Below are 259,416 nucleotides of genomic sequence, written 5' to 3'. Positions count from 1 at the left end.
AGTTCACATAAACACCAGTAAGTCAAGATTGGGAAATTCTGACAAGAAAGCTTTAATTCCCCCCCACCCCCTACAGAAACATGTGCATTCATGCTTGTGTTGTTTATGCAGGAAAGATCAAGCCATGGCTGGCTTTCTGTTAGTACAGACACTTGGCCATGGAGCCTTTTTTGTGCCAGTCAGTAACCACCCCACCCACCCCAGTTCCCTTCCCTAAATGAGAGGTTTTATTTCTCCCCCGTGTGAAGGTCCACAGGGACACCTTGTAGGCCTCCCTTTTTAGACAAAAATCTTATTTTTGCCTTTTTTTCTATTTGCTGCTTGTTTTTGTGTGGAAAATCCCAGTAAAAGTTACTGATGAATGTCCTTGTACCGTTCACGTGACCGCAAAGAATATGGAGTCAATATGCTGAGATCTAACTTACACAGTAGCTTTGCATTGTGTTCAGCTGATGTTTCAGGAGAACAGTACATGTTTAGGCTGATAATTTTACTTAGTTTGACTGCCTACTTTTGTGTGTGTGTATAAGGTGTCTGGTTCATAAGTACTTCCTGCTTCTTGTTTGGTTGGTGGGGTTTTGTAATGGTATAATCTAACTCCTAGAAGTGAATTTTGGACTACTCTAAACTGCATAACAAATAAGCAAAAACGTGCTAATTCCCAGCTCAGCCGGGGAGCAGGAAAAGGAACAACTTGTCAGTTTCTGAGTGGAAATGCAGAAATGCAAGCAGGCAAAAATGTGCAATAATAATCTGTTGAACCCTGACAGCCTTGCTTGCCTTCTGAGAGCTGGTAGATAATGGACCAGTGGGGAAGATGTTGGTTTTAATACTTTAATATTCTGGCTCCTGTATTTAGTAAAAAGGTAAGATGATGGCATGTTCAGATTCTAATGCTCAGATGGCTGCCTTGTCACCTTCTGTAACAAACTGGGCCTGTTTCTGTAGCCAAGGTCGTTTGGATCAGTAGGGATGTTAAAAATAGGAGCTACAGCTTTGTGTCTGCTGCTGAATGTACATTTATGTACTTCAGCTCCTTTTCAGATGGAGTGTGAACCTGGAAAGCTAATGAGGCTTTGATCCAAGTTTGGCAGATGATATTGAATGTAATGCTAGAGAGATCTGAGGTTTTTTTTGAGCACGTTTCACCAGGTTACTTCCTAGCTTACCTTTTCTCAGGGTCAGTGCTCTGTCCTCTATTTTTCCTGCTTCCTCTCGCAGCCAGGCACTTCTGCAAAGAAATGCAGCAAGCAGAACGATTTAACAGGACACCTGAACTGTATCTGGCTGCCTGTCTAAGCCAAAAAGCAGAGATTTCGTAGCAGAAACATCTGAATCTGAAATTTAAGACAAAACTACTCATGTTTTCAGAATGTGAAGAACTGATACTGGGGGCATTTACGTACTTTATTACATCTTTTTCTGAAGGAACCCATGAAGCATCTAATCCTCATATCAACTTTAAAAAATCCTAATGAAATTCTTCCGACAATGAGCCAGAGCGTTCCCCTTTCGATACACTTCATCCTTTCCCAAGCCTTTATTGGTGCAAATGTGATTTGAAACAAACCTCAGTTTTCTCTGCTGTGAAGTTCTCACTTGGAGGGGAGGGACGAGGTGGCAGAAGGTTGCAGGAGATGGTGTCTGTGAGGTTTGGATCTGAGGAGGATGCTTGCCTTCCCTGACAAGGGCAACTCTCCTGGAAGACTTACCAGGTTTTAACAGGCAGTTCTGCCTGTGGAGACCACACACTGCTCCTAGTCCACTGCTGTAAGTATACACCCAGAAAACAAGGATGCCATGGAGCTGCTCTGGCTCCATTTCAGAGCGTTTTAGTCTTAGAAGATTGAGGCCCTTGTTTCTTTGCTGCACCCACCCTTGAAAGACAACTGCCACCCCTGCGCTGAGAGGAGAGCAGAGCCCTCCAGTGGTCAGCTTGGTTTTGGGGTTAGCTCACCCAATGGCTCCTTGTGTCTGGCTGTGGGATGCTTGGCCAGAGGGAAGGCGTTTCAGGAGCATTGCTGTGTCCACTGAGAAGGGCTTGCCAGCAACTGCTTGTGTGTGCACTGGCCTGGCAGGGTGACTGATGCCTAATGGCTGGGCTGCCTATGGGGTTTTAGGCACAACTTAGAGGGTGGAGCTGCCTTCAGGAGGAGGTGTACTCCAGAAGCTGGAGCGAGTGAGTCTCTGCTGGGCTTTGCACACACTCCATCCACTTGCTGTTGCGAAGTAAATTCTTCATTTTTTAATCTTTTAAATCTTTCTTAACCTGGCTGGACAAAATTTTGTTGCACCAGTGAAATTCCCAAGTTGTTTCATACTCTGAAGAGTTTTAAGAATTCCTGGTGATGCTTTTCCTGAGGGAAGCCATGCCCTACCACAGAGTCCTTCACCTGGTCCTGCTAATGCTGTGTGGCATCCTGGTCCCTGGTGTGCTGGCAGGTAAGGAGCTTTGTTTGCATTTCAAGCCCAAAAGCGTAGATGGTCTTTTACTAACCTGCCTGCCTCTCCTCTATTGCATACCTCCTCTCCCTCCTCTAAAAAAGTCTGTATTTATTGAGTGACAATTAATGGAAACGAGTTTTGGGATCGCTTGTGGTGAGAATGTGTTCACCACGCTGAGACTAAGCAGCTGCTGGGGAGAACATCCTTTGTAATTTTTCCTAAGCAGAAAAGCAGTAGCACCTACATGAGCATTAGTGGCAGTAGTAGATCAGGACATGTAGATGGAGAGTTCTCAGCAGCTGATGGGATAGGCTGTTTGTTAGCTTCTAATGGTAGGAAGTCATGAAAAGAAACACTTATCTCTGGCTAAAGCGTATGTGCCAGTTTCTGGTTCCTTCTATGCTTCCTGCTACAGCAGAGCACTTCACAACTGCTGCTCTAAGTAGAAATGGGAAAGTGTCTGTGAATACTCAGCTTGGTTGAAAGCTGAGGCGTGCATCTAAATGGAATTTGTCTGGAGCTGGATGTGCTGGGGCAGGTGGCAGCGCTGGGAAGTGTGCATGTGACTCTGACTCCAGTGAGGTGATGGGAACAGGAGCAGGTGAGACACTGATCCTGTGAGGCGCTGGTTTTTAGGGAGATGACTAGTAATTCCAGCCTTATCTGCTTCTGCCTTCGGAAACTCATGAGGAGCTGCTTCCCTCAAAGCCTCTTTCTTTAGGTGGAGGTGAGGCCGAAGGAACCACTCAGGCCAAGAAAATAGGCAAGAGCACAGCACTTGTTTTCCTGAATTCCCATCCTGCCTTCCAAGATCTGGAGCAAAGCTGGATCACAGTCCCCTCCCAGTTTATGAGCATCTTGCCTAGCAGGGAGATCCTGACCAGCCATCCATTTCTTATTAAAGGAGCTTTCACGTGGGTAGGGGAATTTATCACTGCACCTGGCTGGGTGCAAGAACAGAATTACTGTGGCTGATATTTCCGCCACAGATCCTTCCCTTCTAGGATGCCTTCTTGCTAGAAAACCTTTAAAATAACCAAGAAATGAGCACTAAGAAGTGATGTTTTCCCTCTCAAACCCCGAGTTTTGATTTCTGTATAGTGAAATATTAATTGGTGAACCACAGTTTCAGTTTGTAGCTTGCTCATGTTCCCAGAAGCAGTGTCAGTACTCCTCCCCAAAACCAGGTAAGGTCTTAACTGGTAACAGTACTTCACTCTGCAGAAAGTGATTAATTTCCGTGAAAACTTAATCTGCTTCCTGCCTGAGCTAGGATTCCTTTTACACTGTTTTGTTTCCAGTATTTGGTGCATATTTGCTCTGCCCCTGGCCTTGCCAGCTTTCCTGTGTGCTTGCCCTTGGCTCAGCATCACAGCTACGGTCTGTAGCTGTCATTGCCTCCCTGTGTCACTTTGCTTCTGTGAAATACTCCACATTCACTTGATTCCTTTTCTGGGTGAGTCACGTGTGTGCAGTGAGGCCAGTAGCTCCCCAAGTTTTGTACTGATGAATGCAGCATTTGGATCCTGGGGTGTAGGAGAGTCTCCGTGCTTTCTCTGTGGCATTTTAGAGGCTTGAGGCCTTTAAGAAGTTTCTCTGCTACCTGAAAGCAGGACATGAGGGACCAGCATATATGGGAAGCCATCCCAGGAGCAGAACGATTTTCTACTGCATTAGAAGTGAAGTTGCCTACCCCAAAACCAGGGCTTTTAGTGCACAGTGGAATTTTTTCTCCTTTTCACCCCATTAGCAAAGGAAATTTCCTGCCTTGGGCAGACAAAGAAGGGAAGAGCATGCAGACAGCCCTCTGCTCTGCCTGCGTACACATGCAGCCCTGCCTTTCTGTAAACAAGTTTATTTAACATTCATCAGAGCCGCAGTGCTCTGCGCTGCTCCACACTCCAGCTCCGGCATTCGCACATCACAGGCTGCCCTTTGTGTTCCCCATGAAGGCCTCTTTTCATCCCTGCCCTGGCCCTGTGCCCGCTGCAGCCACCTGGGGCTGGACAGCCCATTGCTGGCCTCAGAGTTCACCCAGCCCCTGCCCTCCCATCTCAGCACCTCATGCCTTCCATGATGGGCAGGAGCGGAATCTGCCTCGGAGGGGGCTGTAGCTGATGCCAACCTTGCAGACCCCAGGTCCAGAATGAGTCTTCCCATCTTCATTGTTTAATTTTATCAGAGTGGGGTCTTGGAGCTACCTGGTACCAGAAGCCTTGGGTAAGTGCTCAGTTCAGCAAGGCATGAAGGATCTCCACTGGCAGTTGAGGTTCTCATATGGATGTAGCAGTTGGAGCAGTTTTGGGGTGCTGGTGGGTTGTGTACCTTGATCTGGCTTCTTGCCCAGCTGTTCCGGTTTCCTGGACAGTGCTCTGTGCCTGGAGAAAGTGTGAATTTCTCTTCAGAGTTACTGAGCTCTTTCCAATGTCCCATTTGTCAAAGATGGGGGGAACACAACTGACTGAGTTTTTAATGCTCTTTGTCCACATCATCTAGGTGCAACAGGAAACAGAGCCAGCTTAAGGACTTTCTGCACACCCAGATCTTCTCTGCTTCTGCTGCCTCCAAACCCAAGTAGCACATGGGCCTAGAGTGCAGGAGGGTTGTGAAGAGCTGATTTTCATTTTTTGCTATCAGCAAAGCCAGCTTCAATTTGCATGATGGATTCAGAGCTTCAAGTGGAAGTCAGTAAAAAGCCTTTGCAAGGCCTTGCCTTCTGAACCATGTATATATTTAGTATATAAACTCTGTGGGCTTATGAATTACCTTGTTTTGAGCTGATGTGGTTATATGTTGTACTGCAGTAACACACCAGAATGCATACAGGGGAAAAAGATGGAGCAGGAGACTTGCTGAAGGAAAACATACATAGAAACTTGTGCGTCTTCATTCTCAACAATAGGAGAAAAAAGTCTATTAGGGAGTTTTTAGAGTTTGACTACTAGAATGTGATAAGTAGTAAATAGGTTTTGTCAGGCACGTCTTAAAAAGATGCAGTTGTTGCAACAGCCTGTTTAGACTTACTGCAAGTCTTTTAAGACCATTACCCAACCTTGCTCTCTACCACTACTCCTTAAAACTTACTGACACTAGTACCAGCTCTCAACTAAGGTTACTACTGAGTTTGGAGGTAGAGAGTGAGGATGAGGAGGTGCTGAAACCAGCCTCTGTGAGGAGCAGTATCGGTCCTGGTGAGGGATCTCCAGGGATGAAGATTTTAGGTGGCCTCATCTGCTTTGCCTTGAGGTCTTGCTGTCTGCCTGTGGGCAAGGGTCTGGTGTCTTGAAGGACGCTTCAGATTTGATCAGCTTCCTCAAAAGCTGTCACTGGTGGAGACTCTTCCAGTCTTCTTTCAGCCATCAGTTATCTGGAGTGCTGAATACCGTGTCACACTGCTGGCAGCTCACCCACCTTCTCCCTGAGCATGGAAATAATGGTTTCATGAAGTTGCATTTGGCATCGTCCTGTCTAGATCTGGCTACAGCCCATATAGCTCAAGTCCTGCTGGGTCCCTAGTCATTCACAAATCTCAGTGTATTTCTTTAAAGGGTAAGAAACTCGTATTTTCTTCTCTTTTCCTGTCCTCAGTTGTAACTAACCTGTGCTGGAGAGAGGGAGAAGACATGGTGATGTATAGATATTTCCTTAGAATAAGGCAATTTGGAGTGTTAACATATGGAAAGGAGGAGGTGCCACCCTCTACCTGGCCTGTTCTAAACCACTGGAATACCTTTAGTCTGTTTTTTTCCCAGGTTCCACCTCTGCCCAGTAAAACCCCAGTAACCAAGATTATTCCATGTCTTTCTCCTGAGTGCCCTCAAATTGTGTGTTTTATCAAGTGGAACAACAGCTGCCCTCAGTCTGTGCTTTAGTGCTGAGACAGGGTTAATGCTGAGGGAGAGCTGCTTTGTGCCACAGGGTCGAGGTTTCTCTCCCTTCAGAGCACCAAGCACCAAGGCTCTTTGTGCCCTTGGAGTGGTGGTGGGGTTACCCATGTGTGTTGATAGTCCCACTGTGCCTGCTGAGTTGCTCTGGGGTAAACAGACTGTGTGAGTGTACCCACTGGGTTTTCCTAGAGACAGGACTGGTCCTAAGACTGATGCCAGCACAGCTAATTCATGGCTATCACCCAGGTCACCCATCACTGGTCTTGTGATGAGGTTTTGAGCATATTTCTTGGTAATTCTTTATTTCTGCAGAGCTCCTGGTTGAACAGGGACACCATGCACTACCTTGCTTTGATACTTGGTTGCCAGCTCTCGGTTGCACCCCTTCACTTGTGATCGCAATGTGTTTGGGGTTTTACGCACGGCACCAAAACCAGATGTGACTTGCCCTTTCCCAGTGAAAGGCTGACCCTGAGCCTGGAGCTGTCACTTGGAGGCATTTGTTCAGGTGGACAGACTGTGTCCTCCTCTTCACAATCAGGATGTTGCCAACCGTGCAGGTGGCCAAGCCTGGTTGCTCTGATGCTGCTTCTCTTACAGATCATATTTAGAGTCCTGGTTTCCTGCTCATGCACAGAGAAACCACAGAACAGCAGCAGCAGAGCAGAGAGTCGAACCTCTGAACTGGGTCCCGCGCCTGTACTTGGAGCCTGTCTGTTGAGACTGTATCCAGCAGGCGACTGGAAGGGCATTCATGTCTTAGGTTTGAGACCTTATTAATAGTGTGTTGGGTTTTGACACATAAGCTCTATTCTTCTGTCTCACCTTTCCTGATTTTTACCAGAGGACTGAAATGGGAGTGTGGCATTTCATACTGCTCTGTTGTGGATCTGCAGCTCTCATCCAGCAGCAGCATCACTGATGCTCACTGTGATGACTGCAGAGGGGTGGAGGCACAACTCCTCCAGTTGTTAAACCCACTGGATGTGTGGGGGTAGTTGGATGGGTGGTTGGGCTTCTCAAATGGGGAGGAATGGAGGCATGTGAGGGCACAAGCTGTTATTTAAGAGGGAAAATCAAAAATGAGTCTTGGAAAGCAAAGCACTGGTTCCAAACAGGCCCTCCTGGGCTGCAGCAGCTTGCTCTGGAGGGACTGGCAGCATCGAGGTGCAGGAACTAAAGAGGAGACCCAGCAGCAAGCCCTGACTCTTGCTGATGTTCGTATGCGACTATCTTACTTTATGTATGTGCACGACTCTGCAGCTTCTGCTGACAACTCTGTTAGTGAGGCACTAGAGCAACAGAAAGGAGTTATGTTTGCCTTGGTTGAAGTGCCGTTAAGTTAAAACCACAAGGACTTGGGACAGAAAATGCATGTGTAGCACACTCTTCCCCTTCTGTGTGGGTGAACTGAAAGCGTGTTTTAATCCGATGAGGGGAATTAGCAAAATACATGTCCAGAAGCCATCCAGGAGTCTATACAGGTCTTAAAAATCACTGAGATCATAAACAAATTAGACTGTTTACTCAGGTATCAAACATAAGGTCTGTGCCCTGCTTAGAGAGAGCTGCAATAAATTTTTAGGAATTGGATGCACAGGGGACAGGGAAACTTTCCAGGACCTGTGGGTCTGGTTAGAGAAACAGCCTTTGCATTGTGGTTGGAAAGGGTAGCGCTCCCTCCTTATCCATTTGAGAATGGGGAATTGGGAAGACCCTGTCCAGATCCTAAAGCCCCCCTGAATGGTGCCTGCATCTGTTATAAATGATCTGAGCTAACATTTCCCCCCAGTTAATGCGAGGGTTCACTCAGCTCTCTTGGCTTTGGAGAGAAAAACATTCTTGGGAAGTGCAAGGACATCCTCCCAGCACGGTGTCTCTTGCCAGCTAGGAATGGCTGCAGTGTTGGTGCTGGTCCTGGTGGTGTTGACACAGAAAGGTTGTAGCTGGAAGGTGGATCTTCTGTGTGGAGCTGCTCTGCTTGTGAAAGCAGCCTGGAACCAGGGCTTCACAGGCATTATGTGTGTTTAGTTTGTGCCTAGACCAACAGCTTCCTAAAGGCACTGCTGCAAACTAAATAGCCCCAGCTCTGCTTGTTTTTTTTCCCCTGTTACTTTCGGTACATTTACCCACTAAATTCTAGATTTCACAGAATCAGAGAATGGTTTAGGCTGGAAGGGACCTTAAAAATCATCCAGTTTCAAACCTTGCCACAGGCCAGGAACACCTTCCGTGAGACTAGGTTGCTTAAAGCCCTGTCCAGCTTCTCTGGGCAACCTGCCTGGTATCTCACTACCCTTATAGTAAAGAACTTCTTCCTAATGTCTCATCTCAGTATCTCCTCTGTCAGGTTAAAGCCATTCCCCCTTGTCCTGTCAGTGCCTGCCCTTATAAAAAGCCCCTCTCTAGATTTCTTGTAGCCCCTTTATGCACTGGAACCTGCTCTAAGGTCTCCCCTTAAGGAGCCTTCTCTTCTTCAGGCTGAACCAGGCCAGCTCTCTCAGCCTGTCTCCAGAGCAGAGCTGCTCTGGCCCTCACAGCATCTCCATAGCCTCTGCTGGATTTGCTCCAACAGCTCCATGTCCCCCTTGTGTTAGGGACCCCAGAGCTGGATGCAGTACTCCAGATGTAGCCAAACTGCAGGATTTATAGAAGAGAAGTCCACTGGAAATCGGTACCTTCCAGAAGAGCCTCTGGATGGGATGCGAATCTCCAGCATCTGGTTAGTTTTGCAGGACAGGCTGAGAAGGGCCCTGCCAAGGGCTCAGGTTTTCGTGGGGAGCCCTCATGGAGCACAGGCCTCTTGTGTGCTTGTACCAGGGACCGAAGACGCCACCTCTGATGCACACAGTGACCGCAGATGTACTAAGCATGGGAGGACATGGTACTGCTGCTGCCATGTGCTGGGTCAGCCAGCCACAGCATGCTGACCAGGCACAGCTCTCAAACTGGGGGCTTGTTTGTCTCTCACTGCTTGTTGGGGCAGGTTAAACCTGGCAGCTGTCTCACTGAAAACTCTGCCACTTTTATGGCTGTAGAAAGGCCTTTCCACAACTAATCTGGAACCCTGTCATGTTCCCGGGTCTGCAGACAGCCTGGGATAGCTTTGGGGATGGTGGGAGCTGCTCTGATGTGAGCCCTGCAGTAAGTTTTATTGTTTGGGTCTCTTCCGGCAGCAAAGGTGAGTGTTCTGGTGCTGGTGTTCCTGTTCCTTCTGATGCAGGGCTCCCATGGGAGAACCAAGTGTAGTGGAACCCATTAGCATTGAGTCTTCAGCTCATTCTCCTCCCATAAGGTGCCAGCTGCCAGCGGGAGGCAAGGAGGTTTCCACATACTTAAAGCTCTAGGGCTGGTGCTGCCAAGATGTGCTGCTGCCACCTTCCTGGGGCACCAGGGAGAGTCTGAGACAAGGCTTTGAGTGCCGCTGGTTCCCCAAGAGGCACCATGCTGGAGCTGGCATGCCCAGCATACCCTTGTGCCTTGGCCCAGAGACCCCAGGCTGCTTGCTCCAACTCCTCTGATGCCCTTTCCCAGCCCTGATACCCACCCTGTTCATTCAAACGGGCCCTGGTGCTGTATGCTGTTTGTTTCCCCCCTCCCCCCTTTTTTTCCCCATCCCAGTGCAACATTCCCAATGGTTTCAGTAAGGAGCTGTGGAATGTCTCCTGTTCCTGCCGGGGCCCACCTGAACAAGCCAGGCATTGACAGGGAGCGCTCGGCTCAGCCACACGCAGACAGGGAGGGCTCTCTGCTTTGGTCCCTGACCCCACAGGGGAAGGAATAACAGGAGGTGAATGGTAACATCAAACGAAGCCCAGCCTGGCTTTCATCTCCCCAGCATGGCGTGGAGGTGGGCAGAGGGAAGTGGGGCTCCTGCCTGGGGAAGCCGTGTCCTGTGCCCTGCCGGCACCTCTGGCACCCTGCACTGCACAGGCCGGTGGTGCAGCACAGAAGGGCCCTGAGATGATGTGGGTTTGGCCAACACGTGTCCAGGTTGCAGGAATGTGTCAGCCCAGTCCCATGGGCATCCACAGGCTGGCTGTGGATGGTGGTGCACAGGCAGAGGCTGCGGGGAGCTCCCTGTTGTCCCACGTGTGCTGTGTGTACACCAGGAGGCCTTCAGAGCCTGTGGCAGAGTGGTTGTACCCTGGGGCACAGGCACCGCCTTTGGCTGCTCTGAGTGTTGGTGTTCTGCAGTCTCCTGAAGCCCTCGGGTCCCCCTGCATCCACACCAGGGCAGGCAGCGGGGTGACCATGGGTCCTTGTTTCTCAGCAGAGCACCCGCAGGGCCCAGTGCCCACCCTCTGGAACGAGCCACCCGAGCTGGCCTCTGGAGCCGGCCCCATGGACACCACCACAGCCCGGCTCTCGGATGCTACAGCCTTCCCCCTATACACGTCTGAGCTGGAGCCTGAGGACACCACTCACCTGCACCGGCTGGATGCTGGGGACGGTACATGGCGGCACCATGGGTGCTCTGGGGATCAGCCCAGGCTGAGGGTGTTCTTGCTCTGCAGTTGCTTTTTATGGGCCTGTTGCCTCCCAAGAGGGGTTTGAGAATCCTGAGGTGGCCTGACCCAAGCCACACTGCTGGGGATGGGGGGAATAGGCAAGAATATGCCTCAAGCTCTTTAAACAGGGAGTGTGAGCACCTTCCCTGGCTCCTGATCTACAGCAAACGCCTGTTGTAATGTGCTTTGAGCAAAGCAACTCTTGGTGTGGGCAGTAACGGGAAAGCTGAGTGCCAAAGACCTGCTGTGTGGTAGCCATCTTGGTCACTGGCTAAGGAGCAGTGGTTGGCTCCAGCCACCTGCCCAAGGGCTTAATGCCACTGGGGCACAGGATTGCACCTCAGCTGCACTGGGACATCATGGGCCATCATGGGCAATGCATGGGGCTTGGGAGTGTGACCCCGTGGCCAGGGACATGCTGGTGTGGGGCTGATCCCCCTAGTCCTTCCCACCTGGGACCCACTGGCTATGCTGATTTCATACCATCTTGTTCTCTGTCCCTGCAGGGTCACTGGGACCTGGAGCTATTGGTGCCATTGTCATCGCCTCCCTCTTGGGCACCTCTGTGCTTGTGGCCTTGGTCATCATCATGCTGAGAAAGTTCTCTGCCTCCTGAACTCAATAAACGATTTCTCTGTAACACACCAGCCCTTGGCTGCTCCTGCTGCCCGTCTGCCTGGGCTCCCTGGGGAGGCGCGCTGGCAGGGATGCAGCAAAGGCACTCCAGCCTCTGCGCTGGGCAGCAGAGCTGCTCCCAGTGCGCTGTGCTCTTGGCATATGGATCTTTGGGGTGCACACAGACCTGGCAGGCTCAACCACAGCAGTCGGGGGCACCTCCGGCAGTGAGCGGCTCCGAGCTGGCACCGGCTCTCTTGGTTGTTGGTAATGGTGCTGGCCATCACCTTGTGCAGGTGTCCTTGGGAAGCGCTGTTCATTTGGTGTAGACCACCCTGATACTTCCCTTGTCTCACCCGACCCCACATTCGCATTCAGCCCCATTCCCACCCCCTGTGTTTGGGCCCGTTGCCCCCCACCAATTGCACTGGAGGAGTCTGGGGAGGAAGGAGACGCACACGTGTGGCTTTGGCGCTGGCTCGCTCAGGTACATTTCATCACACAGGAAAACAAGACAACAAGAAGTTCCCCTCAGTTCGCTGAGGCAGCCCAGTGGGGCCGGGGGGGCTCCAGCCCGTGCATGTGGGCCCCAGGACTGGCCCTGTACAACACTTGAGACCACGGAAACGGAGGCGTGCAGGGCTGGGTCTGAGGAGGTAACACTGGATGCCACTTGGTGCCTGAAAACACACAGCCTGTGCCTATGGTTTGGGGTCCTAAAAGATCACAACAGAGCAAGAGGGGGGCAGAGCAAGTCCCAGGGTCTGGTGGTGGGTCATGGCATGGTGCATGGCAGCCCTGAGCCCTTGTTCCCTGGAGAAATGCGATGAGGAACCAGCATCCCGGTACCAGGAAACCTGGGTCAGCCCCTCCACTGGTGAAATAGCTATTCCTGATGGGTAAGGGAGCATTTCTGTGTTCGGAGAAACATCCCAGGCAGGCATTGGGGCAGCAGTGCCTGGGCTGTGCTGGCTGCTGGGCTGTGGAGCTGTAAGATCTGCTATGTGACAACTTCTCAGGTCATTTTAAGGATTTCCTGGAGCTGGAGCTCCTCTGGGTTTTGCATTAGAGAATTTGTGGCTGCCTTAAGGTCTGGACCCTGAGCTGGACGCTTGGTTGTACTCAAAAGCTGACTGTAGGGTGCTGTTGGGGGGCAATGTGTGTGTGGGGCGTGTCTGACTTGGGGTGTCTCCATTAAATAAGTCCAGTGCACCAGGTTGGAGGCTGCGGCCTTTTCCTGGCCCCCAGCTCTGGGCTGGGCATCAGCAGGGGCCAGAAGCCTCTGGGGGGTGCGAGCTGCCCTGGGGCCCTCTCCCTGGGGTGCTATAGGCAAGCACAGCCCTGCTGTCACTGCTAACCTGGTGCTACTGACCTGGGCCCGAGGGGGGGGTTTAATTTCATTCTCCCTTCATTGCTTTGGTCCCACCAGGGCTGCAGCCACTTGCCCAGTGCAGAGCTGCCCATCTCAGGACCATGGTGGCAGCCCCAGTCCTCCGTCACCTGGCTCTGCCTGCATGCCCCTTGTGTAACCTGGTCCTGGGTGGCCCAAAGACCAGTTCCAACCAGAACCAACTCCCTGATCCCTTCTGCTTCCCCAGGCTGCCATCCCCACGGCTCTGCTCTGTGCATGGCTCTGCTGGCAGGCAACTCTTCTCCATTCCCTTCTGGAGCACAGCCATGGGACTGCAGGAGCGTGCAGCACTGCAGGTCACGGCACTTGCAAGACTCCTTTGCAGTGGCACAGAAAGATGCCGAGCAATCCATTGCTCTGATGCATGCTGGCCGCAGCTCAGGACCAGCTTGTAGCCAAGGGGCCTGCCACTGCGGCCGCTTGTGGGACTGTTCATAGCGAGGCTGTTGGACAACAGGCGACTGCCGTGGGTCCGTCCTCTGGCTGGTCTCAGTGCAGTGCCCTGGGCTTCATGCAAGGAAGGAGGAGTGCTGCCCGGCTCTGCGCGGCCTGGCGACGGGGTTGGTGTATATACATGGAGGTGTGGCTGTACAGGCAGATGGTGCCCTCCGCCTGTGCGGGCAGCGGCGCACCGTGGGTTATAAGCATGCAGGCAGCAATCGCTGGGCTTCCCACAGCGTGTGAGACAGCAGCTACTGGGGTAAGGTCACTCACCTGCTGCTGGTGCTCCCGTGGTGGTGTGCGGGGAAGCGCTGGCACAGCCACCCTGCCCTTTGCCTCAGCAGCAGTGAGTAGCAGAGACCACAAGTGCCAGATCAACCAGGAAAGGATGTGGGGCCAGGGCCCTGCGGATGGACTGGCTGTGGAAGAGGGGGTGAGCTATGGGCAGGGCCTCGATATGCTCTGAGGCCATCTGGCAGGCGCAGGTGTGGGTCAGGGCTGGCGAGGTTGGGGTGCTGGTGGAGCAGAGCTGGGTGTGGAGCATTTGACTGGAAGCAGATTGGGGTCTGCCCATGGGAATGGGCCCAAGTGGCTCCACAGCAGGACCGCTGGAGTTACTGGGGCTTGTCCCAGCCTGGTGCTGATGGGCTGTATAGAGGTGGTGAGACAGCTCTTCTGCTTCAGCTTTATCCCTTTAAGATGGTGTTTTAGGAGTGACCCAAACTGTAAAAGTCACGGTGAGCTGCAAGTGCTCAAACTGGGCAACATTAATGCTTATTATGCTTGTGGCCGTGTGCCTTTCCTAGGCAGCCCGAGCCAGCCCCAGCTAGCATGTGTGCAGGGAATGAGGATCAGCCAGCCGGCACCTTTGGGCTGTGTTCGCTTGGCTTGTGTTCTCTGCAGCTGTACAGAATGCCTGGAAAAGTGTTATCCAAGCCAGTTTGGAGCATGGATCTCCAGGGAAGCGTCAGTGCCGCAGGGAGCCCAGGAATTGCAGACTGTCTGTTCATGGGTGCGTGTGCCTGCTCTGGCACACCAGGTCCTGCACCATGGCCCACCACACCATCACCATATCCTCCCAGCTGAGTTTCTGTCCTTTGCTCCTCTCCCAGAGGTTCTTCAGATATTCAGGGATGCCAATGGTCATTGGCGGTTCCTGCTGCCCAGTTTTCTCCGCTGGCTGTCGTCCGACTTATGCACCCGGAAACACTCCTTCAAGTTCTGGGCTCGGATTTTGGGGTTCAGGATCTCTTCCCCCATAGAACTGGGGAACCAGCCCCTCTCCTGGTCGTGAAGACGCTCTCCGAATATCCAGCCTGAGCAGAGACAGAGACAGGCATAAATGACTGATCCTTGCTCCTATGCTGGGACAGCGGTGCTGAGAAGAGCCTATACAGCTGGCAGTGCCTTCTGGAAGCTGCTTGGAGGCCTGTGCTGGAGTGGCCCCAGTTTGTCCGTCTGGCCGAGGAGGCCCGCTCGCCTGAGCAGCACCATGTGGACAGCTAGCTCAAGGGATGCCAGCACAAAGCAGGCACTGTTGCCACTGAGTGCCCCTGGTGCTGCAGGAGTGGTACCCAGCACAAATCCAGTGTGACTGAGTCCATCAGCTACAAGTGTGCCCCACAGACCAGGACCAGGTGTCTGTGAAGCATCATCAAGGTAAGAACAGGTCTGGGTTACATCTGTGTCAGCCCTGCCACGGCCCATGGCCAGTCCCAGGGTAGCTGTGCCAGCCAGCACTACCTGGATTTTCTGAGTGTCAGGAGGAGGCAGTAGCTTCCCCCCTCCTGCTCTGAGTTTCCTCAGCTGTGATGCCAATGATGGGTCTCTCCCTGCCTGGCCCCTTCTGTCTGCCAAGGGCGAAGCCCACCCTCCCGCAGACACCCCCATCCTGTCCCTCATACCATCATCTGTCTTGTCCAGAATGTTGAGGACATCAGCCAGTTCCAAGGACAGCTCATCTGGTTGCTGGGCCACGTACGGGTGGACACACTGGATCTGTGGGCAGTCTGCCAGGAACAGGGCAAGAGTGAGGGATGGAATGAGATGGATTCTGCTGTAGGACCATCAACTGTGTGGATGGTCCCTCTGAACTGGTAAGAAACCCCATGGAGGACAAGGGGTGCTCCAGTCACAGGGACCAGGGAAGCATCTCTGAGGGGAAAGGAGCTGGGCGAGCATCACCACTGCGGTACCACCCTTGAGTAGCCTGGGTGGAAGGGGGAGCACTGGTGCAGCCCAGCCCAGGCTGGAGGGGTGCAAGGTTAGGGCCAGGCCCGCAGACGAGTGGCTATGGGTGGTAGGAGCACAAGGGGTGCTAGGGACAGTCCAGCTTCAGCAGAGGCCCCAAGCCTGGGGTTGGACTGAGATGAAGGCAGAATAAGGTGCCCTGGTAGAGGGGTGAAGAGCACATGGCTCCCATGGTGTGTCTCTTACCCACAAGTCTGGATGTAAATGAAACGAACTTGGTTCTGCGGTTCGGGGCCAGTGAGATCATCCAGCGCTTCATCTCGCTCCTGCATAGGGGAGACAAACCAAAGCTGTGAGTATGGGACAGTCATAGCAAGCCAGCTCTCCTGCCCAGCCAGCCCTGGGCTCCTAATTCTTTCTCTCATGCCAGTTCCTGCCTTTCCCACGCGATGCTGAGATCTTCCACACGCAGTGGTTGGGATGTCACACATCCCGTACCCTGGGCTCTGCTTGCTGTCCCCAGAGGAGGAAGATCCTGCTTTGGGGAGCAGCCTGGCTTCAGAGAGCCAGAAGCAGGTTGGGAGGCCTGGCATCCTCTGCGCTTTAACCAGGGCTGGGTCAATAGGAGCAGTTCTTCCTGCAGAGAAGCAGTTAGAGGTTCATTTATGCTTGGAGCTGCTGCGTGGGAACGTTTAAAGGACAGAACTGATGAATTCACTTGCAAATGCTGCAGCACACCAAGGGTACTGCTTGGTTGGCAGCAGATGAGACAGAAACCCATGTGAGCATATTCAGCACGCTGCTATGCAAAACCTGAGCCTGCAGCAGGAGGGGGGAAGATCCACTGTGCTGGAGAAGCCCCGTGCCTGGAGCTCCCTCAGCCCTGCTTGGAAACAGGCAGCTCGCCTCCACAGGCTGCAGCTCCTGCCTGGAGAACCAGCGGTGCTTCCAGCCCTGCGGGAGCCAGAGCTCTGTACCTTCTCTGATGCTAGTTCTAAAGCCTGAACTTGACACACATCTAAAACCACCAGAGTGTCTTCTGGGAGGAGAGAGGCCTATAAGGGAGATGTGAAGGACGATCACCGGCAGGCTGATCCACAGGGTTGGGAATATCTCGTGCTTCAGGGATGAAGCACAATGCCAAGGACCACAGAGGACACCTGCAGGTCAAGTGCAGCCTCTCATGCCATGGAGATGTGCAGGATGAGGGCGCTGTGAACTGAGGGTTTGACACCTAGAGATCAAACCAAGTGTCTTGCTGTGCTTGTGGCCCTATCTGCAGGCTGGCCTTGCACACAGCTCCTCGCAGGGCTATTTGGGTCCTGCCTGCAGCCCCTGGTTCCTCTCAACCTGTCCTCCAGTCCTGCCCTTTTGACTAGCTGTGTCCAAATGCACTGACAGCTATTAGCAGAGCCCACCCAGGACATCAGCTGCAAGCTGCCACCAGGCAGGTCACCATATGTGCTGGATCTCATACTCACTGCAGCCATCATGAAGATGGAACAGGATGTAGAAGTGCCATTGCCTCCCCTGAGCTGGGGCAAACCCCGGCCTGGTTTATCGTTCTCTGCACAGTGAAGTCTCATAGACGTCACATGTGCGCTTGCCCTCCATAACATGACTGACATCTCTATTTTCAGTACAGCAAAGCTGCAGTCACGTGCCTGGGGAGAAGGTGCAGTTGCTCACTCACTGTACTAGGGGCTTGTCTGTCTGATGCTGGTGCTGCACTGTGCTGGAGGGTCAGGGTGGGCTGGGCCTGGCATTCATTAAGCAATATGGATGTTGAACAACTGATAGCAAAATAACACCAAGCTTGCAGTGCACATCATCTCTAGTAGCTGTTTAGCTGGTGGTACATGTACACCTATAATGGCATAGACACTGTGCCTGGAAAATGCAGGGCTGGTAAGGCTTGGGTCAAAGGTAAGGCTTGTGTTGGTGCAGCTGAATCATTTGCCCAGTCTGAGCTTGTTGGAACATGAAGTGTAAAATCAGTGAGCCAAGAAAAACTGTATCCAAGGAGACAAGGAGGCCTCGAGCAGCAGAAGGGCTGCAAGATCAGCATCAGCTGTGGAAGGCGCTGAGGAAGTGGCCGCTTCTCCCACCTTTGCCTTACAAACAGGAGCCACTTCATAGTGCTGGCTGAGCACAGCCTTGATCTTTGGAGTGTACAGCATACGGATGTATCCTTGATTTTACTTTGTGAATATGACGTGGGCTATAAATCAGTTGGGCTCCTGTGCCAAGGCCGGTTTCTGACCTCTCTGTCCCAGAATGCAAAGTGCCCATCCATCCTCCACCGTGGATGCTACAAATACATTGTACAGGAGGGAAACCTGCCTGGTTCACTAGTGCCTGTCAGCAGAAGAGGTCAAAGGCAGCCTCAGAGGAGCCACGTTGGACAGAGAGGTTTGTAGGCCCAGCAGTGGGATCTCTTCCTTCCTGACCCTGGTAAGCCAGTCCCTGTGCTGCAGGGTGCTGCCCAGGCATGGGTGTAAGGAGAGGGCATTCCTGAGCACTGGTGGGTGGGTGACTGTTGTACTCACTGGGATGATGCCTTCAGCATGTAGCTAGCCTCCCGGTCATCTGCGTTCTCCAGCAGCCTCAAGATGAAGACGTTGGCCAAACTCTGTCCCTGGTCTTCTAACTCCTCTACCCGAAGGAGCCCCCGAGGAGCAGAGTCAAACACTTGGTACTTGTCCCTGGGAGACAATAGAGAGGAGATGGGGAAAAACTGCAGTTATCCCAGGAGACTTTAGCTTCAGCCACCCAGAACTGTACTGAGGACATGGACCATGAACTACTGCATGGCAGGAGCAAAATGATGTCCTAGTGGGGGAAGAGGTGTGCGGTTATGAAAACCCACTGCAAAGCAAGAAACCCTCTCCTTGCTCTGCCTTAGGCATCTCCTATGGCCCAAATGCTTGCTCTGAGCTCTCTATGTACAAAACACAGACAGTGCTTCCTCAAAGGGGACTGTGAGGCTCAGTTCATTCCTCTTCGTGAAATGCCTCTGTGTTTTCTGGATACAGGCTGCCACAGAAGCAAAATATTTCCAGGCATCAGACACTGCGGTGACATATTTATTAGAAATGTTGGACTGGCAAGATGCTCCCTACTGGTGAGTCTGGTCAGTGTGACAAAGAACACGCTGTTCTCTGGACCCATCTGTGCTGCTCTGTTTCACTAGAGTGAAGCAAGACCTAATCCTGAGCACAATGATGTTCTCCTCCTGAGGCAGGTTACAGCATGTCAAATAGAACTGTTAGCATCAGGCCTAAATGTATACTCCTCCCTGCTGCTCATGTTTTCTAGACTGCTTTCTTAGATGTTAAACTGACTAAATCTGAGCTGTTCTTGAGGCAGTGATGAGTCAAAAATCCCTTGACAGGTGGGCCAGCCCACCAGCTGATGTGATTTGTTGCTGCAGAAACTGGTGGATATCTGTTTGCTTATCCTGCTGGGAAACCTGGAATCAAAGGTGTTTTTGCCATCAGTTTTTGGTTGGAGAAAGCTGACCCATGAGGAGTCAACTGTACTCAAAAGCAGGGTGACTGCTGGAGGGAGATGTACAGGTCAGGCCAGGATGCCTCCCTGTACTTGGGGAACAGGACAGGGACACAGCATCACAGCTTAGATAAACCCATGGGCAAACAGGAATAAGGAAGTGCCCTGTGTACTTCCCAGATTTTATACTCACCCAGGAATTTGCCGGCAGATTACCAGCAGGTCATTGAAAAGGAACAAGTAGATTTCTCTGAAGAGTTTCTTGGTGCGAAGCGTTCGTGATGTCTTTGGACCATTCATTTGCTGCAGTTCCCCCTGCTTCAGCAGCCAGCGGGAGTGAGAGATGATGGGCACAGACTGGAAGTGAGGAAAAGATGGCAAAGATCAGGAGAGCAGCAAAACCATGTGGGTTTATGTGGTCAACATGCTGAAAGCAACAAGAGATGCAAAAGGAAGGATGGCGAGCTCACATCACCACAGCTTGCGGTGCAGAAGCTGGAGCAGAGCTGCACAGAGAGGGTAGCCTGTTCTGTCATTCACACCGCAGCCTGGCTCAGAGTGTAATAAAACTCAGGGGTATGGCAGGAGCCTGAAAGTGACCAGACACTAAAGGACAGCAATGCTGGAGTGCCAAGTGCTGGATTTAAACACCAGGATCTGCACATGCTGATCTGTCTCTGAGAGATCCCTTATGTCATCACCTGGACTGAGCCTTTCCAGACCTTTATTGTGTATTCTGGCAACACATGCATATTGCCTTCGGCTACAAAACCCCCCAGCTTAAGTGGGTCCTTACTCACTGGGTCTATTCCAGGTAGGAGGAGATACTGTCCATGCAGCTGCAACAGCACTTCTGCTAGAGTTTTGGCACACACTGTGTTAAAAACAAGAAGTCCAGCACCTCTTATATTAGAAGAACACTACACTTGCAGTCAAATGACTGAAATACTGGGAATTTTCTATGTAACTGCTGCTCTTTCCATCTTCACTCCACCCCTGTGCTCATCACATGCACGGTGGCACAGTCTGACTTTCTGCACTCTTGCACTCTTTTCACCAGAGGAGAATGGTTCCTAAGGCAGAGCTACTCCAGGGATGAACCAGCTCAAGCCTGTCATTACAGCCTCAGCTTTACAGGAGATGAGGGCAGCCTTGTAACTATCCCAGACTAGAGCTGTCCTGTGGACTGTGGTCTAGCCCTGAGTGGAAAAACAAATTCTTGTTCACCCAGTGTAGCTTTCCAAACAAATGGTCTTGCTTTGTTCTGTTTTGTTGGTTTTGCTTTGGTTGTTCAGGTACATGAAATACACTCCTTAAAGTCTGTGAAGCAGATGGATCTGAGAAGCATCTCCACAGTGCTCTAGAAAAGAACTGGCAAGTCTATACTCAGCACTGAAGTTTCATGGCATGAATGAGACACGGTCAAACACCCCTAAATATGGACTCGGCCATTCCCTGAGTAGAGCCAAAATGCATCATCAGCAGGTAATTAGAGACTGTACATAATGCATACATGCATGGATGAATTAAAATGGTGGGGCAGTCTTTATTTTGGTGTTTTCCAGCTTTAAAGTGTTTTGCTTTGTAAGGTTTCATCTTCCTTCAATGTAATTTGTAATGTGAAATAATAGCTCAGAGTTGACCTGCATTTTGAAGGGAGGTGAGAGGAAGAGCCAGAATAGAGTGCTGGAGCAGGGGGCACCCACTGCACTAGGGTGGTTTGATGCCGGCACGTCAAATCTGCATAGAGGCACAACACATCGGCCTCAGTGCTGCCCCCAACCTCTGCAGCATGTGTGCACCGAGATCACACGGATGCAGCAGCATTCCCTTCAAAGTCTTTGGAGTGGGACAGTGTGGACCAGGCTACCACTGAACACACTGAAATAAGGGCAACTAGGTTACTATTTGCCATGTATGTCTACCCAACAGTTGGAGGCTATTGGTTTGCTGTCTGCAAAGGGTGATCTGCCTGTGTTTATACCTTGATCTTGAATTCCAGTTTCTTCTGGATGCTGATCATCTGCTCTGTTCGGCTCATCTTCCTGACACCTTCATTACATGCTTTCACCACCTGGGAGAAAGAGTGTACAAAGATTTGCCTTCACTGGTAAGCGATGATGAACAGCACAGAAAGGCCTGACTGTGACAGGGTAAGTGCCCTGCTGTATCAGGAACTGACCCAGCCAAGCTCTTCTGTCAGCACTGTATTTGCATGAAAAAAAGAGGGGAAACCAAACAAAAACAACAAAGAAAACCCCTCACCAGATACCCAGAAGGTGTTATAGCTGGCTGGCTATCAGAGGACATGTTAGATGGCTGCATTCAGTTACTGAAACAAAGTATTAAGCAATAGTCCTTGTTGCCCAGCACAGAATATATCTCATTTTCCAGGTCCTGACTTGCCATGTATCTCATCTTCCTTGTCCTGAACACTTGTACCTGCACAATATCATCTTCAAGAAGAAAATGAAGCCAAAGATCTTAATTTCAAAGATGCAAATGCTGTGGTTCTGCCAAGCAGCATCAGATGCCAAGGCTATGAAATGTTCCAGCGTAAGAGACATTTATCATACAGAGCCCAGCTGTGTTCTGAGCACAAATTTTAACTGAAAACCCACAACCAGCGTGCGAGCAGTACACCATTACAGGGACCTTAACCTAGATGCCACTGCCTGTTTCATAAGGAGCAACTCTCTTGAGAACTGGCTAGGTAGAAAAATCACACCAAAGAACAAGTTTCACTTTGTGCTCTGTTTCTGCTACTCAAACCCCACCAGAATATCAGCAATTTAAACTGTGATGAGCTCGTCCCTCTTGAATAGGGATACCTACAGGGAAAATAAGCACCAGATGACCCCTGCTGTGTTGCCTGTACCTAGCTGGACTTTAGGCATCTAAACTTCCAACACTTACAGATAAGTAACCATGCAAAGGCAGTTAAGAAACCCATCAGGTGTGTTAGCAGCCACTGAATGTAAAAAGAGCATTTTTCCATCAGCAGCTGTAGTTACCTGCATGCTACAGGAACAGCTTTCCTCAGGCTTCTGACCAATGGAAAAAAAACATTGCTACCAGATGCAAGAGTGATTCTGCAAACACTAACTTAATTCATTGTAAAGGTCTCTGTCTTTATCGCTAGTGATCTCTGAAGTGTACACTTCCTACACTAATCCAGGGCACATCTAGGAGCCTGTTTTGTTCTAGTATTTCAGTCAGAAGCTACAACTGTCTCCTCAGGCTGATGTTCTAGCACAGTTTTCAACTTCAAATACTTATATTGAACTGCAGGACTTGAGATGTTCGGAGCTTCTGATGAAGAAGGGTTCAAACACTGTTCCATGCGGCTGCCACCTACATGCAGTGACCATTGAGATATGTAGCTTGGAGGTGGGATTGCCCCGTCTGACCATGTCAGATGGAAAACATCCCAATGCTTTCCTGTTGTTTTGTGTGCAGCAGTAACTAACACAACTGAACACCACAGCTACCTACTAGCTTCAGGGAAGACGGCTAAAAGCAGGCTTGAGTACTTCATTAAGAAATTGTTATTCTAGGTCAGAGGAAGAAGCGTACTGCATTGGAGGAAGCCTGACACAGTTGTGCTCTATTGCCTGATGTGGCTAATTACATCCCTCAGTGAGATCCATCACCTTCAACTATCTGCAAAAAACAACCTGTAATCTTGAATTCCCCAAGGGAAAACATTCTCTCTGCCCTTTCCTACAGCAGAAACATACACATCTGTTGTTAGCAAGGGACTCCTTGTCACTGACATCTAAGTGCTGCTGGATTAGTCTATCTTTGAGAACAAGAAAGGCTTCAGGAAAAAAATATTACTCCTGAAACACAGTGACAGGATTTAAAGAGAGAGCTTCAGGAGTTAATGTAGTTTGTACATCTTTTTTTTATGGAGGGGAAAGTGGGAGGAATGAACATGATGGTTTCATCTTAATGGCCTTCAGTTTAGCTCAGACTTACTGTTTCCAGCTCTTTATGTGCATCCAGGGCAGTGTTTTCCCTGTCAGACTTCTCTTCCACTTTCTTCAAAATATTCTGCAGGGGAGGAAAAGCTGGGTTAATTCTGATCCCAATTTGACAGCACAGAAACTGTCAAACTAGCCTCTGAGTTATTTCTGGCCATCAGCCTCATTTCAGGATAGGTAACAGAGTACAGTGACTCTCACCTCTTAGTTCCTCTTTCTCATTAAAACCTGGTCCCATCTGACCTTATATCTAAAAGAAATATAGCAGGCAGACTCTTATTTTATATATATAAAAAAAAAAAAAGAAAAGAAAAATAGATGGAGCTGGCACTAACAGACAGCTCTTTCTCAGTAAAAGCTATGTGGCAAATTCAACACTAGCTTGGGGATGGTCTCTGAGTGACTAAATCTTTCCCATAGCTGTTCATAATGTCTAATTCTGTGGAAAGGCTTCATCCATCTCTAGGGTTGACTGTGGCTGTATCTAATCCTCATTCACAACTGCTGAAAAGAAAAATGGAGTGATCCAGAAGACCCTCAGAAGAGAGAGAAGAGCACAAATCTCTACCTGTACCAGCAGCTTGAGCCGAGTGATCCTTTGAAATGGCAGAATGAGGAAGGAAGAAAAGGACAGGCCTTTGCACTTGGGATCCAGCTCCAGCTGTGAGATCACTTCTCGGAAAGCTGGCTTGTCCTGCCTGAGAGGAGAGAGAACAAAGATGTGAGGGCTTTGAGTGCTGCTCTGCCTGAGCCTCTGGTATGTGGCTGGTGACCCAAAAGCAGGTTAGTCGCATAGACAGCATCTGCCTGGCCTCTCCCAGTGAGAGAGAAGAGGGGACTGAATGCTTCCAGGTGTATTTTAGTTTAAATCCAGAACTATTTATAGTGTTGGGGGAGGGAAAAAAATAGACTTTTAATGTAGAAGCCATGGTAGTGTTCACATGTGTTAGCACATCTAGCTCAGCAGCATGCGCTGTGTGCGTAGGTGCGTGTGAATGGGGTGTGTGTCCAAGTAGATGAGTCAGAGGCATAATTATACATTTTTACACAGTTGGAACTCTGTGACAAGGTGAAATTTGCTCAGCCGTAAGAACAAGACAAGCCACAAAACAGCTCAGGCTTGGCTACTCCTGGCTGCTGCTTAGCTGGAGGAAGGAAATCATTACCTGGCCTGAGAAGGGCATGGGCCGTACCCTGATGGTTTGCAGCAGATGAGGGTATTGCTGGACCATGAACACAGCTGTACAGAGCAGCTAAAAGCCCCAGCTGCCATAGTCAAAGTCAATGGTTCCTGGCAACTGCAGGGCCCTGAGGAAGACTTACACTGCTGGAGTCCTGGCTAGCAGAAACAGCGTGGATGTGAAGACGTTGCTAACTGTGCAAAACCTGTCTTTACTGTGTGTGACTTGCAGCATCTAAAAGAAGCCATTGTACACAGTTCTGCCTGCTACAGCAGGTACTTATGTGATGGTGTGGCTCTCCAGAGCCACAGCAGAATGAACCTGAGTGCATTTGAGGAACAACCAAATGGGGTGAGCTGTGACCGCACCTCAGACTTTGAGTTCAACCAAGTGCTGTAGAATTGCTGTGCCAGCTAGGAGCCTGTGGAACAAGTCTATTCCTTTCAGTTTGCTTTATATTCTCCTGCAGACAGAAAGAATGCTGCCTTCTAAATTCATATCTAGGAATACCGCTATCTCCAACAGGTCCTTTTCAAGCCCAAGCAATCCAGCCTATTGCTGCTTCACTTCTGAGTGTTTAGCTAATGAGTCTAGGGAAACTGTTCATATTCTGCTGCTATGTTGCTTGCCTCTGACTGAAGGAAACCCAGCGGTACCCTCCTTTTGGAGACAACAGTTGGCCAAGAATAACATAGGCCCCTTAAAGTGTCAGGGTTTTTTGTTCCTCAAAAGCTGGAGAGCAAAGAAAGGATAGGATTAGGGTTTGTTACACTCCCCTGAACTACATGCTGCTACGGGCAGGAAATACAGTTCAGTATGTGCAATGGCTGTCCTGAAAGAATCTAGGACAATTCTCCTGCTTGAAGACAAGCTTGGAGGGCACTCTTTGTTTTGAGCGGGGAAAGACAGTTCCTACTGGATCAAAAGACTTGCTAAGCTTGAAAAATAATGCAAAAATATTTTGCATGTTATCCTCAGGCCTAGGTAGTGTCTGTGTGTGTGACACCAGAACATGAAGAAAATGCCCTTTTTTTTTTTTTAATAGCTTACTTTATTTTTCCTTTTAAGAAAATTTTGTTCTGAAACACAAAAAAAAAATCACAGCTTTGGGAAACTCAAATGCCTTGCTGAGCAGCCTGGGAAAAACACTGGGTGTTCTTGTCATCAGAGATATGTATTATATTCTTGGGCTTTCAATCTCTTGCCTGTACTTGCTTGTAAAATAGATGTATTTTTAAACTGTGTGTGTCCCTGTGTACACCACGAATATTTCCCACAGTTGGAAAATGCTGGCTCTGAATTTACTTGGTATGATACCTGCACACTGTATCACCCCACCCTGGCTATAAAGCCTTTTAGTTGTGTTTTCTTTTTATAGGTGCAGTAAAAAATCAGTGACATGGGAAATCCTTTTCTGTACCACCTAATCCTTTCTAATAAATATCAAAATTACAGCAAAACCTCATGCAATTTTGCACAATAACTTAGCATCAAGCACTGGCACTTACAGAAGCTGCTTGTAAGCTCTCTCCTGGTAGGTCTGGTTGGAGACGTAGGTGATGTACACAGAGAAGTGGTTAACCGTATGCTGATAGACAATATCGCACACATCCGAGATGACAATGTTCTCCTCCACCCGCTGCTCGAGGTCCAACAGGAAGCTAGATGAGAAACCCAGTGCTCATATTAATTGTGACATGCCTGTTGCAGGGAATTCCCAGAAGAAGGCCTCAGGGTTCAAAGCAAGACATGTACCCACAGGCTCTTTGGAAAGACAGTGGGTAACAGACTGCCCCTGCTCAGCTCCTCCACCCCTCTACAAATGAGGTTAGTTAAAGCAATGCCATTCAGCTGGACTAAAATGCAGAAGCAGCTCTTACCGCTCACTAACAGCCATGACATCCAGGACATTGGAGAAGAGAATGTGTGCTTCAGAAGGGTGTAAGATCTTTTTCAGACGTTCATTCTCCATGAAGTGAGACACTAACAGATTCAGGCTCTTGTAATAGGAGGCTTCAGAAGTAACCAGCTCAAACATGGCCTGGGGGAGAATTCCACAGGAAATCAACAGGTACCTTCTATAGTAGAACAGTGTTAATGAGAACATCAGTCATGGACCTTGTACCCATCCACCAAGCTCAGACTACAGGGAGAGGTAAGCCGACAATGGCATTTGTCATGTGTTACACAGGATAGTGACTTGAATGGGGAAGATTTCCTCCTTCAACCATCAGCTCGGGCTGTTTCTGTCTCTCCTAAGTTGTTTGACCCCATTTCCTCCACTGAATCTCTCCAGCGGAATTATCTTTCTTTCTCATTGTATATAAGCAGTCTGATTTTGTGCATGTGCATGCATGTGAGGGCTCCATGGGCTCCCTCCTTCCTTCCTAGTGTCACTTAATCTTGACCTGAAGCTGCTCCAGGCACCAGCCCCCCTCTATGTCCACTTGTCGCAGTCCTGCACTTCCACCTCCCTTTAGGGGAGTTCTCCTGGCAGCCCCCACACCCTCCAGCACCCTGCTGATCATGACAGCACTGGCTTGTTGCTCTGCTCACTGTGGCTTGTTGTGCTACCCAGGAGGGGTCTCCTTGTACCATCTACACCTTTGTTTTAGCAAAGCCATGTTGTATGGGCTGGGATGTACAGCACCCAGCACACTGCAGTCCCAGTGTGTGATGTGCTCCTCTGGGGAGCACTAATACAAATAAACAGCCGTGGTGTTCCAAGGCCCAGTGTCTTTTCTGACCCAAAGGAATTGTCCAAGTAAGGCTCCCCAGTCAATCCTGGCCACATACTTTTCTGACCCAATCCACCAAGGACTGGGACAAGACACGGGAGTCCCTAACTATTACCGTAAGTCGTAAACAATCTCTGAATTTCAGCCCTTACTTCTCCTGTTAGAAAACTGGAGCAAAGCCTGGCTTTCTCAGGCCAGGGAAGTGGCCTGGAGAAGCAGAAAGACAAATTGGTGGTTTGGTTCAGAGATAAACAATTTAATGAGATGAGGATATAAAGCCTTCTGCCTGCAGCAGGTGCCGCAGGGTCACTCCACTATTGCCACACAGAGCTCCGTTATTCTCCAGGCAAGTCTTTGTTGTCTTTTCTCAGAGCTAGATGAGCAAGGTGATTATTTACACAACTACTCAATCTGTTAGTTGAAGTAAGACTAACTGAAGATTAACAAGGCCTTCAAAACAGTGAAAAATCATTAGATCCTATCTCAGATATCTCTTGATGAAGGTGTGTCTTGGGCTCCTTGTCCTGGGTCTGGCCCATGCTGCCGCTGCTAAAAAGGAACCTTTTGGTGGCTCAGTGAAAGTCTCACTTCATTGAACCCGAAGCTGCTTTGACCCTTGAGTCCAAGCTCCCCTATGCCTGTAGCTCCCCTGCTGCTCCCCAGTGAGGGTGGCGGGGTGCATATCCCTGAGCTCTGCCAGCTCTCAGAGGTGGCAGGGGTTCAGCTAGAGCTGAGGAGATCAGCGGAGCAGCAGGTACATGCAGTATCTTCTGTGTTGTGAATATGGAAAAATATATTCCAAATCAGTTGTTCTTTTTTGGTTATTTTTCTGTTTGTTTGTAGTTTTAGTGGAGGGTGGATTTTTTTTTTTCTGTTTTGTATTTTTTATTTTAAATAAATGATTTGAACTTCTCTCCTGATCAGTTTTTGGCCTTTTGCTGGAAATACTACTATGTATCACAGAAGAACCTGAGGTACGGAGACCTGGTTATATTCCTGACATATTCCTGGGTTATATGACACTGCACTGCAGTCCAAGATCTGCCTGTTTGGAGAAATTAATTTGTGTGTATTTGCTGTTCACAGTGGTGGGGGATGCTGGATCTGCATGGTCATGTGCAGAGTGCAAGACGTACTAAGAAATAATGAAAACCATAGTAAAAACATCGATGCACAGGGCTCTGATTTAAAGGAAATCTTAAGAAAGTAGAGCATCTCCACTGACTGGGACAAGCTTCTGTAAGTGTTCACAGCATGTGCAAGGCACAGGTTTCTGAATTTACTTTGGAGATCCAACTGGTCCTTTGCGGGCCCAAATCCCCTACTCCATGCAGCCCAGACTGCTGTCTCCCTTTTGAATGGTAAGTATGAGCTGCAAACCTCCTAAACTGGCACCAAACATCCAACCATGCGATGTGATGATGTGATCCGTGTGGAATAACTGAGCTTTGCTAGCTTGAAGCAGTCGCTATTAGAAAGAGTACAAGCTTCTGGTCTCTGCAAAAATAATTAGGGAAAAAAAAATGAACTAAATGTCAATTGATGCAATACTGCCTTCCTTAGTCTACAAATAATCTGAAACTACCTGTCGGAAACGTGACCAGCACTGTTCCATCAGCCCTCTAGGTCATTGCCTTCACGAAATCTCATAATCTCCCATACTAATAATTTTCATTGCTTATGTTTTGGCAGGCAGACTGAGAAATGACAAGAGGAGTGAAGCCTAAGGAAGAAGCAAATGTAGGAGATAAAAAAGGAGAAAAATTAAGAGTCACCAAAGACAAGAATAAGTCATTCTATGAGCTTAATTCCCTTGAGACAATACTGTGTTTTACTGCATAGATTTGAAATGCCTGTTCCAAATGGCTCTGTAAACCACTTTCTTGATGTAAACCACCAGGTAAGAAGGGAGTATTTTGGTCTAGTCTAGGAGGGATGTTGTTCTGATGCCACAGCATTGCCTGTGACCGGCTCTCAGACCTGCTTGCATTCACAGGGCCAGTGTGACATCCACCTGCTAGATGTGGCTATGTCACCGCTGTGCACAACCAAGTTTAAGTCCCTATTTCGCTCCAGCAAAGAATATTTTCAGAGCATCAGTTCTCTGATTTAAATTCACACCATGACACATGGTGCAGATCAGTCTGTCTCTGCCCCTTTTTATAACACCAAAGAGACCTGAATCCAAATAATCCCTGGCAAAAGCTTTATCAAAGCTCATATATCTTAGCAAAAATGGTTTAGTTCAAAGACTGAGAATACTTTGCTGAACTATTTTTATTAATAAGCTGTTTTGGCCAAGTTCCACTGAGCTCAGATCTCCTAAAACATAAGATGAACACAGTGTAGGGAAATCAATACAGTCGACAAGAAGAAAAGGACAAAATGAAGAAACTAGATGGAAATAAAACAATGATAAACTGAAAGGTAGAGAACTGAACTGGGAAAGAGATAAAACCAGACATTCCTCAAAAGAAGTTCATGCTGAAAGAAGTTTCACCAAGTGTTGTTTCTTCTAATCTCTGGATCACGACCTTTTCAGAGCCTCGTGCTTTGGTGATGGAATTTCTTTTAACCTAACTCATATTTAATCCAGGGGAGTGTGTGTTTTCTCTAGTCACTTGTTCATCCTGCTACATACACATTGCCTGTCATTTCCTCCATGTTGACTCCATGTCAGAACCCAAAGAACATTTCTCTTGCCTTGTTCCTTTTGCATTATTAAATTTTCTATTAAGTAAAAAGAAAGCCCTTGGTGATGCACCTTTTGCTGTGTTTGATGCTCAGCAGAAGTCTAGATAATTAAAACTTGCCTATCAATGACTTAGAAATCTCTATTTCTATTCCAGTAGCACACCATTTTCATATCTCCTTGACCTCTGTGGTCTCTACTACTGCCTTCTTTTGTTATTCCTTTTTCTGCATTTGTATCCACATTTTCTGTGACATTCCAGTTTTACATCTTGCTACTCTCACATTCATTTCAGATGAAAAAGGCTGGTGTTGCAGAGGCCACCGCTGTCTGAATTCTGTTTGAACTTCTGGGGCTAATGGGCCATGCTGCAACATATTTTTGATGAAATTGCTGGGAAATAGAAGCATTCTGGGTTTTTTGGCCGCTTGGTTGATGGGGTTTTTTGTTTGTTTGGGGTTTTTTCCCCTCCTTGTTCGAATGGGTTCTTTTTGGTTTGTTCTGTTTCGGTTTGTTTCCTGAAACGCCATTTTCCAGTTCATTTGCTCCAGTGGGGACAATGACAAATTGTCTTCCATGACACTTTTCAAGCATTCATTGCTCTTCCTGTCAAGTTTCTTGCTTTGATGCTTGAAAAACACCTAGGTCTTGTTTTTTATCTTATATGGATAACCTGCTTAGTCATTTTCTGTCATTGCCAAAATCAAGACCAGATTCCTCCTCTTGTTCTTGTCTTTAATTTTGCAGACTACTGCAGATGAGCAACTTTTTCTCTGACTGTTTAAGTCCTGCTCCATCACACCTATGGTGAGGTTTCCTTCCTGAACTTTCTGAACAGGGGTGTTTGCTTCAACTTCTAGTTTGTGTACTGGTATTCTTCCCTGTGGTCTAAATAATACTCTTGTTCTACCTTTCCTAGCTGAGGAGCTGCAAGCTCTTCTAGTCCCTGTGTTTACCATAGGTTTGAGGATAAAATGGGTCAGAAACGAATTATTTTGTACTTTAGATGTTACTCCAGAATTTCTGCTGCTCAGAAATTACTTCTTAATTACTTCAGGTAAATTCCTCCAATTCTCCTTCGTGAAGCTGAAAACTTTACATTCACTTCATCAAGCCTTTATGTACAGCTCACATTGCTAATTCATGTCCAACATAAGTACAGTTCCAGCACTGCAGGAGCAAGCAGTGCTCACATATAGCAAGGTTGAATTCAACCTTATCTCTTTAATTGCCTAGGAGATTTCTCCATTCCTTGTTTCCTGTCCTTCACTCTCCTCACAAAGCCAGTTCTCCACTTTATTCAGTGTTCAGCCAATTTCACAGCTTTCTGGCTTCGAGCAATTTTATAATCTCTCACTGTGCTAATCCTAGAACAAATAGGAAGAAAATTTCAGCTCTGATAAACTAACATCGGTGGAAACAGCACTTCTTTAAGGCAGCAAAGTCCCATCTCCATCTGCTTTATTTTTCTTGTTATTTAAGCAGAGAGAAGAAAATTCATCACACTTAGTGCTGGGGTTTATCAGCGCAGAGATTTTTTTCCTTATAACACCCACAGGTAATGAACATAACTCAACAGAAATTGCAGGTTTTGAAATCTCTAGTGCAAACTTCTAAGCAAGTGTTTCTCTGTAAAAGACTCTTCACTTTGAAGCAGAAAGAAAAATAAAAGCTCATTATTTTTCAGAAGCCAGACTGTGTTTGTAACACTGGCAGTTAAAAGTACCCTGTTTTGCCAGGTATACAGAACACATCTGATACGAAAATAACCAGTGCAGAGGAAGATCATGGAAAAGCAACGAATCGTTTCAGTCACCTTCAGACATAACCCTAACACACTAACAGCCTGTGCTTGCCAGCCCAAGCTACCCTGTATAAACACCAATCCCTTCCGCTAAGGGTGTAAGTAACACACCCCTGCAGTTCATAAGATAAGCCTTTTCAGTGTAACAGTGAAGTTACGATTTGGCCAGGACGAGGATGGCACTGTATACACCCAGGATTCATAAAGGTTGATTGTGCAAATCCAAGTAAGTTTAAGGGGAACTGCTCACACCCTGAGATGTTCCCCAGCGCTTTGGGTACAATATCATGAGCCAGGGCTGAACAGGCACATGGCAGTAATGGTCTCACCATTGTTGAGAAGCAATCCTGGCACAGGGAGTATAGTAGGACTCGCAGGATCGAGCCTTTGAAGGCCCATTGCACACCACACACTAAACAAGGGTTGTTCATCTCCACTGCTGGCTGTGCATTGACAAAGAACACTCTCAGTCCCCACGCTATCCAAAATAGCAACCAGTTGTAAGTTGTTGTGTGACTGATGTTTTCATTAATTGTGGCAGCTGCCCCCCCACCTACTCCTTTCACTGTTGATACAGCCCTATAGATTAACAGTGTAGGACTCTGAAACAGTGATGCCACTGCACTGTATGGCTAAACTGCAAATATACCTGTCACTGGTTTTTACTGTTTTGCATAAGACTCCAAGTAACAACATTTAAAATTACGGAAGTTCATCCATCTCTTCCCTTTCTGTTAATGCCATCATATTTAAAACAGATTACAGTTAACAGTTGAAGTCTTCTAAGTTTTCTGGTGGAAAGTATGTATCCTGCTAGTAAGTAACTTCAGAAGAGGATTCATGTGCACTGAGAACCAAAAAGCTGTATCACAAGAACCTCTTCATTATCCCTTTTCCTTTGTAAATTGCTCCTAACGCTGAATCAGAAAAGGGAAAAGAAGTTCTTTTTTTTTTTTTTTTTTGCTACAGAAACATCCAGCAGCAATAGCATATAGAGCAACATCTGTAATTTCAAGAAGTGAGTGGTGTTAATGCAGAGGAGTACCCCGCAGGGCAAGGCTTGTCTGTGACTGCTATGGGGCTTTTAATTTTTAAATCTTGATGATTTGACTAATTCACTCTTGCTCTTTTAAGCAGCGACCCAGCTAAAAAACATTCCACCTTCCCCCATTACCTCCTGCAGCTTGATCTCATCTGGCTGGAGAATGCTGAGGACCCCACTGCTCCGGATCTCAGGAAGATCCTGCCATAAGTTGAACCTGGAGTTGGAGTTCCTCAGCAAACTGATTTGTGGTGGAGCTTTGCTTTCGGGTGTACTGGTAGGTTCTGCTTCAGATGGGGTTTCCTCGTTGGGTGAACTCTCCTCGGGGTCTGTCTGTGAGTCCTGCAGTCGTCTGGTTTCAATCTCCTGACGTGTAGATTTATCTCGATATTCCTGGTACAAGAGCCCTAGAAGGCAACATAACAGGTCTGAGAGGTTACAGTAGAACAAGAGTAGAAATGTGTTGTGAGTAAAGATAGTTGTTCTGCATCAATTGATCTCAGCAGAGATGAGAGAGATCCTATCCGTGCTAAGCAAAAAAGCCAATTCTGGCATTCCTATTTCAGCCAGAAGTGGAAACTATAAATGGAAGGCCATTTCTAAATCTAAAGTGTTGTCAACAATCTGCTCTCACAAAACATTTAGTAACAGTCAGATGAATCCATGACCCATCGGAAGACATAAAACAAGTGTTTTGTTACTTGCCAGGCTTTAAAATGTTTCTTTTAAACCTCAACTTTCTTTGCAATTATTATGTTACAAGTTACAGGTTGTTAGGTATGTGTAACTGTGTGTCTGGAAACCTAATACTGTATACGTCGAAACTATTTTCAAGGAGCAATCTGACGGCCCTGGAAACTCTTAAGGAGGAAAAGCAGAGCTGCTGTTAAGGCACTGGACAAGTGAAGCATTGGGACAACACACCACAGTTACTAACTTGTTTTGGTATTGACTTTGTGGTTAGCCTTGGACATGTTGCTTAATATTCTTCAGTGTTTTCCGTCTAAGTTTCTGAGATGATTGAAGATAGGAAATTAACATTCAAAAGGTACCAGAATGCTACAGCACTAAGGAAAAGGCTCTGATTTCACACCATCTTGTGGCACACCAATCACAAGAGGCATCTTCTGAGCTTCAATTATAAACTTTAGGAGCAGATGAAATCGCACAGGATTTGCCCCCACCCCTGATTTCAGCTGGCAGCACGGAAAAAGCAGGAATACTGAAATTCCTTGGCCATCCTGAGCAGATCCTCTGTCTCTCCTAGGGCTTTCTACTGTCCCATTTCTCTTTCTGGACCATCGGTAGGACCAGAATATTAATTGTTTGAATATAAAATATCATTTAGGAGATATGAAAAGGCAAGAAAGCATGAGCCTGCTCTGAGTCACTCTCCTCACTCAAACTGAAGGAACACAATTTATATTACCTCCCTTGCTTTGTACTTAAATTGCAAAGTGTAACATGAATGAATAAAAAGAAAAGTTACTAATGTTAAAAAAAAAAAAAAAAAAAAAAAAAAAAGGAAAAAGGCACAATATACATAATTTATTTTGGATCATTAGGGTTTAAAGTCTATCTGGTCCCATGCATTCGTGATATTGGACCTCAGAAGCAGATCCCATGTGTAATAAGGTGAGAGGCAACTAGGACAGGAGTTTGTCTAGAGAGGGCAGAAATGTATATGCCACTGCCTGTTAAATCTCTGGATCAGTTTTCACAAGTCTCTGTGCCAGTCACTGTTAGAACTATATCAGAGGTATGCCTAGAGAAAAGCACAGGGACATCATTCCCGCAGCCCGCGAGTGTATCCTGTTATCTGTTCTGCCTGGAAAGATGTTCAGCACCAGATTAAAATAGCAATAAGGGTAGCTGTGCCTAGGAAACCATACAGGCTTATGTTAGCTTCCTACATGATAATCAGAGAGAGGAGAGTTCCCCCCAAGTTCTGCATGCTACTGCTACTTACATAATTTCTCTCTACATCAACTAGGCTTGTATGGTTTTCCAAAGCATTTCTGCCTGTTATTCAGCATCCATGAAGGTGCCAAGGATGTAGTGGGGTGGAAAGGCTCCTTCGGAAACAGAGTGGAAAGCCTGCTGAATCAGAGCTGCTTTTGGTGGCACTGATCTGTCTGTAAGTTCAGCCTGTGCTTGAAGGCTCTCGTGTGGTAGGGTACTGAATGCCTTCTTCACACTAGACAGCAGGACAGGCTGGGAAGTACCACCCTGCAGCAGTATGGGCAGTGCTTTACTGAAGGGAAGATACGCTGGAAAACTGAATCATAATCTATTTTACTCATATTGGAGATAATTATACTTGCACTGTCTGACTGCACAGCCATGTTGTGCTGGTGGGTCTGCTCTGTAAGTCAGAGGCAGCTAAGAATATTTTGCGTAAGGGGGATATAATGTCCTTTGTGCAGATCTGTGAAGCAGCCCTTCAAAAAAGATCCTCAAGACAAACCTCCCCTTGCTTTTAAGGAAATAAAATCCAGGTGATGAAACTTGATTTTCTTTCCAGGTTACCTGTCTGGCTGATTGAACAGATAAGACCTATGGAGCCTTCAGAGGCAGGCAAAGGCAAATACGGACATGTGACTAAAGGCATCTACCACCAGAACTCATTTGGAAATGACAGCAAGGTAACTCATTTATGGGGGAGCTGATGAGATATTAGCTGAAGCTCTATCACAGACAGCAATATGGGGAGGAAGCAGAAAGCTGATACCAGCAGAAAGACAAAAGACAGGTACGTGTTTAGGCAAAAGAAGGGTAGGCAGAAACAAAGAGGGTTGTGCTAGCAAGGATAAAAGATATCTTGCTGTCTTGTGGTAAAAGGTCCATCCATGTGTTGGTAAAGAGGATACAATGGGTAGAAGCAAAGGCTTAGATAAGAAAGAGAAGGAGAGAAGCCATGCAAAAGTCTACACTAGATGAAGCAGGAGATGGCTGTGGCACAAGATAGGTGGCATAACAGATGCAAGGTCAGGGAACAGGGTTTTGACTTGAAAGGAGAGCAATACATCTAGGAACTGACAATGTGTAGAATGAAGCTGAGATCAGTAGTTGAATGTGACTCAAAAGATAAAATGATTTAGTAAATGCTTACTTTTAGTAAGTGAACAAGTGCAAAATATCAGAGACCTGTAAAAGTTCCATTCATTGTTTAATGCCCCAACTGTCCCTAATATGACCTGGGTAGAGGTTAGCTATGTGGTCAGAGCACAGGTTTGGCGTCACCTGTTGACATAAGTGGTTAAGGCTGGTCTTCCTAAGGGGTGTTTACATAGTTTGGACAGTACATAACAGACTCTTCCCTTTGTGTTTATTCCATTTAATTTTGCTGTCACAGTCTCCCTTCCCAGCTCTGTCAAAAACCATGAGGGAAATTGACAAACTAGTTACTAAATGTGGAAATGACTGCCTTAGAGAGTCTGCAGTTCTCTTAAAGTGAATGCTATTATATTGAAAGCCATGTAAAATCTCAGGAGGTCCAGAGACATTTTCTCTGAAATTCTCTGCTCCAGTTTCAAGCAAAAAAGTCCATTAATGTCTCAAAGGCAAGAGAGAGGGAAGGGAGAGTGTGCTCCAGCCATTTGAAAAGACACCTCTGCTGGGGATTGGCATAGCAAACCCCGTCTCCTCCACCAAGGTGCGACAGACCTACTTGCGGTTGCACTGACGAGTGCAGATCTATCACACGGCAGGCATCCTTCTGATACACATCACATAAAAATATACATGAATATAACAACTGGATAGACTTGAAGTCCTGCTGGCTTAAGTATTTTTACCATGCCTCTTAAGAAACTGAAAACATATGCCACATCTGCCTTGGGAGATTAGTACTTATGTAGCCACAAGCAAGCAACAGATCTGGCAACACCTATGTAAATTGCTCACCACTTTCCTTCAGAAGGCCTGCCAAACTCAGACGTTTGGTCTTGACAGGCACTGTCAGGCTGCTGGTTTCACACCAGCCCCTTTCCCCAGCACTGCCCCACTGGCATCAGGTGCTCCAGGAATGACCCCTGTCTGCCATGACCTGACACCAAACTGCAGAGACAGCGTGAGGAGCCTCCTCGTTCCTGGCAGAGAGGCTCACCTAACTGCTCATGAGATTTATCTACCTGATATCCTCACACAAAGTGCTGCATTCCTGCCCTCTAGTTTCAAGCATCTTGCAATTTCATTTCCTGAAATTGATCGGAACTGTTTAAAAATGAAGCTTCTCTATTCCCACGATAAAACCTGCCTCAGGATAGGGTTTCACTTTGCAGTTGCCCAAATCTCCGCGGGGAATCTCACAATACCATGTGGGAAACCAAGAAACAAGCTGTGAAAGTCCTCTCCACATCCCACAAGAAAAAAATAAATTCAGAAATACCACAAGAGCAAAATCACAACCATCCTCTCCTCCACTGACACCTGATAGCCTCCACTCTCCCTTTATAAAGAGACCGCAAATGGTAAGATGACTTACTCCTCTGCTGCAAATGCTACCCTTAGTGTATACAGCTAATGTCCAACATGATGGCTGACCCTGTGCTTTAGACTTACACCTTTTTGCGTATGCAGAATAAGATTTCAGCAGAAAGTTGGCTATAGCCTTAACAATTAACGACTATGTAATTACAAACAGTAATCATTATTTATGATTTAATAAAGTTGCTCAGCGACAGCATAAGATCTCATGTTAGGCAGCATGTGAACCTGGTGCCCCTAAAGACACCGAAAAGTCACCGGTAAGGAGATGGTTATGATGTCTTACAGTAACAGCGAGAGATCGGGGACAGAGAGTTGGGTTTCCACAACACAGCCGCCCTACCCCTGCCTGGAGCTGCCTCCTGCCGTGTACCGCTCAGGTTCAGACCTGGGTCCCACTCGCTAAACCCTGAGGCTTTGGGGGTGTTTAAAGGGAATGGGACAAGGCGGCTCGGCGCGGGTGAGGGTCCCGACCCACCGCGGCAGCACCTCTAGGGGCTGCTGTGCTGCCGCCAATGCGGGCAGCGGGCAAAGCAGAGAAGTTGGAGAGCGCGGTGACCGCACGCCCCGGCCACGACCGCCGCGGGACAGCTCCTTACCGATGTGCTCGATGAGGTTCCTCCAGGAGTCGGCTGTCATGGGGTGGGCAGGCGGCGGCGCCGTGGCTGCGGCGGGGCTCTCCTCAGCGGCCGCGGGGGGCTCCCTGTGGGAGGCAGAGGCACCCTCAGGGGCAGCAGCGGGGGCGCCCCTCCCTGCCGCGGCCCCTCGCACCCCCCCATGCCCCTCAGTCCCGCCCCCCCGCTCACCTGCCGGGCTGTCCCGCAGATCCGTCCTGGTCGAGGGCGCAGGCGGCGCTGAGGGCCGCGGCCAGCAGCTCCATGGCCGGCGGCGGCAGGCGGCTGCCGAGCAGCTCCGGCGGCGGCAGCGGCGCGGGGCTGGGGGAGCCCGGGCGGTTGCCACGGTAACGGGGGTAGGAAGGCAGCAGCCTGCGCGGGAGGGAGAGGGGAGCTGCGGCCGCCCCCGGGGCGCCCCCGCAGCACCCCGAGACCCCTTAAGCCCCCCGGATCCTCTCAGAGCATCCCCGGTCCCCTCGGACCCGCTCCGCAAACACCTCCCGGGGCGCTCCCCCCGAAACCTCTCGAGAGCCGCCTCAAATCCTCTCAGAGCCTCCACTCAGACCCCCCCGCCATCAGGCGTCCCAGGGTCTCTCCACCCAGATCCCCTCAGAGCCTTCCCAAGCCTCCTCAGAACCAACATGGGTCTCTCCCTCTAAATCGCCACAGAGCTATCTCAGACCCTCCTCAGGTATTCCCATAGATTCTCCCCACAGAGACCTCTCAAAATCCCCTCGGAGCCTCCCGTCGGGCTCCCACAGCCCCTCAGAACCCCTTCTCCCCTTGCAGCCCCTCTCTGCGTTCCCAGATCTCCTCCGAGAGCTCTTGCCACATCCTTGAGGAGCTCACTCAGCATTCACCAAACCCGAGACTTCTCCGAGCCCGTTAGAATTCTTTAACCCAGCTCCCTCAGAGCCCCCAGCAGCCCCTCCGGAGCCTCCCCAAACTCAGCCCTCAGAGCTCCCACCCGACCCCTCAGACTCTCCACAGCCCCTCAGGTTCCGAGCCTCAAAAATCCTTTCCAAGCCCCTCAAGATCTCCCCGTCTCAGAGTCCCCGACTCCCCGCAGCCCCATGCCCGGCACCGCTGCCCGCAGAGACCTCCTCAGCCCCCCAGCTCCCCTCCAGCGCTCCAACGCAGGTCCCTCCTCCACCCGGAGGCTGACTCCCTCCTCCCCAAGGGCCCCCCAGAAGGCGGCAATCCCTGCCCCAGGGGCCCCCACCTTCACGGGCACCCCTATCTCCATCCCCTTGCTCTCCTGAAGAGAGGCTCCTTCTTCAGATGCAGGGAAGCCCCTTCTCCATCCCCTCCCTCCCCTCCCCAGCAAGGCACCCTCCCCCAGCAAGCACCTACACCCGCCATCCCACCCCATGCACTAGTTCGGGCCTCAGCCCCATCTGCTCCATGCACAGCCACCCCACAGCCGGAGGGGGGTTCTCCTCCCTCAGACCCAGGGCATAGCGCTGCCCCCCATCCCCTGCACCTCTCTGCCTATGTGCGGCTGGCACCGGCTTTGAGGGAGAAAAAGGGGTAGGAGAGGGGTTCTCTCCTGAACTGCTTCCAGATCTGGTGCATATGGTGCGTTTCTTCTCCAAGATTGAAACCCCGAGATGGAGGAATGTGACTGGGAAACTCAGCCTAATCCCTCCTGCTGGGAACTGCACCCCTGGTTACCCCACAGGATTGACCGCTCTCCTCCTCTCCTCCGGCAGGGCTTTGCACCCGCTCAGTCATCTCCCCCGTCTCCCCTTCCTTAGCGTTGCTACTTCCATAAGGATATATTGTCTCGTTTAAGCAGTAAGTATCTCAGTACTCAACGGTCTGTATCTATCTGTCTTCGTTCAGGTAATTGTTTTTCTGCCTCAGGGGTAAATCCTCTTGAGCTCCAGACTACGGTTACACCCTTGGATCAGTTTGAGTGCTTGTGGACAGGTTGGGTGCAGCTCTTCCCTACACGTTAGTAACCCTCAGCTAAAAAAGAACGTCATCTGCACCACGTTGCAATTGAGGAGTTAACAGCCAGAAAACGCTCAGCTATTCCCCGTGTTCGCTTGCTCCCTGTCACATAAATAACTGTGTTTCTTTCTGTTCTTGGTAACGTAATTTATGCACCAACACAAAATCCGTGTGTTGGTCTCTGTGTGTAATATGGTTTCCTTTTTGTAATTTTTACATTGTATTTGCTAAATAGTACATCAGGATAGCTTCCAATCGGCACGTGACTGCACATTCAGAAAAACTCCTTCAGCTTATGTGAACTAGATCTCGATCTGGCACAGTGGAGACCTCAGTTCTTAAGTCATTAAGAGGCAGAACAGCAAAGAAAAACAGCTGGAAATGTTGTTGAAGACTCAGAGAAAGCTGTCAGTCCAGTCCAGGTCCAGCCCCTCACTGGGAAGTCGGAAGGATCAAACAACTGACAGGGAAAATCAGGATGAGAGTGAGAGCTGTAGCTGTAGACAGCCTTTTGCACTTGAGAGGAGTAGGAGGACAGCATGACAGCTGGGGCTGTATGGGGAAGATTGTCACTAGGTAGATGGTCAGTATGAGATGAAAGTGAGTTACCAGACATTAAACACAGGGGCTATAGGGGTTTTGAGAAGACAAGGGTCTTGTGGAAGGGATAAAGTGCCAGAGACTAGTGCCTAGTGACTGACGTCACTTTTGGTGGCTTGCTGCCAGGGCAGGAATGTTGTCAAGGGTTTTAGTAAGTGGGTGGGATGCTAAAAAGCTTGTTTCTTAGAGAAGTGGAGCCTCCTTATCTTGAGTTCTGGAAAAGCATGGAGGCTGTTTACTATTTTCTGAAGGGAAGGACCAAGAGCAGTGGGGAGTTCTCTCTAGTTTGCAAAAGGAAGTCAGTGCATAAGCTCTTGCTGACACTGCTGGAATGAATATTTATCTAAATGTAACTTTTGGGTGTATCTAGTAAAAAAACATACAATCAGAAGTATGCTTTAGGAGTTGAACGAATTCTCACCCCTTTCATTGCTTCCCTCCCAGGGGTTAAATGTCTTGCAAGTTGAAATCTCTTTTTAGAAAAAGCATCTAGGTCATGGTGTGAAAACCAGTCAGAAATAGAAAGCATCTTTCCAGGATCCCAAATTTGATAAGTTGATCCAAATTTGGTAATTTGATCCTGCCTGTCTTCCTTTTTACTTAAAATTTTCCAAACTAATTTAACTTTTGGCCTGAGATGAAAACCCGAAAATATCACTAAAAGTAATGATGGTAATAAATATGTTGGAAGCTACGAAGAGGTGAGAACACCAGCTGAGAGTGAAATGCCCCCTGTGGCCACGTAGGCTACAGATTGTATTTTTGTGTCGGAAATCTGTTCCACTGTGTAGCTATCAGTGACTAATAGTCTAATTTTCCTTCCCTTCGAACTTTTCTCTTTTTTAACTGTAATTTGGTCTTTCAAAAATGTTGCTCTTTCTGCCTTTCTGTGTTTATTCTCACACTTCATGTTGACATACAGAGAATGTCCATAAGCAGAACAAGTGCCTGAGAAACACTTTTTCTCACAAGAGAGGTGACAGATATTTAGCAAGAAGGAGATATTTTTGTCCTACAAAAATTGCCTGGATTTTCTAAATCTCTTTTCTCTTTGGGGACAAACCAGAAAGCTTTCAATGTTCGTAATGAAAAATGAAGGCAGGCAACCAAGAGATCCTCTCACAGTGGTTTGGTGGCTGGGATGTTCGTGCTGGGTGTGGAAGACCCAGGTTCAAGTCATGGCTGTGTCATTCCCTCCAATCCCACATGTTGCTGCCTGTTCCAGGGTGGATCAGTCTGTCTTCCTGGAGCTGCTCTGCTCTCTATGGTCACTGAAAAAGGTTCTTGAATCTGGTGAATGCCTTATTCACCCAGATACTACTTTAGGTCAGCCAATACTGGCCTATTTGTGCCAAGAAGAATAGCTCCAGTACAGCTGCCTCTTTCTTCCTCCCTACTTCCATAATTGCTAGGACTGTGCGCAGTTTAAGCTGACCTAGCTGCTCAATTCCAGTTTTCACTTGGCTCCCTGAGGCAGATTTCTGCCTCAGCTTCTATGCCAGCACTCACACTCATCTCATTCTTGGTGAGCAGGTTGGGGCAGCTACACTGGTGGAAAATGATTCATTTTTTTTTTTTTGGTAGAACTAGCTTTGTTTGTGTCTGGATTGTCTCGCTATGGAGTGAGTTCAATGTGAGTGCCAGCACAGTGGAGGCGGCAGACATGCAGGTGGATGGCAGGACATGGCAGTGCCACCTTGGATTGTTTTACACTGCTGTGGAGCTGCAGGCTCCGGCAGAAGTTCCTGCTCCATCTAATCTTAACCATCTGGGTAGGAGTTTGGAGGAGGTTTTCCTTTCTCTCGTACTGTATCAGCAACAGATTTGATATAGAGCCTAAAAAGCTTTCCTTCATATCATCAAAGTCAGTTAAATCTCCTGATGACAAATCAGTTTTCTGATCAAAATCCTTGTATTTCATCCTAAAATTTCCTGTCTAGTTGTAGGGGAAGAAAAAGAATCTGACTTTATGTTTTACTAGAACCACATACACTAAAGTAACCAGTGAAAAATCCTAGCCCAGAACCACACAAGTGCACTGTGCTCTTGTTGGTGACAGAAGTCATGCAGCTCCTTGATACACCAAAGCCCAGTTTTGTCTCAGAACTTCTTAGCATTCCCAAGCATACAGGCACTGGAACTGATCCACATGCTCTGGTGACATAGAGCATAACCATGGTTCAGCTCCTTGTGGGCAAAGGAGAGCTGGTTTGAGCTTGCATACATGCTGCAAAGAAGGGGTTCATGTGGTTGCAGGCTGTTCCCAGGTTCACTGCACTGCTGTTGGAAAAGACTTTAAATGTTGGCTGACCTGGTCCATGGTTGCATTAAAAATTTGATAATTGCTGTGAGTTTATCATTAGTTTATTACAATTATCTCATTTAAGTTGGGTTTGGGGGATTAATTAATTGTATTTTCAGGCATAGGAATTTGGAAAAATGATTAATCATTTGTATTAAGATTTTTTTATGTGCATCTAAACTCCAAAGCAATCGTTAGAATAAAGCTGTGCAAAGAGCTTGTCTTCAAATGACATTGAAGTGCATTTTTTAAATGTTCTTTAATAGCAGTTTTTAGAAATTAGACCTCCTCTTCCAGAAACTAAAAAGAGAAGCAGCAGTCCAGCAGATCTTATTCAGAAAAATCCCCCAAACCCTTCCAGTCAGTGGGAGTTTCACACCAAGAAAGGCCACAAGATGAGGTAAGAAGCACTGTTTTAATCTGAGCTAACCAAATTTGTGGAGAAGTGTGAAGCCAGTAATAGATTTGAATAATGTTATACCTAGTCAAGGGTATTTTCATCCTTCAGGTTCATTCAGGTTCTCTCCGTTCATGTGTGGCTTTTAGCAGTGTTTTTGAAAATGGGTGTGTCTGTGCAAGTTTTATTTCTGGGTTTTGACTTTTTGGTGGGAGATAAGTGGAACTCCTCATCCCTAATATTTTTAGATCCTAAAGGCCAAGAGCACATCTGTTCTCCTGAATGTCCTTCATCAAAATATATTAATTATATCTGCTGGGGCTGGCAGCCTTACCAATAACTAAAAATGTGCAGAACTTCCTATTATGAGAACCTCTCATTTTGGTGCTTTGAACCTTTTGATGCTACATTTTTACTTACTGTGACCATCTACCACAGACGAGCTATTTTTTATTTATTGAAAATAATCATCAATTTCTTAAGCTTAAGAAAAAGGTATTGAATTCCTATTAAAGGAAAACAGAAAACCTATCCTTGGGAAGCCTTGGTTTCTGTTGATATACAAGTTGAAATTTGTGAGGGCTTCATCTTTGCCATACTTATGAAAATCCATAGGAACTATAGGCCCTTTTCCACTCTCTGCAATACACACAAATGTTAGGCTTAGATTTTAGCATCTAAAATCCATGAGCTGCTGCCCATGGAGAGAACGCGTGCCCTGCTCAGAGCTAAGAGAAACAATTCTGTTATTGCAGCTATAAAAACTGCCTGGTCCAATTCTAGGCACTGTGAATAAAGGCTGTTTCTGCTGTAACCTCAGTGATCCTTGTGCTGGGTCCCAGCAGCATGATGAGAAAACTACTTGGTTGAAGAGCAGAGGGGGCAAGATTCAAGTATGCAGGGGGAGAGGTCTACTTTTGGACCAGGAAACTGCTATGAAAAAAGGAACTTGCCCACACCTGGGTGCTTTAGGAAACAAAGAGTTGGAAAAGGCTGTAAAATGGAGCACTGTAGCTAGGAGGAGGAGTGGGAGACTAGGATTATATGAGAATCCAAAAGGTGAAGGGCCTGGGGAATGAATGGTAGGATGCTGAGATATGAGCTGCAGGAGGGAATAGAGAGGAATAATGTGTCTGGGAAATAGTAGGCTGAGGAAATCATGTGGAGAGTTATAAGTTGAAGCTGACAGAAAAAGAGTGAAACAAAGGAGTGGTGCAGAGAGATTGGTTGAGGACCTGAGGGTCAGGGTATGTCCAGATGAAGTGGATCAGACTGGGAGAGTAGGAGGGCAAAACGTAGACCTTGCCGGGTAAGGAAACCATGACTGGGCTGGAAAACCTGGCAAGCAGAGACTGGGTAGAATAAGTGGGCAGACTGGGATGGGGATCTCCATTGGCTGCATGCTGGAAGAATACTTAATCAGACTTGCATATGTTATTGCTTACTGTTCTATATGATTCTGTGAAATATGAGATGTTGACAGTATAAACAGTGGTTATTTTACTGAAAATTTACTAGTTTTTAAAATTATTCTCCCTGCAAATACTGTAGCTCTTAGACTTTTTAAGATTCAGATTGTACAGGAAGAGGGATAAAAAATTATCTATCTATCATCTATCTATCTATCTATCTATCTATCTATCTATCTATCTATCCATCTACTTACCTACCTGCCTGCCTGCCTATCTCTAAAAGAGCAAAAATTGTTGTAGTTTGAGAAAATACAAAGGTTTTGTCAACATGTTTGCACCAGCTATTCCTGACTTCACCACTTGCAAACTGATCACCGCTGGCAGCGTAGAGAAGAGATGACCGTAAGCAATTTATTTCGTAAATAGAAATAAATTGCTTGAGTATAGTATAGGACCTTTTGCAATACAGGTTCCAGCCTCTCCAGAGGCTTCTCTGCTTTCCTGGTTAAACCATGCTATAACCAGTGCCCTCTGCTGCCCAGGACAGTGTTGCGCTAAAAGATGTTAATTCAAAATTTACACAGGCATCCTTCAGAGTGCTGTCCTGTTTTACATGCATACTGTTTCTTTCTAATACACGTGTTTAAATAAATTCAACGAAGTTAGATTCCCTTTTGCTGCTGAAGGTGACTATTTGTATTCGCAGTTGTAGTACTTCTAGTCTTTGAACTCAGATCTAACACAATCAAACGATTTTTAGATGATCTTTGTTTCTCTGAATTGGAGGGTTTGTAACCAGCCTAAAGAAATGGTTTTCTCTGCACCAGTAGACTGATCACCTTGCAGTGAGCTTGGTAACGTGAAATTTCTCACTGAGTTTCTCTTCTGCTGTTTCTAGTGGCCCATAATAAAGAGATATCATTTTTGGAATGTGACTCAGTGGGAAATGGAAGGTAAATAAGACAGTCATGCTGCCAAAACATCCGTATTGTATTATAAATGAAGAGAAGGCAACATCCTATTAGCTGGTAATATAGGGTAGACACTGATTAGTGAATCTCCTTTCTAGGGTTTGAAATGACTAATTTCTTAGTCTCTGTGGGAGCTGCTTTCAGCTGAGGCATTTGTGGAGGGACACTCCAGGTGGGTGTTTTTCTGTGATGCCTTTCCAAGGTCTCAGTCTACACAACTGCTGCCTCTGTGAAGCTGGAAGGACTCATCACAGAGGGAAAGAGCAGCTTTTATTTGAGTTCAGTTCCTTCCAGATCTTTGGCTTTGGTTACTCTCAAAAATAGCAGTTGTGCTGGAAGCTCAGCACTGAAATGTTCAGAGCGAATCAGTTGAGTTGTTGGGAAGTGGCTTGTCATGTGGAGGGGTTTGGGTCTTTGTATGATTCAAAAGACTGGGAGGGAGCCATGGGATGTTGTGGAGAAAACTTGAGAGTGGTCAACGGGGAGCTGACGGTTGCACGGAAGAAAGATCATGGGGGAAAAAAAAGTACTTTGAGAATAGTTAGGCATAAAAATGCTCATAAGAAGTATCTTATGGAGGGCTTATGGGAGATTCTGGAGCACCAGCAGTAATGCTTGAGGTCATTCTAATGTTTTCAGACATCATTGTTCTGAGATCAGTGAACTACCTGACAATCCTCAGAGCTTTGAATAGCACAGAGATTCAAGTCACTGGTGGATTTGAAGGCACCTGTGGTGCTTTTTCTTAATCAGAGTGTATAAACCTGTATCACGTCTACGTACAGTGCAGATAATGATGCCTTTTCCTGAGCTGTTTACTACATTGTCCTGATGTGTTTACTTCCTTTCCTAAATTATGCAGCCCAGCTATATGTGAAGTGACATCCTTATCAGTGAAGAACCCATTTGTGTCAAACTTGCTGGTTATCTTCAGGCAAGGAGAAGGACTGTGCCCAAACACATAGTTGCTGTGAGACACTGCTGAATGTGAAGAGATGCAGCAGTGATGCCCCACTTGCCCTCAGGATTGTGGCAATTCACTCCTGAGAAAGCCAGTGCTCTTCAGAGGTGCCTATACTGTCCTTTCTGTAGAACTGTTAGTTTCTGCTTTCAGAAGCACTCTTGGCTGACAGGTACCAGTTTTATTCTTCTGGAGAGAGGTTAAATGAGTTTCTCGAGACCAGTGGTAATATTTTAGATGTCTTATCTGCACAATGGTTTCTTTTCCCTATAGAAGGGAGAGCATAGTGATTACTGCAAATAATGGCAATATCCTTAGGCTCCTGCAAGCTTTTCACAATGCGGATTTCTAGTGGTTCTCTTATAAATTACGGCTGGTCTTTTGGAGAAGGAAAGAAGAGGAATGGCCTCAGTTTGAGCTGGAACTCCAGACTCATTTTCTGTCAAATTTCCCTGCTTGCTTTCAAGAGATGCTGTCACTTAGCATCATTGCCTCCTTTTGGCAGACACATGATTTAGAACATGTACTGACCTGTCAAGCTCTGTGCACAGCAGCATCTTTGACTCCCGGCACAGGCTCATTGTTTCCAGCTCCAGGGAGAATCAGAATTTGCACGTTTCAGTGCTGCCTAAGTGGTGATGTCAGGATGTCAGAGGCTGACAGTGATGATTGTGCCACAAGGAGAGGAAGACAGATGGGTTTGACATTGCAGCAGACCATAATTGTCTAGTTTCATGTGCTCAGTTTAACGCCAAAGGCAATCAGCTTTAGCGAGGGCAATTAATTCATTTCAATCCAACTTGGTAGTTTGGCTAAAGCTATTTTACTGGAGTCCTCTCCATAAGGAAAGGTGAATTGCACCAACACAGCTGGGCTTAGCAGCTCAGGACTCAGTGGGCTCAGGACCACATAGTACAACATAATGCATGCTTAGAGGGCAAGTGTTTACCACTTCCAGCTTGAACTTCTACACTACAAATAGGGGACTATCTCACAGTTATACACACAAGAGGAGGAGCTGGGAGGGAGTTTGGGAGAATACCTCATTCATCTAAAAATGCAAGACTTTGTAGCTGCTCCTCTCTCTGCCTGGCTGCAGTGGCAGGAGAGCAGGAGTGAGGGTAAATATATATGGGATTATGTGAATTTATGGACCTTTTGCTGGACCTAGGTCATTGAGGGATTTAAGCCAAAAAGGGCTATCTCACTGAAAGCCTCTGTTGCCTGTCAGTTCTTTAAAGTAAGCAGCTAACAGAAACTCAGAATACTTTAGAAAGCATCTTTGTAGCTACTTCGTCAGCTATAAAATCCTGTTTTCTTATGTGGGGTTGTATAACAGGCTTCAGGTGAGGCCTCTGGGAAGGCCAAGAATGGGATCAGCCTTATGTTTAGATGTTCTGTAAGGAAATGCTTCCAGGCTCTCCTTATTCTCTCAACAAACTTCTGAAGACAGTCTTGTCTGCTTTGCTTATACCACTGGGTTATCCTACATCACATTCCCTTTTTTACCATCTTCCCCACTGACATCTTGTTCCCCCTTTTTCCTTCACTGTCTTCTCCAGACTTATACTGATGAGACCTTTTATTACCATGATGCTAGTACTATATAATATATATCATTAAGACTGAAACCAGCAAGGAGAGAAGGCATGGATCGGAGCTATAACTTAGTCCAGCTGTCCTTCCCAAAACCAGCATTCTTGCTCTGATTCCACTCTGACTATATTCTTCAGTGGAGGCACCGTGAATACCCTGCATGTGCACTTCCTTACCTTTGGAGCCATAGTTCATCTAACGTTGTCTTATCAGAGTCTACTGGCGATGGCAATCCCTTATGAGATAGGACGTTCACAGGCTTTTTGATGGGCTCATTATTTTTGAGTGAACCTGTGATGTAAGAGAAACCCAAGAGGGTGTTAAAACAGTCATTTTCTTAAGGGTCATCTTTAGTTCTACTAGCAGTAGTGGTTTGCTTACACCAAAGGCAACAGGAAGACCACAGCCACAAAGACAGCTATATTTCAGCTTGGATTTTCAAACAAGATTGAAGTGTTGCAGCTTGCACAGTACAAAATTGTACAGCCTTTGTCAGAGCTGCAAATGCAGTTGAGAAAAGATAAAAATAAATATACATTATCAGTTCTTATCAGTGAAAGTAGCAATTTCACCACTGAAAACTGGTGGTGAATGTTGGGTCCCACCATTTTTGGTTCATTTCCCAGTGATTTTTGGTGCAATTCCTTAAGCAGAAGAGGTTTAGCTGTGTGTGCCTGTGCATGCCAATACTTGGTTCCCAAAGTTGTTATTGCTCTGCTTTCAGGCACACAGTAGAAATTCAGTTTACTGCTTAAGTCAAGGCTAGATTTGGGTGAGGCAGGAGCTTTACTTTTAATTGCTTCTCCAATTTCCCTCGGATGAACCTCTGATCCTTTCACAGGGAGCCAAAGTTTTATTAAGTCCATGGCTTACTACTGCAGTAGTTGGCAGGAGAGGGTGCATCTCACTTTTCAAATGAAACCTCCTGTTGTCTGAGGCTTGTTGATAAATGGCCTTGTTGGTTTTTAGTAGAAATATTTTGGTTTAAATCATAATTCTGTTTGCATTTCAAACTGGTGACAGCACAGGCAGATCAATGCTCTGACTGAAGCTTTTCTGACTGAAGGTTTCTGATGCACCCTCTTAATCAGTGCTAAGGACTTTTGAAGGGAAATGGTGAAATCCAGACTTTTAAAACTCCCTAAAACAGTGCCAAGGGCTTATGAAATGCTCTTTGAGTTATTCTCTTTGCTTTTTGAATAATTTAAACACTTTATCCTTTTGTCAGAGGAGATTGCTAAAAAAACCAAACTCTTTTTCGGTTAAAGGAAAACATCTATTATGTTTTACAGCTCCTAGGCTATAAGCCAAAGCTAGGCTGGTGCAAAGGGTGCCTATATAAAAGCCTTTCTCTGTGCTGGATTTACATTCTTTCAAATTAATTTTTGTGCTCTCATTTCTTGAGTCTTTATTTTTCCCATTTTGCATCCCACTCTGTATTTTCCCCTGTATCTTTCCCTCTCTTCCTTTCTTCTTTCTTTCTTTCCTCCCCCCTCCCAGTCATTCCCTAGCAGAAACGAGAACAGGTTAACATTTGAGCTTGAGTCAGGATCTTGGATAGCTGCTGTTCAAATGGGTTTGAAGTCAAGATAAAAGAGCTCACCCATCCCTTGCTTCCATGCACGTCAGCAAATCTGTCTGAAGATGTTTCTGCTACAAATGAGGCTGGTGTAGGAGCACTCGCTGTCCAGGGAGAAGGGATGGAATCAGTGGAGTAGAGGGAGAGGGCAGAAGAACTGCTTGCACACTCCTACCTGAACTTAAAAAACAGAGCTCTGAGCTGGACTTGCTACAGTCATACTGGAGAAAGAGCTATTGCTCCTAGCCCAGGTCTTGCTGTATGGGCTGGAGAAAAGAAACGTTCCCAGTGTGTCTTGCTGAACAATTGCTGATACGGAAGAAAAAGCCTTGTTTGGAACAGATCCTGCTTCAAGCAGTGGTAACAGGGAGGGGGGTGTGGGAGAGAAGTGCAGGTCAGCTTCTGTGGATGCTCAAATGAGTTGCTAAGAGAGAAGCCCTTCTTTTTTGCTTGTCCTTCCTCAATGACACTGTCTAGACAGAAGGGATGTCCTCCTGTGCTGTTGTCCTGATGCCGATGCTGCAGATGTGTGAAGAAGGTCTGTCCTCCTGTGCTGGTCCTGCTGCAGTGGCACCAGCAGGTAACAGGGGTGAGGGCCTTCTCAGCAGTGGTCTGGATTCTGTGATGCTGAGGGAGCAGGAGAGAGGGCAAGTCCTTTCTATGCGTGCTGTGCAGCAGTGCTCTGGGGAGGCGGTGAGAGGAGGGCTCTGCCCTGGTTCTGCTGCTGCACTGGCAGGGTGGAGAGCAGCTCTACTCTGGCACGGGCAATGCTCAGTTTATCCACAAACCTCATTGCAACAGTACCAGAATATTAAACAGGAGCTCTTTGCTCTGCTGCTGTCTGCTTGGAAACTTTGAGAAAGGAGGGAACTTTCCTCCTGTCCATGTCACAGGGTTGAATGGGCCTTTATACTGCTGAAATAGTGTGGCTCCCTTGGCAAGGCAGGCAGGAGACACCTATTTTCTTGGGAATATTTCCCAGACCTCCTTTATTTTGGGCTACAGGATGTCTGCTCTCATAGAGAACTTGGTCTGCTTTCAGGGGCTGAAGCGCTGTGTTTTGCTACTGCATAACAAAGCAACAGCTTTCATAGGCTTGCATAGCACTCAGACATCACAGAATCAGAATAGTTGGGGTTGGAAAGGCCCTTAAGATCATCAAATTCCAAGCCCTCCTGCCACGGGCAGGAGAGGAGTAGTGTTGTATCATTTTGACTCATGCAGCTAGCCAAAGTTCGGAGTCTAGTGCACTGTTTCTGTTAGATTATAATCTGAAGCTAGGATAGGTGTCTTTGCTGCAATTCCTTTTAATTACGAGGAGTTCTAAAATTCAGTTTCTCTGAACAGCTGTGGGGCGAAGCAAGGGGCATTTTCTGTGTCCACAGTTCCAGGTCTCTCTCATCTAGCATTTAAATTAAAACCGCTTCCAGTTTTCTCTTGCAGCCCTGTTTCCAGTACTTCCGAGTGTGTTCCAATAGCTCCTTTCTGGGGTCACTCTTCAGCTCTCATCTCTCTTGTTCCTTTCACAGACAAGGTGCCAGCTCAGTGAGCACCTGGCTTTGCGGTCATGCTCTGTTCACACTCAGAGAAAGCAAACTCATTCCATTTCTGCTGAAGCCACGGCTGAGTGCATGGATGTTCTGGATGGTGTTCCTGTTATTTCAGCCTCCCAGTTCAAAGGGAGCTTAGGTGTTTCTTACAGTTGTATGCAATGCAAGGTGGCAGCAACTGTATTTTCAGGGAAGTCTTGCTCCCCTCTCACAGAGGTCCATTGCAGTTTTCAGAGGCTTGATCCGTCAACGTACTGCACTGGTTTTGCTGTTTCTTTGCCAGCTTGTTCCTTATATGCGATTACGTCTATAGATCTCGCTGCCTTTGAATATATGTCCTTTCTGCTAACTAAAGAAGTATTTACTTCATTGACAGCTTCATGGTTTTCCCTGTTTAAATTATTTTTCTCTTAGAGAGTGAAGGGGTGGCATTTAGCTTCTCTGCCATGAAGCATGTTGAAGCATCCAACCATTTTGCATTACCAAGCTGAGCAAAGGATGGCACCTCTGTTCCAGCTGTGTCATAAGACAGGGTGTTCTGTAATGTGAATGTGCCGATTGGTGACCTGCTTTCTACCTCCCTGTCCCTTTTCTGATCTCATCAACTCCTATAGCTCCTAATCTCACTGGAAAAGGGAGTGTTATGCTGTTTGGGTCAGCACTCACCTGTAGCATGTCCTGTGTGCATTGCTTCTCTTGAAGCCTTTCTTTTCTCTCTGCTTGGCAGCCTCATGGACCGGTAGTACCTGGAGTTTCTTTGAATGGCAATGTAATGCATGTTCGTCTCGTGGGTCATGGGGTTAGCATCTTCTGAGCCTTCCTCACCTTCAGAGACTGAACCTGACTCTCTCAGTACCTGCTGAGAAAGGTCCTCCCAGAGCCCACCAGAGGAGAGCCTGTGTGCAGCTTCTCTCCCATGCCCATTCATGGCTTCCAGATCTTGTCTCTATGGCAACTGAGAGGATGGATCAGCAGCAAGGCGACAGAAGACAGGTATCCTCCACAACTCCATCAGCTTTATCTGAATTAGAGCTAGAGATGGACAAACAAAACACATCAAAATAGGAAAAGAGAGGAAAAAGTTCTGGTTAGTTTAGAGGCTGTAGTGAATGATCTTGTTAGGATAACAGATTTCTCAGGATTTTTTGTCTGAGCGTTCTGAGATCATCACCTTATAAGCCTTATTATAACATCCCGAATGTTGCTTTGACATGCTCATGGTTGTCTTGCCATGATACATTGTAGTGCTATAGTTGTTACTGGAAAAGTGTCCTATTTGCTGAGTTGACGACTGCTCCCTTTGTCACTTGTGAGGAGTAGACTGGTTTTCAGTGGATACAAGTAATGGCCATGTCCTTTTCTTATGAGGGTGAAAATGTTACAGAATAGAAAGTAAAAACTGAAGAGAAACCTCCGTCAGTCAGTCTGTTATCTATGTACTTCTCCCTTTAATAGAAGTATAATGCATTTTACAGGTCTGGTGCCTTCTAACATTCATTAACAACACTCCTGCAGTGCAGATAAGTGAAATAAAATTTGTAGCTATCAATAAGTGAAGGTAGAAGAGACAAGATTCTTTAGTATGGAGAGTGCAGAGACCTGATTTTGGTTCCCAGCATTGCCCTCAAATGCTGATGTACCCCCTCAGTGACACGAGGACTTCAGCACAGGGGTCCCACTACCCTGCTTGTCAGTACATGGATTATGCCAGTACTCCCAAGCATTTTTATGGGGCAAATCACTACGCCAGCAAAGCAGCAGTTGATCCTTCAGCCTTTTCAAGACTAGGTAAAATGTGAACTGATTACTTAAGCATTCACTGCTGGCTTTGTCTCGTTGAATTCTCATAGCTGTCAAAGCCTTTCTAAGTAACGTGATTTTGTGACTGATGGGGCTACCATGAATAGGAGAAAGAGATGCTGTATAGGAAATGTGAATATAAAAATGACAGCTCACTGAGAAGGGCATAAAATGGTGCTATGGATTAGTCATTAGTTGCTGTTTTGAGAACCTATACATATCACTGGTTTGTTAGTGGTTGAGTATATTCAAGCAGTATGAAGTATTCCTGATCTAGAAGGTACGTGTCTCAATTTTTATTCTGGGTCTTCTGCAGTCTCTATGAAGTCATGTTTGCCACAAACCTTTCTCTTGCCTGCCCCCAGGGTCATTCCACAGCTGATCCTGGGACATCAGGGGCAGTTGGGACATCATCTGTGAATCCTCTGCTTCCTAAAATGTTTTATCCTTATGGAAAGGAGGGTCACTACCTGAAATCATGCGCTAGGCTTGAGTAGTTCTGCTTCCTGGCTCTACAGATGAGAAAGTCTGCTTTCTCCTTTCATAACTTGATCCACAGCATGCAGCTTATAGCAGCTAAATTTGGATCCTGACTTCAGTTCTGCCAAGACTTTTGGACTGTGTGGAATTGGTGGTTGCTCTGGGGCTGTTTCCAGTGTTACTGGAACTGTGTGAAGGACCCATTTGTTGGTTGTGGTGTTATGTTTGGTTTGCAAATCACTCTGAGGTACAGGGATTCACTAAGCTTGTTTCTGTGGCTCAGTGGTACAGCTAAATAAAAACAGCTGCTGTTGGAGTGGTTTGAAAAGAAAGAGGCTACTTGTTTTTCCTGCGCCTTTCTTACTGTCCCAAGACTAAAGCCCCAAAGGCTTAATCCTTGCAACTGTGATGGAAGCATTTTTGTTAGACCACAACTAATATTGCACCTATAACCCTTCCTAACCCTAAACTCTAACAACCCCTTATTTTTTATTTCTCTTCTGTTTTATGAACATCAAGGAGATGAACCTGTAGCAATCTCCTCTACATCAAAGTTCCTACATGCTTCGAGTCACCACCCCTTGATCATGTTACTCAGCCTGGGCAGAAACCTGTCTCTCTGATGGCCTTTGCAATGCCCACATAGTTTGCAATGCTTAGCAAGTTGCTGCTGGTGTTCTCTTGAAAAAAAAGATGAGTTAAAAGTTCTTACAGGAGCTGCTCACAAGTCAGGAGCAATTTCAAACCATGTAAATCTCCAAAGGAATCATTAGGCAAATAGATAGGTGCCTGTGTGTGTGTGTGGGAGTGCATGCATGCATGGAGAAGACTGTTTTCCCCTTACACTTAACCTGGTGAATATGAAAGTATATGGATGTCATTGTTGGGCTTTTACAAAGATACTTGGTAGAAAAGGAGCCTTCTGCATGGCTAAGTGAAACTCACTCTGCTGGGTTGCCTGAAGACCTAACTAACGTGTTCAGTAGCACCATCAAACCAAGGTAGTTATCTTTGCCAGATACACCTTTTTGGTCCATCAGAGGAATGAGGGGTGTCTATCCTGAACAGCTAGCTTGCTGTCAGGCTACCAAACAGTTGCTGACAAACAAGATGTTTGACCAGAAGTGAATATAGCAGTGGATCAGAGAAAGACTTACATGTTTTCTAGGAGAGGCAGGGATGGGAGGGCACTTGTTTATTGTGGTGGCTATAAACAACAGATATGGTTTTTTACTTTCTTCAGTGAGGAGTTCAAGAAGAGAATGTATTTCTGAAGGCAGTGCTTCTGCTTCCAAAATCAATTTTGGATTCTTAAGAAATTATTGAGAAACCATTTACTGATATGCCAGTCAAATAGTCACAGCTTTTGCAGTTCCTTTAGGTGTACTAAAAAGTAGGGATGAGTTTAAAGGATACATTCAAATTTAGTATTACGTTATGCTGGTAGCAGTCAAGCTAATCAGTGACAGAGAATAAATGAGTGAAGGTGTGGGCATAACTATCCCTGTCTGAGTGTTTGTACTGAATTTCTGAAGCAGGTATTCACCTTTGACAGTCACAGGTAGGTGAGTGTCAGGTCTTGCGTCAGGAGTAGCCCATCCCAAGTGTATTCATATGGCATCTCGAGATCACATGTCTTGTTGCAGCTACACCTACCTGAATGTGCTTTGCAGGCAAACATACTTTCTGTAGTTCAAGAATACCAAGGTCTGTAGGGAAAAAGAGAAACAGGGCAACAGTTTAAAGCAGCAAATGATGCTCATGCACCAGCATTAGAGACACACATTTTGACTCACACATAATTCAGCCTCCAGGAATTTGACTGTATGGAAATTTTACTTCCCAATTTAAAACAAAAAAATGGCATTTACCAGCAAATACCATGAATTTGTGCAAAAAGCAGTCGAACTTGGGGAGCCCAAATATCTCCAAGCAACACAGCAAGAAGTGGGGTGCAGTTTATGACAGGTTTTTCATGGCTTCTGGTTGGACTTGATAATCTTAGAGGTCTTTTCTGACCTAGCTGGTTCTGTGATTCTGTATTAGGTAAAATGCTAATCAAAATTGTACTGGGGACTGCGGTTCCTAGAGCAGTGTGGACCTTGGCATGTGGATGTGCTGGGAAATAGACTGCTGCTGCTTCTGGGAGGGTAGGACTGGATATGTTAGCAAGGCGCATGGCCTGGCTGTGGAGGCCAATGAGCTAACTGCTGGTCCATGCTCTATAAAGAGAAGGGCTGAGGTGGATTCATAGGGTAACAGCTGTATCAAAAGGGCAACTCCTTTCAATCAGTTAGATTAAATCATGATAATCATAATCTATGACCTCATGGTAGCCTTCCAATATCTGAAGAAGGCCTACAAGGATGCTGGAGAGGGACTCTTCATCAGGGACTGTAGCAATAAGACAAGAGGTGATGGGTTCAAACTTAAACAGGGGAAGTTCAGGTTAGATATAATGAAGAAGTTCTTTACTGTAAGGGCGGTGAGGCGCTGGAATAAGTTCCCCAAGGAAGTTGTGGATGCTCCATCCCTGGCAGTGTTGAAGGTCAGGTTGGACAAAGCCTTAAGTGACATCGTTTAGTGTGAGGTGTCCCTGCCCATGGCAGGGGGGTTGGAACAAGATGATCTTAAGGTCCTCCAACCCTAACTATTCTATGATTCTATTAGGATTGTTTAGTAGCAGAAACTGTAGCAGAAGCTGAGATTGCAGCTGTGTAGGCCTGCAGGTATTTCAGATGGGCTCAGTGTGGGCAGAGTTTGCTATGGGAGTGAGGAGCAGGAGGTTGATCTAGCGCTGGTTGATCATCTCTCCCTGTTTGCTTACCCTGCAGCATGCCAGTGGGCGCAGCTGTGTGAACTGGTGTAGAGGCAGACTGTGGTCTGTCACTGGTGCAGCCTCAGCGGGCACTGGTGGCAGAGGGAGCTGCTATGTGCTGGCAGCCCTGGGAAGTCAGGCTGGCTGCCTTTGCTGCTGTAACAAGGAGGGGTGCGAGCAGTGCTTTAGCTGCTGTGAAGAGCCACCTCCTTTCCGCACCGAACCTGCTGCTCCACAAACTGAGTCCTCTCCTGGCAGCAGTTTTCTAAGAGTCCAGCACAGCAGAGCAGCCAAATGGATTACGGCTGCTTTGCTGCTCCTGGTAATTTGCTGCCCTGGGTAATGGGCTATTTTGTTGTGCCTGGTGCTGGCCCTGAGATAACAGCCTCTGTCTCTGGGAGGTTTTCTTCTGCACCCTCCCTTCCACCACCACTAGGCAATTGTTTGTGTGGAACTTAGCTGGCTCCCTGAACTCAGTCTTCCCTGTGATAGAAGAGGTATAGTAGGAGACTAGTGGCTCTGCTTGCTGGTTGATGTAGTGCTTCCTTCACATCCTAATTCCCCTTTAAAATGGAGAAATGTATTGTCTGATCAAAAAGTGTTAAGTACTGTAGCAAGAAAGCATATGCTTAAAGAATGCTAAATGATTTTGAAACGAAAAATGCTCTATTTGCCAGTGTTATGCAATGCTGTTGCCTAGTCTGGAAGGGTAATGAAGATTGCTTGATTAATATAACAAACAGGCTCAAATCTCAAGCTATGCAACTCCAGGATGTTTCAAAGCAGAAAATAACAGGTATGAATACAAATTGACTGTATGGGTCTTCTATACAGGGGCATACAGTCACAGAAGATTAATTGCCCTTGTCTTATTGTATAACGTGTCTCTACCACCACTGGGGTAAGATAACAGTACCAGTGTGCCTAAGTGGCCACACAAAATATGCAAGTTTGTGTCCTGGCAGAAGGTAGGCAGGTGCTTTCAGCACAGAGGGCAGTGAACTCCTACACTGAGTTATCTGGTGGTGTGTAAGTTTTGCCATCACCTTAAATCCATCCATGACTGGATGCCCCTTCAAGCTACGCAGAAAGTACTGTCTTGGCTGCAGGGTGTTCATGCTTTACAAAGGCAGAAGGTCCTATAGTCTTTTCTTCTTTTTTGTGTGTTGAAGTTGTTTCCAGTATAAGCTCTATTAATGACTCATCTGGAAGGTTTTGCACACTGAATGTAGGGATGCACCTTTCATGTATATTTGATGAAGCAGATGGAGCTCTTTAAGGCACTATTTTGTCTTCAAGCCCTCATAGTTAACACAGCTCCTTTAATATTTATTCTTTATATGCAATCTAAATATACATGCAAATGCTGATTTAGTTGCATCTTATCAGTTTCTTTCTAAACTGCTTTAATTATTTTGAAAGTCTTGCGCAAACTGAAACCAAACCTCTACCTCCCACTGCCATCAGTCCCCCATTATGTCCCTGCTCACGTATTAGGCATTGATTTTCTATCTCTCTTCTCCAGTTTTAAGTGGAGTGGAATATCATCTCGAAACTATTTCACTCCTCATCACAACGAGGCAAAAACAGCTCTGTTGGGATGGGGCACAGTCCAAAATCCAGCAGCAGGACTTACTCATCCGCTGCCGTTCCTGCTCACGTGGGTGCCAATCCCTTAAGGAGTGCCACACGCTGGTGGGCCCTACTGAAGGCACTGGGGCTCCACACAGGCTCAGGCCTGCATTTGCATCAGGAGATATTTCTGTCTGAGTCAGGGGAATAGTAACACCCACATACTCAGCCCTAGGCTTTGGCAGATTTAGCTCTCAGCAGATGTAGCTATGAATTCATTAAGCCTCATCAGTGTTTTAAGCTAATGCACAGACTTTAAGCCAGTGTAAGTGAGGCACTCTCACGTGTCCTGTTGAGCCACCCCTGCTACAGGGGGACTAACTTCCAGGAGAAGGATGCACAGACAGCTGCACATGGTACTGCCTCAGCCTAAGGGCCCTGAGCTGCCTGACCATACGTATACTTATGTTTTCATCGTTACTGGTTGGATAACACTTCTTGGAGGTGTTATAAGTCCTGACCCTTTCTTTTAGGTGGTGGCAAGAGACGGTTAAGCACATGTCCTTGCTCAAAGCAAGGTACATGACATTTCACAAAGGAATTTGAACTATTTAGGTGCAAGGCCAAGCTATTATTTGATTAAGGCTCGGGGGTGGAGAAAAACGGGAGGAGCATGAGAGCAGACTGCCCAGAAAGTGAGACACAGACCAAAGAGGTTCACAGCAGAAGCCAGAGAAAAGTATACAGTACTTTGAGGGATGCTGTCTGAAAGAATAGCAAATTGTTTCCCGAAAACAAACATTTTGTGCTTATTTTTTAAATAAGATTGGATCCTATCACCAGTCCTAACACAACCAAACTACAACCACTCCTATTCTGTGGTAGCCTTTCAGGTGAGAAAGGCAACAGAATGGTTTTATTGCCATGATTTAGTGAAGGTACCTTATTTATAGCAAGCAAAATCAAGACAGAATTATGCAGTTCATTACATGCTTGTGACAATAAGACCTTTAAGGCTTGCACATATGTTACATAGGACCTATTTTAGAAACACTTCAGAGACTAAAAATAAATACATTGGATTGGTTTAATATAGCCTGCAAAGCCATGTGCTTTAGGCACCATGAGACCAACAGAACAAGGCTTGGAGAGAGAAATCAATGCATTTAAAATGGCTCAAAATGACTCAAATGGCCTTGCTAGATCTAAAAATTTTTCCAGAATTCAGTCTGTCATTGTGGGCATTGTGTGTCATTCCTCTACAGGTAGAGGAAAGTGTACATGTGTAAACGTAGGCACAGAATGTGTGTGTCCTACACATGTGTACTTACTTGTGACAGAAAAGCATACATGCCTTCACACAACTGCCTCTGCATGAAAGATGGACTATTTATAACAGCTATTTTGTGTTAATTAACAAATATATATCAATAGATACTTAATTATTGACACTAATGGCATGATTTTCTGCTGCCAGCATGATTTATCTTTCTGACTTTTACTAATTATTTACAATTCAAAAATAATTACTAGAAATATGTGCTTTCTTGTATGCCACTAATAATTGTCATCTCTGCTCAATCCGTGCATCTCAGAGTGGTCCAGCCCTATCCCATTGCATTCCATTCTTCATCCCCTGGGTCTCATGTAGCAGACATAGCTATGAGCTACAGCTAAGATTTTAAAGGATTCCCTGTCTGGAGCTATTCTTTATATGTGTGTAGGTACACACATATATATGCATTCATAAACATACATGCTCTCCAGCTGTGTAGGGGGAGTCAACCTAATTTTTAAAGTAGAAATCTACAGGCCCTTCTGGTTTTCATTATAAGCTCTTAAAACTAATTAAACACAAACCTGACCTTATTTTTATTCCTTCCCTTAAATTAGTGCACATGCAATGGCAAAAGTACATCCTTGCTTGAGACAGTCCTGAGAAGGAAAATGAATAAAGCTCATCCTGTTGTTCTGACATCACTGACATTTCTCTCTACTACCAAGAACTCCTGTCTCTAGAGGAAGCCCCTTCCCCTTTTTCCTACTGATTATGAAACATTGTCCCTGATGCCACCCCATTCCCCATTTCTGCTTAGAAGATTACTAGTGAAATTGTTGCTAAGTAGCTGTGGTCTTAAACTCATGAAGTTTTGCTGGCTTTTCCCTGGAAGGTAAATGAATAACTAAAAGCCAAATCACTGCATCTCCTAGGCTAGGGGGGCGTACACAACTATCAGCTCAGGGCTAGGTGCAAATCACAGGACATAGCCTCAAAGCATACAGCATGCAGTCTGCCTGGTGATACCTCCTTTTTTCTACAGGGTTGCAGATGGGACTTGTGAGTCCTTGTTCGTTTTTGTTTGCTCTGTTCTGAATGGACCATGTGAAGCCTTTTAGCCATGGGAAGAATATACAACATAAAGCTTACACTTAAAAAATTAAAGGATTCTGGTATAGAAAGTTTACTTTGTGATGAAATAGTTTAGTCAAGTATACAGATTTAACAATAATGTCCTGAGCATAACACCTCGCTGAAAGCAGAGAGGTTTATTAATGCCAGGACGCTTAGAAGAGGAGGTTAGCAGATGTCCTGGTTGAAGCTTTTCAAAACAGACTGGTTAGCATGCATACAGGCCCAGTGTCCCTAGGGCAGACACCACCTGTGCTGCTCTTTGGGGGGAAAAATATAATGACATCCACTTCTATTTCTAGTTTTGCTGGTTGCCTATGAGACACTTGTTATGGAAGAAATGAGCTTGGGTGGTTATCTGAACTGCAGAGAAGTAAGAACTCAAAGGGGGTTTTATTTGAAAGCTTCCATACAGAAGCAGGGAGAGAAGATGGCTGATTTTGTTGATTAAGGAATAGTAGAGCTCTCAGTTTTGCCTCCCTCAGTGGTTATTGAGTGGAGGGTCCAAGGAGTGCCTGTTTGGTGAATCTGCTTGCAAATTTCTAGCTGCAAAGGAGCCAGAAGTCAGTAAGACATCAGAATCCTGCTAAACTGGTTTCTACTGGTTTGAAATGTCAGGCAAGCTAGGAGTGTTGCTGTGCCAGGCTATCCTTGTCAACCGCATCAAGCTAATTTCAGCTAATTTCAAACCTGACATAAGCTGATACTATTCTTACAGCCTCTTACTCTGATAGCATGTGTCTTTAGTAACTCAAGAAAAATACTTGATAGACAACTCTGGAAACTGTACAGCAAACAGCATCACTCATGCTACCTTCCCCTCCAGAAGGGTTCTTTTTAGCCCTAGAAGAAGACCCTGGCAGAAAGGGGAGCTTGCAAGACTGCAGCTCCCAATGCAGAGCACTCTCTTCTGTCCTAGTACTGGGGTAGCAGCTCAGGGTTTAGGCAATCCCATCCAGAAGCCACTCCCACTCGCCTCTAGTTTGTCAGCTACAGCATTGCACTGTAGAGAAACAGGAACACGTGTAGTGTTCTCTGTCTGTGCATCCACATTGAGTCTCTGATTTTTGGTCACACAACTGACATGGTCTCCTCAACCACAGTTCTGTAGCTCACCAAATGCTGTAAAAGATTGGCAAACCTTTCCCTTTTAAACCCTTCCTTCTAAGAGCAGTTGTTACCCTCCTCTTCTTTTAAGCACAGGAAGAGGAACGGTAGTGGATCGACAGCTGCAGCACTGAATCGGGTCCTGTGAGAGCAGATGTCATTTCTCAGCTCTGCCGCAGTTCCCTGGGCAATCTTGAGCTTTTCCTGTGTCTTAGTTCCCCAACTCTAGACTGGGAGCGATATACTGTTTATGAATACTGTATTTCTTCCATAGTCTTTTTTCTACTGAGTTACTTGAGCAGGAACTCAGTGTAAGTACAAAAGCACGACATGAGCCTGATGGGTTCAAAAGAGCTCTGGCCAGTACTGTAACTAAAGAAAAAATTAACCACTTTGGACATTCTGTCTTTTTTTTTTTGGTGATTTTTACATTTGGTATTTCCTACATTTCTGTGCCCTTGTGGCATATTGTCTAGATTTCTAGTTCCTCACTGTCTCTGTTGCTCTTTCCCCCCTAAGAAGGGGTCCTTATTTCAGGAATTGCTCCCTTTTGGAACAAAAACAAACTTTCCAGGTTTTGAAGACTGAGTAACCTGCTAGACCTGTTGGGGGTTTTCTTCATAGACGTCTGTTTCAAGGATAATTTTGGCTAGGAAACAAGGCAGGGAGGAGATGAAATTTGTAGATGGTTTTAGGTTTTACTGAGTCTTCTCAGTTTTTCTTACTTTAGGTTTCATGGGGCTGCTTCCATGGGGTGCTGTTTGGAAACATGAAATACTGGCTCCAAGCACTATTGTGGGAAAGATGGTAAAAGCCTATGAAAATCATAAAACAAGCTACTTCCAAAAGGAGAATTGGAGTGAAAACCTCAGGCACTGGCCACATACTCAGGGACAGATGACAGTAATTATATAGCTAAAGCATTTTGCATTGTCCTCATTGCAAATGTCCTCACCAAATTATAGCAGTGTGGGACAATGGATTCTTTGTCTCAGGGCTCTTCTTATCTGGCAATGACTCCGGTGGTTCACACATACTCCTGTATTGACAGTCTTAAAGTAGATTTGATTTCTCACTCCCAATCTGAGTCTGGAGAAAATCAGACCTGAATAAATTTTCTGTCCATCTCTTAAAATTAATGTCAGCCCATTAGTCCTTTGTGCAGGTTCAGTGAAACATTTTCCTTTTATTCCACTATTTTAGTGCAATCTCCTACTTTCAACTAGATCTGGAAGTGGCAGCTTCACTGTAACAGTTGGATCTGTCGATAATCTCATCTCTCAAGAGCTAGTTTGTTCTTAGGGAATTTTAGTCCCTGTTTACTTTGTGCATTTAAAAATACACAGAATTGCTGGTGCAGAGTTCACAGCTACACTGGATACACAGCAACTGGTCTCCTGAGAGTGAAAGGAAAGATCAGCTAAGGGGAATGGTTAGCCTGGTGTTAGGAGGAAAACAGGCTGTTTTTCCTATTTCCTGTCTCTATTTATGTATTTTTTTTTAAGCAAGACCCCATTTGCCAGGAAAAATCACAGCTTGTCCTGCCCCTGGAAAAAGACACACAGGTTGGTTGGTTGGTTTGGGGGATGTTTGCTGTTCAGTTGGTCACATTAATGACCATTCTGTGCAGGCTGGGTCTCTTCTCTGACTAGGCTTCCTCCCTGCGGTGGTTTTCATGCGTGTCAAGCTGTGCCAATGGTGTCTCTCATTTCTGTCAGCCAGCATTTCAACAGTATCACGGCTGTGCTCTTTCTGGGTTGCATAGGACTCCTTCAGTGTGACTTCACTTGTAGAGCAAAGTCGGTTCTTTCTGGGGCACTTAATTCATCCCTTTGTGGCCTGAGGTTTCTTCCTGAGACTGTTCCTCTTCCAGCATCCCCCCAGAATAGGATTTTACTCACCTGACAGTCTGGGGCTGAACCAGTCTCATTTGTCACAGGGATGAGGTATGTCCAACAAGTCTGGACTAAACTCCTCCAGGTTGTTAGAGATTTGCAATTCAGTTGTGACTCCACAGGTGGGTATGTCCTTCGGAAAGAAGATCCCTGTCCTTCAGTCCTTGTACCTTCTGTCAGTTCTGCTTAAGAGTGAAGTTTCCCTCAGACTTTGTTTGCTCAGTTTCCAGAGTCACACCAAACACAATTTAAAGGAACAGCTTTCCCTTTACCCAGATAAGTTAGTACAAATATGCCCTGAATGTCCTTTGCACTGCTTGTGCCAAAGGCTTGATGACAGGGCATTGTTAAACCTCCTGTATAAATCTTTAACAACTGGGTGAAGCTCTGGTCCAAATCTGCAAACTCAAAGAGTGGAAACAGCAAATAGTATTTGCTTACACTTTAAAGGCCCACTGGCTGAGCAACTGCTCCTGCTTTACATGATTTACAGCCATTTGAGATGAAAAGACCTGAAAGTTTATGACTATTTTTAGGTTGCCAGTTTTAAATTTCATGTGTGTTCACACACCTGGACACTGGGGTGGATATAGCAGCGCAAGCCTGGTTTTATTTTAAGGCTTTTTGGATCTGTTCATCCAAATGCCTGTTACAATTTTCTCCCTTGCAATATATGATTTTTTACTCAAGTTGTGCCTACATTTGCTCTTCTCTCCACTGGGCTTGCATGCTATTATTTGAATGTCCCCCTTCTGTGGGCAGCTTAGGGCCCAGCGCTTCAAAGGAAGAGAAATAAGCCTGTAATTCTTGTAGATACCTCTGCAGTGCTATACTTAGGAGAGAAGTTTTCCCTCATCCTTGGATAACTCACTTGGTATTTTCAAGCCTGCAGTTTGAATGACTCTTACAAACAGCATCACTGCTCAATTTGACAGTAGTCTTTCCTTTGATTTCTGAAGTTCACTGAACTTACCAAGTGCCTTGCTCATATCAAAATATTTTAATTAGTCACAACATTATGCTATTCCTTTTAAAATGGAGCTGTATGCCCAGCCTCAAACCTACTCCATGGAAGACCAAATGTTGCTTGAGTAAAGCTTTGGTTAATCTGAGGTCAGTCATCATGTGCCAGTGTCCCTTTATATCAGGTGGGGGCCTGAAATGGGTGTAGAGGGCTATCAACAATTAATCCTATAATGATTAATCAAAGCCACCATCAGACCTGCGCACTCCTGGTCTGTGAGCTAGCAGGACACAGGAATGAGAGATACACTGGAATTTGGCTTCCTCTCTGTCACAAGATTCACTCCAGGGTGAATCTAGCTAACCTTGTGCTTCAGACTCGCTTATCTGAGTGCCCCAGCACCGGCAGAGTACATGAAGCAAAGGCCTCCAGTTTTATTGCATTTTCCAGTTATTAAATTGCTCCAGTGACTCCTTCCCAGTGTCGCTATCTTGAGAGCTAAATAAATCCTGCTTCTACAATCCCCTTTTTGTATGTAAATCTCACCACCTCTCTTCCTTTGCTTCCCATAGGTTGTGCCATTCGTTTAGTTACAAAAATAAAGTTTGTTGGGCTTTTTTTTTGTGTTCCAAATAGGCAAAGTAAATGGAAAAATGGTGTAATGTGTGTCATAGGCAGGCTGTTTAATGGATGTTGTCTCTCACAGGGTAAGGAAGCTTTTCTGTGACAAACTCACGACTCACCATGGAGTGTCAGCAGTTCTTATGGGTCTACTGTGAGGTGATATTTGTTTCCCTTTGGGCTGAGGGAGTATTATTTTGATTTTGCCCAATTCTTTCCATGAGGAAAGGAAATAATTTGTAAAAGGCTATAACTTACTGAGAAAGAAACACTGGCAGCACCATTCTTTGCTTACTCTTACTGAGAGAAATAAGAAGCAACTTCACTGGAGTAAATAGAGTATGAAATGGTACAAATGCAAAGAGTACCTGCTCCTCTTACCTGTTGCTCTTACAGCTGGTAAGAGTATGGTGCTGGTTTTAAATGTGCTCTAAATTCCTTAACTAGAATTGGAATGAAAAGAACACAGCAGAATTTTCCTTGTCCAATGAACCCTCTTTCCCAAAGAGCTCTGCCACTACCATTTGCATTATTATTGTTATTCTGGCTTTTTCTTGTTTCGGTTTGGTTTTGGTTCTTTTCCGCTGACAGAGCAGACTTTCAGTCAGACCCCAGGTCTAAAGGATTCATATTCTGCACAGATTATACCACATTCTGTCATAGAATCCATGATGTCTGAAAAGCAGCCCAAGGTGTTCTACCTGAAAACTTGCAGAACTGCATCATTTCTTTCTCATATGGCCTGACTCTACAGAAGACCTCTTGATTTTAACTACAGCTGCCTGACAGCAGCTGCTGCACTGTACAGCACAACACAAATGCTGAATTACCCGAGCTGGGCTTGCCTTTCTAATAGTGTCAGGAATCAGTGGATTCAGGTTTGAACATTTTGCACTGATTATTTTTAATGGACTAGGTATCACTCATTAAATGTAACCTCTGTTGGTTTCCTGCTGGCTTCTTTTCACATATGCTCATAAGCATTAGCTTCTGAATTCTTTTACTTAGCCTTCATTTGCAGCTATTGCTATATCTTTCTAAGAGGTGGCACCCGCAATTGAACATGGTCCTCAAAATGCAAATGCTCCATTGTTCAGTATTCTGTCATTATATTATCTTCTGCATTATTTTTATATCCTCTTATTAATGCACCCACACAGCCCATTTGCATTTTTTAACCTTTTTAAAAACGTTTTCATTACAACAATCAGATCTAAGGGCAATGAAGTAAGTGTGGAACAATAGAAGTGAAGAGCTTGATTCTCCTCAGACCTATACCCATTCTAAACTTCACTGGTGACACTGATTTTGATTTACACCAAAAGCAAAGAAGGAGGATCAAGCCTAGCAGGTCTGTACAGAGACATCCATTTTTGATAGTTAGCAAGGAATAGTTTTGTAATGCAGTTCCAGCACACAACACGTTGTTTGGAAAAAAGCACTTTTATACAGAGGAGGGTTTTTTTGCAGATACAAGTTTGTGGTATGTATGAAGAGCACTGCTGGAGGCCTGGGTGCTGTCAGTGCTTGGCAGTGGCCACGCAGGGGAAGCACTGCAGCGTGCCCAGATGTTGACTGTCCTGCACAGGCACTGGGGTTCACCCGGGTTAACCTCAACATGCCTAAGCAGTGCATTCCTCATTGTGGGAGTAGTTTTATCCATTGTAGGCCGTTACTTTCTGCACAGCCATGTCTGATTCCTGTCCTGGGGAGCAAGCCAAGGCAGTGCACCCCAGCTGGCTGCAGGGGAAGGTGGGAGCTTGGCTGGGGAGGAGAAGATGATAAGGAGAGATGAGAGGTGGCCAGAGGCATGGCCACTCTGCCATGTGCATGCTGCTAATGTAAAGCAGCAAAACATTGCCACCACAGCAAGCTGCATCTGGGACTTCCCCCACTAAGAAGAGATGGACAACCAGTTTCAAGGTGCAGCTGGGAAAGGTGATCTCTGTTGAACAAATGAGCATTTATGTGTTGTCTGGCTGCAGAAGTGTGACTCAGAACAGCACCTAAGTAACACTGCTGTCAGCCTGGGAGCTGAAAAATGGTGAAGAAATCCACAAAGCAATCGTTCATGTCTGGCTTTCTGGCAGACTGTGCCTTAGCAGCTTGTTAATGCCTCCCTTCCTCAATTGCTTCTGTTTTACTTGATTCTGTATTTTCTCCAGGAGTCACTATTAAAAGTTACTATCTGGTGGATATCAATGTCATGGTCTCTGAAGGGACTTTCCCTCACATTGAATATTGTTTGATTCGAGGTAAAGCAGAGAGCTACAAATACCCTCAGGCTTCTCCTATGTGTCTCAGTTAAGGTAACACTAGCCTAGCTAAGCAGGGTTCGTAAACACGGGGTGTGGGTTTATGATACAGCTGATTTGATCTAATGTCAGCAGCCAGTCACAGAGGTGAGCCTGCTCCTCCTGTCAACAGCTTCATGCTCCTGCTCCAGATCATGCTGCTTGTTTGACTGCTGCTGACGCAGTCCAGGACAATGACCCAGCAGAAAACTTCACTTCTTTTTTTTTCCTGGACTAATTTCTGCCAGGCTGACATCCTCTGATGGCTTGCCAAGGTGAGATGAGCATCAGTGCTGGCACAAGAAGGGATACAGGGTTGCTCAAGAGAGAGGGAAGATGGTAATTAGTAATACAGAAGCATTAAATCATTTGGTTGATTGGCTGTAAATCCACACTTTTGCAATTCCCTATTTGGCTTGCACAGATGGACTACAGCTGCCATCAAATGAGGAGACTTTTCTTCCTCCTTTTTCATCACTAGCAAGATCTGTTTGCAGGATTTTTTTTTCATTTTCTTGGGTCACTTCAAAGACAAGAAGCATTAATGGCAGCAGCGGAAACACAGTAGGGAAGAGGGGAAAGCGAAAGAAGCAGGTAGGAAAGGTCATCTCTGTCAGCAGCAGCACAACATTAGATCGTTATCACAAGGTAGTCCTGAAATCATTGGCTTGGCTACTCCCAACACTGCAGGTGCTGCCTCTAAGCCAGGGCACAGCTGGGAGAAGGGGTGATGCCATCCTCTTCCTCCTCAGCTGGGATCCCAGGCTCATACTCTCCCCTCTGTCCTTATGCCTAACTCTCCCCATTAGCTCATTGACTGGAGCTGCTGGGGTAGTTTGGCCCTGTCAACACCTCCACAGATGCTGCTGGGACTGTATCTGCCTGTACCAGCACGTTATTCCTGTACCACGGCGTGGGGACTCCTGTGCTAGTCCATTTCTTCATCCAAAACCAGCACGTTGATGGATTGCAGGTGCCTGGAGCCAGAAGAGGAATATATCAGATTATCACAGCACCGTCACCTGCTGGTTATAGCTATTTTCTGGGGTTTTGTGGCAAACTTTACCAGAGCTTAGGAGCACTCTGAGTGGAAGCGCTGGGAGTCTGCATGCTAGGACCAGAGGAACTTCCCCTCCTCAAAACAAGGGGACAAGAAGACCAAGAAATAAGACAGCATGCTGAACTGCATAACCATTAGAAACAACAGCAGTTCTACAGTGCTGTCAATCCATGCAGGTAGAAGTATGCTGCTTAATTACTATGATAATTAAAGTCTTTCCCTAGTGCTTGTCCAGTTCACAAGGAACCTCCCCTTATATGCAAAACAGGTTTGCTATTTAAACGTCTGCTTGTGTATACATGCCAGCTGCTAGCTTTTCCTGGGATCCAGGGCAGCTGACATTGCTGCCAATATAAATTATTTTGCAGGTTGGAGACTAGTTGGCAAGAGTGTGGTGAGCCTCCCTTTTATCTAATCCAGTAGGAGTGCTTTTTGGGTTTGTTGTTTGGGTTGTGGGTTTTTTCCCTTTGACGTGGCTTCCAGGAGACACAGAGTGAAAGAGGTATTTGGTTTTTTTTTTTTCTTCTTCTTTAAGAAAAAAAAAACAAGTTTTCTGTAACAGTGGGCAGTGCTAGGAACTAGAAAGGTAAATACAACATCTTGTAGGTTCAAGTAGGAGTGCAGTTTGTGTATTCCTCCACCAAACATGTGCTAACATTAATACTACTGCTTCATGTAATTCCTCTCTAGTGTTAAGAAAACCTGCACTTAAAGGTACAGGAGCTTGTGCCAGGCTGAGCCATGAGCCAAAAGCAGAACTTGATTGATTAGGAAAGCATGTAATGGGGAGGCTGAAAATCCCCTTGTAAGTGCGGTACGAAGTTTTTACCACAAGAAACACTTTCTGTTTCTAGTGCGGTTAAAAAGTTTAATCCAGCTGGCTGATGGATTAAAGTAATTCCAGTTCTGTGCCTCTTCAGTTTTGAAATCTGAACATTTTAATTTGTTTATTGTTCTCATTGATAACTCTTGTTTCAGACTTTATACTGAAGGTGATTTATTGGACTAAATAAATGTGTGCTGTCTGGCTTGGTAAGAAATCCCATAGCCTAGATTTAGTGTAGGATCTGCTCTAGGGGCACAAGAAAGCTGCAAATGGCGCATTGTGATGATGCGCTTTGGCAGAAACAAGCACAATCATGCTGTCTGGCTAGGAGGAAAGGCTTGCACACAAGAATACGCTGTGTAGCAAGTATTCTAGAAGAAAATTGGGTCTGCTCTTTCTTAGCCCTGTACAACTGGAATGTGGCTACTCCTGCCTCTCCCCCTCCCACAGTATCCCAATGGAAATGTCTTCATTTCTTTCACTGAAACAAGAAATGTATTTCAGCATAGCACTTAGTTGACTTTTATAAGTTTGGAAAGGATCAGGTCTGATGTTGAGTAGAGAACTGTTGGACCTGGATTCTTGTGCTTGCTTTGAAAAGCAGGATTTTAGTTGGGTTTTGCACTTGACTCCGTTGGGCTTTTTGTTTGTGTTTTCCCTCCAAAAGCTCCCTGAATGGATTGATTTGTTCTTTTGGGATCTATCTGAATTCCTTCAGGAACAAGCTGCCTCCTGCACAGCGCACTCTGATGGGGACCAAGGGATAAAGTTCAGTATATTACCTCATTTCTGCTGGGTTCCTTTCCTTGTTTTTAAAGACATACTGTCATTTCAGCTTGGATCTGAACATGTTGGGGGCTGAGGCCAGGGGAAACGTTATCCTTTTTAGCCACTTTTTTTTTTTGGAGAGGGCAAATAAACATGCAAGAGCTCATCCTGCTCTTTAGACAAGTCCGTGTGAGCTTCCTTGAAGGATAAAAGTGGAAGGAACAAGTACCCTCTCCTGGTGTCTGCCAGCATCTATCCTTTTTTCTGTTTGGGCTCCCTCCAGGCATCAGATCCATCACAGATCCATTTGTTGACAGCTGTTATTGCTTTGACTCTTCTGGTGTGCTGGAGACAGTCTCTGCTTTGGAAATCGTTACAGCCGTATAACTTGCAAACTATGAGTAATGGTTTCCTCCAATTTAACTCCCCCCTTCTCTTATGTGTTTCCACTGTGCCCGTACTTCCTCGTGTCCGCCCAGTTCCGCCTGAAGGTGAGGTACTGGATCTCAGTGCAGCAGCTTCCCTGGTGCCTTGGAGAGGAACTGCAGGTAGAGGTCAGTCTCCCTGAACAGGACACTTCACACGGATAAACCTGGCAAATAAATGCAAAACTCCAGGAAATACCAAAGTGTGGAAGGGAATACTGGCTCAGTGGTTACCTGATAAACTTCCCTTTCCCTCACTAGCATCTCTGTCGTCTGGAAAGAGGTTACCAGCTACCTCTTTTTCTCCTGGGAAAGAATTACACACAGACTCTGCTTCCCTTTTCTCACCCTTTTACCTCATGCAAAAGCACAGCTAACTCCAAGCTGACTGAATTGATACTGGTCTGAGCAGTTTGCGTGCTGCTCTCCAGTCTCCTGCTTGTATTTCAGGCCTTTGTGCTCCCACAAGTTTGTGGGTTTTTCCAGTTAAACCTCTTGGTCTTTCAGAATATATTGCTGTTGGTCCACAAACTTTGCCTTGCCAATGTCCTTAGATCGTGCTGGCTGCAACGCTGCTACCTTCTTCCTTCCAGGCTACCCACTGCTATTTCAGTACGGTTTAGGAGCAAAGTAGTACCATGAACACATGCATCCCTTGGCAGTTAAACCTCAGAGGGACTGGTGTGTATGATATGAATTCCTGCAGTGCTAGAGTATGAGCTTTTGAACACTCTTCATGTGGCTGTCCTGTCGATGATTTGCTAATCTTACTTCTCTTTTATTCAGGAGGGTGTAGCTAGTGGTTTTGGGTTTGAAAATGGGTAGAGGTCAAGAGAAAAACAGATTCCTTCCAGTTGGCTGGAGAAGTAACTAATGCAGCGCTATTTATTTTTAAATAAGTATATTAAGAACTTCAAGCTTATTTAAAGATTCTGCATTTTTGATTCTGTGTGAAACTCAAACTGCTGTGACTCAATCTCTGCTTGAGGACCCACAAGGGAGAAGGTAAAAGCAGCTGAATACTGACTTGAAGAGTGTTTCAAAAAGTATGGAAGTGTTTTTCTGCAGATGGGTACAGTGTGCATGTGTATATATGCATACAGACATAATACCCACATTGTGTGTAGGGAGAGTATATTCAAATGTGTGTATACACACATATACACACATACTCAACACATGTTCCCCTTTTCAGTCTTCAAATAGATGGAATTCACTTGATTTTAGTATTTTCCTCAATTATAGTTGCAGGTGCTGAGTCCAGGACCCTCGGGCTTGTTTCTATGGCAGTTATTCCCAGCCTTTTAACATCCCACCTTCCCTCAAACCACATTTGGCAATATGAGGAAGAGAAGTGTTGCAACACTCACAATGAGCATCTCACAGAGCTCAGTGGACTAAGGACTAAGAGCATGGGCAGAGATGTTCACAGATGACAGGCTCGTATGGGAGGGACTCGGATGCAGTACACTGCAGCACAGCCTCCCATGGCCCTGGTTTCTTGTCTTTGCACTGGGGACTCTGTGTGGCAGCCTAGATCTCCATTCTCCCCTTGTTTTTGTTTTCCTTTCTTTTCATCTCCCTTTGCCCTGCCCTGAAGCAGGACTGCAGTATGAGAATGGCATCATGAGCAGGAATGCCAGGGAACCCACGTTGCACTAGGCAGGCTGACTAATCTCCCTTTAAATAATCTCCCTTTAAATAGTCTGGAAGCACTCTAGTGGGTTTCTGTTTCAGGAGCCATGAGAACACAGCCATGACTGTGGTCTGTATAAATAGCCAGATCCATGCTGGTAAGTACTGAACAGCACAGTTATTTGTTCTAGGAGGGTCTTCCTATTTTGTTCATGTTGCTGCATGGATAGCTGTGATCAAATTCTGGTAATGTTTCTGTATAGTAATGGTGCTGCTGCCTTTTCTCAGACTGCCATTTCATCAGCAACAGTAAGGAGGAAACAGCTACTCTTCGGAGATAGATTTCTGTCTCCTGTGGCTTTTCCTACATCTCCTTTGTCTCCTGTACAGCTGCCTTTAGCTAAGACAGTGCAGTTCAAATCCTCTTGATCAGTGCTGCGAGTTGAAAAATCTCGTTGATATTTATAGCATCTGGAAGGCGAAGACAAGGGATGTTTGAATACTCGCTGCCAAGCTATGGATCTGGATAGAGCATAATGTGATGGTCCTGTCTGAGGAGGATTAATTCAGCTTATCTGTGCTGTCCTAACTCAGTAATCAGCAATGAAAAAACCCCAAAACAAACACACACAAAACCACCAAACAAATTGTTAACCAAGTCTGTGTTAGTTATGCTGGCTAATATAATCTTTTCTCTTCTAAGATGGAATAGCAGAAACTATTCTCCAGGTAGATATGTGCACTCTGCAGCTGCATAAGCAGTTGTCAGGTTGCCTCCATCTGGTCTTGGATTATCAAGACCAAGCCTTCAAAAACATGAGTATCTGATACCTGGCCAATAGCCACTACAGAGTTTTCCAAGATTTAGGTAAATACGCGAATCCTCAACGAAGAGCGCAGCAAGTCTTGCCTCAGCTGAGGTAGGAGGCATTTGAATTTCTTACTCATAGTGTATTGTCATCTTCTCCCTGCCATCCTACCCACTCAATGCGTCAGAGATCTAATATTTTTTTCCCCTATCCCTGCTGAGCAGAGGATATTCAGGCCTTCAGCTTCTGGTATGTCGTGTCAGAGATCTTTCCCCCTGCTGCTCAGACATAATTCCCCTGAGATAGTGGGGTTCCACCAGGGTACGAGAGGCTTGGTGCAAGAGGATAGAGGGCTGAGTAGGTCTGAGGAAGAGAGGCTGTGTGGGGGTATAGCACAGACCACTTACATAGAGGTAGCTTCCCTAAATGCTTCCTCATATTTATCTTCCTCCATAATGTTGCTTTTAATTCACTGTACAGATGACAAGGAATGGGACACCATTCAGACGATTTTTTAATCTTATAGGGGAAGGATGTTCTCTTTCTTTTTTCATGCTTAGTGCTCACTGTCCTCAAATAGGGACACAGCGGAGGCCAGGGGTTGCCTCAGTGTGTCATTGAGATGGGCTTTTAAGCTCCTGTTTGGCAAAGCAGAAGTTCTGTGCCGCGTTTTGGAAACACAGTCAACAAAGACAGTAATGGTCTTCTGAGGGAAAATACTATAATGTTTAATTATCAACAGTTTGCTGAATTGCAAAGCAAATCCACAAAAATCCCAGCCCATGGATTTAATTAAAAAGAAACAACAAACCATAGGCAGCTTCTCATTAACTGTTGTTACTGTACTTGCATCACTACAGTAAGATCAGTCATGCTGCTCCTGTGTTGCCAGTATGCAATACGTGGGTTCTCTTTGGAAAAGCACAATAAAAAGACAAAGCTGAAAGTAGAAGTTATGTTTCAATGCAGGACAGGTCCCACTGAGCAGGGAGGGCAAAAAGCAGTGAAATCTGTCCTGTTTTGCTGTGTTAAATGTGGGTCAAATGCAGTGTGTTTTCTCTTCTTCCCCCTAGCACGATGGCTTCATTTCCTGTCTTGAAGCAAGAGACGTTGTTCCGGAATGGTACCTGGAGCTATCGAATTCCAGCTCTGCTCTACCTGCCACGGTTCAGCATCATCCTGGCGTTCGCTGAGGAACGGGAGGATGTGGTGGATGAACATGCCAAGCTAATAGCAATGCGCAGGGGCACATATGAACCAACCACTCACCATGTGCAGGTACCAGCGTGGGGAGGAAAGGGAGGAGGCTGCTCACCTGTACTGCTCACTTGTCCCCGCATGAGTTGAATGCGTGCCCTCTCACTGTGGGAGAAGGCAGCTTTTCATTCTCCCCAATTACACGAGACAAATTTGCTTGTTAAGTAATGCATGTGTCATTATTTAGATTAGATATAAGGAAGAAGTTGGTTATTGTGAGGGCCATAAAGCACTGGAACAGGTTGCCCAGAGAAGCCCTGTACCTGGTAGTGTTCAAGGCCAAGTTGGACGGGGCTTTGAGCAACCTGGTCTAGCGGAAGGTGTCCCTGCCCGTGGCAGGGGGGGTGGGGTCAGATGATCTTCAAAGTTCCTTCCAACCCAAACCAATCTGTGATTCTGTGTGATTATAACTGCTCGGATTTGACCCACCATTGCAGAGCTGGGGAAGCAGATGGAGAGATGGGACAAAAGTCCTGTTGCAACAGCAAAGATGTGGAGGAGAGGCAGAAATAGGGAATGCCACAGGGATGGGGAGGAGTGAATTTTCTTAGGACTAATTTCTGGTTTAAAAACCAATTCAGAACAGCTAATCACCCCACGCAAAACCGTCTGGTTTGTCTGTGCCAGTGAATTGGCTACCTTATTAATCAACTAGTTATTATTAACAGTTATCTTCCTGGGTGACTGGGGGTGGTGGATACTCTATTTATAATATTTTTTTGCATTTGCAAATGCATTAATGTCTTGAGGAAAAAAAAGTCATTATATTTTTGTATTCCAATCCTTTCTTGGTGACTGGTTGTCATAGACTATAGACTCTCTTAAGAGCTGGGATATGCCTAGCAGAAGCAGCTTCTGAGTGCACCTGCAGTGTCCATACCATTCAGGTAACATTTTGTGTAACCCTGTGTAATTCAGTTAGGTATGGCTCAGTTGGTTTTAAACTCAGTAATTTGTGTTCACGTGCTAGAATTTCTTAAAATGGAAATAATAAATATTCCCAGAAAGTTAACACTGATGGAATAGACAAAGACAAGACACGACCAAAAAGGGCAATGAGCAAGTCAGAAAAGCCAATTAATATAAGCTTACTGGAAAATAATGCTGCTTTTACTAAGCCAATAACACGATGTAGGAATAATTTTCTAATTGCAATGTTAGTGTCAGAAATGTGATTATGCCAGCTGCTATTCATTTAAAGACAGACAGGGCTTGGAGGGTTGTTACACCTGCTCTGCAACCTATTTTCTGTGTTGGACGACTCAGGGTCCAAGTTTCCACACCAGAGTGTGTAAAGCCATACAGTTTGCTCTAGTGAGATGCCTCAGTGTGGGCTGGTATAGTTATTCACACAAATGGAGGAACAGGAATCTGAATGGAAAGGAATTTCTCAGCACCTAGGATACTTGAAAAGGGTGCAGTTACCTAGCTGACTTCCTAAGAAACAGACAGCACAGTGTCTGTACACTTTGACCACTGGGCATGTCTGTGTGTCAGACATGAGCTGCAATGAGATTTCAGTTCCTCAGTAATAACGAAAAAGGGCAAACCCCACCTGTTTGGTGAGGTGCACATGCATTGTGTCATCCAAATGATTTTCACTTATGTCTGGCAGTGCCAGTGTACTGTCTTCCCATTTCTTGCTCTATCCACTAACTTCCCTTCTGTTCTTTTCATGCTCTTCTCTAATTTTTATCCAGCCATCTTTACACTGAAACGTGGACCTGTTTGTAATGGTGTGTTTCATTCTTGTTTCCCTTCACACGGGGCCTGGCAGTGGAGTAGCATGGAGACCATTGTCAACGCGCAGCTAAAAGACCACCGATCTATGAACCCCTGTCCTGTTTACGATGAGGTCTCAGGGAAATTGATCCTATTCTTCATAGCTGTCCCAGGAAAGATCTCTGAGCAGCATCAGCTCAGGACAAAGATCAACCTGGTACGTCTCTGCTATGTCACTAGCATGGACCAAGGGCAGACCTGGAGCACTGCCCAGGATGTCACCAACAGTACCATTAGCACTGAGTATAAGAATTGGGCGACTTTTGCAGTGGGACCAGGTCATGGATTACAATTGCTCAACAGGGCCCGGAGCCTTGTGATTCCTGCCTATGCCTATCGTATCTTGCACCCTAAGCAACACCCCACCCCTCATGCCTTCTGCTTCATCAGCTCTGATCATGGGACAACGTGGGAGATTGGGAACTTTGTTGGAGAGGAGAGCGCAGTGGAGTGCCAGGTCGCGGAGGTACATACCTGTGGCAGGAAGGTCCTCTACTGCAATGCAAGGAGCAGCAGGGGAGCCAGAATCCAGGCTGTCAGCTACAACCACGGGGTTGACTTTGAGGAAGGCCAGCGGGTTGAAATGCTGGTAGAACCTCCTTCTGGTTGTCACGGAAGTGTAACTGCCTTCCCACCTCCCCCTGATGCCAGATGCCAAGACAGCTGGTTGCTCTACACTCATCCTACAGACCCAAAGGGTCGAAGAGATTTGGGAGTTTACCTCAACAAAAGCCCTTTAAATCCAGCACACTGGACAAAACCAAGCATCCTCTTCAAGGGCCTGTGTGCTTATTCAGATCTGCAGTACATGGGGGTTGGGCCAGATGGCTCACCCTTGTTCTCCTGCCTCTTTGAATATGGGACCCACCAACAATGTGAAGAGATAATCTTTGTAATGTTCACTTTGAAGCAAGCCTTTCCATCAGAGCGCTGAGGCTTGAGCCTTTCCATCATCAACCCTCTGAAAACCACCTTTGCTGATAATTCTTTCACTGTTACTTGTCATCTTTCAGCAAAAGGTTTTTTCTGCTCCTCCTGCACCCTTATTTTGGCGTTGGCTCGTGTCGTCTGTGGATTACAAACTCTATTAAACATAGTAAAAATGAATACGTGTTTGGTTTTGTTTTCTGTTGCCTGTTCTAGCTTCTTGCCTTCTGCTTTGGCTGCTGTCTTAAGCATCATGAGCTCAAAACAAGCATGACCTTTGTATAGGGCCTCTCGCCTTGAGGCCTCTGATAGACTTGATTAGGGACAACATAGGGCCTATGTGGGAACAGATGGCAGTGATTTTATGTGAGCTGAATTCAGAAAGTTGTGGAGAAAGTGCTAGGTAGGACCCTGGGCTGAATGCCCTATGGCTTCAGTTACCTTCTTCAGAAAAGAGCTTTGTTAGGTGTGAAAAGAGCGATGCTTCTTGCAGTCAGTGCAGGACTTGCTGGCAACTCTAGATTTCAGGGCTTGCTGTCTTCATTCCATCAGGGCCATGGGATGCCTTGCGCTCGAGATGTTCCTTGCTTACTTCTGCAGTGGATTTGGGGTTGCCTTGCTGAATTGTCCTCCAGGGACTTCTGTCTTACTTAGCCTTCTCCTTACTTCCCATGCAGTACAGTCTTCCTTATTTGCCCTTTTGCTTACGCTGCACTGAGAAGCTGGTTTCTCATGTAAGAAAACCTACGCTCCAGCTGCTCCCTCTTCCTGGGCAGTGACAGTAGGACCTATGTAGGACACAAGGCTGTGTTTTGGGACCCTGCCATGTTCGGGGACAGGGCAAGTGGCAGAAATGGCATTTTGCCTGTACCAGAACTGCAGGATCAGGACAGGGCTGCAGAGGGAGCTCCCAATTTGTAATCAGGAGGGGAAATACTTGCTGGTCTTTTGAACACAAGTGCTATGATCCACGCAGCAACTGCTCTTATCGCTGGCAACCCAATGTCTTGCAAGCATAGCTGCTATTATTACAGAGTATTACTGGCATGTGAGGCAGTGTGACAAACAAGTAACATTGCCCCACTTCCAGCAAATTGGAAAGGCAATTTGAGTGTCTTTGGTGCCAGAGGATGGGGACATGACCAAGCCCAGAGCAGCATGAAAGTGCTGAAGCTTGAAGGCTTTCCAACAGACACATATTTTCAGCAGGTGTCTGAAGGACACAGCCCCAGTTGTGGTGAGAGAGACGATTCTGTGGCTATGGTGTGATTTGAAAGGAGGCATTATGCACTGAGCAGACAAGGGGAGTGACCAGAAATGAACAGGTACCAAGGGAGACACGTCAGAGCAGATGGAGCGAGGAAAGCTTTACCCATGCCTCTGGACAAAATCCTGCTCTATGAACCAGACTGTGCTTGTTTGCTGTGTGCTGTGTTTGTGTGTGTGCACATGTAAAATGGCTCCAAGGAAAATATGTTTGTTTGTTCTATTGATGGAGAAAAATACCTGCTCTCCAGAGAACACGCAGAACATGTCCCCTTTGAGGAATGCTAGCAGGTCCAATAGGATCCTTAGCATTCTCACGGCTCATATCTTTGAGTCTGATAGATCTGTGTCCCCACTCTTGCCTTTTATTGCTGATAGCTTTCAGGGATAGTGGGAGAAGGGGCTCTGATTTTTCTCATCTAGATTTGTTTCAGGGCTCCTGGAGACTGCAAGTACCAAAGGAGTGAAGAGATCTCATGGCCTTCACAATGCACCTGTAATTTGCCAAGCCCTTCTCAAGCAGCAGGTCAGTAACATGCTGGGCTGGCGTAGCACACAGTGGCCCAGCTAACCAGTACTTTGTGGGTGTTACTCACATGGTCTTTAGCTGTCGGCCAGAGTCTAAGTACACCTTTGTGGCCAATATCCTGATGGCTAATGAGGAAATGTTGTATTTAGACTTCAACAAAGCTAACTGCTGTCCTACAGACTTCCCTTGTCAGGCATACTATGAAATCCTTTTGTTTCATGACATGAAAATATGTATTTGAGAACTTCTCATCTGACAGTGCACAGCCTGGGTATATAAGGGGGTAGTTGGGTGGCCACTGTGCATCTTGAATGATGCTACAGACAGTATTTACCCACTGATTATGGGCAGGCTGGTGAGTTTGCAGCCAGCTGGTACAATACTACCTGGGCATCTGTAGCAAACCCAATTTAGATAAAGTATTTATTGCAATGTCTGAGAGACAGCCTGGATTAATACCCCAATGTGGAGGGAAATACTGCTTGCTTTGTCCATATACTGCCAGAGATGCAATTTTTTGTGATCCAACATCAAAATGTGTCACAGTTCTTTGTCTCTGGCCTCATTCTCTCAAGTAAGTTTAAAGGAAATACTGCTGCTGGTGCAGTTATCTAAAAGCTTCTGTTGAGTTGGGTTGTATTTGTCTGACTGATGTACCTGTTATTCTTTTGTTTTACAAGTGTAGCTCTTACATGGTGCTTTGTCCTGGCTGTGGGATGACAGTGTGGTCTATTTGAAGCACATCCTATTCCTTGTGGAAACGGTAGGGTTGTGCTGGCTACGTGTATATCACCTGGCATGTTACTGGTGCAGGATGAACACTGCACTCCCCCTCTGTGATAAACGCTTAGCTCTCCTCTATATAACTCCTCTAATCTCTCCTTCCTCAGATCCACTCAGCAGCCTTCTCTGACACAGGCATGAACGGAAAGAAGAAGAATGCTTACCTCCTGCAGAACAGCCTCTTGTCTCTGTGTGGGACAGAAGAAGTTGTCGCAGTCCTTTGGGAACCAGGTAGTTGAGGACATGTACAAACTCGGTTGCTGACCATGCACAGATCAGTCTTACTCCAGCACTGCAGAATACACACGCCAGAACCATAAGAAATAAACCAGATGCATTTTCCCCTTCAGGCAGTGTTGCAAATGAGCCATTAGGGATTGCATGTTTATGTTAGGGGATTGGGATTCACCTTTTGGGCAGCTGGAGCTGTACTGTGCTTTTTTTTTAAGACCAAGAAATACAGAAACCAGCCCTCACATCTTACTGCCACAATCATCACATGTGTTTGGATCCCATACACTCATTTACACTTTGGATGCCATACACTCAAGGAGGTGTGTGTGGCTGGACACGGATTCACACGTGAAGGAAACAGCAGCAGCTTGCTAAAAACTGGTGGTAAGTTGGTGGTGGGATGGATAGGAGTTAAGTATTCAGCTAATCAGTCTCAAATGTCTGACTAGGGCTTGTACTTCCCTGTTACCTTATGTTAACTTGCAGTACATCAGAAGCTCTCAGTTTCATTTCAGCAAAACTCATGTTGTTTAGCAGCTCTGTCCACTTTGTATCCCCATATGGGTCTGTTGCATGGAAAACACTGTGAGGTCAAGCAGTGGTTTGACATTCAGAGCTGTTCTGCTTCGTGCTGCAGCTGTGCTCTAGAAAAGCTATTCTTAAGTATCAGAAATCCCAGCGTTGGTGCAGGTGAGGCTAGCAGCACATTATGGCCAAGCAGGACTGTCAAAGGAGCTGCATCATCCCTTTGCCATATGCAGCACTCTTCCTGGTGAAGAGAATAGGATGTGTAACCATTCTGTGGCTTACAAGAGCTTACAGCTACAGTGCAGGCAAAGCCACTTCGTGGCATTCAGCATCTGACTCCATTCAGGCACCTGAATCCCTGGGAGTCTGGCTCCTAAAGCACCATATGGATCTGTGTGCAGTTGAAGGGCAGGTCCAGCTGAGCTAATTTTGGTCTGGAGACAGTGCTTACTCAGCATGGACAGGAAGCCCTGCACATTGCAGCTCTGCCATTTTAGCAGGGTCCTGTGCTGGCCACACAGTTTTGAATTGCAGTGCCCACAGCTGAATGTCAGTGGCAGAGATCAAGTTGGACAATGCAGAGCAGATGTCTAGATAACTGAAAGCACCCCGAAGGCTGGCAGGAACGAATGCTGGGCTGTACTGCTTCACTCTCTTGATACCCACAGATTCTGGTCTCTCCCAGTTTGGTGATAAGCTGCTCTCCCCTGCCATGCTGTACACAGGGGCAGCACTCTGTACATGGTCCAGCACTCTGGGAGGTGAGGGTTGCGTAGGCCCAGCACTGTCTGTGCCTTTCCTGGGAACTCCCCTCTGTACTCTGAGTCCCAGACAGTAGTCCCAGCTCAGCTGCTGCTTTTAGCTATAGATCAAATGTGGATGTGCAGAACTGCTGCCTGCAAAAGCAGAGTGGCTGGAGGTACAGGGTAACCAAATCTGCCATACAGGCAGTGCCCCTAGCAGTGTCCTTGCTTGCTGCAGACGTGCCCCTCCTTGCTCTGCCTTGGAGATGCAGCACTGAGCGTGCTGCAGAGGAGGGGCAGATGTACAAAGAGAAGGGAAGTGAAAGCTTTAATTCTCCCCCCTCTGATGCAGCTTGTCAGACACGGCTTTGCTCCATCGCATCTTTGGGGATTTAGAGTAGGAACGATCTTTGAATTCGTCTCACAGTAGGTGACAGGGAGCTTTGGGCAGGAATGGGGCAGTGAGTGCTAAGTATCCTAATGCACAGTGTGTTCCTGATCAATCTGAAGTTTATTTAATCCCCATGGAGACCTGTCATGGGTAGGACATACAGACAGGAAAAAGATGGAAACTCAGAGGGTCTGGCAAGAGATCAGACATGGGATGGCAGGCCACCAAAGCCTGGGGCACTGAATTGGTGGGGGAGCAGAAGACATTCCCAGCTGGGACTTTCTGATAGAGAGTATCAGGACACGAAGGGGGAGGGAAAGGCAGGGAACATGGGCTTGCTAGTCGGTTCAGCTGCAGCATGAAGAGGGAGAGCGGGGGCTGCAGTAACATGTCACGCTTAACATTCTGAGCTGTTTGAGTTGAGGAAGTTGTCCGTGGCTGAGTTTCCTTTCCCTCTCTGTACTATTGAAACAGGAAGCTGGTGAGCTGAAGCTGCCTGATCGTTACACACAGACACACAGGCAGCTCTGGCAGCTCCTGCATTGGCATTCAGGTCTCCTCCAGCTCCAGCGATGGATCAGTGCTGGTACCACGGCAACATCACTCGCTCCAGAGCCGAAGACCTGCTCTCCAAAGTAGGCAAGGATGGCAGCTTCCTTGTGCGAGCCAGTGAGTCAATTGCTTCGGCATATGCACTCTGCGTGCTGTAAGTACAGCTTTCCAACGCGCGCTTCACGCGGACACTTCTGTCCCCACTTGTGCAGGGTGTTACCCCTGTACTTCCCCAGCACAAACAGTTCCTGTGGCCACTGGGAAGGTGAAACCCCTGTCAGAGCATGGCTGGTTTCACCTGACTGGGCCACAGGGTAGGGAAGGGTTGGGAACAAGGCCAGGCTGAACAAAACAATGTTCTTTCACTACCATACTGCTCATGCTACTCCTGCCCCTGGTTCAAAAGGAGAGAATAGTCAAAGAGACTGGCTGTGCTCTGAGAGAAAATAACCTCTTGGCCTCTTTGTTAACAGCTTGGGTCAGGTATTTACATTGAATAACTCAAGTACTGAGCTTGGTACCCACCTAGGACTTTCTTTGCTCTGGGCAGTGTTTGATGCACCTGCTTGTACAGTGCTGTATCCCATTCAGCAAAAAGGCTTGAAATAATTCCTGGACCTGTGCATGATAGGCCTGGCACAGCGGTAATGCTCGCAGGGTAAATATTTCATGTGGGAGAGAAGTGCTGGTAGCCCTGTCCGTGCCTCCACTTTCTAGGCTGGGGATAGGAACCAGAGCAAGACCTGCTGCCCTGGGTTTGTGAGGGGCAGGTGTTATTCCTGGAGGCAGGAATAAGAAGAGACTGAAGTCAGTAGGTGTGAAGTATGAGGCATTTTACTTGCATTGCAGACAGCTAAGACAGTTTCTTTCTGCTTGGGAAATATCTCGAGAGTCTGCCTGTAGGCTCCTCTTTGCTGCCATTGCACATCAGATGAACAGAATTCATCCTTACCCCACGTTAAATTCCCAGCAGATTTCTCAGTGTAGTTTCTTTCTGAGAGTCTATTTCTTGCAATGGTAACGGTGGTGCTGCTGTTTATAACTCTGGTCTAACTGCTTGTCTCTGAGGTCAGGCTTCTGGTGACAGCCCTGGCCACCACAGAGGAGTCATCTGCAGCAAGTGCTGGGCTGGGTAACTGCCCTGTGAGCGTAGGTGTTGGGGATGGGTGGCTGGGTGATGGGGTGTTCAGAGAGCAGGGGGCCTCCGTGCCTGCCTGTTAAGGTGTTTGTAATAACACGGGGAAGGGCTGTGTCATTCTGGAGGGAGCAGAGAAAGAAGGGAGGCTGCAGATAGGCAGCCAGGACAAGCAGGAGGAAGAAGGGGCAATCATGTATCATGAGCAGAGGGCCCAAGTTGCGAGTTGGGGAACACCGTACTAGAATAGACTGTTGCTTCCATTGAGTATTTTTAGTATGACCCCTTTGATTTGCCTTGTAACCAGTATGTACACAAAATATTTTACCAAGTGATGGTGGGGATTATGGAAAGGGAAGGTGCTGTAAGAATGTCTACTAACATGCATCTGCATAAGTTTTTCCATTGTAAATGTTTATGCAGCCAACTTTGAAAGCCTTTTGTGACTTGAGAGACATGGGATCAGGAAATAGAAACAATATCATGACCAGGATTTTCTGAGCCGGGAGCCAAAGGTTATGTTCTTAAATCCATTCTGAGGTGGCTAACATGAATGGTTTGATTAAAGGAATGGGGAGCACCCACCCTTCTCAGCCAAGAGCAGCTGGATTGGTGAAGGGCTAGTATTAATTACACTGAGAAACGTCACCAACTTCTGTCACACAACTTCTGTTCCAAGTACCCAACAAGCTTTTAGCTTATGCTGATTTGCAGTTAGCTTGTGAAGAGAAAGGGTTAAGTAAGTCCCTCCTAATGTCAGCTTTGCTGAAGCTGAAAACTTCCTCCTAGTTGTATCAGTTTCAGCTGTGTTGCTGACTGGAAGGTGCTTGAATTCTGAGCTCTTCAGTCACTTCTGTTTAAAAAACAGAGAGGCTGGAGACAAAGAATGAGGGAGGGGAATTGAAAGCCTGGCTGCAAAAGGTTTTCATGAAAAGAAAGTGAGAAAGTGTCAACTGTGTACAGATAAGGAAAGCAAAAAAAAAATCATGAAATTTGCTCTGAAAAAGAACCGTTGTATTCTACAAACCTGTAATATTTATTGGGCAGATGAATCAAAATCCAGTAAAAGCACTTATTCTATAATAAAATGTAATGTTGACTTTATTGAAGAGCTGCTTTAGGAAAACAGGGTTTATAAAGAATACAGACAATAAGGGCGGAGGTGTACTTGCAGGACTTTCCTCCCCTGCTAATTCTGAAACTTGGAGCAGCAGCATTTCATTTCGCACAAAGCTGAGCCGTCAGCAAAAGCAGAGGGGATGCTCCTCCCCCTGCGCTGCTGTCCTCTGCTCCGCTGGGCACTGCCCCATAAAAGGCAAGAAGCAAAGCCGTTTTCCTGTTCCTTTCTCTCTGCATGGATCATCTGATCTGCCAGTCCGATCCGATTCTTTATTGTCAAGAAACGGGCTCTTTAACTTACCTGGAGGGGAATGCCTGGATCTGAAATCAACAAGAGCCTGCTCAGTGTTGGCAGCGCTGTTGTCATTTCTCCAGGAGATCTTCTGTTGGTGGTTCATGTGTGAATGGCTGCAGGATTAACACTTCCAGAGATGACTCTCAAGGCTAGGGGCAGCTTTGGGATCACTTTCATAGGACACTGCCTGTGAGATGCTGTTTCCAACGCCCTGTGGGGACAGCCTCTATCATGGCACATTTAGCATCTTGCCTAGCACTATAGTCCTGTTTAGGATTTCCAAGGGCACCCAATATGCATATCATCACCTGTGAATAGAAACAGGAGAGGACAGAGGAAATAAAAGCCTCATCCTCCCTGCTTCTCTCATCCAACAGCCCTGTAAATTCCCCTTGTCTTACCTGTCCTCACATTAAAGCTCTGTAAAGAGATTTAAGCTGAGGACCTCTCTTATGACAGCAGTCTTATAAGGCCTGTGTGATGGGGCACTTTCTGTGAAGGTAACAAGGAGGGTCCTCTTGTGACACAAGAGCCATTGAGCTGGTTTGTTAATCAGTTTCATAGTCTATACACTCACAACTTTTCTCCGTCAGCTGCATAAGCAGTTCTGCTTAACCCTGTTTGCATATCAGCACAAGGAAATGGTGTAAGAGAACTGCATTGACAGATAAAACCAAACCCCATGCTCTTCCTTGGGGCATATTCTCATCTGGTGTTGATTGCCATGGGCTGGTGAAATCAGCAGTGTTGTGGACAGCTGAAGCAGTTGGGGGTTATGTCCGTGACTTCCAGTTCTGTACCAGATCTTCGGGTGTGTAAATGAGTAGATGCCTGTGAAATGGTTTTGTATTGTTTGATGAAGTGTTCCTGAGCTCTGAGAGCAGTTCTAATTCTTCTGTGTCCTTTGCATTAATGCCATCAAAAGATACAGGTTCATGTGGATACATGACAAAATCCTCCAAACGCCCTGGGAAAACTCAGCTGTGATTTGTGAATATTTTCTTTTAATTTCCAGTTGCTCTTTGTGACTCCTTGTATAAGGCTGCCTAAAATCCTGGCAGTTTCTCTCCTGCATGGAATGATTCTAAAAGGCACATGATGAACAGACTCACAGTGTAATTGTAGAAGAGATGGTGTTTTATTGATTTGCCTGATCTCCCCATGTGGGGGACTGACCTCAGCTCACATTTCATGACAATTCCACAGGTAATGCAGTGTTTCTCTTACAGCCAAGGAAGCTCTGAGAATGGATTTTGGTGTTTCCCTTTGAGAGGAAGGGGTTGAAACCAGCATTGTTTATTGGCTTAAAGCCATAGCGTATGTTTAACAGAGTGCTTTGCAGGTGATGTAAAAGATTTGATCAATCTGGTTTTTACTTGGGAGAAAGGTATAAAATGTATATTGTAGTCCGTACTTCTTGGGCAATCTCCACCATGCTACAGCACTGCTCAGCCTTTCCTTGGGCACTTGGCAAAGGACTCCTCCACACCCCATATCCCTGTCCCCCCTTAAATAAGAATCTAATTGAATTTATCGGGGACAAAATGTTCATTATGGCTGATACACAGATGCATATGTGCAGTGTGCATCCACACCAGGATAGCGAGGTAGGGTTTCATTCAGGCTGATGGTCAGGATGAGAATGTGCCCAGCAATTAGCTGTCTGTCTATGATTTAGCTGAAGTCTATTATTTGGATTTTTCCAACACAAGTCAATGCACATACTATCCCTTCAATTTACTCATTCAGTGCTGACTTTGGCCCTGTGTCTTTTGGATTTCTGCTTTTTTATTCCTTCCTGAGACGCCCACTCTCCTGACAGCTAGAGCCATTTGGTGTTTTCTTTCTTTCCAGCCAGAAGAGTTGAATAACTCGTTCTGAGGCTGATGCTGGTAGCATTTTCTGCAGTCACATCTGCAGACATGTCTCATGACCATGAACACTTCATCTTAGTTCACAGACTCCAGGGAAAGAAAGAAAGAGAAATGTTTAAAACCCTTGAGCATGAAGCCACCTCTGTGTCTTGGGAGCTTCCAATACTTTTTCTCATGGGGAGGGGTGCCACAGTGCAATTGCCTTCTGGCCATGATCTAACCGTATCTCCTTTGACGTGTTCCAGGTTCCGGAATTGCGTTTATACCTACCGAATTCTGCCTGATAAAGAAAATAAGCTAATTGTCCAGGTAAGCCATGCCATGTATCTCTTGGTCCCACTAAGATGCACCTAAGACCGCTCACTGCTTTTTACTAAGTAGTTCTAACACCAAGAGAAAAAGGATATAAGGAGTTAAACTGATATCCCTGGCCAGCACAGTGCTAGTCTGCAGTCCACTGCTATGGAGGTTTTAGTCTCTGGTCTGCTGCTATGGCCATCAGCACTGTGTGTGCCTTCAACTCAGTGGCACTACCATGTTTTATATATCTGAGGACCTCAGCCCATGGAATACCTTTTCCTCTGAAGGCAGCCTCTTGTCAATACATCATGGATCTTGTCAATCCAGAACTGCAGCACAATTTACGTACACCCAGAGAATGCATAGTGGGTTGTGGTCTCAGTATGCAGAAAGTATCAGGATTGAGGGCAGGAGTTTCAGACCTGCTTTAGGATCCTGAACAAGCCACTTCCCCATTTTGAACCACTTCTTAGCCCTTGTTTTCTCAATATAGATAATGAAACTTGGGATGGGTTGGGAGGCATGGTCTCTTACAGCCCCTGAAAGTGTGCCTGGGTTTACTCAGAGGCAGTGTGGGCTATAGCCTACCTATCCTCTTACCATAGCCAATGCTGCACAGGCATTCCTTGTAAAATGGAATGGAAATGGCTGTGCCACGCACATGCCCCAGTCTGCCCTGCTATTCAGAGTGGGTGTACGTTCATTCCTTCCCATTTCAGATGTCAGTTAGCTTCCCACACTAGAAATACAGACTTACACCAAGTCCATGTGCAGCTTGTATGGCTCATATAGAATCATAGGGTTATGATATATTAGGGTTGGAAAGGACCTTGAGATCATCTAGTTCCAACCTCCCTGCCATGGGCAGGGACACCCCACACTAAACCATGCGCCGTGTTACTTGTGTATTTCCGGATGTGTTTTAGGGACATCAGTTTTCCTTTGAGATCTGCACCAAAGAGGCAGTGTATGTGAAGCCAGAGTGATCATGTCAATGAGGGCAGTTGAGCATGGGCAGCTTGCATTCAGGTGTGGGCTCTTGATAAGAATTGTGAATTGTGTGTCCTGGCTGCCCACACACAGCCTGGCTCCCTCAAGATGCATCTTTGTGTGGCTCAGGCTTAGGCTGTTCTTAGGAGCCCCACTCAGGTGCAACTGCACACACATGGTTGTATTGCCACCAAGGCCAGTTCCAGGCTCTAGGTGCTGTGCTCCCAGGGCCAGCCACCAGCATCAGTGCAGTATCCCACTTGTCCTTGCCAGATACAGCTGGTTTTCACAGAGCCATCAAGTTACCTCTGTCTCACTTGTCACAGCACTGCTGTTTCTAAGGAGAAACTGGCAGCAGAACACTGGCTCTGTATGCATTGCTGTGGCAGGGCACCAAAGTTTATCCATCTTCCCGAAGCACTGGGCAAAACCACATAGAGAATCCTGTACAGGCTTGGCAGGCTAATAGCATGGGGCCAGCACTTGGCTGGAATGAATAATCTGTCATTCTGAGCTGGCTCCACACAGCATGCTGTAGGCTGTTTGTAGGAATGCTCAATTTTTTCTCCATCATCTGATATATCTCAGATTTATTGTCCTAAATAATGTGTTTTGGCATATTATGCTGGTAGGGCGATGCATTCTAATGGTAAGATAGCAGTGGGCAGCTGTCATGCTGGATCAAGGGTTGTGAAAAAGCACAACGTGTGCCTGATGTCTGTCAGCAAAGGCTTTCCTCACCACGGACACCTTCACCTTGTCACCCAGTTCTTCACAGAAAGTTCTGCAGGGTATTATTTACAGAATAATGTGTCCTCGTGCTCTCTGGGGAGGGATTATTGGACTATTGGTGGATCCAGACAGTGTTGTTAGGACTCCATGGGATCTTTCTGAACGAAACCTCTTGACATCTACTAGATCTGTTAAGGAAATATGATAATCTGGAAGTACACCTGAACCCATTTGTGAGATTCCTTTGGGATCTGTGCTGTGATTGTGAGGGATTTCTCTTGTTTATATGTGGGGGATGCATAGGGACTGCGGTGGAATACCTTTGTATGCTGGGTTGCCAGGAGCTGTAGGTTGAATATTAAGAGTAAGCTAAATAAAGTGTATTGTTAGATCATGTTTAGAAGACACAAACACCTCCCGCTTTGTGCTGCTTTATCCCAGTGCTAGAAGAGAGGCAGAAGAAGGGGGCTGGCTTGTTCTGGCTGGAGAGATGCAGCGAGAGTTGTAATTGAGGCTCAGAGCAAAACAGCCTCATGTTGTTGGCTGCTGTTCCTGGTACATTGTTCCAGCTGGGCCAGAATAGTTCTCTTGTACAAGGACATAAAAGCTGTTGAATAGGAAGGAGGTTTAACTTTTTTTTTTTATCCATTAAAAAGGACAGAGCCTGCTAATCCTATGGTAATCCTATGGAATTAGAACAGGTGTTAATACAGTAATCAGTAGATGCTTCTCATTTCTGGGTTTATTGAAAATAACAACAAAACATAAGAAAGATTCAATACTAAGTCCTGAAATTAGGCTGTATGGGTTACAAATATAGGCTGTAATTGTGCAATGTGACCTTCCTTGCCTGCAAAGTGCTCTTTTCAGAAGCTAACGAAGTTATCTTCCTGCCCAGATCTGGGCTGTTATCTGGAAAAGGCCTTACACCTCATCCAGTTCCTACCCCCTGCCACAGGCAGGGACACCTTCCATTAGACCAGGTTGCTCCAAGCCCCATCCAACCTGGCCTTGAACACTGCCAGGGATGGGGCAGCCACAGCTTCTCTGGGCACCCTGTGCCAGCGCCTCAGCACCCTCACAGGGAAGAACTTCTGCCTAATGTCTAATGTAAATCCCCCCTCTGTCAGTGTAAACCCATTCTAAACCTGAACAGGAAAAGTTCTGGTTTGGCCTTGTTGAACCTCATGAGGTTTACATAGTCCCATCTCTCCAGCCTGTCCAGGTCCCTCTGGATAGCAACCCTTCCCTCCAAAGTGTCAACCACACCACGCATCTTGATGTCGCCAGCAAACCAGCTCTTCCACTGTCCATGTCACTGACAAAGATGTGGCCCCATCACAAAAAGCCATCAAATGTATCATATCCATAGACAGCACTTTTCGACATGACAGCACTCTCACTGCCACTCTGTGGAGTATTTCTACCTTTAAAGCTGTAAGCTGCTTCATATTGTTTTGAGCTTTGGAGAGCAGATTTCATTTTTCTTTGTTAATTAAAGCCTGGGCCCGTACTGGTGAAACAATGCTCAGAGTCATTTCTTGTATGGTTAAATCAGCTGTTCGAGCACAGGTGGCACACGGGGAGGTGTGTATTTTTGCATTCAGAGGTTCACATTTGTGCATTCAGATTGAAGAAAAATATATTTGCATTTGTCTTTCCAGCATTCTGTGGCATGCTGCATGATATGCCATTGGGTTACTGCATCTGCACCAGCCCTCAGCACACAGTGCAGTCAGGAATCCCCCTTGCGTGCTGTATCTGGAATCAAACTGATATCCCCCCAAAACATATCAGGACATAGTGGTTACAGTTATAGACTTTTTTCTTTAAATACAAATAGAATTTTTTCCCCTTCTTTTCTAGGACTGCTGAATTTTCTCCTTCCATTACTTGAGACTTCAGAATATAGACAAAGAAACGCCTGGCTTGGGTGAACCAAACTGGCATCCTGCTGATGAAAGTATATTTAAGGAAGGCCGGCAGGAGTAATAAACCCACCTTAAAACACAGGATCTGTAACAGCGAGTAGAGATCTTTGTCCTTAGGCTAAGAATGATTAGTCATTAATTTATGCCTGTTAGCCTAAAGACTCTCACTGTAGTAAAACACTGAGAACTGAGAAGCTGAGACAGGAAGAGAGCAAAAAGTTATGCAGAGATCCAGGAGCAGGGGTACAAGACTGGAAATCAACTGCTCCTGATGTAGCCTGTCGGGCAAGTCATAGCTGGAATACCTAACTTGGATAAAAACAAAGATGACCTTCCCTTGCTCAAATTGGCAGGCATAATCACTGTGGAGTTGTTGAAAGTTTGGGGACCAGCTGAGTATAATAATGTTTGTGCAAAGAGAGGAGGAGCAGCAAAGGAGTCCTTGAGGATTACAAGATCACACTAAGCACTGGAGACAAAATAAAGATACTAAATTTGTCTCTCTAAGGCAGACATCTATGCCCAGTTCTTGGCACCCAGATTCACCTAAGGTAAAACTTTCCTATGTTGTCACTTAAAGCATCTCACTTACACAGCTAGCTGAGGTGTCATCACTGCATCACTTCTCAATGAGAAGGAGTACTCTTGTTCCCACTTTATAAATGGGGAACTTGGTCCCAGTCTGAGGACTGTGTCACCAAAAATAATTTTAAATAGCTGTCCGTTGCTACCCTGCCAGGATGAGAGGATGTGTTATACATCTGTATTCATCCCCTCTCATTTCAGACAAGCAGTCGAAGTGAGTCAAAGCTGAGCTGTATCTCTGTAATCAGTGGGGAAGAAACAAGTTTCTGATCTGGGTGGGCTAACCTGTCCTTGGCAGGTCCTGTCTCTGTTGGTTAAAGAGCCCAGAGAGCCTCCTTAAGCTGCCAGACTCGGGAGCCTGCAGTCAGGTAAGGAGATTCTTGTTATGGCTGAGTTCAGTGTGAGAAGGCAGTGAGGTCAAAAGCTGCTGTTGAAAAACTGGTACTGCCTGTCATAATGCTTTATCCTGTGCTGCCTTTTTATACTGCATTGTTAAAAGATCACTGTTAAGAGTATAACCTGCCTCATGGGTGAGGATGCTTAAAAAAGTGGTGAGAAGGAAGAAGACACTGGTATTGGCTGGTCAGTGAATAGGGGTGGGTACAACCCTATTGGGGTTTGATTTCTCTAGATTTCTGGTTCATCTCAAATAGGAGTTCACAACTTGTGCTGAGGGCTGTTTGGCAATCTAGCTGATGCACAATCAGTCATTTCTCAGTGGCAGCTAGATTGCATCTTAGTTTATGCTCATAGTCTATTAGACAACATTTCATAGGTTGTTTGCAGGATCAAGGGCTCATGCCACTCTGTGTGAAGTCTGGGAGGAGCTAGCGTGAGGGACAGATGTCAACACTGCACAAACAGGGGTGTCACCAAAGATGCCTCTGGTAAAGCCAGATAGAGTGAGTCAACCTGGTAGTTACGGGAGCAACTTTAGCTTGCCATTAAAGGTGGAGTCTCCTTAATAAACTGGGGCATCTGCAGAGCAGGCTTTTGGTAGCTCAGTGCCGTGGACAGATGTTATAATTGTGTGCTGTATCCTCCTGTGATGGACAGCACAAGTTGGCCTTGTAAGTCTGAGAAAGGCACAGCCTCCCCATCTTTTCCCGTGGGCACAACCTAGTGCTTTAGCTCAGTCACATAATGTTCCCATTCTGCAACCTGGAACTTGAACCAGACGCATTTGTCCGTCACCTCAGGGCTCAGGCCTCACACGATTATGGCTGCTTCCTTCTGGAAGGGATATTCCTTCCTTCTGCTTCTTGCCAACCTGTTTTGTTTTTTTCTTGTATTACCCTTAAGTCTACTCTCTTCATGTCACTGGCTGAGCTCTTGCTTCAAGTTGTGAACTTGCCTGAAATACTGCTGCCAAAGATCCAGGCTCCAGCCACCCATAATGCTTTGAATGGTGTTTATATCTTTCGGGTGCCCTGTAGGAGAGAGCAGAAATAGAGCTTGGCTTGAGCAGGAGTAGGAACCATGTTGCATCTTCAAGCAAAATGGAAAATTGGAAGAAAAAGCATTCAGGTGAAATGTTTCATTTTGGTTTTGAGCTTTTCAAAAATTATCACAGTGTTGTGGGGATGTTGAAGAAAAATTGTGTTTCGGATGGAAAAACTGGATCATCCCATTGAAAAAGGCCAGATAAGCAGTTCTGAACTTTTCACCTTGGTTTTTTATATTAATGGGGAAGAGAGCGGTTGAGCAAAGACACACAGCACACGCTCCAACACCCTTCAGTTTGTTAATAAACCTTTCCTTTTTAGCTTTGAGCAAAACTGAACGTCTCCAGAGTTTGGCAATTTCTGTGGATGACTTTGTTGTGAGAAGGAATTGCAAGAGCTGCTGCCTTCTCATGCTATGTAAGAGCCTGTGTTACAGTATGGAAAACATCAGCACTTTTCAAAGTGACTGCCTGTCTTTTATGTTCCGCTTCACCTTCCTGGGCTGTCCTGGCTGCCCAGCTCCTTGACAGAAAACAGCAGTGTGTGTGTGTCTTGCTGCGCCCTGCTCCATGGATAAGCAGGGAGATGTTCATTTTACAGTTCTAGCGCCAGATCATCACCTCTGTGAGCATGAGCACTGCTTGTGTTTGTACTGAAACTCACCATTGCTGCAAGGGCTTTTTAACCACTACGTACATTTATACTTACTACTTGTTCCAAAGGGATGGCTGGACTCTACCTGCTTTGGCTGACTTCAGTGAGAACTGTAGATGCCCTAGCAGCTCTGTTTTACATTGAGGGATCGTCTAGCTCTCCCTTTCTTTTCTGGTAGTTTTTTCTAGTCTGATATGAGGCTGTGTGCAACAGGAAATAAATCGTGCTATGTGAGCGGTTAGAAAGCAGGCCAGCAGCTGTGAGTCACTGTACCAACTGACACTGAAGCTGTAGGTTACCACTGTACTCTCAGAAGGTAGGAGAACTGATAAATGCTCTGTAAAGGCTTTCCTTCTGAAACCCTCCCTCTTTGGCACACTTGGCATGGTCTGATGAGAGCCTAGGTTTAGGTCAGTTCCTGCATTCCTGGTGTCACTGCTGTTGTCACCAATGGCAGTGGCAGTTACCTGGTTGTGGCACATGCAGTGCCAAGTCCTTTGTGAGCCCTCTGCAGGAGGATGCAAGGTTTTTTTTGTTCTCTTGGAACACTGCACTCCGAATTTGCTGTGCTGCTCTGACATGTGCGGCCAAGAAAAGGTTTTCCATAGTAAGGATTTTGTGATGTGCCTTGGATTTTGCTGATCTATTTATGTCTGATTAAAACCTTTCTTCTAGGAAATTGTACTTGAGCTGGTTTCAGAGGGAGATGATGCAAAGCAAAATCTTTTGGGTGATGCTTATCCATTCACAACGTTGCAGTCCCTTACAGCTTCTGTCAGACAGCTGTGTAAAGATTTTGTACTTGCTCAAACTGATATCAAAACCTCATGGTCTCCAGTGAGGACAGGAGAGGCCTGTGCGTGCCCAAGCTGCATGGAGACTGTAACAAATCCACGGTCTCCGTGCAGCCAGAAGGCATTGGGCACTGTTGGCTTTCCTCTGTGTTAAAAGGCAGGAGGAAACCAAGGGTCCCATCAAGAAGGATGCTGGTATGTTGGGACACACCAACTGGACAGCTACTCCCTAGAACTGATTTCACCCAAGCTGGTTACTACCACGGGAATTTTGCTGTGCTTTTGGTACTGCATTGGGACAGAAGGGTTGAGGTATATTTGGAGTGATTACTTTTCTTGGAGAGAAGCAAGGGGCAAGGGGACACCCAGATAGTACTTAGGAGCAGTGTCTTGAAGTATGTTTAGGGAAACATGTTTCTAGTATGCGCAAATACATAGTTTAATGATATTGAGCTTTGTTTTATTACTGAAAATGGTAGATACTCCAATTTGAATGTTTTTCAATGTAAGTTAATGTTGATTTAAATCAGTTTGTAAAACACTTTACAGAGTGAAGGTCTTTATACGTAGGACTGAAAATAATTTGGAGTCAGGGCTTAGCAAAATCTGTGCAGTTCATTTTTCTGCAAACTATGCAAATCTGTTTGTACAAGGAAATTGTTTTTTCCACTGTTGCATCTGAGGTAGGAATAAACATAATGCATTTCACAGGTTCTGACAAACTGAAAGAAGCAGCATTTAATAAGAGAACTAGGTGTTCACTCGAATATGCACATTCCTGTTACTGAATCTCTCGGTATACAAAATTCTTCATACAAACAAACCATATCCAGCTTTTGTCTAGTTTGAAACCTCAAGAATGTTTCCAGTTTCCTGAAAATATATTTAAAAACCCCCACAACTCAGAGAAGATGGCTTAAATCAGGTTAAAGTGATACTATTTTGCTTTTCAAACTTTAAAAAATGAAATCAGATGTTTGAAAGCTAGTGCATGCCATAACTAAAATCACATTATTAAGATATTTCACTCCAGTGAGTGAAATGCCACAGAATGTCATCAATTTCTCTTACAGTTTGCCCTCCAGAAAATGTGTTATGTCATAAAGCCTTCATCACACTTAAACAATTGAAAATTGCAAATAGGTAATCCTCACTGAATGTATAAAAGCAACTTTCAGGTGCTGCAAAATTAAGATTCAGAGGATGAAGATTAGGGCTGTTAAACAGTACCCAGTTTAACAATTATTGGTTTAGAAGCATAATTGTTTCACCGTATTACCCTTTCAAAAGGCTTTGACCACTCACAACCATGTACCCAGCAGCTCTTTCCCACTCTGCTGGATCTTTCAGTTCCTGCTGCGAGAGTTGGAGTGCACTAACAATCTAGTTCGCTCTGGACACAAAAATGGGGCAGGGACTTTGTGTGTGGGACAGGAATGAGCAGTTGGGAGCCTCAGCCTCCAATGATACACAGACTTTTTCCAGCTGCAAACAGACTTTAGGAAGTTCTTGCTCTCCCCTCACTCTCCTGCAGACATTTCCATCCCAAATCAACTGTTTCTGTGGGCATTTTAAAGGAAGGAGTAGTAAACTCTGTTCGTGGATTGAGAACTATAAGAAGGGTTGTTTTCTTTAAATAGACTTTTCAAATTAGCTGCCGTTGGTGCTTGAGAGGCCAAGTGTATCATTCTTATTTCTTGAGATTCTAAAGTATTCTAAACTTCTTCTGTCAGTTGGGGAAAAATGATTGAAAACTTATGCAGCCAAAATTATCAACAAGAAAATATTCTACTTTTTGTATCAATTTAATGGATGTTTGCTTTAATATTATCAGTCGCGCAGTGTTGAAACCATTTGGTTGTTTTATCCTTTTTATATTTTATATTTCCAAGGACTTCTGATTAAGCTTTGTAACTGAATTTGGAGTATTCAGGGAGACAACAGATCATTTCCTTTTCAGCAGTGTGGTAATGAAGCACGTTAAGGCATTAAGTCATTGTGCGTTAAGGCATGATGGGTCACAGAGGAAAGTACTCATTTTCAGGCAAGTCTTGAGTTGTTTTCTCAGAGAAGCTAATACATTGCTGGTGATGTATGAGGCTTTTTGTCCTGATCATTTAAGATGGGAAAGAGTCTTTGCAAACACTGCTACTGAATTTGTTTACAGTGAGTCTTAGGGCAGATATCGCCATCTGTACAAAATTGTTTCTGCACTTGTTACTGACAGGATGATTCCTTTTCTTCTTTAGAGATGTATCTTGATTTGCTGATGCATCATTGCAGGCTGTGTTCCCCGTGCAGAGATGCAACTCATCCAGCAGCTTACAAGTAATACTTAGGCTCCAGTTCACTTGACTGCTGTGCACCCTTAGGCAGTGGGACCACTAGACTCTACATGCACTCAGCTTATTGCTGATATCAATACAAAATAGAAAGATACAATCACCTTTAAATAACAACATGTTCAATTGAAAGTATTGTCCTGGTTACACGTGTTTTAGGTAAATGAAGTCTGCTCCACCAATACTTTTCAAATTTACCTTTTGGTGGTTGAAGCTGTTTCATGAAGTTTTAAAAGAAATTTTAGACTCTTTTACTTTTCAAATTGCTGCAGAAATGCAAAGCATGCAGGACCTGATTTCAAATGACAAAATGGTTTAGGGAAATGAAACAACCTTTAGCAAAGATAGCTCAGATTCAGTCGTTTCAGAGTCCCTCTGAGAGAATGAAGTCACAACGCAGCTTTCGGTTGTTCCCAGGTCTTTGCCCTGCTGTCTGACTTCTTTTGTCTTCAGTTCTTAACTTCTGACAGAGTTTTTCATCTTGCTTCTCCTCTCAAATGATAAGTTAGTTCCCTTCTGTTACACCCCACATCTCTAAATCTTTTCTTCTCCAGTATTTTAAAAGATAACATGCAACACAGCTGGGTTCAGCAATTCCCATGGGCAAAGTAGAGCAAAGCTCTCTATGAGCTATGTGTTAGCAGGCTGTTAAGCCTGAATTAAGATTTCCACATAGCTCTGTATTAGACTCATTCTCCATAACTTGACAGGGGTGTAGGGACCTGTGTTGTTTAAGTCTTAGTATATAAGTATTCTTTGGGATTGAATACAGCAGAGCCTACCAACCACTGGTTGTTCACAGAGGCACTAGGTAGGCTTTCCGAAAGTTTATCTTCATCATATACCACAGTACGTGCATGTACATGCAAAACCAGAAAACTTGGGTTTGGTCCATTTTTAGGGGGCAAAGTCTAACACAAAATGTGCAACACCACATCTGCTGTTTTTATCCCAGAGGTGCACTTCAGGGGAGAACATAAAAGGAGGGGGTTTGAAGAATGTTTTTTGTTTGGTGTTAGCTTTGTTAAATGGTGGTGCTTCTGCAGGCTGGATTCTCTGCTCAGCTGGCACGCATGGCTCAGTGCTTAGTTCTTTGTTTAGGGTTTGTCTTATTGATGCAGTAAATGAACAAAGTAAGGGACAGTCCCTTGAGAGAAAGGACAAGCGGTCACCCTCAGTGTCTGAAAAATAGAAAACAGCTGCGGTAGCTTAAAGCCTGAGAAATTTTGCAGGCTGAAGACAGGAAATTGTAACACTAAGGTGCTTATCCTTATCTGGGCATTGCTAATGGTTTTTAGTTATGCAATCCCAGAAAGTTATGCAGTATAATGTGGTGAATGCACCTGTTCTACATGCAGCTTCTGCCTGCATGGCTTTGCTTCAGCAGTGTATCTTCAATAAGTATAACTTCTTCAATCTTGCATTTTCTGTTTTCGACTGGATATTTTACGTAATTCCTGCACATTCAGTGCTTGATGTCTGCTGAAACTGGGATTCATTCAGCACAGGAGACAACAGGGAAGGCAGAGAGCTGATCATGGATCCTCCACTGTCTGCCTGCACAGGTTAGAGGAAACCCCCAGGAATGCAGTGTAGGAGTGATGCGAGCTGAGAGGTCCTGCCCTACTGTGCAGGCAGAGCCAGTGTAGACAGCCCTCACCTTTCTCGCAGGACTTCAAACCCCCCACACTGTTTCCTGGGGATATGTTTATTGCCTTCATTAAAGGGAAAAGCTGAGGGGCACTTGGGAATTTCCACTGGGAAGCAGGTATCAGTGACCTGCAATAATTTCCTCACCTCAGCTACTGTCAGCAGTGAGCAATGACAGAATCAGAACAATGACCTCTATAAACTACCTTCAGAAATTATGACTGTTACATTCAATGCCTTGCTAGGTCTTAGAGACCTGTGTTTTTAAGCTTGTCTTGGTAGTTACTGGAGATAGATCCTTTATGAAGAAATTAAAATGGAAACTTTAATTTGACTTCAAGTGCTGAAGCTTTTCAGTGAAAACCAAAAGGCACAAATCTTGTGATTAAATCCCAAATGTTGTTAGAAGTAACGTACTCCAAAACTTTTCCTTAAATTCCACCCACACACTAGAAGTGCCAAGAAAAAATTGCATCAGATTTCCATAGATCTGCAGTCCTTGCTCATTCATCACCAGCTCATCTGACTTGCACCCTGTAGCTAAATTTAATACCAGTCCCTAATGTTCTATCATGGAACTGTACTCTTGTTTGCTTGTTGTTGATATAAATCTTTTTTATTCTAACACGGAGAAATGCTGAAAGGGTTCCTTGCTCAGGAGGTTTCTCTTGGTGCTACAAGCTGGATCATTATATGCTGTGTTGCTGAAGTCTTTTTTTGATGGCAAGAGTTTGAATGGTTTATTTAGTGCAAAGAACTACCTCAAGTAGCTGTTGTGGTGCTTTCTATAATTGCTTGGTGTTCTTTCTGTCTTCTATCTAGCTATGTTTGTTAGGTATTTGGCAATTAACGTGAATTGTGGAGTGCCAGAGCAGAGTGGAATGGAGTCCTTAAGTAGGATCTGAGTACGTTATTTTTACGACCTGTGTCTAACTTGTGTGGGAGAGTGCTGGTTCAAAAGACTTCCATAGGTCCTTTACCTTTCAGAACTTCTGATATGTGTTTCTTTAGCATGTAGAATTTGCAGAAGGAACTTGAGATGATAATTTGGCAGCCAGCTATACTCTGCTGAGAACTTCTTTCAAGATTCCTTCTCTTCAACAGACTCTCTTAACTTGCAAGTGTCCCAGTTCTGCCATGGGAGCAATTCCTACCTGTGAACACAGCCAATCTTCAGGCTGCCAAAATGAAACCTGTGTGGGATCGCATAGAGGAAAACTTCTGCAGGGCCAGAAGAGATCAAAAGTGGCAGATGCGACAGTCAGGATCTTTTTAAGGTTAACTCAAACCAGGCTCAAATTCCACACATAGAATGTGTTAAGCATTTGAAACTGAGCATGAGCAAAACGCATGGTACTTCCCAAGTCTTTTCTATGACATTGGGGATAGGAAAAAGTGAGATGGCCATTTTGGCCAAAATTGGATCAGGAGGGAGTTCAGATTTTAATCCAGATTTGCACTGTACCAAACAATTTGGAAGTGAAGTCATGATGTGCTGTGCTGCCCAGTTGGCAGTGGAGGCAAGAAGCTAGATGGAATACATACTTAGTTGTTAAACTACAATTCCTTGTTTCCTTCCATGCATAATCTCTTTCAGAATTTCTGAAGCCCTCTTTTCCCACACTCTCTGATTTCCATGATTTTCACCCGAAGTCTTTAATGTAAAAGGTCTCTGTAGCAGAAGTGATATGAATAAACAAACTTGAGCATCAGGACCAAACCGTTTGCAGAATGAGACACAAAAGCCTTCATCATCTCTCAGAGGACACAGAGACTACTCGCATTCCATTCTGTTCAGCATTATTCAAATCATATAATTTATAGCTGCATTTACTCTGTGCCATTCTCCTGAAAATCCATATGATTTTTTCGAGGTGAGGAGGTGCTGCTCCGGTCACCCAGGTTCTCTGGATTCCTCCCCTTGCCTCTTCTGTCATGCCCAGTTCCCCTGTCAGAGACCCTCTTGCTGAGCTTTACCCAGCATCCACATTGCCCTGCCAGCTTGCAGGTTCCAAACACTTACTGGAGTCCATTCCTTTACTTCCTTTACCACCAACTGCTTACTAAAGTCCATTCCTTTCCCTCCATGTCACAGGATTCCCTTTTTCCTCAGCCACACACTTACTCCTCTCTGTTCGTTGTCATAGTCAACCCTATTTCTCCCCCAGCCCTGAGTGTTGCATTCAAAATAGAGTATGTTCCTGGGTGGCTTGTATTTTGGGAAATGGCTGATTCTCCCAGCTGTGATTCCTGTCTATGATCCCATTCCTGTGAAATGCTCCTGAAATTTCTTAGCACAAGATTTGATCTAAAATTAAGGAATGTTTTCCAACAAAACAAAGCTGAAACATAACCAGGTTACTTTAAAATACTTGAAAAAAGTAATTTACCAGAACATCTCGTCTAGGTCATGCTTGCCTGGAAAGGTTGGAGCAGGTGATAACTTGAGGTCTCTTCCAACCTGGTGTTCTATGATTCTTAGCTCTTACATTCAGCTCTTCAGTGAAATATAAGAGCTTGCCTACATGAGAGCCAAAAGTAGATTTAAAATGCCACTAAACTTCCTCGTTAGAAGACAGTCTTGGAGACAACTTTTTTCCAAACTGGGAAGCCTAAGAAATTTCTTTTCAAATCTAAAAGGAAAACAGTTCCTGTCAGGCTTTCGCACCAAAGCAGAATGACCTGATTTTCAGCTCCATCTAAGCTGGTGAGTATTCCGAGAATTTCATAACTTTGAAAACTCATTGACTGGTACTGAAATGCCTATATATGGGTTTGAATACCTGTTTAAAGGCACTCTGGTTAGAACAGATTGGCCTTAAGCATTATAACGAGATGACCAGTTTCCTAGTTCCTCCTTGAGCCTTGGCTCAGGAAAGGAAAACACTTCCTCTTCCTTCTGAGGGCCCCAGACTTCCTGTGCCATCTATTTATACAATTGTTGTAATGAACCCCAATTTAACCACTTCCTTGCCTGGCCTAGTGTAGGCTTTACACCTTTTCAGTCTCTTTTCATTTGATGTCTTTATACTCCAACTGTAGCTTCTCTTAAAGGTGCGGTCAGAGCGGCTTCCCAGCAAACCCATATTTGAAGTATCTTGGTCAAGGTTTTCTCTTGGCCAGTGGGCATTGCCTGGAGATAATGAAGGAGAGGAGACTTAGGTTGTGTCCTGTTGGCCTTTTTACACCAGATGTAAAGGAAAATTGTATAGTCTCAGCCATACAAAAACCTATTGAAAAGTTTAGATGGGTGAATTTGGAAAGGACATTGCAAGATTTGACCAAAGACTAGTGATTAAAGTCTTTAGTCATACTTGTTTTCATGACATGAAGAACTTGGAGGTCTATTCATCATGAAGGCAGGATCAAGTTGTAGCTAGTTGTGTTAAACCATTGTACAGTGAGTGCACAGAAGATGGAAGGGAAATTGATAACTGAAAGGACCTGCATAATTCAGGGAAGTTTCTGGAGGCCAGGAGGCACCAGGACATCCTGTGGGAAAGGAGGTTTCCAGCCAGAAGGGCTGGAGTCAGAAGATCTGAGAGTCCACGGTTTGTGATGTAGTTGAAATGGCTGGGCTGGTCATGACAAGCATGGTGTCCTGGGTTCAGCAGTAGCAGTCACTTTTTCTCCTTCTTAGTAGCTGTTGCAGCGCCGTGTTTTTGACTTTTGGCCTGGGGACAGTACTGATAAAGCCGATGTTTTCAGTTACTGGTCAGAATGTTTACCCTGACCAAGGACTTTGTGAGTCTCATGCTCTGCCAGGGAGGAGGGGAAGCCGGGAGGAAGCAGGAACAGGACACCTGACCCAAACCAGCCAAAGAGGTATTCCATATCACAGCATGTCATGCCCAGGATGTAACTGGGAGTTACCTGGAAGGGCACTCTGCTCTGTTGAGCTCATTTCGGTGGGTGGTATTGTATTCTCTTCCCTTGTTATTTCTCTTATCATTGTTGGTGGTGGTGGCAGCAGTAGTGATTTGTGTTATACCTTAGTTACTGGACTGTTCTTATCTCAACCCGTGGGAGTTACATTCTTTCGATTCTCCTCCCCCATCCCTCCGGGAGGGGGGGGAGTAGAAACTGCGTGGCTGACTTGCTGACTGGCTTAAACCATGACACATGGCCATGTTCAGTTTTACCAGTCTCCTTCAAGGATACAGCAGGATCTGGACAAAGAGGCAGCACGCAGCTTTGCCAAGGGCTTCCTTAGGGGCAGCAGTGAGGCCTTCTGAGGTCTCTCATCCTGGCGTTTGTCCTGTTTTCAGGCTGAAGCACGATCAGCCAGCTGGGAGAAATGCCTGGGTAGGGTACTCAGCACTGAGATGCTTCTAGAGACATGGGCACACACTCCTCCTGTGTAGCCTGACTTTGCTGTCTCTGCCTGGCAAGGTTCCTTGAGATCTAACGTAAACCTCCTCTACTGCAAAGTAAGCCAGCCACATCTGCTGTCCTTGAGGGACTTCCCACACTGATGGTTGCCATCATCTTCATAAGAGAATGTAAAACTTGTAAGACTGTACTAGTTTTACAAGTCTCCAGACCGAACCGGTCCCTGGCTTCGGAGCTTTCTTTGTAAATCACATTTTCCAGCTCTTCAGCCATGCCCATATTTTTTCACTGGGACTCTCTATGGTATTTCTACATGTTCCATAAAAAGTGGTGCCCTAAGCTGGACACAACACTCCATGTAAGGCCTTATGGCACCAAGTACAGCTGAAGAGTTTCTTCCTGCATCTCATATGACACTCCTACTAATAGATCTTAGAAAGCAGGCTTTTTCTAATGCAGTTTCCCACTATAAAATTGCTACACAGCCTCTGATTCATTATTATCCAGATTCCTTTGTGCAACTCTGCAGTTTTACAGGCTGTTCCCTATATTGCATATGTTCACTAGGTGTTTCCTTCCTGTATGTCATGGCTGTGAGCAGTGCAAAGCTGAGGTACCAGCAGTGGTGCCATGGAAGGAGAGCCTGCCCTCCATCCCATGCCAGTGTCCTGGGAGCAGTGTAAGCATGGGTCTGGGGATATGTGTGTTGCCGTGGAGATGACACTTGCCATCCACATTTCTAATGACTTGAAACAATTCACTTGGCAATTAAAACAAGATCTATCCTGTGATAACCCCGAGGAAATAGTTACTAAACGACAGCGGGAAGGGGGCGGGAAGTGGATTTCATTGTTGCGCTCTGCTCTGGTGGCTCCAGCTTGCTGTGCTTGGTTTTGTCTGCAGTGCCGTGTTCCGCGTCTGCTTCCTCAAAAGCCTAAGCAAGTTGGCATAAAGTTTACACTCTATTTTGCCTCACTCCTGTCATCCAGTGTGGTTGTCTTGAGGACATCTATTCAGAGAGCACCATCAGTCCGGTTTTCACTAATGCGCTCTGCAACCAGATGTGGAGTGACTCAGTGCCAGTATGTAACTATCCATCACTGCTTTACCTTCCCAACCTATAAATCTTTGCCACAAGATCAAGTGTGAAGAAAGCGCATGTCCCAGCTACATGCTGCTTTCCTTGCTTGCTGGCAGTGCAGATTGTTTGACCAGCCTTCAGGTAGGTCATCTAGACATGAGCGCTAGCTGCAACATTACTGAATCAGGTTTTCTGTGTTAAATGATGCTATACAATCATCATTTAATGAGCACAAGCAGTGCTGGGCTGGGAACACATGGCATGGGGGATAGTTATATTGTGCTGTAGCTGGTGGCAAAGTTATGGGCTGTTGGATCTTGGGGGGCTCACATGGCACTCATTGATAGAGGTATCTGAGCACCTTGCAGTTCTGTCAAACAACATGACTAACATCTGCAGGCTTTGTTCTCATCCTTTCCCCAGGGGGAGAAACAAGTGCTGAGGCAAGGTCTTGCTTTTACTGTTCTCTCTCCCAGTTCAAACAACATACAGTATTTGCTGTGCCTCTGTGCAGAGGGAGGCAGAGCAAAGCAGCGTACCCTGCTCTGTTGGGCGAGTGGGGAAATTTTGGGGGTCCCTTGAACCAACAGGAGCTCATTTCATAGTGCAGGCCAACAGGCAGAGAGGGTTGTTGGGCACTGCTTTGTGCTGGAGGGACACAGCCCTTTCCGCACGCTTCCTCTTGAGGTCCTTGCAAATAACAACAATAATAATACAAAAAAAAGTGAGTGAGAATAATGCAGTGATCTTTGCTTTCAGGCTCTGGTGATGGCAAAGCTAATGTGTAGCAAGGTGGTGCTTGCTGTGGCTTTCGTGGTGCAGGGCAGGGCCCTCGAGCTTCCCCAATGTGAGTGGGTGCTGAGCAGGTTTGAGGGTCCCCATACTTCCCTCTGAGCTTGGCCGCAGGTGGTTCCCTGTTTCCTTATTGCAGCTCCTGCTGTTTGTGTGCAGCTGCTTGGACACATGTCAGCTCCCTGCTGAATTTTGTCTCAAAATATACGAAAGTGCCATCTTTTATTTTTACTGTGTGCTATGGGGAGTTGGTCCTTTCTATCCTGACTGGACCTGGGGAAGGTGGGTTACTGAAGGAAGGAATGCAGACTGACTCTCTTTGGGAATGAGTGGCTGGATCTGGATGAATTCAAAGCCCAGCTCCTCCTCATGGCCACAAATACCAGGTGAGAGAGTAGATCGTGGCATTCAAGGAAAGTGGCTGGAGATGGTGGGAAACTATGAGGATGCATAACAGTGGGGCTGCTCTGTGCATGCATCCAGCTACCCTGCACGTGAGCTGGGCCTATGGCCACTCGGGGGAATTCGAGCGGGCTTTGGTCAACTCTTGAAACGTGGTGCAATGAGTTAGAGGAAGTAGGCCTGTTACAAAATGCTCCTTCTTCTGGTTACCACAGAGACCAGCCCGGATTTAAAGACTGAACTATCCTTGGCAGCAAAAAGTGCTAATTCAGCCTTTCCTCCCACTTACATCAAGGCTCCATTTGACCTTGAAAGAGCTGTGCAGGACAATCCATCTTCTTGCAGGTGCCCTGGGAGAGCAGGAGCCGAGAGGCAAAGCAAGGCTAAGAAAACAGTGTTTGGGCACTGAGGGTGGGAGTGATGCTGTGCAGGGGTGGGATGGAGGAGCTTCAGGGACAGTCATCCATCAGGGAGATATGGGAGAGCGGGAGGACAGTGTGGTCTTTGGAAAGTGAAGTAGGAGTGTGAAGACGACTTTGGAAAGAGGAGGAGCCAGGGTAGACTGCAGTAATTCAAGAGGTGGGAGAGCACTGATGGCAAAGTTTTCCTCCTGCAAATATGCAGGTGGTAAACCCTGACCATCCTGTTTACCCTTGGTGTGTTTTCAGGTCGGAGCGTGCGCTCTGATGGGGCTGATGCCTTTTTCCAGGTGCCCTTTGGGATAGCCTAGGGCAAAGCAGTCCATCAAAAGCATTGTCTCCCATGTCAGTCCATCTATGGATGCTGTAGGTGATGGGCAGAAGGCAGCCCAGGCAGGTTAAATCTGGAGGATGAAGTGTGGTAACAGTGCCATGAGCTGAGCGGGGCACAAAGGCTGAGTGTGCTGCCATCTTGCAGTCAGTGCTGCTAACAAAGCACTCTGGGCTGCCAGGGGGGACTGCTGGTCACAGCTGCAAAATAATCACAAAACTGGGGATTTTGGAGCAGAGGAAGGTACTGCAGGAAATATGAGCAGAGAAGCACGGAACTGGGCTATTCCAGGTCTATCCCAGTGCAGCACCATGAACTGCAGGATCCTTTCGTATGATGGATTAGAGCTGAGTACATTTTCCTTGATGGTTTTCCCTGATTCCCAGCCTTCAGAGTAGGCATCAAGAAGCAGATCTTGTGAGAACCAAGACACTATTTGCACTAGTGGGTGTAAACCATAAGTCATTCTGATTTTGCTGAGGTTGTGCTGCTCTCATCAAGCAGGATCTGGCCTATGCTGTTATGGGAATATGAAGTTTTAAGCAGCAGTTTGTTTCACCACCTCTGACCTCACAAAACAGGTGTTTGCCCAAGCATTGCCTGCATGCTGAATGCGACATTTTCCAGTGTACAAGAATAATAGATCTTGATGAATGCAGGAACACCCAGGAGACAGAAAAGGAGCCTGTACAGGCAGAGCTCTCAGAAACATCACACACGTTGTTATGAAAATGTGCCTTTCAAGGCATGTAAGTGTAGTTAAAAATGAAAGGTATTTCTGATGCCAGGCCTGAGGGCACTGAAGGTTTCAAATGCAGTTCAGGGTTGACAGCACTGTCCTAATTTCTGGCTGGAGAGTTTGTATTTTAGGAAGAATTAAAAGGAAATTTTGTTGTTGCTAGGACTCACTGAAGATACTTTTCTGTGTTGTGCTCACCATGAGTAATGCTCTTGGTTTTGCTACTTTTGCCTTCTAAACACAAACTGTTCACAGACAGTAAGAGACTGGACAAACACAAATAACGTATAAATAAGTTTGTTCAAACTTTTGTTATAACTTTGTGTTTGTTAATTTTTACAGCAAATAATTGCAATCCAAAAAGAAATTAAAATGTCAGTCAGAGGCAGAATATCTAAAGTGTGGCTGTATAACAAGTTACTTCAAATTGGAGGCAAAGCTTGAATTAGTTATTAGCTAACAGTGTTCCCTGTGCAAAATCTAGCCTTATGCATGTAAAAGAGTGCAAGTCAAGCCTGCCATGAGGGTCATCAGGTCTTCCTTTTGATTGCCCACTGCTGCTGTATCCCGGCTTGTGAACAGCTCCCAGTATTAATCTTTTAAGTCAAGAACAACATTTTTGTGGGGCTGGAAAGCATCTACTCTGCACTTGGGTCCCTTATGTTTTGCTGCATGTGTAGACAGGGCTTTCTTGGGTTGGTTTCTCTGGGAAAACCTTGCACCCACAAAGACAGCACCCCACTGGGAAAAGCGTGCCCTGGGAAGAGCAATCAGAGCTTTGGTTTCGTGTTGCTGTGGGTTTGGATGATGCTTAAGTGTAGCTCTGGTGGTAATGCAGAGTTCTTTCTTTTGATCAGGAGGTCTGTCCTGAGCCATTACAGATCATTTATCAGCCTTTGGTAGGGCCTTTGGTTGAAGCAACGGACAAGGGCTGCATGGATGGCAGCTCTTCCTGCCTGGTGAATCCAGCAGATTCACCATTTGCACCAGTGCGTAGATATAACCGCTCTAAAGCTTTACCTCTATAAACTTTATATCCCTGTGTTTGCCCTCTGCAAGTATCCATTTCCTGAGATTAGAGGTCAGGGGTGTGCCAGAAACGGGTTTAGTCACAGTTATAATTCAGCTGGCAAGCTCAGTGTCATGCCTGGTGCATTCACAGTCCCAGCTGTGTCTGGAGCCTCAGCTTTCTCAGTGACAGTACCTTGCTAGCTTGTTCCACTTGAGCCTAGTTCTGAGCCTTTGAATCCTGGAAGGGATGCTAATACCCAGCTTTAGACATGTTTATCTTGCAATTTCACAGAAAAATTCTTCCTGGATACCACAAAATATAACACACTCCAGGGGGTATGTGCTCATTAAAAGAGGAAATGCAAAAAAAGACTTTGTTTTTAAAGTTTTCCTTTGCTTTGAAGCCAGGCACACTGAATCAAATGAGAGAGCTCTTCCATTTGGCTACAGTGAATCTTTGAGGTTGCCATTTTTGCTGACTCTAGCTGGGACATGTGTGTGTATATCTGTTTCTGTTTGTACTGCGGGAGTCCCTCTGCACAGAGCCTGTGGTCAGATGGGCACTGAGAGCTGGGCTGGCTGACTACAGCAGTAGTGGGGTTTTCTTTATGACTTTATTTTTCCTTCTGTGAGGAGCGTCGTTTCTGCAGTAGAAAGTCCCATACCATGACAGCCTCTGTGTTTTGTTTCAGGCATCAGAGGGTGTTCCTGTGAAATATTTTGAGAACTTGGTGGAACTGATAGAGTTTTACAAGAAGGAGAACATGGGTCTGGTATGGCACCTCAAATATCCAGTGCTAAGGGAAGTGGAGGAGCCCTCAGATGAACCAGAGGAGGATGCTGGTAAGAAACCCATGATGTGACTTGGTGATACTTGATACTGACCCTTGACACTTCCTCTGGACTGGATATACACAGTGCAGGCGGGGGGTTACAGCATGTCATGCAATAAAATGGAGCAGGGTGTAGAGAGGCCTGAGCTGGCAAGACCTTGAGGGAGTGGGTCCTCATGGCTCTGGAGTTGTACTGCATCTGAAGCATCTGTTCAGCTCACCTGAGGGAATACATTGAGACTCTGCAGTATATTGTATCACATGCAGGGCTGAGTATCTGTGGACCTTCATTTGGACTCAAGATGGTTTATATCCAGCTATCTCACATGTCTCTATACCCTTCTCCCTGCACTGCATCTGTAGGGCCACTGTCTCAGCAGCAGAGATGCTCCCCTGGAAACTAGAAGCACATCTCTCTGCAGCTGCTGCAGGTCTTGATTCATCTGGAACTCAGGCCCCCTTATCTGCTCTGATCCAAAGGACATTTCTAACAGTCATAACCAGAGGGTGCAGATCTGCAGTGGCAGACAGCCTAACTCTATGTATAAAGGAAGATGTATGATGACGAGGTGTGATTGGCATTATCCCAGCTATTTTATACGAAATGTCACTGTGGGTTCCTGACACTTGCTGGTCTTGGATCGTTCCTCGGATTTTTCCTGGATCATCTCTTAGGTCTGTCATTGTTCTCTTTAATCCCAGGGGAAGGTCATGCCCACAGAGCCATCCTTCCTGTCCTTTCTGACGTCTGTCTGGAAATGATGAGCGTTACAATAAAACTTGTCTGAGGGACATAGTCCCTGTGACTGTGACCTGTAGTCCCTCATAGTCTGGCTGTGACAGGCAGATAGGCGGGTGCACTAAAGCAGATTGATGTGCCTGTGTACATTAATGCAATCCAAATGGGTGTCTAATAGGAGCTGGAAGATTCTGGTGTGCAATTCTCATGAAGAAACAGAACAAGATTTTGCAAAGCTGCTCAGGAAAGATGTTCCTGGTTCTTGGCCAGCTGCACTGAGTCTTCAGCTTTCATGGTAGAGGAGGGAACTACAGCAAAAATAATACACAGAGAGGCGAGCAGCAGGGAATGACGTTCTAGCCAAGACTGAGAGCCTTTGGATGAAGAAATACTGGCACTGGGGCTGGGCTGTTCATGTCCAGGATTTAATTTTGTTAAGGCACTTTGGTGCCATTGTGCTGCAGACATGTAAGGCCAATAGATGTCTGGCCACCTTACACATAGAATTGCAGAGGTGGAAGATGAGCACCCTGCAGATGCACAACCCAGCTGTGCCATTGCTCAGTGCTGCAGTGGCTCTGTGAATCGAAGCTTCTGCCCAGGAGCAATGAATCAGTTTTAAGCGTCTCTTTGTAATGAAAATGTCACCATTAGGAAATAACCAAACAAAACCCCATAATTCAACCAGCTACATACAACATGTATAACAAAGTGTTGAAGCAATTGCTATGAAAAGAAAGACAACCATGAACCATGGCTAGGATAAGTGGAGATGAACTCACTCTTCTCCCAGGAAAGTATGCTGAGCAACAGCATTACAGAGCAGGAAAACCCTTTGTGCTTTCAACTTGATGCCCTAAAGACAAGGCAGGATGCTCAGCCCCTCTCTATTGGATTATGGGTTCTATATTCTCCATCTGTGTTTGCTTACTTTAGCTGTTCATTTCTTTCCATTAGCAGCTTCTGGTGCTCTTTCAATCATGCCCCCATCCATTCTGCCCCAGTGGCAGGTCTGGTAATGATATGGATGAGGGACATCTATGTTCTCTAAGCATTATATTCAAAGTCACTAATTAACCTTCATAGTGGCTGTGCAGATGGGAGAGTCAAACTGACTCGGATGAGGTTACACTGCCAGGCAGAGGCACACACTGCTTGTACATGAAGCCCAGCGGCTCAGCCCACTGGTCTCACAGCACTGACGTCCCCGAGAACAGGGCTGGGCCAGTATTAAGCCCTGAGCTTTCCAGCTCTGAAATCAGAGGCAGTTCAGAATGGATGGTCCCTGCAGTGACTGCCACTGTGGTGCAGACTCTGCCCTGCCTGTGGGTGAGGGGGTCAAATTGCCGTGCTGGGGGTGACTGTGCCTTTCCCTTCCTCCTTGCCAGACCTGGTACCCACACCTCCTATCCTGCCCCTGCGGAACATCCTTGTGACATTGCCGAGCAGTGAGACGAAGGAGGTGTCTTCTCTCCCTGAGAACTCCCAGGTGGCAGATGTTAACAAACTGTCCCTTTCCGAGACACTACTCCAGCGGCTGCAGCACCAGGACACAAGCAGGTGAGAATGGATGGCAAGTCACAGGGCTGCAGAATCAGCCTTCAGCCCAGCTCTGCGCTTTCTGGGCCTCTCTGTTTGGACCTATTTGATTTAGTGAAACTACTTATTCATACTAATAAATGAAGAACAGAATAAGATCTACAGTGCATTGGCTACTCTTTACAGTCCAGCTGTCATCTAGAAAAAATACTTTTTGGAAGTATTAAAATCACCAATAGACTTTCTCCGCTGAGATATAGGTTTCAGATATAAAAGCTGGTAATATCTGAGAGAACTTGTAATCAGCTATGTACCTAAACTACAGATTGTATCAGAAAGCACCAGCCAGTTGTTAAAAAGAATAAACTTGTGTGTGGATTCCCAGGTACTCACTGATTTACTGCAGCTACAGGTCTGACTCACATTGTCCCACCTGCTGTCAAATCTGGACATGCACTGAAGTCTTAGAGGAAGCCACATGACATTTAATGACTAGATTTAAAAGTAAAATGAAAACAGAATCAGAAGGCATGGCTGTTGGCGGGGCAGTGAGAGGCTGTAAGCAAACAGTGGCCATGCATGGTAGCACAGGTCCTGTTGTGGTAGCTCAGTAGCACACTGGGAGAAATCCAGTTTTGTTCAGCTGCCTGCACCATTTCATCTGCATCATCAAAGCTAGCTGGGACCTCCTGCATTTATCAAGGCACAAGACAGCACATACAGTCTGCCTGGTTCATCCTTCCCTGCGGGGCTGGAGTCCAGGCACCACAGAGACAGGGAGGAGAGCATCCTGTTCAGCTCTGTGGTCTCAAGCCCCTTAGGACAGTTTTGAATTTTTGGAGTAAAACCTTCAAAGCAGGACTTGATGAGGTGAAAGGAAGCCTCCTTGTCCCCAGAATCCCTGAGCTGCTATTAGAGACCTCACAGCAGCCTGGCTTCACCTGCCAAGGCTAATGATCCTACAATAGTTTTGGCAGAGCTGGATTTCAGAAGACTTCTCCTGACATAGTAGGTCAGCAGTCACAGAGGAGAGGATATGGTATGGAGAAGGAAGAAGAGAAGATGTCATCAGTGTAGTGGGGAATCCATGGTTCAGTTCTGAGAACTGTGTATTTACATTGAAATCCAAGGCAAATTGCTTCCCATCTGTCTATACAAGCAGTGGAGGTTTCAGAAAAATAATAGAGCTGTCTATATTAATAAAAATAATAAAGCTGTCTGGTATTTGGGAACAGAGGGAAGAGCTGGCTTTTGACCTGCCTGTTTCTTTCACAGTGTCCCTGATGAGCATCTTAAGCTCATCCAAGACTACCTGCGAGTTCACATCATCAGTGACTTTGAGATGGTGCAGACTGGCTCAAGCAACCTTCCTCAGCTGAAGAAACTACTTGCACTTCTTTGCAAAGGACTCTTCAGGTAACTGGAGGCCGTTTTTCAGAGTATAATGTTGTGACACTGTAGTCTAACACAGGTTCCACGTGCGTGCATTCAGAACCTGTATTTCTGGCACAGGAAATTGGCTTACCCTCAAAAACATTATATTTAGATCTCATGACCCGTGATTCTGATCCAAAGCTGTGAAATCTATATAAAAGAGACAGCTCTGACAGTGAAGTTCCCCTGTAGGCGGTTTCAGTCAGTGGAGTATTGTTTTTTTAGGGTTTGTTTCGAAAGAAACAAAACAAAAAATGCACTAATGATTAACTGCATAATTTGGTAATACAGAAGTGACACCCACAGAATTGTAAGGCAGGAATCATTTATGGAAACAAGCACATACTGGTGTATAGTTATGTTTTAAACACTGATTTTTCCTTCCCACTAATGTACTGTGAACCTGGGGTGCTTCCAGTGATGTCAGTGAGGTCCAGCTCAAATGAAAAGAGAAACAAGCCTCAACTCTACTGATTTTACCTTTGCTATTTATAGACCTTCCAGGTCCCAAATAGGTAAACTCCGACAGGGAACTAAAACCTTGCAGAGCTCCCTCTTTCTCTGGTGGAAGGATGTGATTCCACCCCCCACCCCCACCTTGCTGCCTGTAAGCAAAAGAGGAAGTTAATGCGTACTTCTGCAGAGACCTTAGAGCACTCTATGGCAGAGGGCATCTAGTTCCACACTTATATCTGTGGCTTGCAAAATCCTTCTCTCCGGTGTCTTTAGAAGCGAGGCTGGTAGTGCTACTGGCCCAATCTTGTTTTCCTAGAGCTCACCAAGGCTGAAAATGAGGGGTGTATATTACTGATTTGCTTGGCTTTAACCCGTGGAAGAAAGGCAGGGAGTGAACGAGGTGCTCAGCTGCTTGACACCACGATTGCACCTCTGAAGTGGTGATCATTGTGCAGGTTTTACCAGGCAAAGGGAGAGGAATATGCAGTTCTGTTCCTTCTGCCAGACCCCAGCTGCCCACTGGCAAGCCCCTGGCATGACTGAGGATGGGCTTGTGCAAAATGCTGCCCTTCCTCTGCGCTCTGCTTGAAGGTTTTACTTCTCTACACCCACAGAGAGGGAGACCCAGGTGGCTTGCTAAGAATAAACCTGAACAATGGAAACTAAAATCTAATGAAATCACAAGTGAGAGTTTTGTGTTAAGAAAATACCTCCACCACTGCTGTTATGATGAAGGCTGGCTTTTTCCATTTCCCACTTACTCTGCTTCACCTTATCTGGGTTTTACATTCCTGCTCCTCATAAATGCACATGGGATGGCAAGACAGAAGATACAACAGGTTCAGAATCATTCAAGTATCACAGAATCCCAGACTGGTTTGGGTTGGAAGGGACCTTAAAGCTCATCCAGTTCCAACCCCTCGCCACGGGCAGGGACACCTTCCACTAGAGCAGGGTGCTCCAAGCCCTGTCCAAGCTGGCCTTGAACACTGCCAGGGATGGGGCAGCCACAGCTTCTCTGGGCACCCTGTGCCAGCGCCTCAGCACCCTCACAGGGAAGAATTTCTTCCCAGTGTCTAACGTAAATCTCTCCTCTGTCAGGTTAAAGCCATTCCCCCTTGTCCTGTCACTACATGCCCTTGTATAAGGTCCCTCTCCAGCTTCCTTATCGGCCCCTTTAGATAATAGAATGTTAAAACGTCTTCCCATCCCTTCCACAGAATTTTCTCCCCATACATGCAGTATTTCAGCGAGATGAAGCTGCATTCTCAGTTTTCTCATGAAGTCCAGAACTGCAGCCTGTTTTCAGCCTCAGATCTCTCTGAGCAACCCCTCCTCCTCTGTTCAGATTGTCCCATGGATGTCTACCATCCAACCAAACTATTTGCTTAGCCTTAACTGACTAATAATCAGGTGCTTGGGTATCTTATTGTTTTCTGCAGTCTTAATCTCCAGGGTTGTCTGGTTTTTAGCTTACTCCCCTCATTGGACTTCTGAACACTCAAATTTAATCAGTGGCATTACCTAAATTTAGTTTTTATTTACCTCAGCTTTCTTCAGCTTCACAGGGATTCCAGCCAAATGTACAGGTAATTCCTAGGCTGCTGCTCAGTGGCTGTGTCCTCTTTTTGTTAACAATGTTCAATTTCATTATTTTTACAATATTCGAGAATAGGTTAAACAAACAGACAAGAAGAAATCTTAATTGGCGCAGCTTGAGCTGAAGCTTCTTTGAATTTCCTGGCACTGCCAAGGGTTCAGTGCATGCAGGAGGACACTCGCTGTGGCTGTTTGTGAGCCACACTGATTTGCTGTGAATCTGAGGTTTTGTGATGCTGTGTTCTGGCTTCTCTCAATCTCCCAGAGCCCAGCTGTGCCATCTTTCAGAGCTGCTCTCAGACACACTGCCATCACTGTGAAAAACGATCATCCTGATGACTTTTGTCTGACTCACTCCTGCATTTTAATACCAGGCTGTGGGTAAATACTGGCTGCCATTGCTAGCAAGGTAGAGGGGATGTATACTGAAGCTGCTCAATGGTTAGGAGAAGAAAAGAGCTTATAGTGAACCATTGGGTTTGGAGAGGAGTTGGGCCAACTGTTAGTGAACAGTCTGTGCCTTTTGCAGTTCACATATTACCCATGGGCAGGCGCAGGACCCATTTCTGACCAACAAGCTCAAGCACTGCTAGGCCACAGCAGACTGGGAAGGCAGAGTTTGAGATCACTTACCCTTACCCTCCTCACCATTGATCCATGATTAATTCAGCAAGGACCAGACCCCAGTGTGCATTAGGGACACTGAAAGCTCACTTTAACTCTGCTGGAAGCTATTATTACCTTCTAGGGCTCACTATGGCCAAGAGAGTCCAGACAACCATGTCACATCTTCTTATCAGAGCCTGAGGGACAATGAGATAACCACTGCTGGGAGAGGCTGTTTGCTCTGGCAGCTTATATACTAAAACTGAAGTAAACCTGAGACTTGTAAGGCTCATGCATACTTTTGTGGAGCATCCATTGCTAAAATAAATTGGCATACAAGGGTTTCCATGGTCAGAGAATCCTCCAGGGGCTGGAAAACTGATTCATGGAGAGCTTTGTGCCACTGCAGCACACAGTGGGGACTACCCATGCGGGTGGACTTTGTTCAGAGTTTAATACCAGCTTTAAGTGAAAAACACTAGTAGTGGCCTAGTCAGCCTGCTGCTGTCTGAAGCCATGATTTGGCCATTGATCACTGCTTTGCATGCTTCTGTTTATTCTTCCTCACTGGACAATTGGTACATAAAGCCTTTTCAAACACTTGTGATACCAGCATTTGTGCAATTATATGTGTACACACAGGCCTCTGACACTTCAGTGATGATCACTATATTTATTTCCTTTATTCTGTCAAGAGCAGAAAACAAATGGAGTTATCAGTGCAATTAAAACCACTCTGTGGTTTTGTTGAGTTTGATCGCCTGCACATGATCTTCCCCCATCCTCACATGCATGCTATGTGTTGCACTGTACAGTAAACAGAGGGCAGTTTTCCCACGAGAAATCATTTCTGAACTGCTTCAAGCAGCTGCTGCTCTCTTTTCAAGAGATGGCCTACACGTCCTGCACTCTTGGTCTTGTCCTTCTGTGTGCCCCATAGCATTTCATGTCTTCATTTCATCTGCATCTTCATTTCAGTCTGAATTTCTTTCAGACTGACATTTCAAATGTGAGTCCTTAATTTAGGCAATCATCCATGGTTCAGCACCTAGACAAATATCTAATCTTCAGACAGTCAGGCATACTTTTGCTTTGAAGCACTTTCCCCAGCAAACAAGGCATAAAATCCGGTCCATTCAGGCTTAGGAAAGTGAGGGAAATCATTAATATTCACTGTTGACTATGCACAATGCAAGCATCCTAGTGCTGCTCACCACCACTACCTTCCTTTTGACCTGTGCTCCCTGGCTGCTCTTTCCCTGATAAGTCTTGTCATTATCGCAGCATGGCTTCTGTGCCAAATTCATACAGCAGTGTTTTGACAAATGAGCATCCTGTGAAATCTAATTGGGAAATGCTGAAGGAGTCTCGTAACTCACAAACGGTTCCCGTTCAGGAGATTAAAGGCTGGCTTTTCCACCCCCTTGCTGTTTCCAGCCCCTCTTTGGCATGTGAGCTGAAAATCTGAAAATGAGTTTCCTCTTCGTGCAGTGTCCCCAGCATCCTGCATCAACATCAGCAGCTGCATGAGACCTTTGCAAAACCGAGCTGCTCCCATTGCTGCAGCCTTCATAGGCACCAAACCTTGCTGGGCATTGAGATTTCTGAGTGCACATTGGTCTGTGAGTTGGCATAGTTATAGTGATGCTCCATCCCTGGCAGCATTCAAGGCCAGGCTGGATGAAGCCTTGGGTCACATGGTCTAGTGTGAGGTGTCCCTGCCCATGGCAGGGGGTTGGAACTGGATGACCTTAAAGTCCTTTCCAACCCAAACCATTCTGTGATTCTACAACACTTGCAAGAGCAGGCCTAATGTGAATGCATGCCTGTAGTCTAAGCTGCGCGACTCTGTCTGAAGAGACCAAGCGCTAATCTACCCAAGGGCCTGACAGAAGCCTTACACCTCTGCTATGTCTCTGTTCCCAGTGAAGCCTCTAGGACTCTCCCATCTCTGGAATCCATCCAGAAGGTGTTTGAGCAGCAGCTGCACCCTGGTATCCATCAGCGCTCACAAGTAAGTCGGGTGGAAGGTGGGAAAAGGAGGAGAGAGGACTGCGGGTGGCTGTCAGCACAGGGGGAGAGCACAGCAATGACCCATGGGATTCTGGTGATCAGTTACAACTTCTGTTCTCTCTAGCCTCTTTGTGGCTGCAGTGCAGAGGGCACACAGTGAGTTGTATCCCCACAGTTTCACTTATCCTGTAGTACCCTCTGCCTGCTCCCCCTTCTTGCCCCAGAGGCAAGTGCAGTGAACGTCAGTCTCCCCACTCTTCCTCAGCCTGTGGGCTAGGACTGCACATGTCTCATTCCATAAACACTCCAGGATGTTTCAATGCCAAATCCTTCTTTCCCCCAAGCCCCCTTAAGCCGCATGACCTTCCTCTCCCTACCAGTAGCCCAGAAACCAGAAGTCCGGGACTTCTGTATGTCCTGGTCATGCAAAACTGTCCCCCAGCAGGAAGCTGACTCCCTTGCATGCCCAGCTGCCTTTAACCTATGGACAAGGTTTACAAATTCATCCTTCCACCCTCCCATACTTCTGCATGTTGAGCCAAACTCTGTGCTCCTGCACTGCCTGTTATGGATTAGAGTAGCAGAGGCACCAGTGCTGCTCCGTGCTCTGTGTCTGAGGTGTTCTGGAGCGAGACTGCTGCGCTTCCAGGCCATGCCCTGTGGTTTAGTAATTATGCATATCTCTCTTTTTGTTTCTCTGTTGTGGTTATCAGATGCTCGGTGAAGCTAGTCCAGTCAATATTGTATTGAAACTCAATCAGCTGATTTCTTTGCTGTCTTCTATTGAAGAAAAGGTAGAGTTTTAAAGCTATTTATATTACCTTCTTGTCATATTTTGCCTCTAGTCATGCATCTTGTTCATCATCAGAGCAGTTTTCTGCTACAGTAAGATTGCTTTGCTTTGACTTCATTACTCTGAATGTAGTGCAGAATCACCAAATGCAATCTGGTGCACATCAATTCTTTTACAGGTGAAAACACTGCTGATTGAAGGTCCTGATTCAACACACCGGCGCTCCCTCATCCCCCCTGTCACTTTTGAGGTAAATGTGCTTTTTTGACAATGCTGATCACAATGTGGCAGGGCAGCGATGCAGCTTTTTGTTGGTATCTCAGTTCCTGAGAACTTTCCTGTGCTGCCACAGAGATAACAGCTATTCCTGGATACTGTTTAGCACCACGCAAATGCTTCAGAGATGTCTAGTGAGATTGGCAGAACGATGATGTGTGTCCATGAATTCAGGAGGGTGTTGCTTTTGTAATACATGACTGAAGCATAGATTGCTTATGAAAAATCTCTGTTTTCTAATAGGTGAAGGCTGACTCCCTAGGAATTTTCTCAAAAATACATCTCAAGGTTGATGTGGAAATGGGAAAACTGATTATCAAGAGAGCTAAGGATGGTCCAGAGGACAAGTTTTATACCCACAAGAAAAGTAAGATGCTTAAGTTCACAAATGCTGGGCTAGATTCTCAGTCCCTTGAGTGATGGAGAGGGATTCCCTTTGGCCCCACTGAGGGGAAGGTTTTGCCCAAAGTGCAGATTGCTCTGCTAGGTCCTGGGTGTTGTGCAGGGCTCCAGTCAGTCTAGACTGCCTATCCACAAAGTGGCCTGCAGGGAGTCATCACTGGGCTAACCAACTTACACAGATTGGTTTAGACCTGGCCTCTTAGTCTAAATGAAGACAGAGGTAGCAGGGAGCAGGTTTTGATAGAAGATTCCACATAAAGCCAGTTGCAATAGATTCATTTTCTACTTGAAAACTAAGTTCTGCAGGAACATACTGACTTCTGTGATGATTTTTGGTGGCAGAAAGCCAGATACTCAGTTTCAGTAACATTTTTCAGTGAATTTCCCTTTGGTTTTGGGTTGGTTTTTGCTGGCTTTTTTTCTGTATGTGAATTAATATGTCTACTGATGAGCAATGCTGGTTTGGTCTTGGAAGGCACAATTCAGACAACTTCCTTTTTTTTCTGTTGTGTCTCTGGACAGGCAGCTCACTGGGATTGAGCCAAATGGATTTATTAGAGGGAAGATGATACCCTTGGCCTCTTTCTTGCTAGAAAATCAACCTGTTCCTGGCAGTGATTTAAAAGATTAGCTATCACGCATGGCTTTCTCCTCCTGTCGTTCATAATTACGTAGCTGCTATTTTAGATGGGGAGGAACCACCTTTACCATCAAATGAGGTTTTACCTTCTCTTTCATAGGTGGGGAAGGAATATATGTAGGCTGACTCAGGATACAAAGAGATTACCTGCAGGAAGCCAAGATTTCACTTCAGACAGGAGGGCTTGGTATGGACAAGAGCTCAGGCAGAATGAGTTTTAGGGGGTCCTCTTCACTTCAGAGTCCAAATCTATTCATACAGAGAACAGGACTAAGCAACATTACAATGTAGTTATGCGAAGCAAAATGAGCCTCAGACATAAAAGACTATGTAAGTCCTGAGCCTGTGAACACTGTCATGTTAGTTTTGGTGGGATTCTAGTCTCAGTGTCTGCAGCTCATGAAACTCAGCTTCTGTTTAGTCTTGCAGCTGATCAAGTCCCAGAAGGTCCCGAACAAACTGGTCATTGTACTGGAAACGGAAAAAGAAAAAACACAGCGGAAGGAATATGTTTTCTCTGATTCCAAGGTACACACACAGTGTATTTCCCTCCCACCAGCCCGGAGCAGGTAGCAGGTACCTGGGTGGGAGTGGTACAAGGGGCATTCCTTGGCAGAAAGAGGACCTGCTGAGGAACAGTGGTTTTTGCACTGCAAAAATGAAACTCCTCCTTTGTTCTGGAAGCATCCAGAAAGTGAACAAGTGTACCGTGTGAAGGGATAAACTGGAAAGGGCAACCATACCTGCATGCTGTCACCGAGGCAGGAGAACAGTGTTGTCAAGCAGTGAGAAGAGGCAAGGAGTCATCTGAGGGTAGCTGCAAGGAGGTTCATGTAGACAAACAAGAGGAAAGCCTAGGTTTTATTCTGACTAGCTCAGCACTTGTTAAAGTAATACACAAGCTAAGTGCCTAAGAAAATACCACAGGAAACAGAGCTTCTTTGAATGTTCCAGAACAGTGGGGAGCTAACATGCCCTTCAAGTGTGGTGGGAATTTCCTGGTTCAGCTAGTTTTTCAAGATGTCGTGTTGGAGAAGTTAAGCAACTTGTTAATTGTCTCTGCTCCTCCCTGTCTAGAAGAGAGAAGGGTTCTGCCAACTTCTGCAGCAGATGAAGAATAAACACTCGGAGCAACCAGAGCCTGATATGATCACCATCTTCATTGGGACTTGGAATATGGGTATGGGCTCATACGGTCCCTTCTTATGTGGGCATTCCTCTGAAGGAATAGACACTTCCCAAAATGTATGCTCACTTGTCACGATGAGCTCCAGACAGTGTTTGTTCTGTAGCACATCTGTACACCAGGGTTGTACTGATGCAGGGAAGGAGCTGATCTCTAGGCTTATTCTTGCATATGGTTTGACAGTTTTAATGGTTCCAATCAAAGGACCTTAAAGGGTACTGAAGGATTCCTTCAATGACAGGCAGTTGTGGCCAGCATGAAGCTGGCACAAGCAGCAGCAGTGCATGCTATCCTCCACCTTGCGTGCCAGCTGCTTCTGAACCTGACTAGGGACTGTTCATGTCCAGCTTGGGAAGAGAGCTGGGTATCTGCAATATTTAGGGAAGGGAACAGGGTGTAGTTGAGGACAGTGGAATTTAAGTTATTTTTCCAATTTGGGGAGAAAAGCCTGGTTCAGCTTCTGTAAGCTGAGCTGTCTGTGCTCAGTCATACTTAAGGGGTAATGGCAATGGCAGGCCAGGACTACACTTGGCTAGACTTGACCTTGGTAAGCTAATGAAAGACAGGAAGATGGCCAAAGCAGAGTCAGTCCTTCATCAGTGACTCAGTTAGGGTTAACATCTTTGTCATCTTAGAATAGTGTGCCCTGGCTAATAGGGAACTGGTACAGGACAGAGTACATGTGAAGCCTATTATTTCCATCCCCATGGGTTGTCTGTATCCTCAGTCTGACAGAACATACTCTGACTTACTTTGGTGTTTGATTTGCTAATAAAAGGTGCTGCACCTTCCCCAAAGAAGATCACCTCCTGGTTTCTCTCCAAGGGGCAGGGGAAGACCCGTGATGACACTGCTGACTACATTCCTCATGACATCTATGTGATTGGCACCCAGGAGGATCCCCAAGGGGAGAAGGAATGGCTGGAGATCCTGAGGCAATCCTTGCAGGAAATCACCAGTATCAGCTTCAAAGTGGTGAGAGGTTATTCCAGCTATTGTACATTGCTCAGGCACATGAGGAGAGTAGATTTTGTGCAAATAAGAGAGAGAATAAGTGGTGTTTTGCCTACGTATCCTCCCATTCCCTCCCTTTTATTGTCATTGCATTTGGATGAGGGAGAGTGAACTGAATCTGTGGACTCCACAAGATCCTCCCCTGAAACTTGCTAGATGGGCTTATTGCTATGGATAGTGACCCCCTCACTGCCAAAGCAGGGACCCTGCCATGAACTCCTCTGCTTGCCAGTCTGTGAGCATTGCGGATGCTGAGCACTTGGGTCAAGTGGTAGTAATATTTTGACTTTCATAGAGGAAGAGACTGTAAAACTTTCTGAGCCAGCAGAAGCCTAGATCTCACCTTAGGCTACTGCACTTACAATAGGATGTAACAGCACGCAGGTATAATCATAAAAGAAACTGAACCTTATTAAGACCATGTTCAGACATTCCTGAGTTTCAATGATGTCAAGAAATAAATCTAAGCATACCTGGAAGGCCACAGTAGAACAGGATTTATGACTCTCGTGATAGTTAGAAAACTCTGCAAATTTTGTGCAAGCAAGGCAATCCAATGATTAACTAGAAAATAGCACTAGAAAATAGCTAGGTCCTTCCTCCCACCTCTGATTATAATGACTGAAAGCATATCCTAAGCACAGGAAGAAAATTTGTGTAGGAGAAGTACTACAGAAGGAGACAGGATGGCTGCAGCTACAGCGCAGCTTTGCAGCACATGAAGAAATGCAGCCTCTAACCTTCCCATCCCTGCAGATAGCAATCCATACCCTCTGGAACATCAGGATTGTCATACTGGCCAAACCAGAACATGAGAACCGCATCAGCCACATCTGCACAGACAACGTGAAGACGGGCATCGCAAACACACTGGGTGAGGAACAGGTCTGGTCTTGTCCAAAGGACTGAGATCTGCTCAGTCCCCGCCAATACTGTTCCTGAAATGGAACAGCTCTTTCCCCACAAGACTCCTTTGACTGCAGATATGTGACACTAGTGTTACTAAAATTATATCCCACTAGCACTGATTATAGGTTACCCTGTAAAAATGGAAATTTATTTGTGTGTATACTTAGCACATATATATTTATATTCCCAGCAAACACCTTTGACTGGCTATTGGATTGCTTTTCCTTGGGTTTCACAAGGAAATTGCACTTCTTTCCCTTCAACTAATCTTTTTTTTAGCATCCTTAGAAAATTTGTTACCACAATCTGTGCTGTATGCACTAATTCTTTCTGTGCTGATTAAGTTAACTTATTTCTTTTCTCCATCCTCCACCTCACTTAAGATGTACTGGGTGCTTTATTATCTTTGCTAGACTCAGCCTGGAGGTGGATTGATTTCTTGACATTTTTCACTTATCTTTTTCCAGGTAATAAAGGAGCTGTGGGGGTGTCATTCATGTTTAATGGAACCTCCTTTGGGTTTGTTAACAGCCATTTGACTTCAGGAAGTGAAAAGAAACACAGGTAAGACACATCCTTCCCTCTCTAAAATGGATGTTGTCCCAAGATGAAATTCCCTGGGCCATGTTTGGAAGGAGGGCTCACCAGACAGTCACAAGCATGTTTTTCTGGTTATAAAAGATTATTAAATGTCTCCTGTGAGGGCAACCTGTGCTAAAGACACTGCTCATTGTGTCACCATTTAAACGAGGGACTTCTATAGCTGTTCCACATGGGCACAGTTGAAATGGACAGCAAAATAACTTCAGAGCCAAGTGTAAATGCCATGCAAGCCCAATACCTGAGGAAAACAGTTTCCTGATCTACAGTATTTCAGAGATATGTGGGAAGGTTTTTCCCATCCCAGAATCATGTGCTGAAGGGTACTGGCTTCCTCCTCATTGTGGGCAGTGCTGCAAGCGCGGGAGCTGTTGTGCACCCTGAGGCGCAGATCCTGCTGGGCAGAGCATTCTGTCAGGAATACCAAAAGGGAGTTGTGCAGAACAGAAATACCTGCACGGGGGCTAATTCTCTATACTCAGCTGTGAAATGAGTTTACATGGTCTAGGCACGTTCTATGCTGCATGGGATTGAAGGCAAAGATCCTGACATTGGTGGGAGACATGTGCCCACGCTGGGAAGAGATGGAGCAGTCAAAGGAATGGTCTTGAAAGCAGAGGTCTTGAAATGGAGAGGTTGGCTTTGCCATCTTTTCCAGTCCAGGACCCAGAAAAGATATGATGCGGAACTTCTGCACAGGGTCTTTGCCACTGATGGAGTTAACCTCTATGAAAGTGTTCCACAGGGCTTGGAATAGCTGCCAGAACCTAGGAATGTGTTTGCTGCTGAAACCCAAAGGCAACAATCTAATACTGGGTTTCTAGGGCATGCAGCTCAGAAAAGCACAGCCCCAGGAGGCAACAGAAGTGGCTTTAGGATAGCTTTCCAGCTTGTCAATTCAGGTGGAAGCAGTCTGACACCCAAGGAGCTGCTCTAAATGCCACTGCCCCTCCTCAGAGCAGGCTGTCGCCCAGCTCACCAGATACACACCATACAAGGTGCAGCATGTGCTGTGCTGTGTTACTGGTTACATTGAGTAGGTTGATAGACACTGATCATGTCACCTGGGCCTGTCTGCTGAGGTGCAGTGCCAGACAGGGGTGGCAAGTTCTCAGCTTCTGATGTGCTGTCCTCTAGATGTCAAGCCAGATTGGTTCCTGCCTGGTAAAGCATCAGTCTGTGCCAGTGCAGGCACTTAGAAACCGCATGGCAATTTAGTTTGTCAGGCAGATGTTTCTCATCTTGACAGACGCAACCAGAACTACACGAGCATCCTGCGCTTCCTGACACTGGGAGATAAGAAACTGAGTCCATTTAACATCACTCATCGCTTTACTCATCTCTTCTGGCTGGGAGACTTGAACTACCGCGTGGAGCAGCCCCCAACGGTTAGGGATGCTGTGTGAATCCCTGGGGAGAGAAAATACTGTGTTGCCATAGAAGTGCTGTCTTTTCCCAATCTAAGCAACATGGCAGAGACAGTGGCAGAAAGAGGGGAGGCAGAAAGGATCCCCAGGGTACAAGTGTGACACCAGTTGAGGGAGGAAAGGAAATCCCTTTTGCGCTCTCCAAGGATTAATGGACCCAGGAATGCCATCTGGCACACTTTGCTGCTTCAGGCAGCATCGCTTTCCCAAACTCCCAACTCCCCTTCCCACTGTGAGTAAGCATCTGTCTGTGAACAGCTTGATGCAGAGATTGCCTTTCTGCACTGTTTGGTTAGCTTTTAATGGCTCAGAACAGGCCTTCAGAAACAGGCAAGCCATAATAAATACTGGGTAGGTTTCAGTGGGTGGGAGACAACAGCCAGCCTGGTGTTGATGTACATCTGGCGGTGTGTGTGCTTGTGTGGGGGTTGTGTGGGCATTTTGATGCGTGTTTTGATAGACAAATGTTTGGTCATGCAGCAAAGACTTGGGCCTTTCAGTAAAGGGAACAGGGGGAAGTGGCAGGGGCACGGCTCTGTGAATCAGTTCAGAAGCACTTGCTGGCTCCTCAGTGAAGGGAGTATTTATAAGGAGTTTTTGCATCATCTGCAGCTCTGCTGTTTCCCTGTTGGCAGGAAGCGGAGAATATTATCCAGAAGATCAGGCAGCAGCAGTATCCGGAGCTGCTGGCCTTCGACCAGCTTCTCATAGAGAGAAAGGACCAAAAGGTGTTTCTGCAGTTTGGTAAGATTCTGAGGTTGTTGGCAGGTTCCTCTCCCATTTCCACCAACTTTCTCTGCCAGACTTGATGTGGGGCAGCGTGTACAGAGCAGCGTCTGTCTCAGCCAGATGAGGGTTCTCAGTGGGCCACACTGTAACAGCTATCTCTCTGTTTTAGAGGAAGAAGAGATCACTTTTGCTCCAACCTACCGCTTTGAAAGAGGTACCCGGGAGAAGTATGCTTACACCAAGCAAAAAGCTACAGGGGTAGGTGAAAACTCATGTCTCTTCAGAAGTATGTGGCAGAGCAGGGAAATAACTCCTACAGAAGGAAGTGACCTAAACCAGTCTCTGCATTTTGTGCCCTTGTACTGTTTTGAAAGGAGTCAATACAAAGAAAAAGATTTGACACAAATCTATGGTGCTTGAGCAAGTGAATTTCCTGTTCTTTTGTGAGCTGGTCCTTTCTCTTTTTCTTGACATCACTTCTCCTTTGGTTTGCAGATGAAGTACAATTTGCCATCCTGGTGTGATCGAGTGCTCTGGAAATCATACCCCATGGTGCACGTTGTGTGTCAGTCCTATGGTGGGTAGATAACAGATTGTAGATAGCAAAGCAATCAGTCTGAAGCGGAAATGATTCAGAGCACGGTCTGTAGGATCTCCCTGCACTGCCAGGCACTCAGCACAGAGGGACCTGATGTTAAACCAGACAGAGTGGAGTCAGATCTCTCTGCCTGTAACCTTACAAGGTTGGGAATTAATTCTGATACTCTTTTATATGCAGAAGACCTCTCAGACAGTCGCAGCTGTCCAGTTTCAGGCCATGCTGTAGGATCATTTTACACCAGTCATTTCTTGGCAATAACAACAACAACTTTTCCTGTGCAGTTACCATCAGGAGCTCCTTACCTGATGGTGCCAGCAGGGCAGACAGACCCTGCATAACAGTCCAGTCTAAGGTTTGAGCTGCAGACATCCCTCTTCTGTCAAATCACATTCCAGAAAGCCTGTGTGGTACCAAGAACCTGTTCCCTTTCTTGCTGAGAAGCATCACTGAAGTGCAGTGCGGGGAAGAGAGGAAGCTCACAAGACCTGTTTAAAAAATGACTCAGAATTTCATTGAGTCTATGTAGGACCAAGCATCTGAGTATGATGTTGATAGTTCCCTGTGTACGGGATTGAGAAGAGGGCTGTAGATGTCTCTTGGGGTATAACGTGGACTGCTCTGATCAGACAGCCTATGATGATGAGGTGTGTGGTCAAATAAGTACCTCTAAGAAGTCTGTTCAGTGGACTGGGCTTGCTAGAACTCAGTGTGCACTTAGGTCAAGTCAGGACCTTGCTCACTCACTGTTAATCTTGGGCCATGAGTTGCAGTGTAGCACTGAAGCAGCACCAGTGTATTCTTGTGTGATTTCCTGCCATATTAGTGCTTTAATCAGCTGTGCATGTTGCAGAGGCAACCAGAAAGCCTGTAACTGCTTTTTGTGCTGAGAGAATCTAACACTGACAGTTGCTTGCAAAATGATATGGTAATGTTGTGTCCGTTAACCAAATCTTTATGTATTTTGACAGAAGAGTTACATTCCCAAATACTAACATGAGATTATGTAGAAACACCTTTGACTGGAGACAGTTACCACAGCGACAGTTATGTTTGCTGGAAAATTACTGAATAATATTGCTATTGCAGTGATTTCACCAAAGCAGAACACAAGGCAGTAACTCTCCTCCCTTTCTCATTGGCAGGCTGCACCACTGACATCATGACAAGTGACCACAGTCCTGTCTTTGCCACCTTCGAAGTGGGAGTCACCTCACAGTTTGTTTCAAAGAATGGTTAGTCAGTCTGGCTGCAGTCATGCTATCTTCACCTTTGGGCACAAAACACAGTGCTTTGTATATGTTAAAAGAAAAAGCTGACCCTTTAAGAGTCGAAAATGCCCTCTCTTTATCTCCTGTTGAAAATGCTGTTATTTTGCCTTCCTCTTTTCTAGACTCCAAGTACACAAATTCCCAAGGGGAGATAGAGTTCCTGCACTGTTACGCCACTCTGAAGACCAAGTCCCAGACCAAGTTCTACATCGAGTTTCACTCCAGCTGCTTAGAAAGTACGGGTTTGCCCAACTTTGTTCTTTCTGTCGGAGTTTCCTGCTTGTTTGGATTAGTTCCCCTTCCTTTTGCTTGGATCTCAATAAATAGCTGTGTGGATCACTTGTTCCACTGCAAAAAAGGGATGTCCTAAAGATCTGTTGTAGTTTACGTATCATCCTATACTGTCAGCAATACAATCCAAAACACACAGCCATTTAGCTGTAATCCATGCTTAGACATGTAGTCTTCCACCATTTCTTCCATCTTGTTTGGCAACCTGATAATTTCTTGAAGAGAAGCACATGTTGTTCTTGCTTATTACACAGGCAATTTCTACTTAGCAAACACACGATCAATTGTATTTCTGACTGTGCCTGCTACAAATGATCAGCTGCTTTCAAAGCAAAGCATCTGTTTTAAGCTAATAAAAATAATTGCCCTGGTTTAAAAAAGAATAAACCAGAGGATCAGCTTCAGGTGAGAGGAAAAGGAGTGATTTGACTCTGTAAATGTACCCTCGAGTGCTGCAGGTTTTACTCCCTGTCCCTCTGCTGCAGGGCTGAGCCTCAGCTGTTTATGTAATGCAAGCCTACATGCCCTTGCTGTGTGTTTTTTTAAGCAGTTCCCCATCACAGGACAGCTCCTGTAATTGGGACAGCATGCCTTCAGTGTATGCTTCATCACATTATCGCATGTCAGAGCGCCGTGTCAAAGACAGCTCCATAAAAGATTATTTTTTTGGCTGTGTCGAAATTTGCATAAATTTCTATGGAAACAGTGTATTACGAATCTTAAATTAGAATTTCAAAAGTGTGCTATCTTGAGTGGCGTAGGAAGAGCTGTCATGTTCTTATCCTCCAGTCCATGTATGCACTGAGCTTCTCAGTGCCAAGTTTAACTGTAAAATAAAACCATTTAGCAATGCACCAGGAAAATCACTTGTAAAGTTACTGTGTAAACATGGACCCAAAGCTCGGACTTGAAGCTTCTTAATACTTTTAAAACTTGTGTGCAACTGGGATAATAATTGTAGGCGTTTTGGAGATCTGGCATCTGAGGAGTATTCGTAGCCAAGTTCTTGGTGTCTTTGTTCTGGCAAACTCCTTTCTCATCACTTTGCAGGTTTTGTGAAGAGCCAGGAAGGAGAAAATGAGGATGGGAGTGAAGGGGAGCTCGTGGTAAAGTTCATTGATGCACTTCCAAAGGTAAGCAGGGACTCTGTTTCCATATCCATATGGAAGAGAAGCCTTCCACTTGCATCCCATAAGCAACATTAAGTCTTTTACTCATATAAACACTATTTTCAGGAACATGGCTGTGGTCTTGTTTACGCTCAAAAGAGGCTGTAAGAATGCAGGATGGACTTAAGCTAACCAGAGTGTGTTATAAGCAGGAAAGAACTTTCTTGCCAGTATACTATATAAAAAATGTATCTTTTATGCAATATACTTTCATCTCTGTCAGGAATTTTGCTGGCGTGATCGTGTCACTCAGGAGTGTGACCTTATCACACTTTTAGTGAACATAACTATGCTGACAAGTCTTTTAAGCAGGCCCTATTGTTTTTTAAGTTTTAGATGGAAGAAAAGACGTCTTAAAGAGCAGGTCTACCCTGGAGTTTCTCTGCCCTGTCAGGCAAAGTTTTTTCTCAGTATTTTGTAGAAAAGTTGACTATTTTTTACCTGTGTTAAAAAAGACTATCAGTGTCCAGGTGTAGTGTTCCATGTGACAGTGTCAGAGACAAGTCCTGTCCTTGAGGTCAGAGCTCTTCTCCATTTTCTGTCATGGTGAGAGCTGGAAGTACTATCAGAGCTCCTGGATTTGGAGTAAACACACATGTCAGTGCCCTTCTGAATAGCCCAAAAATTAACAACTGCTGACTTTGGAAAGTGCGTGAACGCTGAAAGATTAGAGGAAGGCTATACAATAAGCAATTGTAACAACAGCCAGACAGATTCTGAGGAGCAAACTGAATCAAAGTCCAGATCACTTCCTCCTAGAGCAGTTTTTAGTCCTGCACTGCAGAAGAAAACTGCAGCTCAGGCCGTTAGTGTTTGATTTGTAGCATTCTGTCTGCTGTGCTGGGAGTGAGAGTGGGGGGACTCTAAAAGTATGTAGCCTCCTACCACAGATCTCCGAACATCATCAAAGAGGCTGATCCTGTAGGTGGCATCATATCCTCATGGGTTTGTCCAGCTGAGCTGTGCTCATTTGGGACTGAGACACAGGGATAACTGTGTTCATGTAGCCCACCTATTGTATTGACCCACATTAACCTGTCTTTGCAGCTGACTCCCATTATTTCAGACCCAGAATACCTCCTGGATCAACACATCCTGATCAGCATTAAGTCATCAGACAGTGATGAATCTTATGGTAAGTGTTTAGCTCTAAAGTTCTGGATGAGTCAAAATCTACTTGGATTTTTCCAAACCACTGAAGGAGTGGGAGAGAACAGAAGTAACTCTTATACACTGAACATCCATGATGCTCTGACTTCTGATTTGGAACTCAATGCACACAAGAATACATTGTGGGCAATAATTTGTGAGCTAAGGATGGTTAGAAGGAAATTAACTTGAAGCAACAATCTGTGTGAGCTTTACCAGCCCCAAAAGAGCAATGGCTTAAAAAGAAAGTACAGAAATTAAATCAGGAGTCAGTCTGTTTAAATTAGTTAACTTAAAACATACAAATCCTGTTTTATGGATTTGGCTCATGTTTTCTTTACCAGTAATGGAAGCTCAGAACCCTGTAGTCACCTGCAGCTGTCTCCAATGCCCAAACCCTTCACACATATGTGAAGAAGTGAAATGAATGCCACTGATTTCTCCAGGGACATTACATTCCTTACTGTGATCCAGATCAGATTCTCTCCGGTAATCTCAGCCCTGTCAGCACAGTGATAGTAGATGACTGACAGGAGAAAAATACTTCAATTCTTTTTTTCCCAGTCCTAGGCTCGTTGTCTCCTTGTCTCTAGGGGAAGGCTGCATTGCCTTGCGAATAGAAGCAACAGAATCCTTAGTTCCTATCCATACTGTGCTGACACACCATGGTGAGAAAACAGGAGTCTTCCAAGGTGAAATCAAGTTACAAACATCACAAGGAAAACAGAGAGAGAAACTGTATGGTAAGAAACAAGATTGTTTCTGCAGTGCTCACCCCAGAGAATATCCATCTCTAAAGACATCTGTCAAGGATCTGAAAATTATCCTTGCAGTGCTTTTAGTCCCAAAGAGGCAAGAACTTTTGATGCTGACTGCAAGATGTGAGTATCCTTAGTTCTCAGGAGTATACCTGTGCTCTTTTGGAAAGGCACAGCAATGTGATCTGGGTTTTTTCCTTTTTCATCAGTCAAGTAAATTCAGCAGACTGAGAGAGCCCCCTGTCTGCCACTAATACTGGTTTTATTGAATGGCAATGCCTTAGTTCCACTTGTGGCCATATGACAAGGTGCCGAAGCTCTCCATGCTTCGGTCATCCTGGGGAACATGAGCAAAGAGCATGTGAGGCTCTCAAGTAGCACTTCCTTAGCTAAAAGGATCACAAACCCTGCTCATTTTCATCTTGCTACCTGTTGTTATCTTTCAGAGTACAAAAGCAGCCTCTTTACATTTACTATTATTCTCGATGGTAAAATGACCTGTATGTGGCTGTTTGGTGGATCATGACCTTTCTATATCAAGAAACATGATTTTTCCTGTGTCAATGAACATGATATGAATTAGTGGGCAGTTGAAAACAATACCATCAACTGCTTAAAACTGTCATTCTGATAGTCAAGAGAGATGCCTTAATACAAGCAGTAACACAGAAAACTTATGCACTCATACTGTGAAGCTGCCAAAACATGTTTTAATGCCTTTTCTTTCCTTCAGATTTTGTCAAGATTGAACGTGATGAAATTGCTGGGCAGAAACCAAAGAATATCAGCAACTTAGAGCCTAGCAAAGACTGGGATCAGACTAACAGGTAAAGGGCAAGTGTGTAAGCTGGTTATGGAAAAGTAGTTGACTCAGTGAAGGCAAGGCTGTGCTTGCTGTGGGAGCAGTATTAATAGGCATGCTGAGCACTGGGAAGCTGCCTTTGTGGCTCTCTGGTCAATGCTTCTGTGCCCAAAGCTTCACAAGCTGAGAATGCATTAGTCAGGTTAGGTTCCTGCACCTCACTTAAAAAGGGCCCTTTTATTTCCAACAGAAAGTCAAAATCTACTCATCTGGTGGCCAGAGAGGCAGCAGCCATTGCTCGCTATCGGGGGAGTGCTTCCTCTTCTCCAGACAACCTGGGAAAGGAGGATACATTACGGTAATCTTGCTGCTTCACTTCTGCCAGCTTGGGGTGGGAAGCTGTGCTCAGACTGCCTGTCTTTTCCTTTCAAAGAATCATAGGCTTACAGTTTCATAGGTGCATGTCTTTGCAGGCAACTTCCTGCCTTCTCCCTGCTAGCCTATATAGGAACACCTCAAAAGACCTCTCCTGTTGTGCAATGCTGCCCAGTGCTGCCATTTGCCTCTTGCTTGGAGTCATACTGCTGCAGCTTCCAGCTGAACTGCTGGGCCTAGAAACCTGTATAAGCCTCTGAGTGCTGTCTGCAGCCTGGAAATGGAAGTGTCTGTGACAGCCAGGGAAACTATTTGGTGCTGGGGCCTTGACCCAGCTGCTTCCTCTTCAATGACCCAGGGCAGAGAGAGGCACTAACAGGACTCCTACTTATTCTCTGATTCCGAAGCATCAGTGGCCAAAAAAAGAAGTAGGTAGCACTAAATCTAAGTGCTCAGTGGGCACTAACTCCTTTATAGCTGGCAGGGAGACAGGAAATGTATTTGTGCATGTGTCTTCCTAACAGTATTTCTTCTTTTCAGCAGCTCCACTCCCACAGACATCAGCAACCCCAGCTACCTGGGGATGGCTGCTTTCTCTCAGCAGCCCTCTGCAACTAGCCAGCTTAAGCAGATACCTTCACCAGACCAACAACCTGCTCTCTGGAGCTACGAGCAGCAGCCCAAAGAGACTACGTCTGTAATGGGACAGAGTCAGTCATCCTCCACATCACCCTCTGTGTCTCCTCTATCTCCAAAACCGTCTCTCCAGCCTACAGTAAACAGAAGCATTTGTAGTCGGAGCCAAGAGTACCTGTAAGTCTTTGAGTTTTGCACTGGGGTTGAGTGCCCTCTCTTCTGTCATTCTGCACAGTCACTGTTTCATGATCTGTAGAGAGTTCAAGGTGCTGCATATTCTCTCAGACTTTCATCTCTAGAATGAGAGAAAGATAACTGAAGGCCACAAGTGCAGCACATCATATATTCAAAGAAAAGTGGTATAGCTAGTTTTGTGAAAGGAAAGCACAAAATATGTGTGTAAATTTAGTTCTCTACCAAGAGAAGAGAAGGAAAAGGCCACAGAGTTGGTAACAAAGAAGAAAAGGGAAGAGTGGCATAGATCTTTTCACTGGATGGGAAGGAGGAGAGCTCCTTCACATGTCCTGTGTGAAGTACTTAAACCAAATTTCTGTGTACACTACTACATGAGTGTCCAGCTTGCCATAGAAGTTAGCATCCACCTACTGCATCTGTTACAAGTCTTGATGCAGAATTTCCATCCAGCATTTGAAAATATCCCATCCATACCCATCTAAGTAAAGTGATGAGGCTACTCCACCCTAGTGCTGTACACACTGTCCTTATTCAAACCTCTTTTTCATAGTGACAGATGCTTCCTGTGTCTGGGCTATAGCTCACTAGTAAATGGATGTGGCACTCCATAAGCCAGAACTTGCAGAATTCAGAGCTGCAAGCAGTGCCTCAATCTGCTATGTATCTGACAAGGCTTCATCATGCTCTCAGCTCTTTTCTCCTGCATGTACTGACTTCCAAAAAATAACTTGAAGCAAGGAGCACAACTCATTTGAAGACTTCCAAAGAACATGTGCCACTCACACCTATTCTTCTCTGTTCAGTGATATTGTGGCTGATCTTTTAAGTATCATGATGGCTCTCCAGATGAAAGCCTTGCTAAATCAGGTCAAGTTATATAAAACCCACGAAACCTCCCTTGTCCCACTGTACAGCTGTGCTGTCATTCCAGTCTGAGCCTCAATTCAAAGGCCTCAGCTGTGAATGAACAATGATTGCCTCACCTACAGAATTATAGCTATTACTCATATATAGTGCATTTGAGTGCAGTAAGGAGTCTTATCCCTTCCCCAGGAATACCATGTAGCATTGGTAGCAAGAAGAGATTGACCTAGTTGTAAAATGCTACAGTATGATATGAGCTATGACTCAGTTAACTGTCCAGACAGACATTTCAATCCTTTCTGCCAAATCTGAAGATTCTTTTTAGTATTTAAATTCAGATTTATGCGTGTCACAGAGCCTTCAAAGCACTTGGCACAGTTTGGCTCAGTAGCTTATCTCTGTTTAAAGAGAAGCCAATTACCACTTGGAAAGACTGTAGTCCAGCAGGGAGTTTATACAGTACCATGCATATCTGGTCTCTGCTGTCATATTAATAATGATGAAACAAAGTAAAAACAATACACAATTCTGTTCTCTCCCCAAATTTTACTGTTATCCTGCCACCCCTTTGCACAGTCTGTTCAGTCTTATTATGCTCATTTCCTATTCACTTTCTGTTTAAATCAGTGTCTCTTGCCTGCTTTTTACAAGTCTCTCTTTACACTGCTTTGATGACTCTAGGCCACCTGAACTGGGGAAAACTATAGCAGAACCTTCACTTCAGGAGGAGGGGCAGCAAAAGCCAGAGATGTTTGAGAACCCACTGTATGGCTCTATGGGGTGTAAGGGCAAGGTGGCACCAAAGAAAGAGCAGGACTACCCCAAGGCCTCACGAAAAGAGCAGCCACCACTGCCTGATCAGAGCTGTCATCTCACAAAGCCCCAGGAGCCTGAGAGCAGCAAGACCTCCAGCAAACAGCCATCACCACCTTTCCTGGTCCCCACACAGTGGTTTCGGTCCTATACCTGCTCTGGCCAATCTGAAGAAAAGAATACAGGTGAAAAGACTCAAGGCAAGCCGAAGATTACCGCACCATTAGAAAACTCAGCACCACTCAAAAAGCTAGTGAAGCCATTGAGGTCTGAAGTCAGCCCAAGTAGCCAGGGGCAGCAGAACAAACCACCCCTTCCCTCGAAGAGCAGGGCGGTGCTGGACATGCAGAACTCCAAGGGCCGAGACTATCGGGACAGTTCAGAGCTGCCACACTCTGGGAAGCATCGGACAGAAGAAGGACCAGTCGGCAGGACAACTACACCGGTGCGTTACTTGTGCCAGTGGGGCAGGGTAGAAGTTGGCCTCACAGCAGAATGGTGCTAGGGTAGCACTAGCTTAATCACTGTGCCTTTGCTCTGCATTTCCTAACCAAGCTTAGAGCACTGTCCCACAAGCCTACAGACCCTGCAGAGCAGGGAGTGTCGTACAGCAGTATTGCTGCAGAAGATGTTGTGAAGCCATAGTTTTGCATGAAGTGTTAACTTCTTCTGGGATGTTTAAACTTGATGGCCAGAAGAGGAACACAAATAGTCAGCTACTTCATTATTGCTCCTTTGGTGCATACTGCATTATGCCTGAAAATGTCCAAACCTGGCCTCACAGCACAAACCTACAGTATTGGCTAAGAGATGTGCTTTGCTATAAATAATAAAAAGATGATTAAAAGTAGTTATCTGTGGGAAGCACTTATCAGCTTAGAACAGCGGTGTCCAAAACCATTACTGAACCCCCCACAGAAATAATCACACATCTACTTCTCTGGGTGGTGGGGTTTTTTGAGGGAAAGTTATTTTTTTGCTTGGTTTTGGGGTTTCTTTCATTTGTTGGGTTTGGGTTTGTTTGGGGGGTTTTGTTTGTTTTGTGGGGGGTTCGTTTGATTTTTTTCTTTCTTCCTTTCTTTTCTTGTGGGTTTTGTTTGTTTGTGGGAGTTGGGGTTGTTTTTTTGTTGGCTTGGCTTTTTTTTTCCTCCAGAACATCACGAGCTGGAGGAGAAGAAGCAGGGGAGGTCTTAGTAAATGGGCTTGGCAGAAATCAAGATCCCACTTGAGCGGGCTGTAGGTCTGTGGGGTTTTTTTCTTCTCCATCAAGACTTTGAGAATTGACGCTAGACAAGCCGATGTCTTCTCTTGTCTCCACAGTGACAATGACACAGCAGATGGCACCCTAGGAGGAATCCTGATGGGAAGAAAGATGGAGATAGCTGCTTTGTTCACACTGATGTCCTCTGGTCTGGTTCTAAAAAGACTGGGGAGTTTCACTTCTGAGGGTGTATCCCCCTCTATGATTATGAAAATGTTCTAGCTGAGAAGTTTATCCTATGTTGCTCAGATCAAAAGGAGCCGGGACCACAATACCAAATGCAAGTTAGCCTTTTGTAGTGTCACCCTGGTACTTCTGTTAAGAGGCAGGTGATTCAGTACACACATTAGTAAACATTCTGCAAAAGAGGAAGGTACGGTAAAAGGCCCAAGAGACAGAAGGGGTGTGTTTACAGAGCTTCCTTTCCACAAAAACAAAATTTTTATTTTGTGTTACAGAATCCCTATTGAAGAGTGATGTGTAAAAGAAAAGCATTTTGAAAGCGGTACAGCTCCAAAAGCGCGTCCTGTCCGCGGAGCAAGGAGTTAGGGGAGGGTGAGAAAGCAGTTGGAATAGCAGATACTGATGAATGTCGTACACTGCCCATGGAGCCAGCTTTGCCTCTAGCATTAGCTCACAGGCTGCATTCATGCATGATTCGTGCAGAGTGTGAGGGCTGGCCCTTGGCAGTGTGGCTTTTTTTTTTCTAGCAGGTAGTGCTTTTGTACCCCTAACAAACAAAGGGAGCTATCAGAACTACATGCGGGAATGGGAGAATAGGCAGGACCCGTAGGCAGTCTGGGAGTATAGCTGCCTGAAGGGATGGACAGCAGTCATTCCAGCCTGTCTTACAGCAAAGCACTCTGCTTTTGAAGGACACTGGCCAGCTGGTTTTGTAGCATTCTTAATAGATTAATGCTGACCTTACTGTACACTTACGTTCAGTGACTGAGAATGAATGATGTTAGCATACTTGTAATATCTGTTATATTCACATTAAGTATTAGCGCTGTGGTTACAATTAGGCTATGCCTGTTTGTGACTTAATTGTTGCTATTGTTCCCATGTTGATTACTTAAAAAATAATAAAATATTCACCTTTCTGATCATTCTTTGCTGAAAATTCAGCACTGCCTCCCATGATTCAGCTTCAGTTGGGTGCTGCACTCAGTGACTGTAGTTCCTTCCCAGAAGAAACACCAAAGGCACCGAGGAGTGCAGGGAAGATACAACTGAGGACTTATTTGTGTGTGTGTGTGTGTGCGCACAGACCCTTCGTGGATACAGCTGGTTTAAAAACTCTAGCACCTGTTAGCTGATACAGGTACAGTTGTGTGAGTATAGAAAATGCACAGTAATTTTACTGGAGCAGAAGATGCCAATCATAGGCTTATGAGAATGCGTGGAAAAGGTAGAAAGCTTTTAAAAAGAGGGGGTTTTCTGCCATGCAGATTGGAGCTTCAAGGCATCATTACTGAAACACCTGGCACTCCACCTAGAAGTCAGCAAGACAGGCCATGAATTTACATTCCTCTTGCTTTATTCAACAGAGTCCTCTGTGTGTAATCCTCATAATTCAATAGCTGTGGTATTTCCCTGAACCTGGGGAGCGTTTCACTTTTCCAGATTGCAGAAGAATTCATACAGCCACAAAGTAAAACCTTCTTGGAGCAGGTGAACTTTCTGTGCAATATGGAGAGTGAGATCTCCATGCTAATCCTGTGTTCTTGTATGTTCAGAGATGGAAATGTGACAGGATTCTACAAAACATTTTTAACTTCCCAACAGTGACAGAGGGTCAGATTTTCTGTGTTTATCCACCAACTTCCTAAGCTCTAGAAAAGAAAGTAGATTCCCCAAAGTTTGCAAAATAAAAGCTTGATATAAAGCAAATATAGCTTCTTGCAAAAATATTCTCCTATTTGGGAATACTGCTTAAATTTGGCACAGATTTGCAGATGAGCAGAGTTTGAGAATATGGGACTTACTAAGGCATAATATAACATCCAGGTACTTGATCTGGCCTGTCCGTTAGAAAGGTGTATTGCTGGGGAAGGAGAGAAGCTCTCTGCCAAGTTTCCAGCAGTAAGAAAATGCATTTCTATTCCCATGCTAAAAATGCATTACTTACTAGATTGAGAGCTGGGTAAAAGTTATCACTTGTGGCTCCAAAGAGAGTCTGTGGTATTCTCTCTATCAGGAGTGATGGAAAATGCCACCAGACTTTCTGCAAGTGGAAAATGTGCAAAAGAAAGTTCTGTAAAGAGTTTTCTGAGGCCTCTACAGAAGAGAGTTCTCAGGTGAGCAGTTTAGACATAGAGTGGTAGAGATAGGCTGGTGCAAAAAAAGTAGGGGTACATGGCACAATACTTGTCTCTATGGTAAGACTAGCTGAACCTTGAGATGGCAGAGCTGGTAACATTAACTGTGGGAGCTTCCCAGATGTGAATATTAGAAAAAACTAAATTTAACAAATGTCTTGTGCTTATGTTTGTTTTATTTGTGCTTTCTGTCATAATGCCTTTAATATTTAAAGGTTTTACTGCCTTGTGTCCTGAACCAGATGAAACCTGGGCTGAACACACACTTCTTCTTTTCCTTGTGTCCCTGGGCTTATGAATCTCTTGCCAAAACAGGCACATTATTCTGCAAGCTCTTTTATTGTCCAGTTAAGTTGGTACAGACAGTACAAGTAGAAGACACGAAGGGTCTGAATTGTCCAGTTTTCCTCAGATGTAATACCTGTCTGCAACCTTCCAGCATCCTTTAACTTCTTAAAATAGCTGCAGTCTTAGTGTACTTATTTCAGGGGAGACCCAGCTGTCAGAAATGCTTTAAGTTCCAAGTTACAGGATGTAATGTGTCAAAGACGGTAACTTAAAATCTTGTTTCCTGCCTGCACCTGATGCATCTAACACAAGCCTCTGTGTCCTCTCAACTGTGAAACTATCACATGGCACTGTTAATCTCTTCCTAAAATGCTGTATTTGGCTAAATTTTTCCCTCCTGTTGAAAATAGGGTCTTATAGAAAATGGCTCAAGGAGGAGGGAAAATAGAAGGAAAAAAACCCAAAACAAATGAAGATGAGTTAGTCCCGTCAAAATAGCAAGGGGATAATTTTGATGTTGGTACAAATTATGATGCTTAGGCCTCTAGTCTGCTGGGGCCAAGCACTCTTTTCCTTGCTTGCTTAAAACCAAGCGTTTACTCACTATCCTTCAATTTGTTTTTTAAACTAAAGTTTATCCTAAAGTTTTTTGTATTTTTCTGTTTTCCTCGTCATAGTACAGCTAAATTAGGGATATATTGTCCAAAAATGAATTGATCCCCCCCCCAGCTCCTAATTTTTATAATGAAGGCTCAGTTACTTGTGCATGATTAAACTGTGGGTGTCAGGACTAGCTAACTGACCAAAGTGACTCAGGGCAATTCCCAGAGACCTCCTAACCAATGACTCAGAGCAGCCCTAAAGAGAAGGACTTGGGGGTGTTGGTCGATGAAAAAATGAACATGATCCGGCTTCAGTGTGTGCTCGCAGCCCAGAAAGCCAACCGTATCCTGGGCTGCATCAAAAGGAGCGTGACCAGCAGGTCCAAGGAGGTGATCCTGCCCCTCTACTCTGCTCTCGTGAGACCTCACTGGGAGTATTGTGTGCAGTTCTGGTGTCCTCAACATAAAAAGGACATGGAACTGTTGGAACAAGTCCAGAGGAGGGCCACGAGGATGATCAGGGGACTGGAGCACCTCCCGTATGAAGATAGGCTGAGAAAGTTGGGGCTGTTCAGCCTGGAGAAGAGAAGGCTGCGTGGAGACCTCATAGCAGCCTTCCAGTGTCTGAAGGGGGCCTACAAGGATGCTGGGGATGGACTCTTCATCAGGGACTGTAGTGACAGGACAAGGGGTAACGGGTTCAAACTTAAACAGGGGAAGTTTAGATTGGATCTAAGGAAGAAATTCTTTACTGTTAGGGTGGTGAGGCACTGGAATGGGTTGCCCAGGGGAGTTGTGAATGCTCCATCCTTGGTGGTGTTCAAGGCCAGGTTGGATGAGGCCTTGGGTGGCATGGTTTAGTGTGAGGTGTCCCTGCCCATGGCAGGGGGGTTGGAACTAGATGATCTTAAGGTCTTTTCCAACCCTAACTATTCTATGATTCTATGACTCCAGATGGCAATAGACTGGATATGCACAATATCCAAATATTTATTTTCCTAATCTCTGCCTAAGAGAAATACACACTTTTCCCTCTGAGACATTTGCTGAAGACAAATATCTTATATCCGTTGTATTTTTCTGTTTTCCTTGTCATAGTACAGCTAAATTAGGGATATATTGTCCTGAAGACAAATATCTTATATCCCTTGCTGATAGCATAGATAAAAAATGCAGCTAGTGGACTGTGCATCAGGAAAGTTTAGGTGATGGTGAAGGCTTCTCTTGATCTGCAGTTATAACCGACAGTTTGGTGCCATAATATATGTCAGCTGCATCTGTGTGGTAATCACGCATTTGTGATGGCTGAAGTATTTAATGAAGGAGTCAATGACTTTCTCTGTTTTCTGTGCACAACTGAAGCAAGAGCCAGTACAACTGAAACTGTCTCGTAACCGCTCACATCTGCTGCCCAAGTGCCTATGGAGGGGCTCATTATGCAAGTGATACAGAATCCAAATAAGTCATTTCAACATGCCAAATTTCCCTAGTGTAGAAAAGGTGTTAGCTGTAGGGGTACAAGATGTTCTTTCTCTATATATATATATAAGCAAACATCAGTTTATTATTCACATGAATATGAAAAAGATCTCCTTTCTAATTCCACAGAGTGCATGTGGTGGTTGTTTCAAATGTGTCTCTTAATAAGAAGTATTTTAAGATTGCATTTGTGTCAAAACTTGTGAAGTCTTTCAGAAGCTCTTTCACAGTTGAATCCCAGGTTGACTGAAGCGATTTCTTTTCACTACTGTAATTTGCTCTATTTTCTTCTGATGCATCACCAAATTTCCCTGAACTTCTATTCTCATTTCACCACCATTATCCTGTTTTATTAATTTTATTTGCAAATCATCTTTGTACTTGCTCCCAAGTCAGCTATACAAAAGGTACATTAGACATGCAGAGATTAATTCAGCTCAGCAGAACCATCCGCTGGTTCATAATGTCACGTGTATGAATGCAGTCTATATTGAAGCCATGGTTTATTTCTGTCCCAGTTCTTCTTCCCTTTATTTCAGCTTCTAGAGACGGATAAAGGTTTTTGTCCAAAAAGACTCAGTTCCTGCAAACACACAGAAGGGCTTCAGCGTATCCTTTTAGATCAAAAATAACATTCCTCTCTAGCATTTAGAAGACTGTAATCAAAACTGTATTCTCAAAATCCCTGTTTTTCAGCAGACATCAGGAATACTAGCCATGAGCATTTGCTGAGATTTGGGGGTTGGACTTGAGGATCTCCAGAGGCCCATCCAGCCTCAACTGTTTTCTGCTTCTGTGTTTATACTTAAATGAAGTTATTCTGTGCCAAAGATGCTGATCTGCTACACATTATGGTTATTACTAACATTTTATTGCATTTTTTACAGGGTCTGGTGTAGATTGCATGCAGAATAAATTAATCTCTGTTCAGAAAGCATTACATTATATCATAACTAATAGAGATATAGATGGCACACAACAGAGTAGTAAATGGTTGGCTTGGAAAAGAATTAATGAATCAAAAAGGATGAAGGAGAACGGGGTTCAGCAACAAGCAGGAGGTTGCAGTAGAAGAACCAGTGAAGCAGAGACTGTGGAATGAGAGAGAATACAGCAGAAAGGAGGTGGGTAAAAGCCATCTCTAATAGAAAGGTCGAGCCAGAGAAGGGAAGAAGGAACAGCAAAGAAATCGGAAGAGAAACAAGAGACCTTTGTAACAGACAGGATGAAGAGTTAGCATGGAAATTATGTCTGCTTGGTACTTTACAGCAATTTGCATCTTCACAATTACAGCTTGTAAGCACAAAGAAAATGACAAGATGTGGGAAATGTTCCCTCTTTTCAAATGTAAACTCCAAGATCCAAAACAAAGCCTAATTTGAAAATAGAGCTTTGAATTTAATTTAGCCTTTGGAGAGCACGCTGCTGATCAGCATCTTCCCAGAAAATGAGTATTTCGAGTTCTGTCATGGTTTAAGCCACTGGATTTGGGTCAGAAAGCAGTGTTGGTCAGAACATGACCCTCTCAGCATAGAATTTCTGAAAAATTAGACTTGAAGGGACTCATGTAATCCATTCCCTATGCCAGCAAAGCATAAACTGCTAAATCCTTCATGGGGAAATGCATTTACTGGCCTTACACGCCTCCAGTGTGGAAGTTTCTCATCTTCCTCAAGCAGTCTGTTTCAGAGCTTCACTTGCCTTACCAGCCTTTCCTTGTCTCTAGTGAGCATTTCTGGTGGACTTTAAGCACTTTTAAAATCTAATCTTGTCTCCCATGAACAAGCAGATCAGGTTATTATCTTCATTTTCTGACACAATATATTTACATACTGCTGTCATGTTCCCCATCAGCTTCCTCCTCTTTAGCTTAAACAGTCCCAGCTGCTCAAATCTTTCCTCTGGGCCACTCCTTATATGTATTTTGGCCATTCCTTCTAGGCTACTTTGACACTCTGGATTTTTCTTGACATGTGCTGGCTAAAGCTGGACCTGTCTCCACCAGAAGCCTTGCTCTTGTTGGCTAAAGGGGAAGGACCATTCCATGTTTCTTGTTGACAGCAGCCCTGTTTATCTCAGAGATGAGGTTTGCCTGTTTCATGGTAGTATGCTGTTGCTGACCCACGTTCAGCTGGTGAACCAATACAAATCCTAGGTCCTTTTCTATAGATTTTTCTGCATTCATGTGTTCGGTTCCTCCTGCCTGAGGTCGTGCCTTGCATTTATCATTGCTGAACAGCATCCTGTTCGTCAAGAGAATTTTGACCTGGAAACCTGCTCTCCAGCTTAGTTGCAGTCTTCAGTCTCTGCATGAGAAACTGCAGCTGCCGCGGGTGTTAAGAGTGGAGCTTGCCATCAGAAACAGGAATGGATTTAGAAGCATGACAGAGACCTCACAAAATGGACAGCACCTTCTAGGAATGCTGGAGTTACACAAAGTGCAGGGTGAAAATCCTTTTTAAACACAGACTATAGCATATAGCTTTTGTCTTCTGTGGCACTGGCTGACTCAACGCGGTACTGGACTACATTTAAATATTGCTGCTTCTCCACATCCTTCATTTGTAAGTAATTAAACACAAATGGTTGTAACCTGGGGTTAAGGAGGACACTATGCCTCACGTGGTGATTTTAATCTCACAGCTAGGATGCACAGCCTGCACCAGCTTGTGTGCTGGGAGAGCTGGTGAAGATGTATGGCCCCACATACAGGCACACCTGAGTGCGGAAGGAAGTTGTCCCAGCATTTTTAGCTTTTATCCAAGAGTCTGTGACCAGTACGGTGCATGTCTGACTGTTCTGCCTGGCTCCACTATGAACCTCTCTGAAAGGCACTTCATGTCTGGCCCATCAGCTGGTACAGAACTGGCCTTCACGGCAAGTCGATCAGTGAAATAGTTTTATATTAACCTTTTCTGTGCCTGTACACAATCTGGCATGCTTGCTGCAAGGATCTCTTTAATACCTGAAATTGCCTCAATGTGTTTCCCTTTCATATCTGCTGAAGAGGGTTTTTTCTCCTTTGCCTTTTTTCACTTGCACAATTATCAAACTCACAGTAGGCCTTCTGCAGGAAGTAAAGTTTCAACCTTTAGGGATGCAGAGCACAGCACACTCTCACTGGAGGCAGAGTTTTCACCTTTTCACTGTGGAATGAGTTTTCTGAACATCATTAGAGTTGTTAGAAGTCCTGAATGTTTATTCCTGAAGGAGGCTGTTGAACAAATGATAGAGGTAGCAGAAGAAATGGTAGAGGTAGCAGAAAGGCGCTTCAGGCAGAGAAAGAAGTCACTTCCAGTCTGAATGAGCTGTTTTATCACATGTGTTCTTGAACTCTTGTTCATACGAAAGGAGAGCCAGATGACAGACAATGACATGGAGCAGGCATGTGCTATTGGAAAGACTGTCAGAAGCTTAAGATGAGTTTAAGAAGAAAGAGGAACTTTGTGCTGGAATGCAAAAAGCATTGTTACAGGTATCGTATAAAATATAATCAGGATGTCCTGCCCACTATGGAAAGCATAGATTGCAGAAAGGTGGATATCTTTAACACAGTGTGGTTTTTCTAAGTCTCAGACCTATATAGATGAGAATTAATTGGAATCCTTCCCTTGGAACAGACTCATTGTTATTCTAAACAGTAAATACTGCGTTTCCAGTATCCAATTTATCTAATGCTTGAAGACACTTTTCCTTTTGTACTTTTTTCCATGCCAGCTCTGCTCACATTGATTCTTTCTCCTGCTCCCCTGAAAGAAGTAGTGGACAATTACTTTCTCTCCCAGCTTTAGTGGGAAAAGCCTTCTCTCAAAGATGAGCTGAAGGATTTTTGTTGGAGAGGCTGAAAGCAAGCAGGTGGTTGGCCACTCGAAGGTAGTGAGGCACTTCAGGGTTGATTATATATTAAGGCCAAGGTAAAAGCATCAGGGGACAAGTAACTAAATCTAACCCCTGTATTTTTCTCTTCTCCCTTTTTCCTCGTGCTTCATGTTTGGTTTCTGCTTTCTCTGCAGAGAATTGAGATGTAGAGAAGATTTGAAAGGATGAATTTCAGCACTGCCCTTTGGGAGTCCAGTAACTTTATCTGTAGAATTAGGACTTAACCTTGAAGTTTCAAGTAATTTCATGTTTTTAAACATCTAATTTGATTTTATGATGTATAAGTAAAAAAAAGTAGGCTGCATGCTTACAGTTCGCTAAATGAGTTTCGTGGAGAACATGCATAACCTTGTGTATTATGTACTTGATAAGGCAGACCTGGGGAAGAACTATTATTAGCTTAGCTCCAGTGTAATAATTTAGTGAATCATCTGTTTTATTCTGTTACAATTTAATAACTACATCTTCATTCATTTACCCAAAAGAGAAACAAAGCTCTTTAGCTAGCCTGAGACAAAAAGCTTTGTGCATCCTGCCCAGTTTCAAATTGAATTACAATAATATGGTTACCTAACACATTACTTAACAAGCTAAGCAGTTAAAAGTAAAGCAATGAAGCAAGCATTAGAGATTTTTACATTCACTAGAGCATGCATGGTTTCTTTGTGATGCTGTGCAGGATGTGCTGGTGCTGTGAGGGCTGTCCTTGTAGTTTATGCTGTGTTCCAAGTAATTTTTCAAAGTAATTCTATCTAAAGACCCCCAAACCGCACTTTATTTCACCACTGCCCTCTTTGAACAGCTTGTAACTCAGTAAAGCTTCATGATCGATGCTCCGTATGTAATGCAGGAACTGGATGTTGTCTTGTAGGGAGATCTGGGGGAAAAGGCTACAAAAACCAAAAAAGTACTTCAGGTGTATCTTGGATGATGCAGTACATCACCCTTCGGGTAGCTGTGTGGCTTTTAATAACTATTTAATGTTAATTCATAGCAATAATAGGGTACTAGTACTAACACGAGGGTAGAGCCCTCTTAAGATGGCGGCTCAGGCTGGACGGTTGAGCTCGCCGCTCTCAAGATGGCGGCAGCGCATGGACGACCATCCGGGACAGGACATAAAATGGCGCAAGGCCCTCTCCCCTCGGAGGGTGTTTTTCTGCCTGCCTGGCGGTGGAGGTCGACTCCGAGGTTGGCGTGCAGCTTCACCGTGGTGTACTGCCCGGTGCTGAAGCGACGGTGATGTGGTGAGCGGTGCCGAAGGCGGTCGGGTGGTTGGCACCAGGCAGTGGCGGGGCAGCCGCTGTCGCCATTGCGGTGCGCCTCTGAGGAACGAGGGCCCCTGACGGAGCGCGGCCGCAGCGCCATGGCGGGCGTGGGGTGGCGGCTGCGGGTCGAGCCCCGGTTCTGAGCAGGCGTTCCTCGCCGCCGCGGGCCGGGTACCGGCCTCCCGCCGCCCTCCGGTGCTCCTGCCCGCCTCACCCTCCCCTCGGCCGGCCTTCGTGGGCCGCGGCCTGGGCGGTGCACCTTCCCGCCGCGGAGATGGCGTCGGGGCTGCGCGCCGCCGGTTTCCCCCCTTGGAAGCGGCACATCGCGGCGGAGCTGCGGCGGAGGGACCGGCTGCAGCGGCAGGCCTTCGAGGAGATCATCGGGCAGTGTAAGTGGGGTGCAGCTCCCCCGGCGGGGTCGAGGCCGTGAGGCACTTCTTTTCCTCCCTCCTCCTCAGAAAGTGGGGAAGCCGCCTTGGTAAGGGGCCCGCAAGGCCTCGCGTGTGTCGTTTCCAGGTCACTGGTTGGGAGATGCTTGATAAAACTGAGGAAAGTTGGGGGCTCCTCATTACTGAGGTAAAAAAGCAGTTCTGTCTCAGTCCCCTTACAGGCTAAACCGCGTTTGTGTTGTGGACAGTGACTGAATGTCTAAATTGTCTGCACCATTCCCATTTAGATCTTTATGGAATTGAGAACAATAGCACTATTGACCGTGTTCGTAGTCTTCTGTAAAATTTGGAGCTATTCAGGGCCAGCGCTTTCTATCCAGTGCTTATTTGCCCATCCCTTTCCTGGCTCAGCTATGACAGGACTGAATGGGAGTGGGGGTCACCTAAGAGCTACTGGCTTAGATGCTGAGGAGCTGCATCTTATGGGAGGGGAGAGCAAACACACCTTGACAGGACCATGCAGTGTTGGATGTGGCCAGATTTTTTCCTTGTTATCACTGGAGGGGGTATAAAGAGTTTGTACTTTGAACTTCTGTATTAGCAGATAGCAATACACTTGGGCGGTCTCTTAAGACCAGCCCCACACAACTTCTTAATTAATGAGGAATTCTTGGAATTTTAGCTGACTGCTGCTTTAGCCTGCTGACATCAAAGAGGAGTGCACGCTAATGTGGTTTGCATAACATTAGCTTGTGTCAGTATCATTAAAGATACTAAATCTTAGTTGTTAGAAGAAGAATGTGGGAATCTGGTTTTGCTTTTTGGTTATTTGCTTTCTTGTACTTTTTGCCCTTTCAGATAACAAGCTACTAGAGAAGTCAGACCTTCATGCGGTGCTGGCTGATAAGCTTCAAGCAGAAAAATATGACATGCAGAGCAGACATGAGATCAGGTATTTAAAATTCCTTTTCTGTCAGTCAGCGCTCTGTCATACACACTGTAACCTAAACTATTCTTGGAGGCATTACACAAACAACTTCTAGGTTACTGTAGTAACTTGGAATAAAACAAACAGGGAAATCTGTTGATATAAAACCAAAATATAACTAACTCTAAACATGTGATAAAGTTACAATACATTTGCAGTATATGGTGCAGAAAGATCTGATCAAGTTTTGGTCATGTTTTTATCACAAACTTGAGGTATGGAGGTGGACCAGAATCAACTGCTCTGATCTGTTTGCCTTGTAATGCTTATAATGTTTACCTGGTGTTAGTTCCTAATGGTTGTGATGTGACTCTTTAAGTTTGATCTTACGAGCAATGCAGTGGAGGGAGAAACAGATACTTAGTTTCTTTCAATCTGTGTTATCACATAGAAGGGTAGAAAGAAAAAATAGTGATTATAAAGTGTCAGTCCTAAATAAGCGTCATATTCTAAAGAGAATCATAGAATGGTTTGTGTTGGAAGGGACTTTAAAGGTCATCCAGTTCCCACCCCCTGCCATGGGCAGGGACACCTTCCACTAGACCAGATTTCTCCAAGCCCCGTCCAGCCTGGCCTTGAACGCTGCCAGGAATGGGGCAGCCACAGCTTCTCTGGGCACCCTGTGCCAGGGCCTCACCTACATGCAGGAGCCATCATTAGTTTAGGGGAATCTGGTTCTTGTTGAGCACCTGCTCTAAGAGGTGAGGCTGGAGTAGATGAGGATGAGAAAGAATGCACAGAAACAGCATCTTCAAAGTAAATGCTAAGATGAACTCTGATTTGACAGTGTTTGGAAACAGAATGAATTCTCTAATCCTAGTTAGCTGAAGAAAGATGCTTTTATTTACCTTAAGGCCAAAGAGGAGTATCTAGCTCTGGCTGCAGGGGTATGCATGGCCAGAGTTCTTGGATATGTTGAATATTACCACAAGTCCTGGCTTCCTGTCTGTTTGGACACATTTTCTTGGAAACGCAGTGTTTTCTAGTACAGTGTTAGCTCAGTCAGGTGTTGTTTGGTGTTGAGATGAGTGTAAAGTTACTGATATCACTGTGAGACCTTTCAGCTTCTGAATGCATTATCTGTTTCCTATTGGACCATTATAACACAGAATGACTGCAGAAACAGATGCTTGCAATTACCTTGTGTTGTGTGTATGGTATAATAGTAACAAATTTAAAATTATCACTTTTAAAAACAGTAATTTAAAATATAACTGCTAACTTGCTCAGAGTCTGTGTGTGTGATATGTGTATGGTGTTCTGGTGTGGAGAAATTACAGCTTATGTCAAGGTACTCTTGTTTTGTAAAACACAATTAATACATCAAAACCTTTACAAAGGAAGAGGCTAGAACATAGGACAGTGGAGGCATGACTTGTAACAGTTGGGACTATAAACTTAGGGGCTTGGAAATATACCCTTGGTTCTTCCCTGGCTTTTGGTTCTGTGCTCTGTGTAATGCTCTTTCCAGATAGCTGTCATCTTCGTGGTACACCAGCTCACTTGAAACAAACTGAAGGTGCTAAAATATTTGTAGTTCTTTCAGAATTTGAAGAGAGTACTTCTAAGACTTGGTTGTTTTAATGCAAATTAAAACAAGGGTTAGTTGTCTTTCATTTGAGTTTGAATTCTGTTTTAGAAACATACAAAAGCTGAATTGAGTCCGCAGTAAATTTAATTTCAAGTACTATATATTGGCATTTTGGTTGGTGAGAAGTGTGTTGAAGGGGAGCTAGCTGTGGTTTAGTTTGTCAGCAATGACCTGTGTCTCTGATGTAGTATAGAAAATCCAGGGGAGGTAGCATCCGGAGATCAACTGTCAAAGGCACAGAACCAATTGGATTCTAGTTTGTGACATGTCATTTTCCTATCTCTCAAACTCCAGTCCAGGACATGATGGCACATGGAATGATGCGCAGTTGCAGGAGCTGGCACAGCTGAAGATAAAGCATCAAGAGGAGCTGACAGAGCTGCATAAGAAACGTGGAGAGGTTAGAAAGTCTTCTATTCTGTATGGTGCATACTTGGCCTGTTGTGAACATGACCTTAATTTTACCAAGATTTCAAAAAATTTCAAAAAATGAGGAAAAACAGTCTTTTTTAAGCTCATGTTGATGATAAAAATAAACCAGAAATAAACCAGTTGGTCTTTAAAACTGACAGTTAGCAGATGAGAACTTGCATTGTCAGTATAGCATGAGTGTTAAGAAGTGCTTAATTTTGTGTTTTCATGAATAGGTTTCTAACTGTATTTATTAGAGGAGGAAGAAACTCTCTAGAGCTGTGCATGACCACTAGTTCTATGTTGTCAAGACTGGGTGAGAGAATAGGTGACAAATGAAACCTCACACAGCCTCCCTTTGCAGCACCACTGCTACAAAAGAGTGCACAAAATAAACAAGCACAAAGAAAGATTGATGGTTCCATGGTGTTGTACTGAAAAGGGAGTACTGGTTCTGCTGTGTGGATGCAGTAAAGAGCCCAGGAGTCCTGTTAGCTATGAGATTCGGGCCTGGAAGAGAGGAAAAGCTGCTACCTCTCGTTTGTTTGTTTTCCTTTTCCCTTTCTTTTTGATGGGAAGATGTGGAAGCTTCATCGGCAGAATTCAGTTTTTCAAAATCCCAGCAATGGATTGAATGTGCCAGGAGCTAGTACCTGAAAGATGCTGCAGACTTTTAAAGAGAGACCTGGAAAATGCTATTGTGCTCCTTTTCTCACAGAGGAGACAGGTTTCTGCAGAACGTGTGCACTGACTAATCAAAGCACTGAAAATTTCTTCTTTCCCCCCAGCCTGGTATCCTAAGCCACCTACCCAGGCAGGCACCTCTCTCAAAACTCAGTCTTTCTTCTCTCTGGGCAGCTGAGGCTCTGCACACTGTAGGGCTTGCTGCTGCTCCCTGTCTGGTTGTCAGTAATGACTAACTTGTCATTAGTGCTGACCTCTGCACCTCTATTTCCTGTGCACTGCAGAGACTCCACCAGCAACTTTCTTTGTGGGGAAAACCTGTATTTACAACATGTGAGCTACATGTCTGCCCTGGCCATACCAGGAATATTTGTTGCTTAGTTGTTAGTACTCATTTGTTGGTTTACTTACTTGGCAATTTTTAGGTTCTGTGTTGATTTTTCCACTACTTCAAAAAATGTCTTCCTAATACATATTCTGTTTGATGTAACTTTATTAAAGAAACTTCTGAGGGTAGGGGTGAGATATCAAAGGACAGTAATCTTTTCACAACTCATTTTTGAAAGTGGATTCTATGATTTAATGACCTGTGTGATAAGTGAAGTCCACAGATCTATATAGGAACCTGTGAAAGAAGAGCTAAAAGATGTGTTCCATGCTTGTTATGTTAGATTGCTCTGTACTGATGCTGGTTGCTGCTCAGTGTTTATTATCCAGTTGGCACTGCTGCATTTTGTAATACAGTTTTCTCCTTTCCCTAGTTGGCCCAGTCTGTAATTGATCTGAATAACCAAATGCAGCAGAAGGACAAAGAGATGCAGATGAATGAAGCAAAGTGAGTAGGAACTGTTTCTTCATCGGTGTGGTTAGTATGAGACTCGGACTTCTGATTGTTTATTACTGTTATAATATTCTCTTAGGGTCTTAGTCATGGGCTAAAAATCGCTTTGTTGGGCATTGTGCAAAGAGCACAAAGATGATAGCATATGTCCCAAAGGAGAGCCTCATGGTTTTATGTGTTTTGTTGTTCCAGGATTGCAGAGTATTTGCAAAAGATCTCTGAACTGGAAACAGAGTGCCAGGAATTGCGTAGCAAACTGCAAGATCTTGAGCGAGCTAATCAGACACTGAAGGATGAATATGATGCTCTCCAGATCACCTTCAATGCCTTGGAGGAGAAACTGAGGAAAACTACTGAAGACAACCAGGAGTTGGTCTCGCGTTGGATGGCAGAGAAAGCACAAGAAGCAAATCGTTTGAATGCAGAAAATGAAAAGGATTCAAGGTGAGATAGATGACCTCTGTTTGATAAACAACTGCACAATACATGTTTGACTAACAATGAGTGCATAGGATAAAACCAGATTTAGTTTTGATTTGAGATCTCTGTATTCTTGCAGAACAAGAGAATCCACAACTTTGTGTTCATCCTTCTGGCCAGCACAGATGGATGCTTTGTGAAAACATTCCTGTCTTCTAAATGAATAAAACATGTTCTTTTGTTTCTTGAGAAACACTTAACTATGGCCTTTAGATCATAAATCAGATAGAAACTGTTGGAGTTTTTTCTGGTATTCGATTTGGACGTCTCTTGTTCATATTACATCTTGGTACTATTTGAAGTTTTATCTTTTTTTGACTTAACTAACTTCAGTGTTTTTTGCATTCTGCTGAAAGGAGCAGCTCCCATGAGACTAACCTGTGTGTAATTGCGTGTAACTTGCAAAAAGAAGTTTGCACATTTTCTTTTTTTCCCTCTGCAAAATAATATTTTTTTCTTCTGAATTGCTTCAGCTTGCTTGCCAGCCAAGGGTACTTGGAGACTAAGAGCTATAATTCAAGTCTCGTAACACTTGGCAGTTTTGTATTTCCTAACAGTCATTGTATTACTAATATAATTACTATTTTTGCAAGTTCTTGCACTCCAAGCAAATCCTCATTCTTGTGGGTCATAAAGGGCCATAGGTACATTTTGCCTTGTTCCTTCACTTGATTGACCTGTCCTATGCTATTCATAGTAAGAAAACTGCCTCTCCTGCTCTCAGTATCTTGAAAAGCAGGATAGAATTAAGGTAGTAGTCTGATTTCCCCATCAAAACTCTGCAGGGTAACCTTTGAAATGGCATTAAGGAGTTTTGGTGTGGTTTTGGTTTTCTAATGACCTTGTTTTCTTCTTTCTTAGGAGACGACAAGCCAGGCTGCAGAAGGAACTAGCAGAAGCTGCCAAAGAGCCCCTGCCTGTTGAACCGTAAGCAGTCTTGATTTATAGAGTCTCCTTTGTCACTTCATGCTTCAGTTTTATGCAGATGCATGATAGTGGTATTTTTGTTATTTCTAAATTTGGTGACATAGAGGAGTGTTTAAACTGGTGTAAAGTCACAAACGTACAGTAACTCTCCCTACTTGAACTTTCAGAAGAAGGAGCTCTGTTACGACTAAAAATAGCTGCTTGAACTGAAAGTCCAAAGAGTTGTTCATATGGTGAATGTATATTAATATTTCAGCATTAAAACATTTATTATGCAGTGTTGTTGGTCTTCAGAATAGTTCTTCATTTGTGCACTCTGCAAGTGCCTACATTTTCAAGTGTTAGGCTACAAGTACATTCAAGGATTACCTATAGCAACAGATACTGAATGAGTTAAGGTGGGTGTCCATACTGGGAGAGATTTTTTTCTTTAGGGAAAAAAAGTAGATGTGGAGTTACTTTTCCTGGCAAGCCAGAGCTAAATCTCTAATCTCTTGTTCTCTTCACTACTGTGTTTACTCCTGGGTGGTTTTTAATCAGGTAACTGAAGTGGGCAGCTGGTAGTATAGGTGCTTTGCACCAAATTGATAAGGTTACTGGCATTTGTTTAGGCAAATCCAGAAAAACTACACCTGCTGCGTTATTATTGCATTTTATCACTAAGACCTCTTCGGAGCACAGTGACAGAACAGTGTGCAGGCTTTTCCTTGGTATCTGTTGTCTTTGTAAACACACACGGAATATCTTGGAACTTTAAGCTCTTAAATAAATGATGTTGTGCTGAGAAGGAAAATACACGTACAATGTCTGTGGCTGTTTTCCCTGTTAAGCTTCTTCCTCTCCATTACCCAAAGCGAGATCCTCCTATCTTAGACCTCGGCTCAGAGGTAGCTGTAGCACAGCAGCTTGAATTTTTGCTTCCTGTTGTGGTGGGGATGGTGGTCTCAGTGTTTCATGAATAGTTTCAAATAAGAAACTGAGAAGTTAAAAAGAAGCCTGTCAAGATCTATAAAATCTATGAAATAATTGTTTCTGTAAATGGCTCAAACCCTGCTTCACAGATGTTTTTGATTCTTCTTTGATTTTATAATTTTAGAGGGTTTGTGTTGTTTAAATGTGCTGCTTACTAAAGGGGGAGATTGCAGTGTTTCAAGGAGTGTGACCTGGTGTTTATATTCACTTCAAAAATAGGTTAACATGGAAAGTTCATGGAAAACATAAGCAATTTTTTAAAATCTAAAGTTTGAGCTATTACAAGATATATGAACAGAACTTGGTAGTGTTTTATTGAAATATCAGCTTGATATTTTTAAATCAGAGTATGTATTTTCCATAGCCTTTTCATACATACTGTCCTCCAGAATCTTAGGACTTTTAAGTGCAGCTGTATTCAGAAATGAGAGATTAAAAATGGTCCTGTCCTTTCCAATTCTTTTGCAGTGGGGTGTTATCTGATGGCAGGAATTGGTTTATTCCTTCTTAAATGCTGAATTTAAACTTCCTGTTCAGTCAAATGGCATCAAGTTGATAAAGTGTGTTTAAAAATAGCTTGCCCTGCAAAATCAACAGTGGAAGAAAAATTATCATTGAAGGAATAAAATACTAGACTGTTAGAGCCTATGATGATTAATGGGGAAAAACCTTTTAGCATCAGATGAGTACTTGAGCTGGATTCATTAACGATATATGTATTGGAACCTCCCACTTCTGTTCCGTCGTTCACCAACGCTTCAGGGAAGTGAACCAAAACATCCCTCGTACTTAATGGAGCAGCACCTGAAGGAAAACCCTGTAGAAAATATCAGAATGTCTTTGGCATGGATGAGCAAGGAAATTTCAAACTCTTGCGGTTTTTTATACGTCCTTGTTTTGGAATAGCAAAAAAAAAGTGCTGTGAAAATAGGGTATCGCCTATATCTGGGTTCCAGTAACTCATGTTTTTGGGGTTCTCTAATTGTTTCAGCAAATGCTCACTCCATAGAAGAGTCTTGCTCAGATGTGATAGGTCATTATAATGCCATCTGCAGTGCTGCAAGCTGAAATATAATGTCTGGAATGGATGCCTGTTAACGTAGCCCATAACCATCCAACCCTGTTGTCAGTGAAGAGTGTAATTAGCAGCTGCAAAGAAAAAATAAACAAAACCTGAAATTTATATAGGTGCATATACTTGTTTGCAGATACTGTGTGTTAAATGTAGTATCTTTGGCAGTGACAGCCAGATCAGCATTTGCATTGTCTGGGTCTACTTACATGTTACTACAGCTCAGTAACCCTAGATGTGGATTGGGTGTAGACACTTGCAGACCATGGACCATGTCATCCATTCAGTTCATATACATCAGCAGGTAGTTTCCATAGGAAGCTCTGACTGATTGAAAATGAGGTGTTTTCTCTCCCTTCAGCAGGGATGATGATATCGAAGTGCTTGCAGATGAAACCTCTGACACAGCTGAGGAGACATCTCCAGTGCGAACTGGCAGCCGAACAGCCAGGTTTGTAGACCAAAAGATTTCTGTACCATGTCATTGAGGAACAACAAGGGGTGTAAGAGAGTTGGAACTATGCTACTTAAGGTTCTTACTTGCTTTTAGCTGGAACAGAGTTTAATACTTCCACCATAGTATGAAACTCCTGTGCTGTGTTGTGTATTACCATGCTATAGATACGCTGTTTTTCGTTTGCTGTTTTAACTAGATTACACAGGTGTCTGAAAAAATCTGTGTTTAATCTTAAAACCAAAGGTTTAAAAACAAAACAGGCAATAACATGGATATTACAGTGCCTGTTGCATTATGCCTCTGTGAGTAATCAAATTATCAATGTGATTTTGCAAACGGCCAGGTTTTTGGATTTAGCTAAAATGCTGCAAGTAATCTTCAGCTAGTTTAAATGCGTCTTTTTCTTCCTTTAAAATAGCAGTGAGTGGAAAGTAAGAGGTAGTTACATGAGAGCACAGATTAATTTGGCTGAAACTTCAGACTTGTTATATCTGAAACCAATGATTCACAAGGTGGAGGTTGAGGGGAAATTGAAGAAACTTCATGTCCTGCGTTGTGGTTGCTGGTGACTTTTGAACTGATGCCTGCCTCTGGTGTTTTCTGTCTTTGGCCTGGGTCTGCAGGGGAGGGAGTCTTTCCAGAGACTTGTTGCTATGAAATGTATTTGTGTTGATCTTTATGTGGAGAAGCTATTCACAAGGTTTAAACCTGTCCTCCCCTCCTTCAGTAAGCGACTCTCCCAGCCAGCTGGAGGCCTTCTGGACTCTATCACTAATATCTTTGGGTAGGTTAGAACACTTTCACCTCTTTGTTTTGTATATTGGTTTAAATGTATGCCAAGATCTTGGTGATGCAGGGAATACAAACAATAATTTCAGCTTTCTTCTAGCTTCTGCCTTTCTTTTTCTTTTCTTTTTTGTTCTCCTCAACTTCCTGTCTCTTCCATCTTGCCGTGTGCTGACCTCTGACCTTTCCCTCCAGTCTGTCTGAGTCTCCCCTTTTGGGACATCAATCTTCTGATGCTGCCAGGTGAAAACATTATCCACTCTTAGTCCAGCATGTGACTGTATTCCATTGAAGTAAAGTGGAACCCAGCTGCATTATCCTGATTAGATTTCAGATGTTGATAACAGTGTCTAGAAACTGTCTGCAGTTAGAGAGGCAATGAGCCCCTCTTTGTGGAGAGAATACATGGGGTTTGCTCTTACTTTCCACTGCACTTTGCTCCTTTAATAGGGTTATTTAAGTCATTGGGTTCTGTGTCTAGGCTCCATAGGGGAGCCACTCCTTCTAAGTTAAGCTCTGCTTTACGTGAACAGTCTTTGGTTAAAGCCTGAGCTTTTGAATGGAGCATTTTGCTGCCTGGGAGGTAGTGCTGCAATGGTGTTCAATTTCCTTAGGCATAATGATGGAGTTGCAGTCTCTCCAGCTGAACTCAGCTGCAGTTATTCCTATGTTTCTCTTTGCTATTAACAAAAACAAAAGGCTACTCCAAAATGAGGTCAGTAATCAGGTGATTTTTCTGGCATACTATGGAATATCTAAAGCCATAAGTGGATGTAGTGCTATGACATGTAATTTTTGAAAGATTTGATAAAAGTTAAAACCTCCTTCCCCCATTTCTTAATCACTGTGCAGTGTAGTTAAGTGACAGGTACAGATCTGGATGAACTCAAGAGAAGCAGCATTCACTTCTCATTTTAAAATATTTCTACTTTGTTTCATCTCAGGAGACGTTCTTTGTCCTCATTCCCTGCTCCTCAGGACAGCATAGAGCCACATCCAGGTGCCAGTAAAGAAGTGAGAGTGCCCACTACTGCCATATGTGTCTTTGTAAGTATAGAAGCAATTCTTGGGTTTACTAATCCTTTTACTGTCCTTGAAGGAAGTGAATTCTATATGTGTGGGAACTGATCTCCCAGACCTTTCTACTTATATTGCCAAACAAGAAAGGAATTTATGATTTTGTAGCATGGTTTGTCCCATTTAATTCTTAGCACAAATGCTTCTCAGAGCCAGTGAGCTTGATGTCTGTCCTATTGAGGTCAATGATGACTTAGTAAAAGGTCTGAGGGCACAGGGGAATTACACCCTATTACCCTTTTGGCTCCCAGCAGTCCCTGTTCTGTCATGCTATAGTAGAGCTATGATTGAGGAAGGGATTGCTGACAATTTGGGATTAATTCAGTTCCAGTTCTCCACAGTGAAGGGAGTTGTGGCGCTGAATGTTATCCAACAGAGCTGGCTGAGAGGAGCTCATGGTAGTGGGGTGTCTTCATTTTTTGTGTGTGATCTAAAGTTTTCAAGCTGAGACCTCTTTCATGTGTTGTTTTGGCCTGTGAAGGGCATTGCCTTCTGAATGAAAGATACTGGGGTAAATTGTCTTGTACTGTAGCTACTTGTTTGAACACTCCTCTTGAGCTTTCACAGGCACTGCAGTGCTGGATGTGGATATTTCATGCATATGAAATGACTTACCTTTTTTTTTTTCATCCAGAGTAAGAGTGGCTCACAGCAGTATGGAGGCTTGTGTATTCTTAGCCTGCCCTGTTACCATCTTCTCCAGTGAAAGTCATGGTGTGGAGGGACTACCAGGGTTACTTTAAGTGAGAATAGGGTCATAAGTTAAGTGACAGCCTGGTGCTGGCTTGACTAGGGAACATCAGAGGAGATGTTCATGGCAGCAATATGTGTTGCAACCTCTCTCCTCTTCTGGCTGTGTACAGGAAGCAGAGTTGATGAATAGATATAATCCTGGCTAATTTCATCATAAAAGGCATTGGAAAGCTATATATGTGAGGTTATGCTGTTTTCACTCTTGATCTTCTTTAATGTATCTGAACTTACAAGAGCAGTGCAGCCTGTCTTCCTGGTAGATGGGGCAAACCACAGTAGACTGTGCTGACCTCCTAGTCTTGACAATGTGGGGAGTGCTGCCCATCTCGCAGCAGGACTAGGAACAGCTGCAGATGTAAGCCTGTCAGGCTGTTGCACTATGGAGGCAATATGTGGTTAGCACTGCAATACTTGAAGGAAAAAGTCGCTGCTGTTCCATGGGAATCCATATGATCCTTCTGGAGGTGATCTGTGTTATGTTTTGGCTCCTGTGTTTGGAGCCCAGGTGGAGGTGAGGACGTGTCTAGGTCCAGCAGAGCATTCTAGGAATTAATGCAAGGACTGTGTGCCAGAGGTTTGGCAGATAACAGGGAGCAGACCAGGCTCACTTCCTGAGAGATGAGTAAAAGAACAGGCTTGGGAAAGCAGAGAAGGTAGTCACTTCAGCTGCTATTCTCAGGCGTAGTTTCTGGGCAAGACGTTTGACCAGTTTTGTTCTGAATGGCTCTTCTGCACTTGTAGAAAGATCAGATTTGAAGTGTGATGACCCCTAAATATGAGCTGGCAGACCAAATTCAAGCAACAAGTTCCAGAAAAGTACAAGTTTCCAGAAAAATGGATTTTGAAAGAACAGTTACTGAAAATACTTAAAAAGGAATGCAGCAAATGAATTAAGGATGTGGTATTAATACCGTGTGGTAAGTAGTATAAAGCTGTGAAGTTAACAAGGGATAAAAAAAGGAAGGAATCTTAAATTTTCATAGGTTTTAAAAGGTGGAAGAATCACTATTAAGCGGCCAGTTCAAGTTTCAAAACATTAAGGTGTGAGAAAGCAGGGGTGCAGGGATGTCACTGTACCTGCAGGTAGGAACCACAGCTCCACCCCAAGTTCTCTTTGAGAGAAGGTACTGTCACAATTGTGCTGGTACTACTAAAGCACCAATACAAAGTAGCATTATCACCAATACAGTAAACAAATGCAGTTAATCTGTTATACTGTTTTCTAGAAGACTTTCCTAAATCAAGTGTGACTTGGTTGTTCTGTGGTTGCATGAACTGATTGGATCATGTTCCATGGCTGGCTCTAGATGGAGAAATGAAAAGTTAGTTTCCTTTTACAGTGTATCATCTGTTACTGTTTTCTTTACTTGTTGTTTCCTTTTTTTTTTTTTTTTCTTCTGGTGTAACTTTAAAGCCTTACCTTATAAAGCCTAAACTTATGAAGCATTGTAAAGCTTCTGGCAGTTTATCTCTATTGAATCCTTGCTAGTGGTTTTTCTTTATGTGCTTTTGTTTTTACCTTTAGATAAGGATCAGTCCTTTTTGCTCTCTCTGCACACCATCAACCACTGCAGTTTCAGCCTGTGCCTTTATTTCTTGTATACTGTTGAAAGATCAACAGCTGTGGTTCTGTATAACCTTTAAGTTCTATAGCTTTCTGATCTGTGGGTTTTGGGTCTAACTTGATTTTGGGTGGCTGTTCTGTTCCTCCCACCCCTCAGGATGCACATGATGGAGAGGTGAATGCAGTGCAGTTCAGCCCTGGCTCCCGGTTACTAGCAACAGGAGGCATGGACCGGAGGGTTAAGCTTTGGGAAGTCTTGGGAGGTAAATATTCTTTTGCTTTGGAGTATGGTGGGGTGCTAAACCAGCTCATAGTTCACTTTGTGTCAGCTTCTGTTCTAATCTGCTGCTTAAGTTTTGTTCATCTTTCTTTGTGCAGACAGGTGTGAGCCCAAAGGTTCCCTTTCTGGTAGTAACGCTGGGATTACAAGCATAGAATTTGATAGTGCTGTGAGTATCTGAGCAATATCCACTGTTTATGATGGAGACTAAAATATTTCAATTATGTTGTGGTCTGCTATCAATTACCATTTTAACACTTTGAAAAGTTGCTTAAGAATAAGTTAAAATACTTACAAGAGTAAATGCAAATAGTTTAAAATCATACAAAAGATCTTTATTTGATATGCTACAGTCTGTGATTCTCTTATTTGCTTTACAGTTGAGAAGATGATACGCAGCTCAGTCATTGGCTGTTACAGGCTATTATGTTGAAATTACAATACAGTATGCTAGGTTATGTCTAAAGTAAGAAATCAGTCTCCAGCTTCCTACTAAAGCTTGTATAACAGCATAGAAGAAGCAAATACACTGAGGCTTTATTTCTGTAAAGTTTATTTTCATCAGTGCTCTGCTGAGGTCTGATGAGTAGAAAAAGGTCTGATTATCCTAAATACTTGGATTTCCATGACTTTTTCTCCCAACAGTTTCTCAACAGTCACAGCCCAGTAATGTTTGCTGGCACCTTGTGGTGTATGTGGTTCGTGTTAACCTGAAGTGTCAGAGCCATGACTGGGATCAGCATCCAACAGTCCTACTTGCAGGAGTTTGAGGTTTTGGATTGTTCTAACTGGACATGTGATCTGTCTTTTCTGCTCAGACCTCTTCCACTGTGTATGGACAGCAGACCAAAGCTGACATTTCTTCCATTCAGTGATTCCAAGTGCTAAACTTTATTGATACATACCCAAAAGGATCCTTCCTTTAGACACTGACCAGCTCATTTGAGGTTGCTGGCACCATTAATTTGCAGGAGATAATTCTTCTGATTTTGGCAAGTTGCTTGAACGCATCTGAGGCAAGAGCTGCCTGAAGTGAGATGCTGGTGGTCTTTAAGTGTTCAGGAAAGTCTTTTGAGATGGACAGGACTGCAAGCATGAATCTTGTGGTGACCATTCTCCATCATGACATGAGGAGTCCTAAGCCTAAAGTCATGAGCAAGTCAATTTTTTCTATCCTTGGACAGATTTAGTTGTTGGAATCTTATTTTAAAATGTTAGAATTTTAATGAAGATTGCAAGAATTGGGTGAATTCCACTGAGGCATATCTAAGCAGTTGTTACAATAGCTTTCCACAGTGGTTTTGTCCTTTTTTTTTTTTTTCCCTTGGCAATATAGCACTAATGTGGTTTTAATGATTTATTGGAAATACTTTTGGGTTTAATTTACATATTGACTTGCAGGAGTAGTTTTAAATTAATCTTGTGTCCACAGGGTTCTTACCTCTTAGCAGCTTCAAATGACTTTGCCAGCAGAATCTGGACAGTTGATGACAATCGGTTACGGGTGAGTCTCTTGAAGGCAAAGCAGTACTCAGGCTCTTACTGTATTGTGTTTCCAGTTTTGCTAACGGGGACATGGTGATTTTGGAAGCTGGGCATTTGCAGACACTTTAAATAGTTCTTTAGTTAACAGGATCTTGTTTTCTTAAGGGTCTTCACAGCAAGGCATAAAATACAGTATTGGTCTCTGCACAGGCTTGCAGGAAACTCCAGTTACTGCATATTTTCACAGTACAGCCTCCCCCCCACTAGCCACATAAACCCGGTGTACTTTTGCAGACCTCTCTGGAAATTTAAATGCTTCTTACGGTCTGTTGAGAACCATGTCAATATTTATCCGCAATCCAAGGAGCGAACTGCTGAAGAAGGTTTGCAAAAGAGCGATTCTGTTGCGTAAGTCAGGAGCAGTGTTCATGGAGTCTTCTGTCTAGCTTTTAAGATCTTAAAGGTCTTTTCCAACCTAGTCGATTCTATGATTCTATGACTTTATTCTGAATGTCTTTTGAAAGATTCCTCCTCTGCTCCTGATTTCTTCATTCTCATGTTCTTCTCCAATATTTAGCTCTAGTTTAAAGAAGGATTTGCATTTGATTGGCCAAAAGAAAAGCTTATTTTCAGCTTTCTAAGAGTGTTTTTATTGCCATTCCTACGTACACTTTTCCTCAACTTTTTCTTTAGGAAGATGCTACTTTGTTCTGAATCTTCTGACATTTCACATGTCAGTTCTAACCTACAGTTGCATGGTAAATCACTGGGTAATTCTCAGTGTGGAGATGTCAGGTCTCATTTAGGAGAGTGAAGAACACCAGTTCTTTTGCAGTTTCTGTTTGGCTGCAAAACCTACTGTTGGATATGAATTATAGTGAATAAAAGTTTAACAGACTAGAGATTACTCGCTGCAGGAGGTTAGTTATCCCTGCAAACATCCACCTGGCTTCACAGTATCTTCCTGTAAATTTTTTGGTGTCCTGGTGACTGCCAGCTTTGGGCAAGTGCATTCACTGCTTGCTGAGATTCTTTGTGCATTCTTGGTTTCAAGTATGTGTTTCTTATGGCTTGCACATGAGCAGGAGGCAGTGAAGCTGCAATCAGGGTAAATTTTGCCAAAAAACTCCCTGTTTAAATTGAAATATGTGTATGTAATGACTGTGCAGCAGAAGCAGGAGAGAGATGTAGAGTGAAGGTTTAGATCCTGCTTTCTGGAATTTGTGTCCTTAAGACAAAGTGGGTTTTATGGGATGATTTATTCATTCATAGTTTGTGAACTGTTTTTTCAGGTTTGCTTCTTTTTCCCCGAACTTTGCTCCCATTCCTTTCTCTTCTTAAGGGTTTTTCTTTTATATTTCCCAAGCTCAGATCACTTTGTGTAATTTGATACTCCTTTGAGTATGAGGGAAAAGAAATAAATCTAACTACATGCCACAAAGGCTTCTATCTTGTTTTTCACAGTTCTTACTTACAGAATCCCAGACTGGTTTGGGTTGGAAGGGACCTTAAAGCTCATCCAGTTCCAACCCCCTGCCACAGGCAGGGACACCTTCCACTAGAGCAGGGTGCTCCAAGCCCTGTCCAGCCTAGGCTTGAACACTGCCAGGGATGGGGCAGCCACAGCTTCTCTGGGCAACCTGTGCCAGTGTCTCATCATCTATCTCACTTCAGTCATTCATTTACTGTTTTGTGATTTTGGTATGTAAATGTTCAGCAATTTGAAGTGAATGTGGTTCATGTTCTTGTCAGCCCCAAAAACTGCTGCAGGGAGTTCTTCTGAAATCTCTGGTTGTCTCAGCTTTCAGGCTTGAAGATAGTAACAGTTGAGACTAGATAACCTGTTATGTCCTTCACAGAAGCTCATTATAAAACCTGAAGGCACAATTTCCATTTTCAGCTTGCTTTAACCCCTCCTCCTCATAGCTCCTGCAAAGCTGTGTTGCAGTTGCCATCTGTTTTGAAACATAGGTGTATGGAGTGTTGAGGAAGAGAGCTTGCAGGTTCCCTGAGTAGATGAACTGCAGCCAAAGGTGACCGGTGTCTCCTAGCTTCAGGCTGAACTCTGTATTACTGACATTCCTACTCAGCATTAATCTCTGTGTTTAACTATAATAGATTGTCTTATTTTCTCCAAGCAATGCAGTACATCTGCCAGTTACGATTTAAGATTGTCTTTGAGTTATTAAATAGCAGAACTATTAAGTTCTGCTATTTAACAGTAGTTAAATAGTAAGCTACAGGGAAAGGGAGCAAGTGGAACTGTGCAATTTAACCATGTCAGTCTCTCTTCCTCAGCACACCCTGACAGGTCACAGTGGCAAAGTTCTGTCAGCCAAGTTCTTGCTGGACAATGCACGCATTGTTTCAGGAAGTCATGACCGGACCCTCAAGCTCTGGGACCTCCGCAGCAAAGTTTGTAAGGAAACCTAACTTCTGTCTTTCATCCATGTTCTGTGCTTCTACTAAATGTAAATAGAACTCTTGACAGCTAGATTATTTCATCTGCTTGCTAGTCTAAAAATAAGCAAAAACTAGCAGTCATCCCATCTTCTGTTGTTATTCAAGTAATTGGATACTTTCTGCCTGTTACCTGAAATAAGAAAGCATGTGTATGCAGGAAGCACTGTTAATGCTATTACATTAACAGCCGCTGTGTTCTGTGAATGTTCTTTGTTTACCAGTCTGGGGGTGGGTATTTTAGTCTTCCACTAAAAATCTGGTGCCAGGTCAGAATTTTTAACCCTAAAGTGGATGGAAGTGTCCCTTGGAAGTGTACAAAAAAAACTCACATGAAGGAAATGCTAGGATGAAGATTTTTCTTTGGGAAAAACTCCTTATTTCCTTGGCTTGTCTCTTTACAGTTCTTAAACATGCTTGCGCTGAGAGAGAAATGGAGATTCAGGGTTACCTTGATACCTGGACTGCACACATAGGTCAAGGACAGTTTCATGTTGTTCAACAGTAGCAAATTATAGCTGTCTAAATACCAAGTGGAAGGAGTTCTCTTGGGAGCATTTAAAGGGTTATTAGCCATAGCAAAGGAGATTGAGAAGGGCAGAGAGGTTGTTGAAGACTTAAGTCAGGATTACTCTAAGACAGAATTTGTCTGCCCTGTAGCACTCCTTGGACACTGCTTGTGTGACCAGTGTGTGTGCATGTGGTATAATGATTTTTCTGTCTGTTTTCATTAGTCTGTACAGTATAAACTTCAGTGTGTCACCATTAGCTTATCTTTTTTTAGGTATAAAAACAGTGTTTGCAGGATCTAGCTGCAATGACATCGTATGTACTGAGCAATGTGTAATGAGTGGACATTTTGATAAGAAAATACGTTTCTGGGACATCAGGTAAAACTATTGTAAGAGAGGTAACAGCATAGGAGTGGTTATGGGGTTGCCATCTGAGTATAATCTGAGCTAGGGAATTTCTCTTCCTGAGCTTGGAGGCTAATAAGATGTTGTAAGAGTTGCAGAAGACCATTGAAAGAGACTTTTGTTACTACTTTTACACTGCTTGGCGGCTTAGATTTGGGATACTTTTTTTTTTTTTTTGGGGGGGGGTGGGGGGTGTGACTTTTCCAAAAGGGCAGTCTGCTTTCTTGTAAATATTTTGCATTGGTTAGTATTTGTCATTCTAGACACTGTTTAGCTTTTCAGAGGGTGAGTAGTGATCAAAGTAGTATCTAACTATTGTTAGATAGCCAGAAGTGTTATCCACAAAGTGAGATCTAGCTTGGGCAAGAATCAAAATATGAGAATAAACCAATAAACTTCTTCTCCTTCCACACTGGGACAAGTCAGAGCTTTAATGTGGAGGTGGTTTGGACTCTGCATGCTGGGTTTACACTTCCTTTTTTCTATCTTTTTTTTTTTTTCTTTCTTTCTTTCTGTCTTTAGGACTGAAACCATAGTAAAAGAGCTGGAGCTGCTTGGAAGAATCACAGCTCTGGACCTGAACTCAGAGCGAACAGAGCTTTTGACCTGTTCCCGTGATGATCTGCTAAAGATCATTGACCTACGGGTTAGTGCTGTCAAACAGACATTCAGGTGAGCGTGTTCTCCACAAGAACATTATGAATTTCAGTGCTTTTGGATTGCAGATTACTCTCAGTACTGGAGTGTTTTTCAGTATCTCCATCCTAGATGTTTTTGTACATGGGTAGCAAAGTTCTCTCAAGCCTAACAGCAAAGATCTACTCTGGTAGATCTTTTCATTTATCTTTTTAAAGAAGATAACTTGGCTTAGAAGTCTTTGGCCTAAAGGAAAGAATTTCTTCAGATGCAGTTGAGGGATGGTGTATGAGAAATGCAAATTGTGATAAAGGGATACCAGAGCTTATTCCAAACCTCTTGTAGAAATCCTTACCATACTCTTTAGTGAAAACCTGCAAGTCCATCTGCTTATAAATGAGTTTATAATTATCTGATTCTTCTAACTTCTCAGTGCCCAGGGATTCAAATGTGGCTCTGACTGGACAAGAGTTGTGTTCAGGTAAGGTCAGATATATAAGCAAGATACCTGCTAAATCTTCCCCCAGAAAAAGTCAGTGATTTCTGATGCTTGGCTGCATTGTCCCCATTTACAGCTGCAGTAACTGGGGCAGAGTTTGTGATTTGGGCAAGGTTACCTTTTGGTCAAGACAGAGTATATCTGTAGGTGTTGATCCAATAGGTTGGAAACTTCCTGATTTTAGAGGGCTTTCACCTCTTGCTGTTAATAGTTGGTAGTGCCTAGCTCTTGGAAGACTTTAAAGCCAAGTTGCTTGCTTAGGAAGCTGCCAGTAAAGTGATTATGTGTGCTGATAAATTGCTGACTTGAAAATTGTTCTCTGCCTTCTGCACCTTCTGATCTCATAGCCCTGACGGTAACTATGTGGCTGCTGGTTCAGCTGATGGGGCCCTTTACATCTGGAGTGTGCTCACTGGGAAATTGGAGAGGACACTAACAAAGCATCACAGGTGAGGGGAGGCTGGCCATATGATCTAAAGTGGGTAGCTGGGTTGTGAATCTTGCTGAGCTATGGAATAATTATAGTTGTACACCTCTGCAGCTTACATTGTCATGTCAGAATTCTTAATATGTAGATTCTTTATGGATTGCTGGCAGTGTTCTATAGCTTGAATTAAAGTTGGGTTTGTTATTTTTCGACTTCTTAAACTGAGATATGATTTTAATAAAGTACATTTGATATAGTCTGAAGAAACTGTATCTCTCATAGGCTTATGAAAAGCCCAAGTCTCCTGAGAGCTGGGAAAGTGCCTTTTCTTTGATAGAGTGCTGTAACACTTCATTCCAGTGTTAAGTGCTGTTGCGGAATTCAGTGTTTTTGTGAACTTATACCTGGCTTCCATTTCAGTTCTCCTATCAATGCAGTCGCATGGTCACCAGCGGGTGCCCATGTGGTCAGTGTGGACAAAGGAAACAAGGCTGTCCTGTGGTCTGAATTCTGACTGGATGGAGGGTGAAAGGCAGAGCATCTAACACCTCTGAGTATGGTGGTGCTGGTCCGTGGCTGAACAGAATGGAGACCCGAGCCCAGATCCATCCGGAGTCGGGATATTAACCAACGCATGGGCTTCACTTTCCAGAGGAAAGTTCTAATGCAATGGAGAAGGAGCCTGAGTCAAAGACTTCTTTATGCCATAACTGCACTGTGGCACTTGGACTCAGCAAGAGATTAGCTGTTCTGGGTGGAAAATGCTACTTAGTCATGCCTTTACATGAAGTATCTATGCACCAAGTGGAGCTGAAGATACTAATGGGTTTCCTCACCAGTCAGCTGTGCCAAATACCCTGTCACACAAATGTATCCAAGCACCTCTGAGTTGGGAATGTTGGAAAGAAGTTACTGTGTATGCTGACTTAATACATGTCCTGTCTCCTGTGTTCTGTTCTTGTGGCCTAGTTCAGGCATGGGGTGAGAAGATCATGAAATGTGGGCAGGTCCTGGGCAGCCTGAAGTGTTGGAACAGCTTTTAAAGAGTCTCCCATGGTTCTGGCAGCTCTGCCTTTGAGTTACCAGATCAATTCAGATCTGTTCTGATGCTGACACAGGTTCTCCAGCACTGGTGTGTGAACTCTTTGTATCGGTTTTGCCTGTTCTGAAGGCAGTGGTCCATTGTTCAGGACTTCTGCACCCTTTTGTTAAAATGCCCTTCTACAGCTTGGGTATCACAAAATAGGAGTTTTTTTATCTTTTTATTCCACAAGCAGTTTGGTTACTGGGTGTGAGGAGAGAGAAGTCGAGCTTCTGTTGTGCTGCTGTGATAAGGAATGTAGTCATACTGTGATTTCAGTACCAGAATATCCATGTTTGGTCCCTTTTTCGTTCATCTGTCCTGTCCTGGCGGCTGTCAGTAGAGCACAGGGGAGCAGTGGGGTTAAATCCCAAATCCATTGTTTTGGTGCTGGCAATTCCAGGCCACTTGCCCCCTTCTTGAGCACACGTGCAATATCCCCATTTGCGCTGGAGCCCTCTCTGTGCTTCGGAGTGGAGTCTTGGCTCTGTGCCTGTTTAAGCATCTAAAACCATGGTATGGCTGGGTGTGAGCTACCTGGCATACCTTTATCCAGCCAAAACTTTCCACATTGTCTGGGCCTCAAGACAAGCCACCAGCGTTTTATTGCCTTTTTATTTGCACTTTATTTTCTTCTTTCCTGATTATGTTTTACTAAGGAAGTGTGTTCATTGGAGGGACTGGATTAGGGGGCAGCTGCTATAACAGGCATCTCTCTAACCTAGCCTTTTGTTCAGACACTTTGCAGAGGGGAATTAAGAGTATATGGGGCAAAGTTTTTATTTATTCAGCTGCCCATAAGAACTTGATTGTAAATAAACCTGTGTTCTGCTTTTAAGCCCCCACAATGCCTGATTCATTTATTTCAGTCTGTGTGAGATCTTCCAAATGAGATCTTCATTCTTCTGAATGAAGACGGGATCCTGAAATGTGTTTTCCTGTGCTGTTTTCTTGATGAGTTGTGGATTTGTGTTCAGCTGCATTGTGGGATTTGGCGTAGAGCAGGAAAGAGGATAATGCTCTTAGATTGAAGCTGGCCATCCTACAGATACACCTGGTCTTGCCCTGTCTTCGGAATGCTGCCTTGAGACTGAAGGAAGTTTTAACATGATGAGCAAGTGCCTCTGTCCTTGAAAGGTTGATGTGGTTTTGGCTGTTCTGGATAAAATACTGAATTGAGGAAATCGGTATCTGTGTTTCAGACACCACTGAAAAGAGAAGGCTTTTTCTGCTGTGGCACTTTGACCCTGTGAAGTTTTTAAGCCAGGAATAGGAGTTGCACATTTCTTTAGAAAACACAAAAAACCTTGTTGAAGATAATGCTCTTGTTCCTACTTCAGAGTAACGAAGCAAAGCCTTCAGCTGTTCAACATACAAACTCATAACATAACTAAGAGCTATCACTAACCACCCTCCTGTTCCCGTAAGAAAAGAAGCCTTCTGTCCGGCTCTTGGAAGTGAGAACTGAAGCAACAATGGGAAGATTCACTTCGGCATTCTGAAGCATTTCTAAAGACAAGTTACTTTCTGTTCTGCCTGTTGCTGTGGCAGAAGGTCCTGAAAAAGCACCAAGAGTCCAGGTGACCTTGGTTACTGCAGGAAAGCAGATCACTAAATGACAAGTCAGCATGATGAAAGATTATTGGGAGATTAATGTAATAAAAACTACAGGCTCTACTGAGGAGGATCAGAATGGGTTTAGGATGTTTATAATTCAGACTGCTACATTTGTGGTTTTCTACAATGTGGGCACAGGTCTTACACAAAGGGCTTTGTTTTGCCTGCTGATGCTGTTACGTAGTAGGTTAATAAAACTCAAGGATAAGGGTTAGCTAGCGTAGAGCTTAAGCATTTTAGATTAAAATTCCATAGGACCAAGGTAACCAGTTTTTTCCCCTATAGTTTTATTTACTTCTGTGACCCCCTTTTCTGCTTCAACCTGCAGAGCAAAGAGGAGGAATCGATGTACCTGCTGTGCAGAGGTGGCTGTTGCAGTGTTTCTCTGCTAAAGGTGCAGCTGCCCTTCAAGTGGTTTGGGGGGTGGGCACTTTCTCCAGACATCAGGGTGCATTAGGAGTATGTGTTACGGCAGAGCTGCTTCCAAGCTGCTCCGAAGATGTTTGCAGTGGTGCATTTACCTACACCTCCCAGGCCCTCAGAGGAGTAGCAGGTATAACAGGAATGCTCCTTCCTCTCCTGAATGACTAGTAATCCTGTAGTGGCAACAGCACAAACTTAACAAGACCAGCTTCTCTCTTTTGCTTTTGCGCTGCATAGCTGAACAAATGTGTTGATTTGTTGTGGGTTAACTTACAGGGTCTCTTCCCTACTTCATGGAACCAGGATCTGGCTTTTCTGCTGCAACACAGGCACGTGTGAGTTTCCATGGTTTAGGGCTGTCTGGTTTGTCTTTGCCAGATGATTAGGCAGAGTAGTGATTAAGCTTTCCAAATAATCCACCTCCGGTTAATAAAATATTGCTGGAATTTGGAAAACACTGAAAGAGCTGATGAACACTGGTTCTGTGTTCATTTTATTGGGATAACTTGTGTACCCAGGCCACTATATTCAGGCAGATGTTGGTGATTGTTTGCAAGAAAAGCAAGCTTGATTTGTGGCAGCAGGATTGCCTGAGATGGATGGTGCTGTTCAAGCTGGCAAGTGGATGGGATATCATGTGATCCTTCCAATCAAAGTAACAGATTCAGCCCAAAGGAAAGCTACAGCTGTTTATGCAGCTTTCAAGCCAAAGATTACACATACTGTTGTGCATAATATCAAGACCAAATTCAAGGAGAGGGGGAAGCTATGCTTGGATGTTCCATCAACAGAAAAGCTAAATTGACTGAAATCTCTGTTCATGTGTCTTAGATCTTGGATGTTGTGCCTCACTCTATAAGTCAATTAAGGAGGGGAGGTGTACTAGCTAGCAATACACTGTTTTGCATCAGTATGCCAGTGGGATGCTGGAGGAGCAATAATAAACAGCTTAGTTGTTATGAGAATAACACATTGTTCTCAATGTTTGGTAGTCTTTCATAATGGCATCTATTTATAGAGACTTGGTTTGGTGTTTTCTGAGCTCCCTTTTTTCATAAATGGCTCTTTGTTCAGTTTATCAGGCTGGATGGCTTGCAACCTTAGGAAGGAGAAGATAGAGAAAGAGCTTTAGAATAAAGCTGCTTTCAGTAACCATCCTGTTCTATGTAAGTCTGTAGTCTTTACATATGTGAGTTTGACATTGGAGACCTCTTTGTTAATAATCTGAGCTTCCTTAGGTAATGCTTCATGTTGCTGACTTAACCACTTTCTAGTTGAATCTTAGTCCAGGTACAATATTTGCTTTTGGTGGGGGATTAATTCTTGAAATCCTGGATGGGACGCAATGAGGGACGTGCTTTCAAATCCCCTACAAATTGTCTTCCTTGTTTGAGAAGAGGTTAGTGATTCTCTCTGGTAGATGTGAAGAAGAATAGAACACAGCTGTGTGGAAAATCCATCTTTCTCCAGTAGTTAGGAGTTCATGTCTTTTCCCTGTGGCAGCTCCTGTGGCATTTGAAACACAGCAAGGTATTTAATTTTATTTGCTGGTTTGTTTATTTGGGTCTACAGTGTGAGTAGGGTGTGTGTTCAGCAGCAAATACTATTCTGGAGTTGGAAAACTTACCTGTACTTGATAGAAATCTTAAATGTGTGTTAAGTCTGTCCTTAATTCTTAAACCTTACTTTTTTTTTTTTTTCCTAGCTTTCTAAGAAGGGAAATATGTTCTTTTCTACAGTTTATTGCATGTAAATAAGACCTAGAAATTATTTCTACTCTTGAAGCAGTTTTTAAATGGGAAAACAAGCAGAAAAATAGTATGGAAGCAGACTGGAAGGACAGTCACACACTGTGAGACCAACCGTCTCTAAGACAGTATGGTGGTTCACACAGGTCCAATGGGCAGAAGTGTGTGAACAGGGCGTGTGTAGCATTGTCCTTTCCTGATGCTGCTCCTCAGCTTCAGAGTCTTAGGGGGTTAACATTGCACATGGGTTGTCCTGTCCAACATCTGCCAAAAGCCTTTTTTCCCCTGTGAACACATCTAACTCTCTGAATCAATTCATGTTGGTGATTTCCCTTTCCCTGAAGAATCATATTCCACCTGGTTTTTTCCTTGGATACAAGCTGTCTCCTACCCCTGGATATAATTGTTACCTTTCTGGGCCTATAGCTGGACTGTTACATTCTTGATGTCTGTTCTGATTTGAGTTCAGTGTTACTCTGCAAGTAACAAGTTGCATTTAGTTCTGATTTAGTAAAATGCAGTAGGATAAGTGAGTTAAGTTCTTGTTTTGAGTTTAGTCTGCTTATCAATCCATGCCACCTTTTAAGTCTTAGACTGAAAATGCTGTATCCAAGATGTGGGTATGTAAGGAGCTCTGAAATGGTATAAATGGCATTCTCTGTGTTCTTGATTTATTTCCTAATAACTATTCTGCTTATATCAAGACATACTCTTGATGTGATACCAAGTGTAACTGCACGTCAGACTATAGCTGTATATTCCTTGAGTGCAATACTTTTCACTTACGATTATAGAATATACAGTATTTCATCACCTGTTCCATCTGCATCATGAAGGACTCCTCCAGCTTAACATAGCTTAATTTTGGGGAATCCAGAATAGCCTTGTGTCTGTGGGCAGGCTTTTCTCCCCTTATCTAGGCTTCTTTCCGTTCATTCAAGGATATGCTCAATAGTAATAGTCCCAGGACAGATGACATTGCACTGTTGAACTTGTAGTGGTAAAAAAACCACCAAACCAAAGCCAAACAACCACCCCTACACACACCTTAAAGCAACCGAAACCCTTAAGCACTGATATTTGTTATTTCCTCTATTTTATCTGATTGTTAATAAGTGAAATGACCTTCCTTCTTATGAGCACTTAGAGCCTCTGATGACAAATCTTGAGGTAACTTTTGAAAATCAAAGTACCTTGTGTTGATCAGATTACCTTTATCTGCACTCTCACAGAATTCTTCACAAACTTACTCACTACAAAACTCCCTGCAAAGGCTGAGCTATCCCTTCCCCTCCAGGTTTTTCTATTAGTCTGTTAATTTTTAAATACAAATTAGAAGGAGTTTTTGGTCTTTTGTAATATTTCTGAAGAGCTGTTTTTAAATAGTTGTTACAGGAGTTTTTTAACGAGAAACTGCTAAAATAAGAAGAAACCCACCTTCTGTGCTGTGCCTGAGTACCTATTGAGAAGAGTCTTTGGTAAACTATACATGGGAGTGTAAAGTGCTTTACCCACCAAGTATAATTCAGCTTTTATCTCATCTACCTATTTTCTTCTGACATTTTTCCCAGGGCATTTTGGGGCAGAAAATCTTCATTCACTCACAGTCACATACCCTTTTTTGGCCATGAGCTGCCCCGAGTCTCAAAAGACAAATGGGAAGAATACTGGTACTCAAAACCAAGTTGTCTTCAAAAAAACCACCCGTGACAAAGCTGTAAGTACTGTAATTATGGGCTTATATAGGTATGAGTTTTACTTGTAGTCAGACAAGTAAAGACTTTATTAGAAAGTTATTTCCTGTCCCCTTCATTCCTTTCTGAAGAAGGACCATGAACTATATTTAGCGCTAAGTTTGAGAAGATGATGTAAACAGAGTGTATAAGGCAAGCTTCTCATAATACAACAGGAAGGCAACTCGCCTCTCACTCCTCTTGGGTTGTACTCCTGCTGGTAAATGTTTAACAACAAACAAAGGTAATTCAATGTCTTTCCAGCCTGATGGTACCAAAAATCTTTATAATTCCTTGTCCTGTGTACAAGAATTAATATTGTACTCTTGGGAGTTTGTCTACATCTGGTCTTCAATTCTGATGTCCTGAAGCATGTAAATAGTTCTGTTGGCTGGTGTGAATTGCATGTTTGCTGGAAAAGAAAATTCATTTAAAATGGAATTGTTCTGATCTCTACAAGATTTATAGCTCTGTGTCGTCTGACCATCTGTGTGACACACAGCCACACAACCATCAACACTTTGTGGTCCAACTATGGTCTCGTATCTCCCTACAGCTGACTATCTACCTGGGAAAGCGGGACTTCATTGACAACATAGGGAGTGTGGAGCCCGTAGGTAAGTCCACAAGGATATGTGCTGCCCTTCCTGCTCTCTGAACCCTGATTGTCCTCTGATAATATTTGTTATTTTTTCCTTTCTTTCAGATGGCGTTGTGTTGGTGGATCCTACACTTCTCAAGGAAAAAAAAGGTGTGAAGTTTTATGCACTATTTGTTTCAGAGATTGTCAGTCCTCTTTTGAAGTGAGATGCTGAGATAGAATCTCTTACTTTTATTGTTTTAAGGGTACAAATGTAACTTTCCTGCCTGGTGAATGGGCTTTTTACTCAATGTAATATATTTTCTTACAGATGGTATAAGTACTGGCTAGGTTATGTAACACTGTCAAAATGGATTTCCCTGGCTTTGTAGCATAGGGAGAGTTTTCATCCTGTGCTGGCTGCATTGTTAGCTTGCTGCATGACTTACCCATCATGTGCTTCTTTCCAGTGTATGTGTCCCTGACTTGTGCTTTCCGGTATGGCCAGGAAGACATTGATGTGATTGGCCTCACTTTCCGACGGGACCTGTACTTCTCTAGGGTCCAACTGTACCCACCTGCTGACAAGCCAGAGTCTCTCTCCCACTTGCAGGAATCTCTGCTAAAGAAGCTGGGGAAAAATGCTTATCCCTTTTTGTTTATGGTAAGTATCTTATAGGAGCCTCTGACCCTCCTCTCCTTGTCTGTTATTATCAGGCTGCTGAGACTTGGTGATGAAGAGAAGACGGGGATTAATAGTGAATTCACATTATGCAAAGTTCCAATATTGAGTTACATGCAATCCACCATTTTTGTTTTCTTACTGTCTTAAGTGGTAAAGTGCAAGAAGATCTTAACTGTGTGAAAAAGTCCTTTTCTTGAAAAGAGAAGGAAATACGCAATGGCTATATGCTAGCAACAGTCCCATATATCCTTGTCTTCCCATTCCTGAGGGGATGGAATGCATTTCTACCGTTGCCTCACTGCTCACAGAAGAAGTGCTAAATTCTTTCTCTTTAAAAACGCTATCAATCAAACAAGTGGATGAAAAGCTCTTTACCAGATGTTGTCAACAAATAACAGCTTGTTGCCAAACTCTGATTCTGACAGGATATGCTTCCAGAACTGTCAGTGACACGTCTGCCTTAGCATTCCCTAGGAAGACCCAGGTTTGAAAAACAGATGCTCTGATACAGCAACAAATAAGTTCTTGAACAATTCTGCCTAGTGGGTTGTTACCCACTGCAATGTTATTAACAACTCATATACAAGTGGTGATCTTCAAACCGCTGGAGTCTCTAATGGGGTGTTAGCACTCAGTCCCCATGAGTTACTCTGCAGCCTTCCCAGTTGATGTCAGGAGTTGCTGGCCCTGCCCAGGCCAGGGGTAAATGGATACTGGCTGGTGGCTGGCTGGTTTTCATGGCCTTAATTGTGTTTCTGACATGGACACTCTTTACTCAAGCTACAAGCCTACTTGAACAGTGAGTACCACTGCTGTGAGGTGTATTGAGTATCTTGGATGAGGAGGCAGATGTGGCAGCTTCTGCTCCAAGCTGTGCCTCTAGACCAGCTGCTTTGTGTGCTTTTTGAACTTTTTTTGTCTTTTGACCCCTGCCTCTTTCTTTGCTATTAAAGTATTTCTGGAAGAGAGGAATGTGTTCATACAAGGCAAGGGAAGGCCTAGCATATTAAGGCCCATATCCTTGCCAGAAGTTCAAAAAGTTGTGCACAAGTATTAGGAGTAATGGCTGAGGGAACTCCGGGGGTTTAGTGTGGAGAAGAGAAGGCTTTGGGGGGACCTTATTGCTCTCTACAACTCCTTTCAGGGAGGTTGTAGGGAGGTGTAGGGGTCAGTCTCTTCTTGCACATAACAAGCAATAGGACAAAAGGTGGTGGCCTCAAGCTGCACCAGGGGAGGTTTAGACAGAATAATGGGAAAAATTTCTTCACAGAAATTCAAACATTGGAACAGGCTGCCCAGGGCAGTGGTGGAATCACCATCCGTGGAAGTGTTCAAAAACAGTGTAGATGAGGCCCTCAGTGACATGGTTTAGTGGTGGCCTTGACAGTGCTGAGGAACAGTTGGACTTGATGACCTTAAAGAGCTTTTCCAACCTAGTTGATCTTATGATTCTGTGATTACAGTGAGAGACCTGTTGTCTTCAGGATTGCTTTGTACCCTTTCTGAGCGATACGTTAACTACAGTAATTAACTGTGTAATATTGCTTTGGGGTATTTTTCTCTTCTTCCTCCAACAGTTTCCAGATTACCTGCCCTGTTCAGTCTGTCTGCAGCCTGCACCTCATGATGTTGATAAGGTGAGACCAATGGGACACTTCTGCTTATCATGGTTGAGGAAAGTCAGATGGAAAAAATGATGTGAATTCATTTGGCTAGCTTGAGAAAAAATTGAAGTAATACTGGGCTTTACTGTGCTATGCAACAAATGTCAGGAACCTGATTTTAAGACCTGCAAGTGAGTGTCATGAAGTTCTCCGAGTAAGAAAGGGAATCTAGTCTAATAGCAGCAAGACTACTAAGTCTGCAATGCTTGTAGTTTCCTTAAGGGTACCACATGCTTTGCAGGTTGGCTGCACATAAAATGATTGCAGCTGTCAGGCTACATGAGACAAAAGCAGATAGAGTGCCTAAAATCTCATAGTTTTCTATAAATAGCATGTATTAAGTCCTACTTCAGAATTAAAACAAATGCAGAGAAGGGCTGGCCTTTACGTGTGTTTGAACAAAGCAGAAACCTTGGAGTAAAATGAGATGTTCTGCAAGATTTCTGACACCATTTAAAGTAGTCCTTTTCTGCTTAACAGGATGCTTCTCTGAACAGCAGAGCTAGGCTAGCAGCTGGGCAAGGTGGATGCAGGTTGTAGAATCCAGAAGAATCCAAGGATAAGTTGTGGGTTTTGTCAAGGGATGATATTCCAGCAAAAATTTCTACACTGCTCTGTAGAGAGTTATCTGGGAATCACAGGTGTTCCATGGTGGTATAAACCCATAAACTTTAGATGCTGGGAAAGTTGAAGATTGACACTGAGTCAGGTATTGGCATTACAAAGCCAACTGAGAAATTCAGTTCAGAAACCTGGGGTGCACTGGAGAGCCTTGTATGCTGGTCAGTTTCATAACCCATACCATGCTGTGACCACTACAGCACTGCTCTCACAGAAAACCTTTTAGGAGTAGGGATTTCATCTGGCAAAGATTGGGAATTAAGCTTCATTTACCAGAAGCAGCATGGAACAGGTGGATGCTGCCTTACTGCTTGGCAGGGGTCTCTATTACAATGGTAGGAGGCTGGAAGAATTTGCAGTTGGCAGAAGTCTAAGAATTTCTGGTGTACAGAAAGATATTTAAACATCTGCAGATGTTCTTGGCTTCTGACACTGATTTCACAGCTGTCCTCTCTCTGTCTGGCAGACCTGTGGGGTGGACTTCGAGGTGAAAGCCTTCTCAACAGAGAATCTGGAAGAGAGAATTCATAAGAGGTAACAGAACCTGTGTGTCTTCAGCTTTGCCCTTCTTAAAGGGGATGGGTTGTTGGTCCAATAGTGCATCTTGGTTGCTTATTCAGCTTTGCCCCACTTGTCATTGGACTTCTTGGGTGTTAGCACATGTGAATGCAGAACTCCTGCCTCTGCCAAGCACAAAGTACCACCTCATTCTCCTCTGCTGCTTCCAAGGAACTCTGCACGTCTGCTGATCCGTAAGGTGCAATATGCTCCAGAACACCCAGGACCCCAACCTTGCGCAGAGACCACCTGGCAGTTCTTCATGTCCAAAAAGCCATTACACTTGAAAGCTTGTCTCAGTAAAGAGGTGAGGAATTTGCCCTGGGCTGTGGACATCATAGTATTGGCGTGCCAATATCCATTTTGCTGCCTGTAGTAGCTACTTCTTGTGTTACTCAAATGGTCTCAGCTGAAACTGACTTGTCCCATCACTCAAGGACTCTGATGTATTTTCTGTCAGTAGCTACTGTTAGGAGAGGCTGAGACACTATTACCAGACACATCTGAGGCTAAATAAGTCATTGAAGGGTCATGAATAATTGGGAAGGGATTCTGTGCATTTTGTCTTCTGGCTTCTGTGAGGACATTTAGTCTGGGATGACTAGAGGGGTTTAGGGCTTAGGAGAAGCCTCCTGGCTGGATATCTGAGCATCACATTTTTTCCAGGTGTACTACCATGGCGAGCCCATTCTAGTCACTGTCACCGTCAATAACAGCACAGAGAAAACAGTGAAGAAGATCCAAGTCCAGGGTATGTTTTTACTGTTGCTTGGGGCTCTTTGAGGGCAAAAAGACTGAATGGTGAAAGGACTGAAAGGAAACAGAATTTAGTGCTTGCAACACCTTAAACAGGCAGTATGGGACAAGTCAGGAATTTGTCCTTCCACCCTCTTTCTGTTTCTTTGCTGTTCATCACATGATACAGTACAGCTTTTTGCCTGACTCTCGTGGTTACTCCTATGGCTTAATTTCAGGCACCAGTATGTCTCCTCTAGTATGAAGATGTGTGCCTCTAGGACAAGTCAGGTGATGTGGGGGAAAAGCCACCTTTTGGGAGGCCAGTGGAAAGGGCTCTCCTATCAATGTGATGCTCCTGCTAAGTGTGATTGTGCCTTAGGTTGCATACAATTTTGCTTGGGGTTTCAGAAACGTCTGGCAAAGTGAGAAAGGCTGCTCTGCCAGTGATGGTGTAACTCCTCCTGAGGAAGCTGTGGGCAGGGGCTGAGGTTCAGAGAACTCTGCTGTGCCTGTGTTTTACTTGTGGCACTGCATGTTTTCATTCCAGAAACCCCCTTGCACTTGGACCTGTGGAAGATAGTCTGTGACACAAAGTATGAGAAAGAGAAGGCAGGGAGGGAACAACATTGCTGAGGTTTTTACAGAACTCTACAGCAGTGAAAGCCAGTTCAGAGCTGGTCTTGGATGTACTGTCTAGTGATTCCCAAATGTTTTAGGCTGACACACCTCTGTCAGGTTTAAAAAGACCTTGTTGGTCCCCGCATTTTCTCCTCACCATTGTTTCAGTCAGGGGTTGTTTGTGTTTGATTGGAGAATATAAGCTATTTATTATCACAGGCTCTTGACTGCAGTCTGCTTGGTGATGGTGTCTCCTGAATGCAAATGTGATACTAGTGACCAGAGATGAAAGCAGATGTGCTTAGAGAAGAAAGAGGAAGATCTTTATGATGGAAAGAGCAGGCTCCCAAGGGAAACTGTAGGTTGTGGACTTTGTCTTCTCTAAATCAAGACTGAGTGCCTCTCAGGGAAGATAGGAAGGTAGACTTTGCCCATTTCCAAGCTGTTGGTCTCTATCCAGGTCAGGCTGTCTGACCTGGTGGTCCCTTCAGGCTCCAGATGGATGAGTTTTCCTGTTTTCCTCATACTTTCTTCCATTCCAAGACTTAAGGGAGCAGCTATGTTGTTTCTGATGCTTATGTAAAACTGATTGTCCCCTTTCTCACTCAGTGGAGCAGGTTGCCAATGTGGTTTTGTACTCCAGTGACTTCTATACAAAAGTGGTAGCTTCTGAGGAAGCACAGTGAGTAAATGCTCTGCTTATCCCTTCTTGCTCTTTCACACCCTTCTAATTACCCTCTTCCTCAGTAATGGGAGGTACTCCTAGCTGTAGTCTGGCAGTTGCCTACTATTATAATACTGTCTCCTCTCATATTTCCTTGTGCATGTGTCCCACACCACCTGTACTGTCTGCATGCAGGCAGATGGCCTCCTTTGCGCATAACCAGCAGGGACCCTGCACCTTTATTCACAGAATGGCGAGTTTGCAGAAGAGGTTTGAAGAGTAATTACCTACTAGAAAAGCTTGGCAGGGGCTGTGGGAGGCTCCCCATTGCTTGAAAGCTTTATTAAATAGAGATGCAACATTTTTCTGAAAGGTATTGCTGTTTGGGTGGAAGTCATGGATGCTCTAGCTTGAGGTTAGTCTCTTCCACACCATTTAATTTGCTTTCTTCTGGCCTTAGAAAGCCCATTAAAAACATGAGCCTGTTGTCATTGTGGGGAGCCACTTGCTCTTTTGTACCGCACAGTGCAGCATTGAACTTCAGTTTGTGGGGAGGTTTAGACACACCAGATACTTTCCACTTTCCTGGTGTTTTGCTCTATAGCTCAGGGACATGTTTTCCACTGAGAACTGGTCTTCTCAACTAGGATACATTTCGTCCAAATTTGGAGGTCTGCAGCATAGTTTAGACCTACTTTAGAGGTCTGCCTTAATGTGAAATGGATCATTTTCTGCAACTGCTTGTTCCTCTGTGATTATAAAGGGAATTTTTTTTACTAGCTTAGATGTAGACATCTGCATTGTAGACAATTTGGAATTTGGACAGATGAATCCCACTCCTTCTGGATGACTTTGTAATCTGTTTTGGTTGGGTGTGCAGCACAGTTCTGAGTGTATCACTTTTCTTCTCTCACCTGCTTCTTATTTTCAGGGAAAAGGTGCAGCCAAACAGCAGTCTGACCAAGACACTGACACTTCTGCCATTGCTAGCAAATAACCGGGAGACACGGGAAATAGCTCTGGATGGAAGGCTAAAGGATGAGGACACCAACTTGGCTTCTAGTACTATGTGAGTAGGGTTTTAAATGGAGGGTTATAAAGAACAGGGGAGGATGGAGCAGACACTTCTATCAGGAGTTCGTAGCTGTAAATGTGTGTTCAGATGGGTACATCTAAGTTGCATTACTTACCCTATCATATTCATTTAGGTTAACTAGTGACCACAGATCTGGAGAGGTATTAGCTGTTCCTGAGCCTTGTCTGCTTTATCTCTTTCAGGAGAACAGGATGTTCACCTAGTTCTCACTCTAGCTGTACGTTGTTGCTATGTTGCGTTGTTGCCACCTAACACTGCTCTGTTTTCTCTGATAGTATTAAGGATGGAATAGACAAGACAGTGATGGGGATTCTAGTTTCCTACAAGGTTAAAGTGAAGCTCACTGTTCCAGGGTAAGAGTATCAAACTTTTTGCTTCTGCATAGATTTAAGAGGGGAGTGTGTGTACTTCATTGACAAGTGGGGAGAGGGCAGGACAGTGTACCCCAAGAGAAAGGGCACAGCTATAGGACATGAGGATCTTCTAAAGCAGAAATCTATTGGTAATCAATTTTAGCCTATCCAAAGGACTTGTTTTGAACCAGAAGGGTTGGATTACCTTCCATAGATACCAGATGACTTTTCAGCTGAAGTATGAATCTCTGGCTTGCAGTTCATGTGAGGCTTTATTTGGCATTCTTATTCTTCCAGAGCAGAGGTAGAGACATCTGCCTGCGAGTCATAAATACTGAGTCATAAATACTTGTGTTCTGTACTGACCCAACTTTCTGGGAGAAGCTGGTGTTACTAACATGAGCTAGTTACCAGCATAGAGTGCCAAAGAACACCAGGATAATAACTCTGTGATGCTTGTCACTGTTTACATTTGTATTTCATTCATCTATCCTTCTTTCTGGTATAAAAATGAGGCAATGTTTTGCCTAAAGCATGATAAAATGACTGCTGCCTTCTGTAGTCCTGCAATTGCCTTTGCCCTCTGGCTGTCAGGAAAGGAGCCATGCCCAATACTTGATCAGGAGTTCAAAACTTAGACTTTTTTCATCATGGGAAGGACATGAAAAGTTAAAATTACCTTTTTTAAAAACAAGTTTATTTGCATGTTGTGCTTTGCGGCATGTAGAGAAGAGTATATGAGGAAGGTGATTTTAATAGTCCACCAATAAAACATTTGGTAGAGCACTGGCATGGAAAGGTACTAAATATTCTTGTGTTTTTCTCCTTGTTTTCTTCTGTAGCATGCTGGGAGACCTCACCTCCAGGTAAATGTCATCTTCCCTTTCATACCATGCAGTTATAGTTGATAATTTGTCTTTTTTTACCCTCTTACCTATTCCCTTTCCCACCTCCCTGAAAAACATAACTATCCCTTCAGCTTATAGAAGTCTGTGCATTCAGCTGTGAAAATGAAGCACTTACAGAAATACCTTTGCTTTTATGTACATGCAAGTACATAATAAATCCAGTTTATTAAAGTGGATGTATCTGGGTTATTTGTGGATAAATCAGAGTTTAAATCTTTTTGAGGAGAAACTTACGACTAGATAAAGATGGAAGAATGGGTGAAGCTGGAGCTCAGGGCTTGGCCTGGCCTGAGGTGGGGAGGGGATTGAATCAGGCATGAATGGAGCTGTGGATCTAATGCATTCTGTCTTCTTCTCAAAGTGAAGTGGGCACAGAGCTGCCGTTTCGTCTCATGCACCCCAAGCCTGATGAAAAGAACTCAGCAGGTCAGTTATGCTTGGATTTTGTCTTTTTTCATTAACAGACTCAGATGAAATCTTACCATTGCAAGGCTTATAGTGATTTGTTCAACAGGAAGCCTTTAGAGTCTACAAGAGTCCAGTATGGGGGCTGCTCTGTGTGTGTATATGTATTTGCATGTGTGTATATATATTGTTCTTTTAACCTCAAAGCACGAATCAATAGGGAGGGCAGATGCTAAGATGGGAAAAGGTAGAAAGGGATCATGTTCTGTTTTAATCTTACATCCTTGGAATCAGAATTTAAAGCGCAGTGCTTGAGGAAGCAGTTAAATGTCATGACTGCTGTGCAGAATGTCCTGAATGAAGCTGTCAGCAATTCCCAGACAGATCCCAATATAGCAAACAATCTGTCACAGAAAAAACACCTAAGACACAAGGAATGTGAAATCAAAATACTTTTAAGCAAAGTTAAGAGGTACTAAAACTGCACGTGATTTTAGAGTTCCCATTATCTTGATGTGGCCTTGGCTATGGTGTCTTTTCAGTGGTTATCTTGAAGGCATGTCTCTTCAGAGTCAGGCTGGTTAGTAGGAACTTTAAAGCAGTGTAAGGAGCTAGCCTTCCCCAGTCATGTGGAGGCTTGAGATCAGATGCCAAAACTTTCTTGAGCATCTGTGTTCTCTTCCCACTTCCTCAGGCCCTGGCTGGCTCTGCCTTTCTAATGGTGAACATACAGAAACTGCAAGGTGCTTGCACTGAATCAGAAGCTCCTGTACGGCATCTGAGGCAGCTACTGAACAAAAAAACACTATGCCAGCCTTTCAGTTTTGGGGCTGTTGTAGATGGGTCTTCTTGTCCTGCCCTCTATTTGAACAGGGTTACATGGGCTTCAAACAAAACCCCATGGCTTCTTCTGTGGTGTCTTTCTTTTTCTTTCTTTTAATTTTCTCTTTGGGCCCAACCTGACCTAAAGCTGCTGTTTCTAAGAAACAACTGGACAATGGTGGAACCTGTAAGAAGAGTTATCCTGAGATAGATGCTTTGTTCTATACTGGAAGCATTAGAAAGGAGTTGAGTCCTTACTGCGTTAAATTGTTGGAGGAATCAAGTGTGAGTGATGAGGAGAGACTGGTGATCCACTCCACATTCAGTTGCTCTGGTTAGGTATCCGTGTTTGCTAATTACGGATTTGCTGTAGTGAGCAGAGTTAGGTTTCTTCACTCCTTTTTTTTTTTTTTTAGGATTTTCTCATTTTCACTGGGAGAATCCCTGCTGTGAGCTGTGCCAGCACAGCCTGCTAGCAGAGAGACAGAACATGCTTATAGGAGAATGCATGTTATGCCCCCATCAGAGTAGCACAATGAGTCTAGGAAGCACTTTCAGGACAAATCCACAAGATCTGTTCTCCTGTTATCCCCCTTATGCTGTGGCTGCAAAGGTGACAGCCACATCATTGAGGAGTAGCGCAGAACACCCCACACCAGCACGCAGCCCAAACCTGCCCCCAGCTGTCCTGTGAAGTGGAAATTGGGTCTTCAGGGTTGGTCTTATAGGACTAATAAGGTTGGATCATCCTGGAGAAGCTGCTGTGAAGCAAATGCTTTTGTTGGCACAGCTGTGCCTACACTGTGGGTTTCCCTTTCATGCTGCAGGCCAGCAAAGCTCTGCCAGCAAAACACTGAGATAGCTGCACTCTTGATCTCAAATGGGTGACTCATTGGGAGAACTGCTTTGGCAAGGGTCTTCTGTCCGTTCTGGTAGCTTGTACATGCTGAAGCATTTCTCTCACACTTTCCTGCAGCAATCTCCCTGCCCAGGAACTTGGTGAGGGGCTAGGGCTGGCACTACTGGGCCCCAGGAGCAGTGGCTGGTGAGGGCCGTTTAGTTCAGTGGGAGCCCCGTAGGGCAGAGGTGCTGGGTGGGCAGCTTAGGAGCTTTCCTGGATATGGAGAAAAGGAACAGGCTGCCCAGGGCAGTGGTGGAATTGCCATCCCTGGAAGTGTTCACAACTGTGAAGATGAGGCCCTCAGTGATACGGTTTAGTGGTGGCCTTGGCAGTCCTGGGGTAAAGGCTGGACTTTGATGATCTCAAAGGCCTTTTCCAATCCAGTTGATGCTATGAAAGCTTGAAAACTTCAAACAAGGATCATCCAAAGACTTAAGCAACTGTAAATTTTATATTTTTAGAATGGTGTGAATTTTTCTACATGACATTTTTTGATGTTAACAGTGCCACCATCCCTTTTTTATTACTTAGGCTTCAGGCAGATAATTCTGGCAGAAGTATTTGTAATATGAGGGAAAATGGAAGTCAGTTTTATGTTAAAACATCATTTCAAAGGATGGCTGATATACTCCTTTATATAGGACGCTCAAAAGGATGTGGGTAGAAGACTTTACAAGGGAAATGAACTGCAATATTTCTTAGATCGCTTCCCCCAACACATCCTCTTAACCAAAGGCACAGCCCATGTATTGTTTGCTACATCAAAGTCTTCTAGGAGCTGTCAGAAGACAGCTGTGGTTCATGTATTTTGCACAGGTTGAAATTTCAGGTTTCTTATAAACTGAAAACTTGTATTTTTTTCAGTTATAAGAAACCGGAAATTCCAACCTTTCAGGAGCTATCCCATGGGAAAGCCTCACAAATGGTTAACTCCAGAAATAAATGCTTTCTCATAAAAAAAGATACTGTAACACAACAGCAAATTCCTCTGAAGCCTGCACAGCTAACTTGAAAACTGTGTTGGAATGTGGTGTCTGAGCTCATTATAGGGAATAAGACAGCCTCCCATTTGAAGCTGGTAAATGAAAACTACTTTTAGCTTTATAGTTTTCTATGCACTGTGCTTGATCACGCTTCCTAATTGTGAGTTGGTGGTTTTAAATTTTTATTCTACCACCTTAGCTCATAAACTCTGAGAAATAAAATGTGTTTCATTAGTGAAATACCATCTAATTTGGAATCAAGCAAATCAAGACTTAATTGCAGAGATGGAGCTTCAACAGTGTTTAGGCTCTCAAAGGCCCCAAAAGACGGACTTTTTCTTTGTTGGCTTGTTCCGCAGCCTCTGCAGTGGGTGTAGACAGGGGTGCATGCATAGGGAATTCTGTGATCACTTTTTATCTTCTTTTTTCATTCCCTTTTGTTTTTATGGATGAGTCAGTAGTAACCAGTTTGCCTATTGCACTCCCTGCTGACTTGACTTTCACTTCATCTTAAGGCACAGCTGGGAAAAATGAAAGAAGTCAAACCATCTTACAGAGTCAAAGCTAAAGTGGGATGAAAAGATACCGTGTACTATGATTTATTCCTTGCAGTGGAGCAATATAATTTCCCTTTCTCTAGCCAAGATGATTTATGGCAAAGATAAATAAAACATGTGTAGCATCAGTGTATTTAATCATGCAGGGCTGGTTTGAGCGTAGAGAACCTCAGACAGATAAGCTTCTCAAGAACATGGTTTAATTTTGGGGGGTTCAAAGTGGGGTTAGTGTGATGAACTTCTGTGTGCTTTATTTCACAGCAGATCTTTTTGCCCTTTTTATTTGTCTGTGAGTGACCTGTGAAGCATTCATCACTCGGTAAAAAGCAGGTCTCTCAGAGTCTATGGCTATTGCAGCTTGCTTGATCTCTGTGCCTGGAGGAGATAAAAAAGGAATGGCTTGCTACCTTTCCTTTCCCATATTTTTTATAGCTTCCTTGTCCTGGTCTTCATGTAGGCCAGCATTTGCATGTTTCGTGTGTGCTGATTTTTAACTGCTTTTGTACCCATGTGTTTCACAGGTGGTTATTTTCAGTGCAAGCAGCTTCTGTCACATTGGCAAGTCTGTCTTTTCCGCCTGTTGACAAAAATGTAGAGAGATCTGTTTCTTTTAAAGATAGATTCAAGCTGGGCTGTGTCTCTTCATGCTTCTAAGACCTTTCCCGGTCAGCAGTTAGCCCAGAAGCTCCTGCTGGGTTTTTCTCAAGGCTGTGGTCTCAGCACGAGTTCTTTGGTCTGGGGTTTTCCTGCCCTTCTCCTGATGTTTTACATTTTGTGGGCCTATGTCTTGGATACCAGCCTTTGTTTTGGCTGTTGTTCAACAAATGGTCATTTATCTGCTCCCTTGTTAAACTTGCATGAAAGGGCTGGTTTGAAGAAACCCATAAATGCTTTGTTCCTTTAATAGTAAAGTTATACCTGCCCTACATTGGTATTGTAACTTTGAGAAATTAGGGAATTTTTAAAGCACTCGAATATCTTGAAAAGTAACAGTGCCTACTCCCTTCCCCCCCCCCCCTTGAACTTAAGAGAGGTTAAAAGCAAGCTTATAATGAAAATTACCATATGCCACAACTTTAATTATATGGAATCATTTCTGTGGCTGCCTAATAAAAGCTTACAGAAAACCCTCTGCAGAGAGTATGATGCCATTCTGGAGCCTCGTTGTTCCTTGAACACAGTCCCCTCCCATCCCAACCCTCAAAACAACTCCTGGCATGGCAGTTAAAAAAGGAAAGTCTTCCCATTTTCAGGCTCCTGAGAATTTTTCTATGTTATAATGTTAAATAAGCCACAGGACAGCAAGACAACTATGTGGAGTGGGCCTAAGCTGCAAACGTTGCCATTTAGCAAGCACATGGGATGTAGTATAGCAGCCTGAAGGTAAAGTAGTGCATCTTTGAATATGTCTGGTGTATATGATAAACATTACTCCCAGCCACCCATGTACTGATTCAGTAATAATTTATCTGACAGACAAGTATATGTCTAACTGAAACAATAACTCATTTTGTAAAATTGGCTTCAAACTGCTTTGGTAGGTATCTCACTTAGCTTCACCCACACCACTGATGTCACTGTTCCCATAGTAATGAATGTACTTCAAAGTGGGGAAAGAGAGCAGACTATTCAAAGAATAGAAACTGGAAGAAAAATGAAATGAGAGCGATGCTTTATGTGTTGGAAATTTTAAAAGTTCTAAATATTTCATTTTTTTAAATATGAATGAATATTTTTTAAATCCATTTCAGTCAAGCATGCATGCCCTGAGACTTTCCAGACTTCATCTTGGCTTCTGCGAGTAGAGGAAAACATCCTTTCTGAGTCTGGATGGGCACTATCGTGAATATCTTTACACGATCCATCCTTTGAGGCATTTTGGCTACAGTGGCCCCATTTGGCATGTTTTTAATGCTGACATTTCCAGCAGTGCCAGTCACCTCTTCTTGCCCTTGATTTCAGTGTGCGTTGTGGGTGGGAATTCTCAAGGTAGTGAGTTATCCAGTCGCTGAAGCATCTCAGATCCCAGACAGCTTCAGTAGAACAATGGACTAGGTGCACCTTGCTCCGTGACTTCAACTCATGAGAAGTAAGCCAGTGAAGTGACTGTTACTTGCTAAAAATCAAGTAACTGTGAGAATAAGAATTAAAAAATCCCCACCCCTATTTCATCCCTGCAATACAGGCTGCTTATTTTTTAGGCTGTGCTGAAACAGCTTCCAAAGAATCCTGCTAGCAAGCAGAGTTTGTTACCTGCTTGTGGTGTGGTTAGCGAAGATCTCATTGAAGAAGTGCATGTGCCAAGAGTCTTAGGATTATATTTAGGAAAAGATGAACAGGGGTATTGCCTCAAGCATGTAATCTGTCTAATGAGAGACCACCTAGGCCTTCCTGTATTCTGCCCTCTGTTTGATTTTAATACCTTCATGTTTTTTGAACGAGAACATCATCTTCATATCAGCTGACATATTACAGTGACAGACCAACTAAAACTAACGTCATGCAAGCACTGTCATCTCTGAGTAGAAACGTGTGCACAGATGTGTCTGTCAGCTGTGATCACTAGCAAGCATAAATGAGAAAATCTGTCATTGTTTCCTAGCTCTTCTGATGTCTTGGGCAATGTTGCTTTCCTGTTTGAGAGATCAGGTTTTGCTCCATCGAGTGCACGTATGCACATTTTGAGACTTCCTGGAATTCTCCTTGTACTGCTGCAAATCCTTCTGCTTGTCACTGTTCTGTCTTGTCAGTTTATAAGTTTTTGCTGGTTTTAGCATCCACCGTTCTAACTACTTGGTGTGTCTTTTTTCGTCCTGTACTGCATGCTGATGACTGCAGGGAAGGATGGGTAAGTTTCTTTTAATGTTTCACATTCTAGCTGTGGTTGGGAATTGACTCTTTGAAAACTCCTCAAAACTGTCTGAAAATCTGTGGGGATCACAGAGTACCCTTAACTCCAAAGTGAGAAAGTTATTATGTCTTGACAAATTACTGATCAGTTGAACTGCTATGACTGACCATGTGAAACTAGTTTAAGAGAACATGGTTTTGCCTCACAGTTGGAGGGAGGAATGTGTTTGTGGTCAGCTGATGTTCTCTAAATCTGAGTTTCAGGAACTCAATACACTTGACCATGTGCCCTGTTTTACTACAGAAGGAATAAGGATGAAAGATTTCACATTTTGTATCTAGACAAAGACTCTTTCAGGCTGCAGACTATTCAGCTAGCTGATAAACATTTAGCTGGAATTGATGTGATTTGGTACAGATGAAAACTTTCTCAGTTTGTGTCCTGACTTGCTCAATCAACTGCTTTTCATGCTAACTAGAATACCACTAATTAAGATGGTGCCTGTGGGAATGCGATCTAAATCCCTATGAAGACAAAGGAAACATTACCAGAGCCTGCTCCAAGTTTTTCTTCTTCCTCCTATCTGTTGCCTTTAGTCTGCTGGTATAAAAAAATTTGGTAACTGTGTGGTTTGGTTTCTTTTTTTTCCCATTTCAGTGAAGCAGAGCTGGTATTTGAGGAATTTGCTCGCCAAGGCATAAAAGATATGGCTGATGATGAAGACAAGAATATGCCCTCAGCTGATGAGTGACTAGAAGAACAAGCTGCCAGAGAAGATATGTAGTCTGGCATCAATTAGAAATGTTAGGACCTAGGTTTCTAGTAAACTGCATGTTATCAGTGCATGCATGGTCTTCCAGGGATCAGCCCTGAGGTCGGTGGACATAAAATTATCTCTATTGCTTATTAAAAGTTTCACCTTTAGAGGAATGTAGCAAACTCAAGATCTGATGCTTACTTGAGCTACCAGAGGAGGACAGGGAAGGCTGTTGTGCCATGACTTCTGCTTTTAGAGCTACCTAATAAAAAGCTTGGTTGCTTTCAGCACTGCTGATGGTTTGTGCAGCTGCCTAGACTTACTCTGTGTCAAAAAGTCTCTAATTTTGAAATGCTAGTGAACCAAATCCTAGTCTGGAAGGCTGGCTTGCAGCGCTTGGTGATTTACTTAAGTTTCTCAGTGGACTGTACAAAACTGATTTTATTTCCTTTTGGTTGCTTTTTTGTTTATGCTTTACCAAACTGACCTAGTGAATATCCTCACTGAGCTTGCACCCTTTACTGTGGCTTACATCCACTTTGTATACCATTAAATTTCTTGCAAGTTATCTTCCACAGCAGCTATAATGCTGAGATACAATGTTAGCTTTCTAGCAATATGCTTAACAACCTCATTATTAAGGATGAGAGAAATGTGCACTCTTAATTCCTTATCAGAGCTCCCTTTATATAACCCCAAATAGCAAACTGCAAGTCCAGACTGATCCTGTATGTAATCTAATTTCCTGTATGCAACAGTGCTTCAAAAGAGGGTGCAGTAAAATTAAGGAGGAAATTACGGGGCAGCCTGTCCTGAAGAGCCGCTTCCAACATCCATCTTCCAGAGATCAGTTTATGCTTTAAGAAATGAGATTGTATTCTGCAAACTTTGTTCTCTCTTGTTGATCTGGATATTCTCATTATCCATGTAAATGTCTAACCCTTTCCTGAATCTCACTTAGATTTTGGCTGAAGTGAGTTGCATCAGCTAATTACATTTTGCATGTAAAACAACTGGTGTTTTCTTTCTCTTGTTTTTGCTCTAAATCTCCTTTTCAATGTCTCTGGTTTAAATCTGGAAAGCTTGAATGCAGGGCCTTACATTTTTTAATATAAACTTACGTTTTCCATCCTATGCACTGGAAAATGGAATTAAGAGCTTTCCACTTAGCTAACAACAATGTGCTTTTCACAGAGAAGAAAATGAAGGAGACATTGAGATGTCTGCTTCCTCCTGGCAGGAGCAGGAGGAGCGGGACTGCTGCTGAAATCCTGCTGCAAGCAAGATGCACTTCCATCCTGCTTCACACTGCAGAGGCTGAAAAAATGAGCTTGCCCTCTCTCTGGCTTAGGTTACTACTGATAACTGTGACAAGCTAAAGCAGTTGGAGAAGTGTGGGCTGCACTCTGGTATTTCTGCAGAATCACTCTATATACAGGCCTTGTTTTCTGAGCAGAGTTTTGTTTATTTTTTCTTACAGACTTCATCGTCGTTACAAGCCCTACTTTTACAGATGGGCCAAAGGCATTAACCAAACAGCTTTGTATGTGGCCTCTAATACAAATAGATTGGGTTAAAAGTTAAGCCTTCTCCTGTTTGTTTCTGTAAACTGGTCTTGATTAAGATGAATTAAGACCACAGCTGATTTCACAGTTCCATCAGTGTTCTCACCTAATACCACCTGGAACCATGTTTGGTTCCATTAGTCACAACTGCCTCACCTTAGATGAAATTGCAAGAGTCGGTATGTTTGCTCTGCTCTTTTCTAAGCACTATGTGCTTTGCTGCTGAAGAAACCCTTTAGCCATTTTCAGGTGTTTGTGGTCAGTATAATTTGTATGATTTCAACTTTGGCTTTTGGAGGAGGACTAGGCATTTTCATTTGGATTTCTGGCCAGGCTTTTCTAGTAATTGTCCTGGTATTTTTATTACCAAGTTCTTGGTGGCTTGTGAAGAACACACTAATACAGTAAGGATTGAACAAATTGCTCTTTGTGAATATGATGGTCTTGGAGAGCTAGTATTTAGGATTTAAAGATACTAAGAAGAGGTACGACAGCCTTCTAGTATTGCTTCAAAGTGTGGCTTCTTCCACAATGCTGTTTGCTTCAGTGTTCCTGGCTACTGGACCCGTAAGTATGGGACTAACAAACTTAAGAGGCCTGATGCCTTTTTTTCTTTTTCTTTTTTTCTTCTTCTGTGTCATCCTTGTTGAGGTACCTCTCACTGACCTTCAAATTCCTCTCAAATTTATCTGTGATGATGACTTCCGCAAGATATCTGTGTAACAAAATCACAGTGCATTCTGCTGTGCAGCAGGGAGGAGTTGAAATGGTTATTAATCTGTTCTTTTGCCTGGGCTTAGGAAAGCACTTTCAGATATTGACCATTTGTTTAGCCATGTTGGATGTTTGCTCATTTAGAATCATAGAATCGTAGAATAGTTAGGGTTGGAAAGGACCTTAAGATCACCTAGTTCCAACCCCCCTGCCATGGGCAGGGACACCCCACACTAAACCATATCACCCAAGGCCTCATCCAACCTGGCCTTGAACACCACCAAGGATGGAGCATTCACAACCTCCCTGGGCAACCCATTCCAGTGCCTCACCACCCGCTCAGTAAAGAATTTCTTCCTTAGATCCAATCTAAACTTCCCCTGTTTAAGTTTGAACCCGTTACCCCTTGTCCTGTCACTACAGTCCCTGATGAACAGTCCATCCCCAGCATCCTTGTAGGCCCCCTTCAGATACTGGAAGGCTGCTATGAGGTCTCCACGCAGCCTTCTGTTCTCCAAGCTGAACAGCCCCAACTTTCTCAGCCTATCTCCATACGGGAGGTGCTCCACTCCCCTGATCATCCTCGTGGCCCTCCTCTGGACTTGTTCCAACAGTTCCATGTCCTTTTTATGTTGAGGACACCAGAACTGCACACAATACTCCCAGTGAGGTCTCATGAGAGCAGAGTAGAGCAGCAGGATCACCTCCTTCGACCTGCTGGTCATGCTCCTCTTGATGCAGCCCAGGATACGGTTGGCTTTCTGGGCTGTGAGCACACACTGCTGGCTTATGTTCATTTTTTCATTGACCAACACCCCAAAGTCCTTCTCTGCAGGATTGCTCTGAATCTCTTCTCTGCCCAACCTGTAGCTGTGCCTGGGATTGCTCTGACCCAGGTGTAGGACCTTGCACTTGGCATGGTTAAACTTCATCAGGTTGGCATCAGCCCACCTCACAAGCGTGTCGAGGTCCCTCTGGATGGCATCCCTTCCCTCCGGCGTATCAACCAAACCACACAGCTTGGTGTCATCAGCAAACTTGCTGAGGGCGCACTCAATCCCCCTGCCCATGACACCGACAAAGATGTTGAACAAGACTGGTCCCAACACCGATCCCTGAGGGACACCACTCGTTACCAGTCTCCAGCCGGACATCGAGCCATTGACCACAACTCTTTGCGTGCGGCCATCCAGCCAGTTCTTTATCCACTGAGTGGTCCACCCATCAAATCGATGTCTCTCCAATTTAGAGACAAGGCTGTCATGTGGGACAGTACTCAGAGATCAAGGGCTTTCTGCTGCTTCCTTCATCTCCGTGTCCTGCTGCGGGCCAGGTTGGACTTGTATTCTCCTGCCCTTCAGTCAGCAGATGCTGAGCTCTGTCAGCAGAAAAGAGATCTCTAGCAGGAACTGTTTGCCTTTTATCTTTCCTTTCTTCTGGTTCTGATGTTGCGTTGATCTTCCAGCAAGTCAGACCTGTAGCCTGCTGCCCCTATTTACAGCTGGGAGAGAGTGATCCAATTTCCAGACCCCTCTGCCTTTGATGTGGTGGGACTCCATTTATAGAAAGCCTGCCAGCTCTGGGAGAGGGATGCGCTCTGGTAGTGATAGCATCTCTGAAACATACGTGGCCTCCGTGCTTTAGCTGTCTGCTGATGGGCTGGTTTGGTGACAGATGCTTCCCCCGGAACATCTGCATGAAATCCCAGCTGTGAGATGCTCAGTAGTGTCCCATAGCTGCAGCTAATGCAATGTTACCTTATGGAACCCATGAGGAATGGTGTGGTGATAGGCCGAGTCAGGCAAGAGTGTTTCTCTACTGCGAAATACAGAGGCATTTGGCAGCAGGAACCAGTTTTGGTGCTGTATGTGGTTAAAAGGATGCGCGAAGTGGAGCAGGTGCAGAGTACCTTTGTCTGCATGAGGCTGGTACAGCAGGTCTTACCTAGGGAGAGGAGGATTTACCTACGGTGTTTTATTAAATGGAGCAATTGCAGTGCTGCGAACAACCCCTGCGCTCGGCACTGAGATTCAAGCTTTTGGACTCTCCACCTCCCCGACGTCTGAGCTGAAACCCTTTTCTCTGGCTCCAAGCAATCACGGTGCGCTCGGGCGCGGCAGGGGCCGGTGTGAACGATGCTCGGGATCGTGTCGGTTCGCACTCGTGTCGGGGTGCGTGGGCAGGGCGGGGGCCGGCGGCCTGCCTGGGCCCGCCCCCCCCCTTCGACTCGCTTCGCCTCAGCGGTTCTCCTCCGACCTGCGCCATTGCGCGGTCCCCCGCCAGGGGGCGCCGCAGCGGCGGGACGGATGAGCGGCTGCAGAGTGCGGCGGGAGGGGGCGCCGGCCGCGCCGCCCCGCACCGTGCAGCATGGCGGCGGCGGCGGGCGCAGAGCAGCCCCAGGCCGGGGCGGTCGCCGCCGCCAGCGCTGCGGCAGAGGAATCGTCGGACAGCGAGCCGGAGCAAGAGCCGGGCTCCCCGCAGAAACTCATCCGCAAAGTCTCTACGTCCGGGCAAATCCGCCAGAAGGTGCGTGCGGCGGGCGGGGGCCGCGGGCAGGGCCTCGGGCTCCGGCAGCGTTGCGGCCGGCTCTGCCTCCGCGTCTCTCAGCGCCGCCGCCTGCCCTCCCGCTCGGCACGGCCTGCGCCTCCGCCGCGGAGGATGCCCACCGGCGACCCCAGTCCGCCCCTTTTGGAGTTGCCGAGGACCCCCGAAGCCTCTCTCGGTTGCCTGCCGGGGAGCCCCTACAGACCGCCCTTCAGGCAGCTGCCGGCGATTCCTTCTCCACTCTCCCGCTTCTTAGGGACTTGCTGGCGACTCCCCGTCTCCCGCAGCCACCCCTCAAGGACCTGCCACCGATCACCTCGCACTCACCCCGTTTCTCCGGGACCTGTCCGCGATCCCCTCCCACGGCCCCCACCGTCCCTCACGGGCTCGGCCATTTTCGCGCTCCCCCTTCCCCAACCGCCCTTCAGGGACATGCCGGCGACCCTCAAACCACACCTCGGAAACCTGCTAACAACACCTTCCCCAGCAGTTCTTCGTGGACTTGCAAACCCCCAAATGCTTCTCAGGGATCCCCATAACCTAGCTGCTTCTCAGGTGCCTGTCAATAGCTGCCCCCTAAATGCCCTTCAGTGTATGCCAGTGACCCCCTAACTTTCCTCGGGCTCTTGGAATTGCCCCCAGCCACCATGCAGGTAGCACTCCCAAACTACCTCTCTGGAGTCATGTAGGAACCTTCGCAAGAGCCCACCTTAGGCTGCCTTCTTCTCAGTGCCTAGGTTCAGACCCGCTGGGGAGCTTCTCTGTCTTAAGTGATCAGTGTGCCCAGGCTCAGCGGGACCCTGGCTTACCTCTTTTCTTCCTTGCTTTTTTCACCTGTAGTATTCTCTTGGAGTCAAGGAAGTCAGATTTGAGCTGCCCTCTATTGTCTCATAGATCTGGCATATTTGAGCTCTAAGGACATTCTCAGGCCCTGAAGTTGTATCTTCTCCTTTTTCCCCATATCAGAGTTGCCGGGGGCTCTTCTCCTCACCTCCCTTTGCTTTCCCTGAAGGACACTGTCACAAGCTCTTCCTCACTGCCACTTTCCTAACCCCCTTCCTGTGGCCCTGTTGGATGTGGCACAAGTCCCTGTGTCAAATTCAAAGCACTGTGCTTTGATAGGTGCATCCGTCACAGTGTGTGCCTTCCTCAGCATCTTCCTATCCTTTTTATGGTTGCATCCCAATTTTCCCTATCTTGTATTGTATTGTAGTATTTTTCCTTTCTGTAACCATGTAGCCTCCTGTCCAGTAAGCAATCTTATGGCTGGTTAGGCTTTGCGCCCATCTTTTTCTGCCCTGCTTTGCCTCCCTGGTCAGGCTACAGTCTTTTCTACCTTGCTTCTCTGGGCTGAGTCAGGTTTTACCCCTTTGTATCTCGTTCTGGAACAATAATGCTGTTTTGAGGGGCAGGAATGGTGTTCTGCAACTGCAGCTACAGCTGTAGTTCCTCTGTATTGTTACTGTAAGAGAAGATGTGAAGATTTCCTTGAGCCTTGGGCTAGGAACCACCCACAGGGAGTTGCCCTGTTCGATACTGTTTTTATTATAGCTGCATGGTTTTTCTTTGTAGCCATTAAAATCCTGTATTGGGTAGTTGTGTGATATGTGTCTGCCTAGAAATACCAGGTTAAGGTGCTCTTATGCCATCACTTTCCTGTTGTCTCTGGAGCATGGGCAAGCAGCTCTGTGGGTGCAGAAGGCTTGCTCAGTGCTGATGCTGGTAGCTCAATGTTGTGTATCTTGTACTCATAGTGAAAGAGAGTAAATATCTCTGCATGGTGCAGTGCTGAAGAGTTATTCATAGGGATCTTTTTTCTGTTGGCTAGCTTGCCCTGCTTTCAGACACATAATGTATCGTTATCCTGCTGCTCGTCATCGTTATGCTACATCGGTTCCAGTTCTGAAAACCCTGGTGACAAAGCATGGTCATACATGAGGACCATGTGTTCACTTCATTACGCTTGGCAGGGCTGTTTCCTCCATCTGTGCAGTGCTGCTGATGCTGTCACTCATGGAGTTAAGGCACTGAGGATCTGGGCTGTGGGAGTGAGATGGTTATGTTGGCCACAACAGGAAACAGTGAAGCCCTCTACATGGGTTGGTAGGCAGTGTATCAAGCAGATCTGAGCCATGCTGTAGCACCAGGTGACTTGCTCTAGTCTGCTGTGAAAAAAAATAAGCCTTTTGAGGTCTTTTCCTGTGCACAGGGTGCTGAATATGAGAAATTTGTCTCCCTGGAGATTAAATGAACCTTGTGATTTCTTAATACCACTTGTGACAGGGGTCCGATGTGGGAAAGGAGGAAAAATGCCGTAGTCTGATTTTAATACCTACATGGTGGTGTCTATGGTAACAGCAAGGATGACGACTTTCTCAGTGCTAGAGCGTGGACTCTTGATTACAGAGGGATGTTAGAGATGCTAAGTTAAAAGGTGCATTGGATTTTACTTTTGTTAGAGTATACCAGGACATGTCTCCATTTTTCTACTTAATTATTTGCCCTGTTTTACATACTTCCTGCATCAGCATGGCTGGAAAAAGCCTAAACCAGCCACTTGTACTGTGTGAACATAAACATGTTAAGAGCAAGGATTATAAACAGATATTGTCTACAGCTATTAAGCTTCCTGTGTGTTAATCTGCAGAAGACCTTCTAAACAGTGTAAAATTTTCTGATTAAGCCCAGGTATTATGATATCAAGGATTGATTTGTTCTGTTGCTTGTTGATGTCTTTTTGTTTCATCGTCTTTTCTGCATGCTGCTGCATGTGTACTTGGCAAGGAGCAAAAGCAACTTTGTGAGTAATCATAGCTGTGATGAGAGTTTAAGGAGCTTGCTTCCTCTGTAAAGTCCGGCCTAATTCTGAATTTGTCTATTGAGTGAGAGAGTGCAGCCTGTAACCTGCGGAAGCTGTTGGACAGGTCTGTCAGAGTGACAGTAAGAGATGCAGGTAGACTTTTACTGTGCCCTGAGGATATAAATCTCTTCTAACCAAATCTTCTGCTGTAGGTAGCTCAAGACCATGCCTGTAAGTACAGTTACATCACCATGGGTACCTACTCTTAGCACAGCTTGAGTGTGAAGTCAGCTATAGCCATGGAGTCCCTCAGAATTTACTTGTTTGTCAGTCACGTTGAAGATATGTTTTCCCTACTCTGGTCGTGTCATCTGTTGATTTTCAAGAAGCACTGTAAAATAAAACTTCCATGAACTTGTTCCTGAACCCACAGGTTGCCCAGGTGTGTTTGACTTAAATACGCTGATGTGGTAATACTGCGGGGCAAATACAGTTGTTTGGACGTATAGGCACTGTGACTTTGTCAAGCAGTGTCTGAAGGCAAATCATAGCTAATACGTGTTTAGCTGAAAAATCTGTCCCTTGTGAAGATACAGGGCAGGGGAAGGAGTAGTGGGAAGCTGAGTGTTTGGAAAGTGGAATGTACTATGTTTTAATGTACTTGGTTTTAGCTAGTAATATTTTTTGAGGAAGAGAAGAAGAGAAATATGTTTAGTAGTCTCTTTATTATTCTGGGGAAAGAAGGATACCTTGTATGATCAGGTGTAGCTGCTTGTGTAACTGCTGTCTCAGTTGGCAAAGAAGTAGAGGCTGCATAGATTGCATGATCAGCCATTTTGAGACCTATCAGACTTGTACCAGCATCAAGCTTCATAGCAAGGTCCTTTTAGCCCCCCTCCTCGTCTTAGCGTGGCATTGGTGCAGCTAGAGAAACTGTTGGTCAACTAAGATAAAGTACTTTTGAATCGATGGGAGTTAGGAAAGGTGAAATAAAGTAAGACAAGGATGATGTGTAAGGAGAAGCAACAGTTTCTAAGGTCCCACCTTCTAAGGACTCAGCTGGAATCAGCTAAAGTGGTAGTATCACCTCAGTTGTCACCTGGCACGGATGAAGACACAATAAGTCAAAAGCAGTCTTGGGAGATGAGGGTGTGAAACGGAGGAGCACTGTACCTTACATGAGCTCTGACGGTAACACATGCTTCCTCCTTTGCACTTGACCTTTCTTTGCAAGCGTCAGGTTACAAGCCTCAGAAAGCAAGAGAGTGGATGAATAGGACATGTTCTTGTTTCGTTCATTAGTTAGTGTGATTTCCAGCATGCCAGCTTTGGTATGTTGAGACCTCAGTTTGTTTGCCCGGCAGGATTTCAGCGATGTCCTTGTGTGGCATCAGGAGGACTTCTTGTTTAGACTGATTCGGTCTAACTTCTGTTTACTTTTATGAGCAATTTATGTGTAATATTTTAGGTTTTATAACCATTTATCATTGCCTTAAACTTTTTAAGACAAGGTTGCAATATATATTTCAACAGAGTTGCAAACAGAGCAATCAGCTCTCCAAACTTTCTGGGATATTGGAAGCTGCCTGGCTGCAGTAGCAGAGATATGTCAGGTTAATTTATATTATGAAAAGCAGGATAAATTAACTGGTATTAAGCTTTATGCTGTGGTGGACAGACTTTGTTCAGTATCTAAACTAGCAAGTTTCCGATTTCAGTGCTGTGCAGCAGTCTGTGGTATAGATAACTTTAGCGCTATGAGAGGTTGTGATTCTCTTTTTGATTAGCAGCTTTGAGGTCTAGGAGCCACCCTGAAGCGTACAAGCAAGAAAAAACAGGAGGAAGCAAAATGTTTCTCCTCGTTTTTGTGCAGGTTTCCAGAACAGACTAAACGAGTTCTGAAACATATGGTAGACAGCATTAGCAACTGAGGAAAGCTCATTTTGTGTCTTCTTGTATTGCCTAATGGATAAAAGACCATTTTTATAGGTAAAGAAGTGTTATTTTTACTTCTGGAGGGCAAGCATTCCAAAATTTTCTGAGATGAGAGTGAGGAAATAGGGAAGTTTATTAGTTTGATACAAGTATTGAAAGAAGTGTTATGATAAGAAGCAATGCATTTCAGTGAAGAGACAATATGAAAGAGATATGCAACAAGTGAAAAGGGAATTTTCAGTAATTTATGGCTTAATTCATGTTCTGGCTGTGGCGTCTCCACTGAAATGTCAAAATGTCTGTCTGGTTTTGTTATGCTGCCTTCTAACAGGGTGCCTAAAAAGGACATTTTAGGAGCTTCACATGTTATAAATTGTAGTGGCTCATGCTTTAGTCTAGGTAGAAACTGGGAACTCTTCACTTAAAGAGGTAGATAATCACTGCAAAAGAGAAGTTCTTGTGATTGAATTGAAACTGAACATCTTGAGCACAGGTTTTACGGGTGTGAATTTTCTTGGATTAACACCAAACATACTAGTTCCTTCTCTGTCACTACGGAAAAAGGTAGGACTTTAGGCCATGGTATATGGATGCAAGAATGTTTCTGTCCCTTAATCTACGCTATGTTTTGCGTGCTCTTCAGGCTCATCTGTTCTGACAAAATTTGAGAGGCCTCCCAGTGCTGTTACCACTGGTGTACTCCAAGTTTTGCCTCGCTGCTGGAGAGTTTTGGATGCTATGTGAAAGCAACAGCTGTTACTTCCTTTAAAAAAAAAACCCAACACATAAACCAGCAAAACAAAGCACAAAACCACACACACTTGTAGCTTTTCTCATTCTTTCTAACTATAGTTCAGGTTCCTGGAACCAAAAAGCTAACATTAAACTGTTGCATGTTTTGAGAGTATGGATTTACTTAGACCACATTGCTAAAAAGTACATTGTCAGGCAAATAACTGTTCTCTCAAATTAGAGACAAAATAACGTGGGTATTAAAAGGTTTGGTTCTTTTTTAAAATAAAACTAAGTGAAATATTTAGAGTATTTCCTCCTACCCAAAACCTGTTGTTACCAAAAAATCATTGATATTTTACTTTGGAGGAGTACTGGATTGTGAATGAAAACGGTAAAATGTCTATCTCAAGATTACCCGGTGAGAAACTCCAGTATACCATCTGAGACACTGCTTAACTTTACCTTCTTTAATTACAAGTCCAGTGGGATTCTTTCTAAAGTAGCAGATATACCTGCATACTTATGAGAACAGAAATAAGACAGGTTTTTGTATTCCCCATTTCCTTGAAAGCTTAAGGTTTAGAATAGATAGTGTCACAGCATCAGAAATTTCAGGGCAAAATGCTGGCCCAAGCGAAAAGCACCTTCCTCTTGGAATATATTTTTTAACGGTTTCAAATGTACAAAATATTATTTAAAGGAATTTTTATTAACTCATCACTTAAACCATTTGTTCCCTGTTTTTTCCTTGCTAAGTGGTTACTGCTTGTTTCACTTAAGAATTTATGCATCTCGTAAAGAAAGATGTTTCTGTTTGGTTCTGCAGCCCTGTGGGACAGTTCAGCTTCAGGCAGACAAATAGCTGAGGCAGCAGCAGTGACCCACCTCAGCTGCCATCTTTTGTGGTTCCATATAGTATGCTTTATATAAAGCACTCCAGAAAGCAGTGAGCTTATTGTGCATGCCTTGTTCAATAGCGCTGCACCCCTGCAGAAGCAGGCCAGCCTTCCATGGGATACGGTTCTTACTGTCTGGGCTACACGTGGAAATGGAAGCAGTTATACAGAGGAAGACATCCAAAGCCTACTGCACTCCTTTCATCTGGAGCGGAAAAAAGGTGGCTTGTCTGGTTAAAACATTACAACTGTTAAGTTTGGTAGTTGATTAGTAGGTGATTACTCAGTCTGGGTTTGGAGAAAATCTTCTTTCCTCACAGTGTCGTTGCTATGTTAGAAAGTTTTACATCTGATCCCTATTCTAATGTGGTTTGCTTTTTTGAAGAAGGTAACACTGTCTTGCTTACATAATCTTTGCATCAAGCGTATTGTGTTTCAATCTTGCAATTTTTAATCAATTTAGCTATGTAATATTCTAGCAGGGAGAGGTGATATCATCTCAGTTTCCCATACGGGGAATTGAGATGCATGTTGCTTGTATCATGTACACAAAATCACGTAGGACATCCCTAGGCGAGCTGGGCAATGAGGCATGTGTCACAGGCTTTGAGGTAATGTCTTGACCTGAGGGACAACTGCCTTTGTTGGGTCTTGAAAGACAGGAGTGTGGCTGATAAAATAGTGTACTTCTCCTTTGCAACAATTATATCTCTTTTTAAGTGAAGAGTTTCCAGTTTCTACTTGGGCTAAAGCATGAGCCGCTATTATTTGCTTTTCAATCTGCTCTCTGCCAAAGCAGGTCAGAGCTGTCTTTCAGAATGTGTAGATCTATCACTGAGATCTTATTAGAAATCAGTATTCTAGGAACTCACACCAGCCCTTTGTGTTCCGTTTAGTTGAAAGTTAACAAAACGGTGTTCCCAGGGTTGTGCTGATCTTCCTTGTTGTTGCTGGTGCTGATCAAGATGTCTTGGCGTGGTCAAAGGTATTTGCAGGACATTAAAACAGGGAAAATGGAAAAACAAATTAAGAACTTTGGAGTATCCTTTAAAAACTATGTTAAATGGATGAGGAAAAAAAAACTTAAAAGCATAGGTTGTTTAATACATAAATATGGAAAATCTGATAATGCCAATTGTTACAGATGAGATAAAAATAAATTCTAAGATACCTTAAGTATTAATTAAATGGCCAAAGGCCAAAAGTTGCTTTCTGCTCTCAATAGTGTAATCCCATTGGAATACCAGTTGGTGTAAAAGGATCAGGATTTGGCCCTACATCTACCAGCCACTACCAAATAAGGCTTCTTGCAGAATTCTGTAGCGGAGTTGATGGGAATCCAGACACAGTGGGAGGAAGCTTTCTCCCGGCCTCCTCGACACAAGGGCAAAGGATTCAGTTTTCTTCCTCAAGGTATAACTTTTACTTTCCCATGTCCTGAAGTCCTCGTACCAGTACTTTCTGCTGGCTTTTCCTTCCTACTTGGACAAGATCTCCATGACATTTAGCAGAATGGGAAGGATGGGGTGGTTATGATTGCAAGGATGAGATCCGCAGCTGTATTCTGGATGTGCTTTCCCTTATGTTCGCTATTCTTTGAATAGCTCTGATCTCACCTTCCCAAGCCGATACACTCATATCAGATGGCCCTGACATGCCGCTATGGTAAGTGTCTGCTTCATTCTACCCTGCCTGTGAAGTGGATGGGTGGGCTTAGATGGCAGCAATATTTTTTGATAATAACTTGTCTCTCTCAGAATGCGTAAGAGTGTTACTTAAGCTCTGGTGGTACAGGCTGCAGCATTAGAGGGTTCTGTGTACAGTACTGTGATTTGATACGAGATTATATTGCTGCGTTTCAGTGGCAAAGCCCTGTGCTTCTGAGTTAGTATAGGGGATTCCGTGGTGCTGGTGCATAGCTGTGTGTCAGAAATGGCTTGGAGATGAAGGTTTCACAGCAGGTAATGTGTTTTGACATTTTTTGTGTATGGGGAAAATGCCCTAAGGAAGGGATGTAGTTGTGCATGTGTAATTTGAGATGGTATAAAAAATAGCAGCATATTTTCACGTTTATACTTAAATGCATAAAGTTCATGTTTAATTAGTACTCTTTAAAATTTTACTCTGTTCTGAAGTTTACAAGTAGCTTTTAAACTGTTGCTTTTTTTGCTTTGGTTATCTCTTTGGATGTATTTGAGCCCTTATCATCCAGCTTTGCTATAGTCTGCTGGGATGACTTGAGCTTTGTGCTCAGTTCCCCTCTTGTAATAAATGTGCTTGGGAAGTATGCCTAGAGCCTATGGAAAGCGTACTCTGAGGGCTTAAGCAGTTAGCGTGCCAGGAGTTGTCCAGCTACTAACTCATCCTGAATCAGTGTACTGGTGTGATTTTCATTCTCTCTTCTAAGTAGCTGACCAGAGTATTCATCTATTTTAAGTACTTCATTTGGAGCTCTCTAACTGAGCTTATTTTACCAGGGAACTGTATGATGATATGCTGGTATGTTGTATTTCCTTTCCCATATATGTGCAACCTTTCTGTGTGCCTTCAAATTTGTTTTTCTTTGTTAATTTGTTCACTTTAAGTCTGTGAGTGCTTGTTCCTTTTAGGATAGAATCATTCACAATAGTAGCAGCTGAACAGGATATTGAAAAGAAGCTGCTTCAAAGACCTGTTCTTTTCTTACTGGCTGCAGCATTAACTAGTGAAGAATAAATTTATGAGTATTTGTCTCTCCATGCCAAGGTAGATTCTAACTCAAGCTGTTTCAGTATTTTCTTTGATGCAAGCTCCTGTTTTTCACTGCTGATCTGGGGAATAAGCTTGCATTTCCTGTTTCAGTGACATCTCAGATACACTATCAGCAGCTTGCTGTGCTGTGTTCTGGATTCTGCTTGTCTTAGTAGTTGCAGAGAGGCTGTACTGAGAGCAGTCAGCCAAGGCTTCTGCTGGTCTGTCACTGGGTATGCAGAGTCCAGCTATATCAGGAAAGCTGGAAGTTAGAAAAGAGGGTGAATTGGGAGAAAGGCCGTTGGGGGAGATTTTGCAGGCTTTCCCATGTGCTGTGACCTGACATGGGTGCTTCCCAGTTTACAAAACATAGATTATTAGAACAAAATGGTGTCAAACAACTTGCACGAAAAGCCTAGACAGTACCCGCTTCATCAGTGGAGAACTCAGCTCCTGTTCATTGACTGACAGCCCTAGCTTCTACTTTGACATTGATTCCAGTGGCTGACCTCTGATTTTCTTTTCTTTTCCCCCCTCTTCTGGAGTCCTTTTGTTACTGTGAATACACATAATAGCTTGTCCTTTTGATACCCGTGGAAGAAACCTTTATACAATTTTCAGTTTTGCAAAAGGCAAGTGCGTTCAATGTAGAATTCCCAAACAGGGCTACACAACCTGCGTAGTCCTAATTCCTTGTGCTCCCCTATGGATCTGTAGAGCTGTCTGTGTGTCCCATACTTAGAATTGCTTTGCTGATCCAGATTTCCCCCCTCCAAGCTTCCTGGAGTTAATTTCCAGGGTGTGACCACTGTCTGGTGGAAGGATGTTGCTCTCCGATTAGCTTGTTAACCCCTAGCCTTTTGACCTTTCATGTCTTACTCTGTGGGGTTGTTTAGATTTATTCCTGTAGTTTCTGTGTTGGATGTACTGTATTTCATTTGATTTTTAAATAATTATTAGTTCCGTACGTGTGACCACAAAGAGCTTTTATTGAACCAGCTACTAAAACTGTTTTACCCACAGCAAGGTAGAGACTCCTGATTTGTACCTGCTCCAATATGGCAGGATGCCATGTTGCCATATTTAAGTGACTGCAGATCTACTCGCATCTTTTTTGCCAAGCTTACCTGAAGTCATTGACTGGATGAGTTGCTGGATGTCTGGGGATCAGCTGCCAGTAAAATTCCATAGTAAACATGTATAGAGATAGTCAATTCTGCATATGTTTTTCAGTTTTTCTCCTTCTATGTGCATTTGGGGCTTTCTTTAGTCCGTTATTTGTTGTTTGGCATCAGCACCCTGCTCAAAGTTTTATAGTATGTACAAATAAAAATAGGCTGTGCCCTGAAGTTTTTACATTCTGAAGACACGTGGAAAACAAATCCAGATGCTGAGGATTTTGGTGTTTGGATTCTTTAATGGCTGTTTAGATAGATTTGAGTGATTTTCCTTGTACACAGTTCTTTTTCTGCATTGGAAAGAAGCACCAGTGGATCAAAACTTGTGTTTCTGATATGCTGCACCTAGTAACTGCCCCTAAGAATATGTCATGATCTCAGCTGTAAAATAGGTTGCATTGTTCTTCCTCTGTCTATATCGAATACAGTTTGGAGCCTCCCTGTGCCAAAGGCCTCTTGCCAGCTTGGGTATGGTTGAGAGTTGTCTTTGCTCTGGCTAATAGGGTTTTGTTTACCAGATTAGGAAGTTAGTTCTATCAAGAGCTGTACTTCCAAATGGAGGCAAGAGGCTTAAGCTTCAGGAAGGAATGAGCTACTCCTGTGTTGCACATAGTGAGCAGTACTACGTGCAGGAGAACAAGGGATGTGGTCTGAAATGAGCTGAAATCTGATGTGATTGTTCTTAACTTTCTACTAGAATCATTCGGTTTATCAGTATAGAAAGCATTTAATCTGTGTAGGTTGGTGGGCTGATCTCCTGATGTGGGTTACTGGGTACAGAGACTCCTCTGACAAGTAATGCTGAAAAAAATACGACTCTGTCTTGCTGGTTTTGTGAATGACTACTGTTAATCATTTGGCTTCTTATTCTTATGAGGTGGGACTGTGTGAAAGGGAAGCAGTAAAGCACAAGACTCTCCCTGTATTAAGTCCTTGATTTAAATCCTCTGAGTTGTTTGAAACCATTCCCATTGAGGTCAGTGGCGAAACTTTTCTTTTGTCATGTCAGGATTAGGCCTAAACCCTGCACCCATTTCGACAGGAGAAATCCGAGAACATATTATTTCTCTTCCTAAATATCAAGTCTTAAAAGGGGATGAGTTCGGGGAGGGTTGTGTGTGGCTCACCCTGAACTGAACTTTTTCTGCAGGAAGTTGCTTTTCTTCAAGGCCAAAGATAAATAGTGAAATGCTAGAAATTTCCTAAGCCTGCCTTTCAGCTGTCTAATCCTATTCTTTGCAGAGATGCTTAAGACTCTCTGCTGTGTGCAGTGTTGCTTTAAATTGTCAGTTTGCTCAGTAACCTTTTTTACACTGATTTTTAACATGATAAAAGGCGGTCACTATTGAAACTAGTAGCACATCATTTTAGGCTTGATCCAAGTTGTCTGCCCATGGAGTGCCGTGCCACAGGGCACACCATGCTGGAGATTAATGTAGCTGGATAGAAGGCAGTCTGGATAGTTCCATCACAAAAATCCTTGATAGGATGCACATAATGAAACCTCATGATGTTTCAGGGCAGCAGATTTTCCTGTAGGATTCAGTGTATGCCACTAAAAATAGATTTAACTCTCTTTGTTTGTGTTATGGGAGAAGTAATTTCACTTTTGTCTTGATTTACATGCCTAGTAATCTGATCAGAGAGATCTTAAATTAAAAAGGCTACAGAGAGGCAGGAGAGCAGAAATAACTGTTCAGCTCCCTTCCTTTCATTTGCTGACACTGCTGTCAGGTCCTTACCCAAGTTAATTCTCTTCAGCTGCATTCCTCTGAAAGTAGCAAGTCCTCTGGCTGTAAAATTAAAATAGAGGAGGAGAAAGGCAACAATGTCTGAATCATTTTATAAAGTCATCTTGATGTTATCTCCAGCTCTTTCCGCCCAAACCCACCAAACTCTTTACTGAGCTGAGTGCCTATAAATAGAACAGCCGCTCTCGTGCAGAGATGGGCAGCTCTGAACCAGAGGCTTGTTTTCTCTGAGTAGCGCGTGCATGCGAGAGCTTGCTTCTCACTGGTCTTTCATGTCTTGAGTTATGTAGCAGTGAGGTTTTCTATAGATAGGGGCCGGCAAATCATAAACTGCTGCTTAGGGAGGGGCAAGGTGACCTCTGGGATCGTTGCCTTTTGGTTAAAAAAAAGAGAGTTCTGTTTTAAAAGAGGAATGGAGGAATGCACGTCTTGTGCAGAGGTGAGTGAGCCCTGCCGAGGTGCAGGGGGCTGAGCAGGGCAGGTGGGAGCTGAGGGAAGCAGAGGTATTGTTCTGCTGTTGAGTTACTGTTCTGGTGGGCTGGGCAGGAGTTTGAGCGGCCAGAGTGCTTCTGACTGAGCCTGGGGAATGCGAAGCTCTGACTGACCCCAGTTAAAGCATATTTAAATAGGCAGAGCTCTGAAACCTCCTGCAAGTTGTTATTTTTTGATCAGACTCCTGGCTGACATGATATCTTTGGGCTTTGCATCCTGGGAGTCTTCCACAGGATGTTTAATTCCTCTCAGACTTTGGGGTCAGGGCTTTGCAGAGTTCAGTGGCTGCTTTTCCCTGTCTCATTTCTAAGTTTTATGTGCTTTTGTTCAAGAATGTTCTGTCTTAATCTGGAAAATCTCTTGCCACTGTCCCATTTTCTTCCCTTCAGAAAGAACTGCAAAAATGTGTGATTTCTTTAGCATGGTGATTTAGATGCTGTTGCTTTGCATTTTGCTTTGATACTCAAGGTGCTGGAGGATAAAGTAACTCATCAGAAAGACATACACACACATATGCATATTCTAGCAGGACTCCACAGAGTTAGTAGTGCTGTTTGTTCTACTTGGCAGATGGGAGATGGGTACACACAGAGTGAAAATAGCTTTATTGGGGTATTGCAAAAAGTCCAAGGCAGAGTAGGAACCTGAATGCAGATGATTTCTGGTTCCAGATGATTGCCTTCAGCTCAGGCCTCGCCTTCAGGGTCATTTCCACAAGGGATGCTATTGGGTCAGTCTTTGAACTCAATTTTCTTTTACACTGAAGCTTCAGAATAAGATCATGGCCGAGTTTCATATTCTTTGCATGGCACCAGCTCTAAGTTAGTTTAACATCCTCTTTCTGGGTATTGCTATATAGTGTGTTTGACTTCTGGACCCAAGAGCTTCTCCCAGATGCCTTATGGCATCTTGAGAGTGTTTTCTTACTGCTCTGTCCCTGCTGTGACTTGTGGAAGATGTGTGCCAAGATGTCTTTCACAGTTCTGGGTAGCTGATGTGGGAGATGGCCATTTTTTGATATGAGCTTAGTCTTTGATCATGCATTTTCATTATCTCTTTTCATTTTGCTGGAAATACTGGTTGAATACTGCTGGTTCCTGGTTGAACCACGCACACTGAGCTGGTGTTTGCCTGAGCATTGACAGGTATTCCTGCCAGTGTGCAAGTGGCTTTGTGAAACAGAACACTGGGAAATGGTGAGATTTGGTGTTCACTAGTCTCGGGGCTGGCCAGGTCCCAGGCTCCCAAGGTAGATGAAGCTTCTTCTGGAGGAGATAGGGGAGCTGTCACCCCTGTCTCTTTCCCAACACAGTGGAGGAAGGTAAATAGTGGCTCCTATGGCTGGCAGCTTTCTTTCAGATGCAGAGGTATGTGAGAGCCCACTCTTTCCCAGATGATTTGTGAGCAAGGGCATCACCATGGTGGTCCAGGCCCTATGATCTCTCAGGCCGGTTTGAGGACAGCTCAGTGTAGCGAGAGAGCAGCATGTATTGTCAGACGGATGTTTCTTCTTGGAGTCAGCATTTTTTTTCAAGTGCTTTTTGAGGAAACTTTGAGCTTGGCAAGGGCCAGTGTGTGTGGAAAGTATTAAAATCTGCAGCTGTTTCAGAAAGGAAAGACCCACATTAGAAATATATATAGCATTTTTAAAGCAAGCTTAGTGCCCTGGAAAGGATTTCTAAAATGAACTAAACCCTGTGGATCAGTAAGAGTATTTATTTTGTGCTCTGTAGTAGCCTGGCACTGTGCATTTAGCACTGTTTGTGAATTGATATTCATCAGTGACCTGACTCTGTTACAAACCCGAGCTCCACTGAGACCTCTGGTATGTTAAAGCTGTGTAATTTTCCTGGCATCAAGATACAGAATAACCTGTCTTACAAGATTGTTAGACCATTTGTTTCTTGTGTTTTAACTGTGTGTTTATCACATTGGGCTCTCTCAGCAAGAAGCAGGTTCCTGAGAGCTGTTTCTTGGGGAGAAAAGTAGGTTTCATGTGGTTCTGAGGCATGACTTAACACCCTTTGCAGTTCCTAGGCAATACCCTCAGTTAGTAATTTGGGGCTGAACCCTCAGCTCTGGCTTTTGTCTTTCTAAGCTGCAGTTCTTGAGATTATTTTCATGCAGCTGTTCCAGCGAAGGAATCAAATCTATTTGACGAAGTAGAATGAAGTGCATGTGGATGAGATACATACCCCTAGGTATGCATAGTATGTGAGCAAGCATATGGGGCTGTGTATGCTGGTATGTCAATCTAGTTATAAAGCAGTTAAAGGGAAAAAAAGAAGCAGTGTGCGTAGACAGTTTTGGCACTGCAGCCCTGGGAAATGGCTGCCAGCCAGAGTGCTGAGGCAGGGCCAAGACTATCTGGAGAATACCAAATGCTGAAGTTGGATATAGCTCCTTCTTCACTCTAGTTTCACTCTGCCCTGTGGGCCTGCAGCTTGCCAGCTCTGTGCCAGGTAGATGCTGATAATTCTGCAAGGCAGAACTGGAGATAGGGGCAGATATACTGTGGTGTGTATGTGCATATAATCAAAATGCCTATTAAATGAAAGGCACAATTACCCACAACTGAAATCTGACCACAGCAAGTTTAACTGTTGCACTCTCTGAGTCCTTGTTAGACTTTGAAATGCTCATTCAGTCATGAGTTCTTTATCTTTTTTTGGTGTTAACACTGGAAATAAAGATAAAACTGCACTCTGTGGGTTGTGCACTGTATGTTTAATCTGAAATTTGCTCACTTTTGTGAGTGAATTTGTTAAGCACTTCCAGCAGAGGGCACTAAGATTATTGATCTCTCATTCCAGTCTTCTTCGGTACCGGTATGAAGTGGGAGAGCATAAAAGATGCCTGTCAGTAAAATATGTGCTTCACTCTTCTCTCCTTGTTTTGTAGACTATCATAAAAGAGGGGATGCTGATGAAACAGACCAGCTCCTTCCAGCGCTGGAAGAGACGATATTTTAAGCTGCGAGGACGAACACTCTACTATGCAAAAACTGCTAAGGTAAGGTCTTGACAATACATGAATCCAAGGGAAGAAAGTTAGTTGTGGGAGCTTTGGGGGCAGATGAGTGTCTGTGGGAAGGCAGCCTTCAATAGGTGAAAGAGCACTGCTGTTTAAGCACCTGTCTTCAGGTTTTGTAGTTACTAGAAGATCCCTGTGTCATGCCTCATTCTTAGAAATCTTTGGGTTTTAAGTAAAGCATCATGTGGACGTGTGATACTGATCTTCCGATCTCCCCCCTCCCCGTACATTTTAGTAAGGAATGGGCTCTGAATCAATAGAAGCTGACAAAGAAAGGGGAAAATGTGAATGGAAAGAGTTCTTGATATGTCTCTTTTCACAAGAACAAAGCCTACTTTTTAAAAAAATTCTTTAATAAAAATAAAGTTACCATGTTCGCTGACTGAAGACAGGCAAGTGCGAGCCCCAGTGTATGGAACTAGAGATCCAAGTCCTTCATGTTGTTGGTGCTGGGTTTTTCCTTCAGATCACATAAGGTTGTGATGGAGTCTGCTAGGCAGACATACAGGCATGTCTCTTCAAGTGTGCTGCTTCTACATTGGATTCAATAATTCATTGGGGTTTTGAATTTTTTCTTTCCAGTCCATTATTTTTGATGAGGTGGATCTGACAGATGCCAGTGTGGCAGAATCCAGCACTAAGAATGTCAACAACAGCTTCACGGTAGGCTTTTTTGCATTATTTTCCATTCTTGCATCTTTTCCCCACATCTCTTCCCTTCTACAGATCTTAAAAACATCTGAACAATCTTTGAAGCATCTTTCCCTAAAAAAAAGCTACTTGGTTTTCCTCATAACATCATAATTCATCTCCATGCATGTGGGAAATACCATGGGTTACTATGTATAGTGCTAAAACTTTGCATTCAGGTATTTTCTTAACTATAAACTAGGAGGATTTGGTACAATCCGTTTATGCAGTGGGACAGAAAAATTTGTTCTGCTGAGGGAATTGGGGGTGATACTGATATTTATGCTGGAGATCTTGCTAAAGGAATGTGGTTTTCCCTTCAGGCCTTAAAATATGTGAACCTCTTTCTCTGACTTTATTTGTGTGTTGCAGTACGTGTGTTTATATATGCACACTATATATAGTGGCAAAGCAAAAGGAGGAACAAAAGTCATAGAGAAATAACTGTGCAATTGGTTTAGAATACTTGTTAGATGTGAAATATGTTTGGAAATGTCATAGTGTCGCTGCTTTATTTTCTCCAGGCTTAGTAACTGGGAGAAAAAATATATTGCTGAGGTGCAGGTGTTCCACAATCTCCATTTTGGGAGAAATGCTTGGTGTGCAGAAAAATCCTTTTAACAGCCATGGAGGGTGAGTGTCAAGCAGCAGCGTGAGCTTCAGAGTTGGCTAATGGCAGTAACCTCCATGCAGCCTCTGAAGAGCTCAAAAGGGAGCAAAGAGGAGGGTGTGGAGAAAGGAAGCAGCAAAGTGAAGGGGGGGGAGCAGGCCAGGTGGAGGGAGGAGGCTGAGACTGTAGGTTGGTGACCTGCAGGTGATGACCAAGGCTGAGCAGTGTGCCTTGAGTTACTGCTTTATACATCTGGCAAAGGATCTTTCTGTTACTTAGCTGTAGCTTTTTGCTTTGTGGTAACTGTGCAAAGCAGCTATGATGCCCACCCTATGTCCAAATGAAATCCCAGCACTTACTCAAAGTTTGGAAACACTTTATGCATCCATAATTGAACAAGTAGGAGGCACATTTGAGTCTCATACTGAGTATAATAAGGTGTCAGTGTGTGTGCACAAAGAGAAGGATTCTGCAGTGATTTCAATAGGGGATTGCATTTTCAAGTATTTGAAGTTATTTACCTGGAAATAAAGCTTTTTTTTTTTGGGTCTTGCTTCAATTTTGCCATATGCAAACAAAGACTGAATTTTCAGGTTACTTTTTTGTTTATTATTATAGCTGGGAGAGATCTAATCTCTGTCAGGCATAGTGTGTAGGGACAGAAGGAAATGGTGTGTTTGCTCTCTGATTGCCCCATCTGAGTCCAATAATGAAGAGTTATTTCTATGATTATGGTATCACGCTCTGCCTTCCCTAGGATGTAAAAAGTATAGGATTACTTTGATGCTCAAGTAGCAGATAGAGTTTGCACTGTCTCCAGCTGATCACTATATAATAGGGTTCAGGTAAACTTAGTTAAAACATCTCTCCTCTTAATTTCTATTGACTCTTTTGACCATGGCTTGTAGAGGGGTTTGACTGTGGTTTACCATAAGCTATAAAATTACTTAGAAAATCAGAAGGTTGTCTTGTCTTGCTGCTGTTTGGTCTGCCACATCACTGCTATCAGTGCTTTCGACTCCTTGCAGTCTTGCAATTTCCTCTTGGTTTTCTTTGAGAGCACTGTGTTTTCCCCTGTATCCCCCCAGCTTGGTTATTTTCTAAAATTCAGTGGGTTTTGATACTTTGAATTTTTCTTTATCTGTTTCGAATCAGTGGGACTTACTGAACTTTTATCCTAAACCAAAAACTTCCAACATTCAGTGTTGTACAGCAGAGAGAGTTATTCTGGAGTTTTAGGTGTTCTGGTTTTCTTTTTGTTTCTGTGTTTTCTTCAATGGAGACTGGTGGTTTTGGACTTATGAAAGAGTGGTTGCTTTCTGAGGAAACTCATCCTCTGTCCAGGCATCAGTACTGCTTAATGTATAGATTCTGAAGGTCAGGTTGCGTTAATGACACTTCTGAACTACTAACAGAAGAGGTGGAAAGCAAACACTTGGTAAACCACTCTGGAGGAGCAGTGTGGATCCAGCACGAAGAGATAATAAGGTTGACCAGTCAGAGGAGAAACTGATGAAAAGAACAGTACATGGAGAGGCAGCACCATGAGAGAAGAAAACCAGAGCATGAAGCCAACAAAGGTTATATCACATAAATAGAGGAATAAAGTTAAAAATACAGCTCTCAGTAAGTCTTTGATGTAAGACAGAAGTCTGACAGCTGATTTGTTTGCTGTTAGCAGACAGGAGAAGAAGAAAAGCAAGTATTACAACACAGACCTCTTTCTCTAAAAAGAAGAGTGTGCAATACAGGTTCCGCTGTTGTTTACTTAGTTGATCTTGCATAGATTTCTTCAGTAAGTATATCCTGTTTGGGGATGGTATTCAGGACTGCTACCCAGAGTTAATGGATATGTGACTATAGAATGGGCTGGGAGTATGTGACTTGGGACATCTTTGAGCTTAGGATGTCATACAGCTCTGTCGCCTGAGAGGTGTAAGGGAAAGCTTTATGTTTAGCTATTGTTCCTTTAATTCAGGTCAGGCAGAGTGGCTGCAGAGTTATTTAGCAGGAAGCCTCTGGCAACAAATCAGATAGGAGTCCCATGCCAGGCTCTTCTCTCAGGAGGACTGTAGATGTAATATTTACTGCTTCTTTCGCATCTCTGCACTGGTGTCCTTCTGAGTCATCTATCTAGAAAGTAAATTCTTTTGGGATGTCTGGGCTGTAAGAAGCTGGTTCTTTCCGTGTATGGTCCCTTAGTACCTGGTGCATAGATGTCTCACCAGTGGATTTTCCCAGGGCTGCTGTCTTTCACAACACCTTAGAGAGGATCTGTGCCCAGGGTGGTTTTGAATGACTCCACTCTGGAAAGCCCAGGGAGACTCCACAACTCCTTGGACAGCCTGGTCCAGTGCTCTGCCACCCTCCACATAAATAAGTTCTTCCTCATTTTGAGGTGATCTCCTTGTGGTTTAGTTTATGGCCATTGCTCCTCATCCTGTTGCTGAGCACCACTGAGAAGAGTCTGGCACCATCCTCTTGGCACCTGCCTTTGAGATATTATATGCATTAATGATAACCATGTTGTCCTGGTACTTTAGACCCATTTATTTCAAAGATAGTGATCAGCTTTTAGCCTGGATTCTTGCCATTGATGTGTGCCTACGTTTGTACTCCTTATGAAAGAGAGATCAGCAGCATTGAATGGGTGAGGTCAAAGCCTGACCCTGACTTCTGAGCAGAGCTTTCCCGGCCACACCCTCAAAACATGCCGTGATTTCTGAAAAGCAGACAATTTGGGATCACACTGGGTGCGCTGGGTCTTGGAGATAAAGACTGCTTTACTTGTATTATGGACCTGAACTATCCAGCATTCCCATTCTAACCTGTGAAGCTTGTGAGGTTTGGGGGGCACCAGTGGCTCTAATTGTTGCTCAGGCCAGCACTTTGCCGTCACAGCCATCTCCTCAAGAGTCTGTGAAAGGACTTTGGGTCATTTCCTTAGGCCCAGTTTTGTAAATATTTGTGTGGTGAACAGATTCTTACTCCTCAGGTTGTTGGTGTGTTGCCTGAAGATCTGCCCTTTTCTAGAAGGTGCCAACTGAATTAAGCCTGCTGCCTTCAGTGCAATTGGCACAGCTGAGGGAGTCATCACTTCATTGACCCTTTCCTGCCTTGTGCAGGATTTGTATAAAGCCAAGGGGGCAAAAGCCCTTAAAATATCTCCAAAACCCTAACTAGAAAACACCTGTCATCAAGAGGAGAGGGCCAAGGAAGGATGTCAGATCTTTCCAGGTACATATTTTGTGTTTCAGTACGATTCTCATGTGTTTCAGTTATTGCTAGCAAATGGTGATGTGGTGGTGTGGACTTTTGCCCTCATAATTCACATAACATGAATTGCAACATTCACTTCTCATCCCATTTTATTTTGAGCTTTGAAATCCCATAGGAGGAAGCTCCTCTCTGTGGAGGGACATGTGTAGTTTAATCTTTCTGATGCTTTAGTGGAAGTGAAGCTCAGTCGGGAGCTGTGCTGCTGAGCCTCCTCCATAGTTAAAGGCTCTTCACTGGAAGAGGTGGAGCCTGAACTCCTGAGCTCCTGTAAACCCTTTTTTGTTGTGAAGTACCTCTCAGCTCAGCCACAGACAGGAAACAGCATATTATTACAGTCAGCGCCTGCCTCTCCACTGCCGTCAGAAGGAAACTTATCCCAGCTCCTCCTTAAGCAGACAGCTAATCAGCTTGTGGCAAGTGGAACATAGCTCAGGAAGACTGACCACAAGAGGAGACTAATCCTATTAATCGAATGTCAAGCAATCTGTTCAGGTTTCTTTTTTTTCTGAGGGAGTAGGCTGCTCTGGACACTAGATTAGAGGAAGATTGAACATGAAAGGTAAGAGCAGGAACCCCAAGTTTTCTGGACTGAGAATTGAGAACCATGACACCTGTGCCAGCATACCAGATCATCAGCAGCTCAGGTTCTTTGGAATAATTTTGCTCTTGGTATTCAGGTGTTGTCTCCTGTGTGGATTTATTTAGATAAGTTCTGCAGCACAAGGGTAGAGGGAAATGTGTCTGCAGTGCTGCTGAAAATGCTGCACCCATCAGTTTAGAAAAACTGTTTATTAACTGATGATTCATCCTCGTCAGTGGCACGGGAGAGAGGAAGTAATGAGATTAGAGTAATACCTCTCTTCCAGAGTACTTGTGTGTCTGGAGGCGACACTGGTTGTGGTAGGTTGAGGAGCACGGATTTCCTGGTGCTCCTGAATCAGAGCGTGCTGTCATCTCTGAGAAGCAGTATGGATGTCATTCTTCAGCTCTGTCGAGGCCTGAGGTGTGGTACAATTTTTGTTATTACAGTGTTGTTACTTAGTGACTTTATTCAGTGGCAGAAATGCCAGTTTCTGTCTTGTGAAGCTCTATTGTGACTGACTGATCTCCTTCAGACTGTAGATTTTTGCTGTATTGTCCTAGAGTTTGTTGATGGTGTGGAGAAATAGGATGAATCTTCCTTTTGGGGTAATTAACCTTTCCTAAAAACACAGGACAAAGAGCTTGGACTTTAACAGAAGATGAAAGTGCTGAGGGTGCTTCCTGATGGGGATGTTGTTGATGTCTGCAAATGCATTTCACAATGAAGTGAAAGTGCCTTTGCCTCTTCTGTGATTTTTGTGTCAAGTTGAATTATTTGTATTAGTGCTTTTAAGTGAGAAGATCAGTGCTTTTTAGCAGAGAATGCACTGAGAGTGCATACTCTGAAGAATATGGTTTTGAAAGAGTGAATAGCACTGCTGAAGCTACATGTCAGGCAGAAAGTCTGCTGCTTGTGTGTAGTGCAGGAGCTGTGTGCCTGTGAGGCACTGTTGAAATGAGAACCCAGATCAGAGGTTATTTATGCTGGTTTGAAATAGAAGCTTCAAGAAAGAGCATGTGACTTAGTTTTATGAGGGGAATGAATATAAGAACTTCTGTTGCAAGCTGTTTGCAGAAAGTCAGACTTGGACTTCGAGCTTGGGCTGATAGAGATCAGGGAAATCTGCATGGTTTGACACTTGCACAGATTCCCCAAACTGCCCTGTGTGGCCTCAGCCCCTCAAAAAAGATGGGCTTGAACAAAAAAAGATGGGATTGAATGTATGCAGCAAGGAGTCACTGGGCTTCCCAGCAGGGGGGGGATCTTCCTCCACTGCTTCCTCAGCATGGGGGTGAGGGACCCAGAGGGAAGATAGCTTTCGGAAGTGGGCAAAAAGACTTGCTGTCTGGGGACATAGTTACACAGGGGAGTCATCAAGTGTCCTGGTTCCTCATCTTGCTCCTTTGCACACAGTCATGGATTGCCTTGTTAAGGTTTGGGTAAGGGAACAATCAGAATAGAGGGATTTGTAAAAGAGATGGTTCTTTCCTCCGCCTTTTTAAACTCTCTTCTCTAAATTGGACAAAATTAGAGTGTGCATTGGAAAAGTCAGGCTTTGCTGGAGGTTGTTGTCTCTTCCACACCCATGCATGTACACATTCAGGAATTGTACACTCTCTGCTAGTGCTCTTACCCTGTTTATATTGGCAGCTGTCAGAATTTCCTTTATAAGCAAGTGAAAACACGAGTAAAGCTATGAATTACCATGTCCAGAAGCAGTCTGCTGTTTTTCCCTTCCTCCCTTCATTAAGTGCGGTTCGGTCCCTATTTCCTGTCAGAACCACTGCAGTTTCAAAATACTTTGCTATTTTAGTAGTTTGAAATCCAGACTCAGTGCAGCCTTTTCTGCTTGAGAAAAGGCCCTTCGGTAAACAGACCATTCTGAGTCACTGTTAGTCAGTGAAAATAGTCATTTAAAATCCTTTCATGTCAAGGATTTTTAGGACTCTTAATCCAGCCTCCTGCAGGAGCTGGTCATTAGGCTGCTTGCACAAAAGAATCAAAATGTGGAGAAAAAACATGGAAGTGAGGGTAAACATGGAAGAAGAGAGCCTGGAAGAAGTTGCTGTGGGTGGAGCGATCTGGCGGTTGCTACTGTACATTACAGAATGACCCCAAAATATGCTGAGAGTTTTTGGGAAAGATGAGGCTACTGTAACAGAAAGAGATCAGACTGAGCTTTACGTGTTACTGTTAGACAGGATAGATAGAGAGCTGGAAAGTGAAGGTGACTGTTTGTGAAGAGCTTTTGTTTCCCTAGAGGGAAGTTTACTGCTTTGAAATCAGTGTCTGTTACTGCCCTTGTGTCTGAACACTAGCAGCCTTTGTTTGATGATCTCTTTGTAATCTTCCTGCTGTGTTGGTGTTTTATCTACCTTCCTTGGCAAGCCTGAGGATTTTGGCATCTTCTCACCCTTCCAGGTGAGGACACAAAGGCAGCACAAGGTGTGGTAAATGGGTAATTTGAGAACATGATGGGTTTAGTTTTACATGGGAGCTGCTCTAGAAGGGAAAGACTTTTTATGTGCATCTCCCTACTTCTGATGCCTCTGGTTTCACTGCTGCAGTGTGTGGAATAAGACTTGTCTTTGCCTGATGATCCAGTATGGAAAGCCACTGGGTTCATCAACCTGTTGAAAGCTATTAATTTCCTTTTATGCTAGCTACCAGCTTTTTTTCAACACAGCTGAGGTTGGGGGGCTGTGAGGAACTATTACTAACAATAAGCTGTCAGTAACAGGTCACTTTCCTACCGTGGACAAGGTCTTTTATTGCTCAGTCCTGTGATTTGTTAGCTTCTAGCCTTGAGGTGTGTGAGCCCACTGAGACAGCAGCTCTACCACTGGAGAACACTGACCTGCCCCTCTGTTCTTCATGGTTTTGCTTCTGTTTGAGTGACTAGGAAGGTTTCTCAGAAATATCCTTTACCTTCCCAAATGGACTGCCCTTTCTGAACAGGGTGGTTGTGTTTGGGAACTTTGGAAAACAGGTGAAGGGATGAGTGTGTGAATCTGCTGCATGAAGTAGAGGGTGGGTGGATAAGGAAGCTGTGATAAAACAGTCTGGCACTTGGAATGCCCATTTGGTGCTGCTCCATCACTAGAGATCTACATGGATTAATATGCATGAATTACCAGGATTGTCTGCTAACAGTGGCAAAGACCATGCATGGTTTTGACTTCTGTTAAGTGGTTATAAAGTCCCAAAATCCTCTCATTCTCTGTGCTCTTCTTACCAATTGCCAAGAACAGGAATGTGCCTTGTTTAGGAGCAGTGTTTCCAGAAGCATGTAGGAATGTGACCCTGGTATGAGAGATGATAATTTTCCCAGGGAACGCTCTATCTGGTCTGCTTTCCTGCTGCAGCACTGCGAAAGATAGGGACTGGGAGAAAGCACAGATGTGGAGGGTCAGCATGAGTTGAACTTGATCTGTGGGTACAGCAAAACGGCAGTAAGTGCCAGTGCTCAGAGAAGATGTGCTTGTAATGTGTAGGCCCATGGTAGATGAGGTACATACTGCAATACGAATGAACCTAATAATGTAAAAATGGTCCTAAAGAGACCACACCATACGATGTACTTATTTTTGTATAGAAATGAGCTGACCTGGATTTTACAGATTGAAAATTAAGGTAAAACAGCCACGTGGAAGTTGGGGATGAAATACGTAGTATAGTGTTAGCAGAGATTTAGGCATGTAGGCCTTTGAGGAAAATCTTGTTATTGCTATTAAAAAGGGCAGAATTTGGCTCAATTGTAAGAACATTAACAACTTGTTTTATTTGGTGAAATCAGAGTTTCGGTAGATGAAAGATGGTCATTGTAGCAGGAAATAAAGATCTGGCACTATAAAAATAAATATAAAACTGGTGCATTTCTTCAGTGTCATATGAAGAGCTTCTTTTTCCTTTCCCCGTTCCGGGTAGCATCCAGGTTTTGAGGAAGGACAATTGATGCTGTTCTAGAGAGCTCTAACTGACTTCTGCAGTGAGTTAACAGGACTGAATTTGTTAGCAAAATGGGTGAAAGCAGAATTGCAAATCGGAAGGGGGGTTTTGTCTGTGGAGGAAGGCAAGCCTTGGTCCCCCGTGTGTCTAAGCCTTGGTACTTGTAGTATTTCTCTCTTCCAAACTATAAAGACTTACTAAAATCATGCCACTTGCTGTCTAAGGCTTTGCTGGCCTGATGCTCATTTCCAGATTGTTTCAGAAGCTAATATCAGTGAGGCAGGCATTTAAGATTTTGAGTGTAAAGTACTGGTTTCAGTCTGAAACTCATACTTTCATTTGCATTTCTTCTCCCTTTTTCACAGTCTTCTTTTTAACCTTCTGTACTCGCTGAGGGAGTAGCACTTGCTTAACCCACACTTAGTCCACTTTTTCCTCTCTGAGTTCAACAATTGTATTTGTAAGGTGTAGGACTTTGCTGTTTTGTGAATCTTGCTGATGAGCACAGGCAAGGTGTTTTCACATATACCAGTGTTCATTTCACTGCTGCTGTTGCCGGAACATGAGCTGAAGTGGATAAAGTGGCTGGGCCCTTATACAATCTCACCCAATTTTCCTTCCTGAGACTTTGTGTTCATAGGATACCAAGAGCTTATTCCACTGTACAAAAGCAGATGCAGCAGTTAGCTACAGATGGGGAATGTTGCTGCTGCCATATGTGATCAAGCTGACATTTTTTGCCTGCACCAGCACTGTTCTGGCATCTATTTTTTTTTTTTTTTTTTCTAGTTGCAGTTCCTAGGTCTTTTGAGCTCCAGAAATTCCTGTTGTTCTTGTACCCAAACATAAAGTGTTTGAAATAATCCAGGATCTCTTTGGGGGATTTATGGCTAGCACCTTTGAATGTGGTACTATATTTGAACAGGATGTGAGTAAAAGGAAGCAGTCAGAATGAGCAGGTGTTCTCATACACCCACTTTTGGCCACTCTGAGAAATGTATCACATCAGAAAAACTATATTTAGCAAAGTTTTATGTCCCCTCTGCCCCATTTCCCCGAGCAGCGTTTCTTCAGCCAGCTCTGTGATTGGGCCAGTGTGATCTTAAACTTGTTTTGCCGTCTTTTGTGGTCACTGAGCTCACCAGATCTGCTCTGATAACAAACAGTCCCAACGCATGCTTGGCCAGGCTGTCACTGTTTTTGCTGAGAAGTTTCTGGGCAGCCAGAATATGCTGAAAAGAGGAAGTAAGCAGAGATGATAATGTTGTCTTTGATGGCAGCAAGACCAGAAGATTGAAGTTAATGCTGCGGCTGTTGGGTGGAGGAAGGTTACTCAATACAGCCAAACACCAAAGGGTGAAGTATGGCAGATTTCTATTTAAAATTCAGTCTAATGTAAGGGATCTTTTTTGAACCGCCTTTCTAATCCAGTTATTCACAGCTGTTCATTGGGGAAGGACATCCAGGGACATCCAGTCCATTTTTAGAACATGAAATGGGGAATTTTCTTTGGTTGGCTCTGTTGTTTGCCAGCTGGCCGGATTTGAAATGTCAGTAAACTAGTGTTAGTTTTGGACGGGGGAGTGTGGGTCCACATGAGGGGTGGAGGTTAACAGCTGGCAAGGGGCATGTGCTGTGTGAGGAGGAGACAGAGGAGATGAAGCTAAATTCTGGAGAAGTGATGCTGCCATGCGTATTGGCACAAGACAGACAGTGAAGGCATGGCTTTTTTTAAGCTTTAGATTTGTTTTGATTTAGAGTGAGCAGGCTTGAAAACTGAGGATTTCTCTAATAGACCTGAGATGGCTCATCTGCATAGAGGGCACATAACTGCTTGCAGAGGGTTGACCCGGTGGGTAGTTGATGGTCACTGTAATTCTCACAACTGATACTTCTGGGGATTCATATGCAGTGAGGAATTTGTAAGCTAAACTGTGTCCTGATTTGGAATGTCTTTAAGCCTTCCTGCCATTCATCATCCTTATGGCTCTTCAGGATAGGTTAGGAAGATTGGCAGATTTTTTCCCTCATGACTATTGTTGAGCTCTTTTCCTGGTCAGTGTTTAGGTCTTGATAAAGTCACCATGTGGTGAGCTCTGGGCACAGGTATCTGGGCATCCAGTTCTTACTGAGGAGTGACATCTAAAGAACCACACCCGAAAGTTCAGTAGCATTTAGGCTCAGAAAATTATGTTAGTTTTTAATATTACCTTTTCAGGAAGAGCAAGCACTCTTCATTTACATAATTCCAGTATCTGAAGGGGGCCTATAAGGATTCTGGAGAGAGACTCTTCATTAGGGACTGTAGTGATAGGACAAGGGGAAACTGGTTAAAACTTAAACAGGGGAAGTTTAGATTGGATATAAGGAAGAAGTTCTTTGCTGTTAGGGTGGTGAGGCACTGGAATGGGTTGCCCAAGGAAGTTGTGAATGCTCCATCCCTGACGGTGTTCAAGTCCAGGCTGGACAGAGCCTTGGGTGGCATGGTTTAGTGTGAGGTGTCCCTGCCCATGGCAGGAGGGTTGGAACTAGATGATCTTAAGGTCCTTTCTAACCCTAACTATTCTATGATTCTGTGATTCTATATTTAGATAAAATTTTGAGCTGTTTCAGGGCAGGAACACTCTGAGTTCTGCCAATCCCCAAACAGGCCAAAAATTCATGAGGTTATAAATAAATCTTAGAATCTTTATTGTGTTTTCTTTTTAACTCCTAGGAAGGCAGCCCCCATCCTAACTCAAAAGCAATCAGATCCTTGTTTTTGTGTTCTCCATTTATATGAGAACAAGAGGTCACTGGATGACATTACTGCTTTGTAAATTTAGAACAAATAATAGGAAATGCTACTTCACCTAGTGCGTCGTCATCCTGTGGAATACACTGTTCCAGGATGTTAGTCAAAAGCTGTAGCCAGAACGTGAAAAAATAGCTGGACCATGCTTATTTCTAGCCACGTTTGCCAACATGGATAACCAAGTCTCGTGTTCCAGAGCATCAGTTCATCATGGGTGTAGCTCAGAGCAAACATCCCGGGCTCCCCGACTGGGAAAGGACAACTTTTCAGGGGAAGACTGCTGTAGTTTCTTCTAGAGATGACAAGATTGATTTCTTTTGTTTGGTTGGTTTTGGTGGGAGATGTCAGATTGATCGTCAGTCTCATCTAGACAGTGCAGTGAATGCCTTTCTTTCTCTGTTAGTATCCTTCAACAGTTGGGTGTCTGGACATTACTGTCTCAAGTAGAAGGAGTTAAAGTGGTAGGATCAGTGATTTTTTTCCCTGTGAGTTTGAGCATTTTTCTGTTAATCTCATTTCTGCCCTTACTGAGGACCAGTGTAGTAACATGCCTGTTGCACATCAGCCTGCACAGCAAGAGACCTGTGGCTGCCTGCAGTGCAGGGAAAGCAGGAGTGTCTTGTGCTCACAAGGCACCTGGCGTTGTCTGTTGTGTGTCTGAAGCTGTATGAAAGGTAAGGACTGCTGAGCCAGTCTGCAAAGGAAGTGTCCCTATTAACATGTTTCTGGATTCCTGATTAACCTCATTAAAATGTTTAATTGTAACACCACGGCATGGTAATCAGAAGAACAGGTTTGTATGGTTGCTTAATTTCCCCAAAGAATTGTTACACTAGTTACATTAAAATCTTATCTGTCCTTCACAGTGAAGCCTGGATTGTTCCAATTTGTTCTCCTTAGGAGTGATGTTTGAGATTGTATTCTTTTATTTCCCCTCTCTGATGATACCACTAAATCCCAATGTTGCTTTAGAATTGACTAATGGGGAATGCTCTTCATAAACTTATCTTGCACAAAGTTACTACTCAGCAACCCAGCCACAGTCCAGGAGGTTCCTCCAGTGTATGGAGGATAACTTCCTCATCCAAACGGTGGATGAGCCAACCAGGAGAGGAGCACTGCTGGATCTCATCCTCACTAACAAGGAGGGTCTGGTCGAAGCAGTAAAGGTTGAGGGCTGCCTTGGTTGCAGCGACCACGAGATGGTGTAATTCAGGATCTTGTGTGGTAGGACCAGTACAATAGCAAGTAGAATTGCAACCCTGGACTTTAGCAGGGCAAACTTTGGCCTTTTCAAGCAATTGCTAGGGGAAATCCCGTGGGCAAGGCTGCTTGAAGGTAAAAGGGCCCAAGATAGTTGGTTGACATTCAAGAATTGCTTATTCCAAGCTCAAGAGCAGAGCATCCCGACACATAGGAAGTCAAGGAAGAGGGCCAGGAGACCTGCGTGGCTAAATAAGGAACTGCTGGGTATGCTCAAGTGGAAGAGGAGAGTTTATAGGTCATGGAAGGAGGGGCTGGCCACTCGGGAGGAATATAAGGATGCTGCTAGAGGATGTAGGAAGGCAGCTAGGATGGCTAAGGCCTCCTTAGAATTAAATCTGGCAAGAGGGGTCAAGGACAGCAGAAAGAGCTTTTTCAAATACATAGCTGATAAAACTAACACCAGAGGCAAGGTTGGCCCACTGGTGAACGGGATGGGTGCCCTGGTGACAGAAGATACAGAGATGGCAGAGTTATTGAATGCCTTCTTTGTCTCATTCTACTCTGCTGGAGGCAGTCCTGAAGAGCCCTGTACTCCTGAGACCTCAGATGAAGTCAGGTCACTGGAGCAGTTTGCCTTAGTCCATGAGGAATGGGTTAGGGACCAGTTGAGCAATCTGGACATCCATAAATCCATGGGTCCAGATGGGATGCACCCGCGGGTGCTGAGGGAACTGGCGGAAGTCATTGCTAGACCACTCTCCATCATCTTCACCAAGTCTTGGGAAACGGGAGAGGTGCCTGAGGACTGGAGGAAAGCAAATGTCACTCCAGTCTTCAAAAAGGGCAAGAAGGAGGACCTGGGCAACTATAGACCAGTCAGCCTCACCTCCATCCCTGGGAAAGTGATGGAACACCTTATCCTTGATGCCATCTTAAGGCAGGTCAAGGATAAGAGGGTTATGAGGGGCAGTCAACATGGCTTTACCAAGGGGAAGTCATGCTTGACCAACCTCCTAGCCTTTTATGAGGAAATAACACGGTGGATGGATGATGGCAGAGCGGTGGACGTGGTCTACCTTGACTTCAGCAAAGCATTTGACACAGTCTCCCACAGCATCCTCATAGCTAAATTGAGGAAGTGTGGCCTGGATGATCAGGTAGTGAGGTGGACTGCAAACTGGCTGAAGGACAGAAGCCAGAGAGTTGTAGTCTATGGGGCGGAGTCTAGTTGGAGGCCAGTATCTAGTGGAGTGCCTCAAGGGTCAGTATTGGGACCAGTGTTATTTAATATATTCATCAATGATTTAGATGAGGGAATTGAGTGTACTGTCAGCAAGTTTGCTGATGACACTAAGCTGGGAGGAGTGGCTGACATGCCAGAAGGCTGTGCTGCCATCCAGCAGGACCTGGACAGGCTGGAGAGTTGGGCAGGGAGAAACTTGATGAAATATAACAAGGGAAAGTGTAGAGTCCTGCATCTGGGCAGGAACAACCCCAGGTTCCAGTATAGGTTGGGGAACGACCTGTTAGAGAGCAGTGTAGGGGAGAGGGACCTGGGGGTCCTAGTGGATGGCAGGATGACCATGAGCCAACACTGTGCCCTTGTGGCCAAGAAGGCCAATGGCATCCTGGGGTGTATTAGAAGGGGGGTGGTCAGTAGGTCGAGAGAGGTCCTCCTCCCCCTCTACTCTGCCCTGGTGAGACCGCATCTGGAATATTGTGTCCAGTTCTGGGCCCCTCAGTTCAAGAAGGACAGGGACCTGCTGGAGAGAGTCCAGCGCAGGGCAACTAAGATGATTAAGGGAGTGGAGCATCTCCCTTATGAGGAAAGGCTGAGGGAGCTGGGTCTCTATAGTTTGGAGAAGAGGAGATTGCGGGGGGACCTTATTAGTGTATATAAATATATAAAGGGGGAGTGTCATGAGGATGGAGCCAGGCTCTTCTCAATGGCAAACAATGATAGGACAAGGGGTAATGGGTATAAACTGGAACACAAGAGGTTCCACTTAAACTTGAGAAGAAACTTCTTCTCAGTGAGGGTGACAGAACACTGGAACAGGCTGCCCAGGGAGGTTGTGGAGTCTCCTTCTCTGGAGACATTCAAAACCCGCCTGGACACATTCCTGTGTAACCTTATCTAGGTGTTCCTGCTCTGGCAGGGGGATTGGACTAGATGATCTTTTGAGGTCCCTTCCAATCTCTAACATACTGTGATACTGTGATACATTTTATTTGCAGTTTCAATTTCACAGCAGAGTCTTAATTCTGTGACTCCCCATCTGGACAATTGAAGTATGAAGATCTTCTTGATCTTTTTATTTTTCCTCTTGTCTTACAAACTTTAACTTTATTCTTTGAACAGAGGATTTCAAACACTGAATATAGAGATTTTTAAGATGATAGAGTGATGTAAGAAGGAATTAGTGATTTTCTCTGTTGGTCTCTCCATTGATCCAGGAAGTCAGTAACTTCTTATCAAAAGAGTGTCTATATTTCTGTGGTTTATGCAAATATTTGAGATTTCGCGTCTTCCAAGGTGATCTAAAACTGATACTGTGTACTTTGCATTTTCCCTTTTTCCTTTTTTTTTTCGCCCCAAAAGACACAAAATTAGGAAAAGGGACATCACTGAATAGGAGTGATTATAAATCAATTTTACCAACTGTTTTAAATCACTTTTCCCTGTTGCCCAAGAGCATGCCAGTGGCTTGTTGAATGATCTGGTGGTTCCTTATAAAAGATGGCTGGTTTTAAGTGCTGAAAGGTCCTTGGATGCTTCATCCTGGGATGTTCGAACTTTACATAGGGTACTGTTGTACAGATGCAATTGTAGATATTTTTGGCTTTGCCACCCTGTGCTGTCTGAACAAATTATTTTGAACTTGGTTTTACCTCCAGGGAAAAAGCTCCTTCCTCTTAGCAGGACCTCAAAGATGCTGCTCGTTCTTCTCTAACTGATTTTTGCAGTAGTGTTTCATGTTCTATAAAAGGTTTCTCTAGAGGAGCCATTCTTACATAGCACAGTTTTTGATGGAAATGCAGTTAACCACCCACTTTTCCACTTTCCCAAGGAAAAAGAAAGATTCCTGTGATTATCTTCTTTGGGAATAAATTTTATCATAGCTGCAAGTATTTAAAGGAAAAGTGAGGGAAGAGGGAACGAGTTCTTCAGAGTTCTATTTTTAGAAAATTGTCAGTATTTATTTGTGCTTGCTTACAGTTGATACAGATCAGGGCATTTTGTCCAAGATAGAATGCTCCATGTCAAACCCCTATTTCTAATATGAATGGACAGTCCTTGCCTTATAAAGGTATTTGGCTCCATTCATTGCCTATGTTGTGTGTCTGTAGCACCCTTTTCTAGGTATTGGTAATGCCTCAGGGTAAAGTTAGTGTTACTGCAGGTGAATGCTGCAGTCTATCATTTGAAAAGAAGTATATTCTGAAAATAAAAGAACTTAAAGCAGAATTTACAGGTGTATCCTTTTTATTGACATCACTTACACATTTTTTACTGGATGCTCTGAGGCACTTCAGCCTCAGCTTGATGTTGAACTTCCAAGTTTGATGCTCAGCTTCAAAGGTATTTATTTTTAATCTGTTTTATGAATGATAGAGAAATGAGAAACAGATTGGGAAGTGGTAATTAACAGAAGTAATGTGTTGGGGTGATGTGTGTGGTTTTTAATGTTCATTAGCAAAATCTGGTTGCATGCTTGCAAGAGCCACGCGGGCTTTACCAGCCTGACACAATTTAGATTGGTTTAGTCCATTCTTTCAGATTTAAGGGTACAATTTGCTGAAAAACAGATTATGTAGATGGGCTTTTTATGTACAAAACATGTAGAGGGGTGTGGGAGAGTCTGGGCTGCTGAAAGGTTTTAGAGTTGACATAAAGGAGAGCCTTTTGAGTTTTTTTAATGGTGCTCAACTTAATGCAGCTTTTTTTAAATCCAGGTCTTGCAAACACTTCCATATTGGTCTGCTTTAAGAAGTCAGTTTGATGGAAATCGATACTGAAGTGTATAGAAAGAGGCAATGTTAGTAAGATAAGATAACTACAGTGTGGGAAAGAAAGACTTTTGTCTTAGGAAGAATAAATGTTGATTTATAGTAAAGTCTGAACCCCAGCTGAATGGGCTGGCCTGTGGACAGCAGGTATGGTCCTCTGGAAAGCTAGGAGATTTTATTTCTTTGCTGCCGCTGTCTGACAAAAGGAGAAAGCATTGGTGGTAGGTAACACAGAGACCTGTCTGCTTTCCTGGGCAGAGGGGAGCTTCGGCTCCCCCCCCTCCCCCCCGTGCTTGTCTTTTACTGGTTTGTTAAAACACTGAACTGCTTGTTAAACACAGGGCAGCTAATGTGTGGGAATTAGCCCAGGACAGAAACACACTGAGGGCAGTATTTTTAGAGGAAGGAAAACTCACCACAACCTCAAGCTGCTAATGTTGGAACATCTTTTATGTAATACATGTAGAACAAGCCCTCAGGAAACATGAGGTTTCAAAATACAGTAATTTATCTTATAAATTGCTTATTTGATCTCTCTTCTAGTTTGTGTATTTTATTTGGTTTCTCTCCTTCTCCCTGGTCATAACTCTAAACAGATTTTTAGTATGTTGTTACAGAGCGTGTTCTCTCATTAATTGTTAGAAACTGGTATATTTTACTGTTAACAAAACATTTTAATGTGTTGCCAATTTCAAAAGTAATCAAGTACTTAAACTAGGTGATCTTAAGGCCCTTTCCAAGCCTAACTATTCTATGATTCTATGTAATACACTTACTCCAACTGCTCTGTGCTTGATTTTTGTTGTGCTGTTAGCTGGTTATAAGAGATTTCTTTGGTCAGTTCAGTATTGGGAATGACAGCTAAAACGTCTGTGGTTCTGTACATTTAGGAAGGAATTAAGTAGGTTATGGTGAAAAAGAACCATGGTTGAAAGGTGCAGATACTTTCTGTTGTGCAGCTCATTGCCTCTGAAAACAGCTTCAGTAGCCTACACTAGTATATTATAGATAGATACAGTATAGATAGATATTATAGACTATAAAGAGAATGTGTTCTCTTATTGTCTCTTACTGACATGCCCAGAATGATTAATTTTCTCTCACTCTTCAGATTATCACTCCATGTCGGAAGCTCATCCTTTGTGCTGATAACAGAAAAGAGATGGAAGATTGGATTGCAGCACTGAAGACTGTACAAAACCGTGAACATTTTGAGGTAATAAGAAAATGTGTTCCTTTGCACTCTGTGCTTCATCTCCTACCGTTATTTAGTGTTATTCAGCTTGTTTTTAGATTGGAGTCAGCTTCCACGAAAGTTAACGGAAGTCATATTATTGGCTATAATGGGTATAGTGTTAGGCCTTCTGTAAACGCTGTCCGAAATACACTGAAGTGATTCTTCAGAGAACACCTGTGGCTTTGTCTAACCTCCCTTGCTAACTTCAAGAGCCCTTTTCAGAATATGGATAGGTTATGAAACACAGTTCTCCTCCCATTGTCTTTTCACTCTTCAGTTGTCCTCCCTGTCCTAATTCATGTCTTGCCTGCTTGCTATTCTGCCTACTTCAGAATATCTGTTTGCTTTCTGGGGCTGTTGTAAGACCAGCACTGTCACCAAAAGAAGCTTTCTTGTGTTCTCCCCACTCTGATGCTTGTCTCCTCTCTTATGCTGGCACAAGCATTCCTCTGCTGCACAGTAAGCCATGTTGGGGAACTGATCTTACTGAAAACTTAATGCAGCAAACAATTGGGGAAGGGAAGGATCAACTCTCAAGCAGATAAATTCTCCATTTCCCTAAACACGCTTGTAGTGAGACAAGGATGGGAGGTAGGACAGGAGCAGAAATTAAGGTGTGTCATCTTCTTCAAGTAGTCTCTTCTGACTTAAAGACCTTCTTGAGTCAGCTAGTGTGTGTAAACTGCACGTGGCCTACTCTTCCCTAGTGAAAATGTTCTGCTTCTGACTCCTATGTGCAAGTCTTTGTTTTGCAAAGGAAAAAAGGTCTTGTTGTTTTTGCTTTTGACTTTGCTGTAATATATTTATTTTATTAGTCTACCCAGTACAGCATGGACCACTTCTCAGGGATGCATAACTGGTACGCCTGCTCACATGCTCGGCCAACATACTGCAATGTGTGTCGGGAGGCATTGTCTGGAGTCACATCACATGGGCTCTCATGTGAAGGTAAGCGTGCTCTCTTGTCTCGTGTTTTGGGATCACCAACTTTATAGCTCAATGCCATGTTCCAGAGATAATTTAAGAGGAATATTGTTAGCAGGCTGCAAAAAAGATGTAGAAGAATGCTGCATAATAAACTTGAGACAGCTCCAGGCAGTGTATGAGTAGAGGTCTTTCCTAGACCTTATGCTGAATCCCTTTGCTGTTGAATCTGTTTGGCTTCACAGAGAATTTTCATGCAGAAGGCTAGATCAGGATATTGGCATTTTGTAAAAGGGTAATAGATGTGATGATGATTTCATGCTGGTTTTAGTGTTGGACCTGATAGTAATATAGCTGATTTCCCCTCCCCATACCCAAATATTGCCATCCCTTATTTAAAATCATGCTTCTGAAGTGAACAGGGATATACTTCTGAGGCATCAGAATACTCATAATAATATTTCATCAGAATAATCATATTTTTAAGAACCTCCTTGTTACGTGTTTGAATGCCAGGAGTTTATTCTTTTTCAGCTCTGGCATAGCAGACATGCCTGGCTGCGCACAGCTCGTACTTCTGGCATGAATAAGGTTACACCCACACTGTAAAAGGATGCAGGGGTGTATGACTATGCAAATTATGTCAAATTTAACAGGATGATAACTAAGCTTTGTACAAGCAGCTGGCAAAAGTGACAAGACAAGAATTAATAGCTAGCTCATCTTACTCAGGATGCTTAGAGCAGATAGTTTAGGCAGTGCTAACAGGGATAGCGTGTGCCCATGCTTGCTTGCGGAGCCAGATATGGTTACTCGGGAAAGCTTTTGCACAGACTGCCACATTACACATTCTGAGACAGGATTAATATATTCTTCTCTTCCTCTCTAGTGTGCAAGTTTAAAGCCCACAAGCGGTGTGCTGTGCGGGCAACCAATAATTGCAAGTGGACAACTCTGGCCTCTATTGGGAAGGATATCATTGAGGATGAAGATGGGGTAGGTGTTACTCTTAACTCTTTCAGCCTTACCTTGATGTGGAAGCACGATATCTACAGCTTTCTTGACTGTACGGACAGCAGATTCTGCCTCTGTGTGTTTGCAGTATGGGAAAGGCCTTTACTGTCAGAACACGATATTCTGTGTGAAAAGTCTGACCAGGTTAGCAAGGACTTGCTAATAGGAAGAGCTTCCTGCTATGGATTGGAAGAGCTGAGGTTAAGTGATTGGAGGTATGGGCAGCCTGTTCCAATTTTTGGCAAAAGGAAGATAAATGAGTGGTTGGAACAGTACCTTAGCATATGGGATGTTTGATGCCAGTCGGTGTTTCCTGGGTACCCTGGGGTGAGTCACTTGGTCTTTTTGTGCTTGTGCATGATGTGAAATGGCAAAAGAGATCCTCAGGTGTTCCCTAGAAAATGTCTTTGCTGCCCTTAAACAATGCATATAAAGACTTGCCTCTCTTTATGTCTCAGTGCCCCAGGGCATCCTGTGCCCTTGAGTTGCACTCTGAAAAGTCCATGTTACTTCTCTCTCTCTGTACCATTTGCAGATCTCAATGCCACATCAGTGGTTGGAAGGAAACCTGCCTGTGAGTGCCAAATGCACTGTGTGTGATAAAACTTGTGGCAGTGTCCTGCGACTGCAAGACTGGCGCTGCCTTTGGTGCAAAGCCATGGTGAGTTGAATAAACATGATCATTTCAGTAAAAGAATAGTCTTTGATCATCTCTGTGGTGGGTTTTTTTGAATGACGTTTACTTAAAAAGAAATCTCTAACTGTGCTATCAGTATTTGCCGTAAAGGACTTCACTGTTCTTTCTCCAGATGATAAAACAGCCTGCAAGAGAGAGAGAAATTTAAATTTGTGCTGAAAAGTATCACTGTGATGCATAAAAAGTATCTGGCTGCTCTGCAACCTCATTTTCTTTTGATAGCGAGCTTTCATAGAGAAGCTAATTACAGTAGTTATGAATCAATGCCTCAGGCATGGGAGATGTTGAAGCCATTATTTGTCATTTCTGCAAGTTGAAAAGGTAGAAGAAAACAGGGCAATAAAGAATACAAAGCTATTTTAATAGAAGCAGTTTCCCTTCCCATTGCAATAGGTTTCTCCTGCCTAATCACTGCAGATCTTGCTATGTTTCCAGTTGTCTATAATACTAGTTAAGAGAAGTATCACAAATACGTTTTTATAATGCAAACCCTCTACTTTGCAGTCTTTGTGTACCGGAAATGATTGAAGTGCCCTACTCTGCTTTGTATTCCCTTTTTCATTTGGTGGCTTGATTAATCTCTTCTTCTGTTATATTCCTCATGTCTTCCTGCTTTGTTTTTGAATTCTGGTTTGCTTGAATCCCTAGGTTTTTCTTTTGTGCTATTTCTCACCTCTCAACTCAGGCTTGGATTTTGAAAGCAGAATGCCTGAAAGCTCTTAAAACCGCAGAATCTGTTACCTGGTCCTCTCAGCTCTTAAAGTGCTAGTCTCATAAGTTGAAATGGCAGAACTGTACATACTAATGGAAGGAGGAGAGTTAGTAGAAGACTGATTAGAGAATTCTTGGAGTAACTTTATTGATTGACATTTCCTTGGCTTCACTCATTCTTCCTTTTTAGCTCTTTCTTTACAACCTCTTGTTGTGTGACTTTATGAGTTATACCACAGCATCCCAAAGGGTCTGAATGTTTTGTTTTAATTTTTTAACTCTTTGTGCTGTTTTCAGGTACATACAGCATGTAAAGAGTTGTTGCCTAGCAAGTGCCCTCTTGGGCTGTGCAAAGTATCTGTCATTCCTCCTACTGCTCTTAACAGCATTGATTCAGATGGTAAGTAGCGTTAGTAAGTAGTGCCTTTCTCTTCCTCTCAGTCACAGTCCCTTCAGCTAACAGTATTAACAGCAGATTCTCTCAACTGAAAATTCTGTTTTGGTGTTGCTGAAATTCCAAACTGGAAGACATTGCTGAAGTATGACAGTGAACTGTTTGCTTTTGGTTTTATTTACTTTATTACCCTGTAACATCAGTATTTGCTGAAATGCAGCTGTTAAAATTTATTGAGAACAGCTACATTGCAGAAGCAGCTCAGGAACGTTGGGAAAGCTGAAATTTTGGCATATTGCTAGGAGATAAGCATAACATTTGGCAGCGTGAGGTGTGGTTTGTGCTGGATTCAGGGCTCTGCACATTTGGCATCTACCCAGTGAATGCCATAAGCACAAGAAAAGTATTAGCTTCTTCATAACTGTGCTGGGGTCTGGGGTCTTGTTTTCTCTCTTCATCTCCATGGGCAGCTTTACATCTTGGTTTTTTCTCCCTCTCCCTTCCCTTTTTTTCCCCCCCAACAGGTTTCTGGAAAGCTACTTGTCCCCCTTCTTGCACAAGCCCTTTGTTAGTATTTGTCAACTCAAAAAGTGGAGACAACCAAGGTGTAAAATTTCTACGAAGATTCAAACAGCTACTGAATCCAGCCCAAGTCTTTGACCTCATGAATGGTGGACCTCACCTTGGGTAAGCAGATACTGTATGGAAGTACCCATTCTTGTGAACACCAGAAAAGTACAAGTGATTTATTTGATTGTAAACTTGTCCACAAAGATAGCAAGGAACCTGTTTCTCAGAGAAGACTGAACACATGAAGTTTGGAGGGGTTTTCCCTTCTCTCTGTTTAGTATTATTGGTTAGCTAAAGCCAAAAATGTTGTTGAAAAAGGTTATTATTTCCATCCATCAGTAACAGCAGGACAGCTTGAGGAGGTTTGGGGGAATTCCAGAAACACTCTCCTGGAAGAAGACCAAGCATGGAAAGCTTGAATCCAGAAGAAAACTTGTCAGCAGACAGACTTGTAACAGGCATCCTGATGTACTATTAACGAGAGATAACTTCACTTAAATCGGGTGAACAGATGTCATAGGTAGCAAATGAATATTGTCAAAATGAGATTATCCAGAGATAACTTACCTGGGAAGCCTGGGAAGTATGTGGTGATGATATTGGAGAAACATCATGTATGAGTGCTTTTGGTAAAGTTGGATCTGCCCTGGGATATAGGTGACATTTCAGTCTTATTTGCCAGCTTACGCTAGAATATCTATGGATTAAAGATAAAGTGAGCACTGTGGAATAAATTCCTTGAAGGTATTTCTGCAACTCAGTTTAAGAAAAGACAGAAAGTTTGGTCTCTAGTTTTCCCCCTTCCAAATATTTCTCTGTTGCTTCGTATTTGGGTAAATTTTATCATGAGTGGGTGCTTCTTACAATAAGGGCCAACACAAGGTGAATTTCCTTCAGATTTGTCTAGATGTGGCTCAGAGTCTGTGGCTGAGACCTGTAGATGCTAGGTGTTAAATCTAGGAATGTCCACCCCTGGATGAGTGACCATTAGATTCTGCTCTTCTCAGAACTGTTGTGGTTTCTTGCCATAGTGCATTGCAAAACACTGGCCTTTAAAACCACAACATACTGTCCAAGGGATGTGTTTGGGTGATAAATAATTTACAGAAACCTTTTAAATACTCTTTTTTTCTCCCCAGTTGGGCTGACTTTAGAGAGGAATTTTGCTTTTAAGCGGAAGAGAAGGCAAGAGAGGGAATCAATAATTTTCTCAAGCTGTGGTGCACACTTCTGAAGTAGCTGCTCTTGGATGCTTTCTTAAAAAGGAAGTGATGGTACAGGGTAAAGGCTGCTGCTTGATGATTTAAACAATCTCAGCTGTTGCCAGTCAAACTATACCATAAGATGTCATCCTGACAGCCATTTTTAATGTGTCAGCAATGCCTAGAGAAATAAGGATTTCCATGCACTATAGCAAATCTTGTTTACGTGGTAATAAATCTACAAAACCGAAATAAAAGCAGGCAGTAGTTCTGGAACATATTAACATATTCAGTAAGAAGCACAGTTTCAAACAGCTTAAGAAGAGGTTGTTTTTAATATTCTGGGAAGGGTGAATAGAGAAATTCACACTTGTCTTGCTGATGAGCTATTTGCCTGCCTGTGGGACAGACAAGGCACCAGAACATTGACTTATGTTGCTTTCCCAGAAGAGGCACTAAAGCTTGTGAGACTTCACAGCCTCACAGTTGTTTGCTTATTGAATGACTGCATAAAGTTCCCACTCTTCAAACTTTGTTTTAACTTGTGTGGCCTTAAGTGCAAAGGCAGTGACATCAGAGCACTCCAAACAGTGACAAATAACTAGTGTTAGACTGAACACAGCAAATCTGCAAAAAAGAATTAGTTGTGTGGGTAATCAGCTATCACATGCTTGTTTCCTCTTCTGTTCAGACAGAAGTGCCTTGCTTTAGTAGAAGAGTGTGTCTGGGACATATTTCTGCAGTGAATAGCCATTGTAAATCCTTCACTGTATTTATAATTCCTTATTTATAATAATTTTAACTAATCTGTAGTCTGACAGTGGCCCATATTCATTGCAAAATCAGAGCCTACTTTAAGCAGATCTGCTATATTTATTACGTAGATTGGAATTGTTTATCATTTCTTTCTGTAACAGCGATTGTTCTTCCCTCTTGCTTTTTTCTTTCCCTTCTCCGTAGTTTGCGCTTATTCCAGAAATTTGACACTTTCCGGATTCTAGTTTGCGGTGGGGACGGAAGTGTTGGCTGGGTTCTCTCCGAAATTGATAGCCTCAATCTTCACAAGCAGGTACCTGCCCAAAGAGCTTGGTTGGATGAAGGATTGAAGTAATTACAACAGCATAGGTTGAAGAGAACTTTCTTTGATTGTGCAGATGTAGTTTGTCCCAGAACTGAAGCTGCTGAAAGCTCACCACAGCAGTGCTCTTGCAGTAGTTTCCTGCAAGAACTGCTGGACTAATTTATTATTCCTATCTCCAGTGCTCCTCCAGAACTCCCTCTTACATGATCCAACGTTTGGAGCAGCTCTGAATTACTCCTCCTCCTTTGCCCACAGAGACTTACACTTGGAAAGGGCTGCAGTTAGTAAACTGGGAGTTCCACAAGATGCTCCTCATCTGTTCCTTTTAATTGTCTGGTGTAGTTTCTGAGTCTTAGGATAGACAGAAACTTCATTGGGGTAGATGTATCTATCATACAATGTTTAGTTAGTTTCCATTTTGTCTTGGAGATGTCTATGCTGATTTTACAGAAGAAGCAATAACACCACCTGGTGGTTAACTAAATAGATCTGCAGAAGGGGTTACTTTTAGCAAGGTGCCTCTTGAGATGGTAGCTGTAATACACTTCTCTCTCAACTAACAACTTAAGTAGAGGAAATTTTTCCTTACTTGCCTGCTCTTCTGGCTGTTTTCCCCATCCAGTTGCTCTCTCCTTACCCTGGGACTAGCTGTTTCTCAGTGGCTGGTCTGTGTAAAGAATCAGTCATGTTACTTGTGGCTGTTTGTGGCTTGTGTCTTCCCATTTGAATATCAGTTTTTCTTTCCTTTTCTCTAATGCAGTGCCAGCTGGGAGTGCTGCCCTTGGGAACAGGGAATGACCTTGCTCGTGTGTTAGGCTGGGGGTCTGCCTGTGATGATGATACCCAGCTCCCACAGATCCTGGAGAAGCTGGAGAGGGCCAGTACCAAAATGCTGGACAGGTGGGTAACCATCACTAATGCCTTCAAGAGTTGTGTGAAAATACCCTTCCAGGATAACTGGGCAGTTCTTGCTTTTGCCCACCTGCTGGACTTCTTATTAATGCCAGTTAATGTTTCTTCTTCTCTGCCCCCCTCTAGCAACAAGAGGTAGTCTGGTTTTCTGTGTCTGTGCTGCAGAACAGTAATGAGTAAAGTTGTCTGATGTCCAGTGTCCTCTTTTGAGTTTCAAAGTTCTCATCAATTGATTCTGTTAGCCTTACAGTCATGGTTTATTTTCTTTGAACTATTTTTTTTGTGATAAATTTGAACCAATTTATCTTGAGTTTGGCCTAGAGATGAAAGCTGGATGCACTAATTGACATATTTACCCCTAGTATTAAAATCACTTATGTGTGTTTCTACATTTAAAAATGCTTCTTGTTATTAGAGTTGCATCTTGGCATCTATTACGTTGTAATGCCCATATTTCTGTGAGAGAGGGAGGAAGTATAGAAAAGTTCCTTGTGCTGTAGGAGACTTGTGACAGTGTTATCCTTCCCTCTTCCCCCAGTTCAGCCTCTCTGCAGTTCCGTTGCACCTCTGTGGCTTCCTTTCATCAGTCGTGCCCTAGCCAAAGTGCGGTTTGTTCTGCTTTGCGGTTCTAACCTGTTATGTCCTTTGAATAAAGGAGGAAATCATCTGCCTTGTACTGACAAGTCTGATGCCTCCTTTTCAATAGGTGGAGCATCATGGTTTATGAAACCAAACTCCCTCGCCAGGCTTCCACTTCTATAGTCACTGAAGATTTCAGTGAGGATTCTGAGGTATGTCACGAGATGCAGAGGGCAGCGGACTGTGAGCAACAGCCTCAGAACAGACAAGATAAGAGGGAATGTTGAGCTCAAATGTAGCGGGCCTGAGCCATGACTTGGGTGTAGCACAAAGACCTGGGAGCATTAAGTTAATGAAATATTATGGAGAGGGATGGAGGCTGGGTCACCAGAGTCAACAACCATAATGAGGGATGAGAAGAAGATGCTTCAGAAGAGGACAGAGAGGAAACAATTGACCTTTATTTGCTGTCATGACATGAAGTTGTTGAAATTGTGGAAAGCTGCATAGCAGTCATAAAAAAATAGTTTTAGATCCACAGTTGATCAGAGACTTTAAGAACTGTGCTGATGATGATTTCAAGGTTCAGAATTAGTTTCTTCATCAGATTCAGGACTGAGACCTGAACAACAGAACTTCTCCAGGGCAAAAGAACCTGTAGAAGGATGGGTACTCTCTGGGGAGCCAGGGTTACACAGCATATGTTGTAATGTTGGGTGGCTTCTTTCTGCCTGTCACCAGGTGCAGAAGATTCTCTTCTATGAAGATTCTGTGGCTGCTCATTTGTCCAAAATTTTGACGTCTGACCAACACTCAGTGGTCATTTCCTCAGCCAAGTGAGTACTTAGAGGACAACTGCTCTAAGTGAAAGTTGCACTCTGAAAATCCTCAGACAATCCTTGTGTGACTTGCTTTTCACTACCTTCTTTGTCTAGGGTGCTTTGTGAGACAGTGAAGGATTTTGTGGCTCGAGTAGGGAAAGCCTATGAGAAGGCAACAGAGAGCTCAGAGGAATCAGAGGTCATGGCCAGGAAGGTAAGCTTGGAAAAATTGTTTTCTACTTCTGAAGTGGAAAACTGCTGTTTCCAGAGAACCAGGACAGCAGCAGTTCAGCAAGCACTAAAAGAATGAGCTACCCAGTCTACTGTTAGTTATACTCAAATGTTGTTGTTCTCCTGGTAGTGCTCTGTCTTAAAAGAGAAGCTGGACTCCTTGCTGAAGACATTGAATGATGAATCTCAAGCATCTTCATCTCTGCCAAACCCTCCTCCCACCATTGCAGAGGAAACCGAAGACGGTGATGGATCAGGCAGTGCTTGTGATTCTTCTAGCGACCCATCAGTGGGCTCATCATGTACTGCACGGCCCCAGATATTTCGTCCCCGAGAACAGCTCATGTTGAGAGCCAACAGCTTGAAAAAAGCCATTCGTCAGATAATAGAGCATGCAGAAAAAGGTAACCTGTTAGGAGTCCTGCTTGTGACTTGTTACAGGCTCTTGAAAAGTATACATTTCCTTTATTCCATAGGGGAGTTATGTTCTTAATTAAAGACAGGTTTCCTGAGCTACAGAAGCTATTCAGAAAAACTGGCTATTTGATTTCAGTATCATCTCTGCCAAGCCCACCTGTTTGAAACATCGCTTGGTAAATGAGCCGAAAGTTCATGATACTGTGTCTCCCATTGGGCTGGTTTAGAAGTTACTACCCTCCCACACTCTGTTTATTTGCATTTCCTGCCTGTCCCCACCCATACCACAACTGTGTCAGCACAACTGTTTGTGTGGCCTTGCCCTAAAACAGGTCTGAAAATACTTAGGAAGAAAGTATTTTAAGTATTTTAACTTGGATTGTTTCAGAAATCTCTTTATATTAGAGCACAGCAAAACAGTGCAGTGGTACAGTGTTACAACTACAGGAGAGGGCAGGAACTTCTTAAGCTAGCATTGTAAGTGGGAAAATGTTTTAATACTGCACCTTGAGGCAAAACAGAAATTCTGTTCCAGTGTTAACTTCCTAGGCAGGTGACCCTTTTCTCCACATCTTGACCCTTATCTCTCTCCAGCCCACTCATACACATAACTCAGAGTTCCATTTCCTTTGAAAGGCGTCACTCTCCCAGATGTTAGTCATAAACTCAGTGGTTTAACTTAGACCAAAGGAAGTACTTAGCAGCTTATACTGTAGATAAAAGCATTGAAGTTGCAGATGTGACGTCCATGCACACCTAAATGTGCACTATAAGCAGCTGTGTAGTCAGTTACACAGCATTGCAATATTGCTTGGATTTCCAACATTGCAATATTGCATACAATCTATCCTGAAGGTGAAGTTATATGAGATGATGGAAGTAGAGCAGACAGCCTGCTTCTGATGAAGTAGAGGTCTTGACCTCACTGCAGTCCCAGTTTACTGCTGCTTACCTTATGCCAATTGGATGTTCTTTTAGAGCTCAACCAATTTGCTTAATCCAGCAAGAAGAGTTTCTATTTCTGCCAGGCTTGGATTACCTTGTGGATAGTTTTGATGAACCCCAGAGTCAGCACAAGGGAGGGGAAGAGACTGAAAGAAGCGGGGCTTGTCTCCTTGCAGAGGCAGTGAGGTAGCAGGTCAGCTCACAGCTGTACCTGGTGAGGGGTTGCTGGAGAGGAAGGTGTGTTGATTGCATGCAAAGGAAGTTTGATTTCTTTAGGTGACATACTGGCATTTAATTCTTACCAGTTCTTAGGCAAACTCCAGTTACATTTCAAATGCATTTGTTCAACTTCTCCAAACGATTCTTCTTCTTCCAAAGTATGTAATCCAATTCTTTCCTTTGTATTGCTTTCTACCAACTGCTATTTTCTTCCTCCTATGTGTGTCTAATTGCTCTTTTCAAGTGGCTTATCTTATTGCCCCAGTACAGATTAAGCAAACAGAAAAATCATTAATCATTTAATATCCAGCTGGTTAGAACTTCTGGCAACGTTTAAATGCAGATAAATAGAAGCCTCTCACCTGTAGCACGGTTTATGTCTCAGGAAGCCTGAGTACCTGTAGCATCAAAGGTGGACGCTTCTATTTAGAACCTCACTGCTAAAGAGCTCAGCAAAGAAAACAGGAGGCTAAGCCAGCCCCATTCTGAAAGCTTTCCAGAGCAGAGCTTAGTTGAGGCAAATGATACAGGAAAGCTGTTATTTCTGTTCTTTCCTTTAAGGAATTGAGGCCTTTAGAGTTCCATCCTATTGTTACTTACATCAGTGGCAGATGTTCCTTGCTAGAAGAGCTGTGATGCACTCACTTTCTCTCTCCTTACAGCTGTAGATGAGCAGAATGCCCAGACCCAGGAGCAAGAAGGCTTCCTCCTTAGCCTCTCAGCCTCTGAAGAGGGCAAGGAGCTGAGGAATGAGGATAAGATCTCCTTGCAGTCATCACACAGCAGCAGCTATGGAGTGTCCAAAGGGAGGAGCCAGCGGAAAGGTACTGCTCTGGGGCTGCCACCATGCGGATCTTGCCTGTGAATTACGATTCTGTTAGTTGTAAAAAGCGAGGGAGGTGTTACGTCTATTACCTTCCAAGTTCTGTTTTTCTCTAATTTTTGAATGATTGACCTTCAGATGCCAGGCCTTGCACATTTCTAGGCTCTAGCCTGTGCATAATACACCCCACTTTTCACTACATCTCTGATGGCTGGTCTGTGAACTTAGCATATGGAGCCTAGGATTCAGAAATTTTCTTGCACCTTAGCCAGTAATCTGGGTTCTCTTGGCTTTCAGTGCTTGGACAGGATTGGTCTTGAGCGTTTTTCATGTCATTCACTTGATGACATTTCCCTGTAAGCCTCTGCCATCGTTTGCAGATGACAAGAGACCAGAAGCCAATTTGCTTTAATTACTGTATTATGTGAGTAATTTATTAGAGCTCCCTGATCACTGCAGATTTATTTGGAACTTATCTGAGTATTGATTGGATGCTAAATACCTGTCTGTTGTACTGCTGGCACCAGCTTTTTCTCATCTCCATTTCTAATATTTGAATGTGGCATTTTGGTACCTCTTGTCTGTGAGCTTTTCTGGCTGCACATGTGCCACATCTCTGTCTCCTAATGACTGATTCTGTCAGCTTTTTGTTTTATGGTGGCTGCTGGAGTGTTTTGCTGTTGTGTGCTTCCTAACCCAGCCTTGCTGCTTGGGCTGTGCTGCTATGTGCTGGTCTGAATCAGTGTTATGTTTGCCTATAGCCATGTTTGGGTTGTGTTTTACAGCATCCAAGTCTCCTTGTGAAAGACTAATAAACAAAGGAAGTTTGTCACTGGGCAGCTCTGCATCTCTTCCTCCCCAGACAGGAAACCGAGACAACTTGCCAATGCTCAACACAAAAATTCTCTACCCAAGTAAGTGTAACACCCACCACTTCCTACTGAGGCAGCCAACTGAGGTACAGGTGACAGCAGCATAGGCTGCAGTCTCCACATGAAAGCATGAAATTGACCTTCCTGATGTCCTTTGTACACGGTCAGATTAAAGAGAAATTCATTGCTGGATAACTCTCCACTAGGGCTGGAAAGTGGAGACTTGGAGGAAGCTGTAGCTCCTTCCAGTTTGTAGCTGAGACCTAGACACAGCTGTGCAGTGGCAGAATTTAGATGCCAATTACAAGGTGGTACTGAGCTCAAAGTAACCTTGAGAACACTGATACAATGCTGCTGAGAGGTATCTGAAGATTGGCAGCCACAGACTGAGAGGAGCAGTCCCTTCATGTGAAGGCTGAAGTCACTGGAGGTGCACACACCCAGAAGAATTCAGACCTCCCGCGTCTTGTTTAGCATCTTCTACCCGTCACTGGTACTGTCCTTCTGCTTCTTCCCCCAGATTACTTGTTCAAATTGTTTCTTCTGGAGGAAGGTTATTTCCCTTCTCTTTAACAAATTTACTGTTTCTGTGTCACCAGCTAATCATTTAAGAAACAGGAGGCAGTAATTCTTGAGCAACTTGGAGAGTAACTTGAGTACTACTCTGTCTCTCCTCATTGAAGCAAGGATGTTGCATGTGTTACCCTGGAACAAAGCTGATGCAGTGAATACACTCCTGTTTCCCATTTCCATGTGTCTGTTACAACTGTGCTGCTGGCTTTAGGTGATATCGAGTCAATCAAAACCCCTGCAGGTGGCCTCAGAAACCCTTCTCCTTATTGAGAGAGCTAAGCCTTCTGTAGTGGTTTCCTTCTGCTGTTTGCTTTCCACAGTGAACAATAAGAGTTAATATGTTCTGCTCTGTTGTGTTGTCTCTGAGATTGAAGTTACCTGTTTTCTGCTTATTATTAATCATGCTCTTCCCTGTGGTCGATATTCCTACAGATATCCGTGCTGGTATGTCTGGTTCTTTGCCTGGGAGCTCTGTCATCAGCCGGTTGCTGATCCATGCTGATCCCTTTAACTCTGAGCCTGAAAACCTGTGAGTATGGCCAGGAGGCTGAAGGGAAAGAGTGGGTATTTCTAAATGGACCTCAGCAGAGCAGCAGATTAGTTTATAGAGCTAAATAATGGGCTGCAGCAGTCCAGATTTACGTGAATGAATTCATATGCTGAGTGCCAGTGAGGATCAGTACATGCAATTATATACATGTGGTTATATGTTACGCATTTTTAAGGTTTAGGTGAGAATGAGATCTAGATCAGCCTTCTCCCTAGACTCAGAGATGAGTCTGGCTTCTAGTTAGTAAACTAGAACCTCTGTGGAAATCTTTGGGGAAATCTGCTACCCTTACAGCATGAAGGTCCAAGAAAGGTCATGGGCACGCAGTTGCAGGGGAGTCAGGTGGGAAATACCATGTGAAGACTTTCTCAGGCTCTTTCTGCTAAACTGTTTACCAGTAAAAACCCCAGTGATACAGTGACATTTACATTTTTTTACATGGGGTTCAGTGCCCCTGAGACGAATGGCTGACACATTTGAGCTCGTTTGTCAGGCTTTCTGTAGGTAACACCTAATATATATATGTGTGTGTGTGTGTGTATAGGTGCAATTAGCATTGCTAATGTTTCATGACACCTTTTGCACAATGCAGTGACCAGCTCTTTGTAAATGAAGTGTAGGCTTCTGAGTTTCTGTAGCAAGGGGAGAGTTCCTGCGCAGATCCTGGCTGTGGAGTCTTACAGACAGAGGCTGCAGGCCAGGAGCCTCTGCTCATCAGTAGCTACTTCTATGGTATTCCTTGTGGGTTTTAGGCATTTGCCAGCAGCGCTTATCAGAGTATGTTGGCATACAGTGTTCTTCTTCTCCACCAAAAGAATTGCGAGGTGGCTAGAGAAGGCATGTGAGCTGTATACCAAATGGTACGTAGACTTACAAATGGGAGCTTTTGTTCTTTTGTTTTGCAGTGAATGTTACACAGAGAAGTGTGTCATGAATAATTATTTTGGAATTGGTCTGGATGCAAAAATTTCTTTGGACTTCAACAACAAACGTGATGAACACCCAGAGAAATGCAGGTGGGTTTGGCTTTGGCTGACCTTTGGGCACTGCCAAAAGTGACTGAAACCACTTTATGTGAGGTTTTGAAGCAGATTGCGTACAAGTGTGCTCTGTTAGCTATATTGTCATTCTTGTCTGCATAATCCTCCTTCAAGGCTTAAAATCATGAGGGAGGAGATAAGTTACTGATTTATTACTGATTCATTATGCTGTTGTGGCTAGTATAAGATCTTTTGAGTAGCTACATTGGTGTGGATATAGTGCATTGGTTCTGTTGATGATCTCACGGATTTTACTACTGGGCTTGCTGTTTAACTGTGAAAGAAGCACATCTCAGCTCTAACTGTTGTGGAGGCTGATTTTGGCTTGATCCTAACTTAATATAAACCACAGGTTTTGGCCTTTTGAATACTTGGGATGCTTTATGTGTGATTGGTACATTTTGCTACACTTGAGCTGGTACAGCAAAATGCTGTTGATGTCCTGGTATATGAGATAATTAACAGGTTCTGTACCAAGGGAATCTGTGTATCTTTCTGATAGCATGTGTTATTCAGTTATCCTCAGTTCCTATCTGTCATTAATTTAAAGGGGAGTAGTTCCCTAGCACAAGCAATGACCATATTGAGTGCTTGACTCTTTTGGAAGCAAAGCACCTTTGTGTTTTAGGAGTAGGAAATAGCGTTTAATTGTGTTTTATTTTTCCTTCTAAGTGAAAAGGTAAATGCCTATGCTAATTTTTCCTCTTTTAATTTGGCCCCTTAGAAGTCGTACTAAAAACATGATGTGGTACGGAGTATTGGGAACCAAGGAGCTGCTACACAGAACATATAAAAACCTGGAGCAGAAAGTCTTGCTGGAGGTGAGGAATTAGCATTGTCTTCTGTTCCTAAAACTGGGATGCCCTTCAAACATTTGGACTTTGGTGTAGTGATTCTATTTGCGAACATTAGGTATTTCTTCCTTGCCTGCCTGATATGATGTACTTGCTGTATATCACCCTGAGCTAGCTAAAAGTGGCTTCTTCTGATTCTGCAAGAAAACTTGTATTCTTAGCCCATAAAGTGTCATTCTGCTGGAAAGTATTAGCTGTCACTATGCCACTCAGCATAGGTAAGATTGTTATATGTGGTATCTCATGTGAATACATCATTTTAGATAGTAGGTGCAGTGTAAAGCTCTGAATGTAATTATAATGTACCTCAAACTAGAAAAGAAGTGTTCTTGTATAGGCCATGTACAGCATAAACAGGTAGCTTGTGGAAGAGACCCTTATCACAGCAGACTGCATAGATGTTTCAGGACTTTTATTCCCCTTTCTTGAGGAATAAACCAAGAGGCTTTGCCAAGCATCTCATATGTGCCCTATTCCTGTTTGGGGGAAAAGAAACAACAGCATCTCTCTAAAATCCATGTCTGCCAAAAGCTATGTGATTCTTGAGACATGAGTGGATACATTCTACCCTGCTAAAGCAGGAATAAGTTGGAGAAAATTGGAGTAATTTATTACTAAGCTGTGCAGGCTGTTTTCTGTTCTTGGAGCGTGTGCTCTGGCAGGAGGGGCTCTGTCCTGCTATGTTGAGAGTAATGTTGCCTTCTTTTCTGTGCAGTGTGATGGAAGGCCAATCCCTTTGCCCAGTCTCCAGGGAATTGCTGTACTCAACATTCCCAGCTACGCAGGAGGCACCAACTTCTGGGGGGGAACCAAGGAAGATGATGTGAGTATTCTCTAAGGCAGTACGGGAAATGTTTCTACTTACTGTTGCTTTTGAAAGGACAGCCCCTGAGAGTAGTGCTTGGAAGAAGAGGGCAAGGGGCCTGTGTGCACATACTTTCTATGTGAAATGGGTAAGATACTGAAATCCAGTCTTCAGCAGCTTCACACCCAACAGGCTATAATGACTCAGAAAACAAACAAACCCAGACCATTTGGACTTCCACAAGGTGCTTTGGATTCACCTTGTCCTCAGACTGCCTGAGTGCTCCCTTGAAGGGAAATGGAGTTAGATCCAGTCAGAAACATTGTATATTTGAGATGAAAAAGTGCCTTCTCTCATAAGAATAATGATTGCTTTGTGGCCTACAGCCTTTGTGTTTGAATTATACTTTAGCTGTCACTAGAAGCCTAGTAACAATATTGGGGCTCCTGTTTCTCTCACTGCAGATCTTTACCTTCTAGCCTCAGCTGTTAATTTTATACAGATTAAATAGTACAATTGAAAGCCAACCCCCAAATCTGCACCAAAAGGGGGTAAAGGTCTCCAACAGAGCTGTATATCAACTGAATTCTCTCTCTCTTTTATCTGGGTAGACATTTACAGCCCCCTCCTTTGATGACAAGATTTTGGAGGTGGTAGCAGTGTTTGGTAGCATGCAGATGGCAGTGTCACGGGTGATAAACCTACAGCATCATCGAATTGCACAGGTATCAATTGCTTTTGTGAGCTCTTGTCTCCCCCATAATCCATTTGGTGATATTTTTGCCAGTTTCAGTCAGTAAAGCCCTCTTTTGTGCTCTCTCTGGTCCATGGAAAAAGCATCTACCAGGGCTGAAAATGAGCATGTTCAGGGGCAATTTGGGCACAGAATTGTTTGCTAGCACTCATTTGGTAGGAGTTAGACCTGCAACTCAAGTACAGATTAGTCCAGACACACAGCAAATGGTCCTTGCTGCACAAGGGCAAGGCATGCCCTGACACTCTGGCATGTGTGCCTCTAGTAGCACCAAAGATACAGTACCTGGGGAAGTGCTTTGGAAAGGAAGATAATGTCTCATGCTTTTGGAAAACCAACATTTTAGAGCTTCTCTGATCCAATCATTTGCAGTGTCGGACGGTGAAGATAGCAATCCTTGGAGAAGAGGGAGTTCCTGTGCAAGTGGATGGAGAAGCCTGGATCCAGCCTCCCGGTTACATTTGGATTGTTCATAAGAACAGGGCACAAACCCTCACCCGAGACAGGGTAAGAGCAGCTTTACATATACCGTGTAGTACAGACACGTTTCGATGGCACATACTGTCAGGGAGCATGGTGAGCTTATCTCTGTGAATCTAAGAAGTGTATTTTGCTACAGCCCATGACGTTTTGTTGGTTTTTTTTTTGAAAGAACATGGTTAAACTTGCATTCACCACTTGGGAAATCACAGAAGTTAGGTTGTTTATGCAAGCTTATTTTGCTTCCTTGTCTAGGCGCCTTGGGACAGCATTTCTTAACACGCTTGCATGCTGTTTTTTCCACAGGATGCCTGCCTCACTGAGTACCATGGATTGTCTAGAGAAAACTGCTCATTGTTTTAATTTCTCATTATTGTTCAACATGTGGCTTATACCTCTTTGGCCAAGTAAAGCACTGCCTTATGCCTCGTTCAGCAGCATGTGTCTGTCTCATGTCACAATTTTCAAATATATCTGATGAATACCAGCACATAAGAAAGTGTCCTAGTTGATTTACTGTATTCCTGAATGGTGTAAAGCTAAAGGAAAGGATAAAGGCCTTGCTGTGTCACAAATAGGCTTTATAGTTCCTCCCAGCTCTGTATACAAACAGTTTGGTTGATAGCAGCTGTTAATACTTTCCAGCATAACACCTCTTTACCCAGCTTCCAGAACAAATCAAAGTCCTTTACAAAGGACTCACCTGCTGCCTAACATGAAAAGAGAGAACAATAAAGAGGAAAAAAGGAAAGCAGTCTGATACAGGCCTGAGGCACATTGCTTGGCAGGAAGTTACAAGTATGATGGTATGAAAAGAAAGCAAAGGCTGGGCATACAGAGCCCCTGTTATGGTAGGTCAGGGCAATACCCAGGACCCTTTGAGCTGGAAAAGGACGTTTTGATCAAAGAATCACAAAATGGTTTGTGTTGGAAGGGACCTTTAAATGTCACTAAGTCCAACCTTCCTGCCATAAGGAGGGAAGTCTTCAACTAGATCAGGTTGCTCAGAGCCCTGTCCAACCTGACCTTGAATGTTTCCAGGGTTGTGGCATCTCCATCTCTGGGTAACCTGTTCCAGTGTTTCACCACCCTTATCGTAAAAAATGCCTTCCTTATATCTAGCCTGAATCTACCCTCTTTTAGTTTAAAACCATTGCTCCTTGTCCTGTCACCCCTTGATGCAAATGTTGTGGCAGAGGATGAGACAGGAATAGTGCACGCAGTCTTTCCTGGAGAGAGCTTCTGCAGTGTCACATGGAGACTTGGAGGGGGAGTGACCGAAGGAGACAGCACAGAGGAGAGACAGGATTCCTGCAGAAAAGGTGGGAGGGAGAAAAGGGGAATCAAACTACATGTGGGTATAATGGGAAAGGTGGAATTAAGCACAAAGAGGTAGAGAGGACACACAGGTCCTGTAGTGAGTGTGCTGTGTGTTAGGCCATCTGAAGACATGGCTATGATTGTGCCATCCCACTCCTCATTGCTTGCAAACCTAGTTTTGCAAGCATGGAGTTGCTGCTGAGGAAGAGGTTCCAGTTTTGCAGAGCAACATTCAGTTTTTGTCTTGATTGTGGGCTTATCTTAATTTTTCCTGCCACCCTTGAGATCACCATTGCATATGTAACTATATATATATATGCGCATATTCCAGCAGGAATATCATTAAGGGTGTAAGTGGGACAGGTCCTAGTTCTGATTTGAGCTGCTTCACCCACCAGGAGCCTTGAACATACTTAATTTCCAGCTCTGAGATGTCACAGCAATACTGAAGTGTAGAGGTGATACAGCTACTCAAAGAAAAGGCTGCCACCAGTGGGGAATTGGTGGGTTTTGCTGGTCTGGCCCTTGGAATTGGCCTGCAATTTTGACTAAAACTGGCCTTAAGGAAATGTTGAGCCAAGGCAAGCATGTGGCACGGAAAACTTCAGCCCAGACAGCTAGTTAGCAAAGTTATAAGCAGCTGAATAACTTGAGTCCTGCAATGAAAAGTGTCTATACCAGATCTACATGTCTTACAGGCATAGGCACAGCTATTGTTTCTTATAGGATGTTTACAAGGTATCTTATAGTTTGCTTGCTGTGGTTTTAGGCATTTGAGAGCACCCTGAAGTCCTGGGAGGACAAACAGAAGTGTGAGTTGTCCCGACCCTCCTCTTTCTCTCTGCAACCAGAGATCATGTCCGAAGAAGAATCCACCCAGATCAACCAGTTTGGTCAAGCTGCAGGTGCTCTGATCCACAGGTGGGACTCAATTTGCTTTTGGTGAACAGAGCCTTCCTTTAGTGCCTGAAGTTCTTTCCTAGTCCCTTCTCCTGGAGATATTTCTGTTCACTCTTCTGTAGTGCTGGTCTGTGTCTCTGGGTGTGGCATCATTCATTGTGCCCTGTCCCAGCTGCACAAGGACTGAAACTGGGTACATTTCCTTTGGCCATTCTGGACAAAAAATAGAAGTTACTTTTGTGAGCCAGCAGGAATCCTTTAATTGTGAAAGAACCCATTATCTTTGAATAGCAATGATTTTTATCAGGAATGAAACAAAGACTTCTCTAGGAGCTCAGATGATGAGTTCTTGTAACCCCTGATGCTCAGCAAAGGCTTGTGGAGGAAGTCACAGTATGCTGATCTCCTCATCCTTTAGTTGGGCATTCAGCTCCTTGATCTGGGCATCTGAGAGAAAATTCCCAGAGACACATCAGGGAAGTGTTAGTTAGACTGCGTATGTGTTTTTCACATCACTGTGGCCATGCTAAAGCATCTAGGTCATTTTTCAAACTGATCCCAACCTGTGTGCAGAATTGAATACGCACCTGGAGTTCCTCTTGTGAAATCTGCCTTGTTTTGCCTATGCATGCTCACTACAGCAGGGAGAATTGCCCTGCTTTGCTAGAGGCTGTGCTCCTCCCATGCTTTCTCCCCGCTCTTGTCATTCAGATGGGTATTCAAAGGAGATACCCAGTCAGAAAAGAACTTCTACTTTTAGCATATGCTGATGAAATCTGTAATTCTCTCTTTAGCATTCGGGAAATAGCCCAATCCTATCAGGACATGGAACAGGAGCTTGCCCATGCTGTCAATGCCAGCTCCAAGTCTATGGACAAAGTCTACGCTAAATCCAAGTCTGCAGAGGTACTTCTCTCACCTGGCATCTCCCATTTTGTCTTTGTTCCGTAGCTCATTTTCCTCACTGATTGACCAAAAGTAGGACTTGCTTATCTATGACTTTTTCCTTTTGAATGCTCAGGCCTCCGCATTTTCAAGCTTAATTTGTGTGCACGTTGCTTCCCTACAGGGTCTAAACTGCAGCCTTGTTGTAGAGATGGTGAATAATGTCAAAGCCCTGCATAATGAGACAGAGCTGCTGCTCGCAGGCAAGATGGCACTGGTAAGAAGCACAAAGCAGAAGTAAAGCAGCCTCTCCCTTCCTCTCCTCTCCTACTGTTGCCTTGGCAAGCAACTGATCTTGGTCTTCTTTGTCTTTATAACAAGTTAGTTTAAATGTTACCAGCCAGGAATTAGGATGGTGTTGCTACATAGGCATGTTGAGCAGTCAAACTGACTTGTGTGCAGTTTGGAGCACAGAAAAGATTAAAATTGTTAACTTGGTAATGTCTGGGAAGAGTGCCCGCTGTGCATTTCCTTTTAAAAGGAGGAACTGATTTGTTAGCTAGGAATTTCAAGGCAAGTGCCTGAGTGTGTGTTGCGCCATATGGCTTTTAACTTTGCTTCCATTTCTGATCCAGCAATTAGATCCTCCACAGAAGGAACAGCTCCAAGCAGCTCTGGCAGACATGGACCTCCAGCTGAGGAAACTGGCAGACATCCCTTGGCTGTGGCAGCTTATGGAGCCCTGTGACGAAGAGGTGAGGAGGACCAAGGCTATATTTCCCTAGCTGTTCTCTTTTTCACTAGTTGGCTTTGAGTGTTTGACTTCCTGTGAATAATACAACTGATGTGAGAAAAAATCATTAAAAAGGAAACTTGACTCCCTAGGGCTAAAGAAAGTAATATCCTGCTAAGGTCTCTTGCCTGACATGAGATCAACTTTCCCTGTTTCCTTTCCTGTCTTGATCAGAATGGGTTTAGAAATCTTTTTCCTCTCTTACAAGGTCAGGGAGCTAAGCCTGACAGTTCTTGGTCCATTCCAGTCAGTGAATGACTCTGCCTGATTTTCCCTTTTTGTTCTTACAGAACCAGATGCTGGATTATTCTAAACGCAGCCGCAGTGGCAAATTCCGGCTGGTGACCAAGTTCAAAAAGGAGAAGAACAACAAAAATAAGGAGGCTCATAGTAGCATGGGATTGCCGGGTACCAAGTCTGTTTCTTCACTGTGTTTCTGCCACATCAGTGTGGTCACACCACTAGCTGTTCTCTGTCTGTCTTCTCTCAAGTGCTCTTCTTCTGTTTTACGTGAATCTACCTTTTCTTGAAGGTCTGGTCTTTCTCGTGTGGCAAAGCCGCTTATTGCTCCATTCTGTCTAAATCCCCCAGTACAACACAAATATTCCTGAGCAGAAACAGGCGGTACCCTCTGAAGAATTCAGCCTACATCCAGATATTTTCAGGGATATTTTAGGGGTGCTTAGTGAAGTGAATTTGAGAATTTTGGCATTTTAGATATCAAAATGACTGTGGGGCTCAAGTCCGCACAACTCCAGTCTTTACACTGCTAATTCTCTGAATTCTCTGTGATACAGTTAATTATGTTTTTCTCATTGATTCACCCTCAGGCTTTAATCAAGTTTCGTGTCTAATTGTCTGGGGATCAGCATCACCACAGGTGCACCCTAACCTTTAATCCTACTGATCAGTAGATAAAAACTGGCTATTAATCAACAAAGAAATTTTTTCTCCAGTTGGGTTAGTTGATTTTTGGTTTATACTCTCCTTATGAAGACTTTCTTCTAAACTTCAGAAGTACTACCTGTTCTGTGGGCTTCTGGGTCCTGTCCTCTGCCACAGAGTTCTGGGTACAGTCTCCTGTTTGACATGCCGGTGCTCATTCATTGTCTCTCAGAACTTGGGAACTTTATTCTCTTATTTAGAGGCTGTGCAAGAAAATGGAAGTCTAAACTCTTCCTCTCTGCCTCAAAACATGGGAGAGAGGTTGCCATTACATTTTCTGAGCACAAGTGCTTGTATGTAATAGCAAACTAATCTGTGCTGGATTCTTCATGATATATTTCATGAATCTGTTGTATCATAAGCAAAGGAATGAACTTACTTTTCTTAAACATGGTAAACTTTAAAAACCATATCCAATCCCATTAAAACAAACCTGCAGTGTTTCTTGTGGCTTTACTGGAGTGAGCCTCTGCTTAAGAGAATGCCTCTTACCTTTGTCTTCCCTACCTCCTTTGTTTGATATAGTAGGTCATGCTACCAGTCCTTGCCCTCCCCTTGGTTTGAGGCTGTCGTACTGCTTGCCCTCCTTTTCTGGAACTGAGTGCTGATGGTGTCCTCATCTCTCACTGTCTTCTGGGATTCTGGGTACTCAATGCGCTCCTGCTTTTCCATCTCTGACAGTTCACCTCTGGGGAACGGAGGAGGTTGCGGCCTGGCTTGAGCATCTCAGTCTTTGTGAGTATAAGGATATCTTCGTCCGGCATGACGTCCGGGGCTCTGAGCTCCTGCATCTCGAACGGAGGGACCTCAAGGTACTTTCATGATTGGCTCATGAGAAATAGCCAGCTGCATCTGCATGACCTTCTGTGCTGAATGTGCTTGGAAGTGGTCTGCCCGCTGTTCATTCTGGGTTCATTGCAGCCTCATTTTGTTTTCTCACCATTTCAGGTCACCTGATTTTTAATAGCAGGGAGGTAGAACAGCTACTTGAGGGACAAGATGTCAAATCCTATCACACCTTCCTGAAGATGTAATACGGTGCAGCACACAGTCTGTAGATAGTGTTCCTGGGAGTCTCTGATTTTAATGATGGAATGGAAAACTTCAGCATCGCTACTGTGCCATCTTTGCAGAACATGTTGTGATTGGGAAAATTTGGTTCTTGTGTTGTAGTGACTGGACAAACAGATCATCACACTTTGTGACAAGAACAAAAATTGGTCGTGGTTTTTGATGGGGCTGCTAGATGGAGAGAATCCTTTTAAATAGTGCTCAGTAACCACACTGTGCAAGTTTTCATCTCTTCACCAGGAGATGCTTTCTCTGTAGAGAAAAATTGAAAGTGGTGGTTCTTTGCATGTGCAGGAGACTTATGTCACCAGTCTGGTGACTTGCATATTGCAGAAAAATACTTCGTTGTAAAGTAGTGCATGGCATTTGCTGAATGCCCCTTGGATCTTCATTTGTGATTTTGACCATCTTCCCCTTCTGAGGTTTGATGTAGCAGATCTGTGTAGTTGATTCCTCTGCATGACAGCCAGCTCCAGCTTGTATTTTGCTGCATGGTGCCCAAGTGTTCACATGTTTATTTGATGTGGCTGGTTGGTTCTTCCTGCATGTTTTGGCTCCTAGCTTAGGCCCTTGAGATCTGTATACTCTTTCTGTTCTCTTGCTTTGGTCTTAACAGTCAAAGCAATTTGCATTTCTGGCTGATGGTCTGCAGTTGTTTCTCTGTTGCTCTGTGCCTGTTCTCTCTTCGTTACCCTGTCATGCTCGGGTAGTTCTTGACACGTGGTTTGAGGTTCCATTTATAACCATCAGGTTTGTAATCTTTCTGGTTGCTTTCTCCCTCTTTATAAGTGTCTGACTAGGTTTGTAACTGTTGCTTGGCCACCTGCAGCTTCCCCTCTACCTTTCACCTAAGGTTTTCTCTTTTCTTCCAGGACCTAGGTGTGACCAAAGTAGGTCACATGAAGAGGATACTGCATGGGATCAAGGAGCTGAGCCGGAGTATTCCTGCCAGCGAGGTTTAACCTCTGTTTTCACAGCTTGTGTCTACCATTCCCCCTAACTGCACAGCAGTCACCTCACAGAGCAGATGTGCTCACAATTGTCTCTACTGAACAGCCAAATCGTAGCTGTTCAGGGCTCATATCAACCAAGCATGGTGCTACCTTTTTTCCTGTGGGGTACGGCTGTATCCTGTCAAGAGGCAAATTATCTGTAGTCACGCAGAGCCTCCCGGAAGAGAATTCACTTGCTGTTTGAAGAACAGTGTCATCCAACATGGGAAGTTCTGGTTCCAGTGACAGTGCAGGACTCCTGAGAATTGCAACACAGCTACCTTTACTGAATAACTTCATCACAGTAGAATTATTCAGGGCAAAAGATATATTGGCCAGTCTTAGTTCAGGAGCATCTGACAGTCTTTTCAGACCCCAAACTTCTCCCCTCATCTGTGTCCCACCTGTATCTTAAAGCATTTACATGGGACAAAGCTTGTCCTTGTATCTTACTATTCCCTTTTTAATGCATCTGTAGTTGCATGCGATTTGCATCAGAAGTTCAAAGCCAGTACAGACCTCTTGCCGATGAATACCCAATGATTCTCACTCACTTATGCCTTGCAACAAACAATGCATGTGGTTCAAACAGCAGTTTGCACCAGCTTGAGGAGTCTTCTGCTGGACCTGGCTCTCTTCTTCCAGCCGGTGGCAATGATACAACCTTTAGGTTTTTGGAACAATTCCTGGCAGTAAGAAAAGATAAAATTGCAGAGAGCCAGAAGATTACAAGAGATCAGCTGTGACATTCCACCGTCTGAATTCATCTTCAGGAGACCACATGAAAGGGAGAGGAATGCTAACTAGCTGCTCGGGCTGTGGAGAAGTGTAGTGCAATGGAGTGAGATATGAAACAATTTGTCTTACTGGAGGGAGCAGCATGACTGGCAATGTCCAGGAGCATCTCCCTGCCCATTTAGTGCTACCCTCGTAGCCATAAACAGCAGAGCTGTTTCTTTACTTCAGCTTGTAGTACAGAAGACTATTTCTGTCACAAAAAAAAAAAAAAGGTATGATTTCTCTGTAGTACCTGCACCTTTTCACCTGTCTTCCTTTTAGTGGCTTTCCCACCTTGCTTCTCTCTCTTGCTGCCTTGCTTCTTCAGTCTAAGATGGATACCAAAAGATAAAGGTGGCGTGGTCCTCCTGGGTTGTACCACTGAGAGAGATACTGTGTGCTGTCAAACATCAGAGCTCCTGTAAGAGTGCTGAGAGGATTGTTACTGAGCAGATGAGCATCACAATGAAAATGGCAGTATGTTGGTAAATTGGCTTTGGTACCACCAGCAGTGGAGCATGGAAAAATTAGTGCCTCTGAATCAGAGTTCCTAGATGCTCTTCAAATTTCCACTGAACTGCCTGACCCCAGCTGGGTGACTGTTAAAGCCTGAAGACCAGCATGCATAGTTATATTGCCATGTTTATCACTGCAAAGGGAAATTGGGGACATTCAGTACTCTATAGCTGGAGAGATAGCAGAAATTTTTAATTACTTTGTCATTTTGTATGTATTTATTTTTTTTATTATTACACAGTGGGACCTGTCTGGTTAAAGTTGCAGACAGAAAAATAGCCACATACACAGTGGCATAAAAGGTAATTTCTTGAGGACATCATTGTTCTTTGGTTTTTTAAGGATTTTATCTTACTTACATCAGCTCTCTGGTCTAACAACAGTCAGTCAAGTGATCTCATGTAAAGATTTGGCAGCTTAAAAAGGTTACTGGCTGATTTCATGCTGGGCAAACTCTATTGCATTCTGTCAGATTTCACCATGGACTATTCTATCTGTATTTGTTTTTAACTAGTTGTCATTTATCTATGTCTCCTCTCAGCCTAGTGAGTGTCAGGGTTTGCTCATGGGAAGTTAACATAAGACTAAACATGCTTGATCCAGCTAGCAAAATTTCTGCTATAAATACTGTGGGGACTGAGCAAGAAATGTGTTCAGCTTTGCCCTGAATTTGTTTCTCCTATCTATACATTGGCAATTGCCTTAATAGCCATATTTTTTCTTTATCAGTACAGGCCCCCTCACTGCACTGAATTCCTGAGTTATCAGATGACTAAGAATTGTAGACATACTGTACTTTCCCACTTGCTTGTTAAGGCACAGAGCAGAGTCTGCATGAGAATGAGGAACCTACACTAAGGAGAGCTGGTGACAGTAAGGTGCACCCCATTGCCTGACCCCAGGAGCAAGCATGATTAGGACATTTGTGTGCCTGCCCAGGAGAGCGCAGCAGGGAGCACAGGGCAGGTGATAGCTCTGGAGAAGAGGTGAGATCTCTGTGTGTTCCTCTATGTGGTAAAGGAGCTGTTCTTACTGTCATCTTTCTCCAGGCAACCTCGTGGTTAAAGATGCATAAGCAATATGCGCTTGCCTCACATAATTCCTGGGGGATTTAATTCTTGCCTCGATAGAAGCAGCTCTTCTCTGCTCAGAGTAATAGGGGAATCCAAAGAGGTTTTATTATTCAGGCATGTTCCTTAATTCATGTCATATCTGTTGAGGCCTGCTGGCCATTTGCCATCTGCTATGAGTGATGATGCCTGCATAGGCCAATCTTCATTTCCTTCACTTTTTATGATCTGTTGTGTTTATGGGTTCAGATCTTATTTGTGTACACACACATTTTATCAAAGGGTTCATAGCCAGTATATTCCTGTCTGTTGCTTACTGGAGGTGGGGAGGGAGTTCTGCCTTCTTTTAAAATCTAGAAAATGGGGTTTGCATTTAACCTGAGTGCCTTTGCATATTTATTAAGATTTATAACAAACAAAAGGGTCATAGCTCTATGCATCTTGGAGTAATGCAGATTCGTGTTGCAGAGTTTTTGTGGTTAGATGAGGAGAGTTTGTCTCAAAACATCAGTGAGAGCTATCTGCAAAGTCGGGAACTAGGCTGAACTTCTGGCTGCATTATTCCAAGTTCCTCTTATGGCAACTGGTAATTTTTTGTGGGAGAGAAACTCAGGAAGGAAATTGGACAGTAAAAAATCTGCTGCTTTGCCAAAAAGGAGACTCTCCTGCAGTCTCGGGTAAAACAGCAGCTTGAGGGAAGCTAGAAGTGGACATATCACACATATGTTTAGTCTCTTGAAAACTGTTCCTCATGTGAAAGCCATGTGGCACCTTCTGTTTATTATCCCTCACCCTTGGCAGTGATACTGGGGCAGTGTCTGCAAGTGAGCTGGGCATGCAGTTTCTTTGGCTAGGAAAGAGGTTTTAATACATTATCTCACGTTCTGGCACTGCCCTGTACACTTAACTTTAATGGCAGATTCTGGGCAATAACGTATCCTGTGTTGTGATGTTTCAGTTAAATGGGATTGCATGCAATGGAGACTCAAGGGAGGTTTGGCCTGTGAAGCAGCTCTCAGCAGTGTCTTGCTCTGGGCTATCTTTGGGAGGGCTGTTGGCCCTACTGCAGTCTCTGGTTTTGCTTGTGGGATCTTAGTGGTGAGAACACACATACTCTGCTGCAGCAAGAGCCAGCTCTTTGCAGCAGAGGGGAGCTGTGCTGCTTGGCCCTGAGGTGCTGGCCTGGCTGGAGCCACACAAGCACCCAGGAGCTTCCATCTCTGCTGAGGCCTTCAGTGCCAGTCCCGGGAATGTTTCAAATCATATGGACAGCTTTGTTCATTGTTTTAGTATTATTTAAAACTGTGCATACTATGTGATTAAAAAAAAAGACTGTTTACACAAAACATTTTGTATCTTAAGATGTGTGTACTGTAAAAAGAAAAAGGAAAGGATGAAAAATGATGTTTTTCTACAACTGTCAGCAGTGACTGCATGTCTGTATCATTGTCTACCAACCGTTGTTCCTCAGGGGTTTCCCCGCCATTCCTCTGATTCTGTCAAAAGCATATGGAAGCAAGTGAATCCCTGTACAGTCTTGGGAAGAAGGTTTTGTGCCTTAAGAATGGGACCTGCTTCCCTCCTATTTATTGTGTTAATTTATACAGTGATTACCGTGGAAATGTCTCTTGTATTTTTTTGTACATAGTTTACTGTTGATTGCTGTAAATAAGTTTTTCTTGTATATTAAGTAAACACGTTTCTGAGCTTCCAGTAAAGATTCTGTTACTGATTTCATTGTGTGAGAGGGCTGCAATGCCCATCTGGTGAAAACCAGCTAATAAAAAAACTCTTCTGTGATAAAATGGTTTTCTCCTGAGTTGCATCAGAAATTTAGAGCTATTCCTTAGAGAGGAGTGAAATGGTAGTTGTGATTGTTGTACATTTTGTAACATTTCTTTGCTTTGGTTTAATTGGCACAGAGTAGAAGACGTCATGTAGTTTATTTTTACTACCTATGTATCTGCAGGCATCTAAAGAAGAGATGTTTTAAACATGGTGGTTTTACTGCTGCTCATCCTGATCATAGCTCCACTGTCTAGAAACCAACAGCTAGATGGGAGGATTCTCTCAGAAACCCAGCAGGGTGTTCGTTACTTACCTCCATGTGCTTGCAGACCTCTCATGAGGTGGTGTGTTGCAATCATGTCTTCCTGGTCAGAGTGGTGCAGTGTCATGATGAGAAGGGAATAGTTGTTGCTCTGCTGCACTTGAGTTCATGTGCATTCAATTTTTTGCAGGCAATATGTGTGGTAACTGGAATAAGTGAAAGTGCATTTACCAGAATGTGGGAGAAATTAATTTTCTCATGAAATGTAGAAATTGACTAAAATGACACCTGTAAATTTGAAACTAAAAGATTTAGAGTTGATTGGGTAAGCAGTTCATGGGTTAGTTTGTGATGAGCTCTCTCTTCCATCTGTACAGACTGATGTGTTTGTAAGTTGCTGACAAGAAACTTTAGGCATTTTAATTTAAAATGTGAAGGTGCTTGTAAGAGTTCCATAGTACTGTTGCAAAGTACATGGAAAGTAACTTATAATGGTTGTGAATATTTTCTGTGTGAAAAAGACCTTTATATTTTATAGTTAAGCTAAAGTGCGGAGAGAATAGTTTATGTGACAGGAACATGAGAAACTGTAGTAATGTTACATACCGTTGCAAAATGAAAATGGTAAAGTTGATCTTTAAAATGTTAGTTACCTAGAGAAGTAATAAAGAGGAAAAGAAAGTTACTGCATTTGCTCACACACACACCAGGCTTGAGTGTTAGGCTCTGCATTAAGTATTACTACAGAAAACATGCAAAGAAAGCAGCAGCAGAGACATAGAAGATACACTTATTCGTCTGATACAAGTAATTCATTTTGGTCTTTTATTTATTTATGTGGCAGAAACCAATAGCAAGAAACTCTTGGCCCTACTCAGTGCACTCAGTGTATCATTACTGGGATGTCCGACTTCCTGCTCAGGGCTGCCATCCTCTTGGTTTGATTGGTAACTACTTAATGCATCTTGGTAGGGTGCAGTGGATTAAAAGGGAGGTGTGCTGTAAACATCTTGAAGAACCAATGAGGGTTTTTTTTAAACAATTTGTTCTGCTGGTGTTTCCCTTGTCCTGATTGTTGGGTTGGTGGGGTTTATGTGTTTGTTTTTTTTAACACAGTGTAAAGCATCAGGATAGCTGGGGAGAAGTTGAGGAGATCTGCTCCCACTGAATGGGCAGCACTGCAAACAAACAGGTTGAGAAGCCCTGTCATTCCTTACCTGTAAAGCAGCTTCAGAGTCATAAGGTAAATTCCTCATTCCTATGGGCCTGGTTGGGATGAATATCTCTGCACCCACCGGCTGGGCCTTGAGCAGCTTGAGATGTTTAATTCTCATGTGGGAAAGATGAAAAGGTTTTCAGACCGTGGAAAGTGGCATTTTGTTCTAATAACACGTAAAAGATACATGTCAGCTCTGTAGCAACTTCTGTCTGAAGAGTTCCAGCACTTGCTGGCTTACCAAATGTCCTGGAAGGTAATAAATCTTTGTCTTCACAAGAAAGGAAGAAGTGTGGGAGTTTGCATGTGACCTAAAAGACCCACCACTTCTGTTGACTTCAGACTGCAGCCTCAGGCGGGTGCAAGCAAATACCAACCAGGGAAGTAACAGACTAGGAAGGACTGTCATGGGAGCAGCTGAGGCTCTGTCAAATTATTCTTGCTCCCAGGCTACAGATTGGATTCACAGCAGCACTTCCCAGCAGCCTGCTGAGGATGTGCTCTGAGCTGCCTCCCTACACATAAGCTCTCCACAGAGAGGTGTTTTCTGCTGTCTGGTAGTGTGTTCCTGTGATTATGTATCAGCTATGCAAAATCTTGACCTTTTGTTTAAGAAGAGCAGCCTAAGGAGATTAAATATTCCAGCTTGGTTTCATAGGGAAGCAAACAAGAGGAATTAGAGATGTGTGCACGACTGCGGGAGTATGATATAGCAGGCATCACAGAAACATGGTGGGATAGCTCCTACGACTGGAGTGTTGGAATGGAAGGTTACAGGCTCTTTAGAAAAGACAGGCCTGGCAGGCGGGGAGGGGGAGTTGCTATTTATGTTAGGGATAGGCTGGAGAGTATGGAACTCTGTCTGGGGACAGGTGAGCAGTCGACAGAGAGTTTGTGGGTCAGGGTTAAAAGGAGAACAGCGATGGGGGACATTACTGTGGGGATCTGTTACAGACCTCCTGATCAAGAGGAATCTGTGGATGAAGTGCTCTATAGACAAATAGGAACAACCTCACGCTCGCAGGCCCTTGTTCTCATGGGGGACTTCAACCACCCTGACATCTGTTGGAGTGAAGGTAAGGCCCGGCACAAATGATCCAGGAGGTTCTTCAATTGTGTGGAAGACAACTTCCTTCTGCAAGTAATAGAGGAGCCCACAAGGAGAGGTGCCATGCTTGACCTCGTGCTCACCAACAGGGAAGGGCTGGTTGGAAATGTAATGCTCCAGGGCAGCCTTGTATGCAGCGATCACGAGATGGTCGAATTCGAGATCCTCAGGACAGTGAGAAGAGCGTGCAGCAAGCTCACTGCCCTGAACTTCAAGAGAGCAGACTTTGGCCTCTTCAGGAACCTGCTTAGTAAGGTTCCATGGGATACAGCCCTAGAGGGCAGGGGGGGCCAAGACTCTTGGTTGTTATTCAAGGATCACCTGCTACAAGCTCAGGAGTGTTGCATCCCAACGAGAAGGAAGTGCAGCAGGAGGGCCAGGAGACCTCCTTGGATGCATAAGGAGCTGCTCAGGAAAATTCAAAGGAAAAAAGAGGCTTATAGAAGGTGGAAGCAGGGACAGGCAGCCTGGGAAGAACACAGGGATGTTATCCGGGAAGCCAGGGACCAGGTTAGGAAAGCTAAGGCCCAGTTAGAATTAAACTTGGCTGTGGATGTTAAGGATAACAGAAGGGGTTCTATAGGTATGTAGCGAATAAAAGACAGACTAGGGAAAACGTAGGCCCCCTCCAGAAGCTATCGGGAGAACTGGCTACCCAGGATTTGGAGAAGGCTGAGGTTCTTAATGATTTCTTTGCCTCTGTCTTCACTGGTAAAGTCTCTGACCACACCACCCAAGTCTTGGAAGGTGGACGCAGGGACTGTAAGAATGAAGACCCTAGGCCCACTGTAGGAGAGGATCTGGTTCGAGACCATCTTAAAAACCTAAACGTACACAAGTCCATGGGACCTGATGAAATCCATCTGCGGGTCCTGAAGGAGCTGGCAAATGAAGTTGCTAAGCCACTGGCCATCATATTTGAAAAGTCATGGCAGTCAGGTGAAGTTCCCGACGACTGGAAAAAGGGAAATATAACCCCCATTTTCAAGAAGGGGAAAATGGATGACCCGGGGAATTACAGACCAGTCAGTCTCACTTCTGTGCCTGGCAAAATCTTGGAGCAGATTCTCCTGGAAGGCATGCTAAGGCACATGAAAAACAAGGAGGTGGTTGGTGACAGCCAGCATGGCTTCACTAAGGGGAAATCCTGCCTGACCAATTTGGTGGCCTTCTATGATGGGGCTACGAAACTGATGGACAGGGGCAGAGCAGTTGACGTCATCTACCTGGACTTGTGCAAAGCGTTCGACACTGTCCCACATGACATCCTTGTCTCTAAATTGGAGAGACATCAATCTGATGGGTGGACCACTCAGTGGATAAAGAACTGGCTGGATGGCCGCACGCAAAGAGTTGTGATCAATGGCTCGATGCCCAGCTGGAGACCGGTAACGAGTGGTGTCCCTCAGGGATCGGTGTTGGGACCGGTCTTGTTCAACATCTTTGTCGGTGTCATGGACAGGGGGATTGAGTGCGCCCTCAGCAAGTTTGGCGATGACACCAAGCTGTGTGGTTTGGTTGATACACTGGAGGGAAGGGATGCCATCCAGAGGGACCTCGACATGCTTGTGAGGTGGGCTGATGCCAACCTGATGAAGTTTAACCATGCCAAGTGCAAGGTCCTACACCTGGGTTGGAGCAATCCCAGGCACAGCTACAGGTTGGGCAGAGAAGAGATTCAGAGCAGCCCTGCAGAGAAGGACTTGGGGGTGCTGGTCAATGAGAAAATGACCATGAGTCGGCAGTGTGCGCTCGCAGCCCAGAAAGCCAACCATATCCTGGGCTGCATCAAGAGGAGCGTGACCAGCAGGTCGAAGGAGGTGATCCTGCTCCTCTACTCTGCTCTCATGAGACCTCACTTGGAGCATTGTGTGCAGTTCTGGTGTCCTCAACATAAAAAGGACATGGAACTGTTGGAATAAGTGCAGAGGAGGGACACGAGGATGATCAGGGGAGTGGAGCACCTCCCGTATGAAGATAGGCTGAGAAAGTTTGGGCTGTTCAGCCTGGAGAAGAGAAGGCTGCGTGGAGACCTCATAGCAGCCTTCCAGTATCTGAAGGGGCTATAAGGATGCTGGGGATGGACTGTTCATCAGGGACTGTAGTGACAGGACAAGGGGTAACGGGTTCAAACTTAAACAGGGGAAGTTTAGATTGGATCTAAGGAAGAAATTCTTTACTGAGCGGGTGGTGAGGCACTGGAATGGGTTGCCCAGGGAGGTTGTGAATGCTCCATCCTTGGCAGTGTTTAAGGCCAGGTTGGATGAGGCCTTGGGTGGCATGATTTAGTGTGAGGTGTCCCTGCCCATGGCAGGGGGGTTGGAACTAGATGATCTTAAGGTCCTTTCCAACCCTAACTATTCTAGGATTCTATGAGCGGGTTGGTTTGTCTGTTGCTGTATGTATCAGCTTGTCTTTCCCCTTTTAATGCCTGTTGGGAACTTTCTGTCTCATTTCAGATGATTCAGAGGGGACAGATGGCTCATAGAACATTATGTTTCTGCCAGTCTGGCAAGAAATCAGTACTGAGGATGAGAGATCTTGGTAGTGCTCTGGCAGGGAGAGGCTCCAGTGTGCATATAGAATATAGGATTAGTGCTTTTATTGCTCAGTGAATTGTTCAGATTTGTTACAAATTAAAAGATCTTTTGGTGAAGTAGGAAGAACTGATGGATGCTACACAAGATTGATTGTTGAAGAGCTGTGATTTGAGGACTTGTAGCTTTACTGCCTTAGTTCCCCTTTCTGTCAAAATTTACATCTGCCTATAAATAATTTATAGAAATTTACATTTTAAATTTAAATTGCAATTTGGAAAAATTTGAGAGAAGTGACTCAGCACTCCTGGCTCAGGAGGTAAAGGCTAAGAACACATTTTTGAGTTTTCCATAAGCTTTCCTGTAGAAGAGGCAAAACCAAAGCATTTGGCTATTTTATGCACAGGGAAAACAAGAAGAACAGAGTGTACAGCCTGGTGTACTCTTTCCTGTCAGTTTGAAGGCTAAATTGAGGATAAAGAATGGATCAGCAGAGGTTCACAGTGCACACATCTTCCCCACTGTGAGTTTGGATGCCACACAAGTCCTGAATGGATGAAGTTTGAAACCTTTGTTTAGAGAGAGCTTGTTTTCAAGAAACTCCATGGCCAAGTTTGTAAGGGAAAGGGGAAAAAAAGTTTTACAAGTGGTCAGAGCTCTCCTAAACGGTGTCACTGAAGGGGAGCTGAGGGCCTGGGGAAGCCCAGCTTTCCCTGACGCCTGGTGGCACTTTCTCGACGAAGAACCCCTACGGACTCATGGCTGCACAGGTCGTTTGCATGGAGATGTCATGCTCTGTCCGGCCTGCAGAAGTGCCGCTGCGCAGGCTGCTCCCAAAGAAGGGGACTTCCTGGTTAGTACTATCTCCAGTGCAGGAAAACTTCTAAAAGGATTATGGTTTTGCTTTAAAATGTTGAATATTCAAAGTTCAGTCGGAGGTTCTGTGCTGATGGGAGCTGGTCCAGTACACCTAAAGATGCAGTATGCTGGTACAAGCTTATTTTCCTTCCTCCTCACAGCAGGCAGCTGATGGGCAGGTACTGCCTGCTCATGGCTGTAAAGGGGGGGTTAGTTACCATGGCTGTTTTGCGGTGGAACCTTTGATGAGGAAGTAAAGTGGGAGGACTCTTAAAATAGCAATATGTGTCCATTTTGGGTGATTGCATGCTGTGAGAAGGTGGTAGAATCTCTCAAGACACCTCAGCACTGGGTGGTTGCACTTAACAAACTAAATATAACCATTTCTGCTTGCCAGGGAATCAAAAGGAAAAAGAAACAAAACAGATTTGCAAAAGGCAGAGTGGGTGCCTCGGCTGTTTCAGTTTTCTTCTGCATTCAGGAAAATTGTCAAGCTCCCCCTGAGCGCTGTTTGTTTAGTGACTAAAAAGAAGGCACTTCATGTCACTCCAAAGAGTAAATAGCTAAAGTTATGGATTAACTAAGTTCCAGCAGAACT

At 44.4% G+C, this 259,416-nt stretch overlaps 8 protein-coding genes across 13 annotated transcripts in view; 7 read left to right on the top strand and 1 right to left on the bottom strand.

Annotated features, from left to right (window-relative positions):
• Nucleotides 1–2,312: 2,312 nt before the first annotated feature.
• Nucleotides 2,313–11,459, top strand: SNORC (secondary ossification center associated regulator of chondrocyte maturation; the record flags this gene model as incomplete). Of its 2 annotated transcripts, XM_080622559.1 has the most annotated exons (3): nt 2,313–2,442; nt 10,606–10,785; nt 11,350–11,459. In XM_080622559.1, 3 exons carry the CDS (start codon nt 2,349–2,351, stop codon nt 11,457–11,459), a joined length of 384 nt encoding a protein of 127 aa, XP_080478685.1. The 2 variants fall into 2 exon arrangements, with proteins under 2 accessions (XP_080478685.1, XP_080478684.1); XM_080622558.1 differs by lacking the exon at nt 2,313–2,442 and having other exon boundaries at nt 10,296–10,785.
• Nucleotides 11,460–14,453: 2,994 nt separating this feature from the next.
• NGEF (neuronal guanine nucleotide exchange factor) lies at nt 14,454–51,807 on the bottom strand (the record flags this gene model as incomplete). The annotated part of the gene is made up of 15 exons (XM_080623313.1): nt 14,454–14,626; nt 15,215–15,319; nt 15,747–15,826; nt 18,050–18,205; nt 19,204–19,367; nt 20,995–21,084; nt 22,992–23,066; nt 23,565–23,694; nt 25,686–25,838; nt 26,058–26,218; nt 32,586–32,860; nt 37,541–37,644; nt 37,748–37,927; nt 47,927–48,041; nt 51,546–51,807. The coding sequence occupies 15 exons, from the start codon at nt 51,805–51,807 to the stop codon at nt 14,454–14,456; spliced, it is 2,223 nt and encodes a 740-aa protein (XP_080479439.1).
• An 18,194-nt stretch (nt 51,808–70,001) lies between these two features.
• NEU2 (neuraminidase 2) lies at nt 70,002–76,336 on the top strand (the record flags this gene model as incomplete). The annotated part of the gene is made up of 3 exons (XM_080624031.1): nt 70,002–70,042; nt 73,437–73,641; nt 75,398–76,336. The coding sequence occupies exons 2-3, from the start codon at nt 73,441–73,443 to the stop codon at nt 76,334–76,336; spliced, it is 1,140 nt and encodes a 379-aa protein (XP_080480157.1). The 5' UTR covers nt 70,002–70,042; nt 73,437–73,440.
• Nucleotides 76,337–81,311: 4,975 nt separating this feature from the next.
• INPP5D (inositol polyphosphate-5-phosphatase D) lies at nt 81,312–134,689 on the top strand. The gene is made up of 28 exons (XM_080623057.1): nt 81,312–81,509; nt 86,024–86,087; nt 107,001–107,151; nt 109,269–109,440; nt 110,695–110,835; nt 115,441–115,528; nt 116,241–116,321; nt 116,499–116,570; nt 116,840–116,963; nt 118,060–118,166; nt 118,716–118,818; nt 119,603–119,799; nt 120,595–120,712; nt 121,215–121,311; nt 122,597–122,735; nt 123,410–123,518; nt 123,673–123,761; nt 123,999–124,080; nt 125,247–125,336; nt 125,495–125,608; nt 126,714–126,796; nt 127,880–127,967; nt 128,575–128,724; nt 129,473–129,566; nt 129,792–129,899; nt 130,460–130,729; nt 132,293–132,869; nt 133,745–134,689. The coding sequence occupies exons 1-28, from the start codon at nt 81,376–81,378 to the stop codon at nt 133,745–133,747; spliced, it is 3,645 nt and encodes a 1,214-aa protein (XP_080479183.1). The 5' UTR covers nt 81,312–81,375; the 3' UTR covers nt 133,748–134,689.
• An 8,656-nt stretch (nt 134,690–143,345) lies between these two features.
• Nucleotides 143,346–165,147, top strand: ATG16L1 (autophagy related 16 like 1). Of its 4 annotated transcripts, none has more exons than XM_080623133.1 (18): nt 143,346–143,911; nt 144,770–144,863; nt 146,785–146,890; nt 148,347–148,420; nt 148,619–148,870; nt 149,768–149,833; nt 152,242–152,328; nt 153,062–153,118; nt 154,065–154,167; nt 156,672–156,777; nt 156,893–156,963; nt 158,227–158,298; nt 160,578–160,698; nt 161,524–161,629; nt 162,179–162,328; nt 162,726–162,773; nt 163,139–163,240; nt 163,639–165,147. In XM_080623133.1, the coding sequence occupies exons 1-18, from the start codon at nt 143,797–143,799 to the stop codon at nt 163,730–163,732; spliced, it is 1,824 nt and encodes a 607-aa protein (XP_080479259.1). In that variant the 5' UTR covers nt 143,346–143,796; the 3' UTR covers nt 163,733–165,147. The 4 variants fall into 4 exon arrangements, with proteins under 4 accessions (XP_080479259.1, XP_080479258.1, XP_080479261.1 ...); XM_080623132.1 differs by having other exon boundaries at nt 152,239–152,328; XM_080623135.1 differs by lacking the exon at nt 153,062–153,118.
• Nucleotides 165,148–169,365: 4,218 nt separating this feature from the next.
• SAG (S-antigen visual arrestin) lies at nt 169,366–186,588 on the top strand. Its single transcript, XM_080623750.1, has 14 exons — nt 169,366–169,804; nt 170,377–170,437; nt 170,527–170,571; nt 170,871–171,064; nt 172,663–172,722; nt 173,837–173,904; nt 174,100–174,235; nt 174,595–174,679; nt 175,894–175,966; nt 176,880–177,017; nt 177,320–177,397; nt 178,240–178,263; nt 178,667–178,731; nt 185,482–186,588. The coding sequence occupies exons 1-14, from the start codon at nt 169,715–169,717 to the stop codon at nt 185,523–185,525; spliced, it is 1,161 nt and encodes a 386-aa protein (XP_080479876.1). The 5' UTR covers nt 169,366–169,714; the 3' UTR covers nt 185,526–186,588.
• A 3,639-nt stretch (nt 186,589–190,227) lies between these two features.
• DGKD (diacylglycerol kinase delta) lies at nt 190,228–248,841 on the top strand (the record flags this gene model as incomplete). 2 transcript variants are annotated; one of them, XM_080623056.1, is made up of 30 exons in its annotated part: nt 190,228–190,386; nt 205,823–205,933; nt 206,537–206,617; nt 224,187–224,291; nt 225,128–225,260; nt 226,126–226,232; nt 226,786–226,911; nt 227,956–228,058; nt 228,577–228,739; nt 230,785–230,893; nt 231,666–231,805; nt 232,524–232,608; nt 233,138–233,232; nt 233,332–233,431; nt 233,579–233,852; nt 235,692–235,853; nt 236,638–236,766; nt 237,730–237,826; nt 238,753–238,863; nt 239,612–239,708; nt 240,457–240,564; nt 241,158–241,271; nt 241,673–241,807; nt 243,870–244,021; nt 244,795–244,906; nt 245,070–245,162; nt 245,521–245,640; nt 245,969–246,086; nt 247,305–247,435; nt 248,567–248,841. In XM_080623056.1, 30 exons carry the CDS (start codon nt 190,228–190,230, stop codon nt 248,654–248,656), a joined length of 3,660 nt encoding a protein of 1,219 aa, XP_080479182.1. In that variant the 3' UTR covers nt 248,657–248,841. The 2 variants fall into 2 exon arrangements, with proteins under 2 accessions (XP_080479182.1, XP_080479181.1); XM_080623055.1 differs by lacking the exon at nt 190,228–190,386 and adding an exon at nt 202,842–202,868.
• A 10,560-nt stretch (nt 248,842–259,401) lies between these two features.
• PROC (protein C, inactivator of coagulation factors Va and VIIIa) overlaps nt 259,402–259,416 on the top strand; it is a 9,293-nt gene continuing 9,278 nt past the window's right edge. Inside the window, exon 1 of the mRNA XM_080624315.1 lies at nt 259,402–259,416. This exon is cut by the window's right edge and continues 44 nt beyond it. The gene's annotated coding sequence lies outside the window, so the exon portion shown is untranslated.

This window comes from Psittacula echo, assembly GCF_963264785.1.
Source record: "Psittacula echo genome assembly, chromosome: 7".
NCBI lineage: Eukaryota > Metazoa > Chordata > Aves > Psittaciformes > Psittacidae > Psittacula > Psittacula echo.
This window is presented reverse-complemented; position numbering and strand designations above follow the sequence as displayed.

Coding starts and splice junctions, on each gene's coding strand:
- SAG (XM_080623750.1), top strand. CDS start 169,715: ATGAGCTGCCCCGAGTCTCAAAAGACAAATGGGAAGAATACTGGTACT. Junction 174,236..174,594: donor AAGCTTGTCTCAGTAAAGAG/GTGAGGAATTTG, acceptor CATTTTTTCCAG/GTGTACTACCATGGCGAGCC. Junction 178,732..185,481: donor TGATGAAAAGAACTCAGCAG/GTCAGTTATGCT, acceptor TTCCCATTTCAG/TGAAGCAGAGCTGGTATTTG.
- ATG16L1 (XM_080623132.1), top strand. CDS start 143,797: ATGGCGTCGGGGCTGCGCGCCGCCGGTTTCCCCCCTTGGAAGCGGCAC. Junction 144,864..146,784: donor CAGAGCAGACATGAGATCAG/GTATTTAAAATT, acceptor CTCAAACTCCAG/TCCAGGACATGATGGCACAT. Junction 156,964..158,226: donor GCATAGAATTTGATAGTGCT/GTGAGTATCTGA, acceptor TTGTGTCCACAG/GGTTCTTACCTCTTAGCAGC.
- INPP5D (XM_080623057.1), top strand. CDS start 81,376: ATGGATCAGTGCTGGTACCACGGCAACATCACTCGCTCCAGAGCCGAA. Junction 122,736..123,409: donor GCGTGGAGCAGCCCCCAACG/GTTAGGGATGCT, acceptor CCCTGTTGGCAG/GAAGCGGAGAATATTATCCA. Junction 129,900..130,459: donor GGAAAGGAGGATACATTACG/GTAATCTTGCTG, acceptor TCTTTTCAGCAG/CTCCACTCCCACAGACATCA.